General features: G+C 39.6%; 9 protein-coding genes, 7 long non-coding RNA genes and 1 pseudogene across 41 annotated transcripts; 10 read left to right on the plus strand and 7 right to left on the minus strand.

Moving 5' to 3' along the window:
- Positions 1–642: 642 nt before the first annotated feature.
- On the minus strand, positions 643–6,325 carry LOC148862608 (Phosphoglycerate mutase family protein). 8 transcript variants are annotated; one of them, XR_016110427.1, is made up of 7 exons: positions 5,495–6,169; positions 4,145–4,244; positions 3,827–4,006; positions 1,716–1,878; positions 1,283–1,318; positions 1,124–1,188; positions 860–914 (listed from the first exon to the last, which is right to left on the minus strand). XR_016110427.1 is itself a non-coding variant. In XM_088980062.1 (6 exons), the coding sequence occupies exons 1-6, from the start codon at positions 5,742–5,744 to the stop codon at positions 890–892; spliced, it is 738 nt and encodes a 245-aa protein (XP_088836188.1). In that variant the 5' UTR covers positions 5,745–5,976; the 3' UTR covers positions 643–889. The 8 variants fall into 8 exon arrangements, 7 of the variants coding, with proteins under 7 accessions (XP_088836188.1, XP_088836187.1, XP_088836194.1 ...); XM_088980062.1 differs by lacking the exon at positions 1,283–1,318 and having other exon boundaries at positions 643–914; positions 1,716–1,833; positions 5,495–5,976; XM_088980061.1 differs by lacking the exon at positions 1,283–1,318.
- On the plus strand, positions 5,954–17,431 carry LOC148862609 (uncharacterized). Of its 2 annotated transcripts, none has more exons than XR_016110429.1 (2): positions 5,954–6,126; positions 17,157–17,431. It is a non-coding gene; the product is annotated as an uncharacterized LOC148862609 (long non-coding RNA). The 2 variants fall into 2 exon arrangements; XR_016110428.1 differs by lacking the exon at positions 17,157–17,431 and adding an exon at positions 10,668–11,128.
- Positions 17,432–24,428: 6,997 nt separating this feature from the next.
- LOC148862610 (very-long-chain 3-oxoacyl-CoA reductase 1-like) lies at positions 24,429–31,482 on the plus strand. Its single transcript, XM_088981606.1, has 4 exons — positions 24,429–25,478; positions 25,911–25,980; positions 30,952–31,234; positions 31,333–31,482. The coding sequence occupies exons 1-3, from the start codon at positions 24,841–24,843 to the stop codon at positions 31,201–31,203; spliced, it is 960 nt and encodes a 319-aa protein (XP_088837732.1). The 5' UTR covers positions 24,429–24,840; the 3' UTR covers positions 31,204–31,234; positions 31,333–31,482.
- Positions 31,483–33,954: 2,472 nt separating this feature from the next.
- Positions 33,955–51,403, minus strand: LOC148862611 (putative membrane protein At3g27390). Of its 2 annotated transcripts, XM_088978790.1 has the most exons (10): positions 51,072–51,403; positions 48,585–48,693; positions 48,274–48,466; positions 48,043–48,179; positions 45,535–45,823; positions 41,434–41,540; positions 41,205–41,340; positions 40,499–40,697; positions 34,581–34,824; positions 33,955–34,478 (listed from the first exon to the last, which is right to left on the minus strand). In XM_088978790.1, exons 1-10 carry the CDS (start codon positions 51,163–51,165, stop codon positions 34,277–34,279), a joined length of 1,710 nt encoding a protein of 569 aa, XP_088834916.1. In that variant the 5' UTR covers positions 51,166–51,403; the 3' UTR covers positions 33,955–34,276. The 2 variants fall into 2 exon arrangements, with proteins under 2 accessions (XP_088834916.1, XP_088834917.1); XM_088978791.1 differs by lacking the exons at positions 48,043–48,179; positions 48,274–48,466 and having other exon boundaries at positions 51,072–51,313.
- LOC148862612 (uncharacterized) lies at positions 35,922–47,099 on the plus strand. Its single transcript, XR_016110064.1, has 3 exons — positions 35,922–39,874; positions 44,990–45,172; positions 46,716–47,099. It is a non-coding gene; the product is annotated as an uncharacterized LOC148862612 (long non-coding RNA).
- Positions 51,404–68,411: 17,008 nt separating the features above from the next.
- On the plus strand, positions 68,412–69,222 carry LOC148862613 (uncharacterized). Its single transcript, XR_016109210.1, has 2 exons — positions 68,412–68,795; positions 68,897–69,222. It is a non-coding gene; the product is annotated as an uncharacterized LOC148862613 (long non-coding RNA).
- An 8,646-nt stretch (positions 69,223–77,868) lies between these two features.
- LOC148862614 (uncharacterized) lies at positions 77,869–79,599 on the minus strand. Its single transcript, XR_016110900.1, has 3 exons — positions 79,058–79,599; positions 78,674–78,810; positions 77,869–78,590 (listed from the first exon to the last, which is right to left on the minus strand). It is a non-coding gene; the product is annotated as an uncharacterized LOC148862614 (long non-coding RNA).
- Positions 79,600–89,551: 9,952 nt separating this feature from the next.
- Positions 89,552–90,598, minus strand: LOC148862615 (photosystem II reaction center proteins PsbY, chloroplastic-like). The gene has a single exon (XM_088978792.1). It carries the CDS (start codon positions 90,378–90,380, stop codon positions 89,775–89,777), a length of 606 nt encoding a protein of 201 aa, XP_088834918.1. The 5' UTR covers positions 90,381–90,598; the 3' UTR covers positions 89,552–89,774.
- A 15,838-nt stretch (positions 90,599–106,436) lies between these two features.
- On the minus strand, positions 106,437–132,445 carry LOC148862616 (MA3 DOMAIN-CONTAINING TRANSLATION REGULATORY FACTOR 1-like). 8 transcript variants are annotated; one of them, XM_088977605.1, is made up of 5 exons: positions 131,828–132,222; positions 131,400–131,622; positions 113,759–113,844; positions 109,019–109,113; positions 106,437–108,832 (listed from the first exon to the last, which is right to left on the minus strand). In XM_088977605.1, exons 3-5 carry the CDS (start codon positions 113,814–113,816, stop codon positions 107,012–107,014), a joined length of 1,974 nt encoding a protein of 657 aa, XP_088833731.1. In that variant the 5' UTR covers positions 113,817–113,844; positions 131,400–131,622; positions 131,828–132,222; the 3' UTR covers positions 106,437–107,011. The 8 variants fall into 8 exon arrangements, with proteins under 8 accessions (XP_088833731.1, XP_088833733.1, XP_088833730.1 ...); XM_088977607.1 differs by having other exon boundaries at positions 113,759–113,861; positions 132,066–132,218; XM_088977604.1 differs by having other exon boundaries at positions 113,759–113,861; positions 131,828–132,218.
- A 22,711-nt stretch (positions 132,446–155,156) lies between these two features.
- LOC148862617 (uncharacterized) lies at positions 155,157–157,965 on the plus strand. 3 transcript variants are annotated; one of them, XR_016110206.1, is made up of 4 exons: positions 155,157–156,678; positions 156,792–157,001; positions 157,132–157,187; positions 157,921–157,965. It is a non-coding gene; the product is annotated as an uncharacterized LOC148862617 (long non-coding RNA). The 3 variants fall into 3 exon arrangements; XR_016110205.1 differs by lacking the exon at positions 157,132–157,187; XR_016110204.1 differs by lacking the exon at positions 157,132–157,187 and having other exon boundaries at positions 156,792–156,976.
- Positions 157,966–157,991: 26 nt separating this feature from the next.
- Positions 157,992–160,445, plus strand: LOC148862618 (ultraviolet-B receptor UVR8-like). Its single transcript, XM_088979307.1, has 5 exons — positions 157,992–158,346; positions 158,447–158,799; positions 158,891–159,292; positions 159,406–159,790; positions 159,900–160,445. Exons 1-5 carry the CDS (start codon positions 158,122–158,124, stop codon positions 160,134–160,136), a joined length of 1,602 nt encoding a protein of 533 aa, XP_088835433.1. The 5' UTR covers positions 157,992–158,121; the 3' UTR covers positions 160,137–160,445.
- A 680-nt stretch (positions 160,446–161,125) lies between these two features.
- LOC148862619 (protein STICHEL-like 2) lies at positions 161,126–175,350 on the minus strand. 3 transcript variants are annotated; one of them, XM_088979304.1, is made up of 8 exons: positions 175,215–175,350; positions 172,927–174,605; positions 172,610–172,829; positions 171,831–172,016; positions 171,501–171,719; positions 165,188–165,914; positions 161,472–161,541; positions 161,126–161,374 (listed from the first exon to the last, which is right to left on the minus strand). In XM_088979304.1, exons 2-8 carry the CDS (start codon positions 174,562–174,564, stop codon positions 161,345–161,347), a joined length of 3,090 nt encoding a protein of 1,029 aa, XP_088835430.1. In that variant the 5' UTR covers positions 174,565–174,605; positions 175,215–175,350; the 3' UTR covers positions 161,126–161,344. The 3 variants fall into 3 exon arrangements, with proteins under 3 accessions (XP_088835430.1, XP_088835431.1, XP_088835432.1); XM_088979305.1 differs by lacking the exon at positions 175,215–175,350 and adding an exon at positions 174,738–174,875; XM_088979306.1 differs by having other exon boundaries at positions 161,247–161,541.
- Positions 175,351–194,077: 18,727 nt separating this feature from the next.
- On the plus strand, positions 194,078–196,085 carry LOC148862620 (uncharacterized). The gene is made up of 2 exons (XR_016109928.1): positions 194,078–194,343; positions 194,419–196,085. It is a non-coding gene; the product is annotated as an uncharacterized LOC148862620 (long non-coding RNA).
- A 14,227-nt stretch (positions 196,086–210,312) lies between these two features.
- LOC148862621 (putative pectate lyase 5) lies at positions 210,313–212,542 on the plus strand. The gene is made up of 3 exons (XM_088978208.1): positions 210,313–210,617; positions 210,877–211,617; positions 211,755–212,542. The coding sequence occupies exons 1-3, from the start codon at positions 210,499–210,501 to the stop codon at positions 212,113–212,115; spliced, it is 1,221 nt and encodes a 406-aa protein (XP_088834334.1). The 5' UTR covers positions 210,313–210,498; the 3' UTR covers positions 212,116–212,542.
- A 751-nt stretch (positions 212,543–213,293) lies between these two features.
- LOC148862622 (uncharacterized) lies at positions 213,294–215,069 on the plus strand. Of its 2 annotated transcripts, none has more exons than XR_016109930.1 (2): positions 213,294–213,553; positions 214,719–215,069. It is a non-coding gene; the product is annotated as an uncharacterized LOC148862622 (long non-coding RNA). The 2 variants fall into 2 exon arrangements; XR_016109929.1 differs by having other exon boundaries at positions 213,296–213,553; positions 214,732–215,069.
- A 5,342-nt stretch (positions 215,070–220,411) lies between these two features.
- On the minus strand, positions 220,412–237,616 carry LOC148862623 (T-complex protein 1 subunit epsilon-like). Of its 5 annotated transcripts, XR_016109932.1 has the most exons (12): positions 237,466–237,606; positions 237,123–237,333; positions 226,861–227,179; positions 225,734–226,082; positions 225,283–225,415; positions 225,118–225,170; positions 223,629–223,731; positions 221,352–221,518; positions 221,148–221,261; positions 220,858–221,036; positions 220,623–220,703; positions 220,412–220,541 (listed from the first exon to the last, which is right to left on the minus strand). XR_016109932.1 is itself a non-coding variant. In XM_088978211.1 (11 exons), the coding sequence occupies exons 2-10, from the start codon at positions 237,319–237,321 to the stop codon at positions 220,866–220,868; spliced, it is 1,608 nt and encodes a 535-aa protein (XP_088834337.1). In that variant the 5' UTR covers positions 237,322–237,333; positions 237,466–237,606; the 3' UTR covers positions 220,412–220,541; positions 220,858–220,865. The 5 variants fall into 5 exon arrangements, 3 of the variants coding, with proteins under 3 accessions (XP_088834337.1, XP_088834336.1, XP_088834335.1); XR_016109931.1 differs by having other exon boundaries at positions 220,623–221,036; positions 237,466–237,616; XM_088978211.1 differs by lacking the exon at positions 220,623–220,703.
- Positions 237,617–241,635: 4,019 nt separating this feature from the next.
- LOC148862624 (metacaspase-9 pseudogene) lies at positions 241,636–242,338 on the plus strand (annotated as a pseudogene).
- Positions 242,339–250,934: the final 8,596 nt, after the last annotated feature.

A 250,934-nucleotide genomic window follows, 5' to 3' on the forward strand; every position in this document is an offset into this window, starting at 1 on the left:
GGTAGCTCTGACAGTCAAAAGATACATTGAGCTTTTGCATGAAGATCTGAACAGTCAGAAACTAGTTTGTCTATTGCACGTTTTTCCATGTCTTTCTACGTGAGAATAAAGCGAGAAAGATGCGAAAAGCTCTATTTGGAGTTTCCTGAAATCAGCCCAAAATGGGTTTTTTGCATCTTTTTGGTGCATCAACTTTTGGTGGTTAGATCTGTTATGAATCAAACAGAAAAAGATTGGTGCGGCCTGCCTAGCTTATAAACAGCTGAAAAACTGTGCAGAAAATCGCACCAAAGGGGGCCAAAGGCTACATACTGAAATATCTTTTATAGGTTGTCTACTATTTATACAATTAAAACATTAAGAACTACGCTTTCAGCTGTCATACCAACAATAAAACAAGGTTTATTTAATGTTCTGCAAAATACCCTTCGATTCTAGTTTCTATTCTAGATTCTAATGAGTTGAGTCAGAGTACCGAGTGATCGCTTGGTTGCGTTGAAAAGAAACTACTTGCTAATAAAGGTATCCTACCATATTGATACAAATCAAGAGTATTGAAAAAAGAGGCAAGGGAACGCAGGAAGAGGAACTAGGTTGAAATATTCAGAAACAGAGTATGACCTTCAATGGAGTGGAACGTGATAACCGGGCATCCGTTATTGATTAAATAGTGTATTTCCCAAATCCCAAGGAAAATAGACCAGTGTTTAACTGTTTATATTTATATCAATAATACAAAATGATAAATTGAGAATATCTTGCCTTTTTAACAGTATTAATTGGGGTCCGGTTTACCGATTGTGATCTGTAAGACAATCCACGTAGGCTTAAAAAGTGATAATGCTAAGGTACAGGGCAGTTGCGTAAGAGATAAAAATCTTCCATTATTCTACTTCGCTTCCTCCCAAGATATTCTGAGAACACCAAGGCATGGATTTATTAGCAGGCAAAAAAAAAATATCATGGACAAAAGGCATCCTTTACTTTTGCTGGATCAATATGGACAATAAGCATCCTAGTTGTAATTAAAAAACTACAAATATACAAAATGGAAAATAGAAGGGAAACAAAAGAAAAACATCAAAGATGATTGTTAGTATCCAAAATTGAAATTGAATCCTACAAGTTTGTATTAGGCTTCACAATTCCATGAAGCTTCCACCCACCAAGTCCTGCCACAGAAAATGCCTGCAAAACAAAGCACCAAGAGGTCAGATTGCAATGGTTGCCTGTTAAATTTTGACAATTTCTCAAATACAAGCTCCTTACTTCTTTATCTTACATTTTCCCATTAGTCTTGGAAATAAGAACCCACCTTCTGTAAAGCATACCCGAGTCTTAGTTGTTAGTCTTAACATTCAAGTGAACTACATTACAAAACAAACATTCTAGAAGCACTAATGTTTCTTTCAGTAAATAGAAACACTTCCAAATGCTTCCATACCAACACAGATTAGATAAAGTTCCTCAATTAGTATAGGCAGTATCTAGTAAAACCATTACCAGAATAGCACAAACCTTATATCTATCTCTTTATCTAGATACTATTTCTTCTCAAATATAACTGATCCTATTTTCTACTGAAACCATCTGACCATGACAGCAAATCAAAATGTACATTGTGGTGAAGAATATTTATGTCTCAAGTGTCTAGATGGAACAGATGCAAAATGACTGACTTAGAGAATATTTATGGAGCAGAGGTGATGCCTAACCTCATCCCAGGACTTCCCAGTGGCTTCAAGCAAAGCAGCATTGCATGTCTTCAACTCTACTGAAGTGCCAGAAAAAACAGAAGCTGCCTCCTCCCATCCCCTGTTATGTCCCATACACCTGGAACAACACTGATTATCAGGAGATGACATTTCTGCCTCATACCTGGTATTTCATAAGTTATAGACCGCTTCATTTTGCACAAGAAAGGAATAATTGTATTTGACTATGAGGTTGAGCTGGACCTAAGATTAAAAAGGCACATTTGCTATAAATAAGCACATTCAGAGGGAAGTTTATATACATACAACATGAAAAATGAAGTATCAGGCATTATGGGGGACATATGGAGCAAATGCAAGAATTTCTGGACATGCCTGGTAGATCTCCTAGGTCTAAATCAACATGATAGGATGATGGCAATGTCTGTTGACAAGAATGTGAAATGCTAAACAATCGATATATTTCTATATAAGGATATTTCTTATAGGTAGGACTTATGAAATAGGTGTATCAGACTTCTGTGTATAGGCAAGATAACATTATGGTGTCCGTTTCAAATTTCAAAACTAACTCAGATGATTCAAGAGACTTGACAAGCTTGGTTGTATTTTATTGACAAGCAGTTGCCGTAATTGGGTCAGAGCAAATGAAAGCTCACGGAACTTTAGTTAAACTTCAATCATCAGTTCAATTGTTTTAACACATTGTTGGCATTTTAATGTAACACTACCATGACTAGCAGATCCCTTAATAGTAGTTTGGCAATATTCTTCTTGGCTTTTAGGAACTTAAGGCTTCACAGTATATCCAGTTAGGGGTCTTCATAGAAACTAGTTGACTACTAAGTTTACAGTGCTAATTAGATTCCTAAAACCTACTGTTCACGCAGTGCACATTAAGGGATTAAGCCCAGCATATCAATTGGCACACTGAAAGAAAAACCTGAGCTGATCAATGGAACAACTCCACATCTATGGAATTCTTTATTCTTGACAGAAATCAACAAATTTTCTGCCAATCAAAAAGAATGTGATGGTTTTGATTTGAAGAATTGGACAGCTATGGTTCTGAGGGTGTTGAGTTGGTTCTAAAGGAATAGAATGTTTAGAGCTAAACCTTTGGCGGATAATGACAAAGAAGTCTCTGAGGAGGAGATGAGCAATTGGACGGAGTGAATATTGAAGAAACACACACTGTTGAGAAAGTTGTAAATACACAGGTGGAAGTTAGCAAGAAGTTAAGTTTGTTTTTCTAGAAGAATTTGCAAGGAAAGTGTTCAGAGAGAGAGAGAGAGGAAAAAGGGCGGGAGGAAGAGTTTCTGGAGGGTAAAAAGGATTTTGAAGGCTTGAAGCAGAAGGTTCTAGTTTAGGAGCAGAGGTGACTCTAGACAAATTTAGGTCTGCCAGAGCTCTGGTGTCGGTTGAGAAAAACGATGGATGGGGGAGGAGTTTAAGATTTTTGAGAAGAATGGGTGTTAGAGTTGGAGAGAATCAATGGTAGTTCAAATGATCTGAAGGATTTCAACGTAAAATCTGATTCTGTCAGACGCTTCAGGAGACATAAAAATTCTCGAGTTCCGGTCTCTAAAGTTTTTGTATGGCTGAAAGGAGGATTATTTGGGATTGAGACCAACAAAAAGGTGAAGAAATCCAAAAACAGTTCTCTGAAGAAGTAGTGAGGCTATGCTATAGTTTCTTTGAAGATGAAGTTGTCTTTTCATTTTTATCTTTTGGGAGGGGTGGTGTAGTTTGAAGATGAGGTGTTGTGTTTGTTTTTCTGGGATGTTTTCTTAGTTTGTGGATGTTATTGTTTTCTTCTCTCGAGTGACTTCCTGTCTCCTTTCTTGTAGTTCCCTTTTTCTTTTAATAAGTTTTATTTTGTTTACAAAAAAGAAAAGAATATGATGGCTTTTTTGCTGCGAAAATATGATGGTTTTTGTGAGCAGAAATATTCAATTAAGACATAAGTGAATTTTGGTGTAAGAAATCTCCTGGTAGGATCATTGAGTATCACTTGGAAATGATCATGTGAGGAGCTATGTGGAAATGATCATGTGGTATGGATGTTGTCATGTTTATAAAGTCAAAAACACTGGCAGAATAGGACTTACATCACTGTAAGTATCTCATCCCTTGAATATTCACAGATAGCTTTTTGAAGGTGCTCAGCTGTTTGCCCATCCATGGCTGCAATGGAATAGAAGCTTGAAATAAAATGCACCTCAGCTTCTAAAAAGCCTCGCACTTGTTCCTGCATAATCCTAAGTGTTTCTCTTGTTCGAGTGGCATCACTGCATGAATACATCAATTTGAGGATTATTAGTACCAGATATCCTACATAACTGAACACATTTGAACTTTATAGTTCTATAATTCCTTTATAAGTAAATAAGGAAAATCAAGTTGAAATATTATTTACAAAACCTGACCTAGTTAAGATAAGTTCAGGTACCCAACCCAGCTGTTGAAGCTTGTGAGAAACACTAATAGCATCAGCATGTCCAGATTTACTTAGAGGGCGATCATGATCTGTTTAAATGCAATCAATACAGAAGAGTTAAGAAACTTTCAAATGACTTCACTGTTGATGACTTCCATTTCATTTTTGTAATCCTATGAAAAAGAAACCATGGTTAGCAAGATGAAATGCAGTTTTATATCTCTGAAACCCTCCTGAAAGAGTAGCTAGAAGCACCTTCAATGAGGGGCCGTCAGAGGTTCAATCCCATTTTTGGGTCTTATCCCACTTAACAATGAGCTGTTCTTGGTCCTGCTTGAACGGCTTTGCTTGTCATTAAGAGAAAATTGCAATACTATCTATAATTCTATACCATGTCTACTTTTAGAGTTTCTTTCCGTCAGCACATGTATGAAAAAATTAATTAGGCAATAAAAGAATTTGCCAGTGCTTTAATTAGGCCAAAACTAAATCAAAATCAAGAAAGATACTTATGGAGCTTAACAGAAGGAACTCACTGAACTAAACTTTATGGGTTCAAACTCAATTGATATTTTTTAGGGCTTAAACTTGTTAAATAATTGTGTCATGGCATGATTGCACTAAATTTGTCTTTTATGGGGTTACCTACTTACCTTATGGAAAGTGGATGCATCAATAATTCCAGACAGACGCTGGTTGCTGGATTTTTTCCATATTCTATGAGGTTAACATTAACTTCATGGGTAAGGAAAAAAAAAAAAAAACTTCATGGGTAAAGATATTTGAAGTGCTATCTCAGCTTCATGTAAGAATGAGCTCCCAATAATTAGACTCGAATTCCACAATTCCCTCAATTCCAAAACCTCATCCACATGTAAATAAATGCTCCTTAAATCATCTATCAACATTATTTGCTGTAGTATTTAATTCGAAAAGTGGGAATTGTTACAAGGGACTGTTGATATACACGAGAATTTTAAGAAATTATTGACTGATGCATTAAAAAATAAACATCATTGATGCAAAATAGAGCTTCATTTGATAATAAGCTGCCGAATATTATACACTCGGAATCATTCTCATAAATGAAATTCATGCCCCTTAATTATATTTGCGTTTAGTTCTTTAATAGTTATTATTAAAGATTTGAAGGAGGTGACAGTTTTCGAAATTGCCTGTAACGAATGTCATTTTAGTTTAGAAAAAAAATAAAAAACTGAAATAAGTGATTACTTTGAATAGCTGAATGAGAGCTCATCATTCGAAACCGCATTTTTGTGGAACAGTTAGGAGAAATCAAAGCCTAAACAGAAATAAAATCAATGCGGGAATTCCGTACCTCGTAATGAACGATCATCCCAAGAGCTCTTGGCATGACGAAGCAGAATCAAGCGACGAAAAACGGATTTTGTTTCGGATTCTTCTGCAACATCGTTTTCTACGGTCTCGATAACGAGAGATTGACAAGAGAAACGGTTGGGCTTCTTGAGACTGAAATGAGATTTATGGGAGAGGGAAGTTGAAGGGACTGTTTTAGAGAAAATAGATGGAGAGACGAGGAAAGAATTGCAGAGGGTTGCCTTCATCATGTTACTCTTTGCCTCTCTCTCTCGGTGTTATTATTAATTTATTATTATTTCCTTTGGATTACAATTACCTACTTTTTTAATAGAGAAGATAGGTAAGGGTGATCTGAGAAGACGTTGATTCTACTTAACGGACGAGATTTGAATGATTCGGTAAGTGGAAATGGGACCCATGCCTAGGGATATAGGGACTCATGATTGTCATTTGAAATGCTTCTGTTCTCTTTGCAACCAAAAGCAGTTTCAAGTACCAAGAGGACTCGAGCTCGCCATTCATGGTTGCACTTTTGCCTTAACGCAGTTCCACTCCACCTTCCTCCTCACTGCTACCTCATTTGCCTGCTGCGAGTTGAAACCCTAGCAATTGGAAAAGGGTCGCCGGTCGGTAAATAATGCTGAATCTCTCTCTCTCTCTCTCTCAGTTGTCTAACCTCTTGCATAAGATTCCAAGGCTACAAATTCAATGAGTATGCTTAAAGTTTTTGCAGATTTGGCACTTCCATTGTTCAGGGCTTGAGTTCTTATAAAATCAGTTGTATTCAGGAACTTTATTTTTTTTAGCAATGCTAAGCTAGACCATAGAGAGTTAGACCTTTCAGAAATTTATGCTCCAGATTTTGTTCTATCATCTTTGGGTTGATTTAAATAAAATCCGAGTAATTATGTCATGTGTTTTTATTTGATTTTTTTTTTTAACTTTTTGCCTGTTTAGGTATTGGTGAAGATACGATTGATTGTAGTGTCTCAACCAGAAAGGAAAGTAGAGGATAGCAAGGTAGAAATGAGGATAGGGAAAATTGTTGTAAAATAATAAAGAAGGCACATGGAATTTATAGGTAATCGCTTTCCAAACCAGAACTTGCATGAGTGTGCTGTTGCAGAATTGCGAAATTGAGAGAAGGAGGGCTGAGTCGTGCCACTTGGTCACTCTCTTTAAAACTGCATTTGCCCCCTATAGTGCAACCAGGTGATCGCAAATCGGTCGCCAAGATAAAACAGCCCACAGGCCATTGGTAGGCGTGCACTCGCTTACCAGACATCTGCAAATCACAGAGAAGTGATGCTCAGAAAAACCAGAGAAGATAAGACTATCGAATGAATTGTTGGTGTGAAGACTGGGTCAACCAACACACCTTTTTTTATAGTGTTCTCAGACCCGAAGGGACACAGAGGTGTCCTTTCAGACAAGAGCCTCTTCAAAATAGTGCACTTGTTCAAAGAGGCATAGGAAGGAAGAGACACGAAGTTCAAAGTAAAAAAAAAAACAAATTAGAAATTGAAGGGGACACAAAAACATTTAATTTGAAATTCAAATCTGGTTAAAAAGTAAAAGCGAATCGGTGCATCGCATGTACACGTACACACACCCATGCCCACGCCTCAGCGTGCATGTGAAAAGCACTCCCCCCCCCTCACATGCATGGAATATCTATAGTGTTCTCTCCTCCTATGGGTCTCTACCCAGAGAGAGAGAGAGAACAAAACTATAGATATACTCTACTTCCACTCTTTTCCCAAGTAATGTGGGACAAGTAGTCTTTCCATGCACTCAAGAGTGGGAGGAAGAAAAGACAAAAACAAGAGAGGGAGGAGAGAGATTCTTGAAATTTTGAATCTCCCTCCAACAAAAATAAGAGGAGAAAAAGAGGAAGTAAAACAGAGTTGAGGACAGTGATTTTTAAATAATTAATGAGAATTCCGTAATTGTAAGTAGAGGGTGGTATAAGAAGATATTGGGACCTATGAAAGATGTAGAATTGAAAATGATATTTGAGGCAAACAAATGTTGAAGTCAAGGAGAAAAGAAAAAAAGAGGTTGATGAAAGATGAGCGCCATGATGGTGAGTACTCCATATCTATGGAAGGTAACAAGAGAAAGCTCTTGTGGAATGTCTGAACTTTGAAGAACAATAATTTGGGGACAATTAAAGATGAGGAATCAGGGACTGCATCTGAAATGGGAGAACTATAACTAAAAATAAGAGGAAGAAGGAGAATCTGAACAAAGATAACGAGAATGTGGTTTTCACTTTTCACTTCAGTGGATGATAAAGAAGTTTAGAAAGATAGCAAAACCAGGGGATGGAAAGCCCCAACAAATTAAGGCAAGAGTTTTGTACATAAATGATGGGGGATGGAGGGGTAGAATAAAGAAGGAAAAAGGGGTAATGGGGGCAACAGAATTGAGCCCTTGAGGGTAAAGGCTGTGTGTGCTAAGGGAAAGAAAAGCATTGTGGATGAAAAAGAAAGTCTAGAGAAAATGAATCGTGTCAATAAAGGGAATTTAAAAAAAAGGTAAAATCCACAAAAAAGGAGTAGAAAGAAACAACATGAAAGAATGAATCTTGTTTAAAAGAAATCCTCTCTGAGAAACCAAGTAACAAAAGAAAGGCAAGGAAGATGACAATACCATTCAAGTTGATCAAATTAATGTGGTTTCATGAAATAAGAAGAATGATATAGAAGAAGGACAAAAAATGAAGGGCAAACCCTATGCTACAAGTATAAACAACCACACCAGAATCTCCTTGGACTTTATGTAGAAGCAAGGTAGAACTCTATAATGAAATTCCTGATAGAAAAACAGAGAAAATTTGGAAGTTGATACCTTTCTGATTTCCAAATAGCTGCAGGTAGAAAAATTGATTAGTATTCCTACAGTGAGTGTTGCCCATCCTCCACCTCTCCTTCTGAAGGAGCTTTAAAGCTTAATCTTAATGGTTATGGGATTGAAGGTACTTTGAGAAATCCATTTGGCAAGACTGTGAGATTCTTCTCGTTTATTTGAGGTTTGATAAGAATGTGGATATCCAACAGAGTTAGAAGTTAAGATTGATGTTATCTCTGGGTTTTCAGTGATTGGATTTGAATGGAGATTCAGAGGTGGTCAGAACAAGGATGAGAGCAGGGGGCATGGCATCTACAGGCATCATATGCGAGAGGCTAGATCTTCGTTGAATAGAGTGAATATCTCATTCAACTGGATTCAAAGATCTGTCAATTCTTCAGCTTATAGCCCTGCTAGATTAGGGGTGGCTAGAGCTGAGCTGTGTTGTTGTGAGATATTCCATAGAGGGTTCTTACTTCTTTGGGGTTATCATACTGTATATTTTGAGTTACTTGTGGGAATGGCTTTCCTCGAAGTTGGAAGTTATTTTTTGGTAGAGATCAAAGTTGGAAGGTTAGGTGATTTTCCAATATGCTGTTTATTAATTTCTTTTTATTTGATTATATCTCTTTGTACTGTATCATATCAGTTTTATCATTTAATAAAAGGCTTTTCTTTATTGAAATATGAGAGAGAAAGGCCAAAACCTGTTTGATTTCCATCTTGATTCAATCTACCTCTTGGTCAATTGGTGCTAATGGAAACAACTCTATGTAGCAATACTGACCTGTTTGGGGACACACTGACTTTTTGGGAACAAAAGAATGTACTTGATATTAGTACATGGAACCTTCTGCAGACAAATGTGATATTTAGTTCCCCTAAGTATTTTCTTTTTCATGGTTCCTGTTTCTTTTATTTTTTTTTTCAGAAAATGGTATTACCCTAGTCTCTAACCTTTCTGTACTATGTTCTATGGGTGAACCCTTCTCTGCTTAGAGGTTGATATTTATTTCAACTTCTGCTACAGCCCTATGTTTAAAAAAAATATACCATGTCCCTTCAGCAAATCTTCTTGTTAGTTATCTAATAAGAGGTTAAGTCAATGCAACATGAGTAGGGTATAACCAAATCTAGGTTTTTGAGGGAGCATAGGAGCAGAAGAATAAAACTGTTCATTCATCCAGAGTGACAAAGTGAATGAGAATGAAAATTGTTGAAAACTTGCCTGCTAGAAACTTGGATAATTTTTAGGAGACAAATGGACTGCATGTTTATTTCTAGTCCAACTGAAAACCATCTGAGAGTCTCCCTCCATTGCATTCAAGATAAAGTACTTCTTTCTATATCTCTGAAGAAGGGCTAGAATCTAATCTCTTCCAGGACCCCCATAACCAATATGACACAAAAATTTCAGGAAAATCTCCCTTCTTAATCCCTGGAAGCTTACTTCTTACCTGATTTTATGGCTGTTTGGGGGAAATGTATTGCCAAGGATATATTTTTGCTAGAAGAAAGAATATCCCATCAACAGGATGCTTTTTTCTTGTCTTGTTTCCTGATTCCTCAGAATGGGGGATCACCTTTTCTTGCACTGTTAAAGTGAGTTACAAGATCTGGATGTTCTTTCTTCATCATCTTGATGTCAGTTGGTGCTTTCCAAGGATGCTTCATGAGATACTATCTTGTTGGCCTGTCAAAATCCTTGAGAGAAGAAAGCTAGTCTGGTATTCTATCCTATCGGCAGTAACTGGTACTGTGTAGAAGGAACACAACTCAAGGATTTTTGACAATATATCTGTTCAAGACGATTAGTTTTTGAAGGTGGATTTTTTGCTATCTCTTGGCTCTCAACGCTGAAAGCATTTAGGCTCAATTTGTAAAGAGTACAAATACAAATATGTACAATGCAATGTGCACTGTACATAGCACTGCACATATTTGAATTTGTACTCTTTCCAAACTGAGCCTTAGGGATGTTCCTTATTCTTCCATCTGTGGACACATTTTTTAGATTGTTTTTGTTTGGTGTATTGACTAGCATTTTATGTCTAGATCACTTACTGTATATGAGCTGGTTGATACTCGTGTGATTCTTTTCCTTTATTAATGAATACCTTGCCTTCTCTCAAAAAAAAAAAAAATAATAAAATAAAAAAATAAAAAGGAAAAACCTAATAGAGCATCCATCAAAATTAATCTTGATTGCTCCTTGGGATGAAGGCTAGCTCTCTTACCATTGTGGATGTTTCTTAGCACACTCCCCTTCTTTCCCTTAGTTGATATTTCTTAGAATGTACCTGGTGGTTGATGTGCAGTTTTTCAATAAGAGAAAAATGACCATACTGTGGGGGAAGCATCTTTTGGGCTTTCAGTGGTCCGATTGGGAGAGCTGATGCTACCAAGGCAGAGATCTTATCTGCCCTCACAGGCCTCCGTTACGTCAAAATGTTAGGCCTTTCCTCTATCAATCGAGGGTGATTCAGCTAATACAATAAACTGGTTAAGGCAGAGGACTGGAGGTCCTTGGAGGCTTGTTTATCTGTTGACTGAAGCTAGAGATATTCTAAATACCCTGAATGCGAAGCTGGTTTGGATTCCTAGGGAATTAAACACTGTAGCTGACAGCTTATCCAAATCTGGAGCCCATAGAGCTAATATGTTTTCTGATGTTTCTCTGCCTGTGTAATTTTGTTCCTGCCTTCCAAGTCCTTGTACTCTGTTAACTTATCTCAGTTTAACTCTTAATAAAATCTGTTACCTTCTCGAGAAAAAAAAACGACCATACAAGTTGAGCATAAGGTTTTTATGCCGGTTGTTAGTCCTTATATTTTTCATCTTATGTATGCTATCTGGGCTGGGCTACACAAACTTGTTCCACCATTTCATTCCAAATAGGAGGTAGGACTGTATAACCTTTTACCAGTGGGGGTATTTCATCTCCATCCTCTCACACGTATGATACATGAAAAATCGGTATCAAGCTTGTTGTTATTGTGAACCTTGTACCCTACGTATTAACTATTTAGAGGTGTCATTGGTGGTCCTTGCTGTACCAAAGTTTGTAAGCAGACGTACAACGGTACCATGCATGATTTTTTGTATTGAAATTATCGTTTCCCCCCATTATTTGTAGAAGCTACATTAGCATTACTAATGGTATGGTAGGACTAGGACCTCCATGGCTTCAATCAATCTCAGTAATCAAAGTTGCCAATCAAAGTAGGATGGAATTAATTAGGCTATGGTGGTGATGAAGATTTGTGCAATGGTTTTGTTAGATCATAGGAGCCTTCAATGAGCCACATAAGGAAGTCGGAGAAGAGAGATTGGTTATTGGGAGGTAGAGCTCTATGGTCATGGATGGATTCATGGATTTCTCTCTCTGACTTTGACGTGATAGCCTGATAGGTTCCGCCATTTAAACTTCTCATTTGGCTGTGAGGCTTTGAAAGTGATTGCTTTCCGTCTTCAAGAAGAAATTGGTAATTCTGTTGCTTGCTTTACAACCATCTTTTCAACTTGTGAAACTTTTGGTATTGTTTGTAAAACAAACATTGTTAATTTTGGTGCCGTTAAAAGGGGTCCGGATCTAATACCAAAATAATCATCTCAACAATTGACCCAATACAATGAAAAAAATACATCTGTCATTTAACACGAGGAATAATGAGAATTGGGATCTGCTCTTAACAGAATGCTTTTCACACCAACCTCACAGTCACATCCAAATATGTATTGATAACATCTTCCATGAATATATGGGAGATATTCCTCATGTGTAACTAATGCATACTGTGAGAAGCAGGTTTGGATATATGAGTAACTAATTGGACGAGTGTTAAGCCCATCCCATTGGCTTCCACCCCCAAACCCAGAAGTGAGAGCCCTAAACCCTAACTCAGCAGCTCAATCCCCTTCTTTTTTACATGTTGTCAGTGAATTCACTAGTGAGAACATATATATATATATATATATATATTAAAACTGGTCCTGCCATGTCAGCATGTCTCAACTTTGAGAGAAGCAATTTATCTATTTTTTTCTTTTTTTGAATTTTTTATTTTTATAATTCCATGTCATGTTTAAAACAACCAATGAGATGCACTTTCCCAATAACCTAAATAATCTCTTCTCCTAAACTACTTCCCCCACTTTCTCCAAAATAATCTCTAATTCCTATTTATTTCAAAAATTATCTCTAATTTAGTAGAGAGTTTCTCTCCTAAGTTATCTCTAATTCCTATCTATCATCTTCCATACTTTTTATCTATATCTGTCTAAAGAAAGTTTGGATTAAAAAATTTAAGAATTATTTAAATATTCTAGCAAAATTATAAAATAACTTTAAAATATTTATTAAAAACATAAAAAATAATTTTATATTTTTACAAAATATATCACGAAATTGTGTACTAACAATTTAAATTATGTTTTTATGGATTATCAATTTAATTTTTTTAAATATTTAATAATATGTAATAGCTTTAAATAAATAAAATTCAAATCACAAAAAATTGTAAATATTTTATAGATTATTTAAATATTTAAATAACTAAATATTTATCATAACTAGATTTTAAATAGTTAAAATAAAAAAATCATGTAATAAATTTAAAAAATTTCTTCAAAGTAGAAAAATAATTATAACATAATATTTAAAATAATAATAATTTAATATATTACAAATTTAATAATGAAATTATGCAATTGTAGTATAAATTATGATTTTATGGAAAATTAAATTCAATAAATAATTAATATTTTAAAATTTAAATATTTTACATATTATTTAGGTATTTAAATAACTAAATATTTTAAATAAAAAAATATTTAACATAACTAGATTTTAAATAGTTAAAACAAATAAATTATGTAATAAATTTAGAAAAAAATCTAAAAAATGGAAAAATAATTATAACATAATATTGAAATTAATAATAATTTAATATTTTTACATAATATTGTAAATAATTAATTTCACTTATATCAAGTAATAATTCGAGAAAATAACTTAAAAAAAAAGGGTAAAATACAAAAACCTCCTCTATGTTTATACTTTAGCAAAAACCTCCCTTGTACTTTTTAGAAAATATGCAACTCCCTCCCTTCCTAGACAAAAAAACTGAAATAATGTGTTTGATTTTTTAAAATGCCTATTTTGCCCTTATGCATATCTATTTAGATGTAGATTTATTAAACTTTCCACCAAAACATTGTTCATTTTCTTCCCAATAACGAAGAACCAGAGTCATCATCTCTTTCTCTCCACCTCGGCCTTCTGTCTGGCATTGGCTACATCTTGGCTTTTGCCTTCCTAATCTCATGCACCATCTCCACTCGATCGAGTCTTTGTCAATTCCTTCTTCGCCTGCAATTTCACAAACACCCACCACCGCACAAGGAAAATGAGAAACATGGTGGTATCTTGGCCTCACCAATCGCTACAATGAGGCCAGCTTGAGTGTGTTTCAAGGTATTTAACCAACACAACTTGCATTTCGACTTCTTTGTCTTGCACCAATAATTCCAAAGTTGAATACCGGATAAGATTAGACTTGTAGAGACGAATAATTGGTGGAAGACTACATCTACGATAGCTAACAAATCTGTCTTGAGTGTGTCTCAAGGTATTTAGCTTATACCTATCCAGCATGTAAAAGTTGAATGTCCATGAAAAGGGGTGATTTTGGAGACAAAACAGGAATTGGTTTAAGACAATGGCACACCTTATGTAAGCTGGAGTAGTGATGAGAGATGTCTAATCGAGTCTCAATAGCACTTGTGGCATCCATCGATTTTCTTTAATTCCATGAGATGAATCCCCTTTCAACTTTGTATTGGAAATTTCTTTTTTCTTTCTTCTTAAAACTGAATTATTCAAAGTAAACCCATCAGTCAAATTAAGCTTCATGCCAAACCCATTACTGAATTATGAAGCGGTTAGAAATTACACTTAGAAGGTATTCATCATTGACCCTTGAAAAATATAGCAAAACTATTAGCTATTTTAGGCTTGAGTACCCATTTGGCCATTTGAATACTGTGACGAGTTGTAGTCCAATTGCAACCTTTCGCTTTTCGTATAAAACAACCTCTGCCTGCAAATTTCGTTTTTCCTGTAGACTATGTTTAAAGAGGGAGAGAGGGAATGGGGGCGATAGATTGATAGACCATGTCTCAAGCTCTTGGGAATCGATTCTATTTAGGAGAAGCAATGGCCATGGGTATGCGATGGAAGGTCGATGGCCTCTAGTTCTTACTTCTTAGGAAGAAAATGAACAATGTTTTGGAGGGAGGGAAAAATAGGTATTTAAAAAAAAATTGTATTGGCTTTTCTATCTAGGAAGGGAGGAAGTTGCATATTTTCTAAAAAGTACAGGGGAGGCTTTTGCTAAAGTATAAACATAAGGGAGGTTTTTATGATTGCTAGAAAACTCAGGGGAGGGTTTTGTATTTTACCCAAAAAAATAATATTTATTAATAATAATTTTAAACTCTTAATCTATATTTATTATATAATTATATATACTAAAATAAATATTTATTGCCTTTTGTGATAAATGTATTTTCAATAAGTATGTATAAATTTATTTTGTTAAGTTATTTAATAGAAAATTTTCAATAATTATTGGAGATAAAATTACTATTATTGAAAATTTTAAATTTAATTTATTATACTTATTATATTTATTGTGTTTTTGTTATAAGTTATTGATTAATATTTAGTAGAGATTAAACTATTATTTGAGATTATACTATTTATTGACTAAGTTAATATAATTTTAGTACTTATTGTATTTTTGTAATTTATGTAATTATTGTAGCTTTCATTATCAATATATTTTCAATAATTGTGTATTTTTCTATAAATTTTCAATAATTAAGGGAGATTAAACTATTGTTATTTATTAGAGATAAGACTATTAATTTAGCTGAAATTATGAGTGTTAATGAGTTGGTTTGGTGCGATTGTAGGCTATTTGGCCAATCAAATTGACCTGGTTAGGTTAGGGAGTTGGTTAGCTGAAACCGACTAACTTTTTGTGAAAATCGATCCACTCAAGTTGTATTGGTTTGGGCTGATTTTTTGGTTTGGTTAGTCTGTTCAAAAGATTTAAATTTAAAAATTTAATTTAATTTTAAAAAATACAGTGTGATTATTAAATAATAAATTAAAAAATTAGATTTATGGTATGAAACATTTTAGACTAAGAAATATGGGAAAATTCTCACTTTTTCATATTAAAAATTATATTTAAAATACAAAATATTAATATATATCCATGGTTAGGTCGTTTGATTTTGGTCGATTTACAAATGGCCAAAGTGGAACTGATCCAACTTGGTCGAATTGGGAATTTTTTTAACCAAAGCCAACCTAAAGTACTAGAAAGCCGACCAACTCGGGTGTAGTTAATTGGGTTGGTTGGTTTCATCAGTTTGATAAATAAACCTAATTGAAATTAATTATTGTTATTTTTGTATTATAAAAAATTTATTAAAAGTAGTATTATAAAATATGAATAATTATTAATTATTTAAAAAGTTAAAAATATAAAACAATTGTATATTCTATGTGTTTCTATTAGGGTCATTTATTAGAACACACTTTTAGGGATGGCAATTTTCCCCATCCCCGACGGGGACCTAACTTCCTCGACCCAATGGGGTTGTGTGTGTGTATATATATTAAATGTTATTTATATTAACTATACTATATATATATATATATCAAAACATTATTTATAATTTAAAATTTTTATTTATTTTAAAAAATACTATTATTTGAAAACATTTTGGGGATTTGGGTTCCCACGGGGAACCCATCCCCATCAGGGACCGAGGATGGGGGTTAATTTCAGAATTGAGGTCGGGGCCTTAGGCCCACGATTTCATTAAGGAGTATTTGTTTTGCCCTTAGGCCCATGATTTTTTATTCCAAAAATACCCCTAACACTTTTTTTGTATAAAAAACAAAATTGAACAAATGTAGCCAATAGAGTGGTTGCATATGTCTTATTAAGGGCAAAATGGTATTTTTATTTTTGTTTTCTTTTGATTAAATTTATTTAAATGAACATTAGGGTCAACACTGTCATTTTCCACTATCATCTAACGGAAAATTGATTAAATCCATTGCAAATTATAAGTGGTGTTTTAGTAAAATGCTAATTATAGAATAGATTTTAATAAATCCATGAAACTATAAGGGGCATTTTAGTATATAACCATTTTTATCATTTAACTTTCTCTTAATAAATCCCGTGCATCGCACGGGTTCCCGTTAGTACTGATTAAAAAAAGTTGGCACAGCCTCATCAGATTGGCTTCGATGATGATGATTATTATTACTATCATCATCATCATCAACTTTCCTATTTCATAAATTCCTTTCATTTTTCATTTGTGATAGGTGGAAAGCGAAAAGAGATTCAACTCTGGATTTTTCATGTCTCAAATTTACAATTACAATTACCTTTAACGAGAAAAATGAGAAAAATATAATCAGAAGAAAAATAGAATGAGTTTTACAAAAGTAGAGGAGAGCATTGTTCATAAGATTTACCATTGGGATAGGAACATAAAGAAGAAGGTTCTCCCAATCGGATAAGAACAATGATGGGAAGATCAATATCAACATCAGAAATGATTCAGAATATTTCAGAAAAATCCATTTCACTCTTGTCTAACTCTTAACTATTTTTTTTTTTTTTCAGTTTTCATTCATATTGCTAATCTGAAATCTGAATTTCCGGTTATTTGCAAAATAAATGTTTGACAGCGATATCGATAATTGCCAACAGGAGTTGAGATCTTTTTGGATGGGGCCATTTGTAGGGGAAGCCAGTCATGCCTGATTTGAATTTTGAAGATGTGATTCTCCGATCTATAATTTGGAAAGGCGGTTGTCATTTCTTACATTTCTGGCAGGAAATTTATTTCTCATCCCTTCTTTGTAACGACATTTTCACTGAATCACTGGTTGTGTGTTTACAATTAAGGTTTTGGCTTCTGAGTTTGGGCAATAATAATTAGGAGGAACCAGGGGAAATAATTATTGGTTAACTATATTTATCTATATTCTTTTATTTCTTAGGTAAATAAAAAAATAACGTTTTAGTCATAAATATTCATTATTAAAAAGAGTAATTTTGTTCTATCTAAATGTTGATAACTTTTTCTATATGTGAAAGTATTATTTATCCACTTAGGAGATGGATATCAGTTAAGTGATAAAGTAGGTTTCCACAACCCCACATAAATATGAAAAAAGAACATAGATATCTTAGGAAACCAAATTGACCAAAATAAAGTCCCCCCCCCCAAAAAAAAAAAAAAAAAAAAAAGAAAAAAAAGAAAAAAGAGCTGCCGTTAAAAGCAAAGTTTCATGTTTGTGAAACGGGGGGTGAGGTGGAATTTCGCACATGATGATGCCATGTTCTCCTCATATATGGCATTTTTTTCTTTACTCATTGTACTAAATTAATATTTTTTATACTACTAATGAGTATGTAGTGCACTGGGGTCTGATGTTTAGGATGGGGGTATTTGACATTTTGAATTATTATAAGTTTATAATGGAATTCAGAATTATGCAGTGGGGTGCAATGTATTTTTCCGTTTAACATTTTAATTACAATAGCTTAAATATGGACTGGCTCTGAGGTTGCAATATACAGTCCCAACATCCATTGCACGACTAGGGATCTTCTACTATGGCTGTTGGGACTGTGAAGGACTGGACACAGGACACAGGACACAGGAGTGAGGTTCCGCTGCAATGGCGGTTGGGACCGTGAATTGGCATCAGATTCGAACTTGGGTTCGAGGCATCTTTAGTATAGTTACTATATGGTTTTCAAAACCAGACCGGACTGGATGGTCAGACCGGAAAAATTGGAAATTGGTCAGGTGACTGGTTCCATTGTTTTTGTCAAAACCGAATTTTGGCCAAAAAATATTGATTTGATTAACAAATCATTGATTTGAGCAATTGAACTGTTTGAACCGTTCAACAGTTTTGATTATTTTTTATTTTTTGTCAGAATGGTCCAACCATTCGATTTAAACAATCGGACCGTTTGACCCAAGAACTAGACCCCTGATTGGTTCATTCTCCGGACCGATTTTAAAAACCTTGAATTATTGTGACAGACGGTTAGAGTGGGATTGGTATCTCAGTAGGATTAGTTTAAAAAAGGGGACAGTGTACATGCACCGGGAGATGTTTCCAATGTGCATATGCACGAGAAACGTGTGCAGAGATTTTGGTTGCAGCCTGCATGAAAGGTGGAAATGAAATTAATGATTCCCTCTCACCCTCTGCCTCTGGATACCGGGCATCATCCAACATTAGGTGGTAATTTATTAATTTGTCGGGCTTAAAAGGCCAGGCGCAAAATGTAATAATATGAGAATTGAAATCAGCCTTTGGTTCAAATGGAAATGGAAACGAGAATGGAATGAGATTTCGTTCCCAGGAAAAGAGGGAACGACATTTCAGATACCGTCCAATTAATCGGTTGGAACTAAAATATGGATCATTCTGATTTCAATTTTAAACCCATACTCCCATGAACTAAAAAAGGACTGGAGTCTTTATTTATTTATTTATTTTGATAGATTATAGATGGGATAGAATACGGGACTTTTTGCAAAATAAATGACAAAATTTGGTAAATTTACAAATAGGCGATAGTACCCACCTTTACGTTTCCTGATCAAAACCCCTTCAGCCCTTTTTTTGTGTTTGGTAAACAACTATTGTGTCTAGAATGAAGATGAGCTATAGAGGAAGAAGTCTGTAAATTGTGATCATCAGATGGATTCAACGGTGGCACCAAAACTGTTTGTCCTAACTATGCAGCTTTGTAAAGCTCAAAGTTGCTGCTCTCTTCTACAATCATTTTCGCAGAAGACTCTCCGATAACAGATAAAATCGATTGAAGAAAAACTCGGATACGGGTAGATCTGTTCAATGCCCCGGACAGGCTTCAACATGCAAATGACACCGCGGGCTTGATCTCGGGCCAAAAAGCTTGGCCTGCAATAATCTCGAGCCGGGTTTAAGATTTGCCAAAATAGCCCGGCCCAACCTATAGACTAAACTCAAAAGCCCTAATATCTTAACCCTTCTCATTCATCTCTTTCCACATTTTTTGTTAGCCGAACTGCCCAGTGCCGAACCTCTCTTCTTTTCATATCCTCTTCACACTCTCAAGCAGCCGCAAAACCGGTGAACATTCACCAGCGCAACAACTCTGGTAGACCAGCGGTGCATCATCTCTCTCTCTCTCTCTCTCTCTCTCTCTCTCTCTCTCTCTCTCGTTCCTCTTCTCACTTCTTCTCTTTCAAATCTCAAACACCGGCAAGGCAGCGAACATAGGCACTGGCCGAGGTGGCGGTGAATCTTCTCTCTTTCTCTCTCATAGGTGCAAACTCAGCACTGATGGTGAGTTCTTTCTTCTGTTAGGTCGGGCTTCGGGCTTTTTATTAGGGCCGGACTTGGAGAGAGAGAGCGAGAGAGAGAAGAGGCTTGCTCCACAGCCTTTGTTGTGGCGTTGCAAGGAAGGAGAAAATGAACAATACCTTTGGGTTGAGTCTTGTCTCACTTTTTTTTGAGAATATTTAAATGTATTAAAACCCCCCTTCCAATTTGTGTTTGTGTTGTTTCTCTCACTTTTTCTTCTTCTTTTTCATGTGTGAGCAAATGTCTGCTCAAATAACTACTACTAACCTTACTACAATAGCTAAAATATTTTCTACATTTTTGTCAAATTATTCTTTTTCTCTTCCCCTCAATATCCTCTACTTTAAATATTTTTCAAACTGGGCTACTCAACTTAGAGGCCCTCTTTTTCTTTCCCCTAGTATCAGTACTAGGGGTGAAAGTTCCATCAATATCAATAGCATCCATATCGGTGCTAACACTACTATGATGCGATTGAATATCGCTGACAATGAACATGTTGGGGAATTGGTTTTAAGAGGATCATTTTTTTTAATTCTAAAAAATAAAAAATTAATTTAATTGGACTTACTCAGATTGTCAGTTCAAAATTCCAACTTGATTTCAATAGTTAAAATCTTTCAACTCCAAGAGTCCAAGTCTCCCAAATTGCTAACTTGAGATACTTGAGCTAGTTAAACAAGCATTCTTCTTGTTGAAACTTCAATAAAGTTGAGAATTGGAGAATCAAACAATCAACCAATCAGAGTTCACTTAGATTGCAGAGAATGTATGAGAGAGAGAAAAGAGATTAAGAGAAATGTTGAATTGGTGTGATGAGAATGGTGGAGGATAGAGCTATTTATAGGAATTGAAAATAATTCAACTGCCCAAAATACTAAAAAAACTAGTTTTTTTTAATTGTTGGGAAGGGTATTTTGGTTATTGTAAAGTTATTTAAAACTTTACCAAAAATGCCCCCATAAACTAGTTTTTTATATAGTTGTTGGGGGCATTTGTGTCATTTTTTCTCCCTCCATAACCAAAATACATAAATACCCCCTATATAGCTATTTATAGCGGTTAGGGGTATTTATGTAAAAAACCCCCCAAAAAAATTGAAACTAGCTGTTGGGGCCTGCAGGCTGTGTCGTACTGGCCTATGACAGATCGTGCTGCATGTCGTGCTGCGGGTTGGGCTGTGCCGGCTCGTGGACTTCAAACCCCAGGCCCAGCATGACACAAACCATCGTGTCGAGCCTAGCACAGCTCACATGCCATCGTGCCATGCCGGGCCGAGTCATTCCAAAGTTGGGCTAGGCCGCCCATGGCCCAATCCTGATTTACACCTTTAAATACAAAAGACAACGAGTTGTAGAAAAGAATCTTTTTTCTGGCATTGTATTTTTGGCAGCTCGTTGCAATACAACCTTTGCGTTACGTGAATAGTAAGATAGAAAAAGGGGCTCTTCTCTCGTTATCTTTTACAGCTTGGTCACGAGTTTCTCACAAGTCCGTTTGTCAAAACTCTTTGAATTTTTGGTAAAAATTCGGTTCGCATGAATATAGAGGAGGAAGATGAGTAACATTACCAATGCCCTTATTTGATATTTTTTCAAAAAAACTATTTCATTCTAGTTATTATATGAAAAATGTTATTTTTATTGATATTAGGGGCAACAAGTAGCCCTTATTGGCTAAAAACCCTTCTTTTTTAAACCTTGTTCGGCATTGGTGCCTTCTCAGTTACAAGGAGAGGAATTAGAAGATAATACATATAGTCAAGGTAACGTCTTCTAGTAACTAGGTACTAAGAAAATAATCAATAATTAAGAGTCTAAATAATGGTTTTGATATTTAAAAGAGAGAAATAATCTTGGTATCAACAAAAGGAATGAAAATGAGCAAAATTACACGTAGTGGTAAGCGATCAAATCTAAAAGCAAAATTGACAGCAATAATTATTAGAAGCCATAGGACTTTCGCCCTCTTTTGTGAAAACTCATTGTCTAAACAAGAAGTTAGGTGTTTTGGCCCTAACAAGGCGAGCTAGTGTTCATGCATGAAAATTATTTTCTAGTCAAACAATTATTTTCAAAACTTATCTTTGCACCAACCCCTAATATATCCTCACCCACCCGGTTGTCGAATTATGCCATACTGTCTTTTTTTAAAAAACATGTTTTAAGAATCGATCTCATTTACTTCGCATGATCCAAAATTCATTTAGCATTTTCAAAACTAGTTTTAAATAAATATTTATGCATTCGTCTTATATCTTGAAACTCTTTAACATGTTTCTTGCAGGCTTGTTCTACTAGACTCGGCATAGCCTCCGGACTAACACCCCGGTTGTAATAAGCATTGGCAACCACAGGAGCTTGTTGCATACCCTAGTAACCCCAAGAAGGCCCTAACAATCCCAGGTGTGGTCTTACATACCCTAAAAACCCCATAAAGGCCCTAGCAATCCTAAATACGAACTTACATACCTTAGCAATCCTAGACACGAGCTTACATACCCTAGCAACCCCAAGAAGGCCCTAGCCACCACATGCGCAATGTTACATACCCTGACAATCCCAGGCGCGATATTACATACCCTGGCAAACCCAAGCACGATTTTACATACCTTAGCAACCCTAGGAAGGCCCTAGCAATCCTAGACATGATCTCACATACCCTAAAAACCTAGGTGCGGTCTTATATACCGTGGCAACCCCATACGCCATCTTACATACCATAGCAACTCCAGGCGCCACCTTACATACCCTAGCAACCCCAGGCGCCACCTTACATACCCTAGCAACCCCAGACACGATCTCACATACCTTGACAACCCCATAAAGGCCCTGTCAACCCCAGCTGCAATCTCACAAAGCCTTGGTAACCCAAAATATTGCACATTACTTATGAAGCTCTGGCTAACTAGTCTCAGGCACTAGGGATTTACCTTATCTTCCCTATATCACAAATAGACATAAAAATTGCTCAAGAACTTGGCACTAGTATGTTTCAAAATTGTTTGCTATAATCAAACAATTGCTCAAGAACTTGGCACTAGTGAGCTTCGACACTGTCCATCTCATGCAAAAACTAGCAAGGAAAGCACTATTTTCAATTGACCATTAATCTTTCAACACATTAACCAAACTGCGTGACTATATATCCCATATATAGTTCAAATAAATGGTCAATGATATTATCATTACAAGAATATTAGTATGTTGCAACAAAACAATCACAACAAATGCTCAATTCACATTGCAAGAGCATTAGTATGTTTCAAAATTTTACACACTAAATGGGGTGGGGGGGCTTCCTATCACCATTGTGCCATATTTCCCCCCTACTCGATACTTCACATACCAAAATGTAGAGTCCTAATACTTTAAAACTATCTTCGGACCTTTCTTATTTTTAGAAACCCACCAGCAACTCTATCAATGACACATCAATCATGACATACGTTTATTAACAACGTTGTGCAATCATTTGGACAGTTCAACAATATTTAACACGTATCAATGTGCTGGAGGTCCTATATACACATATACACCCTTCGACAAAACATGCTTAACCCAACCCTAGAAGAATTCAAATAGGGGGCTACAGACTTGACTCGATCTTTTCCTCTCTCGAATGTTTCTTTACAGAATACCTTCCATCAAGAAACAAGGGACTAACAATTCGATCTAATTTTTTTCATGCTTTTTGACAAAATGATTTTTGTCAAGAAGTAGGGGGCTGGCAGTTCAATCTAAAAAATCAATTCATTAAGCACTAAGAGTGAAAAATCGTAGAATCATCGGATTCATCCATCATAGCTCAAAGCTCACTAAGAAGAAAAGTTAACTTATGCTTATCGACAAGAATACTCTTATCAACAAGTCTTTATCACCCCAATTACCTTGTAGATATCAAAATAAGGCGACGGGCTCAAATCTAACAACACGTGGGAATCTCCCAGAACTTGCGATAGGCTTGATAACCACTGTAGATTTGCGATGAGCTTAATATCAACTGCAAAAAATTACGATGAGCTTAAAAGCTACCTGGGATTTGTGATAAGTACGGAAGGCCATCCAAGACTTACGATGAGCACAAAACACCTCTTGAGACACGGTGAACAATGGGCATTTCCTGAGACTTGCGATAACATCAATAATTAGATCTTGTCCTTTAACACGTGATTATTGGGAAACCCATAAGGGGACATAGCCTATACGTGCCACGTGATAATCATTAAGAGAAAAAAACTGTCTTTGGAGAATCACGTTAAGCATATGACAAAATCCCAATAATGCTCCCTTAATAAATGACATAAAAGAGGAAAAATCCCCTTTTAATTACAATCTTTTATATAAAAGTTCTCTTATGGACTTCGGAAGAATTGACCATCCACCGATTAGATATGGATAGTACAATATTTGTAAACATATTTGATTTTATTAATTCAACAAACCTTTTTTATTTTTTTGTGTAAAGTCCTAGAATATGAATCTTTTGGAAAAAGAGATGGAAACTTTTATTACCAAGCCTTTTTGGTACAAAATAGATACCCGTAAAATTTACCAAAGCACCTGGGGTCTTTTAGATGACAGTTGTGACTTGTGAGGACAATGGATGGCTGCAGTGCACTTGTTGAGCTCATCTAATTCGACTACCCCATTAATAACAACTCCATTGTTTTTCGTTTTGCTTGCGTAATCTTGAATTTAATGCTTGCTTACCCGTCTCTCCCTGGTTCTTACTACTACAGTACTTCCTACCAGGCTACCACCCCGTTCGTTCCAAAGCATGAGTGCTTGATTTGATCTCCTCGTTCCTCTGTGGCTCATCGCTTCTTCTTCCATTACCAAAGTCAAATGATCCAAGGCTTGTGGTGGTGGTTTGCCAATCTTAGCTAACCCGAACGACCCACATTCAATAACATTCTTCCCCAACGGTTTTGTCATTTAAAGGTCTCTCCCCATTCCGCAACACCCACTCCCACTTCCCTTATATCTAGAGGAGTCTTGTATCTCCACAGATACAAGATGGCTGTCTGTTTCATCGAGCAGCTCAAAGCTCAATCCTCTTGGGTTGTTCTGCTCTTGGTTTTCGGTTCCCTTTCTTTTTTCAAAATCGCTTTTGCTCTTCTCAAATGGGTTTACGTTACTTTTCTCAGGCCTGCTAAGAATCTAAAGAAATACGGCTCCTGGGCTCTCGTTACAGGACCAACTGACGGCATCGGAAAAAGCTTCGCCTTTCAGTTGGCTCGTAAGGGGCTCAACTTGGTCTTGGTTGGTCGGAATCCTGATAAGCTCAAGGAGGTTTCCGATGCAATTCAGGCGAAATTTGGCAAGACCCAGATCAAGAATGTTGTTGTCGATTTTGCCGGTGATCTTTCCGACGGGATTAAACGGATTCAGGAGTCCATTGAAGGATTAAATGTTGGGATTTTGATTAATAATGTCGGCATCTCATACCCATACGCAAGGTTTTTCCATGAAGTCGATGAACATCTCTTGAAAAATCTGATTCAAATCAATATTGAAGGAACCACGAAAGTCACGCAGGCTGTTCTTCCGGGGATGCTTAAGAGGAAGAAAGGCGCGATTGTCAATATCGGTTCTGGTGCCGCCATTGTCATACCTTCAGATCCTCTTTATGCTGTTTATGCTGCTACTAAAGCGTAAGTATTATTCTTTTCTCAGTACCTTCTGTGAGCTCTAGCTTGATCTGTTATTCACTTCGAATGGAAAGTCAAAGGATTTCAGTCAATGAGGCGATCCGATCCGTGGTTGCCATATGGCTCTGAATTGTGCTTAGAAACCTCAAAACTGTTCGATTAAATTCTCGAGTGGAGCATTCATGCCATTTTCCTGCTTCTTTTAGATCGCTTCTGTTTATAAGGATTTAATACTTTTCCTTCTTTTTTAATTTTATCATTCATAGTTTGCCATAGGCGAAACCGGAATTTCTTTTTCTCTTTGGGAAAATATGTCTCTGGTTTCAACTTGTTCATCATACGTTTAGGGTCGTTGCATTGGCTTGAGCTCCCCCGCCCCCCGGCCCGGTGGTTCTTCCCTTTTTAGTTAACGAAGGTATACTCGGGTAATTTCAGGTACATCGATCAATTCTCCAGATGCCTCTATGTTGAGTACAAGAAGAGCGGGATCGATGTCCAGTGCCAGGTATTCAGTTTGAATTTGATATTATTTCCTCAAATAGATATTAGCTGAATATTTGAACTAATAATTTTAAATTTAAGGTCAAGAATAACTGTGCAAATATTTTATCTGTTGAAGCTAAAATACTTGAAACTTGCTTGTATAAATGAAGAATTTGCATTCTATATTTTAATCAAAATAAACTTCAATCAGAGATTATTTTGGTATCATTATTTCTTTTTTTTTCTTCCATCAACTTGTCCATAGATTATTTACTTGCATATAAGAAATAAGTTGCTTTGTTATTTTTCTTCTTTTGGCGTTTGCATCTTTTTTTTTTTTGGTGGGTAAGTGAATAATGACTAGGCATGTAAGGGAATAAGAGGAACAAGTAAGGATTCCCAATATCTAATTAAGATTGGTGCACTATTTATAATTTTGGATTGTAAGTTCCCTATACTCATGCGGATAGAATGCTCTTTTATATGGGGTTTTATATTCCAAACAGTGTTCTGAAAAACATAATCATTTTGTTTGGCTATATAATCTTTCTGTACATCTTACTGTTGTATGTTACTTATAAAGTGTACCAATCTCATAAAATCACTACAAGGAACACTCCTAGTCACTGTGCACCACCACCGATGAGTATAACCTTCCCTGAGGAACTTTTGCAATTGAGTCTTTCACATTGATTTTGTTGTCGAATATTCAAGCATTCCCTTCTGTCCATGTGGTCCAAATCAGTGCAAGGGGTGTAGCCCCCCAAACAACCTTCCCATTTATACGAAGACCTTTCAGCTGCTATCTCCATAAGAAAGCTTCCATTTGTTTCTGGAAAACAAACTTGCATCCTACCCAATATCCTGGTCAACAACCTCCTACCCGGGTTACAATGCGGAATAAATGATCCACTGTTTCGATGCACTCATTGCACATGATGCATGTGACATTGTTCAACAGCTTACCCCTCTTCACCAGATTATCCACTGTAAGTCTTTTAGGACTGCTGTCCAGTGTCCACATTAAAAAGACAACCTTTAGGGGTGCCATGGTATGCCAAACTCTTGAGCTAGGGAATGCACCTCCTCCGGTATGAGCCATCTTGTTATAAAAAGATTTGGCTGTGAATTTGCCAGCTTTATCCACACCCAAACACTCCTGTCTGCTTTACTCCCAAGTCCTATCTGGTGTAACAGCATATATCTTCTGCAAAAAATCCACAATAGACCCCTTTTTTTGAGAGAAAGCAACTGTTATTCATTAATATGAAGAAATAGTACATAACACAATGTACCTCAGGAAGCATTACAGCAAAAAAGCCAAACATGTCTACATAGGCAAACATCTATCAGTATACAGAACATCCAAATGAGCGCCAGACTTAGTTGGACCATCTGCTAACGAGTTTAATTAACTTGGAATCCAATACAGATTTACATTCATGACATCCAGAATATCTCTAGGCTTAGACAAGTAGTGACCTAAGCTCCAAGGGCCACCCTTCTTTTCTCCTAACCAGTTAAAATTTGATAGTATTACAGAATTTCCTTCAATGGTCAGGAGACTACCTAGTTTTTGAAACTTCCTCTGAATGTGGGGTTCCATGACCCTGGTTCCCTGTAAAGGATAAAAACATCTGCAATGGGGGCCTCCTTGTTCTAGACTACCTCAAATAAATTAGACCATATCTCCTTTAGTCTTTATTTGGTTTGAGGGAAGATTTTGGTGGGATGTGATGCAATGAGAAAGGGGATATGGCATTCATAAAAAAAAAAAAAAAGAGAGAGAAAGGGGATATGGGTGGAAAATTTTCACATTCCATTGTTTGGTGCAAAAGGGAAAATAGTTGGAGCATCAGCCCTAGTAACAATTATAAATTAATTAATAATTTTAATATTTTATTAAAATTAATAAAATATATTAATTATTAACTTTTTTTAAATTAGTTAGTATTTAATATTAATAAAATAATAAAATTAATTATTTTATTAATTGTTTATTGGATAACTAACAATTTATGGTGACATGTCTAATATTAACTCCTAAAAGTACAACAGAGAAGGTGCTCTTAAACAAGTTTCCCCCTCCTTTCCCACTTTTTCATACCAAAATGGTGTGACTCCACTTCCCATCCCATGAACCAAATGCAGCCTTAGTGGTTGCTTATTACACAAAGGATCCATCCAAAATCTCATCCTAGCCCCATTACCTACTTCATACTTGATCCCTCCCCTTTGAATTTTGAATAAGATTTGTGTTAGCCTTTCAATAGAGCATAACCAAACAATTTACATAGTCATATAAATCATAGAGAAGTGAAAAAGATTATTTCTGTTTTTAGAACTTGTCAAAATATGAATATGAAAACAAATATATTAAAAATTAAATATATATGGAAAAGGAAAAAAATGATTCTACCCCATTTTTAATTCATAGCTAATCATGCTTTTTTTTTACTAGCAAAACTGAGAGAAAAGAAAGGGAGAGATTTAAGACATATTAGGTGCATTAATGATGAAGATCAAAGAGTCTTGGTAAAAGATGAGAAAATCAAACAAAGATGGACAAACTATTTTGAAAAATTATTAAATGAACAATAGGGAGAGGTTGTTAATGGATCTAGCAATACTAGTAGTGTTAAAGATAATATGTACCTTTGTAGAGTTAGATTTACTAAAGTAAAGTAGGCACCAAATAAGATGAAGAATTGTAAGGCATTAGGACCTAATGGAATTCCTGTACAAGTATGGAAAGGTATGAGAGAGGTAGGGTTATTATGGCTAACCAAGCTATTTAATATAGTGAAAGAAAAAGAAGATGCTTGATGATTGGAGAAACAATAGTGTGGTGCCTATGTTTAAGAACAAAGGTGATATAGAAGGTTGTAATAACTATCAGGGGATTAAACTTATGAACCACAATATGAAACTTTGGGAGAGAACACTTGAACAAAGATTATGACTTGAAAACAAGTGTCTTATAGAACCAATTTGGCTTTATGCCAGGGAGATCAACCATGGAAGTTATATTTCTTTTGAGGCGATTGATAGAAAAGTTCAGAGAGAAGAAAGATCTTAATTTGGTGTTCATTGATGTAGAAAAGTCATATGATAGAGTTCCTAGAGAGATAATATGGTTGGTCTTGGAAAGAAAGAGATTCAAAATAGGTGTACAGATCTAATTAAGTATATGTAGGGGGGGGGGGCAACAATCAATGTTAGAGCACTAGTGGGAGAGACTTCAGATTTTACAGTTAGTATAGGTCTTCACCAAGGTTCAACACTTATCCCTCATCTATTTGTACTGATCATAAATGAATTGACTAAACATATTTAGGAGAAAGTTCCACGGTGCATGTTGTTTGCGGATGACATTGTTTTACTTGATGAAACTAAAAGTACAAAATTAAGCTTATGGGCAAATGCCTTAGAAAGAAGAGGTCTTAAAATGAGACCGGATCTGCTCCTCACACATGGCGCCTCACACCGACCTCACAGACATCCCACCGTGCATTGGGAACATCTCCCACAATTCTCTTAAAATATCTTGGACTAAAGCATGGTATATGACATGTAAATTTAGTAATAATAGGAATGTAAATCAAGATACACTTGGGATTGGAGACCAAGAGATAACTCAGTGTGACCATTTCCGATACCTTGGTTTAATAATTCATAAGAAGGGAGAGATTGAAGAGGTTGATACCCAAAAAGTTAGAGTAGGATGGGCAAAATGGAGGGGGTGCATTTGGACTTTTATGTGATAAGCAAATACCACAGATTAAAAGGAAAGTTCTATAAAATAGTTGTAAGGCCAATTATGTTGTATGGAATAGTGTTGGGTAGTCAAGAGACAATATGTCCAGAAAATAAACATGGTAGAAATGCAAATGCTAAGATGAACGAGTGGGAAAACTAGAAATGGTAGGATTAAGAATGAAGTTTTCTATAACCTACAAGTAGCTCCAATAGGTGATAAAATGACAAAGTAGACTAAGATGATTTGGGCACGTGCATAGAAGACCACCAAATGTGCTAGTTAGAAGAAGTGATTTGTTTCACATTGAAGAGGCTAGAAGGGCTTGGGATAGACCAAAAAGAACATGGGTAGAAGTAGTAAGAAATTATTTAAGAACTAATAATTTAATAATGGATATGGCATTGAATAGAATGGATTTGTGAAATAGGATTCATGTAGCTGACCCCATATAGTTGGAAACTCGGGATAAGGCATTGATGGTGATAATGATTGAACTTTAATGCTATTTAATTTACTATTACTATTACTATTATTATTATTATTATTATTATTATTCAACAAAATATTACAGCATGATTGATATCATACGAAAAGGTAAAGAAAATGCGCACCAGTATTGGCTGTTACAATTTCTCTAACATTGGCAGGTTCTGTGGGTAGCTACTGGTCCTGGGAAATGTCCATTTGGTTGCTTCAAAATCTAACTGCTGCATGTGTAGTGACATCAGACTTCCATCTATTACTTCAGTTGTTCTCTTCAATATATATGTAATACCACTGGTGTCATCTAATTTATAGTTTTTTATATTTTAAGGTCTAAATCTTCTCGAAGGTATTAACGGGAATTTAAACAATTAATATCTGTAATAATTAAATAGAAGTTCTTTTTGCATTCCGCATTTAATTTTAGATACATCTTAGCCAATCCTATGTTTTCATTCATCAGTGTTCTCAAGGTCCTGGAACCTTGCTTCACGCCTCCACATTTTTAAACATTGGTTTTGGGTACCACGTATCCCACTGTTTTGAATCTGGAGCTCCCACATTCTAAATTTGGGTGCTCAGCTGCTGTGATATTTGGCACTTAAACAAGGAAATGTTGAAACTATTATTTGTTGGATTATAAATGCATAGTAGTCTTGATTATTTAGAAAGTTAGCAAATGGAGAAGGGATTCAAGACATTTTGATTTGCTTTGGTTTCTGTTTGATTTATTGTTGGGTTTTGACACAGATTCCCTTGTATGTGGCCACAAAGATGGCATCAATCAGAAGATCTTCCTTCTTTGTACCATCAACAGATGGCTATGCTCGGGCTGCCATGCGCTGGATAGGCTACGAACCACGATGCACACCTTACTGGCCACACTCTGTTCTATGGGGCTTGGCATATTCATTACCGGAATCAATCATTGATGCATGGCGTCTTAACTTCTGCCTTGGGATCCGTAAGAAGGGACAACTAAAGGAATCAAGGAAGGAGTAGATGGTGAATATTTTATTAATGTTTTGGGGAGATCAGCTAGTTTTAGCTTATAATTCTGTGAATCTAGTTTCTCAAAACTTAATTTATCTGTTACATTATCCTAGTTTAAAGAATTTTATTTTCAAAATCAAATTTGTAGTTGTTAATGGGTGTATTACTGCGACATACATACAGTAGCCCTTGCCCTCGATCATTATAACCAGTAGTTATGGCTAAAGGTTGTTTATTATAAATTACTATTTATTTATTTTATTTATTAGTAACCACCGTTTCAGTTCAGCCTATTTCAATAATTTATTTATTTTAATTTTCTTCTTAATCGTTTGTGAGCAAACATTACATTTTGTAGACAACTTTTTTACAGGTATGAATTGAACTCGTATTTTGAACGTTAAACATCCACAACCAATCAATTAATATTATCCAAGAGGAGCTCACGCGTTCAAATTGAAGCGTATCTCTTTAACTCCCTAGTCCCTCATGTAACTGTGGAGATTGTGAAAAAATAGAAATGAACAAGCTAGATAGGAGGTGGTTGAATTTAAAGTTTCAATGAGCAAAAAATTGTTGAAACCAAGGTTCAAAATATCGATATGCCCGATGCGTTGGTATGGGTGTATTGGATGAATCAATACAGATTTTGGTGCTTTTTTTTTTTTTTTTCGCAACTGGTTCAGGGGAGATGGTTCAGGCCTCCTCCACACCTTGAACTGGTCAGACCCCCGATACACTCACTGTAGGGGTGTATTGGAGGGGTTCCAGAACGATACGTATCGGCTGATACGGGTCGATACGTGTCTATATTTTGAACCTTACTTGAAACAAAGGAAAATGAATAATTTGATAAAATGAGACCCTCGGAGGGTTGATGGATCCTCAGCTACTGGTTGCATTGTTAGGGATGGGAAGGATCACACACTTCTGGTGAAGCATGTAGTAATCTGTGGGTTCTTGTTCTGTTGTTCTATTAACGTGGCTGAATCATGGGCTGTGCTTGAGGTCCATGGAATTCGCAAAATCCTTTGCCAGAAACAACATTATAGTGGGAGATTTGAAGGTTGTTGTTGACCGTTTGGAGTATCGTGATGTTCCTCCGTGGAGTATCAAGAATATCGTCAAAGAATGTTATATGTAGCAGGTGGAAGTTAAAATGTTCAATACGCACATATTACGGGCTTTCATGTTGTCGGGTCTAGTGAATCTATAAGTAATAGGTAAGTAATAAAATAACATTTTTACCCATAAAAAAATAATACAAAAATGGGTAAAGTTTCGTTATGCTTTATAAAATTTCCCTTAAAAGTGGCAAAGTTATTTATCAAGCTGAGATAGGTAAGTTTTAATTGGGGGGGGGGGGGTTTGGAGCTTATTTTACTGTGGGGTCTATTAGTAAATGTAAAAGAAAAAAATCCACTTTAGTACCTGAACTTTGGGGGTGGTGTCATGTTAGTACCTGAATTTTCAAATGTGTCACTGCAGGACTTAAACTTTAAAAAAGTGTCAAGTTGGTTCCTGTTGTTAATCGACCATCAGTTATCTGTTGAAAATGTCAAAACTATCTTTCAAAAGAAGACACTGTTCATTGTCTTCTATCTTGAGACTGAATTGGTTATCTTTAAAGAAAAAGAGAGAAAAAACATGAAATATAATAGAGGGAAACAATAACTGAAAGCAAAGAAATAACTAGACAAGAATGTATTTCAAATCTAAAGGTAGAAGACAATGACTTCATTAGTCTAGAATCTCAAACACCTCATTCGGTTCAGTCTCAAGGTATATAAGTCAATGAATAGTGTCTTCTTTTGAAGGGTAGTTTTGACATTTTCAATAGATAACTGACGGTTGGTTAACAATAGGGACCAATTTGACACTATTTGAAAGTTTAGGTACTACAATGACATGTTTCAAAGTTTGGGTACTAACTTGACATTACCCCCAAAGTTTAGGGTACTAAAGTGGAATTTAAGAACATTATAAAACTGGTCAATGAGAAAAAGATACTCATCCTCAAATAACAACTTTCCTAAGCTTATTTACTATAAACCAATGGGGTCCAAGTCTAAACAAACTCAGCCATTTCCATTATTTCATTGCAAAGAAAGAGTGCACATGCTACTAAAAATTTGTTGAGCTATATTGCTTCTCCTATTTTTACAGTGGAAAATTTGTTCTCCTTTTACATTGAAACAGATGCACATCAGGGCTGCTGGCGCCCCTACGCAAGTAGCAGAATAGCCTAAGACTTGGATGTGGCAGTATTTGGCATCGATGCCATTTTCTAAGAAAACTACACCACATCAATGCCATGTAAAAAAAGGGGGTGTTCTAGAAAATAGTCTTATTTGGCATCATTTTTCCAGAAAAAACATTGCTCCAAACTACACATTGGAAATTGGGAAGGTGTGGTATGAAGAAATGTCAAATTCAATGTTTTCTTAGAAAACATCCTATTGTTGCCAGCGATGCAATGATGTGGCATCATCTTTGGCATTGGATAATATAGACCAGTACTGAAAACAGTTATACAACAGTGGTACCAAACAAAACCGGTGCTGTTTTCGCAAAAAACAGCATATGTGGCAGCATCGATGCCAAACAGAAAAAAGGAACCGTTTTCTCAAGAAACATTACAATAGACCCTCATGCATATAGCACCGTTTTCTCAGAAAACATCTTTGAAGCAACGACATCATGCCAAATACCTATGTTTGGGAGCTCTTTGCTGTTTAAAAGTAAAAGCATTCCGCAATAGAAAGTAGAAAAATCCGAAGAAAAGCTCTTTGTAATTACAGAGGCGATTATAGTGAAAAAAAAAACAAAAAACAGTCATTAGTCATTACAATGGGGAGAATCTGAGTTAATGCCATTCTTCTATTTGGAAAGTACAGATATGAGCCTATAACTGACATTTCGTTTTATATGCAAATAGTTACAGCTCTTTCTATTAATTGCCCACAGAAAAGGAGTGAAGGAAAAATAAATAGAAAACAGATTTGATCATGGAAATTCCAATTTCCAAATCATTTCAGAAATCAGTTGGCCGTCACGGTCATCTTATCGAGTTCCTACTTGTTCAGCTTCCAAAGGACTTCTGACTTAATATTCGACTTAATGTTCGGACAATTCCACTTCTTGGCCTTTGAACTGATTGAGATCCGTTGGTTGACTGACTTCCGCCATTTGCCTTGGCAAGTTCTTCAGATAGGGTACAAAGATTATCGAAGCGTCCCCGGAATGGTGGATACTTTGAGATGGACTTTGTAATCCCTCGGAGCCTTCGCACAGAGAAGGAAAATGCAAAGACAGAACAAATATTAGAAGAATGTAAAGACACACCAAAGCTTTTTGAAAAAAAAACATATATTCCATATTTTTACCTCCGAGCAAATCCATTTAGTTCACCCCTTTTCAGCTCAGATTCTGGTGGTGTCACTAGATTTGAATTCTTCAATCTCTGAGGATCCCCGCTCAAGAGAACGGATTTGCAAAGGTAGTTCTCTTCAGCTTCTGAAAGCTTTGCAGCTTTTATCTGATCTTTCAAGATCAGTAAAGGGTTAAGGAACCAATCAAAGAAGGCATCTTTGGGTCTATTTTCCCTAGTTATTTCAGTCTCATAATTGCCTGGAAGAATTTAACAATAATGTAAAAAATACTATTTTCATGGCAGTTATCGAGGAATAAGAATGTGATGTATGCAAAGGACCTCTTGAAGTTATTCAAACAATAATACAGTATGGTGCTCTACTGCTGCACACATTTGGGAGCCATTACCTACAGAGAAACTAGTGGCGCCCCATATTTTTCTTTAGTTTACTACTGGCTTTCCTAGATTTGGTATTAGATTCATTAAAAAGCAGGGGCACTCTTCAAGGCCATCAATGAAATCAGCACTTCTCCCCTGGAATGAGATAAATTCATTTTAGCCATTCATTGTATTTGAGATTACAATATTTATTTGAAAACAGATTTACTTCAGTAATGCCAATTAAAATCAGAATAAGGTCATTCCAAGGTTTTAACACCTAAGGTTGTTGAATTTTGAGATTCCATTTCACTTTTCGGCACATATTGAATTTTGACCCAAAATAATAAACAATTAGGACAAAAAGAAGATAATAGAAAGGAAACAGGAGAAAGGAGAAAAGGAGAGGTCTGAAAACTTCGTTTCTGCAATCTTTGTATATGATATTTTACAGGAATTCCAACTGAAATACAAATTTCACCCAAAGTTTGTAGAACATTCTCATTCTAGGAGTGCTAAACTTCAGGGGTAAGGGGGGGGGGGGGGGGAGGAGGCTTCTTCCAATGTATGTCAAACTAATAAATTACGGATCAAAAGATGTATGAAAAAATAACACAAAATGATCTCATTAGACATCATATTCACTGTATTCTATTAAGTATGTTCTATCTTCCTATATAATAAATTTTGTTCTCTTTTGGACCGATCATTCACAAACCTCATCTCCAGAAATCATCTTATTTCTTCACTTCATCAACCAAATCACATCCTTTTTTTTTCTATTGAGTCACCATGAGAAAGTTACATCATCACCAAAAGCTCCGGTAGCCAGACTATTAGAAAGATATGCAAAACTGTAACTTATAGTCCCAGAATTCCAGATGGTTCAAATTAGTTTACCTACGTGGACTTACTTCTTGACATCTGGAATGTTCCCTGACATTGTATATATTTCCATCGTCTTCCATATGCCAATACTCACCGGCGACAAATATTCAACTTGGAGGTGTGCAATGAAGAATGCTCTCCAGGCAAAAAACAAATTCTCCTTTGTAGATGGAAGTCTGCAGTGTCCAGATTTGACCTCCGGTGATCGTCTGGCTTGGGTGAAATGCAATTCCATGGTGATCGGCTGGCTGTTTAATTCTGTGACCCGAGATCTCCATGAAAGTATAGCATACATTGAGACAGCTGAAGAAATCTGGAAAGACCTTGAGGATCAGTATTCACAGGGCAACGTTCCGAGAATCCACCAGTGAAACGGGACATCGCGCTCTTGAATCAAGGTTCAATGAATGTAGCTGCATATTTTGCAAAACTGAAGGGACTATGGGATGAGATGTATGCCCTCATTCCTGCACCTATCCGCGTTTGTGGCGCGGCCAAAGATTATGTGGCAGAAAGAGAACAGGAAAAATTGCATCAGTTTCTCATGGGATTGAATGACAATTTCAATTCTATTCGATCAAACATACTGGATACTGAACCAGTTCCTGGAATCAATCGTGCTTATGCGTTGATCATCCAAGAAGAACGGCATCAATCGGCAGCTTCGCATTGTACTGTTCAAAATCTTGAGGCTGAGCCATGGCCGTCCAGTCCAAATCAGGACATCGCATGCAAGATCCTAATTCTCAGTCTCGCAGCAAACTCTATTGTGATCACTGCAAAAAGAAAGGTCACACCAGGGACCGATGCTTCGAACTAGTGGGTTATCCCCCAAATTGGGATCGTAACAGGTCAAACAGATCCAAGAAACAGAATATGCTACCTACTGCGGCACATGTTTCTACAACCACAGACAATCTTGCTCCTATCTTTACACTGGATCAGTATAATCAGCTGTTGTCGCTCATTGGTCAAGGCAAGCTGCAAGCTAACACTACTAATCTTGCTGGTACTGTCACTCATACCTCATCATCTTTAAATTCCATACACTGGATACTTGACAGTGGAGCATCAAACCACATGTCACCCTCCAATGTTAATCTCACTGCATGCTACTCCGTAAATTCACCAAAGTTTGTTAGTTTGCCTGATGGATCCACATTACCTATAACACATCAAGGTTCTTGCAAGATCACACCTCAGCTCACTGTAGATCACATTCTTTGTATTCCTGATTTCCACTGCAATCTACTTTCAGTTAGAAAATTAACCTCCCAACTGAATTGTGCAGTTACTTTCTACCCTGATTTCTGTATTTTATAGGACCTAGTCTCGAGGAAGGAGATTGGGAGGGGTAAGATGTGGAATGGAATATACTACCTTCACCCACCATCCACCTCACCATCCGACTCAATTCATAACTCCACCACTGACATTACCCCACCGTCGACATACATGCTATGGCATCAATGCTTAGGGCATGTATCCTCTCCTTGGGTCACCACCGTTTCTGGTCATTCTCCCAGTGATGCAGACCGGAGCTGTGAAATTTGCCACAAGGCAAAACTTACTAGACTTCCATTTCCAATTAGTACTATTCAGTCTACAGTACCTTTTGAATTGTTACATTGTGATATTTGGGGTGGATATAAAACACCCTCCCATAGTGGGGCACATTACTTTCTCACTATAGTGGATGATTGTACTCGCAGCACATGGGTTTACTTGATGAAACATAAGGTAGATACTCTAGATTTCTTGGTCTCATTTTTCCACATGGTTAAGACACAACATAATGCTACTGTGAAGTACATCAGATTAGATAATGGGTCTGAATTCTTGTCTGGACCCATGCAACAATTTTATTTACAAGCAAGGATCATACATCAACGATCTTGTGTTGATACGCCCCAACAGAATGGTGTTGCGGAACACAAAACATCGACACTTGTTGAAGTAGCCCGCGCTTTCAAATTTCAAGCCAATCTTCCAATCACTTTTTGGGGCGAGTGTATACTTACAACAACCTACATCATAAACTACACCCCGACACCCAAACTTCAAGGAAAATCTCTAGTTGAAGTTTTGCTCAACAGATCTCCTTCTTATTCCCACTTAAAGTTTTTTGGGTGTTTATGTTTTGCTCGGGTAGCTCCACCAATTCATGATAAATTTTTGCCACATGAGCCCGAAAGTGCATATTTGTGGGATACCCATATGCCCAAAAAGGATACCGCCTATATGATCTAGAGTCCAAAACCATATTCGTATCTAGAGATGTGATTTTTTATGAAACTCAGTTTCCTTTTAAGGGCTGCCACCCAAATCCAATTCAGCCTGTTCCCTCACCTGTTATTCCTTAACCCCAAGAGGATGTTGAATCCACTATCATTTCACAACACTCCCATCATGATGCTCCACCTGACCATACCATAGATCAGCAACCTTGGCCGTCTCGTTCGAGGCGAGCACCATCCCATTTAAAGGACTACATTTGCTCATACCCCCATCTTTGCAACAACAGTCCCATGCCCTCACATCATCGTTGATTGAACCCAAGAATTATACAGAAGCATCTCAAGATCCAAAGTGGCAACAGACCATGGCCAAAGAAATTGAAGCTCTTGAGCGAAACAACATTTGGTGCATTGTTGATCTCCCACCAGGAAAAAGAGCCATTGGTTCAAAATGGATTTACAAAATCAAACTGAAACCTGATGGTACTGTTGATCGCTACAAGGCTCGCCTAGTGGCCCGTGGATATACTCAAATTGAGGGGTTGGAATATCATGACACTTTTGCCCCTGTTGCCAAACTGGTAACCATGTGTTGCTTGTTAGCAGTTGTGGCAGCTCAAGGTTGGTCTCTTCACCAACTTGATGACAACAATGCCTTCTTAAATGATGATCTTCATGAGGAAGTCTATATGCGCATCTCACAAGGATTTGATAAAAATAAGCCACACAAAGTTTGTCACCTACAAAAGTCCCTATACGGGCTCAAGCAATCGTCAAGGATCTGGTTTGAAAAATTCACTCTTGCCCTACAAGAATATGGCTTCTCACAATCCAAAGCTGACTATTCACTATTCACACTGCAGAAATCAGATACCTTTATAGCAGTTTTGGTGTATGTTGATGGTCTTATAATCACTAGTACTCATGAGTCATGCATTCAAGAGCTGAAGGATTATCTACACTCATGCTTCCTTCTCAAAGATTTGGGCCCTCTCTCTTATTTTTTGGGCATTGAGGTTCAAAGATCTACATCGGGAATTTCCTTAGTCAACAGAAGTACATTCATGATATTCTACAGGAAACAAACATGCTTAACTGTAGGCCTACTAAAATACCCATGGAGCAATTATCACCACTCCATGATGACTCCAGCCCATTACTTCAAGATCCTGGACAGTATAGAAGACTTGTGGGCTGACTTGTCTACTTACAAGTCACTAGACCAGAACTAAGCTTTGCAGTCAATACTTTGAGCCAGTTCCTTCACAAACCTCGGCAAGTGCACATGGATGCAGCTTTACAAGTCCTACGGTACTTGCAAGCCGCAACATCTCATGGGCTATTTCTACCATCTACTTCTGACCTCACCCTCAAAGCTTTCTACGATTCTGACTGGGCCTCATGTTCCACTACCCGACGATCAACCACAGGCTATATTACCATGCTAGGAGGATCTCTCCTATCTTGGAAAAGTAAAAAGCAGAGCGTGGTGTCTCGGTCATCTGCAGAGGCAGAGTATTGTGCAATGGTTGTAGCTACTTCAGAGTTATTGTGGCTCAAGCATCTCCTCCATGATCTTGGAATCACCATCAAAGGTCCTATGCATCTCTACTGTGACAGTCAAGTAGCTCTCCACATCGCCAACAATCCTGTATATCATGAACGAACCAAGCACATCGAAATCAACTGTCACTTCATTCGCCAGTACATTGCAAATAACACAATTGCTACTCATCATATTTCCAGCAAAGATCAGCCGGCAGACCTCACCAAACCTATGGGGCCTCTTCCATTTTCTACACTAGTAAGCAAGTTGGGCATCCAACCTACCCCTGCTCCAACTTGGGGGGAATTAGAAGGATATGCAAAACTGTAATTTTATAGTCCCAGAATTCCAGATGGTTCGAATTAGTTTACCCACGTGGACTTACTTCTTGACATCTGGAATGTTCCCTGACATCTTCAACGAGTTAGTTTCATTTTCTGTTGCGCGGTTGGTCTTCTGTTACAGACCTCTTGCTGCTGAACCCTTCAAAATACAATTTGAACCAATTACCCCCAATAGTCCAATTCCAGAAGACATGTTGTCTTGAAGACATTTCAAAGTTTGAGAAAACCTTCAAGGATCTTCAGAAAAAAGTATGAAAGGGGGAGAGAGATATATAAGAAAATATTAGAATAATATTTTAGTTCTACATCAACCATTTGTAAAGGCATTCTAAAGGCTCGCTACATAAAGGCCTAGATCATTACTTGACACAGTTTTAGTTTTAGGCGGTAAGGAACCTTAAAACTTTGTCAATAAAAATTTTCTCTTATATTTTGATAGACAATTTCTAAAATCTTTATAAGTTTAGGATTATTTTTCTTCCTCATTCTGATAGTTTTCCAGATTGGGTACATAAGTAGAAAAGAAGAGTCTACTCACTTAGCAATATACCATCTGAGTTGGCCTTGGCAGAACGGAGAAGTGTTTGAAGGATGCAATAAGCAGGCAGACCAACGCTTATCACACTGATGTCACCTCTGCTAGACCTAGACTCTTCCATATCTTCGGGTATTATTAGTCCTTCATCAACTAGAATCTCCCTATGCCGCGTACATTCCTTAAATAAGCCATCCAGAAACTACATTTGAACAGTTTCATTTAATGCATCATGACATTATTTTTCTATCTCCGGTAAGCTATATATAATTCTTTCTAGGTGGTGTGGGAAGAAGGGAGGTGCCCAAGTAGTGAGGCAGAGAAAAGCCACTGAGCTGCAGGTTCTGTAGCACAGCTATTCTCAATTCAGAGTTAGAGTCAGCCGTGCAACTCAGCAGCTTTTGCTCATGCATCACATGACAGTGAATAGTTTAACTGCCAAAAATGTCTGATCCTTTCTGTTGCATAAAATATGACTTGTATGAGAGACTTGGCACAACTGACAGACAGGTAAACCAAGCGAATCAGATAAGCTAATGCCTCCTGGTATTCAAAAAAAAAAAAAACAGAATATGAAAATTTCTGGCACATTCTTTCGAAAAAAATTCTTTTATTTGGTGCATACTTTCCAAAAATAAGGCTAAGGTATATTGTCTGAGCATCATTAACCCATTAAGGTATAATTTTTAGATGAAAAAGAACAAGATACCTCAAGTGGATTCAACTCAGTAATAGAGTTCTTGATTGAGATGCAACGTGAAGGAGGATTTCGGAAAGAGTTAAGCCTTGAGAAAGAAGTGGCACGAGAGATGGGACGTGACTGGGGTCCCCTTCGGTACTTAGGCCTGATAATTGAGAAAGCAGCTTGTCAAATAAAACATACCCAACATAAATAACAAATATTAACACTAAAACACTGGAGTGAAACACAAGAGCACCTAGGAAAACAGGACCCTTCTGGCATGCCAAGCACATCATTGCTGTACTCATCGAAAATGGACAGAGATGAGATGATATAGCGAAGGCCCAAATATATGGATGACTCCTATAGTCCAAAATCTCATAACAGAAGAGTCAATTCCATGGTTAAGATGAATAACAAATGAAAGCAAATAAAGATTCTCTGTAATATGACACACAAGAGAAATTGTGCAATGAAGGACCAATTAATGACCTGAGTGAAAAATTGAAACAAAACAGCTCTTCCCACTTCCGAAAGAAGTTCACATCTCCTGGGATCCACCCAAGTTGAGCCAAGGTGGATGGGTTTTCTCTAGTTATGTTGAGTTAATGAGTAGATGCCATGGAAACAATCTAATTCATTTGCCCCATTTAATTTTATTAGAAAAACATCCTTCCATTGCCAAGAATGTAAGACAGGAACCACTTTAGTTGTGGGCCAAGTTTCATTTGTCAAAAATGCTGAGATCAGGACTGAGTCTCCATCAGAGAGCTTAAAGTAAAAACCTAATAGTCTATGATCACATTATTGGCTTGTTGTTTGGGAAATTGGGCCAAAAATACAAACTATCAAGAAGTCTTATCATAGGAAACTATCTTTTTTTATTTGGACATGCAAATAATCTTATTTCCCACTCATCCTCCTAACATTCACACTTCTGCTAGACTCATTTTTGGACAAGTTTTTTGGATGCACCCCTACATTTTGCCCATTCTGTTCTAATCCTATGGGCAACATAAACCTTAATCTCTCCCTTGTTATGGACTATTGAACCAAGTTAAGGAAAGAGGTCACATTGAGATATCTCTTGGTCTTCAATCATAATTATACCTTGGTTTCCACTCTTATTATTATACCAGTAAATGTACATGGACGTTGCATGTGGCAATTTCAAATGATGATGATAATTATTATATTATTTTTTAGTGTTATTATCAAAACCTATGTAATAAAGATAAGTGAACAAAGCATTGTGTACTAATGGATTTGTTCCCTTTCAACCTAAATACCTAGTTTCAGATCTTCTTACTTATAGTTTATATCAATGATTTCAACTTGTGGTTAAATCCAATGGCTGGATTGATTGATCTGCCACTTAGAAAAAATTCTGAGTATGTTACAACCCAAACCAAAAGTTGGATTGATTGACTTGTCACTCAGACAAATTTCTGAGTATGTTTCACCCAAACCAATTTGTTGCAAAAAACATTGTTTTGCTGAACAACCATATGACCTTACTGGTTCAACTATTGACCTTTTTGACCAGGTCAATAAGCCATGGGTAAGACATTAATTTTTTTTTTTATCAATATGGGTAAGACATCAATTCTTTTTTTTTTATCAATATGGATAAGACATTAGTTCTTTTTTTATCAATATGGGTAAGACATTAATTCTTTTTTTCTTTTTTGTATATTTAGCTATTTCCATATTTAATAACAATAATTCCCATTTTCAAAACATAATTTTGTTTAATATGAAGAATATATAATATTAAAGACATGCTAAAAATTTCTATACTTTTGTTTGCTTTTATTAATTTATGACATCACAAAATTGACTTGTTTGGGAGGGAATTGCAATTTGAATCATTTTTTAGAACATTAGTTTTTATCCCATGGTCAAATTAACTGGTTAAACTCAGCCCATCACTTAACCAAGATTCTAGGTCTATTTACCACCAAACTACTTCCTTGTAAAAAGCCATTGACTTGGTTAACAACATGGTGACCAAGATAAATGAACAATTGAACAATTTTGACCCAACTAGTGGGGTCACAGGTTAGATATTAGTTTTTTTCCTGAAATTTGTATTTCATTCCCATCATTAATAAAAATTATTCTTATTTATTTATTTTTAATATGAAGAATATATAACATTAGAGATCTGTCCAATATTTTCTACAAATTTCTATATTTTGTAGAACTTTATGAATTTCATCATCATCCATGCCTTATCCCAACTATATGGGGTTGACTACATGAAATTTGTTTTGCCAATCTGTTCTATTTAAAGATAGAATTTTATGAATTTGTATTATCTAATAATTACCACTTCATGGGTTGACCCATTTAACCTTGATAGTTGTACCATTAACCCACGGCCTGGATGGAAAGAACTGTTTTGGTTTTTGGGTTGATTTTAAACTTTGCATTCTATTTTCATCATTAAAAAGAGTGATTTTTATTTTTACTCTTAACTTTTCTTTAATATTATGAATATATAACATTAGACATGTATCCAATTTTTTTTTCTACAAAATTTCTGTATTTTGTATTTCTATTTATTTTAAATATTTATTACTTAATTATCATGGGTTGATGCATTAGACTTAGAAGATTGGACTTTTGACCCACCACCTAGATATAAAAATGATTTTATTTTCAGATTGGTTTTAAATTCTGTATTTCATTTACATAATTTAGAAAAACAATTCTTGTTTATCATATTTATTTTTCTTTAATATGATTAATATTAGAGATGTATGTTTTAAATTTTTTTGTATTTTTCTATTTCTAAAAAAAATATTTTTTTAACTATGATATCAATGGTTGGCCCATTTGACCTAAATGATTGAATCATTGGCCCATCACCTAGATAGTAAAATAGTTTCATTTCTAGTTGGTTTTTATTTTTTGTATTCCATTTCCACCATTAATAAAAATGCTTTTTATTTGTCATATTTGTTTTTGTTTAATATGATGAATAAATAATATTAGAGATATGCCTAAAACTTCTAAAAATTTTGTTTATTTTTTTGTAATTTTATCTATTTTTAAATTTTTATTATTTAATTATAGCATCAGGGTTAAACCCATTTGACCCAAATGGTTGAGCCGCTTACTCACCACTTAGGCAGTTTTGTTTTAGGGTCAAATTAGAAAAATATAGGTTTTTATACGATTAAAAATAATTGTGTGTGAATTTAATTAATGGAATTTAATGAGAAACAAACATACCTTAAACAATGAGAGGGAATGGGAGTTAATACTTGAATATAGGACTTAATTAAAGGGAACTGAATAAACTGAATAGCAACATCGAAATTATGCTTTTTGCCCTCACAATAGAGAGAGACTAAAATAAAAAAGAGGGGTATTTTAGTTAAGAAAACGTCCAGAAATCTTAACCTCATTCATACCTTTTATAGTAAGATATAGATTTAAATTATGCGGTTTTGTTTCCAAGGCATTTTGTCCATAAATCTAATTTCGCATTTGACCCCTTCCTAGTTTCATCAATTAATACCATGTCATCAGCAATCTTGGATTGTCACTTCTAGTTATAAAGGTTTTATTTTTTAAATAAATTTCTCATACTTTCCTAGATATCCCTCGAACCCTAAGCTACTAGTGTTTTCACTATCCTACCTAAATGGTATTTTTACCCAACACCCATATTTTCATTGAATCTGAACCATTTGGAGACTTTTTAGGCACCCAAACCAACCCTACTTGCCCAAATTTCCTTCAGCAGTAAACCTTTCATCTCCTTTTGTTAGTTCCTAATCACTTAAAGCCTACATTTGCAGGACATCTACCCTGCTTTACATCACTCTACATTCTGCAGCAACTACCTAATCAGACAATGAAGAAATGAAGCAAGGACACTTAAAAGCTACGATGCCTCGATAGATAAGGAGATGGACGCAGATACAGGAAACAAGGTTACAACTCTCCGTTTCCTAAAATCCTAGACAGGAGCAAGGGTACAGGTATCCCATCTAATATGCTTAAATCATGCTTCTGTATCTAGTTTTTAAAGCTAAGTGTCATTTTTTAAGACTTGCCTCAACAAATTTATCTAATTTCTAACAAGTAAAGATTTTTTTATAGCATAATTTGTTAAAACATATCATTTTATATATTTTAAAAGTGTTAATGCTATTGTTTACATCTAGAAGTGTCCATGTAGTATCTGGTATTGTATCCAGTAAGTATCATGTCTGACATTGGTATGTTAGGCATGTAAAGTATCCAGGTATCATAGTTTAGAAGCTCAAACATTGGGAATATGTCTGGATTGATGCATCTTTAAGAGGTGTACCAGGAAAGAATTAATCAATCAGAATTTAACCTGGTAAACAACAACAGCTGCATATGCACCTAAGAAGATACTTGATACCATTGATCCTAAAACGGCTCCAATAACTGCCAATGGCCATAGTAGGATTGCAAGCCCAGCAAATGGTACACATATGGTCTCCAAGAAAGGGCCTTCCCGACCTATAAGATCATGAAACAATTGGTGCCATCCCTTGAAAAGCATGTAAGGGCTCTTGTATAGGGCAACAACTGTGATCACTGGTAAGTCAACCATAAAACCAAGAACTCCAGCTAAAAGAGCACCTGGAAGATAAAGCAATCTGCAAAACAATAAAGTGTGCATTACAGTTATGTAATTCATAACTGAAAATTTTATTGAAATACAAAGGAAAATATAAGACCACAGTGGGGGATCAAGCCAGACCCTTAACAAATAAAGACCATAATCAACCAGGAGATCTGACCCTGACAAAATTCAAGATTGATTTGACATGCTTGTGTATCAGATAGATCATAATTAATAACCAAATAAGGAAAATGCAGGAACAAAGACACTGTAGGAGAGATGTGCAGAATCATTTAGAGTTGGATAGCCTCAACCAATCCCCTGCATGTGTGGCACACCAACCCTAATCTGTAGAGGATGGTTTCTTCCAATCCTCCTTTCCTGGCATTAGGATGGCATTTTTCAATCCTTTGGTCCAAGGGTTAAATAAATCCATGTCATGTGCCCCACGCTACATGAAGGCATGTAGGAGTTTGGAATCTCACATGGATACAAGGTGTCAGGAGCCTGGAAAAATAGGATTCAAAAACTCAGTGAGCAATACCATACGTCTTAAGATCTGTTTTTCTGTAATATATGCTTATCAATATTAATTAATGAAATAATTGTTTGAAAAGGGAGAAGATTATGTTTAGAAGCATAAATCGATAAAAATAGACTAAAAGGGTCATTACCCAATTATGATCCTGGTTATCCAGGGTCTTGGGAGGGGTAATTTGGACATGGACCTAACCTTAGGCATTTTTTTGCACACAGTTGGTTCTCTCATACATGAATCCGAGTTCTCATACCTGTTAGCCTGATATTTTACAAGTGGCCCCTAAACAGTTAGAACGACTTACAATGCACTTGTTAAGTCTACAGAATTCAAATTTAATGCTCAAATTTTATCCTGGGACTAAAGTTTTTTTAGTTGCATATTACAGATTCAGCAAGGAAAAGAAAAACACCCAGGTCTTATGCAGGAGTCATTTTCAGTAACCACACATGTAGATATGCAACCCATCCATATTCTCGATGAGTTTAACATATGATGGGCCTATTAAGGTGGTATGGAATATCATCAATCTACCAAGGTGAGTGGAGTGGAGCAATGAGTTGTCACAATGGCCTTTGAGAGCTTTTGTGATTACTTTATGTCATATCTTTTCAATAGACATCTTGATTTGAAATAATCTCAAGGTTGAACCATGGAGCATGCCCAATGAAATTAAGAACACAACCTGCTGTAAGATTGTAAAGTGTAAATAGCTTATACATGTCGAAAAGGCCCTAGGCATTGTGAAATATATTGTTCTCTAATCATTTGCTAAGTTTGTGTATGTGTGTATACGAGAGAGATGTGCACTAAAATTTCATTCAGGAGTCACTGTTAATGTTCACATGTGTTGACACAATGCATTTTCCAATAAGTCCATGTAACATAAGATAGGACTAGAAGGACAGAATGAAGTATCACCAATTTGCCAAATTGAGAGGAGAAATGAGTTTCCAGAGGGGCTGTCCTGAGAGGTCTAGTGAATACTCCTAGGGGTGCAATCAAATTGAGCTTTAATTGAACAGTTTGGGCTCAAATTTGATTTATATATATATATATATGTGTGTGTGTGTGTGTGTGTGTGTGTGTGTGTGTGTGTGTGTGTGTGTGTGTGTGTATGTATGATCAGAACTAGAGCTTATTGAATTTATAGTCGTGCCATAATTAAACAGGAAAAGAATTCAAATCAAACTTGAACTCAAATTCGAATATAGGAGTATTTTAGTTGAACCGAGGCAAGACATGCTGAAGTTCAGCTCGGCTCAGCTCAATTGCACCCAAATTACTCCTCTCATTTGTTTGATAGTCACCTTGATTTGAAAATACAACCTCAAGGTTGTGGAATGGAGCATACAAAAATATCAGAGTTCATAAATATCTTGTTCTCCACTCATTTTCTAAGCTTTGGGCATGCATATGAGAGAGAGAGAGAGAGGTGGACGCTTCTGTTTATGATTCCTATTAACTTGTAGTTTTGTATTTGAACTTGGACTAGAAATGAACTGAAAATGCTACCATTAAATGCTCTTTTATTAAGGCAGGATAAATGCTAGAACATCCATCATGCAGAGGTACAAGTTTTTTTCACCACAGAAGTTGGATACTATAATGAGAGCACAAGTTTCTAATTAAAGGTGAGTAGTTTCATTGGCTAACAAGAGCATTGCCACATGGACCAGAAGAAAAGGAACTTTTGACAAATTAAAACACAAAACCTGATCTCATATGGTTTCCCATCAGGAGGTCCTTGAAGGTGGAGGTCATCCATAACTGAGAAATAGGAGTAAAAACAAACATTGGTAAGGTTCTTAACCACCATAAAGCTTTTCAGTACAGTGCTCCAAGTTCCATCCTATAAATGTAATGAAATGAAATGTGTCAATTAGAGAATGGGACTAAACATGGTAGATGATTACTAAGAAACACGATTGATCTTCTCAACATACAATAATACAGTGGACAAATATATCTGTTTTCCCTTCTCCAACAGCTTTAAAGGTGGCAAAAAGTGGTTGCAGAAATCCATAGCCTGCGCCTGCTAGGATACTCCCAACAATGCCAAAAAGTGGCCACAGAATCAAGAGAACAGGAAGACATGCACAAAGGACAAGCTTCAAAACTGGCCCAAGTTTTTTGGTTCTGCCTTAAAGAGAATACTAGCAAATCAATGAAAATGAGAAAGAAGGCAACTGCAAGATATAAAAAAAAAGAGCAAGCAAGCAAGGTGATAAAACACTAAAGGGTTAGAGTAAAGTACATTGCAATGCAATAATATGTCCAGATACTGTGCACTAGCCATAGTCCCAAAATGACCGCTGTGTTTCCAATTGTGATTATTAGGCAAATCAATGGGCAGAAAATGGCACCTGTGCAAGAATGAATAAATAAGTAAAAACCATACTAGATATATTGTCATCTTTGAAAATCAACCTGATGTACAGACTATAGAAAAATGAAGCCTCTGACTGGATCTTATTAAGTATTCTCATTGTCTTCAACTGCCAATCATAAGCCTGGATAAGAAAGGAGGGTTGTCACAGGTTGGTGATCAACATAAAACTTTTGCAAAACTCTTATGGACATGGATCCTGAACCATCATTGTTTTGAGATCATGATAGCCCATTTTGAAAAGTAACACACAAATAATAAAACTACAAACTATGGTAAGCAAGGAAGTTAGTGCAAGAGACAAAAATGTGATTGGCAACTTGGAATCTAGGAATGTTAACAAATAAGGTCATGGAATTAGTAAAGGATTGGTCTCCACCATCAGCACACTGTTGGAAGCCAAACTTTGATGGTTGTAGCATTGGAGGCCCAGGACCTGCAGGCATTGGTGGGGTTATAAGAAATATGAATGGGGAGTTCATTGCTATCTTCTCAGGACCAATAGGAGTTGCAGATTCTACAATAGCAGAATTGAAGACCTTACTTTAAGGACTAAAGATCTGTAAAAGGATGAGTTTGGGCAGCATTTTGGTGGAAGGCTATTCCCAGATGGAGATGTAAGGCACAGTGCAACACGACATAATTTTACAGAGGCTAAACAATTGGCCAGAGAACTGAGTGTGGCTTGGAGCTGGACTTATAGATCAGCAAACAGTGTAACTGACTAACCTGCAAAACAAGAAGGCAATAGGGATGATTTGTACTGGGGAGTGAGTAATATTACTTTTGTAAATACAGTTAAGGGTTCAGGGTTGGGTAGCTGAGGCTAGCCTAAATCTTGTAATTACTCTTTATATATTACTTTTAACCAATGGATATAATTTTAATGTTGCCTATCAGAAAAAAGAAAAGGTTGAGCACAGGACAATATAGTTTTAATGTTGCCTATCAAAACAAACACTCATTTTTCAAATAGTGATTCTTTGCAGCAGAATTCTGACCAAACAAGGCCATTACCCAGAGTTGGTCCCAGCCATCTGGGGTCTTGGGAGAGTAGAGTGGGTAAAGTCCTAGCTTTTGGATTTTTTCCCCCACTAAGTGGTTACCTTCAGACTCGAGTTGAGCCTGTATTATCATGCTTGCCAGCCCAAGAATTTACCATTACACAAATAATTCTAACCAAACATATGTTGACCTAATTTAGGAACATTTAAAATGGTGCACTGATTGGTATTAAACAGTGAGAGACATTAGAATTTGTAATTGCAAATGGAGTTTCCATAGTATGTGATATTTGTGGATGACAGAGTATAAATTGACAACATTAGGGTGGGGTTCAATGTATAAATAGAACTATAATCAAAAGTAAAGGTTTTAAAATATGTACAACTCAAACAATATATATAATAACATGAATGAGAATTAATATATAATTAGGCCATGTTGGGTGCAACTCTCATTCTTGTTCATTCTTTCCAATAATAAAATTATAGAACGAACAAAATGGATAGAAATGGGCAGAATGAGAAAATAGTGCTATGAACTGAACACCTTTTTTTTAAAAAAAAAAAAAGAATTCTTTTTGTGGCAAGAATGAGAATAAATTTTGAATGCATTTGGTTACAAGTTTCAATTTTTATTCTTTTTTCTTTCACCAACCAAAATAATAATATAAGTATACATATTAGCAAATATATATTGAAAACATGAAAGCCTATGCCAACAAAACACAAATCAACCATGTTGGCCCCACATCAATAACACAAAATATGAATAAGAAAATAAAAAAGCTTTTGCATTTGGTTGCATAGAGAAAATATAAAAGTAAATTTAAAACTAATTGCTGAATTGAGTAGGTAGTTATGCAAATGAAGAAAAGAACTTGCAACTTCTAAATAGAAATGGAATCTAAAAATTGTAAAATAAAAAAAATAATAATAACATGAAGAATATAAAATGTCTAACAACTTTATCAAATTGATAATAGTATATTGAATAAAGATAATATATTAAGAAAGTTATAAAATATAATAAAATATCATATAATCGTGCCCCATGTTAGCTCATGTTCATTCTCCACAGAAGCTCTGTGCTGGCGGTGATAAACCGCCTTACTAGGCATCGAAACCGCCGGTATAGATTTTGATGGGCAGGTGGCCGGCTGTAGTAGCCGATGGACGGCTGAGAGAAAGAGCAAAGTACTACTTTACACTAGTACCTTCCGAGCAAAGAGCAAAATCTGCATACCCAAGACTCGAAAACAAAAGAAACGGCATTGACCAAAGGATAAGTAGCAAGAACCAAACAGAAAATCTATGGAGAAGAAAGCCGTTGAAAAAAATAAAAAGTACTAACCTTTAATGATGCCCAGGAGGAGAAGCCCGATGAAGAAGGGTAGAAAGCGGAGAAAGCTCAATGAGGAAGCCAAGAACTCCTTAGGAGGCTCCATCTCTCCTCACCTAGATCTCCAAAATCACTTCAAACCCATAACAGAAACAGGGGAATTCTGGAAAAAAAAAGAAAAAAAACAAGAGAGAATTCCATCTTCACTAAATTGAAGATGAAGATGGACACGCGACAACTCGCAGTCTGTCTTGTTTTGCTCTCTCTCTCTCTCTCTCTCCGAAGCTACTCTCGTAATCGTGAGAGCAAAGGTCGAAGTGAGTGGGAAGAGTGTGGACCAAGACAAGACAGATAGGGGAATGTTTACAGTTAAAGCAAGGCTAACTACAACTACAACTAAGAAGTCAGAACATTGTACGACGAACCCAGAAAAGAAACTGACTAAGTAATTAACTGACGAGATTGAAGAAGGGATTAGGATAATTATTACAAAAGCCAAACAGTCAACGCCACTCGAATTCAAATGTTCTGGTCAACCAACAATGACAACGATATATATATATTTTGACGAGAGTAACAATGACAATGATTTGAACTTGGAACAGAAAATAAAAAAATCTTAGCAAGAACAAAATGGTGCAACCTTTTATGCCGATTTCTTGGTTACCCAGTAAATAAATAAAGGCATTTTTCTCTTTTCAAATGGAGGTGAGCCATGAGCTGAGGCGGACAAAAAGAAAATGAGTCCGGTTGCACACTCAGGCCTCAGCTGTGCTTCACTTGTTCTCCATCACCCATCCGTTCCGTCGCTTGCCTGACAGAAAATCGAGTTTGTGAGATTTGAGCTCTGATGGTGGCTTTTTATCGAAGTTAACACTAACAATGTTAAAATGCGAGAAATCCACTAATCCCTTTTCCACAAGCACAAGCAATGTTAACGTGAGAAGGGTTTGCCAGTCTTTCAGTCATCCAACAGTTTAGCCTGAGAACTGCTTTCGTGTCGAATTTATCCTCCAAAGATGTTCTCATCAGTCATCACGAGGATTCGGTTCTACTCAGAGACTGGTGGACTTTATCACCTTATGCGCTTACGTATAAAAATCAAAACCTGTAATTCTTGTGCTTCAATTCATGAGAAATAAGTTTTGGTTCATGATAATTACTAGTATATAATTATTTTCTTCTATTTTACTCAAAACTCAATGCGGAATTTAAAGGGAAGGGTAAATTACAAAGACCCCTGGCACTCAGCGACAATTATTCCCCTGAATTTTCATTTGTGACCAAGACCCTTTGAATTTTAATTTTGCGATAAATGCCATCATCATTATTTTATAGACATCCAAACTACCTTTTTCTTATTTATTTGAATGATTTATAATTTGATTAATTTTTTATATATAACATTAAAACTCCCTCAGTTGTTTCGATAGATTTTGTAGATTTTTTATTGGATTTAATATTCAAATTAAATGATAGATGTTTCTTTCTAATAGATATAAAATTATGGTTTCATTTGGTTTTTCTTGATTTATTGGAGAAATGAGTGGATAATTTTCATATTTTAAGATGAAGAGAGAGATTCATGTGAGTGAAATTAATCAAGAATTAATAAACTTTTTTCTATGCTAATGAAATGGATTTTATATTTTAGATGGTTTCCTTTGGAGAAAATAGAGGTATTTTTGGTCAATTAAGGTTTAAGAGAAAAGAGTGAGAAAAAAATAAAGAAATTTTAAGTGAGCATTTTGGTAATTTAATGCATTCTCTCGTTTGACTAAACAGTCACGAAGTATTTGTTGCAAAGTGAAAGTTCAGGGGGGTATTTGTCACAAATAAAAGTTTAGTGGGTCTTTGTAATTTACCCTAAACGAAAAAAAAAAAAAAAGTTTATGTTTTCCCCTCCATAGTATAGATGTAAATATCTTTTAGAAGCATAATATAAGTTGTTATTTCCTTTTCCCCAAACTTTAATTTGTTACAAAGGCCCTTTGAACTTTTCACTTTGCAACAAATACCCCTGGTCTAATCTTTTCACATGAATGCCTCTCTTCATCTTAAAACATGAAAATTATCAACTCCTTTAAACAAAACCTTAAATTTATATTTATCATAAAGAAAACTCTATCATTTCATTTGAATAATGAATCCAACAAAAATTTTGCAAAGATCTATTAGAACAATCAAAAGGACTTCAATATTATATTTAGAAAATTAATGGAATCATAAAGTGCTCAAATAAATAAGAAAAGGGTAGTTTGGTTATTTAAAAAAAATAAACAACTGAATGAGATTTTTTTCAAAGTTAACTAACAGAAATATAACAAAAGTTTTTTTTTTTTGGTTGCAAATGAAAGTTCAGGGGATCATGGGGTAGGAATAGAGCAACAAGGGTAAAATTGAACCAAGATGAGCCAAATTTTGGCATGTGTTGACTTTGTTTGAATAAAATACTCCTATATTCAAGTTCAAGTTCGATTCAAACTCTGTTTTTCCAATTCAAACTTGGTTAAACTAAATATTCAATAAGTTCGAGTTTAACTTGAAAGCTCGAAAAACTAATATAATTTTATAGTTATATTAATCAAGGCTAAGCTCGCGAGCTTTCAAGCTGAACATTTTTTTTTATCAAATTTGAGATTGAATAACTAATCAAATTTTCCTTGAGATTCAAACTCAATCCAAACTTGATTAACATTGAGTTAGAATTGAGCCTAATCAAACCTAAGTCTAAACCGTTCGATTAAAACTTAATTCAATTGCAACCTTACAGAACCGGGTGCACGTGAGGCCCATTAAACTTATAGAGCTGAGTCAGCATTTGTACATGAGGGGGTGCCGAATGATCATTGGAGTACTTAGGTAATAGAATTTATTCCAAACGTGACCTTGTAGTCTCAAAGGTGATTCTGCACAACAAAATTTATACCAAATGGATCCTTACCTACTAAAAAAATGGATTCTTTTTCTTAAAAAGCTAATGAAATTTTTAGCGTTGGTAGGATAATTCAAGCTACACTATGTGAATTTTAGCCCTTATGCCTATAAAATAAAGAAAACCTAACTAATATAATAGGTAGAATCTTTTAGCAAGTTTCCTAATTCGATTCAATTAGAGAACTTTTTCCATGCATATTAATATTATAAATAGAAAAAAAATAAATTCAGATATTTTTTGGAGAAACATGGGAAACATAATATGATCCTACAACCATATAGAGTTGTGGTGGCACATATTAAAAAAATTACATCCCAGTTTACTCCAGTAGCTACTAATAAGCCGCCTCTAAGTTCAAACCATGTAATAATGATATATCAGAAATGCTTATATAGGTAAATTCTCATCCTGATAAGTGTGAAACTACAAATTTATTTGACGCTAAGAGAGGCAATTTTGTGAAATAAAAATGTTAAAGATTTTGAAGGTGTTTGAAATCGTGGGCATTTATTCAATAAATGCTGTTAAATAGATACCACTTCAACAATTCCTCTCTCATTTTCTTCCACATTGAGAATAGCAAAAGGTGACTTCAGTTTCTGTGCATTCTTATTGTTTGGGGAAGTTATTTTTTTTTTAAGTTCCCCCCAATGGTTAGATGTTTTTTTACTGTTATGCTGATGTGGTGCCTAATAGTATCTATTTGTCATAAACAATTATAGTGATTACCTTTCTCGACTTTGCAAATAAATAAAGTATAAACATTAAATGAAAAAACCTAAATAAAACCAAATACATAAGATGTTTTTAGTGGTTAAATGAAAACTAATTCATTAAACAAAAAAAAAAGTAACTTATAACAGAAGGAAATCGGAGTCCATGGAAGCATAAGTCCCCAGAGGTTTTGGCCCATTGAGCTAAAAAGTGAATAGACTTGGTAAAGGCATGAGGTTTATAAACAAACTTAACAAGAAGAAAGGAATTTAAAGGGTCATAAATAAAATCAAACCACCTGGTTTTCCAAAAACCAAGGGATTATACAACATTCCCTGTTCAACAAGTCCAAAATAGCTTTAGCATCTGACCATATGATTATATTCCTCCAACCCTACTCTTTTGTCAATAAAAAAGCTTTCCAAGTTGTTTGAAGCTCAGCTTCTCTGGAATTTGAAACCTTGCCTAATCCACCAAATAGAATTGCTTAGAATCAAACAAAGCACATATATCATAAGATTCACAACCATCTTTAGTAACACCTCTACCACAAAGAATCACCATACACCCTTAACTAATCCAATCTTCTTGTATAACATTACTAACAGACTTAGAAACAAAATCCAAGTTCCCCTCTTGAAGTTGAAACGTTCGAACTTATTTAAACCAGAATTTAAAACAAATAGATGGAAACCCAAAATTGATTGAAAATTAGAGAATGAAACATTCAGATTCCAAGGAAAGGAATAGCAAGCAAAATAACTCTTGCAAAAGGACAATTACAGAACAAATTAATAATGGTCTCCTCACTTTCTTGACAAAAGCATAGGTTATCCTAAATCAAACCTTTTTTGAGATAGATGTTGTTTAACACACAAAACTACGACATATTCTTCATAAAACCACTTTAAATCTTAGAGGTATTTTTAGATTCCAAAATTTCCTAATAACACTTAATGTCATGATATTCAATTTAGTATTAACAATTTACTATTACTAATAACACTTTAAATCTTGGAGGTATTTTTAGATTAACAAATTTCCTAATGTCATCAAATTCAATTGAGTATTAACAATTTAACAATTTCCTAATAACACTGAAAATTTACCATTACTAGAGCTTCTATTCAAAGATCACCTCCAAAGGCATGACTATTAACAATTTTGCCCACAATAATAATTGGAAAGACTTGAATTAATTTAGTTCTATCCAGTTCTTAGAATTCTGATCCACAAAGTCTCCAACTAACAAACATTCCTGGTTGTTAGTTGGCGCACGGAAAAGATCAAATATTTAAATTTGATTTCTAGCAAACATGCATACCCAATACCCAACTTAGGAAGAAAAAAAAAATACTAAAGATTAGGTCTATATCTAATCCACCTTTTCCAAGACTCTCGATAACTCGGATCAACATTGCGTAATGGCTTTCTCTAATATCTATGGTTTTTTCCCGATTTGAAGCATACTCAACAATTTCGAATTTAAAGTGAAGTACATGAAGATAGTGGTTTTATAACTCATAAGCCCGTGCTTGTTTTGTTCTTTACTTGGAGTTCATATTGGGCCACAGAGCATGTCCCACGAGAACTCTGTGCACGCCTACCCACGACAACTCATAAACCCGTGCTTGTTTTATTGAATGTAATCAGCTCATATCCGAATTTAAAATGATAGATTTTTGAGACCCTAAGATCAATTATATTAATCATGAAATATAGTTTCAAAGAGTTTATTTCATTATACATTATATATTAATATATATATGATGAAGGATGATTTGACCCGATCTATGAAACAGTGACACGTGGACACTGACCCAACGTAAACGACAGCTCAGCATTGCGGCCCAGTACAGCTAAGTAATGGGCCCATAAAGCAGCTCGCCACATCATATTGCGCAAAAGGAGGAGTTCGCCACGATGCAAGCTCCGAGTTCCCCGAGCTACCCCCAAGGGGATATTCCGAGGCAACTTCAGCTCGCAAGCTAAGAAAACCAGCTCGCCCGAGCTCCCAAGCAGATAAGTCATCCCAAGGACTAATTCTACTAAGGGTACTCCTGGAGTACTCCGAGCTCGCTGCAAAGCAGCTTGCGAGTGGGCTGCACGAGCATTCCACAGGAAGCTTCTATCTGACAGGCCATACCAATCAGACTGCGCCATATCCCTTACGAACGGTGCAGTCCCTGTCCTTTCGGCAGTCTGCACCCACGCCTCTCAGTAGGCGGAGGCATGCTTATCACTTTGGGGACGTGTCACTCGCCCGGGTAAGGAGTACGTCACAATGGCCACCTGCGCAGCCCTAGCAAGTAACAGCTATGGCAAGGGGCCCAGTGGCGGTTATGCCCGATCTCACAAAGAGCACCCCTATAAAAGCCCTCAGGGCAGAGGAGAAACTTCTTCTTGAGACCTCCAATCTCTCGAGTATAGGAAAGAAGCGCGACCTCCACTCTTAGCCTTCGTTTTTCCCTTTACTTCCTATACACAGTACTAACTTAAGCATTGGAGTATTCCCACTGGGTATATCCCTAGGAATCTTTCCTTTCATCTTCTCAGGTGTCGTTCGTTGCCAATAAGGGGCCAGTCAACAGTCAGCTAGGAGTGCCCGGATCGCGCTACATCATTTGGCGCCGTCTATGGGAAGTGCTGCAAAAAGCCTTTCTCTCTAAACTATTTCAGTTCCTTCTTCTTCCTTGAAACAATCCAACATTCATGGCTTCTTCTAGCAACGTCGGATGAAGCATGAAAATAGATAACTCTAGGGAATAACCCCAGCTTCCTACTGCCTGTATCGGACAGTTCACCGTCCCCCTCTCAGTGGACGGAATCCCCAGCTTGAACATGTCTCTCACAATGGCACCTGTCATCACCCCACTCCCTACTACAGTCGGAACGACGTTCACCGAACCTTCGGTCATGCCCCCAGTGGCCAGCCCGAACCAGCTAGAGGACCTGATGCAGTGCATGAGAGGCATGCAGGCCCAAATGCAACAGTTCCAACAACTTCATCTTTATCAATAGCACATGCTGCACTCGGTCTCCCAGTACCAGTATCAGCAGCAGTTCCCCCAGCTGTCCCAACCTCAGCTTCAACAGCCTCAGCACCTGGCCTCGTAGCAAGTCAAGTCTTGCCGCCAGAGCGAACACTTTGGCTGAGGAGAGGCCCCCCAAAATCTCCCAAGAAACCAAGCCTCCCCCCACGGAAAACGGGAGAGACCGGCTACCCCGATCTCGCCGAGGGCGGATAGGTTGGGAGGATTCCGACTCAGCAGGTCAACGTCGCCTCGACAATTGAAGTTTGGGACCCCGATTCTTGAGAACCGGTTCGAGATCCTGGCAACAGACTCCAAGCAAGCCCCTTCTGTCCGTAGCCATCAACAGCAGACCGGGCTACCCCCGGTGCAAACCGTTCTGGATAGTGCAGAGGTGAGCAACACGAACGCCGAGCCCGTCAGGAAGCAGAGGCGTCGATGCCGAGCTTGCCGATCTCTCGCCGATCTCTCACCCGCGATTTGCCTGAGCTCATGGGCAAAGAAGAGGTAGGCTCGGCCGAAGCCAAAGCTCCCCTCCTCTCAGTTCCATCCCCCCTGTCTTCCGAACTCCTGGCGGTCCCGATGCCCAAGGATTTCAAGCTCCCTCCTCTTGACAAGTATGACGGGTCGTTTGACCCGAGTGATCATGTAGATGCCTTTCAGTCATAGATGCACCTGGCGCGAGCTAGTGAGTCGTGTATGTGCATGACCTTCTCCACTACGTTCAGGGGAGCAGCCCACACATGGTACCGGAACTTGGCGCCCGGGTCAATAAGAAGTTGGGCACAGTTCACACAAGCCTCCGCGTCCCACTTTGTCACTAGCAAGCGGTGCCCGCGAACTGAAGAAAGCATCTTCAACATAGCACAAAGGGAGGGAGAGTCCATCAGGAGCTATATCAAGCGGTTCAACGACGCTTGTATGTAGATACCGCACCTGGATCCCACCGTATGCCTTGCAGCAGCCAAAAAGGGCGTGAAGCACAAAGAGTTCAAGTGGCGCATGGTCGCATGGTCGTCAACCAACCTATGACCATAACCGAGTTTCTGAAACTTGCGGATAAGTTCATAGCCACCGAAGAGGAGATCAACCAGAAGGGTGAGGGCGCACCCGAAAAAAGAAAGAAAGAAGGAAAACCTTCCAGTCAAGAGGACACCCGAAGAAAAAAGGAAACAGCTCGGGGTGCAATGCCGGGTTAGCTGTTCCGAGCGCCTACTCCAGACCGAGCTGATTACACTCCACTGAACGCGAAGCGGGCTGAAATTCTGATGGTGACCAAGGACGCCCCGTACGTGAAGTGGCCACCCCGTCTGAGGGGGAATCCCAATGATAGAAATAAGAATCTGTATTGCAGCTTTCACAAAGACCACAGTCACAGTACCGAAAGTTGTAAAAACCTCCGCGATGAGATAGAGGAGCTCATCCGTCATGGATATTTGAGAAACTTTGCACAAAATAATAATAATAATAATAATAATAATAATAATAATAATAATAATAATAATAATAATAATAATAATAGTAATAGAATAGGTCAGCAATGGGAGCACGGTAAAGATGCTCCCGAGTCCAGCAGCAGGCCGACCGAACAATTGCATAGGCAGCCTCCAGAGGAGAGGCCAGTTTGGGGGACCATCCACATGATAGTGGGTGGTTCAATCGTTGCGGATTGCACTTCAGCGGCAACTCGGACGTCGGTTCGTGAGGTCACCCTGGAGGAGTAGAACCCCCCAAAGCGGTCAAGAACAGAAGAACCGATTTTCTTCACAGAAGACGATGTGCGAGGGGTCCATTACCCCCACGACGACACGCTCGTAATAAAGCTGAGAATCAACGACTTCGAGGTTAGACGCGCCCTCGTCGACTCAAGCAGCTCGGCCGACATACTTTTCAAAGTTGCGTTTGACCAGCTCCAATTGCAGAGAAGCGACCTGAAGCCCGCAGACACTCCTTTGGTAGGCTTCAGCGGAGAAGAAGTCCGGCCCCTTGGGAAAATAACAATACCTGTAAAGGTTGGCACGTGGCCTTGTGTGGTCAGATTCGAGCACAACTTCCTGGTGGTAGCGACCCCTTCGCCCTACAATGCTATAGTAGGTCGACCGATCACTCATGTCCAACGGGCGATGGTCTCCACTTACCATTTGGCTATGAAGATCCCAACAGACTTCGGGGTGGGAGTAGCGCGGGGCGACCAGCTTGAGTCCCCCAAGTGCTACGTTGCCACCCTAAAGGGGAAAACCAAGGTAGCTGATGACCTTGAACTGGAGCATACCATGGAGCAAGGTGAAGAGCGAGCCACGCCCACGGAAGAAATGGTCGCAGTCCCGACCTCGACAGCAGACCCAGCTCGGATGCTCCAGATCTGCGCTTCCATCTAGGAGCCCCTACAATCTGAACTGGTAAGTTTTTTACTTCAAAATTTATATATTTTTGCATGGTCCGTGACAGAAATGCCCGGTATAGACCCTGGACTCATAACTCACAAGCTAAACACTGATCCTATAGTTAGGCCCGTTAGATAGAAGAAATGCAACCTAGCCCTGGAATGGTAGAAAGCGGTCGACGAGGAAGTCGAGAAAAGTCCAATACCCGAGCTGGGTAGCCAACCCCGTCCTGGTAAAGAAAGCCAACGGCAAGTGGCGCATGTGCGTCGACTACACCGACTTGAATCAGGCTTGCCCGAAAGACTGCCTCCCGCTCCCCCAAATCAACCGTCTGGTGGACGCGACCTCAGGGCATGAGTTGCTAAGTTTCTTGGATGCCTATTCGGGCTATAACCAGATCAAGATGGACCCGACAGACGAAGAAAAGACTGCCTTCGTCAGGGAGTTCGGCCTATACTGTTACAAAGTTATGCCCTTTGGGTTGAAAAATGCAGGGGCAACCTTTCAGAGGCTTGTAAATAAATTATTTGCGCTGTTAATCGGCAAAAAAGTAGAATGCTATGTGGACGACATGGTCATCAAAACTCAATTTTCACAGGAATTAATACAAGACTTGCGTTTCGTTTTTGAAATTTTGTGTAAAATTAATATGAGATTGAATCCAAACAAGTGTGTGTTCGGTGTAACCTCGGGTAAGTTCCTATGATACATCGTTAACCGGCGTGGCATTGAAGTCAACCCGGATAAAGTTAAGGCTATTTTGGACATGAAACCATCCTGAAAGCTGAAGGAAGTTTAGAGGTTGAATGGCTGCATAGCCGCCCTAAGCCGTTTCATGTCTAAATCGGTAGACCGGTATCTGCCATTCTTTAAGGCAATAAAGAGCAAAGGGTTTGAATGGACCCAAGATTGTCAGCTCGTGTTCGACGAGCTCAAAGAATACCTTACTAGCATGCCGACCTTAACCCGGCCCGACGAGGGCGATGATTTAGAACTCTACCTCTCGGCGAGCGACGAGGTGGTCAGTTCGGTACTAATTAAGGAAGTAGATTGGGTCCAACGACCCATCTATTATGTTAGTAAAGTATTGCAGTGAGCAGAAACGAGATACCTGGAGATGGAAAAGCTAGCATATGCATTGATAATTGCAGCTCGGAAGCTTCGTCCGTACTTCCAAGCTCATACTGTTATCGTCCTTACCGAAAAACCTCTGAGGCAAGTATTGCTTAAGCCCGAGGTCACCGGTCGGTTGACGAAGTGGGCCATTGAGCTCAGTGAGTATGACCTCTAGTACAAGCCGCGAACTGCCATTAAGGCCCAAGCCTTAGCAGATTTCATAGCTGAATGCACATTCAGCTCCGAAGTTCCCAGTCCGATTGAGCGCGAGGCTCCCATCTCAAGTGAGCCCAAAGCTCCCGAATCGGTTGAGTCCGAACCCCGTGATGTAGTAACCAGTGTGGCACCTCTCCTAGCTCGGCCAACCGCGAGCTGGGATGAGGAGCCCTGGATCCTTCACGTAGATGGCTCCTCGAACCAATAGGACGACAGTGCTAGAATAGTTCTGCACGGCCCAAGTGGCATTAAACTGGAGTACGCGCTACGCTTCGAGTTTGGGGCATCCAACAATGAAGAAGAATACGAGGTGTTGATAGCCGGACTAGCCTTAGCCAGAGAAGTAAAAGCCAAGCACATCGTTATCTGCAGTGACTCCCAGCTTGTGGTTAAACAGGTCACGGGTGAATATGAAGCTTGCGAGCCGACCATGGTTGCCTACTTAGCCAAAGTTAGAGAGGCCCTGCTCAACTTCCAATCACACTTCATCAGACGGATCCCTAGGTCGGAGAACGCCGATGCCGATGCCGATGCCATGTCCAAGTTAGCCAGCACTAGCGACATCACCATGAGAACTGTGTACATAGAGGACCTGTCTCGGCCTAGCATTCTCAGGGGGGGGGCAGAGGATGTCGCTCCCGTCGTTCGAGCAGAACCAAGTTGGATTGACGCACTCATGAGCTTCTTGTTACATAGGACCCTCCCTGCAGATCGCAATGCAGTCAGAAGGGTGCAACGCCAGGCAGCTAAAGATGTTATGATAGACGAGCGGCTATACAGGAGATCCTACACACTCCCTACCTGCGTTGCTTGCGACCTATCGAAGCCGAGCTCATACTCCACGACACTCATGAGGGTCTGTGCAGTGGACACTTGGGGGGCAGGGCCCTTACCTAGAAAGCACTTCGGCAAGGGTATTATTGGCCAATAATGAAGGCATATGCCATTGAACTCGTTAGAAAAATGTGACAAATGTCAGAGACATGCCAATATTTACCACCAACCCGCTGCCGACCTCAAGTATCTCACCAGCCCGTGGCCCTTTGCGTAGTGAGGCATCGATCTACTCGGGCCATTCCTGCTAGCAACGGGTGGAAGAAAGTTCTTAGTAGTGGCAATGGACTATTTTACCAAATGGGTAGAAGCCAAGCCCCTCATGACGATTACAGCCCAAAATGTCCAAAACTTCTTTTGGAAGAACATCGTATGCCGCTTCGGACTAACTCGGGTTTTGATTTCCGACAATGGCAAACAGTTCGAGGACATCAAATTTCAAGATTGGTGTCGAGACATGGGGATCCAACAGAACTTTACTTCAGTCACACACACTCAAGCAAATGGTCAAGCAGAAGTCACGAATAGAGTCATCCTCCGCGAACTAAAGGCACGGCTAGACCGAGCTAAAAGATTGTAGGCAAATGAACTACCCAGTGTCCTATGGGCCTACCGAACCACGGAGAAGACCACCACGGGAGAAACACTTTTCGATCTCACCTACGGCACCAAAGTAGTGATTCCCGCAGAGATCGAAGTACCTACGTTGCGCCTAGAAGCATACAACGATCAAACAAACGATGATGAGCTACGTACCAACCTCGACCTACTTGACGAAGTAAGGGACCTCGCATACATTAGGACCGCAGCCTACCAGCAGAGAGTAGCTCGATACTGTAACGCCAAGGTCAAGAGGAGAAACCTCTGTATTGGCGACCTGGCCCTTCATAAAGTTATGGTGCCTGAGCCCGGTGCTGGCAAGCTCAAGTCCAACTGGGAAGGTCCTTACTGAGTGAAACGTGTGCTCGGGGAAGGAACATATGAGCTCGAGACCCTCGAAGGGAAACAAGTACCTCGAGCATGGAATATTGTCACCTGAGGCAATATTATCTGTAAAAATCAAGCGGACTACGTGTCCCTCCCAAAGCCTAAGGGCCAGAAGACCGAGCTAACATGACCCCGGCACAAGAAGACCTCAGCTGCCACTTTAGCTTGGGAGAAATCCAGGAGCGGACTACGGGTCCCTCCCAAAGCCTAAGGGCTAGAAGATTGAGCTAACATGACCTCGGCACCAGAAGACCACAACTGCCACTTCGGCTTGGGAGAAATCCAAGAGCAGACTACGGGTCCCTCCCAAAGCCTAAGGTCCAGAATACCGGGCTAATATGACCTCGACACAACAAGACCCAGCTGCCTCTATGGCATGGGCAAACTCCGCGAGTGGGCCACGAGCCACTCCTTTAGCCCATGGGCCAAAACACCGAGCTAACAAAGACCTCGGCGTGAAGAAAGACACTTCAGTGGCGAAGGCAAGGTATGAAATATCAAAAGCGTAAGCAGCTCGGGTTTAAGCCATGCGAAGCATAGCTCATCCCGACACATTGGTCGAATTGAGGAATAGTCAACCTCGGACATACGTTGTAATCACTCCGCGGTATACCACAGGGGCCTTAAACATGACAAATCGGGATAATGCCTATCGAAGAGCCCTACTTTAAGTATGTAACTTTAACAGCTCAAATGATGAGATTGCTTTAGTAAAAATAAAGGGAGTTCATCATACTCAAAAGAAGGAAGAAACTTTCATTGTAAAAATAAATAAATAAATAAAGAAAATAACAAGTGCAGTAACCGAGCTAAACAGCTCGGGAAAGGTTTGATCATCATAGGGCACAACCGCCCAACCGAAAACTTGTGAAAGACCGGGTTTACGGCACCCGGAAGCCACAGAAGCCCAGAGAAACGCCACCTCAAGAATCTGCCTCTTCATCCGCTTGGTCCGCTGTCTCAGGAGACAGACCCTTCATAGTAATGCCGTCAAGATTGACCCCAGAGAACTTCTTCCAGACCAGCCACCAGCAGAGCTTAAACCCTGAGCGGTACGAACCTGAACCATACTCCGCCTAGAGGTCATGAAATTCTTGGGAGTCTTTAAATTCCTAGACCGCTTTATCTTGCTCAGCCTCCACCATCTGATCAAAGTTTTGGGTCCGATTCAGAAGAGTGGACTCCAAGTCTCGCACCTGCTGCTTGAGAAGCTCCCTCTCCCCCGCCATCCTCGACGATTCCTCCCTATAACATGCGCTCTCTTCAGTAAGTCGAGCGATTTGAGCCTCCTGGTCGTGAACGAATAGCTCCTGAGACTCGCTCCCTTTGCGGGTGTGAGGGAGCTCGCCCCGGATCCGGTCGAGCTCGACCTAGAGCTTCTGGTTGGCAGCACGCTGGTCGAGGGCGTCGACGTGATGGATGCACGTCTGGAGAGCCATGGCATGGATGACAAAATTTACCTATTGATGAAAAAGAAAGATCAGAAGACAGTAGAAAAGGGAAAAACAAGAAAGGAAGTGGGAAAAATGTCACTTACCACCATGCAATGAGAAGAGGCGAACGCAGAGAGATCCCCGGAGTCCATGTTTCCCCACTAAGCAATTTCATCATTGGTGATTGCCTTCTGACTCCTCCGGTGAGCTACCAGATAATCATTTACCCCTTCCCAGTTTCCCACTAGGAATCGAGGGTAAGAACGGGGTTGAAGGGGGTTAAAGGGTACCTCCCCCGGCTGAGGGAGCTCGCTTCAGGAGGGGGCATCGGAACCTCGGGCGAAGGAGAAGGCAGAACCAACTCGGCAGACCTGAACTCAGTGCTTTCTGAAGGCGGGGTTCGGTCGGGGCGCATCCTCTTCCCCTGGCATCTCTGGCTGCCCGAGAGAAGGCAGCGCGAATCGGCACTAGACATGATGGCTGCCACAAGACCACAAGGCATTAGTCCAACAATAAACAAAATGCATGTGTACACAATAGTCACAAGGCACTACGCGACCTAAAAGACCGGCCTACCCGAGCTCAAGCCTACCTACACGAGCTTCTCCTCGGCTAAGTAGTCCGAGCAATGGAAGCCTACTAATGTCCAAGACAACATCGTTTTCTGAGTCTCAGGGTCCAGCTCGGCCCCGGGGTCCTGGATAGCGCCCCTTCAAGCAGTGGGAAAGGGCCACCCCTCAGGGTTACGGACCACAAAGTAATCCCGCTTCCAGGCAGGAATCTTATTCAACAGCTCGTATAAGAGCTTATAGCCGCGACGGGGGGAGAGGTAATAAAAGCGCCTCTCCGGAGGAGCCCTAGGAGAAACATTCTTTATGCAAAGGATAGAAGCAAAAATATCAAGGTCCAAAGGAAGGCAATACTCGTGACACAGGGATATAGTCCCAACCATGTTCCGAACAGCGTTGGGATGAAACTGGTCAATAGTGACATTGAAATGATTCAGCACCTCCACTATCAAGGGGTGCAGTGGGAGACACAAACCAGCCTCGAGCTGTTCTTGAAAGATCACTATATCATTGGGATCATGCTCCCAGGGGAAGTTGCCAGTAGGGAGGCTATAAACCAGGTCCCTAGGGAGGCAAAAGTAGCAGATCAGAGATCTGACTCTCTCCCTTGTCATTAAGGAAGGGCCAAAGGTATCAGGCTCCCTCCCCCTAGAAGTAGACGCCATGTCGCCTGAGGCTTCCTAAGCCTTCGGGATATGCTCCCAGGCTCCTCCCGATCTCAAGGGAGCATCATCATCCTGGCTATCGCCCCTGTGATAGGTATGGCGTGGGTACCCAGACATGGCTGACGGCGATTGGGACTCACCAGAGTAAAACGAAATGGAGCAGACTGAGGAACTCGAGTAGGCTAGGCGAAGTAAGCGACCTCAGAATCCAAAAGATGGCATGGAGGAAAATAGGGCCCGAGGGGGGGGCCCTATTTATAGACCCCGTCCTTTCAAACAGACGACCCGGATCAAAGCAGATCCAACGGTCCGCAGATATCCTGACAGCACGCCTTTTGAAAACCGAAGGCGATTGGCAGCACATCTTCCATGATTAAGGTAGCCGCAGCCGCATGACGTTCGGAATTAAAGGCCACCTTAGCACATTTTCAGAATCTGAAAAGTCAGGGAAGTCAGAAGATCTCTTGATTCCCGTGAATGCATTTAATGAGGGTAGTCAATCAAGTTTGAATTTCGGTCAAATTAGTCCATTGCGCTTCATAAACTCCCCGCGCTAAGGCGATACTCTTAGCCCGAGGAGTGGGGGCAATTGATGAAGGATGATTTGACCCGATCTATGAAACGGCAACACGTGGACACTGACCCGATGTAAGCGACAACTCAGCATTGTGGCCCAGTACAGCTAAGTAACGGGCCCATAAAGCAGCTCGCCACATCATATCGCGCAAAAGGAGGAGCTCGCCACGACGCAAGCTCTGGGTTCCCTAAGCTACCCCCAGGGGATATTCCGAGGCAACTTCAGCTTGTAAGTTAAGAAAACCAGCTCGCTCGAGCTCCCAAGCAGACAAGTCATCCCGAGGACTAATTCTACTAAGGGTACTCCTAGAGTATTCCGAGCTCGCTGCAAAGTAGCTCGCGAGTGGGTCGCACGAACATTCCACAGGAAGCTTCTATTTGACAGGCTGTACCAATCAGACTACGCCATATCCCTTACGGACGGCGCAGTCCTTGTCCTTTCGACAGTCTGCACCCACGTCTCTCAGTAGGTGGAGGCGTGCCTGTCACTTTGGGGACGTGTCACTCACCCGAGTAAGGAGTAAGTCACAACGGCCACCTGCGTAGCCCTAGTAGGTAACGGCTGTGGCAGGGGGCGCAGTGGCGGTTATGCCCGATCTCACAAAGAGTGCCCCTATAAAAGCTCTCAGGGCAGAGGAGAAACTTCTTCTTGAGACATCCAATCTCTCGAGTATAGGAAAGAAGCGCAACTTCCACTCTTAGTCTTTGTTTTTTCCTTTACTTCCTATACACAGTACTAACTTAAGCATCGGAGTATTCCCACTGGGTAAATCCCTGGGAATCTTTCCTTTTATCTTCTCAGGTGTCGTTTGTTGCCAATAAGGAGCTAGTCAGCAATCAGCTAGGAGTGCCCAGATCACGCTACATCAAAAAAAAAAAAAAAATATATATATATATATATATATATATATATATATATAATATTTTGTTATATATTATATATTCGGTTAAGGTTTGATTTGATTTCTAAAATTCAGGAAATCAAACCAAAATCATAAAGAACCTCAAAGCGCTTTTATTTCCATGCCAAACCATACCACAAATTTCAGCTTGGTTCAGTTCGATTTAGTTTGGCAATTTGGACTATATAATAAACACCCTCCCTATAGCCAAACCCTTGCTATATGTCCAAAATTGAGCCATTCTGTGGCATGTTCTATGGCTAATATAGGGATGATTTGAACAGAGGGATATCCACTCGTGGATGGTTCAGATAAGCCACATCATCCTTGCGGGTGATAAAACATTAAAACTGGAGTAAAGAGAGAGAGAGAGAGAGAGGGGCAGAGAGAATCTTCCACTTCATCAGCTTGCCCACATGGAGAGATACCCTAGAGTTACCAACCACCATTACAAAATATAGATAACAAAAATATAGCTTTAAAAACCATTTTCCAAAGGGCGGAGAGAAACCCACCTAACGTAGAAAACAAAACAAACCAAACCAAATGACAAATGCACAAAGAAAAGAAAAGACACAGTACCTAATCTCCATTTCTTATTCAACATATATTCCAGTATGGAATTATGAGCTAAGATCCATGTCCCTACGCGGTATATAAACAAAGTCCCCAGGGCCCTAAGATAACGCCTAAAACCAAAGATGGCAACCCTTTTAGAGGACCAACCATGCAACCAACCAGCCGATGTGATTTTGTGTGGCCCGCCATTCAAGCAAGCGCCTTACGCCCCCCATGTGCGTTAACTCCCCTCCTGCCCCAACAAAATCGGCAGAAAAATCTCGCTAGTTGACAGGTTCCATCCTTTTTATGTACTACGTGGCACCATCATAGTCGTCCATTATCATGCAACCAAACTTTTCACAACAACACGGGCAGAACCGCAGAAAGCTACTATTTTAAATGTTATTTTAGTCCCTTCTTCTTTCTTTTGTGTCTTCACTACTTCACGCGCTCATCAACTTCCTATATAAGTAGTTTCTTTTCAAGTTTCACCAACCGTCTTCCCCTCCCCCTCGAGTTAGAGAGACAGAGAAACAGAGAGATGATTAGATTTAGTGTAAAGAGGTTTTGCAGGAGCAACTCTAAGCTTAGCGCAGGCGGTGGGGGTGGTGGTGGTGGTGACAGCAGCACAGAAGGGTCCGGCAGGGGATGTGGAGGTGGTGGTGAAATAAAATGGGAGCTCCGACCTGGAGGGATGCTGGTTCAGAAGAGAGAAAATGGGGAAAGTGAAGGTGAAGGAATGATCACGGTTAGAGTCTCAACTGGATCTGAGTGGCATGGTATCTCCATCGAAGCAACTTCAACTTTTGGTAATTCATCATCTATCTTTCTCTGTTTGTTGGGTTATTAAAATGGAAAACAATAGATTCTTCATCGTTTATATATATCCTTGTCTTGCTGATTTTTACAGGGGAACTAAAGATGATTTTATCATTGGTGACCAATTTGGAACCAAGAGAGCAGAGGCTCTTGTTCAGAGGGAAGGAGAGAGAAGACAATGATTTCTTACACATGGTTGGGGTTAGAGACATGGATAAGGTGCTGTTGTTGGAAGACCCAGCTAACAGAGAGAGGAAACTTCATGCTTTGTCCCAAGACAAAGCCATTGGGAATCCTTGTCCAACCATTAGCGTGTAATCTGATTAATTAATTGTTTTTCTACTAACCACGTAACGACGTTTAATCAATGTTTTGTATCAACTATGAGAACACCCACTTGTTACTACCTTGTTAGTATTTCTTCTCTCTCTCTCAAAAAGGTTATAATAGTTTCTTTTTTGTGTTTGGTTTGATAGAAAATAAGAGAGAAACAAGAGAGTTGAGGGAGAAAGTTATTTTTAGGGATTTCACAAGATTTATTAAGAATTTCCACTCAACTTTATGAGTCTCTCTTATTTCCTATCAAACCAAACATGGCCTTAGAGTTGCTTACCAAATTGCCTTCACAACGTGCAAGTGGGAAGTTGACTTCAATGGGGATTATAGCTGAAAAAACACAATAGGTAGCCACAGTAACCTGACCCAATTCGCATTAATATTTTCACCAGGTTTGTTCCGTTTGTGTTGATGTTGTTAGCATCAAAATTAGGGTTAATTACTTATATATACCTGCACTTAAATATACTCTCAACTTTCAAAATGACAAAATCTACTTTTATATAAACCCTCTGACCTTTCAAATGTAAATCAAACGAAAAGTTAAAAGACAAAAATAACCTTAATTGTTTATTAAAATTTCAAAATATGTTATTCTTCTTCCTTTTTTTTTCCTTTCATTTTTCTTCCCACCGCACTCTTGCTCCCTACTCTGGAGTCTGGACGAGAATCACATCGACCACCGTTGGTTCCAGATTGCTCTGGTGCCAGAGGTCAATGTTCTCTCAAGCCGATGGGCAAGCCCGGAGTGCTAAGTTGAACCATTTGTCTCTGGGCTTGACACTTGAAGCTGAAGACAGGGACGAAGATTGTGACAAGAGAGCCTGCTTATCACTGTAATTCCGGGAGGAAACAGGGGACCTTGACTCCAGTATTATGTGCAAACTCTTTGCGAAGAACCCATTAATTATCTGCTCGATTTTTGCTGCTCTCTAAACAAAAAATTTAATCAATGTAAAGCCACTGTAATTTGTGAACTCGAAACTCAATCGTCCATGAAATAGAAAACTTCAGAATCCATTTAAAAAACCACCGTCGCCGCAACAGAGGATTCAGTCGTTGTTAGGCAAATCGTAAGCTCACTAGGGCCGTCTTGACACTGTGTCAGGGTCTCACAGACGCTTAACCTTGCCTATGCCTGGCGGGTTTACCTTAAAAGGACACCATCATCATAAGATTTTTTAGAGAATTGATGTTATTTTCATCTACACCATCTAGACCACCAAAAACTTAATGTATCCTTTGAGGAGGGTGGTCGACCTCATTGATGGCACTCCTAAACCATCACCCCTTGCGGGGAGCCCTAGTTAATGGCTAACATGACTATCAGGATTTCCCATAAATGCACACATGCTCATGAGGACAGTGCATAAACCAGCTATTAACATTTAAGGGAAGTTTGAATTCTCTAACAAGTTCGACAATTATAATCACCTCTCATAAACTTTTTGACAGCTAGATCTCCTTTATTAGATTCTCTAACAAAAGACATAAAAATGTCCAAAATACCCATACAATAACTATCGAGGCCGTTTTTTGCATAAAATCAATACAAACTTTATGAACAACAAAAATAAATAATAATAATAATAAAAAAAAAAGAATGAAAAATAAAACCTCCAACATTCCACTAATATAAATTAAAAATGATCAAATGGGGAGGATAAAATTATGTAGCTGAGACCATTAAGGGAGAAGAATGAATAATGGTGGAAGGAAAACAGCAACCCAAATTACACCTACACTGTTGAGTCTCAGATAAGCCATTACGATTTTGAATTGGGAAATTCTTCAGAGCTTAAAATTTATCTCCGACGTAATATCTGTAGAGATGTTGGGAGTTTGAAATTAAGGACAAAACTGAAAGGCCTTGTGTTTTGGCTCCTTGTCTTTTATGGGCAAGTTGGTGCTCCCATCATCATCAGGCTTATCTCTAAGAAGTTCATCACATTTATCGTTTTGTCAATCCAAAAATAGAGAAGGGGAAAAGCACCCCAACGAAACAAAGAATGCTGTAACGACAGGTTTGTCTTCCCTAGTTAGCTTCCTCATTGAAATTCAAGTTGATGATGTTTTATATATGAATCGAGTTTAGGGTTAATACTACCTGCATTCTTAGTCATATATGTTTGTTTTCTTTCCTTTTTTTCCTTTCTTTCTTTCTTATTTGGCACTGGTGCACTTAGCTTGTTCTCTTCTGCGCATATCTTGGGGGTAGCTGTTGGGCTTTTCTAGCTAGTTTTTGTTTTTCTTTCCTTCAGCCAAGTGTTTATTTGTTTATTTCAGTAGTAGTAAGCGCGAGGGTGAAGAGCTGAAGGTGAAATATGGTGATGGATGGTGTGTTGCTGCTGTTGACAGAAGATAGAGAGCACAAATGCACATACCCAAGAAGGCTTGCGTTTGTACACTTTTGTGCTCTCTTCTTCTGTTAACAAAACAGTACACGTCTTTGTGTTCGGACTCCTTTATCTGATTTCATCATTTGATTCAAGTTGAAGGTTGAAGGTGAGCTTTTAACTTTATTTATACATCTTTTAACCCAAACCCCCTGCCCCCTCTCTCTTTGTTTTTCTTAATGCAATTAGCAGAACTTTGGGTAAATGGGTTCATCTTTCCTCAAAATTGAGTGAAGATTCTGAACCACAGAGGACTGTATGTAGTTAGGAAAAGGCTTAGATGATGATAGTGAGGAAGAAAATAAATTTGAATAAAAACCTATAGTGAAAATAATTGGAGGATTTATGGTCCATCAAACCCCACAGTACAGAAATGGGCGTTGTCGGGCCCATCTGGACGGGTCTGAAATGGGTATCTTCTGCCTTATCTAATTCTCTACTCTTTCGGTAACGGATAGCGATATATCATTACTCATAAATCCAAAATCATGTATATGTATTAATTATTTTGTGTCTGAAAGCCAAGGTCATTAGCTTATTAGTTGTGGTGGAGTAAATGTGGACGAGTATTAATCTACCATGCAGCCATAGGGAGTCAGCTGAAACAAAGACAATCATGCAGCATGAAAAAGATATTAACCATTAATTTTTAACAAACTTGAACAAAACTATCCCATCCGGGAAGATAAAATGATGAGAAACCCTAACACCCCACATTTCTATTTTCTTTGTTGATAAGATGATAGAAACCCCATCTCATGTATTGTTAGGATTGAATTGGAAGTCTCCGGGATTGAGTTTGTCTGTTTGGCTAATTATTTTACTCAGCATGGTACTATTCATCAAACTACTTGTGTTGGGATCTCTCAATAAAACGGGAGGGTTGAATGCAAACACCGACACATACTCAATGTTGCCCAAGCATTGCTTTTCAAGCTAGCATGCCTATTGATTTTTTGGGGGAATGTGTATTGATCGCATGTCATTTGATCAATCGGACACTGTCCATTCTGTTGAAAGGAAAGATTCCCTATGAAATTTTATTTGGGCGACCTCCTTCTTATGATAATGTGCGAGTTTTTGGTTGCTTGGCATATGTGCACAATCATGGACATGGAGGGGATAAATTTGTCAGTCGAATCAGACAATGTGTTTTTGTTGGGTATCCTTTTAGAAAGAAATGATAGAACTTGTATGATTTTGAGTCCGACACGTTCTTTGCATCAAGAGATGTTACATTTTTAGATGATGAATTCCCCTTATGCACGCAAGAAGGATAAACAACCAAACAAAGCACAATGCCAATTTCATTGTGGAATAGGTGGGGTAGATGAGGTGTTGGTGCCATCCACTTATTTACCAGGACAAGCAAATGGCGAGATGGAGACCAACCAGCGAGGTGAACTTGCAGAAGAAAGAGTCAATGTAGAAGAAAGAACCCACGTAGACCCAAATGCCAATATTAGTGAATTCATGCATTCTTCTGATGTCACCACAGAAAATACAAGCGAAGACAGTCCTGACGTCAAGGGGTGGCAATGTTGAGCAATAGCAGCACTCTGATTCTCATTTAGGGTGTGGGTATCGACAGAAACAACAGTCCACAAAGTTAAGAGACTATGTGCTTCACACCACACAGCGCTTGAGTCCCTCTCCGGGTCCCTTTGCAATCTCACTCAGCCAATCACATCCTGTAGGTAATCCTTATCCCAAAGATAACTATGAGAATTGTAACAATTTTTCTTGTCGACTTCGTACTTTCTTGGCAGCTATTACTGCAGGAGTTGAACCTACTTTTGCTAATGCCGTAAAGGATGAAAAATTAAGGGATGCAATGCAGAAAAAATACAGGCACTTGAGAATAATCAGACATGGACCGTAGAGCCATTGCCATTCGGAAATGGGTATATCGAATCAAGTACAACACTGATGGGACAGTGGAAATATACAAAGCCCGTCTCGTAATCTTTGGGAACAAGTAAGTTGAGGGAATTGATTATAATGAAACTTTTTCCCCAATTGCAAAAATGGTTACTGTCCGTACCTTTCTTGTAGTCGCAACAGCTAGAAATTGGGAGCTTCATCAAATGGACGTACATAATGCATTCTTGCACGATGACCTTCATGAGGAAGTCTACATGTGAATGCCTCCTGGTTTTCAGTTAGATAAACCAAGTATGATGTGTCGATTGCAAAAATCTCTATATGGCTTGAAACAAGCGCTGAGATGTGAGTTTGCTAAATTAACCGCAGCTTTGAAGACATATGGGTTTCAACAATCAGGTTCAGATTACTCCTTATTCACCTTTCGTCGAGATAGGGTACATGTGCTTGTCCTCGTGTATGTGAACGACATTATCGTGTCAGGTAATGATCATATGACAATTCAAATCTTAAAGAAATATTTGAGTGACTACTTCCATATGAAAGACTTGGGACCATTGAAATATTTTATGGGCATTGAAGTTGCCCGAAACTCAATACGAATTTTTCTGTCTCAACGAAGGTATGCTCTGGATATTATCGCTGAAGTTGGATTATTTGGTACAAAACCTACTCCTTTTCCTATAGAGCAAAATCACAATCTGGCATTGACAGATGCGCCTCTTTTATCTGATCCTGAGCAATATAGGCGCTTGGTGGCAGGCTTATCTCTCAGCAACTCGTCCTGAATTGTCTTATTGTGTGCACGTTCTATCCCAATTAATGCAGCAATCGCAAGAAAGATGTTGGAAGGCTGCATTGCGGGTGGTGCGCTACTTGAAAGGAAATCATGGTCAAGGAATTCTCTTGCATTCAGATTGTGACTTGCATTTATATGCATTGTGTGATTCAGACTGGGCGAGCTATCTTTTGTCCCAACGTTCCCTGTCTGGGTGGTTTATTCTACTTGGGAAATCATCGATTTCCTAGAAAACTAAGAAACAACACTGTGACTTGTTTTTCAACGGAAGCACAATATCTGTCTATGGCCATGGCCACGTGTGAATTAAAATGGTTGAAGGGGTTGTTATTGGCTCTTAGAGTGATGCATTCGAACCCAATGTGATTATATTGTGATAGTCAAGCAATCCTGCATATTACAGCAAATCCAGAGTTTCATGAGCATACGAAACATATTGAAGTTGATTGACATTTTGTTTGTGATGAGATTCAAAATGATTGCATTCGTCCTAGTTATATGTCAACTACCATTCAACTAGCAAACATTTTTACAAAAGCATCGAGTCGCAAAAAAATTGAATATTTTCTTCGCAAATTAGGCATTTACAATCTGCATGCTCCAACTTGAAAGGTGTGTTAGGATTGAATTGGAAGTGTTCGAGATTAGGAGAATCCATTGAGTTAAGATCGAATTAGGAGTTCATTTTGAGTTTGAGTTGCTGTAAATTTAAGATATTAGATGTTCGATGGCTGTATATATATATATATATATATTTAAATCTTCAATGAATCAAAATAAGAAAATCAAACCAGAAAAGCCCTGGTTTTACATGTCTCTCTCTCTAAAACACATTGAATAAGCATGTAGTCATTTTTGTTGACACTTGCCCTGCTGCAAATATGTTTGTTTCTAAAGCTGAAGCATGAAAGGTACATTAAGAGAGAGAGGTGTCAGCTTATTTATTACGGGCTTACTCGGTGTGAATTCATCCGTGCCTATATACTAAAAAAAGAACTAGAAAGAAAAAAAAATGAAATACTGCCATGTCAATGTCAATGTCGATGTCAGATAAACATCAAAGGTTTGACAGTCATCTGTGTTTTGAAACTGAAGTTTTGACCTCTTATTTATTTATTTATTTTTTGCGTAAGAACGAAGCAGCTTCATTGGATACTAGCGGGCGGGCCCATAAATGATAATGTAAATTACTCGTGTTGCATGTAGATGCACTCCTGTTAAAAGAGTCCAAGGAAATGATTTGAAAACATAAAAAAGAAGTGATGAAACATTCAAAAACCAAAGTAGTTCAACCACCGAAGATTCCAGTGCCTGCAGCGAACCCGTCCCCGTCAAGGATCGGGGATGGAGATTGGAGGGTAAATAGGAGATGGGGATAAGGGTTAATTTCATAATTGCTGCGGTGATCGGAGATGAGGACAAATTTTTAGTTTTTACGTTAATTTTATATAAATAAATCAATTCTGTTGTTAAATAAAAAATGGACAACATGTGAGAGACAGTAGTGGCGTTACTGTAATTAATTAGAGGAATAATGGACAACATGTGAGAGACAGTAGTGGCGTTATTGTAATTAATTAGATGAATATTGAGAAATATCAAGGGGAGGGAAAAGACGTTATCATTGCGGTTTGCGGGTGTCTTATCAGGGAAAAAATATTTTTTAATTACTTTTTTTCATAAGTTATTTCTGAAATTAAGGTAGAGAGAGAGAAGGTTAAAAAATAAATAAATTTGCATTTCTAGAAATTAAGGTTGAGAGAGTAAGTTATAAAAAAATAAATAAATTAGGCTACTTCCTTTTCTGTAAATTAAGGTAAATTATTTCTGAAATTAAGATAGAAAGAGTAGGCTATTAAATAAATAAATAAATCTTTACGTCTGAAAATTAAGACAGGTTTTTTAATTATTTTTTAGGTAAGTTATTTTTAAATTAAGGTAGAGAGAAAGTAGGTTATAAATAAAAAAGACTATATTTCTGTAGAAGGTCAAATTAAATTAAGGAAGGTTTATTTTTTTTTTTCTTTCTACAAATTAAGGTAGAGACTAGAGAGAGTAGGTTATAAAGAAATAATTAAGGTAGAGAGAGTAGGTTATTAAAAAATAAATAAATCTGGAAAAGGTAAAATTAAATTAAGGTACAGATTCTTCTTTCACGCTGATTCGATCAGACCTTACAGCTGGCAAGCAGGCCACATTTCACGCTGGTTTGGTCAGCTCTCAGTCAGGCCCAATTTCAGGCCGCATTCATTGTTTACATTTCACGCTGGTTCGGTCATCTCAGTCAGGCCCAATTTTACGACCCCACAGAATTCTGAATTACAGCCACCTCCTACGACTAAACCACATCCTGCCTATTGTCGGTACTTCGTGCTAGTAAATTCTGAGATGGCCTGATCGGTACTTCTCCCTAAATCATATTGGGGAGGGCATTTAAGGAAATAAACGAATAATTAATATCCATTGTTAGGCTTTCCTATGATCGTCAGGTTTCCTTCGTACACCTTTGTCCATCGGATTATTGTTCATTGTTCATCGGGGAATGTCCATTAGACTATCATCAGCCTATTGTCCAACGTGCTGACTCGGTCCAACAAGTTCGGTTTAGGGAGCCTGCCTTTGCCCATACTATATCCAACGGGAAGGTTGCTGACTCTATCCGACGGGTCTAACAGCCTATTACATTTGCTGCATTCTCAAGCGTTGCAGGGGCGTGGAGAAATTAAATTAGTGTGTAGAAAAAAAGAAGTTGAGAAGGTTTTTTTAGTGAATGAATCTTTGAAAAAAAAGTTACTAAAAATATATTAAAATTTATATCTAATAATAGTGGTGAGAACCTAATGTCGAAGACATGGTTGCAGAAATAGGTTTTTAATTATTTTTTTGGGTAAATTATTTCTGAAATTAAGGTAGATACGGTAGGTTATAAGAAAAAGTTTGTATTTCAGGAAATTAAGGTAAGTTTTTTTTTTTTCTGAAAATTAAGATAGAGAGAGTAGGTTATAAAAGGGATAAATAGCCTGTACTGCCCCTCAAAAATCTGAATTTATATAGCTAGTAGCCCTTATAAACTGCACCTGCCCGTGGATTTGGCATCATCCATGGTGCACCTACAACAAAGGACAGATTGGTTAAATGTGATGGCAAAATATACCCAATTAAATGTGATACTATAATTTATAAAATATGAATTAATAAAAAGTATGCAGACTTTAATGTAATTGGTTGATATCTAGATTTACGGTGCAATTAACATGTATTAGTAAATGCACCTTAAATTTTCTTGTCATATTTATTGGTATCTCAATTGTTTTCACCCTTAGAAATGCGCTCTGCTTCTTTTTCCATTTTTGATATATATATAAATACAAGTATAGATGTATATGTAAAAATTTTTCATGGATCCATATTTAATTTAATTAAAAAAAAGACCATAGTTGGATTGCACTCCATTTTTAATTAGGATATACAGATACCATTTACAGCCTAAGTGAGTTGAATCGACTAACTTCTGCAAGACTTTTTGTGATAATAGTTAATGAATAATTTAATTTGTTCATAACAAAGCAACAGATGATGAGATGATTTAATGAATAAAAAGATATCAAATCTTTTGGGCATCATCCATTGGGAACACAAATGCCAGCATTTACAAGAACGAGATATTAACAACTAATTTCTTTTAATATTCCACTGAGTTTTAAATTTATAAATAAAGAAGATTCAGAACATCATCAATGAGAATCAGAAAAAAATTATAAAAAAAAAAAATGATAAACAGACCCTGACTGCTCTCCCCATCTACAACAAGTAACCTAAACATATAAAAGATGTACAAAGACTCACTTTACATCTGTGGGAATGATCTTGAGCTTCTCTTTGATGGCTCCATTCACCAGTGCTTCAATATCGCCAAATACTATGAATGATTCATTAGCCAAAGAGGGGGTTTCTCGGGACTGCCTTTTTTTGGACTACCTTGTAACTTACTCAAACTGTTTGTAAGAATCTTCTTTCGACTTTTCTGAAGAGGTCGCACATTGTGCCTCTTCTTGGGTCACTTGTATCTCCTATGCTCTGTGATTAATAAATTTCTTCATTTATCAAAAAAAAAAAAAAGCAAGACAAGACAACGAGTAAAACATGGAGGAGGGAGAAATGCCTTTTTATTTGCTTTTGTTGCCTCTTGGAATTTTGAGTTTAATGAACTCTGTTCCTCTTTATTGAGTTGGTTCACAAGGTGCTTCTCCAATTCTGGCACTCTTGGCTTTTGCTGATTGGGCTCCACCATGTAATCAACTTGAGGAGGGACAGCAACTTGCACTGTTGGCCTGACACTAACGTAGGCATCCCTTGTTGTTGCTGAAAACCTAATCATCAAAAGTAAAGGATAAAAAATCAGAAAAAATAGGAAAGCAATGATAGAGGAATTGAAAACAACATGAAAGAATACCAAATAGTAGTTCCCCAAGCTGTAGGTCCAAATGTCGCAGGTGATTGACCAGTGATGGACAAGAGGTTTTCATTAAACATGATACTGCTTGGAAGCGCCGCTGGCCGAGGGTGTCCTTTCCTGTAACGCTCAGACCTCTGGGAAGTGAACACACATAAACATGAGCACATTGTTATCAAGGAACATAATAACCGACCTTTCACATTTCATGGCTACAAGATATCAAGGAAATATGGAACTGCCAATGAAGTTCAAAATACATAAAGCTGCATAAGAAAATATCCATGAGAAAAAATACATGCTGCATGCAAGAAGCATGGGAAAGGGAAAGAAAAGAAACAAAGACACAGCAGAACCATAAGTTTAGGTCATGTTCATCTATACCCTTGTCTAGCGTTACCAGAGATTTCTCCATGGCATTGCCTCGGAAAAAAGTGTGATTCCACTATGAAATTTTATAGGGAGGCGGGGATGGAGGAGATGAAAAGAGGGAAGGGGCAGCAGAGAGGCAGGTCTTGAGAGGGAGCTCTCTCGAAAGTTATTTATTAACACGAGTGGGTTGCTCTCTTGTGCGAGCTAGACGAATGGAAAATCTCCAGCAAATAAAAAAAAAAAAAAAAAAAAAGGAGACACGGACGAAAACAGAGGGGGCTTGAGTCCTTGAAAGCATGGAAAATCGAAAGCTCAGGCGAAGGAGGTGATGGATGGAAAATCTCCAGCAAAGAAAAAAAAGGAGAGACGGACGAAAACACAAGGGGCTTGAATCCTTGCAAGCATGGCGAAGGAGATGATGAATGGAAAATCTCCAGCAAAGAAAAAAAGAGAGACGGACGAAAACACAGGGGACTTGAGTCCTTCGAAAGCATGAAAAATTGAAAGTTGAGGCGAAGGAGCTCTGTCGAAGAGGGAGCTCTGTCGAAAGTTCTTTCTTAACACGAGTGGGCTGCTCTCTTGTGCGAGCCAATCGCACAAACGAAATCCCACCAAAACCGCTGCTCGCTACAGCTCCCAACGCGGCGGTTTGGCGACCTACCCAGCAGACAAGAGGAGAAGTGGAGAATTCGAATGCAGTTGTGGCATTTCTGTAATTTGATAGAAAAATTTGCAGAATTCACTGTTAGATTCCATTTGCTACATTCTCAACCCTCCTACCGTATACATTTTAACTTGATAGATAGTAGGGGGTGTGCCCCTGAAATAAGGAAAAGTGCAATTTTGAAGGTCATATTTAATTTTAAAGAAAAATGATAATAAAGTCAAAGAAGTGATAATGTAAATTAAATGTGTTGAATGTAAATGTAGTCTGAGTGTATATTGTTAAAAGAGTTCAAAAAGATAAATAATCCAAGAAATAATAAAGAAATGATTCAAAAACATAAATAGTCCAAGGAGTGAAGAAATGAATTAGTGGGTTGGTGATGAGTATTCAACTTGGGTTCCTGAGGAACTGACTACCTTCTCCGAGTAGCATGGGTTTTTGAAAACCTACAAGAAAAGAAAAAAAAAAAGAAAAGAATTTTTGTTTAGGCAAATATAAAATGGTATGACCCTGACCCTACATCATTTAATAAGCCATTCGGTTAATTTCAACTAACAACTTTCCTCTATCGAATCAACATTTATTTGGTATCAAGATAATCAATCTTGCTTTCAAGTCCCAATAGGACTTGTCATATATGTCCAAAAGATAGATAGGAGCAAGTCTAAAAGCCACACTACTTTACAAAGAGCAAACTAAACAAAAGCTAATGCTTCCAAAAAAAATCACTTGAAAATACCCATTTTCCTTCATGCACGCCATATGCAACCACTAGTAAAAAAAGATTAATTCCATAAACTTGTATTTTCATGACAAATAATTTAGAAATATGTAAAATATTAAATAGAAAAATCATCTTCAAGCTTATTAGCTACCCAACTTTAGCTTCAGCAAAGCAATTAAGGAGCCCCAAACCTCCTAAAAATCTTATTTTTCTTAAATTCATCATAATTTTTCAAAATATCTAAAACTCACTATGTAAGTTTTTATTTTCCAAAATTCATTTTCCATTAGTGCATCGTTAATGTTTCTTAACAGAGGTGTTCATGTTAGCATAAATAATAATTTTCATGACTAAATTACCCTTGAATGGTGAGTTAGAGGGAAAATGGTCTTTTCAGTTTTCAATTTTCTTTTTTTTTTTTTTTGCATTTTTAGTGTTTTGTTATAATTTTGAGTGTTTTTTATATTTTCTATTTTCTACAATCTATAATTTTTCCTATATTTTTTGTTATTTATTTGCAATTTATATGCTTTCTATAAAATTTTGGTGTTTTTCTACAATTTTTATTTTCTGATTTTGTTTTTCAATTTCTATAGTTTCTATAATTTGAAATATATTTTTTATTTTGTTTTCACTTTCTATAATTTTTTATATTTTTTGTAATTTCTATGTTTTTATGTATTTTATATTTGAAAATATTTTTTGAAATTTTTTCCTTTTTTTCATGTCTAAATATTAAAATGGAAATATATTAACACTGTTATTTATTTTGTATATATTTTATATTTTTCTATGAAGGTTAAAATGGTAATATATTAACACTGTTTGACAGTTTTGTATGCCCTTAGCTTCAATCAAGATAATGTACTTTATGAGTTTATTATAAATGAATAAAAGTGCATATTTGATTCATGTTCCCTTGGTATTTTCTGTATAATACCCTTAAAATGGACACTTAATGAGACTCGTGTTAGTTTAAATGTTCACAGCCAGTGGGTTAGTCTGGGGAGACCTATCCTGATAAGGCTGACACTGTGGTGCCACCAAGTCGGTTGGGGTGGCCTGTCTCAGTTGCCAGGGTGAGACCCTAGGCACATACAGTGTAGGATTAATTGAATCTTTGAACTGGACCAAATTTCTAGTATTGCCCTGGACCTTGGAGATTGATGGGCAAAACTGGAAAGTTACACCCGACCCCTAGACTCAATTATGATACTACACTAGGTGTCAGATTGGGTTGTCTTTGATATACCAATCAGTGAGATTCTTAGCGGGGGTCAAAACCTGGGTATGTTGGGACAGTTTGAGAATTCATCTGAGTGGGTGATCATAGTGACAGGATCAGCCCTTTGTCGGACAAAGGTAATGATCGGGGATGCACTCTCATTGATGGAAATCGAGACTGCCGACAGCCGATTTCAATCGTTGAGATCTGTTTTGCAAAATATATTTTATATGAGATATAAAAGTATATATATTATGGTTTCGAAATGATTTGCAAAAAGTTCTCTTACTCCTTTTGGTTTAGATCTGGTTTGGTTAATGGTTCAAGATTGATCCTTGAAAAATATGTTTTTCTAAAATAGGGAATCCGATTCCCTGCAAAGATAGGAGAAATTTTTGAAATTCGCCCAATCCATTCCGCAAGATTTGGGCATCCATGTGATGGATATCCTATCCCTTCAAACACCTGTTAGTTTATTTAACGTCAAGTAAGAGACATGGTGAGTTTTAGAAATTTTGAAAAGTTGTGGTGAGTTTAAGAGAAATGCTGGAAATTCATGGTGAGTTTTAGACAATTTCCCTAAAATATATTAGATCAAACGATACAAATCAACCTAAGTTCTATTTAAGTCTTGGTTGGCTAGTCCTTAGATGTTGGATCCACTTAGGTAGTTCACTAACAAACAATCCAAACTCTTTTAGACATTGTTTAGCCAATAGAGGGGCAACCCTATTACAAAGCCTATTTACATATATAAAAGAAATAGAAAGACTAGCAGTAACAACATCAATATTATTGCTTAGAAATAGAATATCTGAGGCCAAGTCAAAGTTCTTAGAGTTCAGCGCTTTAATTAGAGGAAGACAATTTGATCCCACCTTTATATGTACTTTGTCAAAATCTTCAAACCATTGAGCAAAGCCATAGCTAGGGGTGGCCACAAGTCGAGCTCTTCACGAACTACTCGAGCTCGGCTCAGCTTGATTTTAACCAATATATATATATATATATATATATATATGTGTGTGTGTGTGTGTGTGTGTGTGTGTGTGTGTACACATACATAATAATAATAATAATAATAATAATATTATTATTATTATTATTATTATTATTATTATAGAAATAATATATATAATATTTTTAGTTTTATATATAATAATAAATAATTATTATAATTCTTAATTTGTAAATATCAAATAAAAATATTATTTATATATATATATATATATATATATATATATTTATAATACATTTTTTCTCAAGTCAAGCTCGAGCTGAGCCGTGCTCGAGATCAAGGTTCTAGCTCGAATGTTCGAGCTCGACTCATACTATTCGGCTCAGCTCTACTCGAATCCACCCCTAGCCATAGCTTCTGATTGGATGGGAGAGGAAGTTTAGTTTTACCAAAAGTGCAGCTGCTACCGTTCCCGTAGAGTCTCTCAACCGTTCTGAAAAAAAAATAAAAAAATTTTAAAAAATTAGGGGTTGGGTCGACGATTCAACTGTTCGAACTGAGCAGACAACCTGTTCTGAAAAAAGAAATAAAAAAAAATTAAAAATAAAATCAGACCAAACTGTTAAATAGTTCAAACAGTTCAACCGCCCAGTCAATGAGTTTTGGGAAAGTAATGGTGATGCAGTATTTGCACATAGGCAGCCCTCTCTCTCTCTCTCCCTATTTGTTAGTGACGGGAAAAATGTGAGCATTTAGATCCGAGATGCAGTGGGAGAGGTCTCTGTTTTCATCTGCGCCTAGCTGGTTAGTTGTAAAGCTATAGATAGAATTGATGAAGGTGGAGGTGGAGGTGGAGGTGGCTTTTTCAATGACACATGGCGGGTTAGAATTGGGTATAAGTCATTGGATTGTTGTCTTTTCCAGATTTCCTTCTTATTTATTCAGATATTGAGGCAGCAAAGTCAACGGTACCTGCTTAATGATCTAGTTCTAGTATATATGATATATACGCGCGGCTTTGAGCCTTTGTTTCTTTCTCTCAAATAACGTTCAACCCAGCAAAATGTTTAAGCTGTTGGGTAAGCTCCTTAAATACATGTTTAATCAGTCTCTAACATGCCATTTCACGCTAAAGCCCATCAGATTTGATAGTGGCAATGATTTGATCAAACAGTCTCTAATGCCATCATCTCAAACAATCCTTCTAAGCCCTTCCACCTGAAAGCCCATCAGATTTGATACATTGGGGCAAATGATACTAGACCGCTTGATCAAACGGATTCTAATACCATCTCAAAGAATATATAATGGTTCAAGTCGGCCCTTTCATGTGAAAGTCCATCAGGTTTGATAGGGATAATCACAATCTAGTAATACTTAGACCACTTGATTCAAACCCTTTCAAATCAGATTTGATAGGAGCAACGACAGACAATCCAATACCATACCATTTGATTAAAGAGGCCGGCCCTAATATATACCATTTCAAATAATCGTTCAACCTAAAAGTTTAGGTTGTATTTGGTTTAAAGGAAAAAGTAGGAAAAGAAAGGGAAAGGTGGGGAAACATTTACAAATCTTGTATATGTTTCTCTATCTTTTCGTTCCTTTCCCTACTTTTTCTTTCAAACCAAACACAACCTTTAATATCCCTGAATAGATTTCATCTTAATTCTAACGCCTTGCATTTTTGGGTTGAGAATTGAAGTGAGCATTGGTTGGGTTTGGTCGACTTACACGCTACACCTACTTGTGCTGTGACATGTTTGAGTAGCTAGAGGCAACAAGTCCAATGAGAGACGATAAAGATGGATTATAATGTGGATGCATGAAGAGGATAGATATACCATTCAACGACATGATCAATCTCAGATATTCCGATCTATTGAACGAATACAGAGTGGGTCGGCCAAGCTAATTCAGACTTGATCAATCAAGACCCTAACACTAGTTGTTTGACAACCCCCAGGCCCAGGCTCTCTGTCTCTCTCTCTCTCTGGGTTATGTGCTAAACATGCTGCACAAGCATCTGTGTTGAGAATAACTCTATTTCAATATTATTTCACCTAATTAAATTTTTTTCTTAATTATTTTAATAAACCAATTAATGATTCTTCAAATGCATGCCTCAAAACAAGTGTTTTAATTTATACGAAATCGGTTCTTCCTTCCACACACCTTCATAGGTTTGAGTTTGGAGTTTTGACCATAAAAAGAAAAGTGAATAGAATATCCAGAGAAGAACATCCATCGGTCGCACTTGAAGCACTTTTTGAGACACTTTCTCTTTTCTTTTGGCTTTTGGCAGCACAGTTGGAGAAAAGTGCAGTTGTTGTTTAATAGAAACCATCCTCAAATGTTGACCTTTTCTTGGTTTCTTAGTAATAATCTGTTGGGACACTTGGCTCCTTGAACAATCACCCTGCTGATGGAGGGTCCGGATGAGCTGAAGACAATAAATTTACAACTCGGGCTGGTCACCCAACTGCGTTGTAACACGTAATCACCCCACTTTTAATGTTTGAAGTTAAAGGAAGAGAAGCTCCCCTCTCTGTTACCTTTAGATTATGTTTGGTTTGAAGGAAAAGGTAGGAAAACCTATACAAGTTTTGTAATGGTTTTCCTACCTTTCTTTTCTTTTCCTTACTTTTTCCTTCAAACTAAACACAGCTATCTATTTTAAATTAATTAGAAAAAAACAAATAACCCCACTTCCTCACTTCTTGGCCAGTTATTTTTCTTTCTAAACCTAATGTGAATATTTAACAACTTTTGTATGACATGCAAATGCAAGCCTCTAATTGGACCTAAATTTTACAAGTGGGTCTTTTAATTACATAATTAACATGCACGATTCCATATGAAATAATAATTTTCTATAACCCATGCATTGGCTATACAAAACTCACAAATCATCCAAATGCTTTTGTCCATCCCTAACAACATGGAGTAAGCAGGAAAGAAAATAGGGAAGGGAAGGAAAAAATAGGAAAACCTTCACAAATCTTGTATAGGTTTTCCCATTTTTCCTTTTCTTTTCTTACCTTTTCCTTCAAACCAAACATAACTATTCATGGAGGAAGATTTGGCCCGACCTCTTGGCCACCCAACACGTGAAAACAACCGAGGGTGACTTGACAGGAGCAACAACTCGGCACGGCAGTGCGTTCAAGTCACGAGCTCCGAGAAGAGAAACCCACGGTCCGAGCTCCCCAAAAGGAGCCCAAACTCTCCCTTTGACCCCGAGCCTTACGAGGAGTGTAAGGGGCAACAACCCGAACTGGCCCACCCTAGGGCAGTTTGGGCCACACTTCTATCCGAACTCAAGACTTCACCTCGCAAACCACTCTAGCACCTCATCTCCAGGCGCCGAAATGAACAGGCATACCTGACACCAAAAGAGTCTGTATCCTGAGGCGGCACACCTAACTGACTTAGGATCTGACGCTTAACAATCGCACTTCAATGGCCACCAGCCACCGCCACCTCCAGTTACAGAGACGGCTCCAACAAAGAGAGCAGTGGCGGTTGTCTGCCCCAGCAGAGGTGATGACACCCAAATTGGCAAAAGTGCAGAGGTGATGACACCCAAATTGGAAAAAGTGCAGAGGTAATGATACTTGACCTGACCGGAGCTTGGGAGTGAGTGCGCGAAGTGGTTATAAAAAACCCTCTTCCCCACAAGAATGGAGGTACGTGATAACTTTGCGCCATTTGATTTTTTATCTTGCCTTTAAGAAAACACTAACTTGAGCTTCGGAGCACTCTCACCAGGTTCCTCCCTGGAGACTACTCGCTTTCTTCTCTATTTCAAGCACCTTTTGCTCCAGTCAGAGGCAAGATCGTTGACAGCTAAGACCAACCGGATTGCGCTCTATCAATTGGCACCGTTTGTGGGAACACGCTACAAAAAGTTAAGTTCTCATCCTACAAAAGCTAAGTTCTCATCTTACAAAAGCTAAGTCTTCTTCTCCCAGAAAGCTAAGTCCTCACTTTTTAGAAATTGAAGCTCTCGCTTTATAGTTTACATTTTTTATGAACTCAAAGACTACCCATATAGCTAACAGACTAAGTTTACTTTCAATTTAGTTAAAGCCTCATCAGTCCTCTTCGCAAGGTCCCCCCTACAAAGATGAGCTCTTCATGGCTTCCGCGAGAGTTGGCGGCCAATAGACTACATAGGCGCTCTTACTAGTCGAGCCTTCCAAGGCTCCCGTGTGAGCTGGCGACCTAAAGTTAGTAGTGCTGCCCCCGAAGGTCGAGCTCCTAGTAGCTTCTTGTAGGAGTGGGTGACCGGCATAACGAACCTGATGCAATGCAATCATAGCTCCAAGGCACCCACCTGATCGGCTCATCACCAAGTAGTTCTCCACCAGGGAGCTCGTCACTAAGTAGCTCACCACCAGGGAGTTCGCCACCAAGTAGTTCATCACCAGGCAGTTCGCCACTAGGGAGCTCCATCATCCTCTGAGTCACAGGCCACCTGGGAGCAGGTCAAATGACGAGGTACTTAGTCAAAAAAAATTGATACATCACAAAAATTGGTACGTGACCAGAAATGGTTACATCAATTGGCTTCCGTGGGAGTTGGCAGCCAACAAGCTACATAGGCACCCTTACTGGTCGAACCTTCCAAGGCTCCCGTGTGAGCTGGCGAAGTACGAGCTGCGCCCACAAAAGAAACAGTCGCAATCCCAACTTCCGCTGCGGACCCAGCTCGGACGCTACAGATCAGTGCTTCCGTCCAGGAACCTCTACGATCCGAATTGGTAAGTTTCTTACTTCAAAATTTAGATATTTTTGCCTGGTCCACGGCCGAGATGCCCGGTATTGACTCCAACCTTATAACTCACAAACTTAATATCAATCCTGAAGTTAGGCTCGTTAGACAGAAGAAACGCAACCTAGCCCCGGAGCGATGGAAAGCAGTCGATGAGGAGGTCGTGAAACTTGTCGCAGCCTACTTCGTAAGAGAAGTCCATTGCCCGAGCTGGGTAGCCAACCCCGTTCTGGTAAAGAAGGCCAACGGCAAGTGGTGCATGTGCGTCGACTACACCGACCTGAATCGGGCCTGCCCAAAAGACTACTTCCCACTGCCCATAATCGACCACTTGGTAGACGCAACCTCGGGGCACGAGTTGCTGAGCTTCGTAGATGCCTATTCAGGCTACAACCAAATCAGAATGGATTCAGCCGACGAGGAAAAGACCTCGTTCATCACAGAGTTCGGCCTATACTGTTACAAGGTTATGCCCTTCGGATTAAAAAATGTTGGGGCAACATTTCAAAGGCCTTTCCTTTTCTTACCTTTTCCTTCGAACCAAACATAACTATTGATGGAGGAAGATTTGGCCCGACCTCTTGGCCACCCAACACGTGGAAACAACCGAGGGTGACCTGACAGGAGCAATAGCTCGGCACAGCAGTGCGCTCAAGGCACGAGCTTCGAGAAGAGGAACCCGCTGTCCGAGCTCCCCAAAAGGAGCCCGAACTCTCCCTTTGACCCCGAGCCTTACGAGGAGCGCAAGGGGCAACAACCCGAACTGGCCCACCTCAGGGCATTTCGAGCCACACTTCTATCCGAACTCAAGACTTCACCTCGCACACCACTCCGGCACTTCGTCTCCGGGCCGCCGAACTGAACAGCCGTACCTGACACCAAAGGAGTCCATATCCTGAGGCAACGTGCCTGACTGACTTAGGATCTAACGCTTAATAGCCACACTTCAACTGCCACCTACCACCGCCACCTCCAGTTACAGAGACGGCTCCGACAAAGAGAGTAGTGGCGGTTGTTTGCCCCAACAGAGGTGATGACACCCGAACTGGCCGAAGTGCAGAGGTAATGGTACCCGACCTGATAGAAGTTTGGGAGTGAGTGCGCGAAGTGGTTATAAAAGGCCCTCTTCCCCCCAAGAATGGAGGTACGTGATAACTTTGCGCCATCTGGTTTTTTATCTTGCATTTAAGAAAATACTAACTTGAGATTTGGAGCACTCTCACTGGGTTCCTCCCCGGAAACTACTCACTTTCTTCCCCATTTCAGGCACCTTTTGCTTCATTCAGAGTTAATATCGTTAACACCTAGGACCAACATGATTGTGCTGCATCATCTATTATAGGAGAGGAAAGCGGGAAAATTCTTCTTAAATCACACAAAGTCTCAATAAGCCTAACCTCCCTGCAGGAATTATATAAATCCTATTTATGCACGTTTTACCGTTTGACAACAATATCAGAAAGACATGACGCTACCAATCAACCTGTATGATAAAAGTGATAATCAATCACTATCACATGATATCTGTAAAATGATCAAAATTCGTTATGGGGGTAGGGTATTTGATTGGTCAAATTTATCTAAAGTGTCTCAAAGCAGCTGTTGAATCTTGAATGTTCATCTCAAACCTCTCAAACCGGCACAAAATGCGAATTTAAACTATACTAAGCTCTTAAAAAGGCCCAAGAAGATTGGGAACATAGTTTTACCTTTGAAAGTTGTTAACAAATTTTGTCAAATTACTTAAAAACTTAACTTCCCCCCTTTTTTTGGCTTCTCTTATTTTTCTCAAACTAAACACAGCCTTAACGTTTAAAAGGAGAAACGGGAGCATTCGAAGATCAATCGGTGCAGATTTTGAGGCTCTGCTGATAAGGTATCAGAATGGTTTGGTTTTCAACAGATACAAAGCCGTTCAAAGAATCTTCAATATTCTTCAGCATTTCTTTACTTTTTCCTAGGAAACCAACTTACCATCATAACATTTAAACCATAAGATATTTAAATAATACAACTACCCTAATAGTAGTTGAAGTTATTAATCAAGGCGTGATTTTGTATTTTGTATGAATTTCCAAAATCCAGCAGTGCACCAAGTACACCAATGTAAGTAACCAGCAAAAGAGAAAAAAAAAAAAAAAAAAAGAGTAGATACAGAAATTAACCATATAGCTTTGATATACATGAACCCTACAGAGATATAATTCAATTCAGGTAACCATCTATGAGTATCCACCATGCAAACAACTAGAGTGAGAAAGAAAAAAAAAGGAGAGAGGGGGGTGAAAATCATCCAGAATTAAGAAGAGGTGTAACAAACTTCTGAAAGAGCCAGAGACACCCATCCCATATATATGTATATATAATATTCCATCTTATTGCGACCTCATCCTGTTGATCTGGTTCAAAGCTGGTTGAAGAATGTTGTAGAGGACCCAAAGAATAGCCGGAGCAACAACCACCAACAGAAGCGTACCTCGACTATCGCTCGTGGAAGCGTCGGCAATCATGGCAATTTCACTGGCTGACGCACTAGATGTAGACATAAAGCAAGACGACGCAGCCAATCCACCAAGCCCTAGCCCTACAATGATCCCCTTTGAGCTCCTCATTCGGTTAATTTGGTTGAGAGCCGGTTGAAGAATGTTGAAGAGCACCCAAGCAATCGCGGGGATTATGGGCAGTAGTAATGCAAGTCCACGGTTATCGCCTTCGGCGATCTCTGCAATTTGTTGGGCTGCCAAGGCTGGATCGCAAGAACTCAATGTAGAGAAGATGGCACCAGCGATAGCAGTCCCTGCCAAGTTTGAACCGTCCGAGGATTTGGAGGTGATAAGGCCTTTGGGGAGGTTTTGAAGGGAAAGGAGGGAGATGGGTTTTACAGATGGCTTATTGGAGGCGTTGAGATTATTGGGTGAAGCTGATTTGATGCTAAAGCATTTAGCATTGAGCATGGCCATTGTAGCTATAGTCGTTGCCATTGCGACCTTCTTCACGTACACTGTGACTTTCTCGAGGGTCTCAGCAAAGGGAGAGATCAGAACACTCGAAGAGGAGATAGACGGCTGGCTTCAACCTTCAACCTTCAAAGGTAGAATATAGATTTGTGTCAGAGGAAGGCAGAATGATAATCCAATTGAAATATGTCTTCAAGATCCTTCTCTTATCCGGAGATTGCAATCCATCCGTGTCATATGGACCTCATATTTTTACACTGGCTCCTTTTCTTATCACTTTCTCTCCTCTTCCACACAAGAGTACTCGATCGGGTGGGTAGCAATCAGCCAAATAGCAATCCTTCCCTTGGATTGGTTGAGATGTCATGTGGTGATAAGGGCACACGGAAATTGACAGTCGGAGCAGCAACTTTTCAAATTCACTCTTGCTTAATTCTCACTAATCAATTACAAATGAGCAAAGCAGGAAACTCCTTGAAGGTCCGTTTTCCTCAAAGCCCCGACTCCCTTCAAACTGGGGACTTGAGATCAAGCAACTTATGGATTTCAAATATAGTGGATCGGACATCCGACATACCACGGAATGGAACTAATTAATACTTGGACGACCAGATGATAATACTGTTTATACATGGCTGCAATTGCAATTCTCTTATGGTCCACCTGAGTACAGAAATCAAAATAGATGACATTTTAGTTTTTAGGGTAAAATACAAAAACGTCTCATGAAGTTTTTGACAATCATAAAAATCTCCTCTATAATTTTATTTTATTTTACCAAAAATAATCTCTTAGATTTTTAAACAATTCGACAAAAACTTCTTTTTTGTCGATGACTATGACGAAAATTGTTAAATCGACCAATCATTTTTTCCAAACACCCATTTTACCCTTTTACAAATTTATTTGCATCTATTTTTATCAAAACACCCCTGCTGGCATGTTATCCCCTTTTCCTCTTCAGTCGACCTTTTTCTTATTCAACTTCAAAACCCTAATTCAGATAAACTCTTGGTATTTGTGATTAGAATATAAAACAAGCTCCGTTTGTAGTCCTCCACTTTCAATAACCAATGGTCATGTCTGAACTTGACATCCAGATTTCTATTACCTCTGATCCCTTCGTAGAGGCAAATAATAAGGACTCGGGTGTTGGGGCAAAGGAGTATGTGCATGTGCGTAGAGGACCAGTAGTTCAACGAGAGGTTTTCTTCATTCGGCGGTTTTTCCTCTTTGTGTTTCTAAATGTTCTCACTTTGGAAGACAAAGTTGTTGTCTGTTGCCTTCACCTATGAGTACTCAAAGAACCCGAAAGAAGAAACCTTGTTTCTCTTTTTTTTTTTTGTTTTAATTTTTCTTTTTTTTTCCTGATTTATTGCTCTCTTGAGTATTAACAACTCAAATTTTCTTTGCCTACTAATGGGTGGTGATGAAGCGCGATCCGGCCGGTCTTAGCTGTCAACGACCTTGCTTCTAAACTGGGTAGCAGGGAACATGAAACGGAGGAGATGAGGAAGCTCCGGGGGGGAACCCGGTGTAGCGGCTCCGAAGCTCAAGTTAGAATCCTTCAAAAGCAAGATAACACCAGATAGCGCAAAATTTGCATACCTTCTTTGTTGGGGGGCAGGGGGCTCTTATAATCACTTCGCGCACTCGCTCTGAGGCCCTTTTGAGGTCAGGTATGATTACCCTTGCGCTTGTCAATTCGCCCGTCGTCCTTTCTGCTGGGACAGAACCGTCACTGCCTAATTGGAGATGGCGGTGTCAGTGGCGGTGGCAGGTGGCTGTTTAGAGTGCGGCCGCCAAGCGTCAGATCCCAAGTCAGTCAGGTGCAACGCCCTCGGGCACGGACTTCCTCAGTGTCAGGCATGGTACGACTTGTTTGGTTTTGGTGCCCAGAAGGTGATGCGGAGTGGTGAGCGAGGCGAAGACTTGAGTTCGGAGGTATCTATAGGGCAGGTCAGTTCGGCGAGGTGTATCCCGAACTGTTACAAGGCAGGCCAGTTCGGCGAGGTATACCCCGAGCTGTTACAAGGTTGGCCAGTTCGGCGAGGCATATCCCGAGCTGTTACAAGGTTGGCCAGTTCGGCGAGGTATATCCCGAGCTGTTACGAAGTTGGCCAGTTCGGCGAGGTATATCCCGAGCTGTTACAAGGTTGGCCAGTTCGGCGAGGTATATCCCGAGTTGTTACAAGGTTGGCCAGTTCGGCGAGGTATATCCCGAGCTGTTACAAGGTTGGCCAGTTCGGATTACTCTGGTTTTGGGCCAAGGGTGAGTTCGGGCCCCCCGTAGGGACTTCGATCCGCTGGTGTCCCCTTGTTCACGCCTTAGGCTTGGCTCTTTTGCCGAGCTGTTGTTTCTGCCACGTGTCGCATAACTGTGAGGTCGGGCCAAATCTTCCTTCATCAATTGCCCCCCACTCCTCGCGCCAAGGGTCTTGCCCTGGTGTGGGGAGTTTCGCGAGGTAGTAGGTGGATTTGTCCCGTCCTTCGAATCTTGACTGCGCAAGTTGCTTTTGCTAGGGTTCTTCAGTTTCCGAGAAGGCTGGAAACGTGCCCACTCATAAATGCTGATGGTTGTGACAACGCGCGTTTTAAATTTCAAAAATTTGCGCCGCTGGGACGTGACAGCGGGTCATTCAAAAAGGCATGCCACTGCTGTACGTGCCCGGGCGGCTGTCAAGGAGACATGCGGCGCAGTCAGTTTCGCCCGAACTGGGGACCTCGGGCTCGACCTATGGGGCTTCGTGGCTGAAAGTGCACTCGGCGATAAAATCTGCCAAAGCTTGGGCCTTAGTAGCAGTTCTTGGCTTGTATTGGAGGTCGTACTCGCTGAGTTCGATGGCCCATTTTGTCAGTCGACCAGAAACCTCGAGTTTGAGTAAAACTTGTCTCAGAGGTTTGTCAGTCAGGACGATGACGGTGTGAGCCTGGAAGTATGGGCGGAGTTTCCGAGCTGCTGTCACTAGTGCGTATGCTAGCTTTTCTATCTATGGGTACCTTGTCTCTGCTCCCTACAAAATTTTACTAACATAATAGATGGGTCGCTGGACCCGGTCTGTTTCTTTTATTAGTACCAAACTGACCACTTTGTTGCTTGCCGAGAGGTACAGTTCTAGGACCTCGCCCTCCTCGGGTCGGGCTAAGGTTGGCACACTAGCGAGGTAACCTTTTAGCTCATCAAACGCGAGCTGGCAGTCCTGGGTCCACTCGAACCCTTTGCCTTTGATTGCCTTGAAGAAAGGTAGGTAGCGGTTTGCCGATTTGGACATGAAGCGGCTTAGAGCGGCTATGCGGCCGTTTAGCCTCTGAACTTCTTTTACTTTCCGAGGTGGTCTCATATCTAGAATGGCTTTTATCTTGTCCAGGTTGGCCTCAGTACCGCGTCGATTGACAATGTACCCTAGGAATTTGCCCAAGGTGACGCCGAAGACACATTTGTTGGGGTTCAATTTCATGCTAAACTGACGCAGGATTTGGAAGACAAAATCTAAGTCTTGTATTAATTCTTGTGAAAACTGAGTCTTGACGACCATGTCATCTACATAGCACTCTATCATCATGTCAATCAAGGGCCGAAACAGCCTATTTACAAGTCTTTGGAAAGTCGCCTAGAGATTTTTTAGTCTGAAGGGCATGACTTTGTAGCAATATAGGCCGAACTCGGTTATGAAGCTGGTTTTTTCCTCATCAGATGGGTCCATCCGGATTTGGTTGTAGCCCGAGTAGGCGTCCAGGAAGCTTAGCAACCCATTTCCCAAGGTCCCATCCACTAGGCGGTCAATTCTGGGGAGGGGGAAGCAATCTTTCGGGCAAGCTCGGTTCAGGTCGGTGTAGTCGACGCACATGCGCCACTTGCCGTTTGCCTTTTTACCAACACCGGGTTGGCCACCCAGCTCGGGTAATGGACTTCCCTTATGAAGTTTGTTGCGAGGAGCTTCTCGACCTACTCGTCGACCGCCCTCCAGCGTTCTGGGGATAAGTTGCGTTTCTTCTGTCTAACGGGTCTGACTACAAGGTCAGTATTAAGTTTGTGAGTTATCAGGCCGGGGCTAATGCCGGGCATGTCAACCGCGGACCAGGTGAAAATATCTAAATTTTGAAGTAAAACTCACCAGTTCAGTTCATAGGGGTTCCTCGACCGAAGCTCCGATCTGAAGTGTGCGAGCTGGATCCGTAGCCGAAGTCAGGATTGCGACCGTTCCTCCATGGGCAAAGCTCGTTCCTCACCTTGTTCCGCAGGCCGCTCCAGTTCGAGGTCGTCGACCGCCTTGGTTTTTTCCTTCAGGGCGGCAACATAACACTTGCGGGACTCGAGTCAGTCGCCCCGCGCTACCCCCACACCGAAGTTCGTAGGGAACTTCATGGTCAAATAGTAGGTGGAGACCACCGCCCGTAGGATATGCGTGATCGGCCACCTTATTATGGCATTGTATGGGGAGGGGGTCGCAACCACCAGGAAATCATGGTTGAGTCTGGCCGCACAAGGCCATGTGCCGACTTCCATAGGTACTGTAATTTTTCCGAGGGGCCTGACTTCCTCTCCGCTGAAACCCACTAGGGGAGTGTTCGCGGGCTTCAGCTCGCTCCTCTGTAGTTGTAGTTGGTCAAATGCTGATTTAAAGAGGATGTCCACTGAGCTGCTCAAATCTATGAGTACGCGTCTGACCTCGAAGTCGTTGATCCTTAGCTTAATGACAAGCGCGTCATCATGGGGGTAGCGGACCCCTCGCGCGTCGTCCTCCGTGAAGAAGATTGGTTCTTCGGTCTTTGGTCTCTTTGGGGGGTTCCGTTCCTCGAGGGCCGCTTCACGAACTGAAGTCTAGGCCGCTGCTGAGGTACACCCTACTACCACCGAACCTCCTGCAATTACATGGATGGTTCCCCGAACTGGCCTCTCTTCCGGAGACTGTCGCTGCAACGGTTCGGTAGGTCTGCTGCTAGACTCGGGGGCATCCTTTTCGTGCTCCCCTTGCCGACCTGCCTTATTGTTATTATTGTTGTGTTGTACAAAGTTTCTCAAGTATCCGCGACGGATGAGCCCCTCTATCTCGTCCCGGAGGTTATTACACTGCTCGGTACTATGACCATGGTCTCTATGGAAACTACAATACAAATTCTTATTTCTATCGTTCGGATTTCCCTTTAGGTGAGGTGGCCACTTCACGTACGGGGCATCTTTGATCGTCATTAAGATCTCGGTCTGCCTTGTGTTTAACGGCGTGTAATCCATCCGAACTGCTAGGGGAGCTCGGAACAACTGGTTCGGCTTCAGCTCACGGGCCGGATTTTTTCTATCAACCGGGTTGGAGAGCTCGCCTTCCCTCTTTCTTTTCTCGTTCCCGCCTTCAGTTCGTTGGTTGATTTCTTCCTCTGTCCTCATGAACTTGTCCGCGAGCTTGAGGAATTCGGCCACGGTTGCGGGCTGGTTAGCCACCATGTGCCATTTGAATTCTTTGTGCGTTACCCCTCTTTTGGCCGCCGCGAGCTGCACTGCGGGGTCCAACCGCAGTATCTGCAAGCATGATTTGTTGAATCGCTTGATGTAGCCCCGGATGGATTCTCCTTCCCTTTGGACTACTCCGAAGATGCTTTCCTCTGTTCTGGGGCACCGTTGGCTGGTGACAAAGTGTACGGTGAAGACCTGCACGAACTGGGCCTAGCAATTTATCGACCTGGGGGCCAGGTTCCTGTACCAAGTGCGGGCTACTCCCTTGAGGGTGGTGGTGAAGGCCACGCACATGCACAATTGATGGCCCTGGCGAGGTGCATTTGGGACTGGAAAGCGCCAACGTGGTCGTTGGGGTCGAAGGACCCGTCGTACTTGTCCAGAGGTGGGAGCTTGAAATTTCTGGGTAAGGGGACCGCCAGGAGTTCTGATGTGAGGGGGGAAGGAACCGAGAGAATCGGGGCAGCTCCTACCTCATCCGAGCTCATCTCTTTGCCTCTGAGCTCTGACGAGACACGGGTGGCGGTTCGGCGACTTCGTCGGCGCCTTCGTTGTTGAGTGGGCCTTGTACTGGCGTTGCTGGCCTCCGTGTTACCGAGCTCGATGGGCCCGGAACGCTGGTAGTCTGCCGCCAGGGCGCCGAATCGGTTTTCCGTGAGCGGGAACTCGGGCTTGGAGCGTCGGGGTGCCGATCTCGCAGGCGAGGTTCCCGACCCGCCTACGAGTTGCGAGGCGGGGATGATATTTTTCTCTCTTCGGCCTAGGGACGAGGCCTGGCTGTTAGGGGGGTTAAGGGGCCGGGAGGCCTTTCCCTGGTGGGGGCGTCCATCATGTGGAGAGGCCTTGACCGGCCTTGGAACGGGGTGGCGAGGTGGAAGTAGTGGTTTCAGTGGCAGTTGGGGGAACTGTTGTTGATAGTGATACTGGGAGATGTTGAGCAGTACTTGGTGCTGGTGAAGCTGGTGCTGCTGGAACTGTTGCATTTGGGCTTGCATTGCCCGCATGCACTGCATCAGGTCGTCCAACCGGTTTTGGCTGGCTGCCCGGGGGACGGCAGTCGGTTCAGTAAAGGTTGTCTCAATAGGGGGAGGAAAGGGGATGCTTGTGGTAGGAAGGTTTACGAGCGCCACTACTTGTGGCGCGTTCAAGCTGGGGATCCCATCCACCGAAAGGGGGATGGTGAACTGTCCAACGCACACCACGAGGACTTGAAGTTGTTCCCCGGTGGTGTTTGTCTCCGTGCCACGTCCGGCGTTGCTGGAGGAGGCCATGAGTGTTGGGTTTTTTGAAGAAGCGCGATCCGGCGTTCTCACAGACGGCGCCAATTGATGAAGCGCGATCCGGCCGGTCTTAGCTGTCAACGACCTTGCTTCTGAACTGGGTAGCAGGGAACCTGAAATGGAGGAGATGAGGAAGCTCCGGGGGGGAACCCGGTGTAGCGGCTCCGAAGCTCAAGTTAGAATCCTTCAAAAGCAAGATAACACCAGATAGCGCAAAGTTTGCATACCTTCTTTGTTGAGGGGCAGGGGTCTCTTATAATCACTTCGCGCACTCGCTCCGAGGCCCTTATCAGGTCGGGTATGATTACCGTTGTGCTTGTCAATTCGGTCATCGTCCTTTTTGCTGGGCAGAACCGTCACTGCCTAACCATCTCTCTAATTGGAGATGGCGGTGTCAGTGGCGGTGGCAGGTGGCCGTTTAGAGTGCGGCAGCCAAGCGTCAGATCCCAAGTCAGTCAGGTGCAGCGCCCTCGGGCATGGACTTCCTCAGTGTCAGGCATGGTACGACTTGTTTGGTTTTGGTGCCCAGAAGGTGATGCAGAGTGGTGAGCGAGGCGAAGTCTTGAGTTCGGAGGTATCTATAGGGCAGGTCAGTTCGGCGAGGTGTATCCCGAACTGTTACAAGGTAGGCCAGTTCAGAGAGGTATACCCCGAGCTGTTACAAGGTTGGCCAGTTCGGCGAGGCATATCCCGAGCTATTACAAGGTTGGCCAGTTCGGCGAGGTATATCCCGAGCTGTTACAAGGTTGGCCAGTTCGGCGAGGTATATCCTGAGCTGTTACAAGGTTGGCCAGTTCGGCGAGGTATATCCTGAGCTGTTACGAAGTTGGCCAATTCGGTGAGGTATATCCCGAGCTGTTACAAGATTGGCCAGTTCAGCGAGGTATATCCCGAGCTGTTACAAGGTTGGCCAATTCGGATTACTTGGGCCAAGGGTGAGTTCGGGCCCCCCGTAGGGACTTCAGTCCGCTGATATCCCCTTGTTCACGCCTTAGGCTTGGCTCTTTTGTCAAGCTGTTGTTTTTGCCATGTGTCGCATAACTGTGAGGTCGGGCCAAATCTTCCTTCATCAGGTGGGCTTCATGAAAAGAAAATTCATATTTCTTCATCGTATATTTCATGATTGATGGGCATCATTATGTTCAAGTATCTCTGTTTTAACTGATGATTTGGATATTATAATGAGCTCTTCTTTAATTTCTCTTTTGGGAGGAGGAATGCTGGTTCTAACATTATTTTCTGTCCTCTGTTGATTTGGTTGTTTCTAGAAATCTATTTTTGCTAATAGATCTTATCAAAAATAGTATTTTTCCCGACCTACAGCCGTAAGAAAAAACCGATCTCTTTTCATCATGAATTGTTTCATGGTAAGGGCGCCCTCATGGTAATCATGTTTGAAGATGCCTCATTGAATTTGAAGAGGGATTCCTCAAGAAGGTTTTAGTTTTAATGGGTATGAAGAAGCAAGCTAAGTTTTAGTTTTGATCTCTCTTTTCTTCTCATCCCTTCTCACCGCCCCTACAGAACACCAAACTGCAAACCGCCATCGGAACCACCACTGTGTGGGGGTGGTTTGGTGCTGTATTCCAACAAAAACATGAAAATAATCCAGCTCTCTTTTTACCCAAGAACATGAAATTAATCCAGTTGTATTCCAACTGTGGTTGTGACGGTGGTGTTGTATTGGCAATGGAGATTCAAGCTGTATGGGGGAGATTCAGTGCTGTATAGGGACGGTGATGAGGAAGGAGAAGGATAGAGAGAGATGCATAATGCGTTTGGTGTTGTGCAGGGACGGTCATGTTTTCTCCACCATCCCTGTTCTCAGTAACAACTCTCCTCTTGGCTTTTGCTTACATGGTTTTGATCAAGGTTCATGTAAAAAACATAAAAACAAAATGTAAGATATGAAACACAAGTACTTCGGACGGTGGAGTTCAAGGAACAAGGGTATTATTTCAGTAAAAATAGATGCAAATAAATTTGTAAAAGGGTAATATAGGCATTTGGAAAAAATGATTAATCGATTTAATATTTTCTGTGATGGTCATTGATGGAAGGGAGGTTTCTGTCAAATTATTTAAAAATCTAAGAGGTTTTTGCTGAAGTGAAACTATAGGAGAGATTTTTATGATTGTTAGAAACTTCAGGGGAGGTTTTTGTGTTTTACCCTCGTTTTTGTTAGCATATCAATCCCTAAACCATTTATTGAAAGAGATAAATATGATGGAGCATATGCTCTATTAAAGCTATACATGGATCGGTTTGGTTCAGTTATACATGTTTTTGTCAACTGAATTGACTATATCGGGTTGATTATTAAATCAACCGAAACCGATTGAAAAAAAAAAAAAAAAACGACTGGCAATAGAAACTATTGGTTGGCCGGTTTATTCAGTTTCAACCGAACCAAGGCCTCTACCTCCTGTTAGTGATAGGATTTAAGCCCACAACCAACCCGACCAAACCAGCCTGCCTCAACCCAATGTGGTCGGTTTTTAACTTAATTCGGTTGGTATCAGGTTGGTTTTGAACTTATACATTTCTGGTCATTTCATTTCGTATACAATTCTGCTTGATCCAAAATGTAAAATAAGATACATATTAGATGTAATAAAGAAAGTAATAAAATAATACGTAATAGATGTAGAGTTCATATTTGACTTCACACTTGCACACTCTTTCTCGTTAACTCATAAAAAAGATTTTTTTTTTTGCTGCAAAGATGGAACTGGACATGAAAGCATGGGTTCAGGTCGGTTTACAAAATTATAATCCGCAACCAAACCGATCAGTAAAGTTATACATATTTTTAAACCGAAACCAACCAAATTAAGTAAAAACCGACCACATCGAATCCAATTGGGCCGGTCTGATCGGTTTGGTTGTGGGCTTAAGTCGTAGATCTAATGAATCCCATCTTTCGTAACACATCTTTTGTTAAAGCATTTACCACTCAATAGCTTCTTTTAGTAATACACTCAATAACTCATAATACTCCCAATTGTCACTCGGTATGTTGACATGGCTAGTTCCACATGCCTCTGTAATGAGTTCAATTTACCCACATTCAGGTACTCTCGAGCGAATGGACTGAAGTAATTTTTAGGGAAAGTTAACTGAAATACTGATATAAATCTTTCTGGCCTAAAAATCTTTATTGTACTTGATTTCTTGACCGGCACACCCCATGGAGATTAGGGGTATCAGCTAGACCTGTTAATGGGTCGGGTAGCCCGATGACCCGCAGGTTTGGTCATGTAATTAGGCTCGTGGGTCTGATCTCGGGCCTAATACAATAAGTCCGGCTGTGTTTCAGGTCGAGCTCGAGATTTGTCAAAAAAGTCTCACCCGACTCAACATTATATATTTTATAAAATACATAATATGTATTTTATATATTATATAAAATATATAAATAATATAATATTTATTGAAATATATATTTATAATTTAATATATACATTTTTTATTTTTTTTCTTTATTTCTCTCTCTCTCTCTCTCTCTCTCTCTCTCTCTCTCTCTCTCTCTCTCTCTCTCTATTCAGCCGCTTCAACAATAATAACAGCATGGGCTAAATTTTGGGTTCGGGCCCAGGCCCAAGCTTTGGGTTTTTTATTGGGGCTGGGCTCAGGAACAAGTTGTAGGCCCGATGGTCGGGTCGGGCTCAGGATCGGGTCTTAGAAAAATCTGTTAATATTGAGTGAAAACACGGCCCGATCTTGGATCGGCCCGGCCCATGAATAGGTCTAATTCCAGCCGAGCTTGGCTTGCCAAGGTAGTACAAGGCTCGAACTCGGTTTGAGTCAAAAACGCGCAAGTTCAAGCTCGACTTAAAAAATATATATATATATATATAAAAATAAAATTAACTATATATAAAAATATTTTTTATTTAATATTTAAAAAATTAAGAATTATAATAATTAGTTATTATTATTATTATTATATATATTTTTTATGTAGCTATTCAAACTTAGCTTACGAACCCAGTTATATTAGATTCTAGCTCGGCTCGATAATTAAAAAAGCCTGTAAATTGGGATCGTGGCCACGCCTAATGGAGATACATCCGTCGCTATCCTTTGATGTGTAATCTTTCACTGGAACTCAGTCGGAGAAAGAATTGTGTGCTATTGTAAATCGGTATCAAGGTATTTCAAATATTTGCCGAATAGTTTTTTTTTTTTCTTCAGATTCATTTAAGTATTTAACATATAAGTTGGACAAAAATGTATGTTGTATGTTGGAAATTTTTGTGAGGGATTGTGCATATGGTGGCGGAATTTGAAATTACTAGCATGAATTTTCCATGCGATCCTAAACACTAGAATTATGAAAATGGGTCCAAGTTATACGGTTATAGCTCTTAAGTTAATAGGGATATTTATAATTAATTATACAATTTGGATTTGTACAAGTATACAAACCATCTTTATAATTTATTTCAAGCTATAACAGATGATATTTATATGAATATATGTTATTTTACTTCAATCTGTTTGTTATTTACCCGTTATGTATTGCATAGTTTGTTATTATGCTCCCACATGCATGTTACTCGAATATGTGCTTAAATATTCTGAATAGTATATAATTTATATCCAATTAACATGTTGTTTGTTAGACAGTCATGAGTTCTCAGTCGATAGGAGGTTTCTCCTCCCACAAGCAGTTAAAGTATGATGTGAAGTATTGCAAGTGCCGGAGGAAATGTATTATCCGTGTGTTCAAAACACTGCGGAATTCCAATAAGATTTTTTACACCTCTCTTGCCAATCTTGCTTGATGTAATAATATTGCCACGGAATATATTTCATCGATTAGATATTTGAAGCCTCAATACTCGTATTAACCTTTTTTTACTCGGAATGTGAACAAGGGAACCCACCCATTCCTAGGCAATCAAACGGAACTGAGATAGAAGCACACATCGATGGTCGCTGCAATTATTTTAGTTGGGCAAATCCAATTGGATTTGAATTACTTCACCGATGAACATTGGTGGGAATATTGACGACTGCATTCTTGAGCTGGAGAGAGGGTGTCCAAGTGTTGCAGATAGATGGGGTTCATGGTGGCATCTCAAAACCTACTGTACATTTAGGTTTATAGTCATTTCCTACTGACTGAATGAATGGTTATGTTTATAGACGATGAACCGTAATGCATATATGACCCATCCAGAACCAATTATTCATGGATTGTTTGTTTATGCAAATTTTTGCTGGACTTAAATTCTGAGCAAGTATTAATGGTTTGATAATATAAACGGTTGATGCATTGTATTTTATTCCTTGTTCTTGTCGTGTGAAACACATACCACCTCTCAATGTGGTAGGATTGGGTGGGGGTTTAACAATTTGGTAGGGAGTTGGTGGTGGGTTAACAGTTTCAGTTTAATGTACAAGCAAATTGTTATGGAAGGTCCTACAGTGGCAAGGTTGAAGTGGGTGGTGGATAACCCTTGAACACCTATTTTGCTTTGTACTTGATAGGTTTTTTCCTAAGACGGCATCATCTTTATGGGTTCCTAGGTCATATAAAAGGTTAAGAGGGTTAATTTAAATCGCTCGTGCCCTACACATGTTCCTAGACTATGACACACTAAGATTGCATTTGTAAAGGTCGGAACCAAAGCAAATGATGGGTAATATGAATTCATCTACACATAAGGGTAAGTGGAATGAAGTAGGAGGGGTTTGGGTGGCCCGCATCCGCATGTGTCAATCCTAGACTATGACACATGCAGACGACGACGGTCCCAAAGTCACATTGGCGATGCAAAATTTGTCGCAACACCAATTTCCCTACCAACTTATCGAGATTCCTTTGGCATTTGGCATTCATACGCAACCCTTGCAATAATAGAATATCGATGGGATGTAGTGAGGTTAAGGGGATGTTGTCTTGACCCCATGCAGACGGCAACGAACGGCACCCGCACCACAAAGTCGGATTAGCGGGGCAAAATAACCAATCCAATAATGCACGCATGTAGTTGTAGTCCACCCTTTTATCTGATTTCTCTCGGTGAGATTCACCTTCACCTCCCCTGAGTGCAATAAGAGAGGGTTTACAATTACATGATCCATCCATCACAACCCCAGGCTGCAACTTGCAAGACGCGCGAATGGCGACGGACAACGGCCCCAGTAGTCACATTAGCGTTGCAAAATCGAAACCGTTACACAACTTGTAACGGTCACTTAATCCGATTTAGTGACACGCACGGATGGTGACCCCAAAGTCACATTGGTGCTGCAAAGTCTGAACCGTTACATTCTGCTCACTTAATCCAATTACTGTTGCATGAGAACTAGAAGGTGGAGTTTGTGTGGCCCGCACGTGTCAACCTTTGGCTGTAACACGTGCGCACCACGGCAAACAATGGCCGCAAAGTCACATTGGCGGTGCAATATTTGCCGGAAACACCAACTTCCCTACCCACTTATTGAGATTCATTTGGCACGGATTCGTGTCAATTCCCCTTGATGTCATAATTCACAGAGATAATTGTAAATCCACACAACAATTTACAATCAAATAGCTTTTAATTTATCTATTAAAAAAAAAAAAGCTTTTAATTTTGTTGCACGAGTTCGAAGCTTGAAATTATTGATCTGGTGGTCTAATTTCCTTTCTTAGGGTTCAAAAATATGACTAAATTACTTTTTCCAATGATGCATGTGGTTTCAATGCGAGATTATAGGTTAAACAATGGAATATTCAAACAGATCCAAGATTCAAAAAAAAAAAAGGAATACTAATTATTTGAAATAAATGTTTCAACCACGCTCATTGACATGTTAAACTTTTGATTCGATGACTATGAATTCAACTGGGTGCAGGGATGTGTCTCGTTTACTTGTATCAAATAGATGAACAATGTAAATTGGGCAAACAACAAATGGTTCAACAAGAAACTCAGAACTCATTGATACTTTCAAAATTCACTCCAATTCTAAATTTTATTCAAACTCATATAGACATTTTTTCCTATTCAACATTAGCTTTCATGAGACAAGAATTCAATATATCAAGCATACACACAATCCACCACCAATTGGTTCCTATTCAGCATATGCACATTTCAATACATCAAACATACGCACAATCTACCACCAATTCATTCTTCGTTCCTATTCAGCATTGACCGAACACCAATTGGTTCAACAAACAATTAATTTTTTTCGTTAACATATGCACAATCCACCAATATAGAACCCTAAACGGCAAACAGTTGAAATACCTTGATACGGACTTACTGAAGCTAACCGTTCTAGTCTCCTTGTTCGATTGGGGTCCGGAGAAGAATAAAAAAGAAGCTCACCGGCAGAAGCACTGTATAAGATTACTTCAGCCCAATCGCCGGAGGTCAACCCAATCGGTGAGAGGAGATAGTTCCACTCCGTCGGTCTGCACCGGTATAGAGGAACCAGTTAGATGCTCTTTATATTTTGTAATGCAAAGGAACAAAGGGGATGTTTCGTCGGAGGTGAGAACGAAATTGAACCAGGGAAAGAAGGGCAATTTGGGAAATTCAGCGAATGGGATGAGTTGGCATTACTCGAGGGGCATTTTAGGTATATTGGGAAAATTATGTGAGGTGGCGGTGGGCCAGTGGCATGAAGTGAATTTTAATTTCAACAGAAAAATAAGGATAGGCCTAATGCAGATTTTTGATTTCCACCGCAAATATATAAACATTCAAAGGGTCAAAAAACCACTCTATGCATCCATACCCACCCGTGAATTGGCATCAATTCCGAGCTGACACCTACGCCAACTGTATTTTGTGCCTATGAATTCTAACCCTGGGCTGAACCGACATCCTCCCTAAAAATTTAGGGATAAGTGGAATACAATCCACCTCAGAAATTTGAAATTACAGCCCCCTCCTGGTCAACTAGTGGAACCCCCCCCCCCCCTTTATAAACCGCATCCTGCCCGTGAATTTGGTATCAATCCACGAACAGGATCCAATCCACCCCTAGATATCTTAATTCCACCCTAGGGGTGGACTGAACTATAAAAACCCCAAAATTTTATGCATTGGCCTAGTAAATAAACTCCCCTAAAAATTAACCCTTTTGACTATGTTTTAGATTAGTTTTTCACTGACTAATTTACATTCTTACCAAATAAGCCTTTAGCTGTAATGGATGCAAACATGAATTCCAATAAAACATGCTTTTTTTTTATCAAAAACTCATTTAAATGTAAATTTTTTTTTTTATTGAATTACTTTTACATCTTATTATCAATGTAAATATGCATTGATATGTCATTTGTCAATGCATAAATATAATGTTACCAAACACAGGCAAAAATTGAAAGTGTAAATTTACCCTAAACCAGGATTTCATTCCATTAGCATCGTTTCCAAATGCAGCCTTTGGCACACATTGACTAATGCTTTGGTTGACTTTTTACAAGAGTGAAATCGGTCGCTAAAGAAGTGGGCTGCACACGCTATTATCATAGTCCATAAAGAAATTTCAGATGACTTACAGCAAGGAGTTTGCTCTTGTGAACTTCCAAGTTCCACCAAGCTAAAACTGGACAAACAAACATCGACTCGTATTGATACCTTGGCTATGGTTCGAATGGTCCAACCATCCCAACCAATTCCACGACTAGAAAAAAAAAAGTGAAAAATATATTATAACTTTTACTTGAAAATTAAACATTCCAGGTGATTTATTACACCCAGTTCATAACAAGACGATCTTAAAGCATTTATCATATGGGTATTTGAGGAGCTTGACCAAATCATTTCCGAAAACTGGGTATATTAAGAACCATTGAGTTACGCCTGATCAACTCTAACATTGGTGGTAACCGCTTTGAGAAACCGGGGCACCCCCCGACCATCGTGGTTAAATTTCACCCATTGAGAAAGGAGAAGAAATAATGCTCCACCCCAGACAAAACTCAAAAGCCAACAGTTATACCCATGATCCACCGCTGTAGAATATTTTAGGGAGCATGGGAAGAAAAGGAAATCCCACCTATTGTGAAATTTTCGGCATGTATCTACCACGCAAGGGTCCCGCCAAATAAAGAAAAAGTAATCACTAAAGGACGAACACCCTCGTCAAATACCGAAGAAAGCTCTCGACGGTCTGTGTTGGCGACCCACCTGGTGGTATCATTCCTATGATGCATTTCATATATATATATATATATATATATATATATAGTTGCTTGAATTATACCAGTAACCCAGTCCTCTTTACATGACAATTGATAAACATTTGATTCATTCAGTTTTTAATTAATTCCAGCATCATAGGCCTTGTCCATCATGAAGCCCTTAAAACATAAAGATCTTACTTGCGGAGACGTGAAGAATTGCACAGTGCACCATCATGCATTAATACTACTCATTACAGAGGTCTCCAGGAAGCCTGCACATAATCATTCGTGGCCCGAGATGTACTGTGTCATACATAGCTGATAAGGAATCTTTACTTGCTGCCAACACCTAGTAGCTTCATGTGGCTGAGATAAAAAACCGAGCAACAAAGAAAACAGAAAAGCGAAGAATGTATCATTCAATGCTTGCTGCGGTTGTCATGACAGGATAATCCTCGTCATAACCAACTACACGAGATGTCACTATCAAAGCTAACCAGATGAGCTGTCTGTAGAACAACCTGAACAAGTACATCCACCAGGCACTATATCTTAATAGCATCTCTAGCTTGATTCTATTAGTTGATGCAAAGTGAATCTAAACCTGCATAAAAGGAGCCAAGACCAATCTCTATACATGAGCTGGGATCAATTCAAAAAATTAAAAGGCCTCTCCATCAGGCAACTAAGAAAAACACCATCAGAAGAAAGCCACCCCTCCCATTCCTATCCACATCTTAAAAGTACACTAACAATCACATCTTTCTTCACTTCTACTGGTTTCTCAAGCAACAGTAGCAGGGTATGAAGGAGCAGCATCTACACCAGATAACTCAAAGGATGGCAGTAGCCATCCATTCCTCTTGGCATGCTCTACATAGAACCTGAACTTCTCCTCGGCATTTGGAATGTCAAGTGCCAGATCATCAAGCCCATCCCTAATCCTGACAAATCCCTTAGTCATCTGGTTTATGGTGATCAATCCTTCCCCGAAGCACTCCTGCAACAGATCCAATATCCTGTCATTTTTCTTCTCCATAGCCATAACCAGTGCCTTCTTCACCACCTCATGGTTGAAGAATGGCATCCCAAGCTCCCGGATGCATTGGCAAGCTTCACTAACCACACCCCCACTTTCATACTCCTCCAGAAGCTTTGTTATCTTGTCTTTGGCATCTTCAACGGCCCAACCAGTGCCCCCCCCCCAGCATCTTAAGATCCTCTCACCTGCATGGCGAGCAGCAAGAAGTGAGCGAGCCATGTGAACAGTCTCACTCCCACTGCAATTAGGTGGCAGTCTGCTGCTAATCTCCTCCAAATTTAGAGGGACCAGGACATCATCGATAACTGCCCTGGCTAAAAAAAGTGCAAGCTCATTTGAGGCATCCAATATGTCAAGTGCAGTATCTTCCGCAGACTCCAGAAGCATGACAAACCCATTAACTATGTCATCAGTTGAGAAGACCTCGGTATGAAGTGCTGAAAGTAGAACAGATGCCATTTCTTTCTCCCTGTTTTTCCTGTCCATGGCAAGAGTGATCAGCTTCTTAAGGAAAATTGGGTTGAACTCCGGAGCTGCTAGATCTTCAAGGCTTCTGATGAGTTCAGGAATGTCATCTGAGAGAAAATATTCATGAATGATTGTCACAGCCTCTTCCTTGAAGCTTCTCACGTTTTTGTCTTCTTCTCCAAACTCACCGTCCTCACCTGATGGTTTGAGAAACAAAGGGTCCAGCCATCCCTCGGAGATTGCCTTCGGGACCAGCGATTGAAACAAGGTTTTTGCAGATGGTATGTCTAGTGAAAGGTCATCAAGACTCTCTGCAAGCCGACCAAATCCCTTAGCCATCTGACTAGAACTTATTAGGCCCTCTTCTGCTGCTTCTTTTAACAGTTTCAATATATGTGCCTCTGCTGTTTGGATTTCCATCGCAAGGATTAGAGCTCTTTTAACAACTTCATGATGGAAGAAACTTACCCCCAACTCCCTTATACACCTGCAGGCCTCACCAGTATCACCACTCTCAACATATTCCCTCAATAAATCTGCTATCTTTCTCTTGACCTCCTCAACTGTAATGTGGGTGCTGCCACCCCATCGTCGTTCCACAAGTTCGGCATGGTGAGGAGCTGAAAGATAGCTCTTCTCAGCAGTTTGTATGACCTGAAGTCCTTTTGAGGATTCTGAGAGAGTTTTTGTTGCTTTTGTCAGGAAAGCTGGAGGGAGGATATCATCAACCACCGCACGTGCAATGAACAGTGCTAGAATATCAACTGCATCAAGTATGTCAAGTGCCAGGTCATCAGCAGATTCAAGAAGCATCATGAATCCCCAACTGATCTGAGCTGAGCTGATCACATCAGCATAGAGAGCTGAGAGTAGAACTGAAGCCATTTCCTTCTCCTTATCGTGCCTGTCCATGGCCATGGAGACAAGTTTCTTGACAAAGTAGTGATGATACTCAGTTGATCCTAGTTCTCTGACGTCAGATGCTGCCAACTCCACATCACCTGTGCTGAAGTATTCCTCTATCATGGAAACCACAGCTTTCTTATATTCATCAAAGGGATCAGATATCGTAGAACCCACAAGCTGATATGGTTCCTGGATGAAATCAAGAAAAGGAGAAGATAAATATAATTGCATGAAATTCTATCCCATTAAAGTAAAGATGTAGCTAGTGGAACCACAAGCGATAGTTGCATGCCCGGCCAACGAAAATAGAAAAATCAACTTTCAAATGTATATAATAAGGTAGACAAGCTGAAACCATGTGAGAACAATAACTACCTCGCCACTGTCATAGTTGGGATCATTCCGATCAACACATGAGCCACCATCAGTGTCAAGCAATTTACCCCATGTGCCTTTGCCACCAGCACCATCTGTTACCATTGTTTTAGAGGGAAAACAGCTAATCAATATAGACAAATAAGCAATTGCTTCGTTAAGCAAACAAGCAAAAGAAGCAGAAATGAATGTGTGCTGCTTTAGTAACATTCTATGCAGAACAAATATCAGAATCAGCCAATAATCCAAATAATACTGGTTCCTATATGTGGTCATGTAGTCATATGCACTGAATTTTGTACAGAAAAGGTCATTGTCATCTATCAGAAATAGATAGAAAGAGGAATGTGTGGAGGCCAAGGGTCTCTCACCACAGGCCTCACACAGAGTCTCCCCTACTCCCCACACATGTGAAATATTAAAAACCCTCTTATGTCTTAATTTTCTCTATTAGAATTTAGAATCTATCATTACTCCTCCCTAAAAAAATTATCGTTAATTCTCTCCCCCTCTCTCTTCAATAGTTGATGTTTGTAACCCCCCCCCCACCCCAAAATCTCTTATTTCCTATTAAATATCTTTGAAACTCTTTTGACCCTCTCTAATAATACATGGATATAAATTAGATGGATTGGATGGGGTTAAGGGCCAACCCTAGACCAAACTTGAACATGGACCTTAGCCTGGAACCAAACTGATGTCAAAACCTAAATTTTCCAACCCAAACCCACCCAAATTTCTGTTCAACCCCATGCAATTGCATGGGTTTTCTCACTAGTATAGAAAGATTCCCAGCAAGTTCCCCTCTTTTTGTTGCTTACTAAATCTCCAAAACCTCCAACTTGGGCACTTATAGTGAATTTCTAATAGCACATAAAACAATAAAAACATACCAGAGTATCTTCTACTTAAAAGTGGCTCATTAATTGTAACTCCATACCAACAATCTATCTAGCTTCATATGCAATGTGTGCCACATTCACACTCGTTTTTTTTTTACCAATTGCCACATTCACACTCTTACAGTTCAGTGCAGAAGTTTTTCCGTAGACTAGTTTATAATAATGTCAAAGCACAACAAAGTATGTGGTAGATCCTTCACAACTAAACTTACAAAGGTAATTATTTACCAAAAAAAATTACAAAGGTACTTAATGGAACACTTGAAAATGAGTTACAAACTCTTTGACTATAATTTTCCTTTATTTGGTTTCTTCTCAATTGATTTCAGGGCCCATAATTTAACAAAGAATATGGCATCATACAGAACAGGAATGGCAGAGCAAGACTCATGTAGCTGACCCCATATAGTTGGGACAAGTCTTAAATGATGGTTTGGTTGCTCCACAAAAAAAAGGAAAAAAAGTCCACATTCTATATGGGTTCCACGCTTCCAGTACCTATGTTACTTGAGCAAGAGAGAGAGAGAGAGAGATTTTGACAATGTGGTTTTGTTTTTAATAATCTATTACATGCATAGTTGTTGAGGCACCTAGGCAATTCTAGGAGACAGTGGGGCACCTAGCAATAAGAATTTCATAAAATAAAAACAGTTTTTCCTCGTTGTCTAGTTTTATACACAATTCAGCATGCATATTAATTGGAAAAATAACAACTTTCTTTATTAATAACATTAAATTTCTCTCAAAACATGGCAATTCAACATATCAACAACAATATTATTTCAATTACTCTCATTTCAATACTTTCAAAAATGATGCTGATATAATAAGTATTTAATAAAGCAATTTCGTATCAAATTAGCAACTAAAGAAGGTTATAATTTTATATGATAAAATTTAAGACAGAGTAAGTAAAAGAGAAAAAAACAAGGATGGAGATGTTTTATTTAATGTAAGAGAGAATGAGAGTAGAAAAACAAAAAGAAGGAAGAAAGAAACTTCTTTATATTTCTATTATTTTTTTCCTTATTTGCTTCTCAAAACCTTTGGATCCATTATATTTCTAAAGTAGAACTTTAAAACATATTATATATATATATATATATATATATATATATATATATATATATATATATATATATTTATGTATGTATTGTAGCAGAGGTTTTTTGGGGGTTTTAATTCTTTTTGTATTTGGGCGCTCTCTTAGGGCATTTATGTAATTTTCCTGGTTAGTATAAAGTTTTCTTTGGGTGTGAATAAAAACTCACCCAACTCTTTCAAAACATCTTCTCTTTTCTCCTTCTCTTTTTGTTACTTCACAATTTGATAGCAAAGCGGGAAGTGATCTTGGAAGAGCTTCCTCTGCTGACCCTCGAAACTGGTGGATGATGTCAGCAATCCGTACAAGTGCTGGCGATAACCCGTGAAACTTGTTCTGTTTTTGTACCCTGTTTTTAGGGAGTTTTTGGTATGATTCTCATCACCATTTGATGCCGCCTTCATTTTTCCCGATTTTTCAATTAAAAATTTACAAAAAAAATACAGGTTTGATGTATTCATTTTTTCCTCCACATTTGAGAGTGTTTATTGCTTGGGAACTGTTTCTCCCATGTCATTTTTCTTCTCTGGAGTTATGGGAAGTCATTTCATATTTTTCTGAACCTTGGTTTTTTTTGGGAGATATTTTTCTCCACTTATATTGCCGCCAACTTCAGTTTTGACCCCCTATTGGCTTCCAACCACGTGTTGACTTGTGTTAGTGGGTTTGGTGTGTGCTGGTTGGATATTGGAGTGTTGTAAGGTTGTTTTGTAGCTTGACCAAGATAGATGGAATCATCTAAGCAACTACAAAGGGTTTCTAGAGTGCTCATGGGTAATGCAGATACTTCTAGTGGTATGATAACCACTATAAAACTTGATGGAATCAACTTCCTAAAGTGGTCCAATTTTCCAAACTTACAATTAGAGGAAGAGGTAAGCTTGGGTTGATTACAGGCAAGGAAGTGAAACAAAATCTGATGATCCCAAGTTTGCCAAGTGGGAACAAGATAATTCTCTTGTTATGTCATGGCTGGTCTGTTCGACCCAGCCACATATTACCCATAACTATATGTTCTCCCACGCCAAGGACATTTGGGATCGTGTTACTGCTACATATTCCCAAACAAGGAACACTGCTCAGGCCTACCAACTTCAAAGGGAAACTTCAAATATGTGTTAGCGAGAGGACAATGGCTATGTACTTCTCTTCCTTGTAATCTCTCTGGGAAGAAATAGATCATCTAGAGGCCTTGGAATGGAAGAATCTTGAAAATGGAGAACAATACAAAAAATATATTGAGAAGAATAGAGTGTTTGACTTCTTGGCAGGTTTGAATGTAGAGTATGATTTTACCCAGCAAAATATCTTGAGTGGATATATTATATCTCTTGTCACGACATACTCCTTGGTGCAAGAAGAGGAGAGTAGGAGGGATGCCATGATGCAAACTATAATAAGTGAACATTGTGCTTACGTGTTCGCTAAACCCAAGAAAAGTGTTAACAGACAGGGTGTAAATGAGAAGACTAATGAAGTGGTGTGTGAATATTGCAAGAAACCAAAACACACTAAGGACCAACGTTGGAAGTCAAATCCCCATTTGAAGCTTGAGAAGTTTAAAACATCTAAGAAAGGAAATGCCCATCTTGCTATTGGGAGAGTTGATTGTTTTCCTCCTTTTGTTCAAGCTGCTTCACATGATTCTTTAAATGTGATATAGAAGCTTAGGAGCCTTCTAACTTAACTTGGGAAGACTAGGTCCTCTACCTCCATGGGCTCTAGTAATCCTTCTTTGCTCCTAGATTGTGGACTCTGGGGCTAGTGCTCACATGACTGGTATGCCTTCCCACCTTACCTCTTATAAGTTGGCTCCAGGGAAAGATAATATCACTATAGTTGATGGATCTCAACTCCAATTTCTAGTATGGGTGAAGTTAAGCTCACTCATAATCTTTCCATGAGCTTTGTCCTTCATGTTCCACAACTGCACAAAAACCTTTTTATTTGTTAGTTCCCTTACCAAATCCCATAACTGTCCAACGACCTTTTTTCCCTCACATTGTGTTTTTCAGGACCTAAGCACGTGAAGGATGATTGGAACTGGGCATGAAGTTGATGGAGTTTATCTTTCTGATCATGTTCCTAAGCAAGGATTATTGTGCCAGATTAAGTCATGCCAAAATGGGAATCTGTCTTTTGCAACTGTGGCATTGTCGTTTTGGTCATCTGTCTTTTAAGTCTATTAAGTTTTTGTTTCCAAACTTGTGTCAATCTATGTTCATAGTTTTCAAGGCACCAAGGCGAGGCTAGGCAACAGGGGGGCACATTGTCACCTAGGTGATGGATTTTTTTAAGTAAAAACCACATATCCTAAGGTAGTTCCCCAAGTTCCATAACCATCTTTCCTTGATAACTGTCTATAATTTTTATAAACTTCATGTTTAAGTCTAGAAAATCAACATATTTATGAAAAGAAAAAGAAGAAAGAAAATTAAAAAAACATAAGGGCTGAACCCCTATTTTTTGTTATAGGAAAAGAAGAAAAGAAAAGGTGGAAGAAGAAATATGTTGATTAGACAAAATTTTAAGTTCTTCCCTTACTTATTGGTTCAAACTTTGAAGTCTTTGAGGGTTCAATACAGCAGTTAGCAATGTTTGTGTTGATTAAACCCTAACAAATAAGAAAATAATAAAAAGAAAATAAACACAAAAAATGAATATTTTTGTTATGTCTATTTTATAATTACAATCACAAAAAATAACAATATAGAAGTATTTTATAAGACAGCATACAAAACTGCTTGGCGATTGGGCTACGCGAACCTCCAAGGGCACCTTTTCGCCTAGGCATCACCTAGGTGTCACCTTGACAACTATGCCTGTGTCCAATTCAAATCTACAATGTGAAGTCAGTCATCTCTCAAAGCAATGTAGAACTACATATTCTGCAAGTGATAGAAAAAAATGATGTTGTTTTTAACTTGTTACATACTGATGTTTGGGGTCTATATTCTATCCCTTGCATTGGTGGCTATAAATACTTGCTTATTCATGATTACTGAAGATACATTTAGTTATATTTGATGACGAGTTGAGATGAAGTCCCCCCCATTATTCAATACTTTTTTAAAATAGTGGAAACATAATTTGAAAAGAACATCAAGATAATAAGGTCTGACAATGCTAAGGACTACTTTGAAAAACATCTACATATCTTTCTTGAAGAAAAGGCGGCAATCCACCAAAGCTCATGTTCCCATACCCCTCTGCAAAACGGGGTAACAGAGAGAAAAAATAGACATGTGGTTGATGTTGCTAGAAGGCTACTTTTTTAGATGCATGTGCCCACTCACTTCTGGGGAGATGTTGTTGAAGCTGTGGTGTATCTCATTAATAGGCTTCCTTCATGGACCCTACATCTCCAATCCCCTCATCAGCTTCTATTTCCTAATGATCCTACTTTTTGTCTTCCTCTCCAAGTCTTTGGGTATAGTTGTTTTGTTCATAATATGAGTCCTTGCCTCAAACTTGATCCTAAGTCCATCAAGAGTGTTTTTCTTGGTTATTCCCCTATCCAAAAGGGATACAAGTGCTTGGATCCCCACTTTGGTCAGTGGTGTGTGTCTAAGGATGCTACCTTTCTTAGGTTTACTCTTGTTTTTCCACCCACCTCACCTTTCTCTTCAGGGGGAGAGTATCAGTGAGGATAAGACCCCATTTTGTTATCCTGTTCTTGCCTCTGTAGATACTCCTGGTGTGTCTTCCCTTCAACCTACTTGCAATTGCAGTATTCCGACTCATGTTTCCCATCAGCGATCTTGGCAGTAGTGGTTCATTAAGTGTATAAGGATTGCTCCTGAAGCTAAAAGTCCACAACAATCTACTCACTCAGTTCCAAGTAACTCTGTAAATAATCTTGAACCTGAATTTCCTTTTCCTTCTAGTACTAAGTCTAATATCTCTCAGGATGACCTTGACCTTCCTATTGCAATTCAAAAAGGACAAAGGAAGTGTACTGCCTATCCCATCACTATGTTTCTTATGATGCCCTATCACCTTCATACTATGCCTACATCTCTGCCATTTCTAATGTTTCTATTCCTCTTAATGTTATAGAGGTCGTGCTCATTGGGCATTTTCTATTATATACCCCTTCGGTATCCATTGTCCATGTATTTTGTTCTTCCTCCTAGTCTTTTACAAAATACAACAAAAGGCTTAGAATGGATTCAATCGTTTCAATTGCAAGGACCTACAACAAGGACAATTAAAAAAAAAAGACTTGCTAAGGTAACTTGTTTTAAATACATCCCAAATCCTAACATTACTAATATTGCAATAAATAAATTCCAAAAATGCATTAATGAGAGATATAAAACTAATAAGCATACTAAAAGAATTAAGCCTTATGCAACCAGGTCCATCAAAAGTAAAGAGAAGAAAATATCACATTATAAAATAATGACCATCTTACCTCTTTTCATACTAGGTCAATCAGAAGTAAATTGAAGAAATGATCACATTATTAAATAATGACCATCTTACCTCTTTTCATACAAAACTAGAACTAGGCCTAACATGTTTAGTAGAGAAACTTGATACGGCCAAACTGACCATCAGTCAAAAACCACCAAGTGGCAGCATGTTGGGGGGGGGGGGCAAAGTTGTCAATTGACAAGCTGACCTGACCTGACCTATACGAACAGATCCAGCACTACCTCATAACATGCACAATAAACACGTGGCCGAGCTGATCAGAACATGCCAACACCTTCCATGTAGGCCCATTGCCTACCACGTGCATACGTGTCAACTGAGGAAGCGACAAGTGGACCAAGTTTCAACCACGTGTGAGAGACGCGTCGATCATTGGATGAAGCCCCTTTCCTATAAATGGGTGAGCCCCCCATTCATTTGGACACAACTCAACACTTCATTATGCCACTATGCACAAGACACGTCGAACACCTCGGCACGCGAGCTCATTAGCTCATCACCTAGAGCTCTCTAGCTCATCACATGGAGCTCTCTAACTCTCCTCATGAGCTCTCCAACTCTCCACACAAGCTCTCCAACTCTCCACACAAGCTCTCCAGCTCTCCTCGCGAGTTCTTCAACTCTCATCAAGAGCTCTCCACACAAGCTCTCACCTCATCTTACTAAGCTCTCCGGCTCACCTTCTCTTCGCTTGGCTTTACTGACTTAACCATCAAAGTCCACGCCCCTAGGATATCACCTAGGGCCTCTGACATCTCTTCTGGTTGCAAGTGTCTCTTAGCAGCCAAGGTGACACTCCGAGGAGAGGTCTCCCTTAGCAGTCGAGTCAAGGTGACACCTTACTCCAACTTCTCATCTTCTCCCTTGTGGCCAATTTTAACATCAACAAAACCAGTTCAAGAGATACATGGTTTATATTCTAGTCCAATAGTCCAAGTTAACTCAATAAAAGTGGAACTACCACCTGTTCTCTTAAGGATTGACATGTAGAGAACACATAAATACAATAATCTCATAGTTTTAGGGAATTGAAAAACACCATCCAATGGTTAAAAGGACCATGTGGAAAGTAGGAAGACTAGTAGGGAAACATCATTCATAAAAGTCATGGAATTAAAGAAAGCAATTTAAGGCTAGGAAGATAGACTATACCCAATGTAACATGTGGGGTGCTTTGTACAATCTTCCTCCTACATATTTATATTCTTTCCCCAAATCAATAAAATTTTCCAAGTTAACAATTAAGGGAAATTCTATTTAGTGGTGCCAAGGAGTTGGCCTTGGCATCTTTCATGTCTCTTAAATGAGACGAGAGGCATTAGTTACTACGAGTATCCAAGTAAGATTAATAGCTAGTGAATTTAATAGCATTGCAGATGGGCTTACTAATGTGGAGATCAGGAGCGCTTTGTATGTAGCCTAAGCGTCATCTATCCAAGTGTCCATAGGTGTTTGGAACTTCAACCTCCAAAAGCATGGCATGGGACATGGTGATAATTATTATATAATAACAATATATAATTTCAGAAGTGGTACATTTAGAGAGACCAAGAGGGCTTTGTATGAAGCCTATGTATCAGCTACCCAAGTGTCCACGGGTGTTTGGCACTTCAACCTCCAAAGCATGACGTGGGACATGGTGATAAATAATATATAACAACAATATAATTTAAGAAGTGGTAAATTTAGAGAGGGACTCTTTACTGATCATGTCTTTTCTCATGATATCTTGTTTATGGGTGATAAATACCAAGGCTCTTTGCTGACTTCAACTTGAAGTATCACCAAGATGCTACATAAAGTATTTTGTGAAATGCTGAGTGTTGGCACAAAGGCACAGCTAGAACCTTTAATTTTCATTTTTGAGGTTTCCTGGTAGTGCTGGTGACAACTCCATTCCCACTTTTTTATTAAGAAAACAAAGAACCAACTGGCCATTCAGTAACTCATTGGAGACTAATACATCATTTTTCAGTATGCATCATTTTCTTTCTTTTATTAAGAGCAGTGTTGTTATACTCAGACCATCAACAAAAGCCTCACAAGCATACAAGGAAAAAGGCACTATTACAAATTACAGCCTGGCCCTAGGCATTCCCACTTAAGACTATCTCTTCCAACCCTGACCACACCAATGAATCTGCCAACATATCAGCATTCCTTGGAACCCATTTGAATGAGATGTTCAAATTGGCACCCAAGGAGTGAGCCAGTCTCAACAGAGGTTTGAATTGCCCAGGGATCTGATGTTGTGATTCATCCAGCTTATAATTATTTCACAATCACCTTCCAATTCCATATTTCTCCTACCCTGAATCACCGATAATTTTGGGCCTTGAATTAGGGTCATCAATTCTATCCTTAAGGAATTTCCAAAGCCAGCTGGACCTAAATATCTCAAGACTATATAGCCACAATGGTTGCTAACAACTCCCCCCAATCTGGACTTCCCTAGATTATGTAGACAGCACCCATCAAAGCTTAATTTACATCCCCTTGTAACTAGAGGGGACCAGTCGACCACCCTTTGAGGCCTATTATTCTGGAACCCAGTCACAATATGCCACCCCCCAATAAATCATTTAGATTGACTCCATCACATTCCTTACAAATCAATGCCCAATGTGCAACTCTAACCATTGTAAGATCAATCATTTCCTCAACCTTCTTGTACCTCTCTTCAACCACAAATCAGTATAAAACTTTATCTTGGTTCCATCACCCACTTTATATCTGATAAAAGAAATCAAACTACAATAGGAAGAAGTTAAACCTTAAGATGGATTGGTATCTTTGACCTGGTTCAAGTGAGTTTCTTTATCAAAGCTATTAGCATACTTCTCATATTTGTTGGTGATGGTGTTTTCAAAAACACCGGAGGCATACACTTGGAGGTGCACCTCTAGGCTAGGCACTAAGAAAATGCTTGGAGACGCAGCCTAAAAGCATTTAGCTACTTGAGGCATTTGTCTCCAGCATAGAGGTTTACACTTCTAGCCTAGAGGCATGTAAGGCATACACCCCTATTGCACTTTATACAAGAGGCTTATGCCTCTTATGCTTTTGAATTTAAGCCACTTTTTTACAATAAAATGCTATAGCTAAAGTGGGGTAATCATTTTATCATGTTCCCCATTATATATTAACATAACCCAAAGGATGAAAACCCTCCAAATTTGTTTATTATAGTATTATCAAAATGCCAATGTATGAATTTGCCAATTACCCCTAAAAACTAATCATAGCGCATTATATATGAACCCAATCAGACCATAACAAAAACATATAAAACATCCACAACACGTATGCCTCCTTGTGCTCAGAGGTTTACACCTCTTGTGCTTTAAATTACATGTCATGCCTCCAAGTAGCAGAATGCCTCATGTCACACCTACGCATTTAAAAACACTGACGGTTGATGACAACAGTCCAAAGAGCATTGAATTCAAGGGGGAATCTCCACAATCATTTAACAAGAATTGTGTTCTTTGGCTTACGCACCTGCTCCTGATAAACAGGATGACTTCCTTTTTCACACCTGCCATCCCAAAGGAAGTTACACTGAAGCCATTCAAGCTAGTTGTAGATTTTAGGATGGACTCAAAAGGTAGAGAGAGTAAGTAGGCAAATTGGCTATGGAATCCTTTATGAGCATGGTTCTACCACCTTTTGAGAGATAACCCTTCTTCCACAAGGCCAACTTCTCACACTTTTCCAACACTAGATCCTAGAAGGTTTTAGGTTTCCTACCAAGCAACATCCACAAATAGGAAATGGGGAACCTTCCACTTTTACAATTTTACATCCCAACACCTCCTTGAAACTCTACAAAAGATTCCCATTGGCAAAGTTTATTCCCATTTTGCTGCTTTTGTTAAAATACAACTGAAGTCTTGACACCAACTCAAAGCATAGAATTACCCTTTTCAAATTAATGATGATTTTCTAGGCCCACCTCTATAAGCAAAATTATATCATTTGCAAATTGATGACGTGTAATAAGGACTACATCTCTGCCTACTTCAAACCCTTTCACTAGATTTTGTGAAGAAACTCACCGACATACCATATTACCGTAGTTCCTATTGTATTGTATCTAACTGATGTACATTTTATTATTTTCTCTTCAACCCTGCAAGGGCTTTTCTGTAATTATGTTCTGTTGCCATTCAAGGGCCTCTCTATAAATACTCTAATTTCATTATCTATATAAGGGCCCCTTGGGATAGGGTGTAAGCATCCATTCTTCAACCCTAGAATTCTGTATTCTGCTCTGGGTTTGTTGTCATGGTATCAGAGCAGGTTGCACTAAAATTTCTGCTATTCCCTTTCTCATTTGTTGGGCATATTAGGGGTTTTGTTCTCTGGGTGTTTTGACTGGTGTTAGGGTTGTGCTCTTCAACCCTAACCCTAGTTCTTCTTGGAGGCTTCTGTCTGGAAGGATTTCTAACTGGTTGTGTCGCCAGATCTGTTTTTTCTCACTCAGAAAACCAGTGGGAACTGACAAGTCTTGGAGGAGTTCTGGTCTTCTCTCCTGAGTGGCAGCAGCCTTTTTCCTTCTTCTGTGTACTGACTCCAGGGCGGCAGCAGCTTGGCTCCTTATGGTTCATTCTTGAACCCTTTTTTTTTTGTTTTCCCATGCTTCAGACTGAGGAACTTCAACAAGCATAAAGCCTTCTCTTCAAGCTGCTTTGGAAAACTTCTCATTTCAGGTTGGTGTATCTCACTATTGTCTTAATCGACTATTATCAATCCTTGGAACCCTAGTTTTGTGCTGCCCTAGGGTGTTTTATTTTCAATTATCAGTCCTTGGAATCCTAGTTTGTGTTCTCCTAAGTTTGTGCTGTTCTGGGCTGTTTATCGGAGGATTTCGATTCCTCTATAGAGTGACTTATCCTTGCTGAAGTTCCTCTGGTTTGGTATTGTTTGGGGATCAGACTTCATTGCTATTTGATATTAATATTTTTTTCTTTTGAGAAATATTGTGTTCGGATGAGGTGATTCACTGCCAAGTTTATTGCTGATTTAAGTGAACATCAGTGTTGCTGTCCTTTTCCTAGGTAGATTTTGCTTATTTAAGATGGCTGGAAAGATGGACTTTCTAACTACAGTATGTGGAAGTTCCATTTTGATTTCTTTGCAAAGGGAAAGGGGCTTGAAGGTTACTTGAATGGGACTATGTAAACCTGATGAGGTGATAGTAAAGCCTATAAACAATGGAAACTGGACAATGGAAAGTTAGTCTCCTGGATTTTGAGCTCCATTGTGCCTCACATTGGTGTTAAAATGAGAAGACTGAGGACCGCCTATGAGATGTACTCCTATTTGAAAAAGGTTTATCATCAGTCCAATATGTCACGGCAATACTAGATGAATCTGAAATCTTTGCCTATTGCTAGGGGAACAAAAAAATACAAGAATACTATGTAAGATTTATTGATCCCTGCGCTGAATATGAACTAGTTCATACTGAACATTCTGGTTTTGTTGAATGTGTCAAGTATTTGTAGAAGCATTTTGAAAATAGAAAGGTGAACCAATTCCATAATCAGGTCAAATATTTTGAGCAGAGGAACTCTTCTAGATTTAGACTCTATGACGAGAGAGTTATTGAAGGAAGAAACTAGATTCTTAACTATTGCAAACATAGAAGGGAAACATCTTGATTCAGGGACTGATATTGTTTTTATTGCACGTAGGAATAAGAAATCTGGTGGAAAACCCATATGAATGTAAGGGATATGGAAATATAGCTTCATATTGCAAAAAGAAGAATGTCTACACCTATTGCAAACAACACGGACATATCATTCCAGACTGACCTATTCATCCATCCAAGGGTCCCATGAAGAAGAATCAGCCACGAGCTTATCAAGTGCCTAAGGGACAAGTGTCAGATGCCTCTACTGCCAAAGGAGAATCCACTACTTCCATGAATAAGGAAGAGATATGACAACTGGTATCCTCTACTATCTCATCTGCCTTCTTTGCTATCAGCCTATCTAGTGAGTTCTCTGGTTACTACTCTTCTCCCTCTCAAGTTTGGATAATTGATTCCGGTACTAGGGCCTACCCTAAACCCTCAAACAGACTTTCTGAGAACAATCATAGACATATTGCCATTGCTAATGCTGAGAAACTTACATCATTGAGAGTGATGATTTATGTATCAAACTTTCCCCCTCAAATTCCTTGTCTCTTGCCAAGACTTACCTTGTTCCTAAACTTACTGCTAATCTTATTTCAGTTGATCAATTATTTGATGAAGGTCTCATTCAAACCTTTTCCTCTGATAGTTGTTTGATTCAGAACCGGCACATTGGGAAGGTGAAAGGGAAGAGACGTAGGTTGAGTTGCTTGTTTGCATTGGAGTTTGAGAAATCACAATCAACATCATCCTCTACTTAATTGAGCTCTTCTACATTGAGTTTGTTTCGAGTCAAAGAAACTATTTCTAGGATTTGTGGCACAAACATTTGGGTCACCCAAACTCTGAAAAACTTAAATATTTGTTTGAATCTGGTTTTGTTAAAACTAGAATTCCATCTATGACATCTTTTGATACATCTTGTGTTTCTTGTTGTCTAAGTAAGAGTCGTATTTTACCATTCACTCACTGAGTTGAACATGCTACTTCACCTTTTGAAATTATACATAGTGATGTTTGGACTTCATCTTTTGTTTCTCGAATGGGATACAAGTATTTTGTGTTGTTCATTGATGACTGTACTAGGTACGCTTGGATCTATTTTCTCAAACACAAATCAGAAGTTTTTCCAACCTTTTGTTGTTTCATACCATGATTTGAATTCAGTTTCAAGCAAATGTGATGACCTTATGATCAGACTTGCGGGGGGGGGGAAATACAATGATGTTGAATTCCTAGTCTATTTGAAACATCATAGCATACAAGTCCAACGATGTTGTCTATACGCTCAATAAAATGGTGTGGCAAAAAGAAAGAATGGCTACATTCTTAGTGTTGTAAGGACTCTTCTACAAAAGTCACATGCGCCTCCCACGTTCTACGTGATGGTCGCTAGTACGGTAGTGCATCTGATTAATTGTATCCCTTCATCTGTTCTTGCTAATATATCTCCTCATCAAAAGCTGTTTGGATCCCCCCCCTGATCTTTCCCATCTCCATATCTTTGGGTGTCTATGCTTTGTTCATATTCCCCCTCGCAAAGCTTTCAACTCAATCTACCATGTGTGCTTTTATGGGATATAGCCCTAAACACAAGGGATTCCTTTGTTATGATCCCTTCACACATGGTATTCGTATTTCTCAAAATGTGATATTTCTTGAACATATCTACTTTTTTTCAAGAATTGCCAAGTTATCTGCACCCTTTGTTTCAGTTTTGTATTCACCCTTTCCTACACCTCCAACCCCTCTTCCTAGTCTAGATCCTTCGCCCATCACAGACAACCTTGTAAGTAACGCTCTAGTTTCAGATTCCTCAATTATTCCTCCTATACCTTCACGTTGTTCTACTCGTATCATTAGACCACCTAACCGCTATGGTTTTCCTTCAAACTATAGCTGCTCCTTCGTTGTTTTGTCCTCTATAGATATTCTCCGTTCTTACCAATAGGCCAGTAGCAGCCCTCGGTGGCGAGATGCCATGGATGCAGAGATTCAAGCTTTGCATGAGAATGACACCTGGGACCTCGTCCCAGCACCTTCATATGGCTCTATTATTGGGAGCAAATGGGTCTACTCCATCAAGCTAAAATCTGATGGGTCTTTGGACCGCTACAATGCTAGGCTTGTGGCACAGGGATACATGCAAGAGTTTGGCATTGACTACGAGGAGGCATTTGCTCCAGTGGCCAAGATCACTATAGTCCATGTTCTTTTAGCCCTCTCTACTTCACATTCTTGGACTATTTTTCAATTAGATGTGAAAAATGCTTTTCTACATGGGCATCTAAAGGAAATAGTATATATGAAGCCTCCTCCAACTCTAAGGTACTGTAGTGATCCCTCCCTCGCCTATCGGCTAAAGAAATCCCTCTATGGGCTAAAAGCCTAAAACAAGCCCCTCGAACTTGCTTTGAAAAATTCAGAGATGTTGTGCAAGTCGGGTTATAGCCAGAGTGTGTTGAACTACTCTCTCTTTGTTTGGAAAAGACCCCAGGACCTTACCATTCTCCTACTATATGTGGATGACATGTTCTTGACTAGAGATGATATAAAAGGAATTCAGGACCTCTAGTCTCTTACCCACAACTCCTTTCACAAGAAAGATATAGTCCCTCTTAACTATTTCTTGGGACTGGAAGTTCAATGAAGCTCCCAGGGATATTTATTTGCCAACACAAGTATGCTTCTGACCTTATTAAGTTGGCCAACCCCACTAATGATAAACGAGTTGATACCCCCCTTGGAGTTGAATGTCAAATTGTCCAATTCAGAAGGCTCCCTACTTCCTAACGCCTCCCTTTATCGAAAACTCTCTCATTTATCTCACCATGACTCGTCCTACCATCTCACATGCAACTCAAGTTGTTAGTCAGTTTGTCTTTGCTCCTCATCAACCTCATTTGGCTGAGGTACATCGGATCATCCGCTATGTTCGGGGCTCCTTATCATAGGGTCTTCTCTTCTCTTCATCTTCTTCTATCCAACTGCGGGCCTATACTGATGTAGATTGGGTTGGATGCCCCGACACAAGACATTCCACAACCAGGTGGTGTGTCTTCATGGGTGACTCTCTAATATTATGGAAATGCAAGAAACAGCAAATTGTTTCCAAGTCCTCTACGGAAGCAGAGTACAAGGCAATGTCATATGTTGTAGTTAAGTCGTTTGGCTTTAATCTTCATTTAAGGAGTTGGGTCATTCCTCTCCTGCACTTTATCCGCAACTTGTTTCATGAAAGGACGAAGCATAATGAGGTGGACTACCACTTTATCCGCAACTTGTTTCCTACGAACTCTATCTCTCCCTCATGTTGCCTACAATATGCAAGTTGTTGACATCTTCACCAAGGCCGTGACGAGGTCCAAACACTTATTCCTTGTAAGCAAACCGATGCTCATGCCTCTACATCATTTTGAGGGGGTGTGAAGAAACCCACTGATGTACCATATTACCATAGTTCCTATTGTATTGTAGCTAACTGATGTATATTTTATTATTTTCTCTTCAGCCCTACAAAGGCTTTTCTGTAATTATATTATGTTGCTCTACAAGGGCCTCTCTGTAAATACTCTAATTTCATTATCTGTATAAGGGCCCCTTGGAATAGGGCCTAAGCATCCATTCTTCACCCCCTGAATTCTGTATTCTGCTCTAGCTTGTTGACAGATTTAAACTCGTTGCCCTCTAAATAAAGCTGATTAAAGATTTCAGCTACCAAGGTGAACAATAAGGGAGATAAAGGGATTAGACAGATAAAAGTGGAGTTATTACCTTTGTTTACAATAGCTAAATGATAGAAGTCTTTGAAAAGTTGAAACCTCCATAAAATTTGCCTTGATGACGTCCCATCCCAATTGTTTAAAGTATGTCTTCTACCATCTCAATTTCAATCAAGCTCGTTAAAGTAGCTTAAAAAGGCACTAGTGATCTCCTCAGGAGCCTCCACTTCCTTTTGCCCCACTTTTTATCTTTTTTTTTTTTGATAAGTCCTTTTGCCCCACTTTTTATCTTTAATTTTTCCTTCTACTAGAGGCATAATTATGGAAGAATTTGAAATTATTATCTCCTTCTTTTAGCCATCTAATCCTTGATCTTTAGTTCAAAAATGCTTCTCCTCTCCTCACCACCTTCTCCCAATCTTTTCTTAAAGTCAATCTTCTATTTATCCCCCCTTCATCTAAACTCCCATTATGCTCCTTGATATCTAACTCCCCATTAGGATTTTAAGTTTTTCACCTTTGAAGGCTTTTAAGCACCTCCTTTCACCATTAATTTAAATTCCTTTTCAGAAATTTTAGCTTTTGTAGGAACCGAAAACCAGCCCAACCTCCAACCCTACATTATTTATTCCCACACACACACACACACACACGTGCATGCACACAGCCACCTTTTGGTGAAAATCCTCATGTTCAATCCACACCTTTCCCAATCTGAAGGGAGCTCTTCCTCTTAATACTAACTTTGTCTTCAAAACAATTAGCTAGTGATCACAAGTGCACTTGGGTCAGATGACTCAGATCTCCTGAAAAAGCGTGGGAAAATGCTACTCCAGTCAATGGTCAGTAGTAATTTGTCCAACCTACAACTATTCTTGTTTTCCTGCATTGGACCAAGTGAACTTTCCATTTTGGAGAGGAAGCTTTTTTATTGGAAATGGTAACTTCATTAACACAATATTAAGATACAAATCATACAATATTTATTACAGCATTGCCCTGAATAAACTCTCCCAAACAGTCCCTTGTTTGGCTAAGGTATCAGTTAGCCCATTAGCCGATCTTCTTGTCCACTTGAAGCAAGCACCAGTCACCCTTGTTATGTTGAGGATTTCCCTAATGGGTTGTTTATATATCCAGGCAACAAACTTGGTGTAACCCCAATTGTTTGGCATATCTTACACCTTGAAGCAAAGCTATCACCTTCACAGTTTTCAACCAGTGGATTCTATATATGCCCTCAGCTGAGAAGTCTTTAAACAAGTTCAATGTTTTCAACTAGTGGATACTACAGTTTCCTCCTTGGATTTTTCTTTTTTTTTTATCAATAACACCATCTTCATTAAATTAAAAGAAAAGAGGGAATATGGATGCAAAAGGGGAGATGATAAAATAACTTAGCCCCCCCAAAAACAAAAACAAAGGGAATGCAAAGAAGAAAGATTAAAAATTAGCCCAAAAAGCAGACTCCCTATTCACTCATTGCTTGGCCAACCCATTCGCAAATGAGTTGGCACTCCTCTTCACCCAGCTGTACTGAATCTCAATGTCCGTACCCAGCCATAAGAACTGTTTTTTTTTTTTCATTGTTAAAGTTCCACAAACCACTGTCCTCTGTCTTCAACCAACTAACCACCACCTTCGAATCACCTTCTAGGATCAAATGGCTGATATTTAATTCCTTTGCTCTTCGAATTCCTTCAAGCGCTGCAAGGATCTCAGCCCTAAAAGAGTCACCTTCTCCAATAGGGCTAGAGAATAAAGCAGTAACAATCCCTTCCTCATTCCTGAAGACTCCTCCAATCCCATAGGGCCCTAGATTCCTTACACTGTTGCCATCAAAATTCAGCTTTATAAAGCCCGAGGGGGGAGGAGACCAAAACAGATAAAGAGTCCTCTTGCATCTAGCAATGGAAGCAATCTCTTTCCAGTTTCTTAGCAAGTCATCCACAGGAAAATCTAAAAACAACTCCATAGATTTTAGCCAGTGGACAGCCCTTAAAAGGATTCGATCTAACAATTCTTCCAATGTTCTTTCCTTGTCGGAAAAAATGCGTGACTTTCTTTCTTCCCACAATGACCCGCATACCGCTGCCCTAATACACCTCCACATAGTCTTCCCTCGCTTCCTAGGCCAACAAAAAAAAGGAGAAAACAAACCTTGGACAGTCTCCGGAGGATACCAAGAACACTTAAAACGGGAGAAAACCCACTCCCAAACAGTTTTAGTAGCCTTACAAGAGACCATGAGGTGGCAGCCAGATTCCCCATCAGCTTTACAAAGAGCACATCTATTAGGAAGTAGACAATAGTTGGGTCTCTTTCTCTGAAGTCTAAAGTGTTGATTCTTTCCAGGAAAATTTCCCAATAAAAAAAACCAACCCGAGGAAGAATAGGCCTGCTCCAAATTTCCTTAACTGGAAAGGACAACCCAAAGGGAATAGGAGGCTGAGTTAAGGTTTCAAAGAATGAAGCACAAGAAAAGGTACCAGAGCTAGAAAGGGTCCAAAATCTAGTCTCTTCCTTAGCAAGGTTTAGGAAGACAATCTCAAGGGAGGCTAGCAAAGTTGCCAAGCTATCCATGTCTGTATCCCTAATTGCTATGCATGCCAAGGTTCCATCCAAAGCCAGAAGTGGAGGCTGAAGGGACCAAGAAATAAGATATGGGTTCATTTTTCAAGTCTGATAAAGCATACAAGGAAGGAAATTGGTCCTTTAGAGGAGAATCCCCGACCCAAAGTTGTTCCCAGAATTTTATTCGGTTACAAGAGTTTAGACCATATCTGATCCAAGGGGAGAAAACTAGAAGCAGATCGTGAATGGATTTCCAAAGAGAAGCAGCTGAAGCCCTTGCCAAGATTCCAGGATTCCAACCATTGTCTTCCATCCCATGAATGCTAGCCACAATCTTAGTCCACAATTTATCCCTTTCCAATGAAAACCTCCACAATCACTTCCCCAGTAGAGCCATATTCCTTTTCTTGAAATTACCAATCCCAAGACCTCCTAGTTTTTTACACCTAGTGACCACCTCCCAACTCACCCTATGATCTCTCTTCTCCTCTCCAGGCTCCTAGAGAAAGTTCCTTATTAATTTTTCCAAAATATTTGAAACCTTTGAGGGGATCTTAAACACTGACAGATAGTAGACAGGTAGGTTAGCTAGGGTAGACCTAATGAGAGTGACTCTCCCACCTAAAGAAAGATAATTTCTCTACCAGGCCGCCAGCCTCTTCTCAAACATCTCCACAACCGGAGCCCAAAGGCTAACACTCTTAGGGTTATCTCCTAAAGGGAGGCCCAAATATGTCAGGGGCCAATCCGAAATTGCACAACCTAGCTCACCTACAAATTCCCTTAGGTCCCTTTCGTTCACATTCACTCCCGCCACACAACTCTTATCAAAGTTTACCTTGATGTTAGATATCTGCTCAAAGAGTTGTATTGTCAACCTTAGATTCCGGATCCAATTGAAGTTCCCTCCTTCACAGAAAAGGATAGTATCACCTACAAACTGTAGAAGTGTTAAGGGAACCTCCTCCCTTCCTACTCTCCACCCTCTTATCAAATTCCTCGAGTCTACTCTATGGATCAATCTCCCAAGCACATCAACAATTAGGGTGAAAAGAAATGGGGAAAGAGGATCTCCTTGTCTTAGACCTCTCAACGCAGGAAAGAAGTCAACCACAGTCCCGTTCACCAGGATAGAATAATGACAAGTCCTAACACAGCCCCAGATCCACTAAAACCACCTGTCTCCAAAACCAAAACTCCTCAACACCTCCATCAAGAAAGACCAATCAACCAAGTCATAAGCCTTCTCCAAATCCAATTTGCAAACCACTCCCTTCTTCTTTGACTTCCTAAAGCTCTCCAAGATCTCATTTGCAATGAGAATCTGATCGGTGATCTGTCTTCCCTCCACAAAAGCACCTTGGTTGGGTGCAATAATAAAGAGGAGCACCTTCTTTATCCTGAGAGATAGCACCTTTGCAATGATTTTGTACAAGCTAGTCACCAGACTAATAGGTCTAAAATCCTTTGGTTGAGAAGCATCTTTCTTCTTTGGGACTAAAGCAATGAAAGTTGAGTTCAAGCCCGGGTTTATAATACCCCTCCTGTAGAACTCCTCAAAAATTGATCTAAGATCATTCTCCAAAATATCCCAACAATCCTGGTAAAAGGCCATTGTGAACCCATCTGGACCCAAAGCTTTTGTCCTATCCATTGAGAATACTGCTTCATTTACCTCCTACATATCAAACCTTTTTTCTAACCACTCTCTCTTCTCTGCACTTAGAGTCGGCCTATCCAATCCCTCCAACCACACTCTCCCATTCATAGGCCTTCTAAAAATAGATTTGAAGTGGTTTACTAGAGCCTCTACCATTTCTGCCGAGTGGGACAGCACTGCTCCATCAACTTCCAAATTAGAGATGAAATTCTTCTTTCTCCTCCCATTTGCCATTGAATGGAAAAACATTGTGTTTCTATCTCCCTCCTTTAGCCACTTACACTTGGATTTTTGCCTCCAACTTAATTCCTCCTTAACCAAGATGTCCTCCATCTACCTCCTCAAAATCCATCTCAACTTCCTTTCTTCCTCTCCAAAGGAACCTCTCTCTTCCTTTAGGTCCAAATCCTCGATTTGCTCCACCAGAACTTGTTTTCTCTTCTAATCTTCCAAACTCCAGCATATTCCACTCCTTTAATTGTGATTTTAAGTATTGGAGTTTCTTGTGGAACCTCATTCCCTCCCAATCAACTACCGGATTAGCTTGCTCCCACCACTCTCTAATCTTCTCAATGAAACCCGGATGAGTCAACCACATGTTTTCAAACTTGAAAGGGGTAGGCCCAACTCCTCTTAATTCCTCCTTGACCAACACTATAGGCCAACTTCACCCAATAATCTCCACTCCTTTAAAGATCCTATTATTTCTTTCTACCTAGACTAACCAGAGGATAGTTGCTCTTGTGGCTCTCCACATAATTCTTCCATGCCTCTTTGGTTTCCTGAAAAAGCTGGGGTCAAATAGGCTCACCACATCCGAGGGAGGTGTCCAACTACAACCAAAGAGAGAAGATAATCAGGACCAAATAAAGAACACAAAAGGACATGAGGCTAATTGGTGTGTCATGTGTGATCATCTCACCAAAACCCAAACAAAGGCTACAAACATGGGGTGAAAGGCAAAAATTTGCCCTTTTTCTTTACAACACACCCAAAGTAAAATCATGCAAGCAATGCTAGTGAAACTAGAAAAATCCCTCGTGCTTCTAGTTCTAGTTGATCTTTTCCCATTGAAGTCTCCTCCAACACACCAAGGGATGTCATCAAACTCATGAATCAAGTCCAATTCTTCTTTAAATCTTCCACTTCCATATGGAGAATTAGGGTCATGGACACTAGTTGGGATCCAGTTGAAGCCATCAATTTTATTGGTGAAAAGGATAGAAATGGAAAATTCCCCTTTGTCTATTTCAACCCCAAAGACTTCCTCTTCTCTCCAAATGATGAGAATTTCCCTATAAGCACCAACATCAGTGAGAGTAGACCATTTTCTTCCCCTCAAACCCCAAATGGCTTTTATTAATTTATTGTCAACCAGCTACTTTTTTTGTTTCTTGCAACACTACAAGGTCTGGGCCTTCCCTCCTTAATGCATCTTTCACAAGACTCCTCTTCAATTCTCCTCCCAAACCTTTAACTTTCCAGCTTAAAATCTACCCGCCCCACCCAAAAGACCTGAAACCTGATCATCTATACTTCAGTGCAACTGTTTTAGTTCCCTATTGGTTTCCTTCTTCAATCCCTTTTCTGTTTTGGCTTAACTTCCATTTTTCCCCATGTTCTACCTATCATCAACGATTTCTCCAAACTTCTCTATACTCTATACTCCTAGTTTCCTGGCCATCCCCGTGACCTTGCTATCAAATTGTGTCTCCCTTCTACTGTTTGCATTAAGACGAAGGCCTTCTTCCACCCCACAGTGTGGAGCAAAATTATTGGTCACACAGCCTGGAAAATAGCTATCAAGTTCAGATAATCCGCTCTCCATGAATTATGGGCACCCCACTTTCTCGTAAAACTGTTATAACGCATTTGAATACTACCTATCCGTGTAGGTCACATAAATGAAAACCGTGTATAAATCTGAAGGTGTAAAACTACTCACCAAAATCAAATAAAAAAATAAGTAAAACCGAGCCTTTATGGGAATGTTTGCCGAGACTCCACTTTAAACATCTTGAAGCATTTTTCTTAGAGTAGCTTGAAATGTTCGTTGAGGAAGTCTAACAAGTATGGGCATTAGGGATGCAAAATTAGCTCAATCCACAAGGTCCAAGGACCAACCGTGAGTTACAACGGAAGATGAATTATTGGAATCAATTAGACAAACAACTTGATAAATGAAATATATCCACGTGCAGACATTTATCACTCGGAGACGTTTTAACTGAAATGTCGCGTTGATCAGGGATAAATAAGGAAGACAACTTTAACCAGCCCTAGAAAGAAACTAGAGTTAACCATCTATATATATATCGAAACCGACAAACTCACCCTTCTTCACGCGCACAAGCTTGCCAGAGTGTGATCGGCGCACATGCCTGACAGCAATGCCACCCGTAGGAGCTCTCCCACCAGTTGAAACTTTTATGTGATGTTCAGGAAGCAATGATGTAGGAGATTTCGGTGACGAAGACAGGATCTCTGAATTCAAAGACGCTTGTCTCAACAATTCCCTCTGCTCATTGGTCAGAAATCCCTCGTTTGAAGCCATTTACTATCAAAAAGTCAAGAGAACAAAGCCCGTCGTAAGACTACCAAAATTCGATAGCGATCTCACCAAATAGAAGATTTCCGTTCGTTTACCACAATCTTTTTGGAAATCAACGTTCAAAAACAGATAAACCTCACAAATGGAAATGTAAAAATAATAAAGAAACAGTAATCGCAACTGGACAGTAGTGGCACCTTATGAGCTTTACCTCGAATATGTATACAAGCATAAAAAAGGAAACAGCAAGTAACAAGAACCTCTGCACTTCAAGCGGACAAAAGCAGTGACTCAAAACCCTAATCCGACATTGAAGTTGCAGAGATCTTTGTGGACTAATGCTTCTGGCCTTGGCCCGGATCTCGAGCCAAGACAGGAGAAGCACTTGGATGACGAGCGACCAACAGCAAAAAAGAAAGTCGATCGAAGACAAGTAGAGTTGGACAAACCCCTGCTAGAAACCCTAGATTCTAGCAAGCTGCAGATCCGGAAGTCGCTCCCGCCTCGGATTAGCCCCTTCTCTCTTTCAATTGATTGGAATAAAAGAAAGAAACTGAACTAGAAAACGAGGGATAGTCGATAGATCATAGATGAAGATAGATGAAAGAGCGGGTAGGGGTCGTCGGAGGGGTTTTATAGGGGAGGTTTCGGTTAAACGAACACGTCACCAGGAAGTTTTGAGCATATCCCTTCTAGTGCCCACGTGGCATTGGCCTAAAGCCGAGGTGGCTGTCCTATATACGTCCTCCAGGCTCCGGTCCGGTGGGCTGAGACGAGTCTTAGGACTGGAAAAGTGGGAGTTAGGTTTCGCTCCACTTGATCTATACTCGCAACTTCCCTGTTCCCTTAATCAAGTATTTTAATGAATTTTGATTGGTAAAAACTCTTTCCGTATCATAGATTTCCTCTTTTAATTAATTCGATTTCTTCCGACATAAATCTGTGGGAAACATGAACATGAGTTGATGACCCGTTCTCTTGAGTTCATGTCGTCTAGGGTTATTCATTGTCCTACTGTCCGTACACGTGGATATCGTGATTGGCCCAGTATCCACCGGTTTCTGTAGATATTCGAACTGCCTGGGCAATCTACACCGTTGATGCATGCAGCACAAGGACTTTGAGCATGTTCCAAAACATGGTGCCACCGTGGCATTTCATTTCAAGGGAATTAGATGTTCATCCAAACAGCGGCCGCTGGTGACAGAATCACATGGCACAAGGTTTGGACTTGGATAAAAAGAGAGAAAATTCTGCACTAGTATCCTGTACTTTAGGTCAAGTGATACTTTGGTCCCTGAATTTTTAAAATGTGATAATTCAGTATCAAAACTTTTAAAATGTGACAATCTAGTACCTATGTTAAGTAGTTGTTAATCGATTATTAAATAGTGTTTGAAAAAGACACAAATACTCTTTGAGTGCCATATAATTTTCTTTATCAACCATGTAAACATTGACAAAAAATTAATAATCTTAAATTTTTGCCTTTTATATTCAAGAAAGTTAGGGTCACCAAAATTCCCACACAAATGTGACCCCATTTTTCTTTAATAGAACAAGCAAATATTTGGAATTGTTAATTTTTTGTTAACGTTCAAATGGTTGCTAAAGAAAATAAAATGACACTTGAAAGGCTTTTGTGTCTTTTTTCAAATGTCACTTAATGGTAGGTTAACATCTGATTAACGGTAGGCATTGGATTGTCACTTTTTGAAAGTTTGGGTACTGAATTGTCACATTTTTAAGTTCGGGAACCAAAGTGGCACTGGGCCCAAAGTACAAAGTACTAATCGGGAATTTTAAAAATTCAAGTACTAAATTGTCGCATTTTAAAGTTTGGAGGCCAAAAGATCATGCAAACGTGCCCCCGACTTTCTTTAATGGAACAAGCAAGGATTTGGAACTATTACTTTTTTGTCAACGTTTAGATGGTTGATAAAGAAAATTAAATGACACTTGAAGGGTTTTTGTGTCTTTTTTCAAATGTCACTTAATGGTATGTTAACATCTTATTAACGGTAGATACTAGATTGTCACGTTTTGAAAATTCAGATACTAAATTGTCGCATTTTAAAGTTTGGGGACCAAAATGGCATTAGGCCCAAAGTACATGGTACTAATCGGGAATTTTCCCTAAAAAGAAAAGTTAGCCACTACAATCGAATATGAACCAACAAAGAACCCTAGCAACACATTTTGACAACATAATCTATGTTCCACATCATATGTGGGTGCTATTGTCAAATTGGGATCTCTTGTCACTAAGACACCTTTGGAACACCCTACCAACTTGATCTGACACCATACAAATCTAACTATGAAACTGGGGCCACCATAAAAATAGGACTCATCATGCATGAGATGTGCAGTGTTTGATAATATTGGTAGAGTATATGAATGTATTTTACTGACATGTGATCCAAACTCATGATCATGACTCCAGATCTCCTGCCCATGTCTACCCACAACATACTACTTTCGTGTATTGAAAACATCTCGTGATGCATAATACTATGTAGATGGATGGAATGTTCATCGTGTGCGACCATGGTGTTATGTGGGTAAACGTGGCAGAGTTATTATGGTCAGGAGATCCGGACTCCGTTATCATGGTGAGATGTGAAGATATATATTGAAAGCGTGTTGGAATAGATTTTGTTGGGAGAATACCCCAACCCATTTCCTTCAACAATACTAGAGGGTGAGGCTTTCTTGTCCCAACGTGCTAACCCATGTTCATTTGACGTCAAGGCTGCTTTGATGTGGGAGGATGTCCATATGTGACATTCATACGTATAGATGGATAAGGGATAATGAATATCCTTCCTATGGACCGGATCCCGGCTTGGTCAATGCCAGGGATGTCGCCGAGCCAAGCAGACCAGTGGGCTCAGCAGCCCTAGACATGTCAGCAAGGCCCAATTTATTGACCCAAAACTGGTCCAAACAGGTTTCCTAATATGTAAATTCCTAGAATCAGCTTTTGCATCAAAATACTGTTAGCCTCTACCTGGCCCATCAAATAGTCCACCAAAACTTTTGTAGTGTTCTGTTCTATGCTATTATACAAAATAGTTCATCAGTTCATGCACTTTTTAATGCATTAGACGTAATGGTCCATCCAAGCCCAGCCCCAGGTCCCTACCCAACTGCAGTATGTCAATTTTCAGTCTGGATGGGCTGGGTTTGATAGATAATAGATTAGGCTAGACTTTACACTCAGTCCGGCCTTAAATCCGGCTCAACCCGCTCAATTTGCACCCTTTCATCAGCTCATACATGTTGTAAAACTGCACTTGAATGCTTTGGTGTGTCGAAGAATGTTATGATGCTACTAGCCTTCTGGTTGGCTATACAACTCAACATTTGCAAAAGATGTTCTACCTTATCCTCACAGCCAAAGCGAGAAAGATGCTGTTTTCTTCTTTTCCTCCATATGAGGTACATGAAGCCATGAAATATTCAAACGGGTGACTGTTTAATTTTTCTGATTTACAAGCTATAGGGTTGCCCAATGGACTTAAAGCCCTAAACCCAGTGTAACGTCCGATTCTTTCTTTTCTTTTTCTTTCTTTCTTTTTTTTGGGGGTCCGATTCTATTATTTTAACTTGAGACCTTAGTATTTGCATCCTTCCAATAATAGGATTGGATGTGGCTATGACCTCATATGATCTTACTAATATTCGAGTTGGTTAAAATTTTATTATATATGTAAAATAACTACTGTGCATATATATAAAGGGAAAATGACTTAAACCTTCATTGACGTCTGTGATAAATGCTAAAACCTCCCTCTCTATTAGAAAAGGATTAAAACCTCCCTTACGAAAGTAATTTTAGTAGAATCATCAAAAAGCCTCTTTTACCCATGCCAGCTCTTCATATTATCAATACATTGGAATCTCTCAACATGCACAAATGAAACCTGCGCTGAGATGGTGGAGAACTTGAGGGCTGAGGCTTGTAGCTAATTAGCTAAGCTAAGGTGGCGTTCAGTAAATCTGATGTCTGAAGTCTGAAAAGCAAAAAACACCTTTGAAAAAGCTCTGAAAGTATTCAATGAAAATTTTGCTTTTCCACTTTTACAAACATCTAAATGTAGTGGAATTATTTGTAATCTGAATGTCTGAAAATTATTTATTTTACAAATATACCCCTCAAAGTTGTTATTCAAATAAAAAATAAACGAAAATGATTAAAACACACATTAAAAGAGTAATAAAAAGATTAACATTATAAAAATAATAAATAATATAAAATAAGTATAAAATAAAATAATATTAATAATATAATAATACTGACAAAAAATAATGCAAGATATAAAATTTACCTTTATTATTTAAAAGTGTAAAATATCAAAATTTTCTTAACCAATAAATAAAAAATATTAAATATACTATTAATAATAATTAAAATATTCAACCATTTTAAATAAAATAACTAAACACCATGAAATAAATACAAGACGTTATTAAATGGTTAACCAATAAATGAAAATGATGAAAAATTTTAAAAATCAGTAAATTATTAATAAAAATATCATCTTAATTTTTATAGAAAATATTAGAATTATAAAGAAAGAGAAAAGGAGAAAATATAAATAAGAAAAAAGGTTAAAATGGAGTTTAACGTTGCAACAAAAAAAATGGAGCTTTAATGGCGTGAAGAAGGAAAAGAGGGTTGGGGATCAATCATTTTTTATTAATATTTGATAGAGGCACACATAAGTTAAGAGTCTCAAAAAATAAATTGCTTTTGTTTTTGAAGGGGCACATCCACTCTACTTTCACGAACAGCGATGGTAAGAACAATGCCACTCCTCCTCTTCCCCTTCCCATCTCTCATTTGTTTTACCTGATTCTTGTTCTCATTCTCATTGTCCCTCATCTTCTTGCTTTTATTTGGTTATTGTTTTCTTTTTTTTTTTTTAACTTTCTCCATGCATGTTATAGAGAACAGAGATCGTCAACGATTCTAGTTTTGTTGCTCCTCTGTTCATCGCTGTGAAGAAGAAAAAGAAGGAGAGATGGGAGAACATAAGACGATCATTGTTAGGCTGTTATAGAGGGCAATGGCCGATCTTGGTACATCGGTCCTCTGTTCATCGGAATCACTATAGTGAAAGAAGAAGAAGCGATATCCTTAATAGGATATTACAAGACAAATGGCGACCGTTGTTACAAAAGAAGTCAACCGGTGGGGGGAGAAACAAGATGAGGGAAGAAGAAGAAAAGATGGATTGGTATTTTGGGGAACAAAATATCATCCGCTACTTCTGAATGTGTTCGAAGGTAATAGACACGCTCAATGATTCGGAGGAATTTTCGGATTCCAGAGGATGAGTTCGGAGGTGCTGTCGAATGACCTCGAAGCGTCGAAAAGTAAAGGTTTTGGTCTTTGGAGGTCGATTCAGCACTACTGAACACCACCTAAGTCAACATTCAGTAGTAATCACTCCTTGAAGGAATTCTCAAACTCGGGTCATTACCCTCATCGTTGGCTTGGGTTTTGTCTTTGTAAGGAGCTGAAAGCCATTAAGTAATGACTTAGAGATGCTAATAAGTCGAATAAGATTTGATCCGAATCTGATACCGATCCGTTAAGAGGCAGATTTAGATACCCTCTTGAACTTAACAAATCGGATCGGATCGAAAAAGTTGATCTGTTTATTTAACGGATCAAATTCGAGCATCGACCAATTTGATCCATCGTGACCCGATTATATATATATATATATATATTATTTATAAAAAAACAAAATTTTCCTTTTTTTTTGGAATTTTCATTGAACATTTTCTACCTTTTTGTCTAAGCACACAATGGGTATAAAAAGAGGGCATATATATCATTTATACTCACTTCAAAAATTGACCAATAAAAAACTGTTCAGAAACTACGCACTTATAAATTATAACGGTTTAAAAAATGCCCATGTTTACTAGTACGTGCTTTTATTTATTTTTAACTAGGTTTAAATTGTATTATATACTTGCAAATCTCCAGACTTTAGTCTTCCTCTTCGGTGCTGGTGCGACAGTGCCTAGTCTTTGTCTCTCCGACTTTCTAGTTGTCGGCTTGCCAACGTTGCCGCTGTTTTACATTTTCGAGCGTTGAGTGGTTGAGAAACTGTCTTTTCATCTTCTGCGTACTTGCGGCTGAGTGGTTCTGCTATTCCATCACCGGCGGCATCACCCTCTTTCGTTATCATCACTGACGGCTGAGCGGTTGTTGTTTACTCGTCACCACCGGTGGCATCGCCCTCTTTTCACTGTCACTGCTATGGTCTTTGGAAACCAATGCATCTGAGTACCTGACATCTCCCTCTTCCGCTACCTTTCTCACTCTTGCACTCAACCATTCAAACTCAGAAAAGGGAGTCAGGAGGGTCATTCATTGCAACCATCTTCCACTCCAAAGTTTCGGCTTTTACTAGGTTGTTGCAACTCTCTTTCTCTTCTTGTATTTAGAATTTTAGTACAGTAGCTATTATTGATGCTTAGAGCTTAATATATGCATTATACACAGGTGGATTCCCTTAATATATATATATATATATATATATATATTGCATTTTAAAATAAAAGAATATCTGAACATGGTGATTTATTTCAGATTTGAAACTCCATGTAAAGAATGGAAGATGAGTTTCAAATCTGAAACGTATATTTTATGAATTTTAATAGTGTTTATATAATTTATTTATATTACCATCCTATCATGCATTCATTCTTAAAGATGATTTTCACATTGTTTCAGATTGGTTGAAATTGAAGATGAATGCTCCTAGTAGTAATACATCCAGTGATGCTGTTGCAACTAGTAATAATGAGAATGTGATTGTAGAAAATTCATCTTCCAATGTTATTAAGAAGATGAAAAGAACTTATGCAGTATAAGAAGATTTTGATTTGGTTAGAAAACCATCTGGGGAAGAGCAAGCTGTTTGTAAGCATTGTAAACAAACATTTGTGAGGGCAAGTTCTAGTGGAACAACACACTTAAAGAATCATATTGCTAGATGTGTTGTAAAAAGGTGTAGGTCCAAGGACTCTCGCCAACAAACATTGACTAGCTTTAAATGGAGTTATGGACTGAATGGTGGATTAGTGGTGTTTGGTTTTGAATGGAAAAGAAATAAAAAATTGTGGTGAGTGTGATGACAGGTTGTGACAGGCTTTTGAATGATGGATGGTTGTTATTGATTTATTACATATTTGTATTTTTTGAGAAATTTCACAGGTTATGGCTAGTTATGATAGGTTTTTGGATAAAAATAGGGCTGGATACTTGCTTAAAAGATTAATTGTTTTATGATGATTTCTTGATAATTTTTTAGATTGTGAGAAGATTTTACAGGTTACGCCGTTATGACAGTTTTTTTATGGATAATTCAGTGTTTTGTATGGGAATTACTGAATTAGTTGTGGATACTTCAAGAGTATTTGGATTTAATAATCAACAAATCAAACATCATGATCTCTTCAGATCCAATGGCCTTTACTGTGTCAGAGGAGCTCAGCCAATCTAAAGTGATTTTCTGGCCATATTTTCTGATTTATGCATCACATGGATGCACATAGTATAGATTGTCATGATTATGATCAAATCTAATGGCTTTTATTGTACTTCACAAGTTATTCCATCTTTCTTGTGATGATTTTTTTTAATACTTTTTAGGATTTCTTGTTCACATGTATACCTGTATTATTTGAGAAAATTTCATAGGTAATGGCAGGTTTTAGCCTAAAATAGGTCTGGGTACTTGGTGAAAAAGTGACTTTTTTTTTTTCATTTGTATGTAGCTAAAAATCTCAAGAGTTAACAATCGGATCAAATTGGAATCGAATTGGATATCCGTTTAGAATAACGGATCGAATTAGAATCAAGTTTTATAAAATCCGTCGGATTATTAATGGATTCGAATTAGTAAAAACTAATATCGAATCGAATAAGATATATCTCTTACCGAATTCGATTCGACTCGTTTGCAGCCCTACAATGACTCATTAATTACTGTTTTTCCTTTTTTTTTAAGCAAATGCTAATACCTGAAAATTTATGATATAAGAATGAACTATAACTACACAAGCCATCTTTGTATTGAAATTCTAATCTACTGATCACTATACACATTGCTAGTCACGTTCATCTAGTCACACATTATGAACATATCTTGTACTAATATCACTATAAATGCAAGGAGTTGCACGTACTTTTAATTCTAAGAAAGTTTTGATATGTATCGCACTGTATGGTATGATACATTTTGATTTTCAGAGTCGGTGATAGGTGAAATACATGGAATAAAGTTTACATTATTGTAGATTTCCATTTTCAATGCCGAGTTTGTCTCGTCGCAAGAATCCCAGGGCCAAGCTGTCCATACATACAGTGATACAGATGGAGTAATACATGAGAAATGACAAGCTGGGCCTTTCATCTCACTGGGCCAGCCAGGAAGGGTATGTAAAAGGACTGATCACATTCACAACCCAATCGATAATTAGCACCATTTTAGATGCTTTAAGTTTAAGAAATTTAAAGCGACTCCTTTAGAGTTGTATGACTCATTTCTTTATTATTGTTCATGATTAGTATTATAATAATAAGTAAAACCAATTGATTTCCGCGTTTCAATGTTAAGGCTTATCGAAAACATTAGATGACCATTTACTTGCCGTGTTTGTCAATTCATTTGACCAATGTTTTGTGGTCCATATAGATGCAGTTTGTAATCCATTGTCCAAAGAGAGGAGAAACAAAAAAAACAAGAAAAAAGAAAGGAAAATATCTGTTGCAGTGTTGATTTTTTTTTTTTTAATGCTGCATGTCAGCATGTAACGTTCAGTTAAACATAGAACCCCTGTTTCTATGATATAGGAAATACATTATACTGCAAAGGCTTTGACCAATCATAATCCTCATGAATTTTGATCAAAACCCACTTCATTGATTGCTATTTTTAAGATGCTGGTTGATTGGTTGTAAAATTTTCTGGTCTTATGTCATCATAGTCGAACCCTTTAAATACACAACTGGCTAGATGAATAATTTCTAGAGGCCAACTTGGAAGCCCAGTCGGACCCACAATATCTATTATACAAAATTTAAAGGAGGGTTTTAATTCAAAGATCTTATGTAACATGTCTTCCTTGCAGCATAAACTTTTCCATATATTATTGTCATCACCATCCATGTCATGTCCCAACTATATGCGATGAGCTATATCAATATTATTATATAATACATAAAAGATATATTATATATAATATTTTATATTTTTTAAGCAAAAATATAAGACATTTATTATAATTTTCAATTATTCATAGTTTATTTCCTCGATTAACTTTATTTAAGCCTAAATATGAATTAATTTCATTTGCTTAGGTTACAATGTTAGTGAATACAGGCAACAAGTAGGTGAAAAAGACAATATCATAATAAACTAAACTTGCTGTATAAAAAGGATAAAATATAAAGTCCTACCCTGAAGTTTATGACAATTATCCCCTAAGGTTTTACTTTTACAAAAAACTGCAGTTAGCAGTTTAGGGTTGTGTCCAACCCAACTAACCCGATGGACCCAAACTGATTGGGCTAAATCAAAATGCCAGATTTGTCCTAATATTCTAAATTTCACAAAACCTAACGTTTTATAGAGTAAAATTACTTTATTATTTTTAATTTAACTAGGAGAATTTTTTAATTAAAAGCGAAAACTGAAAAGTTATTTAGGATATTTTAGTAATTTTTCATCTAAATGGATAGGTATAAGGGTAGCATTTGACCAAAGTTTTCGGAGAAACTGCAGCTTTTTTCAATACTACAGAGGAGGTTTTTTATTTGTGTGTGAAAATGAAACCTCAAAGGAGTTTTTTTATGATTATAAGAAACCTCAAAGGAGAGTTTTATATTTTACCCTAAAAAATGTAATTATGGGCACCGAATGTAAAAATCATGAGATGCTAAAAGCCTAAAACGGAGAACATCTGCCTCGATATAGAGATCATTTCACCAAAATGACTGACTCCCTTAAGGCCTCAACTGCAAGACTGGCCACAAGAGCAAGGCCATAGGAGGTTTGTGAAAATGCAAATTGCCCCAACAAATCCCAAAACTATGCATAGATCAAAATCTTACTTGGTTAACTATTATTATGAAAAATTTTCATTTTCATAATTCACTGATGCACAACTTTGATTGTCAAGCTATAAATTCGTCTATTTAACACAATACTACTATGTAAGTTGGGTGATCATGCAACACTAGAAGTGCTTCCCAATTTTTGCTGCATTTTAAATATTTGTTACACATTAAATCAAGTTTCAATCACTCACATTATTTATTTACTTTTCATTAGTTAACATTTTACAAGATGTACATATCATTAAAGACTTTAATAATATGAAAAATTGAATTTTAATGCATCGCTTTATCACTAGTTCAAGTTTTTTGTTTTATTAGATTTTGCCTACAAATTTTTATTTTTCAATTTCAATTTTCAAAATAATTTATAATTTTATTATATATAATAAAATATTTAAAATATATAAGTTTTTATAATTTAATGCCATAGGCCCAAAACCCAATTCAATTTGGCTCAGGCCCAAGCTTATATTTCAGGCCTAAGGTTTGGGCCAGGCCAAGCCTGAACCCATCCCATGATCACCCCTAAATCCTAATACAGTAATACTCAAATTACAGTAATTTAATTATTCCCATTCTTGTGGAATTAATGAGTTGATTTTTTATGGGAAGAAAATCAATCACAAACCCCAAAACGCAGTTTACATATTTTTTTTGCCATTGAAAGAATGTATTTTTATTGCTCCAAATTCAACACGGCAAGCTTTTAAAGGAAAAAAATCCACCATGTCAATCACATGGAAAAGAGTTTATGTATCTTTGCTCCTTGAAGAAGGAAGCAGGCGTGAATTTCTCTTTCTACCAAAAAATAAAAATAAAAAATCAAGCGTGGAAGCATTCCATATTGACAAGTAACAAGGTCAAACCTCAAAAGTTAGCTTGGAATAAAAAGAAAGAAAAAAAAAAATCAAGCCTTACCACAAAATGCTGATTACATCTCTATCCCTAGGGGAAAAACTTCTGATGTTTGAGAAAAACAGTTTGGGCTGTTTTGTGGCTTCTTTCTTGCACTTGGCACGCTACCCGATTCAGGTATTTATTTGTCTTTTTTACTAAATTAATATAAAAAAGAGAACATCCCCCTTAATTGTATATGCGTTGGAGGCTCCCAAAACAATCTAGCACTTTTTTTTTTTTTTTTTTTATCCCAATAGTCAAAGGTTTCCTAGGGATCTAATCTGATTCAAATCTTAATCCGATTTGATAAGAGCCAGATTCAGATATTCATTAAATTTAAACGAAATGAATCATATCATGAAAATTCGATCCATTAACTTATTGGGTCCAATTCAGATGCGTCAATTTGTTATAATATTATAAAATGTTTAAAAATATAAATATCATAGCATTGGATTTGAATGGGATATCCATTAACTTTAAAGATCACGTTCAAACCATAATTTGTAAAATCCAATGGATTCTTATTGGACTTGAATCACTTGAACATGTCGGATTTTTGTTGGATAACTTGGATTGAATCGGATATGCCCCAAACTGAATTCAGCCAAAAAATTATAGATGTTATCATGTTTTGTGTCATCAAGGGGGTGTTCTTTTTTTGGATTTTGAGAGGGGGAAAATAGATTAATGGGATTTTAGTTTCTATTGACCAAGAATCCCATGATATTTTTTCAAATTAATGTGAGAAGGACCAGGGAAAGTTTATTTTTCTAGGTATCACTTATCCAGGTCAGTAAGTGATACCCATCTTCTAGATGGATAAATAACTTTTCCACTTGAGGGGTAAGTTTTCAATACTTGAATGGAACAAAAATACCCATTTTAGTAATAGATTTTTATAGTTAAAATTGTCATTTCCTTTTTTTTTACTTGAGAAATAAAAGAAAATGGATAAATACACTTACTTGGATAAGTATTTCTCAAGGAAAACTTACCCAGGTAATTATATTTATCTGGGTAAATAACTTACCGAAAAATAAAGAGGCCTAAAAAGGCTGAATTTTATTACTCCAAATCCACCGTGGCAATATAAAAAAATGTGAACCACATGAAAATTAAAGAGTTCTTCTTTTTCTCCTTGAATCAAGGGCAACAAGTGTGAGAGTATTCCATGCTGACAAGAAATTAGGTTAAACGTCAGCCTGAAATTAAAAAAAAAAAAAACAAAAACAAAAAAAAAACAAAGCCTTGTTAGTACAATCAACATGTCTATCATTATGGTGCTAGGATCATTCAAGGACTGTTTTTCATTTCCGGAAAATTTCTTCAAGTACCCCTAAGCTTTAAGAAATTGATAACTATACCCCTACTATTTATATATTGTTTTAAAGTATCTCTAATTTTTTTGATAATTGGCTAAGTCCTCCTTTGCTGCTAACATTTATTAGTGTTTCACCATAACCTGTTCACATGTGAGACCATGTGGCATATATAATTTTTTAAAACCCATGACTACCCTGTGGTCGATTTTCCCTCCTATATTCTTTAAATTTAAAAAATAAATTGTTGGCCAATGACTTTGTGCTTGAACATTTTACTTCAACCAAGCAACCAAGCAACCAAGATCATTGATCAATGGTTCCATTGAGTTTCAGAATTGAGTTTTTTCCCGCCAATGTGCTGCATCTTGCCATTATGGACCCTCCCGTGATCATGTTAAAAACACCACGGATGGATTGCTCTTCTAGTTGTGGGTCTCGAGGAGGCTAGTCTTTGTTTTGGTCCTTGTTCGATTGTGGCACTTCTCTTGCCTTGTTGGTAGGTCGGCTCGGTCCTCCCGCTTGATGAATTGCTTCAAATTACCTCGACAGATCAGCTTCTCAATTTCGTCCTTGAGGTTATAACAAACCTCAGTGGCCATCTAACATACTCTGTCATCTTTATCTACATTTGAATTTCCCCCTTCTTCACGTTCAATGCAGTGTAGTTGTGATTCTGGTCCGAGGGTGCGAGAACATTGACTCGAGGATCTGCTGCTTCTATACGGAGACCTACTTCTTCTCCGCGATGACCTGTTGTGACGGTTGTGGGGGACCTGCTGCGCCTTGGTGACTTGCTTTTGCGTCGCTGTTTGCTGCTCCCTATCTTGTCTTTTGACCTCTTCTGTTTGCCGCTCAACTCCAAGTAGGATCCGAGTGCTTCTTGGCTTCTTGGTTGAGGAACTCCACCATAGAGGCCAGAGTGTTCAAGTCGACCTCCTAGCACAAGTTAGGATGTCGGACGTTGTTGACTATTGTAGTGAGCTGGACGATTGGGTCGAGGTTGGGAATATGAAGTCACTCCAAGTTGGACCATTTGATGTAATCTCGGAGCTTCTTGTCAGGTCGCGGACTTTGGGCATCGCTTATTTGTAGCAAAGTGTGTAGTAAACAGGTCAACGAATTGGTTTCAACTTTTGATGGAGCTCGTGGCTAACCCCAAATACCACATCCGAATTATGCCCTTGAAGGTGATCGGGAAGGCGATGCAAAGGCTTGCATCATTTGCCCCATGTAGTTGCATCAGGGCCTAGAATCTGTCAAGGTGGTTGATCAGGTCAGTTGTTCCCGTTATAGGATTCCAGGTTAGGGGCCTTGAAGTCTTTCAACTGTGGGGCCATGAGGATCTCAACAGTTAGTGGTGAAGTTTGAGACACTGGTTATGCTAACAAGGTGGCTTATTCCTAGGGCGCGATGTGTGCGTCTACGGCGCCTTCTTCGTGACCCTTTGGTCAAGCTGGTGGCTTCGGTCCCGATTGGTACTATGGCCCAGCTTAGCTCCTCGACTGGGACCTGGTTCTGCTTGTCGGAGTGACGAGATGGGTTAGGTACTAGGTTCTGATTTTCATTGTCGGGCTGTTGGTTCTAGTTCTGGTTTTGGTTAGCATTCTGTCTAGCGGCCTAATCTCACCGATGTTGCTACTACTACTACTATTGTTGTTGTTGTTGTTGTTGTTGTTGTTGTTGTATCCTTTCTAGGGCGGCAAAATGCCCTTCCCATGTTCTCATTTACAAGTTTATCTCATGGACGTATTGCATCAACTCATTGAAATGGAGGGTGGCAAAATGTCCTTCCCATGTTCTCATTTATAGGTTTATCTCATGGACGTATTGCATCAACTCATTGAAATGGTGTGCATCGATCTCGACAGGAACTGATGAGGGCTCGATTGGCAGGAGAGGCCTATTCACGTTGGGTAGAGGAAAGTTGGGATTCTGCATGATGGGGATGCATAGTAGGTTTAGGGGCACGGAAAACTTTCCAATAGTTACATAGGGGATCTCAAGGTGCACAACGGGTTGGTCTTGCCCCTGTGACTGAGTTGTTGTTAACGAGGTTGTTGACTGGAGTGTTGTTGGAAGATGTCATTGAAGACGTACTTGTAAAGGAAGTGTGAGAGTATGACTTTTGTATAGGATTTCCCATAGACGATGCCAATTGATGGTGCGTGATCTGGTAGCTCCCTACTGGAGAATAACTCAGATGCCAAACTAGATAGGTCACTTGGTCGAGCTGTAAGGAAAAAGAGAAAAGATTAGAGTACCCAGGCTACTTTACACGGTGTGGGCACTTTGATGCTTAAGTTAGTGAACTAGAGTTTTCTGAGATCTAAAAAACAAGAGAGAGCTAAAGAGCTTGAGTGCTAAATCGCACGTACCTTATGAGGTTGGAGGTGAAACTCTTATATAGGTGAGCTACCATGAGCCTCTTGAAACCCATCCGAGATCTGTGGCTTATCTAGTTTGGAGGTGGTTTCATGCCCGGGGTGAACTCCGTGTAAGTAGGTAATGTTTATCCAATCCCACTTGAAGCAAGTGGGTTGATAACCAGCTCTTCCAACGTGGTGTTGTGATCCTAAGGAATTCAGAGGCAATAGTCCGCTTAGGGGGGAGGTCGCTTGGCATGTTAGGCAGGTCGCTAACCAGAGTCATGTTAGATCGGTGGAAGCAAGTCACCTTTTACGCCAACTTGAGGTCTAGCTTAGTTGTTCACATTTCGGCCTACCAAAGTGGTATCGAGGTCATCGATGAAGCTGTGAATTGTCCGAAGTGCTCTTGGGGTTTGCTTACATGGTGCCAATGTGTCACTTCGTTGTTGTATAATGCCATGTATCGTAATATCATTGGAGACCCAAATTACCCCTCATCATTGGAGCCCAAGAGCCAAGAACATGCACCACTTACCAACTTGACTGCATAGACAAGTCAACCCGTTGAACCCAAATCACTGACGAGTCACACCGAAAGAGAGTGATTTCATTTGTGGATTATTTATTTTTAAAACATTGATTGGTATTATAAGCTTTCCATAAGAAAAGTTGAAACGCGATGCAAATTCTGGACTTGGTTTATCCTGTGTTTGTTTTCAGTGTAAATTTCATCGATGTAAAGCTCAATGCCAATGGATTTAAAATTTTAGTGAACCGTTAAAATTTTTTAAATGCAATAATAAAATTGATGTATTATTTTCATCAATTATTGAGGGAAAACTCAACCGATGAGGAGGTTTATATTGATTTTCTATGTAAATCTTACCTGAAAACAAACATGTTAAAATATGGATAAAGTAGAGTTTTACACCGGTTCTTATTTACATTAAAAACAAACATATACAAATACAAATTGACATAAAATTTTACATCGATTTGCATTTACAGAAAAACAAACGCAGCATCGAATGCAAGTTTGAACATTTATCTCATTATCGGTGTAAATTCAAAATTCCAAAAACCGATGCAAAATATACTCGACCATCCTCCCACGTATACAAATGGAGCCTAAACATAACATTTCTTGAGCCAAATGCGGATGCATAAATCCACCCGTATGCCCAAATCCATCCATTTAATAAAAGCCGAAAGTAGCTGAAGTGAATGACTTTTTACTTTGCAATCGACTTCAACCATTATCAAACGGATGGATCTGTGAGAAGGTTACCAAAACAGCCAAAGTTTTCCTCGAACCCCTCCCGTCAATCCTAACCTTCGCCGTCATTGTTGGCCCTCACTGCCATGTGGCAAATATTTGATTTGCGTCGAGAAATGAAATCTATCAAATCAGGAATAGGATTAAGGGATTAGCTAGTTTTCTCCACAAGTCAGTCGTCACCTTGGTATAACGGTGTTATCTGTTAAGTATTGCCTGGTCCGGTTGGTAAGATTGGGTGGTGTTGGCCTATAAAAGGAATCGATTTGACGCGTGTAGAGTCAGATTTGCAATCTCGCCTACTTTTATTTTTTTTCTTTTTATATGTCACGCCTATTGGAAGTAGCTCATCATCTTTTCCAATCAACTGCAGTTTGATTAAATCCATTACCATAGTAACATATGGTTAAGGGTAAATTTCTGTTAAGCCTGCATTTGGAAATAATGCAAATGAAGTGTAAATATCATTTCAGGGTAAATTTGTACTCCGGTACATTTTTGTTTGTATTTGGTAATATTATATTTATGCATTGATAAATAAAAGACCAATGCATATTTACATTAATAACAAGATGTAAAGGTTCCGTTTATTTGCGATACAAATGTCGAATCGGGGTATTTATGTACCATGATTCGTATTTGTGAGCGTTTGTTTGAAACGTAAAAAGTAATGACTATAAGAACAAAAATGTATTTTTTTGACACTTATGTATTATGAGAAGAGAACATTATTGTACCTATTTTTTTTATACAATTTTATGTTCTTTTGATAATTAATTTTTTGACCAAAGTTAATGCATTGGAGCATAAGATAGTTGGAGCATTTAATGATAGGCCCACACTTTTGCACTTTTCAAACAAATAAGATGAATGCGAAAATGGTTTAAAATGTGAATCATGTTTGCATTCATGAACCTAAAAATGAGTAAATATGTAATATACATATTTGCATTTGCATTGCAACCAAACACAGCCAAAAGTACATCAATAAAAATGAAGTAAATTTGCATTTAAGTGGGTTTTTGATAAAAAAAAAGCATATGTTTTATTGAAATTAATGTTTCCATCCATTACAACTAAAAGTCTATTTGGTAAAAATGTAAATTTGTCAATACAAAAATAATCAAACTTTACAATCTATATATGAATCGTTTACACTTTACATATTTGTATTCACACTTATTTGCATTGTTTCCAAAAGTAGCCTAAATTGCAAAATTGTAAATGCAAATATGTTACCATTTTTTATGGATTGCATATATAGTTGACCACAATGATGCTGCTCTTGACGACATGGAAGGCTCCAATTGAAATGTCATCTTGGAAATGGTCGAAGGGGGCAACCACAAACTTCCGTTCAGACACTTCAGTTCCCGGCCGGGCTAGGAGCAAACGATCAAGAGCAACTTCGACTCACATCGACTGGACTTCCTTGCTAGAATCTAACATTTCGGTGACCGGCAAGTCCAGGTTGGGTAAAGAGAGTTCATCGGCTTCTCATCACAACAAAGCAGTTGGCGATAGCGTCACTATCGTCAGGGGTCCGTAAGTGCACCCACTGCGCTTCGGAGAAAACACCGCTGGTAAGGATTACACAAGCTTGGGGATTTTGCGAGGTTATTGTTAGAAGCAGGGAATAATAATGGCCATTGCTTGGAATATTCCCTTTTGCCAGAGAATAATGTCTATTTTTTGGCAACTGTTTTTCACTGATGACCATTTTTGATCGGCATAATCTAGTATTCATCGGTTAGTTATTTCAGCATCCATTTATTTGTAAAATGGATATTTGGAAAATTTTATGCATTGGTCCGTCTGAATTAGTAAGAGAAGGGAGGTTTTTATCAAATTTTTAAGAGTTTTGAAAAGGTTTTTGCTAAATTAAAACTATAGAGGAGAACTTTATGATTGTTACAAACTTTTAGGAAGTTTTTGTAACTTTATAATCTTCCGTCAAAACTTGTAATTCTACATACATGTGACATAATTTTTTAAAATCCAAATTTACCTTTATTGACTTCCTTTACTAGCAACAAATCCAAATTGATGAATCGATTTTTGGTTGATGGACAATTTTTTGGCTAAGTACCTTGTCATTTGGTCTGTTTCTAAGTGGCTGATAACTCAGGCCGAAGTGAACTTTGGCTGCTGAGCTGAGTCGAGCTGGACAGGCTAGGTGGCGAACTAACTATAGTGTTGAGCTGCCTATGAGGAGCTGAGCTGACCAAGTGGCGAGCTGGTTGTAAGGTGCCGGGCTGACCAGGTGGCAAGCTGCCTGTGAGGTGCTAGGCTAACCAGGTGGCGAGCTGCTTGTGAGGTGTTGGGCTGACTAGGTGCCGAGCTGTCCAGGTGGCGAGTTGCTTGTGAGGTGCCGGGTTGACCAGGTGCCGAACTGAATTGATGAGCTTCGTTGCTCTTTAGAGATTTGCAAGGAACCAAATGTCAGAGGACCCGGGGTGGCTAACCCGACGAGGTCGCTCCGATGCTTAAGTCAGTACTCTCATAGTAGACTGCAAGCTAAAAATCACAAAGTCTGAGAGCTAGAACTTGCTTACTTGCTCATCTTTGTAGAGGGTACATCGCGAAGAGGACTGATGAGGCTTTATCTGAATTGAAATAAAGTTGGTAGAGTTGCTTAGTATGTTAGCCATCAACTTCCTGCATAGTCTTTGAGTTCATAAAAAATAGAAACAAGAAAGTGAGAGCTTTTAGTTTCTAAAAGGTGAGAACTTAGCTTTCTAGAAGAAGAGGACTTAGCCTTTCGGAGGATGAGAACTTAGCTTTTTGTAGCATTTCCCACAGACGGCGCTAATTGATGAATCGATTTTTGGTTGATGGAAAATTTTTTGGCTAAGTACCTCGTCACTTGGTCTGCTTCCAAGTGGCTGATGACTCAGGCCGAAGTGAACTTTGGTTGCCGAGCTGAGTCGAGTTGGGCAGGCTAGGTGGCAAGTTGACTATAGTGCCGAGCTGCCTATGAGGTGCCGAGCTGACAAGGTGGCGAGCTGCCTGTGAAGTGTCGGGCTGACCAGGTGGCAAGTTGCTTGTGAGGTGTCGGGCTGACTAGGTGCCGAGCTGCTTGTGAGGTGCTGGGCTAACCAGGTGCCGAGCTGCCTGTGAGGTGCCGAGCTGACAAAGTGGTGAGCTGCCTGTGAGGTGTCGAGCTACCTGTGAGGTGTCGGGCTGACCAGGTGCCGAGCTGAATTGATGAGCTTCGTTGCTCTTTAGAGACCTGCACGGAACCAAATGTCAGAGGACCCAGGGTGGCTAACCCAACGAGGTCGCTCCGATGCTTAAGTCAGTACTCTCATAGTAAACTACGAGCTAAAATCACAAAGTTTGAGAGCTAGAACTTGCTTACTTGCTTGCCTGCTTGCCATTGGGGTTGGTGCCTTTATATAGGCATTGTTTGGCGTGGGCTTCATGCACCATATCCAAGATTTATGCCAGTTCGTTTAATTGGTTCGAGATTCCTGGAGGTAACAGCCATGCACGTTGACCACCCTCCGGATCATTCAGAACATGGGCCAACTTCCAAGGATCGTGGGAGTATTAGGATATGCATGTTGAATTCGTCGGCGAGCACGCCTTGCAAGTCGCCAAGTCAGCGCATGTGCTAGGTCGCAAGGTCGCACCTAGGTCAGGTTGCCAGGTCGCTGCCTGTGCCAGGCCACCAGGTCGCGCCTGTGCCAGACTGCCAGGTCGGTGCCTGTGACAGGCTGCCAGGTCATGCCTGTGCTAGGCTGCCAGCTCGCGCCATGGCCAGGCCGCGCCTATACTAGGTTGCGCCTAGGCCGCTAGGTGGGACACCATCAACTTGGCTAAGGCAAGTTGTTGCCAAAGTGGTTCTGTGTGTCACCTATTTGTTTTGAGGTGCCATGTGTCACAATATCATTGGAGGACCAAATCCGCCCTCATCATTTGCCCCCCACTCCCGAGCCAAAAGTAACTCGGCGAAGGGAGTAGATTTCTCTTTTTGGCTCGGAATGAATAATTTGATGAGCTCGTAAGCGTCATTTCAATTCCTTAGGCTCTGGGAGTGACTCGCAGTCCACTCCTTGATTTTTCCCATGTCGAAAAGGTGACTGAGTCTTATATGCTGAGGAGGTCTTCGCTAGTTTGCTATTTTAACCATCGACTTCCTGCATAGTCTTTGAGTTCATAAAAAAAGTGAGAGCTTTTAGTTTCTAAAAGGTGAGAACTTAGCTTTCTGGAAGAAGAGACTTAGCCTTTTGGAGGATGAGAACTTAGCTTTTTGTAGCATTTCCCACAAACAACGCCAATTGATGAATTGATTTTTGGTTGATGGTCAATTTTTTGGCTAAGTACCTCGTCATTTGGTCTGCTTCCAAGTGGCTGATGACTCAAGCTAAAGTGAACTTTGGCTGCTGAGCTGAGTTGATCTGGGCAGGCTAGGTGGCAAGCTGACTATAGAGCCGAGCTGCCTATGAGGTGCCGAGCTGACCAGGTGGCGAGCTGCCTGGGAGGTGCCGGGCTGACCAGTTGCTAAGCTGAATTGATGAGCTTCGTTGATCTTCAGAGACCTGCAAGGAACCAAATGTTAGAGGACTCGGGGTAGCTAACCCGGCGAGGTCGCTCCGATGCTTAAGTCAGTACTCTCATAGTAGATTGCAAGCTAAAAATCACAAAGTTTGAGAGCTAGAACTTTCTTACTTGCTTGCCTGATTGCCATTGGGGTTGGTGCCTTTATATAGGCATTGTTTGGCGTGGGCTTCACACACCATATCTGAGATTTCTGCGAGGTCGTCTAAGTGGTTCAAGATTCCTGGAGGTAACCGCCATGCATGTTGACCACCCTCCGGATCGTTCAGAACATGGGCCAACTTCCAAGGATCATGGGAGTATTAGGATATGCATGTTGAATTCATCGGCGAGCACGTCTTGTAAGTCGCCAGGTCGGCACATGTGCCAGGTTGCTAGGTCGCGCCTAGGTCAGGCTGCCAGGTCAGTGCTTGTGCCAGGCCGCCAGGTTGCGCCTGTGCTAGGCTACCAGGTGGCGCCTGGGCCAGGTCGCCAGGTCGGTGCCTTGACAGGCCGCCAGGTCATGCCTGTGCTAGGCTGCCAGCTCGCGCCTGGGCCGCCAGGTGGGACACCATCAACTTGGCTAAGGCAAGTTGTTGCCAAATTGGTTCCGGGTGTCACCTATTTGTTCTGAGGTGCCAAGTGTCACTATATCATTGGAGAGCCAAATCCGCCCTCATCATTTGCCCCCCACTCCCGTGTCGAAAGTAACTCGGCGAAGGGAGTAGATTCCCTTTTTGGCCCAGAATGAATGACTCAATGAGCTCGTAAGGGTCATTTCAATTCCTTAAGCTCTAGGAGCGACTCATAGTTCGGTCCTTGATTTTGCCCATGCCGAAGAGGTGACTGGGTCTTATAGGGTGAGGAGGTCTTCGCTAGTTCGCTATTTTGGCCCTTAGGCTCTGGGAGCAACTTGTAGTCCACTCTCCTTGATCTTGCCCATGTCGAAGAGGCGACAAGGTCTTATGTGGTATTTTAGCCCTTAGGCTTTGAGAGCGGCTCGTAGTCCACTCTCCTTGATCTTTGATTATGCCTATGCCGAAGAGGCGATTGGGACTTGTATGCCCATGCCGAGGAGGCGACTGAGACTTATTGTAGTGCCGAGGTCTTTTATCAGTTCGCCAGCTCGCGCCTGAGCCAGACCGCCAGGTTGCACCAGGGGCAGGCCGCTAACTCACGCCTGGGCCGGGTCGCGCCAGGTCAGCTCCTTAGAGCTACGGCTGCGCTGCATCAGCCTCGTTAGTGACATTGATTACCCACTTCTACAAGAAGCTACTAGGAGCTCGACTTCCGGGGGAAACACTACTGACTTTAGGTCACCAGCTCGCATGGGATCCTTGGAAGGCTCGACCGGCAGGGGCGTCCATGCACTCTGTTGGCCGCCTACTCCCACGGAAGCCACAAAGAGCTCATCTTTGTAGAGGGTAGCTCACGAAGAGAACTGATGAGGCTTTATCCGAGTTGAAATAAAGTTGGTAGAGTTGCTTAGTATGTTAGACATCAACTTCTTGCATAGTCTTTGAGTTCATAAAAAAATGGAAACTAGAAAGTGAGAGCTTTTTGTTTCTAAAAGGTGAGAACTTAGCTTTCTGGAAGAAGATGACTTAGCCTTTCGGAGGATGAGAACTTAGCTTTTTGTAGCGTTTCCCACAGATGGCGCCAATTGATGAATCGATTTTTGGTTAATGGCCAATTTTTGGCTAAGTACCTCGTCATTTGGTCTGCTTCCAAGTGGCCGATGACTTAGGCCGAAGTGAACTTTGGCTTCTGAGCTGAGTTGAGCTGGGCAGGCTAGGTGGCGAGCTGACTATAGTGTCGAGCTACCTATGAGGTGTCAAGCTGCCTGTGAGGTGCCGGACTGACCAGGTGGCGAGCTTCTTGTGAGGTGCTGGGCTGATCAGGTGCCGATCTGCCTGTGAGGTGCCGAGCTGACCAGGTGGCGAGCTGCCTGTGAGTTGTCGGGCTGACCAGGTGCCGAACTGAATTGATGAGCTTCTTTGCTCTTTAGAGACCTGCAAGGAACCAAATGTCAGAGGACCCGGGGTGGCTAACCCAACGAGGTTGCTCCGATGCTTAAGTCAGTACTCTCATAGTAGACTGCGAGCTAAAAATCACAAAGTCTGAGAGCTAGAACTTGCTTACTTGCTTGCCTGTTTGCCATTGGGGTTGGTGCCTTTATATAGGCATTGTTTGGTGTGGGGTTCATGCACCATATCCGAGATTTCTGCGAGGTCGTCTAAGTGGTTCGAGATTCCTGGAGGTAACCCCCATGCACGTTGACTACCCTCCGGATCGTTCAGAACATGGGCCAACTTCCAAGGATCGTGGAAGTATTAGGATATGCATGCCGAATTCGTCGGTGAGCATGTCTTGCAATTCGCCAGGTCGCTCTTGGGTCAGACTGTCAGGTCGGTTCCCGTGCCAGGCCGCCAGGTCGTGCTTGTGCCAGGCCACCAGGTCACGCCTGGGCCAAGCCGCCAGGTCGGTGCCTGTGCTAGGCTGCCAGCTCGTGCCAGGCCAGGCCTCAGGCCGTGCTTGTGCCAGGCCGTGCCTGTACCAGGTCGCGCCTATGCCAGGCCGTGCCTGTACCAGGTCGCGCCTAGGCCGCCAGGTGGGACATCATCAATTGGCTAAGGTAAATTGTTGCCAAAGTAGGTCTAGGTATCACCTATTTGTTCAGTGGTGGCATGTGCCACAATATCATTGGAGGGCAAAATCCGCCCTCATAAAAAGCTATAGAGGAGATTTTTATGATTGTTACAAACTTTTAGGGAAGTTTTTGTATTTTATTCCTTTCTTAACTTTCTACTTTTTTTTACAACTGACTAGTTTTAATATTCCGTCAAAAATTGTACATATGTGACATAATTTTTTAAAATCCAAATTTACCCTTAGTGTCGTCCTTTCAGCAGCGACAAATCTAACTGGCTCGGTCCTTAACCAGTGATTGCAATAGCCCCCTCCACCTCCGACCCTCTCCTCTTGGCCCTCTGAATCAAAGTAAAGAGATTAGCCAAATTCATTAGTAAACGTTTTCTTGGAATTCCTCTTGTCTCTATTTGCTTTATCTCATTTCCCCTCTCATTTGTCCCGTCTATTCCACAAAAATGCTTCAGCTTTTCCATGCATATCTGTAAGTAGCGGTGGCTAGGAATATGTGGTCTATGGGGACCTGAGTATCTCCCCTCTGTATGTTTACAAGAGCACGTTTGCAGAAGACATTCATCATTCGAAGACAAATGAAGAGATCTTTTGGCGTGCTTGTACAAGCAAGCTTCAAAACCGCATTCTTGTGGCACAGTTTAAGAGAAATATCAAAGTCAAAAGAGAAATAGAATCAATGCAAGAATACCATACCTCGTAATGAACGATCAGCCAAAGAGCTATTCCCATGGCGAAGCAGAATCAAGTGACGTAAAACAGATTAGGGTTCTTCTACAACATTGCTTTCTACGGTCTCGATAACGAGAGATCTACAAGAGAAACAGTTGGGCTTCTTGAGACTGAAATCAGAGTTATGGGATATGGAAGTGGAAGGGACTGTTTTCCAGAAAACAAATGGAGAGACAAGGAAAGAATTGCAGAGGGTTGCCTTCGTCATGTTACTCTTTGCCTCTCACCTCTCTCTCTCTCTCCCTCTCTCCCCTGTTCCATCACCGCTGAGTTGCAGCAGCAATGGACCCCTCCACCTCCATCCTCTCTCTCTCTCCCCTTCTTCTTCCCCTTCGTTCTCTCTACCCCCTGGGTCCTGTTCATCCAAGTCTGCGATCATATCCGCTCAGATTTGCTACTGTTCAAAGCTCCTCCGAATCCGTTCAGTGGTCCGTCCGTCCAAGTTTGCAACTACATCCGCTTAGATCTGCCACTATTCAAAGCTCATCCGAATCCGTTCTCTCTAACCCTCCGAACCATCTTGTTACTCGGTCAGATCCACTCTGCTACTGATCAAACTCCTTCGTAGCTGCCCATCTCATCTCAGATCAAGGAACCTGAGATGGGATTGTATACAGGGGAGGTGGAGAGGGAAAACGAAGAGAGAAAGAGGGTGGAGAAAGAAGATCATTGATACTGCTGAAAGTTGCAGGGTGGCGGTGTTTTTGAGCGATGAGGACGACTTCAGCGGAAAAGACCAAGATGAGAGAGAATTAGAGGAACTTTTAAGGGTAAAACGGATATTTCAGGCTTTTATCAATATTTTAACAACAGCGACAATAGTCAAACAGTAGTAGTAGTAGAGATATACTTGATCAATTACCTAAACCATAAGTGGTGTATTTAAGAAATATACACTCTAGTTAATTGTCGGGGTGGCACAAAACCATTAGCTTTTACGCATTCCTATAAATACATGGGAAAACAAGAGTCTGCGTCATCTCTGCTCGGGACATCGCATCGCAAAAGCACATACAGATGGAAAAAGGAACAGAGAAGCAACTGAAAGAAGAAGAGAAGAGAAGGGGAAGAATAGCTTTCTCCTCTCCTAATCTTCGTTCCAAATCTCTATCGGTATTCGTTTTATAAATCACTTCTGAATAATTAATTCTTAGGACAAAGTTCAAGTCTTCAAGAGGTTTACGTCTTTCTCATCAGGTTCTCATCCTTCTCTTCTCTTGTTCCAGCCTGAAATCTGATCTTTTTATCTTTCCGGATAAGTACCGAAGTTCAGAGAGCTCGCAGATGCGGTTGGAATTTCAGGAATATTAGTAGACTCCGCAATGCAATTCTCATTTCCCAGTCCTCTTATTCTTGATCCGTAACAATCGCGAAGCATGCGGCTAACTGTTCTGATCTTTTCATCTGATGGGTCGGTCCATTGAAGCTAGAAATGAGTATAATTTTTGTTGTTTTAAATTTCTGTTAGAGTTTGGGTTATGACGTGTGAAGGAATCCCTATGTTTTTGGTTTTCGTTATCTTTCTTCTATCTACAAAGTGATAACTTACGGTCCTCTGTTTTGAAGATTTTAATCTGGCTCAGATTTTTATCTGAACAACTTGTGTCAGTATTCTCAATCAGGTAATCTGGAATTTGTGATAAATTGTAAAACCCAAAAATAAAAAATAAAAACCAATTTTTTTATTTTACTTTTATTTTTCCTGGTTCTCCTTTAAGTTGCAGAATATCCTTTTTCAGGGTTACTACTTTTTTTTTTTTTTTTTCTCGTTTTCGCCCTTCTCTCTCTGTGCGATTCTCGTTCTTTCGCGTATTGGTGTCAATTTTATTCTGGTTTTCGGTTTCTTTTCTTCCTCTTCTTGATTTGGCTGCTCCAACTTGTCCCCGTGGCGTTTTGGCTAATCATGCACTATCAACCATCGATGCTAAGGCGAGAAAAGTCATCTTTATTAAGGATCGCTTCTGGAGTTTCTTTGAGTTACAGTTGCATTTCTGTCCTTTTTAATTCTTTCTTCGAATTCAATTTATATTCAATGTTGCTCACTTGCTTCCTCTTCTTATTCCTATCTCTGATTCATCCGATCTTATATGCTGTTATGGCTGATTGTATTGTTTTCCCCGCACTTGCGATTTTCTTTTCCTTTTGGGGGGTTGGGTTTTTCTTAATCTAAGTATAACCCCTGGAGTGGATTTGTCGTAATTTATTCAAAACGGATTGGCTTGATACTTAGCTTTATTTTTGAATGGCGATTTTGATCAGTTCATCTCAATCTCTCTTTAAATCTTCTTCCTTTTCTATCTCTCTTTTTGCATATTATAGATGGTTGATCATAGCATTGTTCTTTATTTTGTACAGGTTTGAGAAGGGAAATTAGTTGATCAGCAGAAAACAAAGCGCTGAAATTAGTAGTTGATCTATCAAGATCAAGGAACTTGATAGAAGGTATAATCCTGGTAGATGAAAGAGTATAATTGTAATACAGATCTTCTTGGGAAATTCTGAACAGTTGAGATCCTCCTTGGCCAAGTTCGGGCACTGCAAACTTTGGCAGTGCCCATGGACGCCACAGCGTGTGGAATCCCTTCGGTAAATTATTGTAACATCGTCGACGAACCTGTTGCTGCTCTTGTTGTCTCTCCCCTACCAACATTTCAACGCCAACAACGCCATTGTTTCGGGGAATCAAACCCTGGAGAGTTCCCCTTGGCAGCAAACCCCTCAATCGTTCTCCATGTCCTCACGGACTGTAAGTTGGACCCTCGAGATCTTGCCAAACTTGAGGCGAGTTCCTTGTCTCTGTTCTGTTGATGGTGAAGCAATACATTTACATTAGAATCGATAATGCTCTGCTTAATTTAATTGCTGTGGTTGCTGCCTGCAGGCAACATGTTCCTTCTTCAGGCAGCCTGCAAACTTCTCCCCCGATTTTGAACTGTCCATAACGGAGTTAGCTGCTCTGGACATGTGCCAGAAGAGAGCCATTTTTAAGCCGATGACAGGGGAGGAACGAGAAGGTCTGAAACAAAGGTGCGGGGGTTCATGGAAGCTGGTCCTTGAGTTTTTGCAGGCTGGAGAAGCAGCATGTTGCAGGAGGGAGCAATCACATGCAATAGCAGGTCCAGGTCATAGCATTGCTGTGACATCAAAAGGAGCAGTCTATTCATTTGGGTGTAACAGCTCTGGTCAGCTGGGACACGGCACCTTGGAAGATGAATGGCGTCCTCGCCAGATCAGGTCGATAAGCTTCAATTTGCTTAAAATGTGTTGTTGAAAGGGAATAATGTTTAAGAGAGAGCATTCAATGAGTCTCATCAGTGATGTGCAGGTCCCTGCAAGGCATTCGGATCATCCAAGCTACAGCTGGAGCTGGCAGGACAATGCTGATTAGTGATGCTGGGCGGGTTTATGCCTTCGGAAAGGACTCCTTCGGGGAAGCTTTGTATGGGGTTCAAGGGAGTGAATTTGTTACCACTCCGCATCCTGTTGAGTCTTTGAAGAATGTCTTTGTTGTTCAAGCTGCGATTGGAAACTTCTTCACTGCAGTTCTTTCCAGAGAGGGCAAAGTCTATACATTTTCTTGGGGCAGTGATGCCAAACTTGGCCATCAAACTGAGGCAAGTGATTTGGAGCCTCGTCCTCTTTTGGGCGCACTAGAGAATGTACCTGTGGTGCAAATTGCAGCTGGGTACTGCTACCTTCTTGCTCTGGCTTTTCAACCTGCTGGCATGTAAGCCCTCTCATGCATGAGTCATGACTAGACTAGCTATATATAGCTAATATCCTTATGTCAATTTGGTTTTTAGGTAGTTCATTGGGTGACTATTTTGTGCCTCATATCAGGTCTGTGTACTCGGTAGGGTGCGGCTTGGGTGGAAAGCTTGGACATGGTTCCAAAACCGATGAGAGATACCCACGGTTAATTGAACAATTTCAGGCTTTGAATATTCAGCCAGTGGAGGTGGCTGCTGGTGCCTGGCATGCGGCTGTAGTGGGACGGGATGGAAGAGTCTGCACCTGGGGTTGGGGGCGCTTTGGATGCCTGGGTCATGGGAATGAAGAATGCGAATCACTTCCTAAGGTCGTAAAAGCTTTGAGCAAGGTTAAAGCCATCCATGTTGCCACAGGGGATTATACAACCTTTGTGGTGTCTGAAGATGGTGATGTCTATTCTTTTGGGTGTGGAGAATCATCTAGTTTGGGACACAATATTGGAGCAGATGGACAGGTGCAGAATTTGGTTTTTAACTCTCTCCGTCTCCCTGTTTTTCTGGTGATGATGAATATATATATATATATGTATGTATTGATTGGATTTTTTTTATCTCATATTACAGGGAAGACAAAATGTGTTGAGCCCAGAGCTTGTGACATCACTGAAGCAGGTCAAGGAAAGGGTGGTGCATATTAGCCTGACCAATTCCATATACTGGAATGCCCACACATTTGCACTCACAGAATCTGGGAAGCTATATGGGTTTGGTGCAGGGGACAAGGGGCAGCTTGGTGTAGAATTCGTTGCCGACCAGAGTGAGAGAGGGAATCCTGAGCGCATTGATATCGATATCACCTAACTATTTCTGGCGTGCTCTCCACCTCACATCCTGAAAGTTTGTCTCCTCTTCATCGTCATAATCGTGGTGAACTTCATTTGGTATCTGCTTTGGTTCTCTGCTTTTGTTCATTTTGTAACATAGAAAAAGAAAAACGTACAGTCAAGGATCAAGCTAGAAGGGAGTGGCTACATTCCCAGCCCTTAGAAAATTGGTAGCTCTTAGAAGCCTCAAATAGTTATTTAGTTAGCTCATATACACTTGGTCAAGATTTTTTAAATTACTTGTTATTTGTTATCTTTAATACAATTTACTATTTCAGTTTTTCAATTGCCTTGCCTTGAGGCAGGTGGAAAGGGCCGTAAGTTGAACGCTTTCTGGGTTCATAAGTTGATGTTTTCACATGACGGTTGTGTTTTCGGAGTTTTATTTTTGCATTGTATACCTCATTCCTCAATTGGGATTTCGTTCTGATGATAATCTCCAAACAACTTATCTGGACGGACTTCTTGTTGATAAGAAAATCTTGCAACTAAACTAATTTTCTTTTTCTAATTGAGTCTCTTCTCAAATCCTAGTTAGTTGGTGCCTGTCAATGAGTTATTCCTCCACGAATGGTCCACGTTTTGTGACCCGTTCTCCAATTCTGTGCATTAAGCATGATTCTGTTGCTTGATATTGAATTCATTGTCAGACTCAGAAATTTGCCCTCTAGTAACTAGGACCAACTGGATTGGTGAAATATGGCAAACATGACAAAATCTTATTGATTGTGACACGGTACACCATAAAGTCTGGCGTTCAATGTGGAGCAGATCTTCAGGATTCATGGGTAGAACACGGTTACTCTAGTACACGGTACACCATAAAGTCTGGCGTTGCGGATTCAGGCTCCTATAAGGCATATGCCATTCAAAAAGTACGAAAATCAGTAATTTTCATCGGTATTCTGCTGTTTTCCTTGGGAAGAAGATCAAAGTCATCAAACCAAGTTAACAAAGCCGGACTTCTGGAGCCTCTCAAAATAGCAAGATGATATATCATTCGGCCTTCTATTGGTTATGGTAAATCCCCTTTTTGATGGGCCCAAAATGAATACATAATTTTGTTTTGGGAGATGCACGCGACACGTAAGTCAATGATATGCTTACAATATCTGAGAGGCAATTATTGCACCTCACATACTCCATAAGCAGACAAGCGTTTGCAAACACCAGCTTTTTACAAAATTACTTCGCTGTGGTACATGGTAGAGAAGCCTGAAACAGCAGCGCATAGTGCTTTTGTGTATTAAGAAAAATGCTCAATCTGCCTTAACGACATTCTGACTTCAGTTATAAAGGTTTACGCCGTTACCTTCCTAAGAGGAAACTTGGGGACTTTCCAGCAATGCACCTTCGAACTCATCCGAGAATCTTTTATTTGGCTGCCAAAAGTAAATAAGAAAATGAGTTAAGAATCCTATTTTCCTTTTTCCAAGGAAAAAACATGACAAGTATTGACAGCAAGAAATAAAAGATGATGTTTGCAAAAAAAATTTTATGCTGGAGAAGAATACAATCAAAGTGAATCTTGACTCCAGAACATTGAATTGGCATGAGTCATAACTTCTGCTGATGCAAAAATATGAATTTTGACTAGGGTAAAAGGCTTAAACATACCCTAAGTTTTTAGCAATTGACTTAAACATATCCCGATGTTTTAAAATGGACTTAAACATACTTTGTGACTGTTTTATCCTTCATTTTCTTTCAAATTTTCACAAGTAACCAAACAAACAGAAACCAAACTATTATTGACCATTCAATCTGTTAGTGGGTGGACCTTATAAGATTTTGGGAATTTCCTTGATGGGTGCTCCAGAGCAGAAGTAGACTTAATAAGAAGAAACTTCTCTTTAAGGATCAAGAAACATAGAGCAGGCAAATGGTGGACAATACTGAAAGATACAGAATTCAGTGGTGTGTTGGCTCTAAATTCAAATGTGCATCTTTGAAGGAGAAGTGGAGGAACATGTCGGTTATAGCAAATGGGTGGGGATCCAGAGGCAAGGCTAGATTAGCACTCAAAAGAGAAAACAGATCTCAAAACACAACCGTAACCCAGTGGTGCTCAGTCCTGATACAACCAGATAGTAGGATCTCTTTTGTCCATTCTTGAGGGGATCTTCTTGGAACCCACAAAGACAGATAGTAGGATCTGGTCTTTGTCTCCCTCTGGATCCTTCACTTGTGCATCCTTCTTTAAAGTCCTGATACAACCAGAAATTCCTTTTGGTCTGTCATTCCCTGTTAAGGAAGTGTGGTGTAAACCTATACCTCCGAGGGTTGGGAGCTTTTGTTGGGAAGTTTTCCTTGAAAGAATCAACACGGGTGACCTACTTCAAAGAAAAAGGCCCAATAGCTGTTTATCTCCACACTGGTGTGTTTTATGCAAAGCTACTGGTGAGTCTGGTTACCACTTTCTAATATCTTGTGTCTTGGCAAAAAATATTTGGGATTGGTTTGCTTCTTTATTTGGGTGCAGGTGGACACCTCCAAATAGTCTGCAAAGCTTGTTTTCCTCTTCACCTATTGGATGCTCAACGAAAACATCAAGAATTATGTGGAGATGCGTGAGAGCTGCTGTTTATTGGACACTATGGGAGGAAAGAAATGGAAGAATCTTCTCGGAAAAGGAGAGAGGCTGGGAAACTTTGGTAGAGTTGACTCATATAAGAGTAATACACTGGCTGAAGACAATGAAGGAGTTTACAGATTTTTCAACAAATGATATTCTAAGAAAGTGGAAAGAAGTTGCTAGCTCAGTTACAAGGAAGAAGACTTTGAATCTCATGTGGAACCCTCCAATCAAACTAAATTTTGATGGCAATAGCATGGGGAATCCAGGGCCTTCGGGTATTGGGGGGTCCTAAGGGATGAGAGAGGTAATGTAATAGCTATGTTCTCATGTCCAATTGGAGCGGGAGACTCCTTGAGGGCTGAGGTGTTAGCAATGTTGGAAGGGGTACAAAGGGCCAAAGAAATTTGTAGAGAACATTGATGTGGACCCCACGGTTGTGGTCCTTAATGTGTTCGTATGGCAGCACAGCATGTATTCTTTGTTAGTTATGTCAGTGTTAGTTGGTAGTTATTTCAGTTTTTGTTGTTATTTCAGCTTTATTATTAGTTTATTTTCCATGTAAGCAATAAGGGCAATTCAGCCTTTTTATAATTAGTAAACATATAAATATTAAGAGTGGGTCGGCATATTAGTATATTCGACCCTCTCTCTCATTTTTCTAAAACCCTTCGTGTGCTTCTGCTTTTCACCCTCTTTTCTTCTTCTTTTCTCCTTCTGAAATCTTTTCTTTTACTTTCGGATTCAAGACTGATTCTAGTCTTGATCGTCTACTTGGTATCAGAGCAAGGATTTTCTCATGTGAGTCTGATCCAACCAACCACATGAGAGTTGCCTAGGGCTGGGAGACTAAGAAGGAGGATCAGCTGAGTCTTGGAGGCTACTAGTAGTGTGCGGCTACTACTAAGAAGATTGTAGAAGGCTGGGAGAGTTCCAGTAGTCAGGAAAAATTAGAAAAGGCTTCGGATCCCCAAGATTAGGGCTTCGCATCAGACAGAAGGAACTGGGGCTGGCCTGGACTGCTGATGACCAAAATCAACCTGCCTCCACCGCCTGTGATAGACTTTCAACTCCTGACACCTCTGACAACCCTCCCCATTACATCCCTCATCACTCAATGGAATGGGTAACGAGACTTCTGATGAGTTAACCCCACTCTCACAAACCCCATTCTCACTACTAAATTCAAGTCAAGAAACTGCTTATAGAAGGAGATTCTGCGATTGTTGTGGATTGGATAAAAGAAGACACTTCCAAGATGTGGAGCTACAGCAATGAGAAAAGAATATTCAAGTGGCTGATTAAGGATATGGAAGTCCTATGTACTTGGGTTAGAAGAAATGCTAACTTCTTTGCTGATGGATTGGCTAGGCAAGGAGTTTTTAGTCTGGGTTTTGGGCTCAATTGTAAGAGTCTGAGTGTTTAAATCTGTTGTACTTCTTTTCTCGGGAGTTAAGTATCTTTAGCTCCCCTTCCCTGTTACTTTTTCCCTATTTTAATGAATTATGTGGTTATTGATAAAAAAAAAAAGCCCAATGGTGCTCAGTACGGTGGTTCAGAGCGATGAAGAAATTGTTGATGCCAAGCCTATTGAAACTTCTATTAGTAACACATTGCAGATTGCACCCCGAAATTCATCAAAGGTGACAATCCATGCATGCTCAAATTGAAAACCTCACAAATCAGCTATCTAAATTCATGAATATCCAAGATATAGGGGAGTATCTTGCTTGCATAATGGTTAGCATTCAAGACTTTTGTAAGATGAGGAAACAAGAATCATTTCTTTGACAGGAAAAAAAAAAGCTCATCTAATGAAGGGGATAGAAGGGAAAATTTGGATTTTAAAAATTTTAAATAAGTTCACATGTGACGTATCATTGATGGAGGCTATGTTTAAGTCCAGTGAGGTCAACCCACAGGGTATGTTCAAGTCCATTTTAAAACTTCATGGTATGTTTTACCCTTTTGACTACTTTCAAGGTACTAGGGTGTAAATAAAGCCTACTTGAACAGAAAATCAGGATTCCTGTATCTGAATTCCAAAGATAGCGTTAAGCCTTTCATTCAGTTAAGAGTAATGAAATCTCAATTCAAAGGAAAGGCACATGATGCTGAACCAGAAAGGAACCTGCTTCCAGTTCATTTTTCCCAGTTTAATCTGCATTTTAACTTTCACCTCAAAACCACCAAAACAGGCCAGTTTTCAATGAGATGGGTTTAGGTCTAGTTCCCAGTTTTCCCAGATCAACTGGCTGGTTCAGTCTGGCTTTTAAAACATTGCCTCAGCTTTGTCAAAATGATTGGGAGTGCAACCAATCCTTGGACATGGATTTTTGTTGAGGAACTTAGTTAAGTTTATGATTACCTGAAAACGTAAATAGTTTTCTAATCAAGGATTAACTAACAAAAGAGGGACATAAAAGGAAAGTGGAAACCATAAAACCACTTACCTTTCTTCACCCATGGAGCTGTTACCATATGTATTGGAGCTGGAACATAGAATGTAAGGGTCGTTGGCACAGAAATATGTCTTAGAGGATGCCTTCTGGGGGATAGATAGTTCAAAATTTTCATGTTGCTGGATTTTCAAACAGCTTTCCTGATATTCGGATGAGCGTAGTCTCCGGTGGAACCAGAAGCAGCTTGGCTGATTCTCAGGTTCTTGAATTGCAAAATCCTGCACTCGGTCACTTCCCTCTTCTTTGCAAAAACCAGCTCCTAACTGGCAACCCTGAATATCATTCTCTGACCCGAGAGATCTGGTTGTTCCAGTACTTAGAGCATTTCCTTCCCTATTCCTGATAGTGGCAGTTGCTGCTTTATGATGAGAACAGATAGGAAAGAACTGAGATCCGCAATCAGAGGAGCAAGTTTCAATGACCTTTTCCCTTTTAATAACTCTTCCAGAGGTGGAAGCAGAATTATCTAATTGGTCATTTCCATCTTCTGTGGTTGAATTTGACGAGTCTCGCCTCCTACCAGAACAACTCAACAAACAAAATGATGGCTTCTTTGATTTGGTATTCTTTGTTCCAGAAGCACCAGTGACAAGATTGATCCTAATTTCTACATTACAACCAAGTATAAGTTGAAGAGAATTTGCAATCAATTTCCATGATTTCTCTGCCCTAGATATGTGGTCTTGATGATAGAATTCCACTTCAGCTATTGCCAGACCTGAAATCAATACAAGCAGTGAGAAAGAAACCTCCAAACATGTTTAAGTGCAAACTGCCCCCCCCCCCAAAACACACACTCGCAACAAACACACACAAAGAAATTATAAAGGAGGAATCTCAAACATAAACATCTCAAGCTGTGCTTAAACATTTCTTAAATGGGCTTAAAGAATGGAATCCTGATATTCATGGAATTAATCCTGCAGCTCTACTTTCAATTTCAAATCTACTCTGATCCATATACAACCCTAGTAACCAAGAAAAGGACTTATTTCTAATCCTATAATGAGTAACTGGTATAAATGCAGTCAATTTGGCTGTGGAATAATGTTTGAGATAATCTTGTGTCTGCAATTGAATCCGGTTTATATTTTAAATGAGTTCATTTATTTGTCTTGCAACCAAGAAAAGCACTTATTTCTAATACTATCTATGATTTTAAAATTGTTTTGAAAGTTATTACAAGGCAAGTGTAGAAGCTGATGAAATGGACAAGTCAAAAGAAACAACTGAGCTGACTGAGTTGCACAGCCTAGAGGGCTTCCACCTTTGTTTTCTGATTGGTAAATTTGAATATTTAATTTTTTTTTGAGAAAAAGGTAAAGTAATATATTAGACAAAAAGTAATAACCAAATTTGAATATTTATTAACTTATGTAAAGAATTGCATATATACAGTATTAAATGTGCTTTAGCATCCTATGGTAAATGCTGGATTGTTTCCAATCTAGTATTTCATCCTTTTCCTTGACACCTGTTACATGATTACTCCTGATAAATAAGGAGGGCTTCTACTTCCGACAAGTGGTTGTTATTTCCTAATCAAATATAAGAAAAATCTGAACCACAGACAGAACCTGAACACGGACACATCAAACTTAATTTTGGCGGTAGTTCTCTTAGGAAGCCTTGGTCAATCAGGCATAGGGGGAGAAGTAAGAGGCAATGATGTTAACATCTTAATGAGCTATTCAGTCCCAGATGAAATTGGTAACTTATTGAGGGCTGAACTTCTAGCACTGCTATAAGGGCCCATAGTTGTGAAGATCATTTGCAAGAATGGGATATTTTGTTTCAGTAAGATTGTCAAGTTGTGTTAGGTTGACTACAATCAAAAGCTGAGGGACCACTGTGCCTTAGATCTCTGCTTAGAGAAGCATTAACGTTATCTTACAACCTTAACTGCTTGTTCAGCTGGATTTCCAGTCTGCCAACAACTTGAAGATAATCAAGCAAAGATGGAAGTGAATAAGATTGACTTAGAATGTGGAATACCAGGTAAAACATTTAACTTATTGCAATCTATTGCGTGGGCATCATCAGCCACTGATTGTATTTTATTTGCCGTCCTACTCTTAATCAATCCATGAACAGCACAGTTACTAATCATAAAAAATAAAATAAAAAAAATCCAACACAAGCATTTGCAAGACTTATGATGTGGATAGTAGATCCCCTAATAAAAACCCAGAACTAAGGCTTCTGAGATTTGCCATATAGATAGTGGGTCCAAAATAAAATAGACATTAGACATGTAGTTTCCACATCCTTAGGACAAAGCTGTTTGAAAAATGATTGGAGTAACACTAAAGGTAGAAAGAGATGAAGAAATTCTAATTTCAATAAGCATTATCAATGTGATGAGGTGATGACTAGTCATTTTGGACTCTCTAGTCAATGTAATGAGTAGTGGGTGCCTGGGTAATGACTAGCTGATGAAAAACAGATATGTTTTGAATTTAAGGTATTGATGCAATCTTGTAAATAAGTTTAATGGACTACAACCATGCAAGAAAAAAAAAAGATATTGAATATTTGAGTTTTCTTCCAATCATAGACTACAACTATGGGGAATTGCAGCATTTATTTAACAAATAGTACAAACTTGACAATTCAATATGCTGTTAGTTTGTGTGGATTCTCTACCAACAAACAATTGATTGGAAGAAAACTTAAAAGAACTCCTCCATGGCCTTTTATTGTATGCCTTTTTTTTTTCTATTTTGTATACTATCATCCATTCAGATTTATGACATATATTTGAAGCAACAGCACGAATATAACAGAATTTAAACATATCCTACACTATCACAAATAATTAGAGATGAAAAAAAAGTTTTAAAATGACTTTGTAGTTGACTAGGTTGACCAGTCATTAGTCGAATACTAGATCCAAGGTTTAACATATCGATACACCCTGATACACCAGAAGAGGTGTATTGGTTTTTAGAACCTCATGCATCATATTATTTTAAGTTTTCTCCAAATTTTCAGAGGCCCCTTCTAATGCTATTTAACTATTAAAAATAGTGTCTTCCTAAAATACCTTAAAAAAGCTGTATTGGCCACCTACCTAGACCTGTTCATGGATCGGGTGGCCCGACGGGCCGGCCCGGCCAGGCCCGACCCCCGGAACGGGCTTGAACAGGCTTTTTGGCCCGCGGGCTTAACCTTGGGCCAAAAAGCCCAGCCCGCATAAAATTTGAGCCGGGCTCGGGCTTTGCCAAAATAGCACAGCCCGAGCCCAGCCCGGCCCGACCTATAGTTAAACCTAAGTAAACCCGGCCCGACCTATAGTTAAACCTAAGTAAAAACCCTATGTGATGTCCATTTGAATAATTTTTTTGATTTGAGAAGGTTGTTGATTCACTTGTAGGCCCATTGTTCATTTAAATAGGGGAAAAAACATCTGAATTAAAATAGATAATGTCTATTTGAATAGGGAAAATTTTGAATTTCTTTTATTAGGTCGGGCTTCGGGCTCGGGCTCGGGCTTGGGCCTAACATTTTTCTGTTAATAAAGAGTCAAAGCCCGGCCCGGCCCGGCCCATGAACAGGTCTTGACCTGCCAATATGATACAATAAACCCGATATGGGACATATCATGTCGAAATTTTGAACTTTGACTAGACCTAGTCAATGCTTAGTCATCCTAGGCAATCACATCATGAGCATCAATTGACAAGTTAGTGATGTAGTTGGACTAGTCCTCAACTGACTAGTCAGTTGATGAATTGGTGACTAATTGATTTTTTGTTAAAACTGGATTCAATTGATTCTTTTGTTAACACTGTATATAGAGGTGCACTATAAATGCTTTAGACTCAAAAGCTCCCAAAATTACATCAATCATATCCCACTTTTTTATGGATTCCATATTGTCAAATATAAAAAACACCAATAGAAGAGCATAGGAATTCTAAAAGACCTTTGCAAAATGCATCAACCTCCTTGTTTTGATGGTACAGTTATGGTTCCAAACATCCAAGGTATATGGTTTGGAAAATGGGTTATGGACTATGGTCTATGGACCTAGGTTTTGGTACAGGGCATAGATCTAGATTTGGCTTGAACTTTGGCTGGGCATAGGGTTCACAATTTCCCTCGTAAAACTGGGGCCCCGCCCTGAATGGGGCGTGTTTTCCCTGACCTTAGACGAGGACGGGGAAAATCTTTTTGCCCCAAACAGGGGACTGGGCAGAGACAGGTTTTGCATATAATTCCCCGAACCCGCCCCCGAACACAACGTTAAATTAGTAAGATATCCCTAGATTTAATTTCTCCAAGTTCTCCCTAAAATCTTAAAATCCTAGGATCCCATACTTCCATTTCTAAAGTACACCAAAGTGTATTAGCTCAATTCCTGAAATACCCCCAAATTCCCATAATCCTATTTGTAAATTATCCACAAATTAGATAATTTTTAGATGGTTGCCTCAAGGCAGGGAAAATTCAGGGATTCCCTGTCTCCGATGGGGAGTGGGTGCCCCACCCTGAACCCGCCCCATTGCCATTCCTAGTTGGGCCATAGTTGTGCTTGGGCTTTGATCATGGGCTTATTATGGGGGTTTCAACAAGTTTTTAGATTGATAGTGAACCTAGATTCTATGCCTATTAATAATTAAGGTGCTGTTAAGCTCCTTAACCCCATAATAAAGTTGCCTAAACAAGTAACTCAGTCAAGTAACAAATTGGCGGCTAGCCAGCAATGTCAGTATTGAGATATATCCACTTCACTGATTGATTGAAACCATCTCTATTCCTTCACAGAAAACTGACCTATATCCTATGAATACCCAGATATGAGTACTGGTTAAGACTCAGATATTGTTAACGACATTTCCTAAAATTCCAGAGACAGACATGGGCACAGGCATCCCAAATCTCAACTCAACTATTCCACTCTGTGCAGTGCCATATTCATTGTTAAATTGTGGGCCCTCAAATCAGTTATCACTACTTCAACCCATGTCCTTTTCTGGCCTGCCCCTGACTCTTCCAGACCCTACAACTTGCAACAGATTATTTCTTCTCACTGGTGCTGTAAATGTTCTTTGCATGTGACTAAACCATCTTAGTCTACTTTCCTCCATTTTATTACCTATTGAAGCTCCTCCTAGGTTCCTATAAATATGTTCTATATATATCCCGTATGATATGCTTAATTGCATATGCAGATTTTGTTTTTAGTATGATTCATTGAAATAAATCATTTAATGCATTTTAAAAGTGTTAATGCTAGGGGACATTACTTGGTATAATGGTAAAATCTCAGGCTGGAAAGCATGAGAACACGGAGATATCATTATAGTTTATTTTAACAAAACCTATTAACAACAAACCCAATTGAATTAATGAAAACATTTCTTTTACTGATAAAAAATATAAAAAAAAAGAATAAACCCAATTGTAAAATCTTGGGTCTGTGAAACAGTACCATATATAGCTGTCTGGTGCCCAGAACTTATTACCTGTTCCATTCCATATTTTGGGGATTGAGTCCCACTCCCACCTATAAGATGAATTGTGCTAAAAAAGCAGCTTACATTATAATCTAATTAAGTATTTTTGCTGAAAAGTATTTTTGACAGTGGAGAAAAGTTACATTAAATATTTTTGAATGTCTTAGAAAATAATGCATGAATCAAATGACTTGATCCCTGTCCCTGGTAATGGAAATACATATAACATAATAGCAATAGTAAGTAAAAACTCCATATAGTTGAACTTTGCAGCCACTTCAAGCCATGATGATAAATCAAGAATCTTGGGGTAACAGCTGTTACTGCTTGTACACAGGGAATGAGACTCGATCTTTTTGTTGTGAACTTATAAACTGTTTTGTTTCACTCACATAACTAACTATCTTGTTTAGTTCATCAATATAAATGATGAACAAATAAATCAAGGTATCTATTCAATATACTCAACTATTTCCTAGAAGGAGAGGAAACAGCTAACAGTTCCTGTTCCAGCAAACCACACGTAGAGTTATTGATAACACACATGAAGTTAATCAAAGTTCATCTAATCTGCTGATATGTGGCATGCCCTCTGTTAGAAGGAACATGAATGTCTAACAAGTGACAAGTTATGGGCATTCCCATGCCACAACTACTGGATCTGTATTGCCAGATGTAGGACATTCCCATAAACTACATGGACTACAGTTTTTCCCATAATAGAAGACAAAAAAGGATGTTTTTTCTTGCCTCAGAATGTTATTTTACCTTTTTGAACTATTTAGAAATAAAGGTGACCAGGGAGCATGCATCATACAATTCAAAGATGAAATTGTACATACCTTGGTTGACACAGAGGGAAGTCAACTTCCCTTCCTTCTGTAAAAATTTCCTAAGTGTATTTGACTGGCATCTTTCTGTTGCTCTCTTCCAAATAATTTCTAATTTCTCTTTACAATTTCTGTGCATCTCTGAATTATGAGATTTATTGTCACCACAGAAACAAGAAACAGAATGCTTAAACATATCTCCTGTTGAAGATGTGCTGCAAAAGCCATCATCTGCATAGGGGCAAAAACTTACGCATTAATGTTTGCCCCTTATTGACATAATAGGACCTTATCTACAATCGAATCACTTGTTAACAACAAAAAGGCTTTTATCATTGTTACCTTTCTCCTGTGTTGTCTGGAAACAAACTCTCAAATCATTTGAATCCAGTGATGGGGATTCTACAGAACTAAGCTGTAAAAGAGCCACTGTGAGCCAGGTTGTTTGATTCTTAGATGTCCTCAATTGCTTCTCAGTCTCAGAAAGTATTTTTAGTGCACTTCTCAATTTATGCAAGTCTTCTTCAGCTATAACAAAGATAGAAGTAACTAGTGAGAGAGGTAATGTAAAATATGCCAAATGCATGCATTGAAATAAAAATTTAATGATAATAATGATGGTAAAAGAGTACTATATACTAATAGGTAATTATTTAATCCATTTTCTTAGGCTAGAATTGCTTTTTTTTTTCTTACAGTCTTCTAGCTAATAAGATTATGGGTTTGCATGTAGTTATTTATTAATAAGGAATAGTCATAAAATATCATTCTATATGTTCATACATTTCATACTGTTTCTACCATGTCTATAATTTTTACAATGTTTCCAATATGACATTTCTGACATGTTTCCTACATTTGTATGATTGATATTTCAATTGATACTGACATTTTAAACCACACATATAATTCATTTGGTAAATGGGGTATTAACTAGATCATCTCCTGAAGCCAAAAAGATCCACTTTATTTGATAGCTTATATCTTCAAAACATAATCCTCCTTGGTAGTTGGTATAAAGTGTGTCCACCAACCCAAATGAGAAGCAAGGATTATCATTCAAATTGAGTGGGAGTGTGCATTAGCCAAAAGAAATCCACAAATGAGAAAATCAAACTTACATGTATGTCGTCCAAAAAATTTTCTTCCAACCTCAGAAGTTCCTGCCTGACACTTCCCAGAAAGAATGTCCATGATGAGATTTGCTAACTGTGATATTAGCTGCATGGGATCAACCCTTGTTTTCATAAGCTCCCTAGCCCTTCTAACTGTATTTGAAGTGTCAGAGGATAATGCAAGATCAAGCAAATCAAGCAACTCGTCATCAGAAACAATTCCAATCTGCAGAAAGGCAAGAAGACAAATCATGAAACTTCTGAATGCATCCTTTATCTTAATAGGGAAATAATATCTGCTACATCTTATATCACCAACTCACAAGTTCATAAGCCAATGATATTGTGATCCTTTTCCCAAGCAAACTCAGCTGATCAAGCATCATCTCGGCATCACGAAGTGATCCATTAGATTTAGCAGCAATAAAGTCCAAAGCAACCTTGTCAAAATCCAAACATTCTTCAATGCATATTCTTTCCAACTTGCTTGCAATTTCAGCGTCCTTGATTTTTGGGAAGTGATATCTTTGGCATCGTGATATGGCACTACGTGGTAGTTTTTCCAGATCAACAGTGATCATCACAAAGACAACGTGTCGAGGGAGGTTCTCCACGCTATTCAAAACAGTTGCCCATGCTTCCCCTTGCAGTAAATGGCACTCATCGACGATGAAGACCTTAAAACGTGAAGAAATTGGTGGGAGAACCGCAGTTTTAAGGAGTGATCTGACCCTATCCACCCGATTGGTTCTTGCAGGATCCACTTCCTTAATATCTCTGCTTCTTCCGGAGAAGAACAATGTGCACTCTCGGCATAATCCACATGGCTTATGCTCCTCAAGCGAGAGGCAGTTTAAAGCTGCTGCAAAGAGCCTTGAGGTTGAGGTCTTCCCTGTGCCACGGGGACCATGGAAAAGATAAAATGATGTTATTCTACCTTTTGAAATGGCACTCAAAAGAGAACGGGCCACTACATGCTGTCCCACCAACTCATTGAAGGATCTTGGTCTGAATTTCTGGCAAAAACTTCTTGGATTGTCTGAATATGGAGCAAATTCTCTCTTGATAAGTTTGCAGCTCCTCTGTTGTCCAGACAGACCTGTCTCCCCTCCTGCAGATAACAAGGGGTGGTCCTCTACATCAGAAGGAAGATTTGATTCCCTAAGTCTTTGAGTTCTTGACCAGCAACAAGTAATCCCACATCCAGGGTGGTAGTGATCCAAAACATTCACCTCTTCATTTGCATAGAATGATGTGCTATGGCTTGATCCATCCATTCGAGCATCACTTACAGATGGATATGGACTACCTACACTACTCCCAACCTCTCTTTCCACCCGAGGTGATTTATCTGGTATACCAGATTTCAATTTCCTCTTTGTAGTAGTAGAATCAATTCTTTGTGACCTTGATGATTCAATAGTGTTTTCACTATACGAGTCCACATCCTCCAAATGACCACTAGAAGGTGGAATAAATGTCCGATCTAATGAATTTTCACACTGATTACTAGTATATCTTTCACGGGATGATTTATTCCCATAGAGCCCATTTCTACTTGATCTAAGATGACCCGGTTCTTCAATCATTTTTGCCTTTGTAGAGCCCAAGCCCTCGTCTTTAACACAGTCTGATCTCTTGGATGAGATTGGCTTAGCATTATGCTTTCTGGAACTATAATGCAATTCAGGATCACTGCCAAATTCCTCTCTTCTCCCATCCAAATCAAAACTCTGGGATCCAAGAAAACCGTGATTGTGTGATCCAACTTCTCGGTAACCATTTAACAAGCGTGCTGAAGCCACATTGCAAGAATCAGTTTCCCATGTCAAATTATCAGCAAAAGAAGAGAATTTGCTCAAAGGGTTAGTTGATGGGTCTCTCAATGACCTGACCCTCCTAAGTGCTACTAGAGCTTTTGAAATAGGGATATCAACAGAATGACGCCGCCCATCTGACATTTGCAAAGATGGCTTATTACAAAACAATTGGGATTATCAACCTGGAAAAGAACACCATTAAATAGCATTAGCAAACCATCCAACGATTAGATAAAGTCCATAACCATAAGCGCAAAATTTAATAAAGCACTTCAAACAAGGAAACAATTGAAAAATAAGGAAAAAAGCGATACTCAAAACAAAGAGAAGCAGAAAAAGGAAGAACAGAGCTTGTCCTCGTTGCTTATGATGGCAATCAGCATAACCAAAAACTGAGGAAACAGAAAAGCCCAAGTATCATAAAACATAAGAAAGGGCAATACAGTTGCTCTCATCAAAGCTTGAGGAAGAATGAATGAATGAGAGAAAGGAAGGAAAGAAAAAACTCTTGCTTTTCTGCTAGAAAGCAAGACATTTCAGAAAGAAACACAACTTGACATCACAAAAAGAGAAAACAAAACGGAGCTTCCCACTCTTTTTCATTCCTTTTGCTGGTAAGCACCAGCTTAAGATTAACTTAAAGTCATCACCCAACACCCGGAACAAGGAAAAAAAAAGAAATGTGTAAACAAAAACATACCTGGGATGAAATTGTCGAATAATATTTAATCAAAGAAAGAAAAAAAAAAAAAAAAACAGACCATGAGCTGACAAGTCTGTAATAAACAAACCTGTAAACAGTAGTTCTTGAAGCTCAGTTGAGACCGTCGACATTCCAAGAACATAACAACAGAGGAAATGTAGAAAATTACATATAACCCTAACCCTAAAAGTAGAGATCTTGATGGTCGAGATTGGAGAGTTAATTGCGATAGAGTAGACGTCATGAAGTTGAGTGGTAAAGTAGTAAATATGAATAATGGGCGAGGGTGTTATTGATGCCATTGTTGTGAGAAACGTGTTCTGGTTGTAATTTCAGATATGATGTTCCCTCTGCAGAAGCTGCAGAGAGGTTGGCCTCGAGAGTCGAGAGCCGGGTCGTGGGGGGTAAATTCGGAATTTCGTGTATGACAGTTGAATTCTGTTTTACGTGGCAAAAAGCTGTGGAGTCGGTCGGTCAGCATTTAGCAAGGAGAACTGGGGAGGGGAAGCGGTTGAAAGACAAAATCGAGCACCTGAGTGGGGGCCCACTTTGGATTTTTATATTTGGACGTTGGCAGTCAGCGCGAAGATTTCTCGGTAGGCCACCCTCGTGTACGTTGTCAAGCTCCCTTTCCTTTTATTTTTATGTATTTTAATTTTATTTTTACTTTTTTGGGAAACAGCGTAGTAGGAGGAAGCAACTCAACTGGTGGTGGTCCACTGGTCCCCCTCCCCCCCCTCGTTGTTTCATGTACGTGCATGCGATGAAGTAATCTCGACCATCCATTTGACCAAAACCTACAGTTTAAGCGGACTGAGCCGTGATCACGCAGAGTAGAGTGTTTTTTCTACCTCCAAGGCTCCAACAATATAATGAATCCAGTTCCAGTGGGACCCTCGGGACATTTTATAGCTAATAAAGGGAATCGATTCGTACGGCGTACCGTAGTAGTAGTATCCCGAACCCGAAGACCGAGCTACGGGCACGGTCCACTGGGTGAGTTTTTCCATGTCCATGAAATTTGAAAAGACGAGCGATGCACTTTTGATGAGTTGTGGTTGTATAGAGAGAGAGAGAGAGTGACGGTGACGGTGACTACAGTCTACAGTGAACCTAGAAAGTAAAAGTACACTGGTCAAAGGGACACCGTTATCCCCACGGAGCACGGAGCCGGGCGATGCGATGAACAAACAACAGCCAAATTCCGCCTCCACCGCTGGCCGCTTCTCTCACGACTCACGTGATAGAATCAAAGACAGACCAACTTTGAAAGCTGGCCCACATCATATTAAATAGATTCCCGAGTACCACGGCGCTAACTGGCATGGCGCCGATTCCAAATTTATAGCCAACCTGAACCCGCCGCGCACCCCTGCCTTGGAATGGGCCTCTTCAAGTAGAATATTTTTGTATTTGGGCCTAACCTTAGATTAAGGCCTCATAAGCGGCCCGTGTTTTATCCTTACAATTTAATTTAATAAGCTTTCTAATTTTGTTTTTTGTCACTGGGTAGGCAAAATAAACGTAAGCTAAGCTAGGTGTGCTGTCTGGGCGGAGGTCTATAATTAAATTAAGGGAAAGTTTCCGATTAGTATACTGTATTCTTGCTTGGTGTCACTTTAGTCTCCAAATTTTAAAATACAATAATTTAGTACTTAAATCTTTAAAACATATCAATCCAGTATTTATTATTAATCAGTTGTTAATGGGTCATTAAATGATATTTGAAAAAGATACAAATGTTTTTAAGTATTATTTAATTTTCATTATCAATCATTCAAACGTTGATAAAAAATTAACAGTGTTAAATCCTTGTATCTTTTATTTATGAAAGTTGGGATTCAGAATGTCCATCTAAATGTGACCCCAAGTTTCTTGAATAGAAGAAAGGATTTAGGATTGTTAATTTTTTGTCAATATTTAAATGATTAATAAAGAAAATTAAATAACACTTAAAAGATATATGTCTTTTTCAAATGACACTTAACAATTGATAAATGTAGGTACTGCAATTGATATGTTATAAAAGTTCAGATCATGAATAATGGGTATTTTAAAGTTTGAGGACCAAAATAGCGCTAAACCCAAATTACATAATATTAATTAGAAATTTTCCCTTAAATTAATACGAATCTGCCATCTTTATGTCTGTCACTCTATTTTATGTAGCCTAACCATGTTCCAAGATCGGGGTTGGGCCGTTGGAGCTTGGAAGCAGCAGGAAATTCCTTCCGGCGTCCAGCAAGAGAGTTTTAAACAGTACTGTTCACGAGATTTGGATCAACCAGAACCAGTGTGCATTGATGATAGGCCACCGCAACCAAAGACGATCATGGCTCAACAGCAAACTCACTCTTTTCACGGATTTAACTCAACTCTTGCCTATTATAAGGCGCTGGGGAGACAAAAGATCAAGTGATCAACAACGTAACAACTCTAATATGCAGTATGCACCAAGTATTTTTACACCTTGAATCGATTGCCCCCGAGGTGTTTGTAATTTTGTCCATCTGTGACTGTATCCGATTCACTATTTGATTTGATGTGTGTCTGACTGGGTTACAATCCCCAAATTATGATAAACACCAAATCTTGAACTTAGTTTGCGATTTGGGTGAATATTAATTAATTAAACAAACGTCAGCTTGCTATTTAGAAATCGGAAAGCCGGGGCTTATTATTCATATTTTGACGTTGAGCTCGGCGAATCGAAAAGCGCAACTTTTGACGTAGAATACGGTCGGTAAAGAGAAGGGAATTTTATGGGAAGCCATTCAGGACAAAATTGGGGACTAGACGTATAGTGTATGGCATCAGAAAGGCGCAATCTTTACCATTTTTTTTTTTTTTTTTGAGTAAAGAGCTAACCATGAATCATGATAACCAGAAAGGAAGAGTACAAATAAACGAGTCCCGGGACAACAATACAAAACACGTACCAACAGAAGAAAGAGAGGAAAAAACAAGACACGAGCACTATCAAAGAAAACTTCAAGCTGGACCTGGATCCTTCTCTCTAGTAGTAGTACTAGACCACTAGTAGTAGGTCGGAGGTCCCCCTTAAGCCTTAAAAATCCATTGTAATGAATATACACTTTGTGGCCACATACACATGCACTACAAAATTTCCAGAACGGGGAGTAGTAGATCACTAGACTGAAGCATAAAAAGTTAGTTCAAAAGCAAGGTTTAAAATATAGATATGTATCCGGCCATATTGGCCAATATGTATTATATTGGGGGCTTCCTAATACGTCCTTGCAAGAGTGTTACGGGGTCTTGACCGATTCAGAGTGGGGGCAAGCCTTAAACTGGCCTTTTTAAATCATATTAACAAAATAAAAAAAAAAAGAAGTGATCAATACTGTCCGATACACCACTACCGGCATATTGGGTATATCAATATTTTGAAGCATAGTTCAAAGTACATCTTTCATACTATACATTATATATATATATGCCTATGTTCAATGACACTTGTTCTGTTTTTGTTTTTGGTGTCTTGTGCAGATGTGGGAACGATGCTGCTAATAGACAGCCATGTTAGGATTTAAAGAGCTAGAAGGAAAAATTCCTTATTGACCCGGTTTGTTGATACTTTATAAGATTACAAGAAAACAAGACGATTGTTGGGTAACTGCATTTTGAATGTCTTGTTGTATTTGTAGTTTGTTTCTTTTAGACCATGTTCCCTTTTTCGTAAGTTATTTATCTGGGTAAATACAATTATCTAGATAAGTTTTTTCTGGGAAACACACCCAGGTAAATGCATTTGTCCATGTTCTTTTATTTCCTATCTAAATAATATAATGATTGATGAAGGAAGATTTGGCCCGACCTCACAGTTATGCGACACGTGGCGAAAACAACAGCTTGGCACAAAAGCGAGCCTAAGGCGCGAACACCAAGGGGAGACACCAGCGGACCAAACTCCCTACTGGGGGCCCGAACTCACCCTTGGCCCCAAACCAGAAAGTAATCCGAACTAGCCTACCTTGTAACAGTTCGGGATACACTTCACCGAACTGGCCAACCTTGTAACAGTTCGGGATACACTTCACCGAGCTGGCCAACCTTGCAACAGTTCGGGATTCACCTCGCCGAACTGACCAACCTTGTAACAGTTCGGGGTACACCTCGCCGAACTAGCCAACCTTGTAACAGTTTGGGGTACATCTCGCCGAATTGGCCAACCTTGTAACAGTTCGGGGTACACCTCGCCGAACTGGCCCGCCCTATAAATACCTCCGAACTCAAGACTTCGCCTCGCTCACCACTCCACGTCACCTTCCGAGCACCAAAACCAAACAAATCGTACCATGCCTGACACTGAGGAAGTCCGTACCCGAGGGCGCCGCACCCGACTGACTTGGGATCTGACGCTTGACGGCCGCACTCTAAACGGCCACCTACCACCGCCACCAGACACCCGACACCGCCATTTCCAGTTAGAGAGACGGTTAGGCAGTGACGGTTCTGTCCCAGCAGAAAGGACGACGGCCGAATTGACAGACGCAAGGGTAATCATACCCGACCTGACAAGGGCCTCGGAGCGAGTGCGCGAAGTGATTATAAAACCCCCTGCCCCCAACAAACAAGGTATGTGAACTTTGCGCTATCTGGTCTACAATTTGCCTTTGAGAGATTACTGACTTGAGCTTTGGAGTTATCACACCAGGTTCCCCCCTGGAGCTCTCATCATCCCCGTTTCAGGTCCCCCGACGCTCCAGCTCAGAGGCGAGTTCATTGACAGCTAAGACCGGCCGGATTGCGCTCCATCAATTGGCGCCATCTGTGGGGACGCTTCTAAAAGCCTCCCTCTAAATATCTTTTACCTACCCTTCTTTCAAAAACTCCCAACAACCACTCCAACACCGAAATGGCCTCCTCCAACAGTGCCAGACGTGGAACCGAAACAGCCATTACCGGAGAGCAACTTAATGCTCCGGCGGTGTGCATTGGGCAGTTCACCATCCCCCTTTCAGTGGATGGGATCCCAAGTTTGAATGTGCCACATGCGGTGGCACCTCTGAACACTCCCTCGCTGAACATCCCTCTCCCACTCCCCGTCGAAACGAACTTCGTGGAACCGACTGTTGTCCCACTGGCAGCCCGCCAAAACCAGATAGATGATCTGATGCAGTGCATGCGGGCAATGCAAGCCCAAATGCAGCAATTTCAACAACACCAACTCCAACAACACCAGGTGTTGCACCACCTCTCCCAACACCATTATCAACAACAATCCCCCCGGCACCCTATTTCAAAGCCGGTCAAGGCCTCCCCTCAAGGTGGACGACCTCACCAAGGAGAGGCTTCCCGACCGCAGAACCCCCCTAACAGTCAGGCCTCATCCCCGGGCCAAAAACAAAAAAAGATCACTCCCGCCTCGCAGCCTGCGGGTGGGTCAAGAACCTCGTCAACAAAGTCACCTCGGCGCTCCAGGCCTGAGTTCCCACTCACGGAGAACCGCTTCAGCGCCTTGGCAGCAGGCCAGCAATCCGAGCCCATCGAGCTCGGCAACACAGAGGCAAGCAGCGACAGCACCAGGCCCACTCAAAGAAGGCGCTGGCGAAGTCGCCGAACTGCTACCCGCGTGCTACCCGAGCTCAGAGGAAAGGAAGAAACGAGCTCGAGCGAGGTAAAAACCGTCCCCATTCTCTCAGTTCCTTCCCCCTTTCAGCAGAACTGTTGGCAATCCCTTTGCCAAGAGATTTCAAACTCCCTTCTCTGGACAAGTATGATGGGTCCTTTGACCCCAATGACCACGTCGACGTGTTTCAGTCCCAAATGCACCTAGCTAGGGCAAGCGAGTCGTGCATGTGTGTGGCCTTCACCACCACCTTTAGAGGGGTGGTCCGCACCTGGTACCGGAACCTAGCTTCCGGGTCAATAAAAAGCTGGCCCCAGATCGTGCAGATCTTCACTGCGCACTTTGTCACCAGCAAAAGGTGTCCCAGAACCGAGGAAAGTATCTTTGGGGTAATCCCAAGGGAGGGAGAACCCATCCGGAGCTACATCAAACGGTTCAATGAGGCATGTATGCAGATCCCTCGGTTAGACCCCGCGATACAGCTCGCCGCGGCCAAAAGGGGTGTGACGCACAAAGAATTCAAATGGCACATGGTGGCCAGCCAGCCAGCAACCGTGGCCGACTTCCTCAAGCTTGCAGACAAGTTTATGAGAACAGAGGAAGAGATCAACCAGAGAAATGAAGGCGGTGTTGAAAAAAGAAAAAGAGAAAGCGAGCCCTCCAACCTCAGCGACAGAAGAGGCCACAACCGAGAAGCGAAGCCAAGTCAGCCGTCCCGAGCTCCCTAGCAGTTCGGACGGATTACACGCCATTGAACACAAGGCGAACCGAGATCCTGATGACAATCAAGGACGCCCCTTACGAAAAGTGGCCACCTCGCCTGAAGAGCAACCCCAACGAGCGGAACAAAAATTTATATTGTAGTTTCCATAAAGATCACGGTCATAGCACCGAGCAATGTAATAATCTCCGCGACGAGATAGAAGGACTCATCCGTCACGGGTACTTAAGAAATTTTGTACATTATGACAATAGTATTAAAGCAGGTCGGCAAGGGGAACGCGGGAAGGATGTCCCCGAGCCGAGCAACAAACCGGCCGAAGCCTTGCAGCGACCTCCCCCAGAAGAAATGCCAGTCCGGGGAACCATCCACGTGATAGTGGGCGGTTTGGTGGTGGCAGGATGCACTTCGTCGGCAGCAAGGACGTCAGTTCGCGAAGCAACCCGAGAGGAGCAGAACCCTCCCAACAGGCCAAAGAAGGAAGACCTGATCTTTTTTACAGAAGACGATGGGCGAGGTGTTCAATACCCCCACGACGACGCGCTCGTCATAAAGCTAAGGATCAGTGACTTCGAAGTCCGGCGCGTACTGGTAGACTCAAGCAGTTCGGCGGACATACTATTCAAATCGGCGTTCGACCAATTGCAGTTGCAGAAAAGCGATTTGAAACCCGCTCACACTCCTCTGGTAGGCATCAGCGGAGAGGAAATCAGGCCCTTGGGAAAAATAACAGTACCTGTGGAAGTCGGCACATGGCCGTGCGCGGTAAGACTCAACCACGATTTCCTGGTGGTCGCGACCCCCTCCCCATACAACGCCATAATAGGGCGACCAATTACGCATATTCTGTGTGCAGTGGTCTCCACCTATTATCTGGCAATGAAGTTCCCCACGGACTTCGGTGTGGGGGTAGTGCAAGGCGACCAACTCGAGTCTCGCAAGTGCTATGTTGCCGCCCTAAAGGGAAAAAACAAGGCAACCGATGACCTCGAACGAGAGCGACCGACGGAGCAGGGCGAGGAACGAGCTTCGCCCACTGAGGAAACAGTCACAGTCCCAACCTCGGCTACAGATCCGACGCGAACTCTACAGATCGGCGCCTCCGTCAAGGAGCCTTTGCGAACTGAACTGGTGAGCTTCTTACTCCAAAATTTAGATATTTTTGCATGGTCCACGGTAGATATGCCCGGTATTGACTCTGACCTTATAACTCACAAGCTTAACACTGACCCTGTAGTCAGACCCATTACACAAAAGAAATGCAACTTAGCCCCGGAGCGCTGGAGGGCGGTCGACGACGAAGTCAAAAAGCTCCTCGCAGCGGACTTCATAAGGGAAGTTCATTACCCGAGCTGGGTAGCCAACCCAGTGCTGGTGAAAAAAGCCAACGGCAAGTGCCGCATGTGCGTCGACTACACCGATCTGAACCGAGCTTGCCCAAAAGACTACTTCTCCTACCCCGAATTGACCGCCTCGTGGACGCGACCTCGGGACACGAGCTGGTAAGCTTCCTGGACCCCTACTCAGGCTACAACCAGATTAAGATGGACCAGTCCGACCAAGAAAAAACCAGCTTCATTACCGAGTTCGGCTTGTACTGTTACAAGGTCATGCCCTTCGGACTAAAGAATGCTGGCGCGACCTTTCAAAGACTTGTAAATAAACTTTTTTGGCCTTTAATTGGCATGAAAATCGAATGTTATGTAGACGATATGGTCGTCAAAACACAGTTTTCGCAAGAATTAATAAGAGACTTGGATTCTGTCTTCCAAATTCTACGTCAATATAACATGAGACTAAACCCAAACAAGTGTGTATTCGGTGTCACCTCGGGTAAGTTCCTAGGGTACATTGTCAACCGGCGTGGCATTGAGGCCAACCCGGACAAAATAAATGCCATCCTTGATATGAGACCACATCGGAAAGTAAAAGAAGTTCAAAGGCTAAACAGCCGCATAGTCGCCCTGAACCGCTTCATGTCCAAGTCGGCAGACCGCTACCTGCCTTTCTTCAAGGGAATCAAAGGCAAAGGGTTCGAATGGACCCAAGATTGCTAGCTCGCGTTCGACGAGCTAAAGACTTACCTCACCACCGTACCGACCTTAGCCAGACCCGAGGAGGGCAAGGTCCTAGAACTGTACCTCTCGGCGAGCGACGAAGTGGTCAGTTCGGTATTAGTAAAACAAGTAGATCGGGTCTAGCGGCCCGTTTATTATGTTAGTAAAATTCTGAAGGGAGCAGAAACAAGGTACCCGCAGATTGAAAAAATTGCCTACGCACTGGTGATATCAGCTCGGAAACTCCGCCCGTACTTCCAAGCTCACACCGTCGTTGTCTTAACCGACAAACCCCTAAGACAAGTTTTGCTGAAGCCCGAGGTCTCCGGTAGGCTGACGAAATGGGCCATCGAACTCAGCGAGTACAACCTCCAGTACAAACCCCAGACCGCAATTAAGGCCCAAGCTTTGGTAGATTTTATCGCCGAGTGCACTTTCAGCCACAAAGCCCTACAGGTCGAGCCCAAGGTCCCTAGTTCGGGTGAACCCGGAGCTCCCAAGCCAATAGAGTCTGAACCCCATGAAGTAGCAGCAAGTGTGGCATCTCTCCTAGTCAGGCGAAACGCGAACTGGGATGAGGAGCCCTGGATCCTTCACGTAGATGGTTCCTCGAACCAGCAAGGCAGCGAGGCTGGAATAGTCTTATGCGGCCCGGGCGGCACAAAATTAGAGTACGCACTACGCTTTGAGTTCGTGGCATCCAACAACGAGGCAGAGTACGAAGCACTGATAGCTGGGCTGGACCTAGCGCGAAAGGTGAAGACAAAGCACCTGGTCATCTACAGCGATTCCCAGCTCGTGGTCAACCAAGTTACGGGCGAGTATGAAGTACGCGAGCTCTCCATGATCGCATATTTGGTGAAAGTAAAAGAGGCCCTGCTCAACTTCCAGTCACACTTCATCAGGCAAATCCCGAGGTCAGAGAACACTGAGGTCGACGCTCTGTCTCGGTTAGCCAGCACAAGTCACAACAACATGAGAACCGTGTACATAGAGGACTTACCTCGGCCTAGTATTCTCGGGGGGGCAGAGGAGGTCGCTCTTGTCCTGGAAGCAGAGCCGAGCTGGATCGACCCACTCGCGAGCTTCTTGATAGACGGAACCCTCCCTGTAGAATGCAATGCGGCCAAGAGGGTGCAGTGCCAGGCAGCCAAATACGTCATAATAGACGAACGGTTATACCAACGGTCCTACACGCTCCCCTACTTGCGTTGCCTGTGACCTGCCGAAGCCAAGTTCGTACTCCACGACACTCATGTAGGCCTGTGCGGCGGACACTTGGGGGGCAGAGCACTCGCCCAAAAAGCACTCCAACAAGGATACTACTGGCGAACGATGAAGGCAGAAGCTGTCGAGCTCGTCAGAAATTGCGACAAGTGTCAGAAGCACGCCAATCTCCACCATCAGCCTGCCTCCGACCTCAAATACCTCGCCAGCCCGTGGCCCTTTGCACAATGGGGCATCGACCTCCTGGGGCCATTCTCACCAACAACAGGCGGAAGAAAATTCCTAGTTGTTGCAGAAGACTACTTTACGAAGTGGATAGAAGCCGAACCTCTGGCAACTATTACGGCCCGAAACATACAGAACTTCTTTTGGAAGAAGTTCCAAGAGTGGTGTCAGAACATGGGGATTCTGCAAAACTTCACATCAGTCACGCACCCGTAGGCAAATGGTCAGACGGAAGTAATGAATAGAGCCATCTTGCGCGGACTGAAAGCACGACTGGATCGAGCTAAGGGATTGTGGGCCAAAGAGCTTCCAAGTGTCTTGTGGGCTCACCGAACTACAGAAAGATCCGTCACGAGAGAAACCCCCTTCAACCTCACCTACGGCATTGAAGCAGTGATCCCGGTGGAAATCGAAGTACCAACATTGCGACTAGAAACATACGACGATCGGACAAACGGAGATGAGTTACACACCAACCTTGACCTACTGGACGAGGTAAGGAACCTCGCGCACATCCGGACAGCGGCTTACTAGCAGCAGGTAGCTCGCTACTACAATGCCAGAGTAAAGCAACAAAGCTTCCGAGTCGGCGACCTGGTCCTTCGTAAGATTATGGTGTCCGAACCCGTCGTGGTCAAACTTGGACCAAACTGGGAAGGGCCCTATAAAGTAAAGAGAGGAGCATACGAACTCGAAACTTTGGAAGGCAAACAAGTACCTCGAGCGTGGAACATCGTGAACCTAAGGCAATACTACATATAAACCGCCAAGCGAGGTGGACGAAATCAGGTCCTATGGGACACGGTGCAAGCCAAGAACCTCGGCGTAAACAAGAAAAGAAAAGGGCATATTATCAGCTCGGCAAAAAAAAAAAAACAGCTCGCTGCAATAGCCTCCGAGACAAAACAGGTCGCGGAAGTATAATAACCCGGACAAGAAAAGTGGCATATTATCAGTTAGACAAAGAATCAGTTCAGGACAAAGGAACACTTGGGCAAAAAGATTACCTATTCCGTTGCAAGAAACATGAGTACATTGGCCATCAGAAGGCACTTCAAAAAAAAAATTATCTTTACATGCCCGAAGCTACTTCTTCGCCATCAGAAGGCACTTCAACCACACCCGAAGGCCCTGCCTCTCCTTCAGAGTCCGGCTCACCATCAGTAGCATTGGCCATCTCCTGAGTTATGCGCGAGGTGGATATGGCACTAACATCGAGGTCGGGGTATGTGTTCCAGGTCATCCACCGGCTCAGTTTGAACCCCTTCTGTAAGAATCCACCATCAGATCATCAAAACGCGGAGAGGCAATGTAGTCTTCAACGACCTTCTTCTTGGCATCTTCAATGCCTTGGGAAAAAATCTGTGTTTTCTCCCTAATGTCATCTTGAAAATACTTGACTTGATGCTGCAAATCCAACTTCAAGTCTGCCATGTGCTTGACAACGACCCCCATGGCCTCGGCATCACGCTGAGACCTCGCCTGCCTAGCCATTGCGATGCGAGCAGCCTCTTCGGCAGCATAAGCGGCTGCCTCAGCAGCTCGGGTATTCGCCTCTGCAGCACGGAAAGCCTCTTCAGCAGCATGAGCGGCAGCCATAGCAGCTCGCGCCTGTCCCGAGCTCCTCTCCACTTGGGCTGCTAAAGCATGAATTGAAGAATTCACCTACCTAAAGAAACAAGTGAGCAATGACAGCAAAAGCGACAGAAAATGAAAAAGGCAAACGAAATCTGACTTACCACCATAGCATGTGTTACGGCGCGGCAGGTGACCTGGTTCAAAGGAAGATCGGTCCACACCGCGATCTCCTCAGGGAAAGTAACCTCCCTACTCTTCTGAAGAGCGTAGTTCGGCGTCAACACGCTCCTGAACTCCCCTTGAGCTCCCGAACCCGAGGGCCCAGGCCCGCATATAAGCGGACCCAGAGTGAGCAAGAGCACTTGAGTATGTAGAAGCGCCCGTATAGGTGGTCTCAGCGTAAGGCGCCCCAGCAGCTTCATGAATCGGAGTCACCTCAGGCTCCCTGGGCAGATCCTCCGGCGTGTTGTCTGGAACTTGAGGCTCCTCTTCCGGGGGCAGCTCGGTATGAGTTTGCTTGGCGACCCGCTTCCTCATCTTCATACCTTGGAACAGACGCCCCCACGAGTTCTCTCCGCTTCCATCACACCTACAGAAACGAGCTCGACATCAGAAAAAATAAAGGAACAAGGCAACAAGAAACCGTAGTACTAGAAACCTACCCGAACTCAGGCCGGCCACAATAAGCTTGCCCTCCGTTAAGTAGTGATGGCACTTTAAACCTTGCCGTGCCCATTGCCGGAGGCCCTTCACCGTCTCTTTGTCGAGAGTAACACCTGAATCAGGAGCAGCCTCACCCCACCCGGTCTGAAAGGGCCATCCTTGTGCACTTCGCACACCGAAGTAGTCCCGCTTCCACGTCGGGACCTTATTAGGAAGATCGTGCACAAGCTTAAAGCCCGAGCGAGGAGAAAGGTAATACGCCCGTCTTCCCCCAGGAAGAGAACCCACCTGTCTCTTGAGCATCAAGATGGAGGAGAATATCTCTAAATCTAAAGGGAAATTCTGCTCGCAAAAAAGGGAGACTGTCCCCACCAGGTTCCGAATAGAGTTCGGATGAAGTTGGCCAATGGTGACATTGAAATGGTTTATGACTTCGACGAGAAAGGGGTGAAAAGGAAGTCGCAACCCCGCAGCGAGCTGCTTTCGAAAAATCACGATCTCATCAGGACCGTGTTCCCAAGGAAAGCTACCCGACGGAATAAAATATGTATACCCCCCAGGCAGATTGTAAGACATAGGTATAGATTGAAGCCCCTTGGGCATCATGGTCGAGGGACCAAACCTGTCTAGCATCCGACCTCGGCGAGAGGTAGACGCCAAATTGCCCGAAGCAGCTCGGCCTACTAGTTTATAGTCCTCGAATTCCTCCTCAGGATCACTGAGGCAGTCGAGGGATATGACTCAGTTTGTAGAACCTACATCAGTCCTACTTGAAGAGTCGTCTGAGCTATCAAAGCTAGACATTGAGGAAAAGAGGTGGATTCAGGAAAGTACTCACCGGAAGAAAGTTTTGAAGGCTCCGGAGACGGGAACAAGCCAAAGAAACCTTGGAGGCTATGTAACCAGCCTAGGCGCGAGTTGAAAAAACTTGGACGCGAGCTGAAAAGTTTGACGCGAGCTCAATAGGCAAACCACAGAAGTGACAAATCGACTGGGGTCCCCCACTATTTATAGCTACACTAACCAAGAATCGAGCGTACAGATCAAAGATGATCCGACGGCCCACATTCGCGATGGCCGCACGTCCCCTGAGGTCGAGACGTGATTGAAACACGTCCTTCCGAAAAAAGTGAAACGTCGACGCACGTCTTTTTGAAACCGATGTCGCGCTAACGCACGTCTTTCTGAAACTGACCGCGCCGCACGTCTCCCTGACAAATGCCAACGCACGTCCAGCAGTGGCACGCTTTTTTCAAGTTTGAATGACCCGCTGCCACATCCCAACGACGCGAATTTTTGAAATTCAAAACGCGCGCGGTCAACCATCAACATTTATTAGGCACGTTTCCCGCCTTCTCGGAAACCAAAGAACCCTCGCAAAAGCAACTCACGCATTCAAGGTTCAAAGGATGGGACAAATCCACCTATTACCTCGCAAAACTCCCCGCGCCAGGGCAAGACCCTTGCACGAGGAATGGGGGGCAATTGATGAAGGATGATTTGGCCCAACATCACAGTTATGCGACACGTGGCAAAAACAACAGCTCGACACAAAAGCGAGCCTAAGGCGCGAACACCAAGGGGAGACACCAGCGGACCAAACTCCCTACTGGGGGCCCGAACTCACCCTTGGCCCCAAACCAGAAAGTAATCCGAACTGGCCTACCTTGTAACAGCTCGGGATACACTTCACTGAATTGGCCAACCTTGTAACAGTTTGGGATACACTTCACCGAGCTGGCCAACCTTGCAACAGTTCAGGATTCACCTCGCCGAACTGGCCAACCTTGTAACAGTTCGGGGTACACCTCGCCGAATTAGCCAACCTTGTAACAGTTCGGGGTACATCTCGCCGAACTGGCCAACCTTGTAATAGTTCGAGGTACACCTCGCCGAACTAGCCCGCCCTATACATACCTCCGAACTCAAGACTTCGCCTCGCTCACCACTCCGCGTCACCTTCCGAGCACCAAAACCAAACAAATCGTACCATGCCTGACACTGAGGAAGTTTGTACCCGAGGGCGCCGCACCGGACTGACTTGGGATCTGACGCTTGACGGCCGCACTCTAAACGGTCACCTGCCACCGCCACCCGACACCCGACACCGCCATCTCCAGCTAGAGAGACGGTTAGGCAGTGACGGTTCTGTCCCAGCAGAAAGGACGGAGGCCGAATTGACAGATGCAAGGGTAATCATACCCGACCTGACAAGGGCCTCGGAGCGAGTGCGCGAAGTGATTATAAAACCCCCTGTCCCCAACAAACAAGGTATGTGAACTTTGCGCTATCTAGTCTACAACTTGCCTTTGAGAGATTACTGATTTGAGCTTCAGAGTTATCACACCGGGTTCCCCCTCGGAGCTCTCATCTTCCCCGTTTCAGGTCCCTCGACACTCCAGCTCAGAGGCAAGTTCGTTGACAGCTAAAACCGGCCGGATTACGCTCCATCAATGATCATTTTAACCTTAAAAATCTATTATTAAAAGGGGTCAAGTGTTAACAACTTTACTTGATCCCCACATAAATATGACAAATGAACATGAGATTCTTGGTCAATGACAATCAAAATCTCGTTGACCAACTTTCTCCTCTCAAAATCCAAAAAAATATGACAAATGAACATGAGATTCAAATTTATGCTTAACAACTAAAACAAAGAATCGGACATCAAGTGGGACTTCTATTACAGCCAAATTTGGGCAGAGTAACAGCGGCTTTCCTGTCATGGTTGATGCTTCAGCAGTTGAATGGGCCATGCTGGTTAACGTTTATATATATATTTTTTTCTTTTTACAGACAATAATACTATTTCTGGGCAGTCTGGGTAAGACGGTCAAATTGTTTGAACCAAATGTGTAAGACTCAGATATAGGGATGCCAACAGGTCGAGGTCCGGTACAATTTTGCCTAAACCCGAAACCGAATTGATCCAACTAAATGAAGAGGAGCTACCGAATCCACTCTGCCCCGCCCCTACCTCATGTATGGCATAGTGTCATACCTATATTATATATTATCTTCAAGGCTGCAGTGTCAATAGGCCAGGTTAGTGATATAAACCTGACCCAAAACCCGATTAAGACCATCTAACCTGACCCACTGACATCCCTCTCGGGACCAGATGAGCAGACTATAAAAATCGGGATTGTAGGCATTACAGATCGTGGTTAAAATGATGTTTTTCATGAATCGAATGGATTAATTATTGGGGTAACCAGTAAAACCGTGACCCATCGAGCATTAATATCTTTAGTCCAATTTGAGCTTTAAAACACTGGCTTGATCGCAGTCACAATGTTTGTGATAAGGTTGCGACTTGAGCCGGGTTGGCCCGAACCCGATCCGAAAAGTTAGGTTGGGTTGGGCCGGGTTGATATTCGGGTTAGGATTAGAATTGAAATTTATGAATTCAATTTTACTTCGGGTTGGGATAGGGTTGATCCTTTAGTCAATCCGATCTAATCCGAACCTGACTCTATAGTATATGTCAATATAAATATATATATGTAATATAAAACATACGTTTAGATGCATGATATCCGTATTTCCCCATCACATAGTATCATGTATTTCTTTTAAGATAATCACTTCACTTAATCCTAATAAAAAGGACTAAAACCTTAATAACATTATTTTATGTTTTTTAAAAATTTTATTCTTCATCTCCTCTATGTTGTTTGTCACCCAAGAAAGATCTATCGTAAGTCATAACTTATAATAAAATATAGTCATTTCTAACATTTGTTTTTTTCTGAATTTTGTACTAAAGATAAAAAAAAATAACATCAACAAACAAATACTAATGAAGATAGGATTAATATATGTAGTTAGACCTGGCAATTGGGTTGGGTTCAAGTTTGGTCAAGGTACTTTCGGGTCAGGTTGGGTTATCAAATGCTAGACCCTAACCCTAAATGTTCGGGTTAGGGTTGACCCATGGGTCAATTCGAGTCATCCCAAAAAATAATTGAAATAAAAAAAAAAAGAAAAATTACATGGAAAATGTCAAAATTAAAAAGAATTAACCTTAAAATTCTAAATATAAAATAAAAAGCTTGAACATTTAACATTTTAATGAGTAAACAATAAAAAGTAAAGACTAAATAGAAAAAATTAAAGAGTGGAAACTTTTAACAATGCATAAATAATCCCAATTAGACTCGACAATCGGGTCAATGGGTTGACCCATAATCCAACCAGATTTTTGAGTCGGGTCGGGTGGGGTTCACGGGTTATATCAAATTTTTGCCAAGTCTATATATAGTGAAAGTTGAGTTAAGATCTAAAATCAAGAAATTGTATGAGGTTTTAAAAGATGGGAAGAAGGTTGAGTTGAGCCCAACCCAATCCAAAATTGACTTTGAGTTGAGTTGGGTTAGAATTGAAGGAATTTAGTTAGAATTAAGATTATGGTTGGATTGATTGGATTGAGGGTCGGGTTAGGTTAGGGTTAGATTTGGCCTCAACCCGGCCTAACTTGCAGCCCTAATTTGTAAGTATATCCGAACCCGTTACAAACATTATGCATAGCAAAATGTAGCAAGTTGTTTAGTTTTAAATGGATACTATAACAATTAGAACTTTTTCGTTATGCCGATGAAGTAGCAATTAGCAACTGGATATTGATTATTTGACGGTTTCGGATTCGTAACTCAATCATTATACGTCCATACCCGTACTTGGCACAATTCATATAAGGTGCTTTTTTATTTGGGTCCAGGTCTTCCTAATTCCTATACATGGAACCAATTTGGACCCAATCGATAGAGAGGGCAAGCTAGATACCCGACTTAACCAATGAAGAATTTACACTGTACCGGACCTGGTCCTTTGGGCCACATTTTGCCTAATGCTTCACTGGAGTATGCCCAAGTTGCATTCCTGCCTTAAGTCTTGCTATTACCCTGTTCCTTGCTAGTTCAGTCGCACCTCGCACGTAATCTGATCAAATTGGGTCCTCCATCTCATGGACGGTCTGGATTGACCCACAAAAAGATCGCTTCACATGGCAGAAGTAGGGTTACTCTTACTCACGTAGGAAAGTTTCCTTATATTGATAATTTTCATGATAAAAAAAATGGGCCATTTGAAGTTTTTCTCATCAAATTTTCAAATATAAAACTTCCCTGTAAAAGTGGGCTTTTATAAATCTGACAATGTGTTTGGGGGCCCATTTTTTTACCCATAAAGATGATCAAAGGTACTCAAAGATTCCTTTTGAATTCTAAACTAATTTATATGTTTAAGATTCCTTCATCTTTTGGGAAACTCACTAAACGACCTAACTAACAGACCTACGGCTATTTGACTGCTGTTGCTCTGTTTGTTTGCAATGCAATTCCATTTGTCCTAGTTCAATTGTTTAAATGCATAACAATGCAAATTTGGTCCACTTTGCATTGAAATCATTTGCACCCCTATACTTCTGCATCCATGTAAATAAAATTGTACTGCAAATAAACAAGGCCCAAAAGAAAAAAAAAAATTAGGAACAAACAATATTCCACATGACAGATTGGCTCAAGGCTAAGGGTGTTTACGGGTCGGGTTGGGTCGGTTTATTGGGATTTTCCCAACTGACCCGACTTGGTTGGGTTACATGAGGTGGAAACCGAAACCGACCCATTGATAGGCCAAACTGACCTGGTCTGTTTGAGTCGGGTTGAGTCGGTTTCGATTTTGCTCCTGTACAAAAGGACACCTAATTGAATTCTAATTGTAATTGCCTAATGGGTTGCCTATTTGGTGTAAAAGATTATAGAAAGTTAGAAACTATGATAGATTGCTTATTCTAATTGTAATTGCCTAATGTGACCGCTAGTTCTAGTAGAAGACTAGTTATAATTAAGTAGGAAGCTACTCAAACTATGAACTACTGAACTATTAGAAGACTAGTTCGGTTCGGGTCGGATTGGTTTCAGTTTTCACACAATAAAACCAAAACCGACCCGATATATCGATTTATATATTTGCCCAACCTGAAACTGATCGATACTGATGAAAACCCGACCAACTCGGGTTGGGTCGGTCCGGATTAATCGGTTTGATCGGGTTGGGCATTCTTATGAACAGCCCTACTCAATGCTCAATAGGGTTTGGTTCTTGTTATTCTCTACAACAAATTGTAGTCTAGAAAACTTCCCATACGGCTAGAACAAATTCTGTTTTTCTTTAGCAAATTTAATATTAGAATTTGGAAACTTTTAATAGCCAATGTTTCTTTTCAGAAATACTAAAAACTTCCCATATGGCTAGAACAAGTCCTGATTTGGTTTGGTTTAAACCAAGTTTCGACAGTCCTTTAGGCTCGTTCTTTGTATGTATAACCAAATATAATTTTTATAAGCATGCTTTTAATTTTTTCTATTATGTATGGTTCATTATCAAGCTCGAGCCAAACCAAACGCAAACATTTGAATTTTTTAGTCTAACTGAATTCGAATTCATGTCTCTAACTTAAATCGAACTTGAACCCAAACTCAAACCTATCATATCAAGCTAAGCTTGAATAGACAAATACTCAGCTCAACTACACTCAAGTCACTCTAATTGAATTCAACAGTGCAAAAAACATATTGAAGTTGATTATTTTCTAATCAGAGACGACCTGAACAGAACAGGATTTTGTTTTCTTTCAAAATAGGAAAAGGGGGCTATACAAACGAGGGAGAGGGAGCTCTTCACAAAGTGCGCCTCATAGGCACATCCGCCCGTACACTTGGAACATCTCCCATATTTGTGAGGGGAGATGTTCCAAATGGAACGCGCATCTGCGGCAACCCCCGATGTCGCATGAGCGGCGACCTCCACTATCAACGGACAACGGGACATGTAACATGTCCCTTTTCAACTCTTTTTAAATTTAACGGAGATATCTAACTTAAGGGTTCGCATCTGCCCCCACAAATTTGCCCCCCAAATACGTCCCACACAATCGGAATGTGATGCGTGTCATGAAACACGTGCACTAGGCGAGACGCGTTCGAAGTCAAGTTGACGCCGTTTCCCGCAGCCCCGTTAATGAAACATGCGCCTGAAGTGTTTCTTCTCCATTCACTCTGAACCGAAACCCTGAAACCCTTGGCGCCCCCATTCTTCTCCATCCATCCACCGGTCGAGTTCCGCCGGCCGAAGACCATACCGGCAGGAGGTAAGCAATCTGTATTGTAAGTTTTTCTCTTTTTTTTTTTTTTGTTTTTTCTCATTCGTTTTCTAATATTCACAGATCTGAACCTACCGGAGTGGGAGCCCCCTGACGCCGCTTTACACCCCCTTCGGTGACCCGCCGGTCGACGCCGACAACCATACCGGCAGGAGATAAGTTTTCTCATTTCTTATCTTTTTTTTATTTTTTTTTTCTCAGATCTGAAATCCGAGACTGTATAACATTCTCAGTTTGATATTAATGCGATTTTTGAATTGAATATGATGATTTAATTGAAGCATGTGGTTTTTGTTTCATTTTCTAACATTCTCAATTTGATATTAATGTGATTTTTGAATTGAATATGACGATTTAAACGAAGCATGTGGTTTGATTATGGAAAAGATTTTGGTTTGTATTATATTAAACTTCAACAAAATTCTTTTAATTCAGAATCAAGGTTTTGGAGAAAATATTCAATCTATTACAGATGGAAGTGGTCCACGAAGCACCATTCCTTATCTTTGGAATTGGCAACAAGTTCACAACATGCCATCACCTATGCAGGCACCACATTGGCTCATATGTACCCATTCTTAGCTCTTTTGTAAACAATCTTCCCATACAAGTAACTTGTGTATGGATTTCTTTTTAATACTTTGTAAAATCATATTGTTTTATAATTGGAAATTGTTTGTATAGGTAGAGGTACGTAGAAATGTGTCTAGCCAAACCATCTCTACTGGATCTCATATGAGCCCGGTGAAATTTTAATTGTTTATTTCTGAAAATGTATTTTTTTGCATAATTAAAAAACAATAACTATGGATATGGATCGGACCATGTCAAGACCAACAGCCGGAAGAGTGGAGTTATTCTTTTTATGTTTTAGTGTTCTATCAACCGGAAAAGTGGAGTTATCATTTGCTGTATTTTTTTTTTTTACACAGTACATTTTTTCTGTTTTGATGTTCTATCAATCTCTTTATTTGTGAAGTCTCTCTAATTTTCTATTAAGAGCTATTCTAGCAGTTTGGTTGAAGCACTCTAATGAAAAACGTTTGATGAACATAGATAAGAATGTCACTCTCTCTCGATCCACCAGGCTGCATCAATGACTAAAGGAGGTTCAAGTGGTTCACCTGACATTGATTGGCAAGGAAGAGCAGTAGCATTGAATGCTGTCAGAAAATCATCAAGTGCTTCTGGATGCCTAAGCCTTTCAATGGCTTAGGCCATGTAACTAGACTTTATTTTGGATAATATCTAAATTTGCTTCTAGGTGCCTACTAATAAATCGGAGTGACGAAGGGAAGTTTGAGCCGGAAGGCAGATGGCAGAAAGAGATTGGATTTCAAACCAAGATATTCTTATTCAAAGAGACGAAGATAAAAGGGCAAGAAGCTGTTAAAGTAAGGGAAGAGAAGACTGTGATGATTTACCTAGTGGGAGAAGTGACAACATGATTCAAAGGATTTCTAGACGTTGCGACGGATCAGTGAAGATACAAAACTGGAGGGACTTGCAGGTTGCAGCATAGGGTTGATTGTAGTGTGCATCACCATAAGCACTCTAATGACCCTGATATAATACATATTGGCCGATATGCCTTTTTTATGATTATTTATTTATTTTGCTGTATGTTCATTGCATCAATTTTGCTTGCACTATAAAGTCCATGGATAATAAACCATCATCAAAGTGCCAAAATATAATTCTCAAATCAGATGGACGAAAATTATCTTTAAGTCTTAACCTTTTGATTTTCTTAGCATCTCAATTTCAGAGATGGAACTCTTTTGACCCATAGCTCCAGTTTCATGTGCCTGATCCATGGTTCTCAATTACCCATATTCAATTCCTATGCAACTTACATCCGCCAAATAATTTTGATCAATGCTTTTATCAAAATAAATGATCGTATGATTCAGGTGGTGTGCATCAGTGCTTCACCATGTATCCAATTCATAATAAATCAATGCCTTCATCTTGGTGTGTATCACCATGTACCCACTTCATAATAAATCAACAGAATTTAAGGTCACCATATACCCAACTAATCTAGAACGAAAAGTAACATGGTCTAATGGTGAGGCTCATTCTCTATATCTTTATGGAGATTGGTGCTATGCTAATTCAACATGATCATTCTGAAAATACAGCCTTGGTTTTCTCACAGCCTTATTTGATGATCAAAGTTTCATTCATAGATAGTATACTATGAACTTGTAAGGTGCACCGAACCCATGATACCAAAAGTGGTAGGTACCCAGTTGGCGTTTTGATCATTCAATCTGCAACACATTCAATCCTACCCCTACAGAGGAATATTACACAGTTCAAAATATTACAAGAACCTCTACCTAAATACTAGTTCTTATACATGTACAAGACAAATATATAAACACAATTGCAAAACTTATTGTCAAAATCTGCATAACCTTTAATCCTCCGGTAAATAAGTGTCGATCCGTCATCTTTCACGCAATGAAATAAAAATACTACTTGATGAAGATTTGGCTCGACCTCGCAATCACTCAATACGTGGCAAAGGCAACAGCTCGGCACAACAGCATGCCCGAGGTGCGAACTTTAAAAGGAGTAACCAGCGGTCCAAACTCCTTACGAGGAGCCCGAACTCCCCGGAAGGAGCCCGAGTTCTTCTTTAGGCCCCGAACCTTACAAACACAAAGGGCAATAACCCGAACTGGCCTGCCCCATGGCAATTCGGGACACACCTCTATCCGAACTCAAGACTTCACATCATTCACCACTCCAGCACTTCGCCTCCAGGACGTCGAACTGAACGAACGTACCATGCATGACACTAAGGAAGTCCGTATCCAGGGGCGGTGCACCTGACTGACTTAGGATCTGACGCTTGATAGCCGCACTTCAAACGACCACCTGTCACGGCCACCTACCACTACCATCTCCAGATACAAAAAAAAGAAAAAAAAAGATTTTTTATAAACAATATAAACTTTTGGTTTATAATTAAACAAATGAAAAGCGTATGGATGAAAATAATAATCTCTTCAACCCTAAAAAGGGCCGGGGGGAGTTGGGAATTAAGGAATTCACTTCGATCTGTTTTTGACAACCATCCCTGTACCGGTACTACTTCCAACCGCTAATTTAAGGCTCGTAACTGGATTTATTTAATTTTAACCTAAGTTGAACAGTCAAGGAATTAAAATAAAACTTTTTAATGGAACCATACACGACTTCACCTATTACTGTTCATGTTTTTCATTTTTTTTAATATAAAATTGAAGTTTGTTTCCAGTACTTGGCAAAAAGATTTTTGACTGAAAAATTTTCCATGAATAAATTAAGGGCGGGGAGATGTACACGGGGCTTATATTGCACAATTGCCAGTAATAAACTTTCTAGCTAGAGTAAAAAAAAGCAAAGAAGAAAAATTCCTAAATGACAGAAAGAAAGAAAAAAATAAGTTGTTGATCCAAGCAGTCAAGCACTAAGGCGCATATATACAAGATTTTCTTTTGCATCGAACAAAACTTGGCTTACAAAACTGTGTAAATGGAGGAATAAAAAAAAAAAATTGCAAAGGAAAAAGAAATGGAAATCTCATGCTCAAACTTGTCAATAGTCTGTCCCATAGATGATTAGATCGACTCTGGTTGATTCCTGATCAACAAAAACTGACAAGAAGAGGGGAGCCAGCAATCTGGCGGGAGGCAAGAAGAGTAGGAATTCCAGGAAGCCTCTGCTAGAGTTAGAAGTAGGTATAGGAATATGAGAAGAGATAAGGCAAAGCTAAGCCATACTTGATGATCAGAGAGCTCCATCCCTATCTCCAAGGCCACAAGAAGAAGAATTAAGGAGGGAGAAGTTGAATTGAACAAGTAGAATTGTGGAATCGCTATTATAGGTAGAAGGAGAGATAAAGGGAAGTTCGGTTCCATTGAATGTAGACCAAATTGGTACCGTCGATTATTCTATATATGTCAGATGCATGAACCTACTTATGTCATCAATGAGGTGGGTCAGTGAGTCTTAAGGGGCCGGGCGTTTCACAACACACAAATGTCTCTCTCTTCATTTGTCTTTGGAATCGCCACCATGTGTAAAAAAATTATATATTGTTAGGAAATTGCCTAAATTTTATCATGAGTTTTCTTAAATTCATCACAACTTTTCAAAACGTCTAAAACTCATCAAAGTTTTCATTTTTCAAAACTCACATTCCCTTAGTGTATCATTAATGTTTCTTAACAGAGATGTTCACGTCAGCATAAAAATATTTTTTATGACCAAATCACCCTTGAATGGCGAGTTAGAGGAAAATGGTCTTTTTCATTTTTCATTTTTCACTTTTCATTTTTTTTACATTTTAGTGTTTTGTTATAATTTCTAATGTTTTTTTTTATAATTTCTGTTGTTTACATTTTCTATTTTTTATATTTTTCATCTACAACTTGTAAAATTTTCTGTATTTTTTTTTGTTATTTATTTGCAATTTCTGTGTTTTTCTATATTTTTTGTTGTTTTCTACAATTTTTATTTTCTGATTTTGTTTTTCAATTTCTATAGTTTCTACAATTTTAAAATAATTTTTTTTATTTTGTGTGCAATTTTATAAATTTTTATATTTTTTTGCAATTTCTGTGTTTTTATGTATTTTATATTTGAAAACATTATTTGAACTTTTCCTTTTTTTTCATACCTAAATATTAAAATATATGTATATATTTTTCTATGGAGGTCAAAATGGTAATATATTAAGAGCCGTTATTCTCTTTAATGTCAAGTTAGTGACATGGTGAGTTTTAGACATTTTAAAAAGTTGTGGTGAGTTTTAAGAGAAATGCTGAAAACTCATGGTGAGTTTTTAACAATTTCCCTATATTATTTAACTAATTTCAAATCAGCCCCCCACAAGATTGCCCCCAAAATGTCCCACGGTACATCCCCGCCGTGTGTTGGGAACATCCCCTGATGATAACTGATGAGGGCGGATTTGGCCCTCCAATGATCTTGTGACACCTGGCACCTCATGCCAAATAAGTGCAGTCCCTTGACAACTAGACAGCTCGAGCTCGCCACAGGCAGCTCGCCACTAGGCAGCTCACCATCTTGTAGCCTGGCAACTCAGAACAATTAGGTGACACCCGGGACCACTTTGGCAACAACTTGCCTTTGCTAAGATGATGGTGTCCCATAGGCACGACCTGGCACTGGCGCGAGCTGGCAGCCTGACCCTGGCGCGAGCTGGTAGCCTAGCCTTGACACGAGTTGAAAGCTTGGCCTTGGCACGAGCTGGCAGCCTAGCCTTGACATGAGCTGGCAGCCTGGACTTGACATGAGCTGGCAGCCTGGCCTTGGTACGAGCTGGCAGCCTAACCTTGGCGCGACTTGGCCCTGGCCCGACCTGGCGGCCTGGCATAGGCACGAGCTGGCAGCCTGGCCTTGGCACAAGCTGGCAGCCTGGCCTTGGCACGAGCTGGCAGCCTGACCCTGGCACGAGCTGGCCCTGGCACGAGCTGACGGCCTGGCCTAGGCACTGACTTGGTGGCCTGACACAACTGCCAACCTGACAACCTCGAGGAGCTCACCACCGTATATTAGTTCACCAACTCCCTGATTTTGACGAGAAGGGACAATTTTACTGTTTGATGGCATTTCACCCACCTAACACGCAAGCCAATCCCATCACAGCTGGGATCCTGTAACTACTCCACCTAACCCATGAGGACTTTAGTATATAAAGACCTCACCCCCCAGGGGCGAAGGTATGATGCGAAAAGGGGTGGGTAACCTCTACTCTCTAGCTCTCTCATTCTCGTATCATCTTCAAGCTCTCTTCTACTATACTGCGCTAACTTAGCCATCGGAGTGACCTCACCGAGTAAACACCCTCGGGTTCTCTGATTTAGTTCTCGCAGGTCCCTCAGCTCCCGTTGCTTACAAAGATGAGCAGATCATCGCCACTAGGGAGTAGCCAGTCCAGTTCCCGTCGTTACTGGCAGCCAAATCACCTCTTGCGGGTAGCAGTCGGGTTGCACTACACTAGGGAGCTCGTCATCAAGGTAGCTCACCTCCAGGCAGCTCATCAAGGTAGCTCACCTCCAAGCAGCTCATCAAGGTAACTCACCTCCTAGCAGCTCATCAAGGTAGTTCACCACCAGGTAGTTCGCCCACCAGGGAGCTCTACTTCAGCGTCTAAGTCACAGGCCACTTGGGAGCAAACGAGATGACGAGGTACTTAGCCAAAAATTTGACACATCACGAAAAAAAAAATGATACGTGACCGGAAATGATTACATCAATAACATCACTATTTTTGATATTGTCATCGGGAGATGTTTCCAATACATGGCAGGGATGTGTTGTGGGATGTTCTGGGGGTAATCTTGTAATCTTGTTGCGGCTGATTTGATCTCTAGCTCTGTTTGAAAAAGCAAACAGTTTTTGTTTTAAAAAATACATGTTTTTGGAATCAACAAAATGTTGATTTTTAAAACAAAAACAACATTTTCTAATATAAAAATTATATAATCTATGGAATGTGATGTTAAATAATTAAATAAAAATATGTTTTTAAAATCAAACTTAAGAACTTTAAGTTTCAATTTTGAAAATAAAAAATGCATACACAATCATTAACACGTTTCTTGTAATTTTATTTTAAAAAATAATCTATTTTCAAATAAGATGATTTTGATTTAATTTTATAACTGGTAACAAGAAAAACAATTCTGGTTATAGAGCACCTTTTTAAATCACAAAAGGTTAAAATCTATGTAAAGTTTTGTTGGGTGCATTGTGCATTAAAAGACATGGAGCAATGATATTTTTATTCTTTGCGTCTGATTAAACGCGAAAGTGCATCCGTTAAATATAAAAATATAGGTTATGAAGTGTGAATAGGAATGGCAACGAGGTGGGATTACATTTCCCATTCCCATTCCCGGCCCCGACCCCTAAATCACCCCATCCCCATCCCCGACGGGGATGAATTCCTCATCAAAGACCTGAATCCCTGAGGGTTGAGGTCGGTGATGAGAGTTTGAGAGACTGAGAGACCGAGACTTAGAGAGAAAAAGAGAGAGAGGGCCATTGTGAGTTGAGGTTGGCAATGAGAGAGAGAGAGAGTGTCCGACGAGCGACGACAATGACAGTTGGCGACAATAGATGAAGGAAGATTGAAAAAGAAGAACTAAGCTTTAGTTTTCAGTTCTTTATTCTTTGAGTCTCTTTGTCCTCTATCGAGTGGCAGTCAACAATGATAGATGTCTGACAGGTGAGTGGTGATAGCGACGACTGTCGGCGAATCGACAACAAAGATGAAGAAAGAAGAAGTGAAGAACTAGGATTCAGACTTCAGAGTTCTCTGTCTATCAAAGACTTCAAGTGTTGAGTGTTTTTTAAGTTTTAATCTTAAAAAAAAATGAATAATATATAATATAATAATATTATATAAATAATATATATTAATTGGGGTCGGGGCAAGGCGGGGGTTGCATTCCCCATCCTCGTTCCCGAACCCGATCGAGAATTCAGGGATAGCCCCATCCCCGACCCAACCCGACCCACCAAAGTACCCCCATACCTGACCTCGTTGGGTCGGGGAGCCTAGGTATCCGTAGATGATGGGTAAAATTGCCACTACACTTTCTGATAGATTAAAATTTAGTTTAAATGTACAGCCTAATCATGGCAGTTAAAAATGAGCAAGGTCTAGGTTGTGGAACCACCAATGATAAGGTTGCACGCTAGTATTTAAATACATGGGGCTTGCATATTTTACGGTGGGGCCTATAAACTTATTACTGACGTGGAATCTTGTCATTGGATCCACAGTTCACTGAACATCTAAAGCGTTCAGCTAATCTGAATTCGTTAAAAATAGTGATGAGGTTAGGGCCATTGAGCTCATGGTTTAGTCGTTGTGATAATCGTCACTGTTTTTAACCGATCGACGGCCATTCAACTGGCGATTAGGTCATCACCAAATTCAAAGCCGTTGTTTTGGTTAATGAGAGTTGGGACATCCCATACGGTTAAAAAGTTCGACCCATTACCCTGAAGTGAAAAACAATTCAACCAGCTCCGAACAGGGATTTAAACACTGAAAAATCCGAATTCCATATACAGAGAGGAGTAGTGGAACCGCAACCGGGATGTCGGGTTGACCGACCAGGTACTTGAGTAGTATGGAATTGAAACTGGTACGTACGATTAACTGTCTACCATAAATGGAGATTGAAGCTAACAAGTCTATAAGTATTAAGTAGAAGCTTGGTTACAGGCACATGCATGTGAGGATGGATGGCTCATGGGTCATGGCTCGGAGAGATGGATAACAGTGAATACCCGGATCTGTCAAATCTAGGTTGTGGTGTGTGAGTGTATCTCCTCAACCCTGGTAACAGAGGTCAAGAGGGGTTGAGTTGTAGACAACCAGACCCTACACATACACTAGTGCCCACATGCACAAACCGCACATATATAGTAAGCATTCATTCATTCTTAGCTTGTCGCCCCCCCTTGCTCGTACTCTGTACTCCATTGTTGTTTAGGATGTATGAATGATCGACTTTGTTCTCACGCGCATACACAAATTTTGGAAACATTGGATTTTGATGCCCTGGGGACATGCATGTTTTTTGCTTCCTGCAAGAGAAAAACAGAGACATGATGCGCCCCGTGAAAAGAGGGTTAATTAATTTTTAGAATCAATTCGGTGATTTTTTTTTTTTGTTGATTTAACTGATCTCTCTTTATCCTTTTTTTTTCTTCACAGTTCACACAGTTCTAGTAAACAAGAGAGGAAGAAAGAAAAGAGAAGGGACCAAAGATATATAATAGACACCACCTTCGCATTCAAAAAAATCATCAAACCACGGAGAATTTCGGGGGTCAAATTGAAACAAGACGTACGTCTCTGTTTTGTCTGTGGCTTTTTTTTTAATCTTCATGTCATTAAATCGGCATAGCCAACCAAACTGACCGAAAATTTAGCAATCGAGGTAATTTGGCGCTCTAATTCTTTCAAAAACCAATGCTTCAGAGCTCTTCGCTTCTCTGTCAAAATTAAAGTTGTTTTCCAGGTTTGTGTTTCCATTTGAATCATGCTTACTTTACTAGGAAAAGGAAGGTTGAATGAGATCAACTGTTTAAGAATGAGAAGTATAGATGGATAAAAAGAAAGAAAAATTAATCAACTGTTTGTAGATTAGGACTACCCCGTTGTATCACTCCAGTAAAGGTGCCAATGGACCGGTTTTGGATCGGACCCTGTTTGGTGTAAAATTAATTTGGACGGATTGAACGGATCAACAAGACATACTGGAGTGGATCAATCCAGTCCAAAATATTTATCAGATTGGACTGGATCCGGTCCGTCCGTAACAAATTTATATTGGATTGAGTTGGATTAATTCAATATCGGATCCATTGATATAGGATAAGAATATATGTGTCAATGAACCGGGTTTGGGTTGAAACCAATTTAAATCAAAATGAATATGAACAGATTGGACAGTCCAGACATTGAATTGGACCGATCCAAATTGACCCAAACCATTCATTGGATTGGATTGGAACTGGTCCATTTATAATGGATTCACGTTGGATTGGATCAGATTGGACCAAATTCAGTCCAATTTGCACCCCTACACTCCAGGATAGGAAATGCCCAAATGTTTTACGGTTTCTGACAGTAGGAGTAGGATCATGTTTATATGTTGGTGGTACAGTCCTAGCTAGAAATTAAATTAATTAATGAGCCTTCCGTTCATTCACTACTGGCCACCAATTGATTTGTGTTTGCAAATATGTACACTACATATTTACACATTTTTCGGTTCATGAATGCAAATACGATTCACATTTTAAATATTTTTTGCATTCATCCTGTTTATTTGAAATCGGTGCAAAGGTTTGGGCCCATCATTAAATGCTCCAACTATCTTATGCTCCAAATTCTTCAACTTTACTCAAAAAGTTAATTATCAAATGAACAAAAAATTATATCTAAAAAATAGGTACAGTAATGCCATCTTTTTAAAGTACAAAAGTATCAGAAAATACATTTTTATTCTGATAATCATTACTTTTTTACATTTCAAATAAACGCAAACCGAGATATATAAATACCCCGGTTCAACGTTTGTATCACAAACAAACGGAGCCTAAATAAAATTAACAAGTGCCCCCTCAAGGCCCCAACAGTTTTACTATACAGACAACCTGCACCATATATGCTCTTAATTAGTAGGAGGACACCATAGATGAGACTGAGCTCGCAATTAGGTATCCCCGGCCCAAATCACTTTTGGAGTGGGGGAACAGCCGAACAGAGACAGAGAGGCATGCAAGTACTCTACCTCTAGTACGACATGCAGGAAGGAAATGGAATATTCGATGAGAATTGAAGGACAAAGGAAATTAAAATAAACAAGTTCTTTCGCAACACCCATAGCATTATTTCAGACAGATTGTCCATCTATTCTATGCTTAGGCTGCTCGATCGAGAATGCATTTTGGAGCTCCATATCTTTTTTATTTTATTGGATGATCATACTTCTACTGCCATTGCTTCTATTTCTAGCTGTGGTGATATAGGACTGCTGGCTGTTATTAACTGTCTAATTTATAATTTAAATTGAAGTGTCTGTCCACTACTCCTTATATATAAGCTAATTAAGCCAATTCTTTGATGTACAGCTGTCCATATCAACCACATATAGGAGTACAAATGAATCGATTTTGGATTGGACCCGTCCAAATTAATGGTCTAAATTTTTTTTGGGGGATTACACTAGACTTAATTCATTTGTAACGGATTTATATTGAATTGGTCCAATTGAACCAATATATGATCCACTGATAGAAGATAAGAATACAGGTATCAATGGACCAAGAGGTTTGAATTGGAATCAATCTACATTAAAACCAATTTAACCAGATTGAACCGATCCAAAATGGTCCAATATACTCATCGGATTGGATTGGATTGGATCTGGGTCCATCCGTAATGGACTCACCGGGTTATATTGGACCACATCCGCTCCAATTTATGGAATTTTCAAGTGTGAATTCCGGCCGATGATCTGCTTTTAATTAAGTTTTGAACAAGGAGGGAGGGGCATTCACGTGCATGGAGGGCCCCTTGTGATGTAAATATTGGGCAGTGTGGGTGGGATAGCATAACATACAAATGGTTGACAAGGTCACTCACATTTGTCCAGTTGCATGTTCTTGTTTTGAAAAGAAAGCTACAAAGAAAAAGAAAGCGGTGTTGGATTTCATCCTCTAGGGCATCTTTCAGCTTTGTTGGCAAGATAATTACTTTATACTTCATAAACTCCAAAATTATTCAGAAAAAAAAAAAAAAAAAAAAAATATATATATATATATATATATATATATATGTTTATTTGATAGCTTATACAATTAGGTATCAGTTAACTCGCCCAAAAGCCAATCCTTCTAATTAAGGCCATACAGTAGTACTCATGGCCCATGGGTGTAAATTTCCACTGGTGTTATAAGCTTTGTTTGCAATCTCTGAAAGAAAGAATCATTACATATCTGATTTTCATTAAGCTTAATTTCAGAGCATAAATTCATTATAAATTAAGGAAAACAAAATTGAATTCATGTTTACAAAATATTTGTTTTCATGCATTAATATCCCACAATGAGAAAAATCAAAATTTTATTCCAAGCAGCTTCCTAAAACCCAGTTGATCTTTTTCTTTCTTCTTATACTGAACATGATCCTAATTCAGTGAACTAACAACAACAATAACAATAGTAATAAATGACGGGTTTAAAAAATAAATAATCTTTTAAGACTGTGTTTGATTTACGAGAATAGGGGTTTAAAATCAGAATTGAATTTGATTGGGTAGAATTGGAATTTTATTCTCATTCATAGTAGAATGACATTCTCTCCTTTGAGGGAATGGCCATACCCTCCCGGCCTCTCTTCAAAATGAAATTCCATTCCTACGGATTCCAATTTTCTTTCTCATTTCTGTCTAAACCAAACAGACTATAAAAATAAATCATTCCAACATCGATTCCAATTCTTAAAGATTTTAATTTCGATTCCAATGCGAATCAAGCGGACCCTAAATTATTCTCCTTTATTCAACAGCTTCACCATCTTTTCCATGCATGCATTCTCAAGCACGCATGCATGTTGGTTTAATGATAATTTATTTAATCCACGCCTAGTGCTCAATTGCTCATGTATGGTCTTTTCCTCAAGCTCAACGGGGTATTGCCATTTTTAAAGAAAAAAAAGAACCGAATGAAAGAATTGCTTACAATGATGAACACTTTGACCTTATTCCCTGCAGAAATAGTTTATTAAAGTGAACATATAATCCATAGATGATTGCAGATATTTGAGGAATAGGGTGTATGGTATATATATATATATATATGTGAAAAAAAATGTTAAAATAAACTTGGAGAGTTGGAGATGAGAAACTAGACCGGATAACATGAACTGGGTTTGGATGGTTGATCCCCTTATTCCATCCAAGCCCCCCCTCTCCCGTACGGTCGTTGCTGAAACGGCAACCACTCATATAGAACTAGAAGGCACATTAATTAAAGTTCTTCCCTGATCAGTGGATCCATTGCATTGCTTCGGCCTGTGCAGTGCACACATGGGCTGTTTGGTGTTGGCCTATTTTTGTTGACTTTTCTAAACAACAAGGACACGTGAAGAAATCTCCATCACTTTCAGAAATTACATTAGATTGATATTCGAAGCTCAATAAAACCATCGTTGTGAGTTTGCATTTGTAATTGTTCAAACACTGCATTACATTGATTAAAATTATGCACAAATTAGAACTGAAACACTTGAGTTGAGACCTAAAAGCAATCCAAAGAAGCTCGCTCCCCCATGCTAATTAAGTAGCTAGCCAGGCCAGCATGTGATTGTGATTGTGATGTGCGAGACCTGAGGCCTAATTCTAATTGCAGAATAAGATTGCACCACGCCGAATCCAAATGCACGCCGTGAATTAATACGGCAGTTTATAAGGTGTAGAAATTTGACCAATTAGGAGCCCTAGTCAGTAGGGCACTAAGCTAGCTTGGACCAAAGCTAAGATATGGAAACGCTATGACCATGGAATATTTAGTCCTAACTATATTGCCTGATTGAGAGGAAATATTAATAATCAAACAACTACAACTACAGTAACAGATGAAGTGATCCACTTGTTATTTAATTACACATGCATCTCTAAAAGCTCTCTATTTGATATTTAGAGGATAAGAATTGGGTTAGGTTGTATTAGAAGAGATATATAAATAAAATTAAGCAAACCAAATGAAACAGCACACGTGATCTCCACTGATGAGGAAAATTAGGTTAATACAATCTTCTCTCATAAGTCGTACCAATATGTCATCTAATAAAAATGCAACCCTTTGTTCCAAAAGAATTAATTAATAAGACAGTAAAAACCAAAAAAAAAAACACCAAATTTTGTCAATCGAATGCATGCGCATTTTTACGTAAGGGTGGGTAATATTCAAAAAGATAAAAAGAGAGGTCCATTAGATATGACTTACGAGCAACTCACTAATTAATTACACAAATTAAATAGAGCTTTGGCATTTATGAAGAAACAAGCAGCTAGGTTGTCTTAATATATGGCAGTGACTGTATAATGTCTGTAAGGCAAGGGATGCATCGGTTTGCGTCCTTTTAATCGTTTTCTCTTCTCTCATTATATATATATGCATGGGTGGTGTGGTGTGGGGACTAAGCCTAAGAGGAGATAGATGAGAGCCACCACCATATGTTTATGCGGTTGAGAGGGAAAAGATGCATCATATATATATAGCTAGGTGGTCGTGTCACATTATTTGTCATAGAGGGAGTTGCTAGAACATCACTCTCTGGGTTTGGGATGCACCCATTAACGCTGTTTACGTTGTGAACATTTTACAGGTAGGTATTGGGGATTGGTGGATGTGGGTCACCTTCTCTCCCCTCTACCCGGACAACTTCTTTCATTGTCCTTTTATTTTCCTCATTCCATCCAAGGCGCAGAGAGAGAGAGAGGCTTTTGTGTAAGCTGTGTCGGTGACGTGTGGATAATAGAAAAAAAATGAATAATAATAATAATAATAATATACAGAAGCAGTAGTGGAAGATAAAAAATAAAAGAAAATATATCTGGTTGCGTGGTCGCAACAATATGTTTAAAGAGATGCAAATCAAACGGCAGCGGCAGATTGAATTGTTAGGGAAGCATTTTCGGCTGATAATGAATGCATTTCATTTAATTTGCTTATGTGATTCCTGGGGTCGTGCTACTCCCTCTTATCTTGTGTAGCGTTTTATATATATATATATATAAATAAATGAATACCGAGTTTGGATAAGATGTGGTACTGGTAGCATATCGATCAAAAGCAAAGCTATGGAGCTGCTTCGTTGTAATAGCTAGCGATCCCACCACACCACCACGTATTTATGTTATAAGGCTGGGGAGTGGGTCCAGGGTCCTTACCCCTTGCAGCAGCTCAGCTCTACGAAGATACCGAAGACGCGGTTGGGGGTTGGATGAAAAAGAGAAGAGATGAGTGTAGCAGCAGCTGAGACTGAGAGAAAGTTAGCAAGGTAGCAATCGCTCCTTGTCTGAATGAAAGAAAACTTGCACTCTGCACAGACAGTGTGTCCTTTGCTGGTCCCTTTCCGGGCCCAGCCCAGCGACCCCTCGCTTTAGTTGGATTTGGGCAAGTCTCCAATTGCCACTAATCAACGGCGGAGTTCACTTTGAAGCCTCCTATAGGTCATAAAGAGTGGGCCCATCAGAGGGAACAAAGCCCACATGGGGAGAACGTGGCTTATGCCAGGAGATGGGAATCTCCCAATCTTGGTACGCCTCTCCTCCGCTTTCACCTTTTCTTTTTGCCAGTTTGAATTTACGTGTTAAAACATGTCAGCAGGGGCCAGGGAGGATATGGATATATATCGCTTTTCTTTCTTTTTCTTCGAGTCTTGGGGTCTTAATACAGAAAAGCGCAAGGCATGTGCACTTTTGCTCTCATTTTCATGCAATTGGAATTGGAATTGGAATTGGACTTTAAATCAAGAATACATATTAATTTTTTTCTACCACCAAACTCTCTACATTGGATGATTGGATGGAGGCCAAATTTAAACACGAGTAATTGAATAGTTTTAACGGCCTTGTATTAAGTATTTAACTACAGCCTAGAGGCAATATTACATCGATCAAATGTTTGTATGAATTGGTTAAGCTTCATAAAGCCAAAGAGGCGTGATAAAGGAAAAGAAATTAAAACGATCGAACAGGTAATGGGCAGGCAACACCGACAGCAATATCGCCCACTCCAATTATTCTTTCTTAGTTGCCTATGACCTATTTTATTTCATTATTTATATTATATAGTAAAATTGTTAAAAATAGATCAGTTGACCCGGGCGATTTAACTCTTAAAATGGGTTCAAGTTTCAAAATCTGTAATTGGGTGTCGGTGGTTGTAAGATGTGGTAACTGGTTCGAAGCAGGCCAGAAGAGAGAAATGTAGGTAGGTACCGACCGTAGTTTTTGAAAAATGACTATGAGTGAGACTCGACCCAAGTACAGACAACTACAAGAGATAATGAAAATCAACTCTTTCTTTTGTTTTAGAAATTAGAAAAAAAAAACAAAAAGAGTCAAAATAGTAATAATGCTTGTTTGTTGTACTTGTCACAGTCACACACATTCACCATTATTCTTCTCACTTACCCTGTTGCTGTGTAATAAACTAATAATAGAAGAGAAGAATCAAATTTTTCTTTTTACCTGGATAAAAAGTCATGAGGGAAGTTGGGCTTGCTTAACGGTCCAAACCACCGAATGGGATCCCGTAAAACCAGCAATCACGAGGGGAGTATACGTAGGTCCCATGTCTATAGTCCAATCACGCCCGTTTGCTCGGCTTTTTGCCCTATATAAGAGATCCCCTTCCCCATCTTTCTCACCTCTCTCTCAACCCTCTCCCTCTCCCTCTCCCTCTCCAAGTCCCACCCTAATCTATTTCTCTGTAGGGCGTAGACTGTAGTTCCCCCATCCCCTTCCACCCCCCCGCCCTCCCCTCCAAAGTCTGAATCCGAAGAGAGGGTACTAGAACAAGAAAATGGCGAGTCCATTACTCCCACTTCTGGTCCTCTTTGCAGCAGCATTACTTGTAGCTCCAACCCTCATTAACGCCTCAGCAGTTCAAGACCCCGAATTGGTGGTGAAAGAGGTTGAGAGGTAAGCAAGCTATGTACATTCGGTTCTCGACTTCTCTGGCTTCAAAGTTCAAATTAAAGTTGATGATGACAAAGCTATGACTATTATATACATATATACTCTCCTTAGTATGGTATTATATAAAGCTCTGGTAGAGTTGACAATTAAAAGTGTAGGAATATATGGAGTCGACCGACGAGGCTGAAGCTAATAATAATATATATATATATATATATGTGTGTGTATTAATTCCATCCATGTAAATATATGTATATGGCAGGAGCATCAACACCACTAGAAGAAATTTGGGCTTCCTCTCTTGCGGAACCGGCAACCCCATCGACGACTGCTGGCGGTGCGACCCCAATTGGGAGAAGAATCGTCAAAGGCTAGCCGATTGTGCAATTGGGTTCGGGAAGCAGGCCATTGGTGGAAGGGATGGCCGCATCTATGTCGTCACTGACTCCGGCGACGACGACCCCGTGAACCCAAAGCCGGGGACCCTCCGGTACGCCGTGATCCAAGATGAGCCATTGTGGATCATCTTCGCACGCGACATGGTGATTCAGCTCAAGGAAGAGCTACTAATGAACTCGTTCAAGACCATCGACGGCAGGGGTGCCAGCGTTCACATTGCCGGTGGGCCATGCATTACCATACAGTACGTGAACAACATTATCATACACGGCCTCAACATCCATGACTGCAAGCAGGGCGGGAATGCCAATGTGAGAGACTCCCCGGAGCACTATGGGTGGAGGACCATCTCCGATGGTGATGGAATCTCCATATTTGGGGGTAGCCATGTGTGGGTGGATCACTGCTCTCTCTCCAACTGCCATGATGGACTCATCGATGCCATCCACGGATCAACTGCTATCACCATTTCTAATAATTACATGACTCACCATGACAAAGTGATGCTCTTGGGCCACAGTGACACCTACACCCAAGACAAGAACATGCAAGTCACTATTGCCTTCAACCACTTTGGAGAAGGGCTGGTGCAAAGGATGCCAAGGTATTTTTCTTTCCTTTTTAATTGATGAATTCAACAATCAATTAATAGACAATAGCTAGAGCTAGCTAGCTACCTACCTGTTGCCTGTTGGAGGGATGGATTATTGATGTCCTTTGGTGGCATTAATTAAATTGCAGGTGTAGACATGGATACTTCCATGTGGTGAACAATGACTACACCCACTGGGAGATGTACGCCATTGGAGGGAGTGCTTCACCGACCATCAACAGCCAAGGGAATAGATTTGTGGCACCGGATGATAGATTCAGCAAAGAAGTGACCAAACATGAGGATGCACCAGAGAGTGAATGGAAGAACTGGAATTGGAGGTCTGAAGGAGACCTAATGATGAATGGTGCCTTCTTCACGCCATCTGGTGCGGGAGCGTCGTCGAGCTATGCTAAGGCTTCCAGTTTGGGTGCCAGACCATCTTCTCTGGTGGGTTCCATTACGATGTCGGCGGGTGCACTCGGTTGCAAGAAGGGTTCGCGTTGCTGATGATGTGACTTTGAGCGGAGGGAATAGGCGGAAAGGCGCGCGGCATATATATATATAAGGCCCCCCAACCCCAATTTGTTCCCTCTGTTTTTTTCTTTTTATTTACACCTTTAATTCACTGGGGTAGAAATAAGAGTAACAAGCGTCCATAGTGATGATATGAAGAAGGAAACCCAAAAATATACGTATACTATATAGTTTAGGAGTTCAGATCAGGTGGCGATGTAGGCGTATATATAGTTTCTTTCCCTTTTTTTTTTTTCTCCTTTTCTTTTCGCGTCTTATAATTACAAGTTTACAACCTCGGCCTGTTGCCCTGATAACCACCTTTTGGGTTCGGTTATTATTTATGAATCCTGGTGGGGTTAGAGGAAAAGGTCCAGAAGTGTTGATAGATTGGATTTTATATGTATTAGCCCTTATGCTCTCTCTCTCTCTCATGCTACAGATAAACAAGAGTAATGAAATCTAATAATGCAGCAAGGACAAGAGCTTAATGTCTAATGTACTTTAATTAAAATAGATTTAAGATATTATAGGACCCAGCCTCCTATTTCAATTCTTTTTAACTTCTTTCGAAATGAACAAATGAGAGAAGGATCAAGAGGTCAGCATTGAAAAATGATGAGATCAAGCAAATCTCAGAATCAGAGTGGCTATGCTATTGGCATTTTAACAATGAAGAAAAACGAAAGCCCAAACACAACTTTATCTCTCTCTCTTTATTTCTCTCTAACTTGGCCTAGGGTAGTACGGATGATGATGGGACATGAGAAGTGGGGAAGCACATGCCTTTGATCTCTTTTTATTAATGGGGAGTCATCTTTTTTGGACCAAAATCACAACCTCTTTTGACAAAGTTGCTATCAATACACCCCTCATTTTTCATTTCGTGAGTTGTACACAGATTTTTTTTTTAATTAAATAAATCCGCAATTCCCTAACAATGTACGCACGTTCTCAAGTAACTTTACGGGGGTCAAAAAAATGACATAAATGCCCCCCAACAGCTATACAACAATTAGTTTACAAGGTCATTTTGAGTAAAGCTATAAGTAACTTTACAATGATCAAAATACCCCTCCCAATAACTAAATAATATATAGTTTTTTGGGTATTTTGGGCAATTAAATTATGTTCAATTCTTATAAATAGCCATATCCTCCACCATTCTCATCACGCCAATTCAACAATTCTCTTAATTCTCTTTCCCTCCCTCTCTCTCATACATTCTCAATTATTTGCAATCTGAGAAATTCTGATTAGTTGATTGTCTGATTCTGCATTCTCCAATTCTCAAGTCTCAACTTTATCGAAGTTTCGACTTTCAACAAGATAAAGGCTTGCTCAACCACCTCAAGTATCTCAATCGGGAGGCTTGGACGTTGAAAGGCTTTAACCGCTGAAATCAAGTTGGGATTTTGAACCGAAAATCCAGGTAAGTCAAATTAGATTATTTTTTATCTTTTTAGAATTAAAAAAAATGATCGGCCATTCTCAAACCGATTCCCCAACATGTTCACCATGGATGACATTCAATCGCATCACAATAGTATTAGTGTTAGCACTAATGCCGATGTGTTTGATGTCGATGGAAGTGGAACTTGCACCCCCGGTAGTAGTGATACTAGGGGAAAAAGGAGGGATTCTAAGTTGAGTAGTCCGATTTGAAAAGTTTTCAAAGTAGAGGATATTAAGGGAAAGGGGAAAATGGTCATTTGCCAAAAATGTAGGAAAGACTTTAGTTATTATAGCAAGGGTGGTATAGGTCATTTGAGCAGACATCTGCTCACACATGACCGAGAGGAAGATGAAAGAAGAGAAACAACCCAAACATAGATTGGGAGGGGGACTAGTTTTGGTACTTTTAGATATTCACAAGAAAAATGAGACAAGAACTTGCTAAGTATATTGTATATGTAAAACAACCATTTATGTTAACTGAAGATCCAAAGCTAAAAAAATGGTTGTGTAGTTCTGTAAACCCACAATATAAAAAAGTTTCTAGGAATACTATAAGAACTGATGCTTTAAAATTTTTTTATTCATATAAACAAAATTTAATTTCTTTGTTAACAAATCTTAATTCTAAAGTTGTAATTATTTTGGATGTTTGGACATCCAAATTTAATATTAGTTATATTTGTATTACCGGCCATTTCATTGATGAAAATTGGTTTTTGAATAAAAAAATTTTAAGTTTTACAAGGCTTGAAGGGCCACATACAGCTATTGCTGTAGGTATTTAAATACTTTGCATGCTTATGGAATAGAAAACAAATGGCCCGGCCATTATCAAAACTAACTATTTTCTATTAGTTTTGATAATGCTAGCAATAATGATTATGCAAAAAATATTTTAAAATCTCAATTAAAACCATGCTTAAATGGTAAATTATTTCATATTAGATGTGCATGTCACATCTTAAATTTATGTATTTAAGATGCCTTGAATATTATTTCAAATCATATTTCAAAAATTAGAAATTGTATTATATATAAAAAAAGTTCAAAAATTAAAAAAATTATCCGGTTCTCGCCGCCATGGCACGTGATCTACTAACCCCTCCGGTGTCTACAATTCCATTGGAGTCTTATTTTAGTGCAAATACCAAGGTACTGGATGACAAAAGAAGCTGCATGAACGATGTGAGCATAGAGATGTGCATCTGCTTCAAGGATTAGCTAGATGCAGAAGATAGATTACAAGACAAGGGAGGGCATGATACAACACCAGACATTTCACTCGAAGCAGATGATGAAAGTCATGAATGATGATTCATGAATTTGACTACTTGTAGAATTTTTCATTTTTTTCAAATTATTGTAAAATTTTTAAATTTTATTTAATTTATTTGATATATTTTTTTAATTTTTTAACAATGTAATTTGTATTTTCAAATTGTAACCATATTGTATTTTTTTATATTTTATTTATTTATTCCATTTTTATATTTCATTCATCCAAGTATGCAATGATCCAATCATCGTATTTGTAATTCACTAATTTGTACCATTCAAATTTAGATGAAATAAAATTCCTAATTTTCTTCCAATTTGTTATTCCATCATTCTTATTTCAATTTGGTTAAGTATGTTTTTTCATTTATGTATTAAATAACTTAGATTTCCCATTTCTTAATTTTTTAAATAGTTTCATAGAAAAGTTAAATATTTTAGTTTTACATTTAAAAACGAAATCAAAAATTTCAAAAAAAAAAAAATAGTACAGCCCGATTCGACCTAGGCCCAAGGCCTGCCCGCACAGCCTACAGCCCAGCCCGGCCCAGACCCGTGTGCCAGTCCGACCCCCAGAATTTCCACCGGGGAAGACGGCACAACCCACTTTACACGTCTAGGTATAACTCAATGCCACCAACTCCCTTTACTAACACAAACAAACCCCTAGTGAGTAGTGGCTATGGCTAGTGGCTACTGAGATGAGAACACACAAACTAATCTGAACCCTTTATTCATCTGTTACACCAAATGGCTAAGTGCCACTGATCTAAACATAATCTGGGGCCCAATGTGGACTACTCTTTGAACCTTAATTACCAGATAGACATAAATTCATCGAGGCAGGGGCACAGCCAATCAAGAACATGCATGTAATTAACAAATACTTGGTTGAAGTTGGAGTGAAATTCAACCGACCCATTTGAAGTTTTGAACCCACCACCACTCCGGACACCCCTTGACAAATTACAATGACGATATGGGTCCATCAATAGCTACAAGGAGTATCAAAGGGCCAGATGCTTGTCAGTATTCTTCGTCGTCGTCCTTAATAAATAGCTACCTGGAGGTGGAGGGTACAAAGCCTACAGAACTGTAAAAGACGATTCATATTGACAAATAGATTATAGATGATGAAGAAGACGATAAGATACGAAACTGCTGCATACGATTTGGTACTATAAAGTACTTCCTTCACCCACTGGACTGAATCACGTGGTTTCTGACTAATTGTATTGTATTATCTATCTCACTAACTGCTAACTGAGTGAGTAACTGTGTATGTGTATGTATCACCCATGTTCAATGAATTGAATCATGAAGGAGATGCTCTATCTTCCAAGCAAGAGCCCATCTTGGTGAGGTGAGGTTTGAGGTTTGGCACTGGCAGAGGGCCAGAGGCTAATTCCCATCTCGCATCTCCCCACTTGGAGCCATGGAGGCCAGAGGAAAACTACTGAATGAGCTTGGAGTAGTTGGATAGCATGCAGCCAAGAAGCAGACGTTAACGTTGTCCATGTTTTTTTGTAGAACAGGACAGTGAACAGACCCCACTGCACCATGTGCCTCAACATACCATGTGATGATGTTGAGTGTTAATTTCCAATCAGGTTAAACCTAAGCACTCAGTTTTTCTTGAAATAAGAAAAAAGTGAAGAAGACACGATTACGACCGCTAAGCAAACAACTCCTTTAATTTCGTCTTCAGAGAATTGCAAATCCCGTCGGCACGACAGTGTTAGTAATAATGCTAATTAATATACGCAGACTCTTTATTAATTGAAGATAATCGGGGCGGGCTATAATCAGTACCACATGATTAACCCAAGGCAAAAGTGCTGCTAACTTGCGCCCAGACGGACAGAGAAGAAAAATGGTCCGAAGTGCTTGATGACACGGTTGGAACTTGGAAGTGTTTAGAAACTTCCGCAGTAGGAGCTATATACGAGTCTATAACCACCAAACGACAATAACTGTGTGATGACTGATGAGTGGGTGTCCACCATTTTGAGGGAATGGGATTAACCAATCTCGTCTCTTCCGAGTTCCGACTCTGATTCTTGGCAGCCACGATGCCAATAACATGGTAAAAGTACAACACGATCATACTCTGACGACCAAGATTTCCATCTGCCGACGAACCCTTCCTCCCCATGTCTACTCAGCTAAGCTAAGTGAGAGTAAATCAACAAGGTTACTCTCCAACTCAAATAAAAAAGAAATGCGAATTCCTCAGGCTGGAATGCCTTCTCTTCTCTCTGTTTTTTCGCGTTTTTTTTTTTCAGATTTTGTTATAATGCTGAAGTTCATATATATAATATCATGCTGCATTAAAAAGTTTCAAAGTTTTTTTGTCTTTTAATAATTTTCATTTATTTGATAAATTAAATAGCTCAATAGTCACGCTAATATTAATTAGTTTAATCATAATACAGTAACACCATGTACTTCTTTTAGCGTAAAAATAAAGTATTATAAGCTTCAGCAATATTCACTTATTAATGCATTGAATAAAAGCACCAAGACTTTGCTGGGTTAAGTAGCCCCCTATTAACTCTAGGCTCTAGTTGACCAAATGGAAAGGGGTAGCTCAACCTGATAGCTATAGACTTCGAGGACCACATTTTGTTTCTAATGAAGCAATGCAATAATACATGCTTTCATTAGAGCCAAATACAGTGAAATTGACTAACTCTACTTTTACTGGTTACATATATAGGAAATTGATAAACAGTGTTTTTGACAATTGTTTAAACCCTCCCTTGTCATTTAACATCCATTAGTGTTTTGTTACAATCTATTCACATGTGACATCACGTGACAAATAGTATTTTTTTAACCCAATATTACCCTTTTGTGATTGGTGCTCTGCTTTCTTCAAGATTTTTATTCCCAACACTGAAAGTCTTAAACAGGGGGTTTGACGAGTCCTCGTTCTATGCACCCGAGGGTGCATGGGATAACCAGATTCGGCCACATCAATTGAGCATGGGATGAGTAACGTTAACGTCGGTTTGGCCGTCAACCAATGGAGTCCGGTTCAGCATGACACAAAAAGACAAAATTCTGATTTTCATTTCATTTCGAGCCCCTCCCCATATTTCATTTTATAACTATATCTATGCACCATCTTAAATTTGACTTGATGCTCACGCCCTCAAGGTAAAGATGACAGATGAATAATACACAACCATTAGAGAACCAGTTGTGAGACATGAATTCATTTCATCCTATCAAGTTCTAGAAGGATTTGGCCATTAGAAAACCGGTGTGAGCTACTTCGACCTGTTGAAAAAAAAAATTAGGTATGTAATAAGAAGAGGAATGGGAAGAAGACATACAGACTAGAGAGAGTACCGCCGGATGATTTGTCTCTCACTGCCGGTGGCTTCGTTGTTCATGAGGGCATTGGTGAGCTACTGTTGTGCTAGGGTTCAAAATGAGGATAGGGAGGGGGAGTAATGAAAATCAGAATTGTCTTTTTGTGTCCTGTTGAACCGGATTCCATTGGTTGACAGCCAAACCGATGTTAAAGTTACCCATCCTATGTTCAATTGACATGGCCGAATCTGGCTGATGGGTTCACGCATCCCATGCACCCACGGGTGCACAGAACGTGGGCTCGGGTTTGACAGTGCTTAGCTTTGTTTTAATAGTAGGGAGAGAACCCATTATTCTCTATCCTGATGGTAATTGAGAAAAGATAATAGAGGATATATTGAGTAGGAGAGATTTAAACTCAAACAAAAGCAAGAGGAATTGAAAGAAATAAAAATAACTACCTCAGTTTCCAAAACCATAGAAACATGTGCGTAAACTTTGTAATCTGGACAGTACCATATCGGAGTGTGCATTCTGGTATTGGGTAGAATGATTCCAATCTTACATCTGGATAGGAATATCTTCTTTCTAATCAAAGGCATTGGTAGCTTGATTTGCGGTTGTATAGCGTCTTCATCCCATTTTGAAAAAGTAGAAACAGGGCAATGAAATAGAGTAGTGGTTGTTTTCATTTTGAAAATTTAAATAAGATTGAAAGGTAAAATAGCCATTCTAATCTTTTCGTTTAAAGCAGTCAACAATTGTCAAAACACTTAAAGGTACTTTAGTCAATTTCTAAACAATAGGGGTAAATAAATCAATTTCCTATGCCTCAGCGATACTTTTAAGAAATTTGCTTTTCTTATGATAGAAGAAAAGAAAGAGAAATGGAGGATGCGAGTCCCCATCATAAATCCACACATCCAATGGTACATTTCCTCACTATATAATTGCTCATGCTTGTGACCTAACGTGAGAACGACCGCCCCAAAATTCGGCTCCATTTATTTTCCCCTCACCAGTTTTTTTTTGGTCTCCACTCTGATTTACGTCCGTTTGTCCTCCCCCCACCCCCTCCAACCACAACCACACCGGGGTAGAAAATTTTTCCGACCGCTAACTCTATAATCGTAGATAGTTTCAACTGCAACAAAGACGCATCCTTAATGATTTTGTCAACGGGAAGGAGTAATTAGTGGTCTGTCTTAATGGGATGCTACATTTGAGACTATCAAATATATTCGTGCTACAATTTTGTAAAATCCTCTATTCAATTGCTAATCTACGAATATGAATATACCCCCCCCCCCGTCTCCCCAAATAGAATTTGGGATCCGTTCAGTTCAGAGTCGGAATCAGAATCAATCAAAATCCTCCGGAATCGGAATGGTCCATATGGTCCATTTCCGTAGTCTGGTTCAGACAGGAATGGGAATTAAGGCTATGTTTGGTAGACAGGAATAGGGGTCTGATATTGGAATCAGAATGGGTTATTCCAATTCCATATGTTTGGTTGGGTGGAATCGGAATACCATTGGCCATTCCCTCCCCTATTCCAGTCAACCAAACAGAGACTTAATTCCCATTCCTATCTGAACCAGACTAAGGAAATGGACCATATGGACCATTCCGATTCTGGAGGATTTTGATTTTGATTCCAATTCCGACTGTTTGGTTGGATGGAATCAGAATACCATTCCCATTCCTGCTGGAATGGCATTCCCTATTTGAGGGAATGGCCATTCCCTGCCCCTCCCTGGGGAATGAAATCCCATTCCTGCTGATTTTAATTCTCATTCCTGTCTGAACCAAACAGACTATAAGAATGGACCATTCCGATTCCAATTTCAGAAGATTTTGATTCCAATTCCGACTGCAAACCAAACAGACCCTAAAATCAGCAGGAATGGGTTTCAAACCCAAGGGGCAGGGAATGGCCATTCCCTCAAATGGGGGAACCCATTCCGATTGGAATGGAAATGGGATTCCGATTCCGCCCAACCAAACAGTTGGAATCGGAATAATCCATTCCAAATCCGATTCCAGACCCTTATTCCTGTGAACCAAACAGAGCCTTATTTCCAACCGAAACACCCCATTTGGGAATTGTTACCATGGAGTCAGGGAGGGGAGGGAAGAGTGATCACCTCAAACTCAGATTCCACACGAAAGAAAGTTCTCGCTCAGTCGAGGGCATTGCGAATAGTGATTCTTTTAAGCAGTGAGCAAAGGAACAGAAAATAAAAAACAACCTACACATAAAAGACTCGAGCCAGTTTAGTACACCATAAATAATACCTCACGGATGGCACATCCACTCTCTGCACTTGGATGGATCACACATTGGCCCAGACATTGTTGAGTTGCTGAAACAAAAAAATAACAAAAGTTTCAGCAGCACCAACCTAGGCGGCGGGAAAAAAAAAAAAAGAACCAACCACTCGTACACTGTCAAGAAATCACTGAATATGCCCCAAATGACAAGGCTACAGATCAACGGTTTGATTAGCACATTGCAGCAGCCACACCTAGAAAACCATACACTGCAGCTTACTTTCTTTAAGCAATAAACCATTCCTCTTTTCCCCTTTCCTAAAATCCAAGGGAATATCCAACCAGCATAAAGCCCACAAATCTTTCAAGGCAAAATAAAACTTCAGAATCGATGACTGAGGCCTGTACCTCATCAATCAGTATTCAGAAAGGGAGATAACATCATCAATCTTCAGAATCATCTTCACGACTTGAGTGGCCAGCAAGATTTGCTGTTGCTTTCCAATGAGTGTCTCAAAGACATTTTGTTCACGCATATCATTTGTTCCAACATCATTGCAATCTATTCCACAGCATGGGTTGTTCTCCTGCAGAGAACATTAAGTTTTGAGGTTGAAAGTCATCCAAATATACCACATTGGTGCAGTATAGAGTATCAAAATGTTATACACTGAATTATGAGCATTTTAATTGCTTACCTTGATTTGTTGAGCTTTGACTGCTGACAAAGTTTCAATAGGTTGGAGACCACTGTTTTCAGCTAGTGCCATAGGGACAGAGTCCAAAGCATCTGCAAACGCCCTGATAGCATACTGCAGAAATAAAGAAAAAAAAAAAAGGACAAGTCACCTAAAGATGTGTCACTGAGAAAAAAAGAGAAGCAAATAGGAACCCATCACTACCTGCTCAACTCCAGGATATCTATCAGCAGCTGACTCTACGGCAACTGAGCAAGAAATCTCAGCAGAGCCACCACCATATACAATAGAGTTATTGCAGATCAGATTCCTAGCAACACAAAGGGCATCATGGAGGCTTCTTTTTGTCTCTTCTATCATCATTTTATTACCTAAACATCAGCAGACAGCAGATTCATTATTTGCAGGTCCAATCTTTTCTATATTGGAATAAAATGAAGCCCTATGGCTTTTATTAAGGCCATTTCCTATTGAGAAAAGGAATAAAAAATGTGATCTGTCGAGGCTCGAGTCCCATGCATGTGAAGGTCGAAGCACCTAGCCTCATGCCTTGTCCTTTAAAATACATACAACTAATACTCAAGCTCAGCAAACCACACCAAGAATATCCACATATCTGTCTGGTTAGCAGCATCACAAGTTTAACATCTACCAGGCTATCTGGAAACTGTCTATCCTATGCACTAAAAGAAACCCAAACAAACTCACAAAGATCTTTATTTAGTTGGTGGTTAGCAAGATAATCAATCATAGATATAATCCCCCAGATACAAACATCTCATAATTTAATTATTGATTGTAAATATGGATTAAGTGCAAATGTTGGACATTGAAACACCCAGTAGCAGTTCAACTCCTCTTTCTTAATTGGTAACAGAACAAATTTATTGGCATCTGAAAAAATAATTAATAGCACAAACAGAACATGTACTTTGCACTGCTCAAGATTTCAATCCCAACCATTCATCCCCATCAATTCAGTATTTATAATCCTAGAACCCCACTTTCTAGTTTAATGGTCATCCAAAACAGATGACTTCTACTAACACACTGCACAGCCAAAGCATGTGCAAACCTGTTTGTAGTTCTTTGAGCCCATGTAAAGGATGCATCAGGTTCCCTAGTTAGGGTTCCCACTTTTTTCCCTTTTTTGAAAAGGTAAAATATGGTATTGCTGTAGAAATTTGTGGACACAGAGTTCCGCTGTTAATTCTACCAAAAAGGCGTTTTTCCATGTGCACACAAAGACAAAAATCTATTATAAGCTATATTTCTGAACTCCTTGGGTGTTGACAAGTGCCAACCAAGAGCAAAGCTTTCCTTTCAATGGAGATCAAAGTCCCTAGACTGTCATTTTTAAACCAATCAATTAAAGCACGAGGTTCCCTTTCAATTATGAAGCCCCTACAGTTTTCCCTACCATATATATATATATATATATATATATATATGAAGTCTCTATAGTTATGGCTTTCCTCAATCTAAGTCTTTGGCATACAGCCAGCAAATTCTAACTTTTGAGTCGCCCCTGTCAAGAATTCCTCTTAGTCCTTGGGAATGTGAGGTTCCCATCTACACTCCATGACTCCATCACATCCCTTCTTTAAATATAGTGGTGGCTTTTACATCCTAGTCGGTAATATGGAGGTGGTTTTAGACTTGCAGTAAGCTTCATGAAGACATCTATTGAGAAAACAAATGCCCTCCCTAAGGAATTTCACATCTTTTAAACTTGTCCCTTACTAAGGCTGCCTTCTCTCCTGATGTAATCTAGCTAGTTCTTCAGATTACCCAAATTTTCAATTCTATTTAATCAAGTATGTTTTCCTTTCCATTTATTGTCTATGCACAATAAACAAAAGGAACTCAATTTCCATATATGTGTCCGGTGTGCACAAAGCAGATGACCATATTCATACTTGAGTTTGTACAGGTATAATACATCCTAGAGCTAATTCATTGTTATCATTTGGTCTTGAGTTCTAATGCCCTCACTCTCACTTGTTTTGTTACTAAATTTGCATCACATGTATTCTGCTTTAGTTCTACTTATCTTAAGATCCTTTAGATCCTAGGACATCTTTCCACAATTCCAGCTTCTTTTTCCTTTTCTCATCTATTTAGCCCAGAAAATCTCATCAACAAGCATAAGTTGCGGAGCCTTCGCTTGCAAATGCTAAGCTAATTCATGGTTAATGTAAACAATATGAGCTAAGGGCAGACCCACACCCCATATAGACCAACTGTAATTGGAAATTTAGTGCCATCTTATCAAAATGTTTTAATAGTTAATACTAATCATTTCACCATCATTCTAAAAGGACTAAACAAGAACTTGTAAGAATTCCAAAAAGATAATGTCATACATTCGGACTGCAAGAAATATGATTTACCAAAAGCAAATAAGAGATCATGATTTTGCCTTTTAAAATGTTCTCAATGTAAAAGGAACAAGAAATATGAAAACAAGTATAAACCTACCACCACGAATAAATATGGTTACAGCCCTTGAATTTGCACATTGCTCAATATAAAGCATCCGATCTTTTGTTGTACCAAATGATTTTTCTCTGACCAAACCAGCCTGCATGGAGAAGAAAGAAGTGGATAAGATTAAATTTACTGGTTTTGACAGCATGACATAAACACAGTTTCCCAAGACAATGCTAGTTCTCTAATGGAAAATAAAGATGAAAATCCACACATAGTAAGATGAGTTGAATAGGGGATGTCTTAGACAAGTTTAACCCATCAAATGGCCATGGTTGCAATGGTTATTAATTGATACAACTTATCTGCACGGGGCTGCTACAGTGTCCAGCACTCAGTCCCAACCAGTTCTTGATGATGTACCAAGTAATTAACTAGGGCATAGGCCTAACCTTATTGATGATGCAGGAAACAAGATGATCTCATGATTATATGGAAGTAGAAGTCCCCAAAGACGCAGAACAGATGCCATGGGGAAATGTTGTCCAACACAGACAGTCAATGTAAAAGAAACAATTTAAAACGAAATCAAGATTTGCCAGTCTGCCGCACTATAGATGAATAATTGCTTTTAGCCTTTTCTGGGACAGAGACAAAGCCTGACTCACACGAGCAAAAGTTCTATTGGGCATTTAGCATGAAAGGAATGCTAGAATCTTTGAGAGTGAGGCACAAAATGTTGGCAAATCTGGTGGCACTAGAGATGGGCAAACAAATTTTGATGGCTGCTGCCTAGAGAAACAGGACCATATTGATGGGGTTTTAGAGATCATCTTGGAAACATCCTACTTAGCTTCTCAGTCCCTACCGATGAAGGGTATCTCTAAATCCAAACTTGTAGCTCTTTCCCAAGGCAAGGCTTGAAACTAGCTTTTATCTCTGGGGTTGAATGACTTGATGAGGGAAGGAAAATGTCAAATAGTGACTGGTTGGCACTCCCTAAGATCAGATGGCCCTTCTTTTTATCAGTAATAGATCAAATGGCTCTTTGACCATCAGATCTATGATTAGAGAAATAAAAGTTCTATCAGAAAACCCAACCTGCTAATCCAGGTGGTCTCCAAGAACAGCAACCAGCCAAGTAAATGCCTGTCTAGGCAGGGGATCTCAAGACATTATCTGGTGAGTTCAGACCTGGGGCCTGGGGGCATGTCAGCCCAGAGATGAAGCTTCTATTACCTCCATCCCACAAAATGTGGAACAGTAGGGTTTTCATACACCATGTTAATAAAACATATAAATATTTCTGTTGATCAAAAAAAGGAAAAATTAAAGCTTTTTTCTAGGACATGGATTTCCATCCACAGATCATAAATACTATATAACTTTATGTGATATCGAATTTTCACTATATATATGCCTTCTACAAAGTAGAAGTCCTGCACTCCTGACATGAAAGTTCTTCACTATTGTACCTTTTTTCTTTTAATGAATAATGTCAATATATTCATCTAAGGCCAATCATTTAATATGTATGTACCTTCCCCAGCTTTTCTGGTGTCAACTCTTGAAACCTTGGTACAATTCTTCCACCTACATGAACAGCCAAACAATCAGCAAACACCCAGTGCAAAAAGTAGGCCAGCATGTGCTAGCTCCAATAATAGTCTAATACCAGAGAAGCAAGCGCTAACTTTATGCAAACCTGTAGCTATTGCAATAAGCTCTAATTCTACACCACCAACCCATCGTACAGCAGGCAAGTTCCGATGCATCAATAAATGATTTGCTTCATCATCAAACCCCCACTGGCATATAACCAGGGTAGCACCAACATCCTGCAAGAAATCAAATTAAAAAGTAAGGCACCAGTAAAAAGTCAAGTAAAAAAAATGGTACTTCAACATTAAAATTAAGTGACCTGAGACTTTATATAAGCATTCATAATTACTAGCTCATCAGAAAAGAAGTTGGGCATCATGACATCATTAAAGCAAAAGAAATAAATAAAATAAAATAAAAACATGAAGACCAATAGCAAGCAAAACAGAATATATGAAAGGGCACAAGTCATACATTCTGGCTTTCTAGTTGAAGCCATGAAAGGTTTCATCTTGAAACAATGAAATTTCATAAGTTCCAAATTAGATCTCTACCTTGCATTTTTGAACCATGTCATCAAAGTACTTCTGCTCTTGTTGACGTAAAGTCTGGAACTTCTCCACTGTGTCAATGTCAACCTTATGCTTAGTCTTGGGCTTGGGTGGCTCAAATGGGCAAGTCAAAATTGCTATTTTTGCATTTTCAATCTGCTTGGGCATCTGTGGATGGCTCATATCCTTGTCAACAACAATACCATAAACTAGCTCAGTATCTTCCAACTTCCCCCCTACTTTTCCCTCTACTTTAATCAAATCTAAGTTAACATCCTTCCTCTCTAAATCTGCAACAGCCAGAACTGCTTTAACAGCAATCTCAGCTAAAGGACGCTTACATCGATTTACACTGCAAGATGAGGTTGAATCATTCAACTCAGTTAAATAAAATATTAATAGTCTAACATTCTCAACTTATTAAATAATACCAGAATTAAGATATGTATTCTGCTAATAGTTAGCACTAGCAGAATGTATAATAATAAAAATCACAGTTAAATTTCCCAACTTCATTGTTCTTGTACCTTATATCTATTCACGTAAAAAGGGGATCTATTCATCATTGATCTATGCATTGCAGGTTGCAATTGTTAATATGTTCAAGCAATTGCATCAATTCTTACATTGTGCACTGTGCACCCACCATAGCAGGTACTCCAATTCTTTTTTATATAAATTTTGTGACCCTTGGATAAGAAGTGAAAAAGGATAAGTATCTAATGAAGTCTCGATAAACAATGCAACCATGATGATGGAGAAATTGCTCACAAATACAACCCACAAGAAATCAATGACCAATAAAAAATCCAGCAAGTCTTCAATTTAAATGATATATTATATGCAGATGGTATGGAAATCTTCATGTTATTTCTGTACCATCTGCATTCAACAAAATAACTTTTCAAAGGATATGGTGTTCCTTCCATTCCCAAGAATGTATCTATAGCCATACAAGCATTTAATGTGATATTTCAAGAAAATAAACAATGCAAATGATACCTTAAACTAAAGAAAATAAATTCCATTAGACTCAACACACACAATAAGTAAGCAAATTTACTACACATGATGGTTCTGCAACAAGTAACAAAGCAGATACCAGAGAGAATAAGATTTGAGATACTTGCATCTTCGAGGATAAAGTAGTCATGCAAGTCTGAACCAGGGGTTCTATGTTGGTAGTGCCAAATTCAAACTTCTGAGAAATATGCTCTAAATGTTCAACAGCTACCCTTGAAGCCATCTCATAGCCCTCTGCAATCCGGATAGGATGAATACCACACTCTAATAGTTTCTCAGCCTGCTCTAAAAGTGCACCAGCAATTACAACAACTCCAGTTGTTCCATCCCCAATTTCATAGTCCTGACTCCTGGATAGTTCAACCATCAGCTTTGCTATTTGATTGTCAACATCCATTTGCTCCAAGATTGTTGCACCATCATTTGCTATGACAAGTGAAGCAAATTAACATATAAAGATCAGAAAAATTTCTTAAAGAAACATTCTAACAAAATGCTGGCTTATAAATAATCTCAAGTTTCAACTGCTACAGTTCATATAATAAGCCAACAGGGTGGTAACAAAGCAACCACCAAATGAACTAACAGATTATAAGCATACAAACACATAATAAATTTTTTAAACAACCTAAAATGATTTCTCTCTCATTCCACCCAATTCTTAATAGCCCCAATTTAAAATGATTGCTTCATGACCCAATGATAGTGGCTAGATTACAGGATAACTGTCATAAATAACATTGACAGTAATAGCTTCTGCAGAGGATATTGTTATGCATGTTTGGAACTGATTCAGATGTACAGAGACAAACTAATTCCAATGAATTAGATTGCATGAAGCATGATTCTGTTCAAGATGACCTTAATGTGCACTAGATAAGACAAACAGGATAATTGTTTGGTGGGACCTCCTGAATTCATGTAGCTGACACCAAAGGGTTCCCACCAAAGTTTGCGATGGCAGTGTGGCGTAGAGTCTTGAAAGTCAAATCTAAAGTTTCCGTCTTTGAGAGATACAGATTCAAAGGGAGAACTACTTTGAAGATTAGAGAATTGCAAAGGGACGTGGTTTTCCTAGTGGGTAGGGAGGCGATTGAGTCATTTTTTCAGATGGTCGAAGGGGCTTTACATGCGGGGAGGGAAAAAAAAAACTTAGAGTGGAAATTCTCGAAATTAGAAGAGCATATGAAGCATTTTGCAGAGAATGGAAAATACAAATGGGAGACTTTTTATTTTGTACGGGTTTTTTAACAAAATGAAACAAGTGAAATTTTCCTTTTTTTATCAATAACTCTGAAAATTTTCATTAATTAAGATGCTTTAGGATACAACAAGTTGCAAAGATATCAGCATAGAAGCTGACCCAGGTCAGAATTACAAATGTGCCCAAAACATCTGTTCTTTGAACCCCTTGCTTTGCTAAGCTATCAGCCAAACTGTTGGCCGATCTCCTAACCCAACCCACCTGAATTGACATATTCCTTGACATCCATTTGAACCTTCAGAAATCATTCTTCAGCTGCCAAGTCACTCCCTCCCCTTTCTGCAACCATTTTATCACAGTTTTTGAGTCTCCCTCGATGATCAGTCTATTAATCCCCAACTCTTTGGCCTTCTCAACCCCATATACTGCAGCTAGAAGCTCTGCCCTAAACACATCACCCTCCTCCACAGGACCGGACAACAGAGCAATAATGGAACCATTTTCATTTCTAATGCCCCCCAATACCTGAGGGGCCTGGGTTACCCACACAACTCCCATCAAAGCAGGTCTCACACACTTGTCGCCTCATAGATGATGAAGCAGCAATAAGTTCCCAAACCCTGAATAAGTCTTCAACTTTAAAATTTGAAAACAGCTTTAAGCTTTTTGCCCGACGTGCCACCCTCAATGTTATTGTTTCAACCAAAGCTTCCTTGCATTTTTCTTTACATTCAAATATTAGGGTTGAATAAACCTTCCACCCTGTCAAGAGAGGACCACCTGCACCCAAAAAGGGAAGTAACATGATAAAAGAAAGTGGAAAACAGTCTCACCACTCAACTTACACAGGACACACCAATTAGGGGACAAGCACCAATTTGGTCTTTTCCTTTGAAGTACATCAAAAGTATTAATACAACCATGAAAGACTTCCCAACAAAAAGCACTGATTTTAGGGGGAATAGGAGGGCACCAAATTTATTTGATTGGAAACTGAAGAGAAGACTGGGTGGCAACCATCGAATGTAGAAAGTATTTACAAGAAAAAGATCCACCAGAATTAAGACCCCAAATTCTAGAATCTGACCCACCCTCCCCCAAGAATCTGACCCACCAGAATTAACAACTCGGATACTGCAAACAGTTCAGACTCTCTAAGATTCCTATTAAATCCAAGGTTCCAATTCAATCCTGGAAGGTGAGAATGATGGTTTAGGAAATCGGAAATAGGCTTACCCTTGAAACTAGACAGATCACAAAGAGAAAGAAATTTCTCCCCTAGAGGAGTATCCCCAATGCACAAATCCTCCCAGAATCTGATTTTACTACCAGAAGACAAATCATACCTGTTAAAATTAAGGAACATAGGGAGAACATCATGGATGGCCTTCCAGGGAGCAGCCAAGTTAGCCCTATGGAGACATCTAGCATCCCATCCGTTGCTCGACATGAAATGAATGTGTTGGGACCCAAACGCTCCCTCCTTACCCAACTAAGGGAGTGGAGCAGACCACCACCCATCAGCAGTTCACAAGGAGACAGAAAGGACACGCGACAGAGCCCCATAGTTAGTTACATTCAGAACCTTCCAGAGTTTGTTACTCTGCAACCAGAGGATATTCTCTCCATGATATCTTCCAGAGTTAGTTACTCTGCAACCAGAGGATATTCCCTCCATTATTACACCTGTAGGCCAGCTATATAAGGCCATAATCATATAACAAAAGAGTGTGAATAAATATCTCTTTATTTCTCTCTCTAAATCCTTTCTTCTTCCTACCTTCCCTCTTCTTTTCTCCCATCATCTTCTGTTTCAGGAGGCTGAGCCACCCTCGAAGGGGCTTCCGAGGTGAGCGGAACTCATCAATTTGGTATCGAAGCCAGGCTATCAAGATCACAGGCTTCACAATGCCACAAACACGTTCCTCTATCATGGATGATAGGGTCGACCAGCTTGAGGTTGGATTTCACCAAGTGTTGAACGAACTCAGGGAACTCAAAGTGGTTGTCTCCAGCTTCGCCTCTCAGCTACAATCCCGCAAGGCTAGTCACCCAGCAGGGGCAGAAGCCTCTGCTTCCAGTAGCCAAAGAACAGGGTGTTACCCCACCGAAAAAGTCACTAAAATCAACTTTCACAATTATTCCAGTGGAGATCCCATTCCTTGGATCTTCAGAGCAGAAAGATTTTTCGAATACCACAAAACACCAACACACCAACGTGTCTCCATCGCTTCCATTCACCTAGAAGGAGACGCGATTCTATGGCTCCAGTGGTATCGTCAAAATCATCCTCAGGTAACTTGGGCAGAGTTCACTGAAGCTCTGTGCATCCGTTTTGGGCCGACGGTGCTCGTGGACTACGACGAACTCATCACTCGGTTGAAGCAGACTGGGACAGTAGCAGAATACCAGCTCGAGTTCGAGAGAATGGCGACCAGGGTTCATGGTTGGTCGGAGAAGGCCTTAGTGGGATGTTTTGTGGGAGACCTCAGAGAGGACATCCGCCTGGAGGTGAGGGCTCTCCGTTTGGCGATAGTCATGGCTGCGTTGGGATTGGCTCGCCTGCAAGAAGAGAAAATCGCCAACCTACGCAGAGCCAGCAAGCTGTCCTATCCAAATGTGAGGACTACCCCACGGGTCGATCAGCAGCCCATGAAACAGGTTGGGGATCATCAAAAGCCCATTTTGCCCAGGCCCACTATGCCCTTCAAACGCCTCTCATGGGCTGAGATGCAGGCCCGACGCGAGAAGGGCCTATGTTACAACTGTGATGACAAGTTTGGACCAGGCCATAAGTGTCGGGTCCAGCGAGTGTTTCTCATGCAAACAGAGGAAGAGCAGGAAGGGAAAGAACCAGAGCACTTAGAAGACTGTGAACTGATATCAGACGAACCAGAACCTGTCAGAGCCGAGATCTCCTTACACGCTCTCGTGGGCCTCAACCCTCTTCAGTCCATGCGAGTAGAAGGAAGATTGGTTGGCCGGACCGTGATGATTTTGATTGACAATGGTTCTACCCTGAATTTCATCACTTGTCGTTTGGCAAAGCAACTAGGTATGACTATATAACCCACTTCTCTCTTTTCGATCCATGTGGTTAATGGGAGTCAGATGTTATGTAATGGTGTATGTAAGAAGGAAAAGATCCTCATATAGGGCCATAATTTCGTGGTGGATCTCCACCCATTGGAATTCTCGGGGGCTGATATTATTTTGGGGATTCATTGGTTACGTGGCCTAGGTCCTGCACTTTGTGATTGGGCCAAAATGACAATGGATTTTCACCAGGATGGTCAGACTTGTCATTTACAAGGGGTGTGGCCCCCTAGTCCCCAAGGTGACACTTTAGCTTCCATGATACGAGCCTCCAAGGATGCTTGACAGCCCTTATTTATGCACTTAGGCATTCGGCCCACAATCCCAATTCTGGACAATCAGGGGTGTGACCACCCCACGGAAGTTCAACACAAGGCCTTACGATCAATACTCGATCAGTTTGGTGACATATTCAAGGAGTCGAACCAATTACTCGATCGAGTGTTCTCCAAATTAGACATGCGGTCCGGGTATCATCAGATTCGGGTTCACTAGGCTGACATCCACAAGACGGCCTTTAGAACCCACAATGGCCATTATGAGTTTCTGGTTATGCCTTTTGGACTCACCAATGCCCCCTCCACCTTTCAGGCCCTCATGAATGGCATCTTCAGGCCATTCCTAAGGCAATTTATTCTGGTATTTTTCGATGACATTCTAGTATACAGCAGGGATTGGGACACCCATATGGAACATCCAAAACTCACCCTCAAAACTCTAAGGAAGCACCGGTTACATGCCAAAATGACAAAATGTTCCTTTGGACAAGGACAAATTCAGTACTTAGGCCATGTGGTTGCAGCAGGGCGGGTCATGGCAGACCCAAAAAAGATAGGCGCCATCCAAAAGTGGCCCAAGCCCACTATTGTAAAGGCTCTAAGGGGTTTTCTTGGGCTTATCGGTTATTATAGGCGCTTCATTAAGGGGTATGGGCTTATGGCCACCCCTCTAACTCGCCTATTAAAGAAGGATTCCTTCGGTTGGGCTAATGATGCCCAACGGACTTTTGAAGACTTGAAGACAGCAGTTTCTAGCCTTCCAGTCCTCACTCTTCTGGACTTCTCTCAGCCCTTTGAAATAGAGTGTGATGCATCAGGTGTAGGGGTAGGGGCCGTCTTGATGCTGAAAGGGCAGCCCATTGCTTATTTAAGCAAGGCTCTCTCAGCAACTCACCAAAACCAATCCACTTATGTCAAGGAAATGATGGTTGTGGTAATGGCAGTACAGAAATGGCGTGCATACCTATTGGGATGCCAATTTATTATAAGGACAAGCCAACGAAATTTGAAGTACATAGCAGAACAAAGGGTGCACACCCCGGAGCAGCAAAAATGGCTTAGTAAACTGATGGGCTTTGACTACCTCATAGAGTATAAGCCTTGGCCCGCAAACAGAGTAGCTGATGCCTTGTCACATGTAGAAGAGTTAGCCCAACTAACCTGCTCTCAGCCCACTTTTCCCTTGTTTGAACCTATACGGCAAGAAGCCAGGTCTGATCCGCAGCTACAAGACATAGGATAAATGGAGACGTGACCCTTCCCAGGTTGCGGGTTACCAAATTGTGGGGCCTGATCTTTTCTTTAGGGGTCGGTATGTTACTCAAAATTCCGCCCACAAAACTAAACTGCTAAGGTTGTTTCATGACTCCGCGTTGGGGGGACATTCAAGGGTGCTACGGACCCTAAAGAGGCTCAGCAGCCACTATCATTGGGTAGGAATGCGCAAGGATGTGTTGCACTATGTATCCGAATGCCAAACCTGCCAACAACAGAAATACTCTTCACAGTCTCCCGCTGGCCTTCTACAACCCCTCAAGATACCAGAGCAAGTGTGGGAAGACCTCTCCATGGACTTCATCACGGGTCTTCCCCGTTCTGCAGAAAAGGAGGTTATCATGGTAGCGGTTGACCGTCTGACCAAGTACAACCATTTCTCTACATTGCCTCACCCTTACACCGCAGCAATGGTGGCCGACATCTTCATACGGGACGTCGCAAAACTGCATGGAACCCCAAGATCCATTGTCTCGGACCGTGACCCTACCTTCCTGAGTTCATTCTAGAAGGAATACTTTTGATTGCAAGGAACCCAACTGCACCCATCCACAAGTTATCACCCGCAGACTGATGGACAGACTGAAGTTCTTAATCGATGCTTAGAAGCCTACCTTAGATGCTTCATAGGGGAGAAGCCTAGACAGTGGGCCCACTGGCTTCCGTGGGCAGAATACTGGTACAACTCGACTTATCAGTCGACTGCAAGAATGACACCCTTCAAGGCTCTATATGGCAGAGATCCCCCTCCCATATTACCTTATGAATATGGGTCATCCAAGGTGGCAGAGGTAGATACCCGCCTACTGGCGAGAGACGAGATCCTTAGACTACTTAAGACCAACTTGACAAAAGCCCAACAACAAATGAAGGCCCGCTATGACTCTCACCACCGCCCATTAGAGTTTCAGGTGGGTGATCTTGTCTACCTTAAGCTCCAACCTTACCGCCGGGTCTCAGTGGTAAGACGGGCTTGGCACAAGCTAGCTCCCAGGTATTATGGGCCTTATAAGGTGCTGGAGAGAGTGGGCCCTGTTGCTTACAGGTTGGACCTCCCTACAACCTTAAAGCTTCATCCAGTGTTTCACATCTCACTTCTCAAGAAGGTTGTGGGAAATCATACGTCTGTCTCATCCAACTTACCGCAATTCACTGAAGAAGGGGACATTGACACGGAGCCTATCAGAATTGTGGATTTTCGTTGGGTTCGGCGAGGTGGACAGGTTGTGCCAGAAGCCAAGGTAGAATGGGTTGGGCTGCCTCCAGAGGACGCTACTTGGGAACCTTATCTAAGGCTGAACGAGAGATTTCCAAACCTAGACCTTGAGGTCAAGGTCAATACTAAGGAGGGAGGAATTGTTGGGACCCAAACACTCCCTCCTTACCCAACTAAGGGAGTGGAGCAGACCACCACCCATCAGCAATTCACAAGGAGACAGAAAGGGCACACGACAGAGCCCCATTACATACCAGCTAGAACTGCCAAAGCGCAGTAGGATCCATGATGTTTTCCACATTTCCTTGCTCAAGCCGTTTAAGGGTATTCCTCCTGATCGAGTTCCCCCCTTACCACCCTTGAAAGAGGGCAAACTCATTCCCCAACCTCGGGCTCTTGTTCGCTCCCGAATCAAGATTACACTAGCTAGATTTCCTCACCTTTTCCCATCTATTCTCAAACCCTATTCTCAACCGTATCAACCCTATTCTCAAACCCCCTTCCTCTTTCAATTTCCTCACCTTTTCCCATCTAACCAAATGATCCTTCTTTTTTTCCCTGGCTCCCAAAGAAAATCCCTCATGATTTTTTTTAACTTTCCTCACAATCCTTTGTGGCATCCTAAACACTAACATGTAGTACACTAGAGATTTGCTAAAGTGGATTTAATTAGGGTTATTCTCCCCCCCCCCCCCAATGACATATAATTTCTTTTCCACCGAAGACCAAAAACTAGCAGATCTAGGGTTATCTCCAAGGGGTAAAACCCAAATATTTCATTGGCCACTCACCTTTCTCACAACCTAGGGAACTTGCCATAAATCTCACTTCATCCTCTTCAATGTTGACTCCAACCAGTAAACTCTTTGACCAATTCATCCTCAAATTAGACATCCTCTCAAAGAGATTCATAACCATCCTCAGATTTTCCACTCCCTCCCTACTTTCTCCATCACAAAAAATGAGAATGTCATATGCAAACTGTAAATGAGTTACTAAAACGTTATCCCTCCCAACTGACAATCCCCTGAATAACTACACACCATTTGCTCTTGAAATCAATTTACTTAGTGCTTCAGCAATCAGGGTAAATAGAAAAGGCGAAAGGCGGTCACCCTGCCGAAGCCCACAGAATCCTTCAAAGAAATCATACACTGCCCCATTAACTATAATTGAAAAGTGACAAGTTTGCAAGCATCCCATGATCCTTAGGGTTTTGCAGGAGTTTTTGGAATATGGAGAAGAAATGAAAAATATGGTTTTAGGAGCCGATGAGTGGAGGGGACTACAGAAAGAGAAGATTTGGGTGCAGATCAATTATTCGAAAATAATGTGATATTTGAGTTATAAAGGATCAATGCTAACAGGGTTGCTTCTTCGATGATGGAGAAAAATGCTAACACAGTAAGAAGATTCAGAATAAAGAAAACCAGACAAATAGTGCAAGTTTCAAAAGTTTTTGCTAGATTAAAGGTAGGATTATTTGGGGTGGGGCCAATGAAGGGGGGGGGGGGGGGAAGAAGATAAAAAAGCCTCTCAGAAAAGAAGAGAGAATTCTGTTTTAGACACTAGATGGGTTGGGGAAATGGGTAAAGCTTGATGTTGCTTCTCATTGAAATTGGGGTTTTGGGTTCAGGGTGTTTCATTGATATAAGGTTAGGGGCTGGGAGGGTTCGGTGGGATTGTTTATTTCTGTCTATTTTGGAAGGAGTTTCCTTGTGATCTTTGGCTTGGGCTCATTGTTTTGCTGTTGGAGTGGGGGGTTTCAGGTTGACTCTCGTGGTTACCACAGTTAGTTCATTTAAAGGGTTAGGTTGAAAGTCTTGGTCTTTCCTTTGTTGGGTGATTTATTATCAACCTGATGTATCTTCTTGAATCTGTTTACCCCAAGTCTCCATATAATACAAAAACTCTTTCTGGCTCAGCATGCATCTTCCAATCTCCAACATGAAAATAAACAAAACACTTCTCACTTGGAAACAAATCAAGCAAACATAAACCTGGGTCACTGAAAAACTGTAACCATGATGAGAGGAAATAAAAAAATTGTGAGGTAAAACACAGTAAGAAAGTTTGTTGAGCAACAGTAATGAAAGTCTGACAGTGATATATTGCCCCATTTGAAGGAATAACATCAGAAGAGGATAAAACATCTGGTTCCAGCCCCCTAACCCTAAAAATCTCTAAGCCCACTGGACCATTCAACATTGTTAGGGCTGCAAACAGATTGGATCAGATTCGATAAATGGTGTATCTGATCTGATCCAATAAGAAATCCGATCAATCCAGTTTCAATAAGAATCCGTCAAATTTTCAAGATATGATATAATAATATGTTATAATATATAATATAGAATATAGAATACAAAATACAAAATACAATATATATATATATATATATATATATATATATATATATATATATATTAACTAACGGGTTGACTTTTTTTATCCAATCCGGTTTGTTGGAATCAATGGAGGTATCCGAATTCAGCTCTTATTGCATTGAATTTGGATTTGGAACGGATCTGATCGGAATTATTTGCAGCCCTAAACATCGTGTAGGGATAGAGATCTAGAAACAAATATCCCATTTAAGCCTCTCAAGATTTTATAAGTTGGCAGCCTCAACGTTTTATCTTTATCTCTAGTGCAGATAAAATCAACACTATGCAATAAAGAAACATATAATAATAAGTCATACAAGTAGTATAAATAATAAATAAGTTTGCCAGTTTGTAGCTAGGAAACCGAGTTGAGATAGGTAGATGAGAAAACCACAAAAATGGATCAAGCATTCATCATCTCATGGAATTTGTAATGAAGATTTCCAAGGAGACGGCGAGACGCATGCACAAGGTGAAGAGTTAGCCCCTTAAAGCAGTTTTAAATAATTCTGTGAATGCATAAAAGCATAGCTCTAACGCACATGTACAAATTATCATTGACCAAACCAGCACACTAACTGGCGTAAGTCCCAGATCCAACTTTTCGATCTCATTTTCCACTAAAACTGTCCTCAACTTAGTATCTCGTTTTCTAATAGAAAATAACAGCAGAATAAATACACCTTAACCAATCCCATGACTGTGAGCTCATCCTCTACAAATAATCCAAACTATATCTTCAACATATATGCCTCGACCAAATGATAGATAAAAAACCAAACCCAGAAGTGAGCGATGTGTGTGGTTCACTAACCGATCAGGACTAACGAAGCAGGAAACAACTGAAGGATAACGAGTGTCAGTTACTAAATCAGTTGCAAGAGTTAGGCAAAGAAAAAGTGGTAGAACTCACTAATGGTGACTTCGCCGTCGGGGCTCTGAAGCATCTTGTCCATGCCCTTGGGACCAAGTGATGTACGGAGGATGCGAGCAACCGCCTTTGCCGCGGAAATATTGGCCTTCTGAGCATCCAAACCTCTTAACCTGGTCTTCTGCTCCTGATCTTTTATTATGATGAACGGCCGGCCGAATTCATCGAAGGCTAAAGCCATTTTCTCCTTCGACTACAGCAAACCAGCAAATAAAAACATAAGCAAGAATAAGAGAGTGATCCCTTGAGTAATCAAATCGAAAGCGAAACGAATTGAGCAGAAATCAGAGAGAGAGAGAGAGAGTAGAGAGAGTCTCTCTGCAACCTTTGGGAGAAATGCTGAAGAGTGACTGAACGGGCTGCGTTTGCGAGACCTAACTGTTTGTAGATGCCACTTTAAGTAAGCAAGGGCCAAACCTAGATCTCCTGCTCGATGCTGAACTGAATTGGCTTACTGTTTTGTCTTTTAATATACTAATCGGGACCTGTGTAATGCACGGACTTATGAAACCTATTTCAGGTCCAATCAGCTAAGAAATATATAAGATGATCCATAATAAAAGTTAATATAGTATAACAAACTAATCATCTATATCATTTCTTTAAAAATTGTGTAATTTATGTTTTTCAATATTTCTACTATTTTAAGATAAGTTTTTATAATTATTGGTAATTTATGGTAAATAATGGTAATTTATTTTGGTTATATTATTTGGTAATTTTGTGCAATTTCAATAAATTTAATATAATTTAACCATAATTATTGGTAATTTTATGATAAGTCTTAGTAAATTTTTAATAATTTTTTGGTAATTTTCTACAATTTTATAATAATTTTATACTAAGCCTATGTGTTTGGATATTTATACTAATTATGATAATATGTGCTAATTTCTAGAAAATAATGGTAATTTATATTGGTTATTTGATAGTTTCAAGTAATTTCTAGTAATTTAATATAATTCATCAATAAGTGTTGGTAATTTGTGCTAAGTCTTGGTAATTTATTAGATGATAATTTATTTGTAATTTCTAGTAATTTATCGTATTTTGTGGACATAAGTGGTAATTTTTTGCTAAGTTCTTCTAATTTTTGGTAATTTAAATTAATTTATTTATTTCAATTAAAATTTATTTTATTTATGTTTTCAATTAAAATTTATTTTATTTATGTTTTCCAATTCTTCTAATAATTTATGATAATTGTGATCATTTTTGGAAATTTCTACTATTTATGATAATTTTTTATAATTATTGGTAATCTATGGTAAATAATGGCACTTTATTTTGGTTATTTTATAATTTTAGGTAATTTCTACAAATTTAAGATAATTTATCAATAGTATTGGTAATTTGTGCTAAGTCCTGGTAATTTATTATATGATAATTTTTTGTAGTTTCTTGTAATAAATCTTACTTTGTGGAAATAAGTGGTAATTTTTTGCTAATTTCTAATTTTTGTAGTTTAATTTGTTTATTTCATTTAAAAATTATGTAATTTATGTTTTTGGATATTCTTACTAATGTCTGATTATTTCTGAAAATTTCTACTTTTTTATGATAATTATTTATAATTATCTGTAATTTATGGTAACTAATGGTCATTTATTTTGGTTATTTGATAATTTTAGGTAATTTCTATAAATTTAGGATAAATTATCAATACGTATTGGTAATTTGTGCTAAGTCATGGTAATTTATTATATGATAGTTTATTTGTAATTTCTGGTAATTTATCATGTTTTTTGGAAATAAGTGGTAATATTTTGCTAAGTTCTTCTAATTTTTTGTAATTTTAATTAATTTATTTATTTCACGTAAAAATATTTTTAACATTTGTGAATGTTTGTACTAATTTATGATAAACTGTGATAATTCCTGCAAATTTATACTATTTATGACAATTTTTATAATTATTGGTAGTTTATGATAAATAAAAGTAATTTGTTTTGGTTATTTGATAACTTCAGGTAATTTTTAGTAATTTAATATGACTATCAATAAGTATTGGTAATTTGTGCCAAGTATTATATGAATTTGTTTTCAATCTTTGGTAATTTATCATATTTTCTGGGATTAAGTGGTAATATTTTGCTAAGTTCTAGCAATTTATCATTTTTTACAAAAGTATTGATAACTTGTTGCTAAGTTCTACTAAATTCTGTTAATTTCTATTAATTTAATTATTTCATTTAAAATTTGTGTAATTTCTGTATTTTGATATTTTTACCATTTTATGATAATTTGTGCTATTTTTTGGAAAATTTATACTATTTTGTAATAATTGTTCATAATTATTGGAAAATTATTGCAAATAGTGGTAATTTATTTTGGTTATTTTATGTAATTTCTAGAAATTTAAGATAATTTATCAACAATTACTGGCAAATTTATGCTAAGTGTTGGTAATTTAACATAATTTATATTATTTGTAACTTTATACTATTTTGTGATAATTTATGCCAAGTTTATGTTTTTGGATATTTCTACTAATTTTTTATAATTATCAATACTATTAATTAAGGGTGTCAATGGACCGGTTTTGGATTGGACCCCATCCAGTCCAAAATCAATTTGGATGGATTGGACAGACCAACAAGACATAATGGATTGGACCAATCCGGTCCAAAATATTTATTAGATTGGTTTGGACCTAGTCCATCCATAACAAAATTATATTGAATAGGGTTTGGATTAAGCCAATATCATTCACCCAAAAAAAAAAAGTAAGCCAATATTTGGTCCATTAGTATAAGATAAGAATATATGTGTCAATGGATCGGATTTGGGTTGTAACCAATCTAAATCAAAATAAATTTGAACAGATTGGACGGTCCAGACATTGAATTGGACCGGCCTAAATTGGTCCAAAACATTCATTGGATTGGATTGGACCTGGTCCATTTATAATGGATTTACATTGGACTTGATTGGATTGGACTAAATCCAGTCCAATTAACATCCCTACTATTAATATAATGAATGATCCTAAAGTATTAACAAAAAATTACCAATAATTATGAAGAATATTTAATGAATAATTGTTATAAATTAAATAACTTTGAATAATTACTATTCATATTTTTCAGAAATAATTAATAATTTTTCTATAATGAATAAATGTGAATCAATAATTATTTTAGAAAATTAAAATACAAACAGTAAATAAATTTATCAGAAAAATAATCAGGGTAAATTATTAATAATTACTGCTACTGTTAACCATATTTAGTATTATTAACAGTAATAACTACTAATTATTAACAGTTATTATATTTAATGTTATTAACAGTAGTTTAATCTGAAATGATAGTAATACATTAACAATAGTTTAATGTTACGGTGAATTATTATTATTTTCAGGTATTATTAATAATTATATTAATATTTAGTAATTTTAATAATTTTTAATAATTTATATTTATTAATAGTAATTTTTCGTTTAAACAGTACTTATTATACTGTGTAATTATAAATAAAATAAAATAAATGGTACAAATATGGGTCAGATTAAACCTAGATCCATACCATATCTGGTCCATTTAACTAGCCACGTCATTTTGGACTTTTTAGTTATATAGGCCGGATGTAATATGGATATTAGTATAGTCCCAAACCAACCCATTTTAATCACATTCTTTACCCGTATTTATATGTACAATGTTCGCTCGAAAGAACGAACACAATAGATTCAAATGAGAATAAAACATCACCCAGCTGATTTAAACCAGCCAGATACGAGTTTAGAGCCCCCCAGAAAATTTTTTTTCCTCTATCTAATATGAGATTTAAGACGAATAAGTGAGAAGAATTAAAATAAAACATATCTGATACTTTTACAAAATTCTTGGTTCAATGGAAGCCAACTCAGCCTTTTCGAATACTGTCTCTATCATGTATTGAGACGTTTCTAGCTTTGGTTCTTTCACAAAATCTAAAAGAGTGGATGTACAATATTTGAAAGAGTAGATATTTGAAGAAGGGTAAGAAAGCAGAGACGGGTTGGCCCTGTTTTCCTATCCTATTAATCTCACGATTTGGATTTAAGAAATGTGAGAGAGCAATTAAAGCAAAACACGAAGGAGTTCAGCTTCAGTCCAGGTGCCCTCTATCAGGGCACCGTTCATGATTCATGTAAACGGTTGAAGCATGCGAGGGATGCTTCACGCCATTAGTGACTCGTTCTCTCCCTTGAGTGTCACAAAGTGACTCGTTCTCTTCTCGCTCTCTCTCCCCCCATCCACCCTGTGGTGACTTAACATCCATTACCGCTAGCGACAAACGACCATCACCGGTGGATGGATCAACCTTAGGTATTGTCTTCTTTGCATATCTTCTTCTTCCATGAAACTAACCCTAATCGTTTTGGATGACAGGCATCACCACCGAATACCGGCATCTAACAACCATTACCGGCGGTCGGAGGTCACTTATCCCTCTCTCTCCCCCCATCCACCCAACAGTGACTTAACAACCATTACCGTCGGCAACAAACATGACTGACTGCAACTCCTCAATAGATGTCGATTTCCGACACTTCGTGAATCACTTGCCAAAGGGAGCAAGCTTCACCATCATCTCAGACTCATGACACAATGGCGGCCTCATCGACAAGGAGAAAGAGCAAATTGAGCCTTCTATTGCCAGCGGTGCACCGCCAGCCCACCGCCCCAAGACCATCCCTCTGGACTCAATCCTACAGCACCTGACTTCATTCACCGGCATCGACTCACTAGACGTCGACACCCACCTGTGCCAAGTCTTCGGCGGCGACGCAAGCAGCAAGTTCCGCCTACAAAAGCTTTAGAGTAGTCTGATGGGGTCTTTTCACCCAGATGCAGGCATTATTCTCAACGGCTGCCGGGCAAATGAGACATCTGCGGACATGAATCCGACTAATGACGGAGACAGGGTGTATGGGGCGTTTTAGTAATGATGTTCAGATGGTGCTAAAGGAGCACGAGACTAGACTTAGTAATAGAGAGTTGGTGACCATGGTGAGAGCTATTTTGAGGGAACAAGGCTTCAAGCAGCAACCCCTCCCTAAGGTTGATCCATCTGCCGATGACAGTTGTTTGTCGCCGGCGATAATGGATGTTAAGTCACCCTCAGGTGGATGGGGGGAGAGAGAGGTAGAAGAGAATGAGTCACTTTGTGACACTCAAGGGAGAGAACAAGTCACTTTGTGCCTGGATTGAAGCCAAACTCAAAACAAAGAAGGTCTAAAAGTTTTTTATTGATTTGGATAAGGGAGAAAGCTGAGGCCATCTACCTGGAACTTTTTACTTTATATAACAGATAAGGGCATACTTTTATTTAAATTTAAAAAATAAGTTAACTTTTTTAAAATAATAGCAATTAAGGGTAAAAACATTGTTCATCTTCTTCCTCTTGCAATTAAGTCATCAGTGCTGCTACCCGCCGCCACATTCGGCAATCTCCGGCAATATTGCTAGAGGCGAGCGGCGGCAAAGGCGGTGGCGGCGGTGCTGGTGGTCAAACCTCTACCCAACGCTGCCACCTCCGCCCACCAGCGTCGCCGTCGCATCCTCTACCTCCGGCAACGTTGCCAGAGATAGGCGGAGGCGTTGCCAAAGGTTGCCGGATGCAACGACGGTGTTGATGACTTAATTTCAAAAGCTAGAAGATGAACAATGTATTTGCCCTTAATTACTATTATTTTTAAAAAATTGACATATTTTTTAAATTAAATCATTACTTTTATTGATATTAGGGCCCAAAAATTGCCCTTATCATAGGGGCTGTAATTCAATTATTATCAGCCTACTACGGCATTTTTCTAGCAATATTAATAATTCTTCTTGACTTTACATGCCAAACGAACCACCACTCCGTGTTGGCATTTGAAAGCTGATTGGTAGCTGTATGATGTCATTTTTATATTTTTTTATAGTCAAAATTAATCATGTATATTTCACATATGTGGTGGCCATGTTTGGATAAAACATTTTCCCGCAACATTATATAACTAGATGTCAATTTGGAAGAACTAAAAAAAATCGGTGATGATGGGATGTTTATTTTGCTCCATCCTACAAATACATACTTCCACTTTTTAACGAGGGATATGTTGGACCTGGTCCCGGACCCAGCTCATATTCTGCGCCAAAAATGTAGGCCTCCAATGTCTTTTCTGTTTTTGTCTACCCCATATGAAAGGGGAAAACTTTGGCCGTTGGCTGGGCTGTTGGGGACCTTCTTGAGTATGACATATCAATATCCATTCATAGGGCAATTGTTCTTTGTACCCTCCACCTATGAAATTCAAGGGGAGTAACTAAAATTGTTCTTGAGTATGTTACTGCTGCATCAGTAACTAAAATTGAACTGTTTTTGTTGACATGGCAACTGAATCAATCATCTTGTCCAATACCCCCTTAATAAAGGTGCCAATTGGCTCAATTGGTACCTTTGTTGTAGTGGACGCTTGATCCAATCCCACCTTCACTAGGCTTGTGGTGTGGTGGGAGTAAATTTTGATGGTTGGCCCCAACAACCAGAACCAGAGAGCGTTTTTAGACTGGACATGTTCATTAATTCACGCCCATAAAGACGTCTATGATTATGATTAAAAAGAAATAGAGGACAATTACTGTTTTACTCCATTCTATGTGAGCGTGGCATTCTATAGGCTGTTGGCCTCCAACAGCCAAAGTTTTTCCTGTGGGGATTATGGGATTTTACCCATTGTGTGGCCCCACGGCAAATTCTTAAAACTCTCCATAAAGTTTTACTACCTAAACTGGTATTAAAAGTTGTAGATATCCCCTTAAACTTACAAAGTGGTAAAAAATTGATAGAAAAATGGTCATTTATGCATCATGCCACCTATTATTTATTTAATAAATACCAAAGTTAACCTTATATATATATATATATATACGTATTTGCCATCGATCTTTTGTCATTTGACGGTTACCCAAGTTGAATCCCTTGACATTTCAAGAGGGAAAAAGGGTATATTTTCTACTAAAATCCCAGGCGTTATTGTTCTGTTGGTTTTGAGAACAAAACTCCATGTACGATATGACTTGTTCTATCATTATATGCTTAACCTAGACTGCCCATAGCGGGAGATGAACCAAAATATAATTATTTCTACCCTCCCCCCCCCCCCCAAAAAAAAAAAAAAAAAAAAAAAAACTTCTGTCTCAACATTGGAATATTTCACAATAATTTTAAAAGAAATTTGCGAATAATTTGAAAAAAAAATTATGAGACCACCAAAATTTCATTTTAATGATGTTTTATTTATATAAAAATTACATTACTGCGCTTCTTTATTTTTATGGGCCTAAAGGCCAAAATGCATTAATATTCAACTGTCTTGGATTAACTCTGAAATTCAAGGGGAGTGATACCATTCCAAAAGAAATGAGCAGTTGGCAAGAGAATCAACACACACAGACCATATTCCGATCAATCACATTTTGATCTTTCGACTTGAATTGCAGATCGAATGTTGGTGCATTCTAACTACTTGAACAGAACAAAGTTTGATTTTTTTTTTCTACCGTCCAATATAACTAACTAATCAAGTGCAATAAAATTCGATTTGGTTTTTGTCCAATCTCATCTACTATATGACTAGGATTAATGAACCATATACAGCAATATTAATTAATTAAAGACACCTTAATATTCTTCTTCTATATACTTTAATTCATTCGATCCGCGAGTTTCACGTGAACACAACAAATTAAATACAAATAGGCGTACGTAGTAGAAAGATGAATAAATAAATCAGATGGATCGAGAAAAGAAAAAGATATATAGCACCCCAGAAAATCAACAGGAAAATGGTGAACGATGCACAGAAGAGGCCTCCCAAACAAAGCTCAAACAAGCGCAACGTAGCCATCTCACTGCATGCAATGCAACGACTTTAATTATTTATTATTAAGCTATATATGATGATAGCCATTTAGATGTGCAGCAGCCGCGGCAGCTCAGAAGTAGAAGAAAGTGGTCAGAGCGGCAACCCCGGTAACAGCAGCGGACGAGATCCCCAAGGTCAAGGCTGATGAAGCGTTATTGTGATGTTGGGGGTTGGCTTTAGGTGAAGCTGCCAAAGCTCCCATGCTGGCATCAATAGCCGCAAAATCCTCAGGTCTTATATCAGAGATGCCCGGTGCCAAGGCACCGGCGGTGGCACTGAAGGCATCCTCATAATCACCGAGGGATGGGAGATCACCAGATGGTGAAGCTTTTGGTGATGGCGACGGAGATGTAGTATTAGTAGTATTGGCATCCGCGGACACCGTCCCTGCAATGGCAACCAACATAAGAGCGACGGCGACAACTTGGCGTGCCATCAGTCGTGTGGTGATGAGAGCTGATCGGTGAATATTGGGGGGAAAAAAGGCGGATAATAGAAGAATAATATTAGAAAGGATTCTCTCAACAATGCAGCACTTTCTCTAAATCTAGATATTAGAGAAACGCTGCTCTGCGAAAGAATGAGGAAGAAGGTGAAGAGGTATGAGTCTTTTATAGAGAGACAGGCTCAAGAGGATTCATCTCCCCATGCATGCAGCAGGGCCGGTAGATCACAATCTGAATCTCATGCCCACAACGAATTCTACCCACACCTACTCACAGCACAACACAGCTGTTCATTTGGAACATCTTCCCATGAATAATATAACATGTAAATACAGAAAATGTTCTCAATGTACATCTCTAATGTCCTGTTGGTAAGTGTGGGTAGAATTCTTGTGCGCGGGAGATCCGAGCTACTCATCTGATTTGTCTGGCCAAATCACCCCGTGCTTTATTACATCCTTTAATTGGCAATTAATCTGTGGCCTTAACCTCTCCGAAAGACAAGGCACTGGTGGCAATTAATCTTTGGCTTAAGTTCTCCGAAAGACAAGGCTTGCATCGTAAGTTTGTAACCAATATTGTATCCTCTTATCATCTATCCAAAAAAATAAAGGAGAAAAAGGCCATTTGCATACATAGATACATATTAACACATCATAGATGATTAATAATTTCTTGCACACGTGTATCTACGTATGAATTTATCTTTTTTTAGTTATAATAATCACAGGAAAATCTATGATACGGAAAAAATATGGTATGGGAAGAGTTTTGACCAATTAAAATCCACCAATGAATTTTGATAAATAACACCTAATTGCCTACCTAGTTAATTGACTATCATGGTAAATGTGCACAAGAGAATGAAACTGTTGAAGTGACGCCTTTGTGACAATGTTTATTGAATAAATGCCCATAGAACCAAACACCCTGAAGATTGTAGAGAGTATCCATGACTCAACCCACCCAAACCATGAAGTCAACCATTATTGTGTTACCCAATCCATAGTGATCCAAAATTAAATGGATACAACCCACCCATCAATTAATGGTTGGGTTGGGTGGGTTAGCGGGTTGGGTTGAAAAATTGCTACCTCTAATTACCATATTGTTATAGAAGGCTAGGTGACCAAAATGGCACCTAAGCCGAAAGTACAAGGTATTAATCGGGAATTCAATCCATTAACTTTATTGAATCATTTCATTTTTTGGTATTACAAATTAGGGAAAATTCTAGATTAGTACCCTGTACTTTGGGACTAGTTAGGCAATATTCAAATTCGAATCTGATTAGAAAATTTGGTATCCAAATTCAATTCGATATTTAATGGATATTAAAAATAAATTTTCAAATTCTATTAAATATTTGAATATTCTATTTGGTTTAAATTTTATCGATTAATTATTTTAGATAATTAATAAATATATTATTTAGATAAAATATATAAATATACAAATTATTCATATAAATTAATTATTATTAAATATTTTATATATTATATATAAAAATTAAATAATTGATAAAATTCGGGTATTTATCAAATTGAATCAAGTCATATATGAATTTGATTTGATTATATTAAATCTCAAATTCAAAATCAATTTTTCAAACACCCTTATTCACATGAAGTTCATCCGTCGACCTTTGCCACAAAAAGCCTGAAGTTATGCGGGTTTGATCCCATGCCTCCATGATTGGAGTGATGTCAAATGACCATCATCTCAGCAACTGGGTCAGTCCATACGTTGGACCTATGGTTTTTAAAAATGAACTAACGACCAAACCAGTCAGGGATTCGGTTACCATTCTGACAAAAAAAATTAAAAAATTAAAAAATTGGAAATCGGTCAAAACCGTTTGAACGGTTAACCGGCTGGTTCAGCGGTTTACTAACCAAAATCAACGGTTTTGGGGGAAAAAGTGATTTTGGAGGAAAACGGAAATGGTCAGGTCAGGTGAGCAGTTCTTGGTTTTTCTTATCCCACTGTCCAGTCCGATCCGGTTTTGAATACAGTGGTTGGACCAATTATCTACCTCATTGAGTGATTGTAAATTGTGGTTTTTGGAACTTCCAAGATTTTTTTTTTCCAAAAAAGAAAAATTATATTAATTTCTCAAAAAGATTTACACCCATCCCATTTTCAGGTAGTTGGAACTTGGAAGCTCCTATCCATACCTCCATTGCTACTTCATAAGCTATTTTATGGGCTGATCTATTTACATCCCTACTTATATGGCAAATATTACAACTTCTCTTTCCATGTACAATTTGTGTTATATGAAGTAAAAATATTTATGCATCACATAACACATTTAGTTGGCTGATTCCCCTGCAGTATTGTTCTTGTTGCAATCCTAGATAAGTGCTTGTCATTCAGCTTCTGCTGGTTCTTGGGCCTGGCACCTACTTCCTGCTGCTGCAGTCTCCCTGGCTGCAACCATCTTTTATTATGACAAAACTTTTGGCAGCTCTTTGTATATTCAACATATATGAAACATCCACGTACAAGCATGTTGATAAAGTACAGTCAAGACTCAAGAGTTGATTATTTGTTGCCCCTCTGGTTTTCAACTTGATTCATTTCACCACGAACTAAATAATTTTGCATTGCTTGTGCAACAGCTAGAGAATTTGATGAGTTTTTATTCTCTAGAGCTTCTTGTTTCGAGCCTCCCAAATCAATCGGATGGCTATGGCAGCCTTAGCCATTAATTCCTGCTTGTGAGGCCTTGGAATTGCTGAAAGTGTTTGTTGTTGCTACATCTCTATTATTTCATGTAGTAGAGAATCTTACACACTTGTTGTGATTAACCATTTGTTTTTTACATGTCCTTTGGAACCTCCAGACCAGAAATTGGTGTGGGTTTATATAGAGAAGCACCTTGCTTAGTTCCTTGGATAACTCGTTTAGGAAACTTTTTTCTCTCTTTTGCTATATATTTTAGCTTAGATCGATCCTCCAATAACGCAAGCAGGGAAAATTTTAATTTTATTTCACAAATTAAGACAGTGACAAAGCTGTGACCTGCCCCTGATGAAATCGAGACTGGGTCTATTCTCCACGTGGCCTGAAGGTGGATTCAAGAAGGCAAGACCCCAGTTTGGGAGGGCTGAAGCGCTGCAGTCTCTGGGCCTTATGTGACAACCTTAAGTTATGTTTGGTAAAAATTCTGGACAACCCAAATTGGCCGTTAAACGGTCATAGATAGCTTATTCAGAATGCCTCAAATGAGCTGAACCAGCTTAAATGAACGTTCAGCTCTATGTTTCCAAACAGGGCCTTGATTGGTGGTGGACGTCCCAATGGACTTGCTTCAATCTAATACTCATCAGTCATCAGAGTGAGGTGAGACCAAGGTTCAAAGTATCAGAAACGCTAAGCGTATCAGAAAGACAATTTTAAGAATCATATTGGAATACCTTTTGGATATGCATGTATATCGGAGGAAAACTAAGATATGCTTGGAAACACTATAAATACTTTAATAAATAATAAAAATACATCAACAATACTAAATATAATACCTCAATGAGGTATATATATATTAAATTAATATATTTTAATAGTTTTATAAACAAATATATTGTAGTTAATTATAATTTCATTAAAAATCCTATGCTTAACTATAAGTATAATTTATAAATTATAATTCTTAAGTTTTAGTGTTTCATGGGATGGGAAAATCCCAACTCTCCTATCCAACCATAAAACATGCATTGACACAACTTCTATGTGAAAATATAATTAATAATTATTTATTATTCATTTCCAAAAATTATAAAAAATAAATAAACATTATATAATATATTCAAAAAATAGTTATTAAAGAAGGAATTTCAATTGCTTTATGGATATGATAAATCATCCATAGAATTATAATATATTCAATCATTATGATCAAATGATAAAATATAATTATTACTTTTTAGTTCTAAAAATAAAAAAAAATTATTAAAGAAGAAATTTCAATTGGTTTATGGATATGATAGATCATACATAGAATTATAATATATTCAAGTGTTAGGATCAAATGATAAATTATAATTAATTATTAATTCTAAAAATATAAAAAATTAAAAAAATATTAAAGAAGAAATTTCAATTGCTCTATGGATATGATAGATAAATCCATAGATCTAAAATATATTTAATCTTTATAGGCAGAGAAATAATTACATTTTCAATTTTTTTGTTAATTTATATTTCCCCAAATATCTTCATGAAATTTTCATAAATCTAATGATAACACAAAAAAATTGTGATTTTGAATGTAAGAAATGTAGATCAACATAAATTTAAACATTCAAGAACAAAAAAGAAATCACAAGATATTATAAAATTTTGAAAAAATTGCTTATTTTTAGCCATACTTTTTCAAAATTTGATTTTTTTTTTTAAATTAATGATTCACACTTGTTTTATGCAAACTTTTGCAAATCTAGCACTCTAGGACAAGGTTCAAAGTGTCGATCAACATAAATTCAAACATTCAAGAACAAAAAAGAAATCACAAGATATTATAAAATTTTAAAAAAATTACTTATTTTTAGCCATACTTTTTCAAAATTTGATTTTTTTTAAATTAATGATTCACACTTATTTTATGCAAACTTTTGCAAATCTAGCACTCTAGGACAAGGTTCAAAGTGTCGACACGTATTGACCTATACATATTGTTCCGGGACCCATCCGATACATCCCTACAATGGGTGTATCGAGAGTCCACACACACGCACACACATGCACACACACACACACGCCCCACACCCCCCCCCCCACACACATCCCTACAATGGGTGTATCAAGATCCACACACACATACATAGCAGTATCGATTCACCTGATACGCCCGAACCTTGTTTTCCCCCTTTAATTTTTTTTTTTTTTTTTAGTTTTTGACTATATCTTTTTCATCGATACACTACCAATATGCCTTGATACACCCCCAATACGCATTAAAAAAGATGAAACGTTTGATTTCCATGCATATCCCATATCTAAGCCATTCATTAATCCATTCTACATATGAAAATCACTAAACTATTTTTTTTTTAAGTTCCTAGATTTTCTTATAAAAATAGGTTTATATTCAAATCCAAAGAATTGTGCGTTGAACATTCCATTATATCCATCTCAACCATGACGACATCGAATAAATTATTTACAACTTCAGAAAAGTCAATGGATTTGCTCTTCAAATTTCTTTAAATTTTCGGATTATGTTTATTTTCTATGCTTTGATTTGGACGTTTGTTCGATTTTGTTGACACTCATTACAGAAATGCAACCATCACCTACAAGCCACATGACAGTTATGAATTATGATAATTGCAGAAAAGAGGACCTTATCTTGAGGATGCAAAATATCAGATCAGATGTCCATCAGCATGAGTAGATAGCATAATTACTTTGTCTTTGTGCATGGTTCCAAGATATCATAGAGAA

This window comes from Nelumbo lutea, chromosome 3, assembly GCF_056320005.1.
Source record: "Nelumbo lutea isolate HS-2025 chromosome 3, American lotus-T2T, whole genome shotgun sequence".
NCBI classification, from domain to species: Eukaryota; Viridiplantae; Streptophyta; class Magnoliopsida; order Proteales; family Nelumbonaceae; genus Nelumbo; species Nelumbo lutea.

Bases quoted from the DNA above. Each gene is read 5' to 3' on its own strand.
- LOC148862608 (XM_088980061.1), bottom strand. From the start codon at position 5,744: ATGATGAAGGCAACCCTCTGCAATTCTTTCCTCGTCTCTCCATCTATT. The intron at 4,007-4,144 runs GTCAGGTTTTGT...GTATTCATGCAG, and splicing joins CCTGAACTTATCTTAACTAG to TGATGCCACTCGAACAAGAG. The intron at 1,879-3,826 runs GTAAGTCCTATT...ATGAAATACCAG, and splicing joins GATGAGATACTTACAGTGAT to GTATGAGGCAGAAATGTCAT.
- LOC148862610 (XM_088981606.1), top strand. From the start codon at position 24,841: ATGGCTGTCTGTTTCATCGAGCAGCTCAAAGCTCAATCCTCTTGGGTT. The intron at 25,479-25,910 runs GTAAGTATTATT...GGGTAATTTCAG, and splicing joins GTTTATGCTGCTACTAAAGC to GTACATCGATCAATTCTCCA. The intron at 25,981-30,951 runs GTATTCAGTTTG...GTTTTGACACAG, and splicing joins GGATCGATGTCCAGTGCCAG to ATTCCCTTGTATGTGGCCAC.
- LOC148862611 (XM_088978790.1), bottom strand. From the start codon at position 51,165: ATGGAGCCTCCTAAGGAGTTCTTGGCTTCCTCATTGAGCTTTCTCCGC. The intron at 48,180-48,273 runs GTATGTTGAGAA...TTACATTTATAG, and splicing joins TATTTGTCCACTGTATTATT to GATGGAACTTGGAGCACTGT. The intron at 41,341-41,433 runs GTGCTCTTGTGT...CTCAATTATCAG, and splicing joins GAAGGGTCCTGTTTTCCTAG to GCCTAAGTACCGAAGGGGAC.
- LOC148862615 (XM_088978792.1), bottom strand. From the start codon at position 90,380: ATGGCAACGACTATAGCTACAATGGCCATGCTCAATGCTAAATGCTTT.
- LOC148862616 (XM_088977601.1), bottom strand. From the start codon at position 131,619: ATGGCTTCAAACGAGGGATTTCTGACCAATGAGCAGAGGGAATTGTTG. The intron at 109,114-131,399 runs GTGAGTTTGTCG...CAATGGTAACAG, and splicing joins GCTTGTGCGCGTGAAGAAGG to ATGGTGCTGGTGGCAAAGGC. The intron at 108,833-109,018 runs GTAGTTATTGTT...GATTTCATCCAG, and splicing joins CCAACTATGACAGTGGCGAG to GAACCATATCAGCTTGTGGG.
- LOC148862618 (XM_088979307.1), top strand. From the start codon at position 158,122: ATGGACGCCACAGCGTGTGGAATCCCTTCGGTAAATTATTGTAACATC. The intron at 158,800-158,890 runs GTCGATAAGCTT...AGTGATGTGCAG, and splicing joins TGGCGTCCTCGCCAGATCAG to GTCCCTGCAAGGCATTCGGA. The intron at 159,293-159,405 runs GTAAGCCCTCTC...GCCTCATATCAG, and splicing joins GCTTTTCAACCTGCTGGCAT to GTCTGTGTACTCGGTAGGGT.
- LOC148862619 (XM_088979304.1), bottom strand. From the start codon at position 174,564: ATGTCAGATGGGCGGCGTCATTCTGTTGATATCCCTATTTCAAAAGCT. The intron at 172,830-172,926 runs GTGAGTTGGTGA...GCCTTTCTGCAG, and splicing joins TATCATTGGCTTATGAACTT to ATTGGAATTGTTTCTGATGA. The intron at 171,720-171,830 runs GTAACAATGATA...GCCCCTATGCAG, and splicing joins CCAGACAACACAGGAGAAAG to ATGATGGCTTTTGCAGCACA.
- LOC148862621 (XM_088978208.1), top strand. From the start codon at position 210,499: ATGGCGAGTCCATTACTCCCACTTCTGGTCCTCTTTGCAGCAGCATTA. The intron at 210,618-210,876 runs GTAAGCAAGCTA...TGTATATGGCAG, and splicing joins GTGGTGAAAGAGGTTGAGAG to GAGCATCAACACCACTAGAA. The intron at 211,618-211,754 runs GTATTTTTCTTT...ATTAAATTGCAG, and splicing joins CTGGTGCAAAGGATGCCAAG to GTGTAGACATGGATACTTCC.
- LOC148862623 (XM_088978211.1), bottom strand. From the start codon at position 237,321: ATGGCTTTAGCCTTCGATGAATTCGGCCGGCCGTTCATCATAATAAAA. The intron at 225,416-225,733 runs GTAGAGATCTAA...GATTTCTTGCAG, and splicing joins ACATGGTTCAAAAATGCAAG to GATGTTGGTGCTACCCTGGT. The intron at 223,732-225,117 runs GTACATACATAT...TTCTCCATGCAG, and splicing joins CACCAGAAAAGCTGGGGAAG to GCTGGTTTGGTCAGAGAAAA.